This window comes from Nematostella vectensis, chromosome 12 (assembly GCF_932526225.1).
Source record: "Nematostella vectensis chromosome 12, jaNemVect1.1, whole genome shotgun sequence".
Classification (NCBI taxonomy): Eukaryota; Metazoa; Cnidaria; class Anthozoa; order Actiniaria; family Edwardsiidae; genus Nematostella; species Nematostella vectensis.
In genome coordinates this window covers 10,309,653-10,535,928 of record NC_064045.1, presented here as the reverse complement: position 1 = coordinate 10,535,928, position 226,276 = coordinate 10,309,653, and the positions used below count along the sequence as shown (strand labels likewise).

General features: G+C 39.7%; 27 protein-coding genes and 1 long non-coding RNA gene across 41 annotated transcripts; 14 read left to right on the top strand and 14 right to left on the bottom strand.

Moving 5' to 3' along the window:
• Positions 1 to 6,473: 6,473 nt before the first annotated feature.
• LOC5501804 (melanocyte-stimulating hormone receptor) lies at positions 6,474 to 7,903 on the top strand. The gene has a single exon (XM_032370104.2). It carries the CDS (start codon positions 6,838 to 6,840, stop codon positions 7,801 to 7,803), a length of 966 nt encoding a protein of 321 aa, XP_032225995.2. The 5' UTR covers positions 6,474 to 6,837; the 3' UTR covers positions 7,804 to 7,903.
• Positions 7,904 to 9,993: 2,090 nt separating this feature from the next.
• Positions 9,994 to 24,353, top strand: LOC5501797 (myocardin-related transcription factor B). Of its 3 annotated transcripts, none has more exons than XM_048719889.1 (8): positions 9,994 to 10,243; positions 10,780 to 10,866; positions 15,758 to 15,823; positions 15,910 to 15,965; positions 16,039 to 16,114; positions 17,343 to 19,339; positions 20,998 to 21,055; positions 21,388 to 24,353. In XM_048719889.1, the coding sequence occupies exons 2-8, from the start codon at positions 10,782 to 10,784 to the stop codon at positions 22,020 to 22,022; spliced, it is 2,973 nt and encodes a 990-aa protein (XP_048575846.1). In that variant the 5' UTR covers positions 9,994 to 10,243; positions 10,780 to 10,781; the 3' UTR covers positions 22,023 to 24,353. The 3 variants fall into 3 exon arrangements, with proteins under 3 accessions (XP_048575846.1, XP_048575847.1, XP_048575845.1); XM_048719890.1 differs by having other exon boundaries at positions 10,660 to 10,866; XM_048719888.1 differs by lacking the exons at positions 9,994 to 10,243; positions 10,780 to 10,866 and adding an exon at positions 15,153 to 15,549 and having other exon boundaries at positions 21,388 to 22,029; positions 22,444 to 24,353.
• A 1,792-nt stretch (positions 24,354 to 26,145) lies between these two features.
• On the top strand, positions 26,146 to 33,659 carry LOC5501798. 2 transcript variants are annotated; one of them, XM_048719878.1, is made up of 7 exons: positions 26,146 to 26,274; positions 26,944 to 27,072; positions 28,058 to 28,492; positions 29,749 to 29,820; positions 30,268 to 30,441; positions 31,148 to 31,312; positions 32,524 to 33,659. In XM_048719878.1, exons 2-7 carry the CDS (start codon positions 27,060 to 27,062, stop codon positions 32,814 to 32,816), a joined length of 1,152 nt encoding a protein of 383 aa, XP_048575835.1. In that variant the 5' UTR covers positions 26,146 to 26,274; positions 26,944 to 27,059; the 3' UTR covers positions 32,817 to 33,659. The 2 variants fall into 2 exon arrangements, with proteins under 2 accessions (XP_048575835.1, XP_032225996.2); XM_032370105.2 differs by lacking the exon at positions 26,146 to 26,274 and adding an exon at positions 26,327 to 26,453.
• LOC5501799 (ketimine reductase mu-crystallin) lies at positions 33,404 to 37,069 on the bottom strand. The gene is made up of 7 exons (XM_001623015.3): positions 36,851 to 37,069; positions 36,317 to 36,467; positions 35,768 to 35,830; positions 35,343 to 35,622; positions 34,500 to 34,621; positions 33,839 to 33,923; positions 33,404 to 33,697 (listed from the first exon to the last, which is right to left on the bottom strand). The coding sequence occupies exons 1-7, from the start codon at positions 37,012 to 37,014 to the stop codon at positions 33,639 to 33,641; spliced, it is 924 nt and encodes a 307-aa protein (XP_001623065.2). The 5' UTR covers positions 37,015 to 37,069; the 3' UTR covers positions 33,404 to 33,638.
• A 111-nt stretch (positions 37,070 to 37,180) lies between these two features.
• LOC5501805 (actin-related protein 2/3 complex subunit 1A-A) lies at positions 37,181 to 43,023 on the top strand. The gene is made up of 11 exons (XM_001623009.3): positions 37,181 to 37,381; positions 37,495 to 37,580; positions 38,295 to 38,360; positions 38,849 to 38,954; positions 39,502 to 39,571; positions 39,777 to 39,824; positions 40,022 to 40,081; positions 40,480 to 40,769; positions 41,133 to 41,331; positions 41,744 to 41,834; positions 42,904 to 43,023. Exons 1-11 carry the CDS (start codon positions 37,309 to 37,311, stop codon positions 42,940 to 42,942), a joined length of 1,128 nt encoding a protein of 375 aa, XP_001623059.2. The 5' UTR covers positions 37,181 to 37,308; the 3' UTR covers positions 42,943 to 43,023.
• A 1,246-nt stretch (positions 43,024 to 44,269) lies between these two features.
• LOC5501800 (4-coumarate--CoA ligase 1) lies at positions 44,270 to 54,112 on the top strand. 3 transcript variants are annotated; one of them, XM_001623010.3, is made up of 7 exons: positions 44,270 to 44,620; positions 46,323 to 46,997; positions 47,983 to 48,157; positions 49,460 to 49,566; positions 51,081 to 51,162; positions 51,235 to 51,380; positions 52,915 to 54,112. In XM_001623010.3, the coding sequence occupies exons 1-7, from the start codon at positions 44,375 to 44,377 to the stop codon at positions 53,191 to 53,193; spliced, it is 1,710 nt and encodes a 569-aa protein (XP_001623060.2). In that variant the 5' UTR covers positions 44,270 to 44,374; the 3' UTR covers positions 53,194 to 54,112. The 3 variants fall into 3 exon arrangements, with proteins under 3 accessions (XP_001623060.2, XP_032225999.2, XP_032226001.2); XM_032370108.2 differs by lacking the exon at positions 52,915 to 54,112 and adding an exon at positions 51,731 to 52,307; XM_032370110.2 differs by having other exon boundaries at positions 44,489 to 44,620; positions 46,327 to 46,997.
• A 7,552-nt stretch (positions 54,113 to 61,664) lies between these two features.
• On the top strand, positions 61,665 to 71,157 carry LOC116609232 (glutamate receptor ionotropic, NMDA 3B-like). The gene is made up of 5 exons (XM_048719806.1): positions 61,665 to 62,086; positions 62,556 to 63,088; positions 68,055 to 69,018; positions 69,720 to 69,871; positions 70,438 to 71,157. The coding sequence occupies exons 1-5, from the start codon at positions 61,763 to 61,765 to the stop codon at positions 70,808 to 70,810; spliced, it is 2,346 nt and encodes a 781-aa protein (XP_048575763.1). The 5' UTR covers positions 61,665 to 61,762; the 3' UTR covers positions 70,811 to 71,157.
• Positions 71,158 to 75,531: 4,374 nt separating this feature from the next.
• Positions 75,532 to 90,779, top strand: LOC5501802 (intraflagellar transport protein 56). Its single transcript, XM_048719805.1, has 20 exons — positions 75,532 to 75,702; positions 75,832 to 75,978; positions 76,108 to 76,200; positions 76,437 to 76,551; positions 77,090 to 77,139; positions 78,503 to 78,565; positions 78,956 to 79,038; positions 80,594 to 80,701; positions 81,165 to 81,228; positions 82,022 to 82,177; positions 83,097 to 83,118; positions 83,402 to 83,457; positions 83,980 to 84,033; positions 86,069 to 86,132; positions 86,382 to 86,470; positions 87,059 to 87,142; positions 88,568 to 88,637; positions 88,914 to 89,020; positions 89,564 to 89,697; positions 90,084 to 90,779. Exons 1-20 carry the CDS (start codon positions 75,700 to 75,702, stop codon positions 90,196 to 90,198), a joined length of 1,677 nt encoding a protein of 558 aa, XP_048575762.1. The 5' UTR covers positions 75,532 to 75,699; the 3' UTR covers positions 90,199 to 90,779.
• Positions 90,780 to 91,137: 358 nt separating this feature from the next.
• LOC116607807 (UPF0415 protein C7orf25) lies at positions 91,138 to 103,944 on the bottom strand. Its single transcript, XM_032369262.2, has 10 exons — positions 103,656 to 103,944; positions 103,122 to 103,368; positions 102,945 to 102,988; positions 100,762 to 100,855; positions 99,770 to 99,890; positions 99,493 to 99,574; positions 98,817 to 98,892; positions 97,068 to 97,158; positions 91,784 to 91,958; positions 91,138 to 91,360 (listed from the first exon to the last, which is right to left on the bottom strand). Exons 1-10 carry the CDS (start codon positions 103,815 to 103,817, stop codon positions 91,274 to 91,276), a joined length of 1,179 nt encoding a protein of 392 aa, XP_032225153.2. The 5' UTR covers positions 103,818 to 103,944; the 3' UTR covers positions 91,138 to 91,273.
• A 290-nt stretch (positions 103,945 to 104,234) lies between these two features.
• LOC116613964 lies at positions 104,235 to 106,336 on the top strand. Its single transcript, XM_032374477.2, has one exon. The coding sequence runs from the start codon at positions 105,237 to 105,239 to the stop codon at positions 106,056 to 106,058; it is 822 nt and encodes a 273-aa protein (XP_032230368.2). The 5' UTR covers positions 104,235 to 105,236; the 3' UTR covers positions 106,059 to 106,336.
• Positions 106,337 to 107,990: 1,654 nt separating this feature from the next.
• Positions 107,991 to 112,059, bottom strand: LOC5512544. Its single transcript, XM_048720243.1, has 2 exons — positions 111,764 to 112,059; positions 107,991 to 108,424 (listed from the first exon to the last, which is right to left on the bottom strand). Exons 1-2 carry the CDS (start codon positions 112,044 to 112,046, stop codon positions 108,060 to 108,062), a joined length of 648 nt encoding a protein of 215 aa, XP_048576200.1. The 5' UTR covers positions 112,047 to 112,059; the 3' UTR covers positions 107,991 to 108,059.
• An 8,452-nt stretch (positions 112,060 to 120,511) lies between these two features.
• On the bottom strand, positions 120,512 to 121,342 carry LOC125557428 (histone H1-delta-like). Its single transcript, XM_048720028.1, has one exon. The coding sequence runs from the start codon at positions 121,220 to 121,222 to the stop codon at positions 120,674 to 120,676; it is 549 nt and encodes a 182-aa protein (XP_048575985.1). The 5' UTR covers positions 121,223 to 121,342; the 3' UTR covers positions 120,512 to 120,673.
• A 1,809-nt stretch (positions 121,343 to 123,151) lies between these two features.
• Positions 123,152 to 124,200, bottom strand: LOC125556744 (late histone H2B.L4-like). Its single transcript, XM_048720029.1, has one exon. It carries the CDS (start codon positions 124,133 to 124,135, stop codon positions 123,764 to 123,766), a length of 372 nt encoding a protein of 123 aa, XP_048575986.1. The 5' UTR covers positions 124,136 to 124,200; the 3' UTR covers positions 123,152 to 123,763.
• Positions 124,201 to 124,415: 215 nt separating this feature from the next.
• On the top strand, positions 124,416 to 125,268 carry LOC116607803 (histone H2A-like). The gene has a single exon (XM_032369259.2). The coding sequence runs from the start codon at positions 124,446 to 124,448 to the stop codon at positions 124,824 to 124,826; it is 381 nt and encodes a 126-aa protein (XP_032225150.1). The 5' UTR covers positions 124,416 to 124,445; the 3' UTR covers positions 124,827 to 125,268.
• Positions 125,269 to 125,527: 259 nt separating this feature from the next.
• Positions 125,528 to 126,009, bottom strand: LOC116607804 (histone H4). Its single transcript, XM_032369261.2, has one exon. It carries the CDS (start codon positions 125,911 to 125,913, stop codon positions 125,602 to 125,604), a length of 312 nt encoding a protein of 103 aa, XP_032225152.1. The 5' UTR covers positions 125,914 to 126,009; the 3' UTR covers positions 125,528 to 125,601.
• A 1,364-nt stretch (positions 126,010 to 127,373) lies between these two features.
• On the bottom strand, positions 127,374 to 128,144 carry LOC5520639 (histone H1-delta). Its single transcript, XM_001640299.3, has one exon. The coding sequence runs from the start codon at positions 128,100 to 128,102 to the stop codon at positions 127,539 to 127,541; it is 564 nt and encodes a 187-aa protein (XP_001640349.2). The 5' UTR covers positions 128,103 to 128,144; the 3' UTR covers positions 127,374 to 127,538.
• Positions 128,145 to 129,731: 1,587 nt separating this feature from the next.
• LOC5500882 (late histone H2B.L4) lies at positions 129,732 to 130,176 on the bottom strand. The gene has a single exon (XM_032369260.2). It carries the CDS (start codon positions 130,117 to 130,119, stop codon positions 129,748 to 129,750), a length of 372 nt encoding a protein of 123 aa, XP_032225151.2. The 5' UTR covers positions 130,120 to 130,176; the 3' UTR covers positions 129,732 to 129,747.
• Positions 130,177 to 130,200: 24 nt separating this feature from the next.
• LOC5500881 (histone H2A) lies at positions 130,201 to 130,819 on the top strand. Its single transcript, XM_001622207.3, has one exon. It carries the CDS (start codon positions 130,430 to 130,432, stop codon positions 130,808 to 130,810), a length of 381 nt encoding a protein of 126 aa, XP_001622257.2. The 5' UTR covers positions 130,201 to 130,429; the 3' UTR covers positions 130,811 to 130,819.
• A 692-nt stretch (positions 130,820 to 131,511) lies between these two features.
• LOC125557430 (histone H4) lies at positions 131,512 to 132,012 on the bottom strand. Its single transcript, XM_048720030.1, has one exon. The coding sequence runs from the start codon at positions 131,895 to 131,897 to the stop codon at positions 131,586 to 131,588; it is 312 nt and encodes a 103-aa protein (XP_048575987.1). The 5' UTR covers positions 131,898 to 132,012; the 3' UTR covers positions 131,512 to 131,585.
• A 1,324-nt stretch (positions 132,013 to 133,336) lies between these two features.
• On the bottom strand, positions 133,337 to 134,165 carry LOC125557427 (late histone H1-like). The gene has a single exon (XM_048720027.1). It carries the CDS (start codon positions 134,070 to 134,072, stop codon positions 133,518 to 133,520), a length of 555 nt encoding a protein of 184 aa, XP_048575984.1. The 5' UTR covers positions 134,073 to 134,165; the 3' UTR covers positions 133,337 to 133,517.
• A 1,706-nt stretch (positions 134,166 to 135,871) lies between these two features.
• LOC5500875 (glutamine-rich protein 2) lies at positions 135,872 to 156,460 on the top strand. 4 transcript variants are annotated; one of them, XM_048719972.1, is made up of 22 exons: positions 135,872 to 136,494; positions 137,494 to 137,586; positions 138,084 to 138,138; positions 138,962 to 139,008; positions 139,581 to 139,865; positions 139,980 to 140,037; positions 140,563 to 140,639; positions 140,991 to 141,071; positions 141,462 to 141,533; positions 142,259 to 142,351; positions 143,340 to 143,447; positions 143,553 to 143,600; positions 144,653 to 144,775; positions 144,947 to 145,021; positions 145,131 to 145,241; positions 145,900 to 145,993; positions 149,607 to 149,682; positions 150,610 to 150,669; positions 151,060 to 151,257; positions 152,739 to 152,792; positions 154,054 to 154,132; positions 154,678 to 156,460. In XM_048719972.1, the coding sequence occupies exons 1-22, from the start codon at positions 136,000 to 136,002 to the stop codon at positions 154,861 to 154,863; spliced, it is 2,568 nt and encodes an 855-aa protein (XP_048575929.1). In that variant the 5' UTR covers positions 135,872 to 135,999; the 3' UTR covers positions 154,864 to 156,460. The 4 variants fall into 4 exon arrangements, with proteins under 4 accessions (XP_048575929.1, XP_032225156.2, XP_048575930.1 ...); XM_032369265.2 differs by lacking the exon at positions 142,259 to 142,351; XM_048719973.1 differs by lacking the exons at positions 143,340 to 143,447; positions 143,553 to 143,600.
• LOC5500874 (target of rapamycin complex subunit lst8) lies at positions 156,230 to 162,364 on the bottom strand. Its single transcript, XM_048719978.1, has 10 exons — positions 162,146 to 162,364; positions 160,965 to 161,016; positions 160,355 to 160,404; positions 159,819 to 159,931; positions 159,066 to 159,141; positions 158,914 to 158,988; positions 158,452 to 158,529; positions 158,142 to 158,266; positions 157,548 to 157,690; positions 156,230 to 157,113 (listed from the first exon to the last, which is right to left on the bottom strand). The coding sequence occupies exons 1-10, from the start codon at positions 162,263 to 162,265 to the stop codon at positions 156,995 to 156,997; spliced, it is 951 nt and encodes a 316-aa protein (XP_048575935.1). The 5' UTR covers positions 162,266 to 162,364; the 3' UTR covers positions 156,230 to 156,994.
• A 52-nt stretch (positions 162,365 to 162,416) lies between these two features.
• Positions 162,417 to 188,023, top strand: LOC5498592 (protein asteroid homolog 1). Its single transcript, XM_048719974.1, has 5 exons — positions 162,417 to 162,604; positions 174,945 to 175,418; positions 175,921 to 177,143; positions 177,371 to 177,538; positions 186,604 to 188,023. The coding sequence occupies exons 2-5, from the start codon at positions 175,021 to 175,023 to the stop codon at positions 186,660 to 186,662; spliced, it is 1,848 nt and encodes a 615-aa protein (XP_048575931.1). The 5' UTR covers positions 162,417 to 162,604; positions 174,945 to 175,020; the 3' UTR covers positions 186,663 to 188,023.
• Positions 171,787 to 174,839, bottom strand: LOC116621195. The gene is made up of 3 exons (XR_007305261.1): positions 174,731 to 174,839; positions 172,896 to 172,929; positions 171,787 to 172,514 (listed from the first exon to the last, which is right to left on the bottom strand). It is a non-coding gene; the product is annotated as an uncharacterized LOC116621195 (long non-coding RNA).
• On the bottom strand, positions 178,816 to 183,818 carry LOC5507411. Of its 2 annotated transcripts, none has more exons than XM_048719976.1 (8): positions 183,217 to 183,818; positions 183,005 to 183,058; positions 182,151 to 182,434; positions 181,737 to 181,979; positions 181,310 to 181,502; positions 180,830 to 181,164; positions 179,604 to 180,578; positions 178,816 to 179,424 (listed from the first exon to the last, which is right to left on the bottom strand). In XM_048719976.1, the coding sequence occupies exons 1-7, from the start codon at positions 183,454 to 183,456 to the stop codon at positions 180,419 to 180,421; spliced, it is 1,509 nt and encodes a 502-aa protein (XP_048575933.1). In that variant the 5' UTR covers positions 183,457 to 183,818; the 3' UTR covers positions 178,816 to 179,424; positions 179,604 to 180,418. The 2 variants fall into 2 exon arrangements, with proteins under 2 accessions (XP_048575933.1, XP_048575932.1); XM_048719975.1 differs by having other exon boundaries at positions 181,737 to 181,977; positions 182,140 to 182,434; positions 183,217 to 183,816.
• Positions 178,816 to 197,373, bottom strand: LOC116608985. 4 transcript variants are annotated; one of them, XM_048719970.1, is made up of 5 exons: positions 197,086 to 197,372; positions 189,643 to 189,674; positions 189,498 to 189,532; positions 188,405 to 189,417; positions 178,816 to 179,347 (listed from the first exon to the last, which is right to left on the bottom strand). In XM_048719970.1, exons 1-5 carry the CDS (start codon positions 197,149 to 197,151, stop codon positions 179,336 to 179,338), a joined length of 1,158 nt encoding a protein of 385 aa, XP_048575927.1. In that variant the 5' UTR covers positions 197,152 to 197,372; the 3' UTR covers positions 178,816 to 179,335. The 4 variants fall into 4 exon arrangements, 2 of the variants coding, with proteins under 2 accessions (XP_048575927.1, XP_048575928.1); XR_007305260.1 differs by lacking the exon at positions 178,816 to 179,347 and having other exon boundaries at positions 189,252 to 189,417; positions 189,643 to 196,521; positions 196,731 to 197,373; XM_048719971.1 differs by lacking the exon at positions 189,643 to 189,674 and having other exon boundaries at positions 188,405 to 189,532; positions 197,086 to 197,370.
• LOC125556743 (protein asteroid homolog 1-like) lies at positions 183,873 to 186,480 on the top strand. The gene is made up of 3 exons (XM_048719977.1): positions 183,873 to 184,574; positions 185,079 to 185,989; positions 186,278 to 186,480. The coding sequence occupies exons 1-3, from the start codon at positions 184,177 to 184,179 to the stop codon at positions 186,298 to 186,300; spliced, it is 1,332 nt and encodes a 443-aa protein (XP_048575934.1). The 5' UTR covers positions 183,873 to 184,176; the 3' UTR covers positions 186,301 to 186,480.
• A 3,917-nt stretch (positions 197,374 to 201,290) lies between the features above and the next one.
• Positions 201,291 to 223,594, top strand: LOC5514537 (exportin-6). Of its 2 annotated transcripts, XM_048719944.1 has the most exons (23): positions 201,291 to 202,065; positions 202,369 to 202,459; positions 202,980 to 203,092; positions 204,465 to 204,662; positions 205,306 to 205,900; positions 207,656 to 207,824; positions 208,465 to 208,591; positions 209,175 to 209,296; positions 210,090 to 210,198; positions 211,581 to 211,673; positions 212,479 to 212,548; positions 213,310 to 213,475; positions 214,111 to 214,203; positions 214,698 to 214,848; positions 215,368 to 215,514; positions 216,473 to 216,547; positions 217,018 to 217,291; positions 218,525 to 218,811; positions 219,057 to 219,095; positions 219,320 to 219,475; positions 221,365 to 221,463; positions 221,729 to 221,959; positions 222,485 to 223,594. In XM_048719944.1, exons 1-23 carry the CDS (start codon positions 202,063 to 202,065, stop codon positions 222,584 to 222,586), a joined length of 3,510 nt encoding a protein of 1,169 aa, XP_048575901.1. In that variant the 5' UTR covers positions 201,291 to 202,062; the 3' UTR covers positions 222,587 to 223,594. The 2 variants fall into 2 exon arrangements, with proteins under 2 accessions (XP_048575901.1, XP_048575902.1); XM_048719945.1 differs by lacking the exon at positions 219,057 to 219,095 and having other exon boundaries at positions 201,292 to 202,065.
• Positions 223,595 to 226,276: the final 2,682 nt, after the last annotated feature.

Genomic DNA, 226,276 nt, shown 5'->3' with positions numbered 1-226,276 from the left:
TTGCTTCATTCCATACGGTCGAGTGTCAATGCATAAGATATTGCTTTCAAGTCATTTATCCGTTACGCCTAAAAAAGAGTGAATCTCTGCCTTGAAATTACAAGAACATGCCAAAGAGAGTTTACGCGATACATAGATTTTCAAACCTTACAACCACTATGACCAGACATGTAAACTGATTGTGTGAAGATAATAAAACGTGTTCTCTAGTTTTCAATCACCTAGCAATAAGTGATATATTGCTTTGTGCTGCTTCTCTTGATGTCAGATCTTTTAGCTGGTCTTGTTGTTGTATAAGTATGATACTATGATTTCAGAACCAAATATGCATGCTAGTTTGTTGATATTTTTAGACCTTACATACAAATTGCATACCTTGGGATCACACAAAATCTTAAAAAGTTACCTGCAATTTCATACATATATGTTTATATATATTATATTCAAGCTCAAGGGAAGCAACATTTTCTAATTGCAGAAACTATTCTAGAAATTTCCAGTACATGTTAACTCTAAATTTATCTTATCATTTCCTGCTAATTGTTTTAAAACACAAACTAACCCTTATTTAGTGTTTTCTGCTTGTTTCTAGGTCTACAGAATACAATAGTTCTACAGTTTTATTTACACTATACATACAACTTGAAAAATCATTTCGCAAAGCAGAAGAGGAAAGTAACAAATGCATAAAAAACTAAATAAATGGAAAGTTGATAATAGAAAAGGGATTTTTCTTCATCATTATACTCAACAAAAATAAGTGTCAAATTTTTTGTTACTTTTCTCTTTCCCTATGAAAATGTGGAAATTCATTAGTTTTGGGTACCATAGATGCACATCACCAGGCAATTGACACTCTTTAGTATTCAAGTCACAGATCATATTCAATGTATGTGTTGATTTTCATAGACACTGTAAATTGTTATGGATTTTGTTTGCGATGAAAGAGAAATCCCTTTATTTCTACCCCCGGGGTGCGCAGTCATAGGAATCATATGGAGAAAGCTTAGCATTTGAAGATTTCTTAATAAGAAATGACCCACTTTTCGCCAAGGGGGAAACCCCCTGTGTATGCGCCTGGCTCCAGCCGCCTATTTCCCAAGCACAGCCTGCTACTCTAAATGTTATTGAAACCCCATGTTAGAAACTGTGTATCCTTGATATCTCAAGATTGGTACCCAAGATTTAGCATTGATAAAACATTGGTGATTGGCATGATAAGCTGGAATTCCGGTAGTTTGTCATTGCTTTTAATGAAGGCAGTTTTAGTACTATAACACCAAGAGGCCTACCGCCTCGATTCATACCTTCATTTTAGAGTGAATCCAACTTTGGTCGAAATTTTTATAAAATATAGCATTTTGAAGCGAGTTTTTGTACCCCAAGTTGTGCAAAAAATACAGCGATGTTTTGTATGGAAATTTTTACTTCCCACTGTTTTTTTTTATCTCAAGGTCATAAACCCATTCTTCCCCAGTTATTCGTAATCTATGATTGGGCTTTTTAAAGAATGACTAGAAAGTAAACATAAGAAATCCTAGGTATGGTAAGTGGTTTAATTTTCAAAGCTGCCTACATAATGTTTTATTTTTTATTTAAAGCACAAGAGCCTGCAACTGAGAAATGAAGCATTGTTTGTTGCAAATCCACAAAGATACATTCCCACTGAAATTTGTCAGGAAAAATATTTGATTTTAGTGCACTGTACGATTTATTATTAAAACAAGTTATTTTATTTACTTTTTACAGACACAGCAGTAATATGATGCACTGGATGCTACGGGCTGGTCAAGGAGCAAAGAAGAAGAAGATACAGTAGTTTGATATATAATTTACTACCTTTTTTTGTAATTGCTAAAAGGTTATTTGGGAATGTTTTGTATGTGCTAATGTTTACTGTAGGACAAGCAGGCATCCCTCTTGAAAAAAAGCATTTCCATCAAACACGGGCTAGTCTTTTCTTATTCTTAGAGTTTCATTGATCTAAATAATTGGATTATAGGATATCCTATAGATAGAGATAGCTCAGTGAATTTGATTGTACATTTAAAGTTAAATAAAGTGTGTATTTATTGTATATTGGTGTGTGTGCTTATTTTTTAAATGATTGATATCAAACTATTGCATACGGGTCTGCAATACGTAAATGTATGCAAAATTCGGACATAAAGGTTCAATTAAAGTACATTTCTAGACTTAAATATAAAGTTTAATGGACATTTCTATACTTATACGCAACGTTTAATGGAATAACATGTCCTGGATAGTCTCAGAAAGGTTATATTTAAAGGCCTTTCCAGATAAAATTTAATGGATTTACGTGTTCTCGGTAGTTTTATAAAGTTTACATTCGAAATGAACATTTCGAAACCTTTGAAAAAATTATTATTCCAGCCTACTGAAAGGAACACTGAAATGTATCTAAAGTTCAGATTTCTTCGTAAATTGGTTATTTCATCCCCCGGGTTGCGGACATGCACAAAATCGTCGGTGAAGGATGCAGGATTTATTACCTTTCTTTTTTTAACGGGAAATCAAGAGAGCTGTGTGATGCGGAATTGGGCATAAAATTGAGCGGAAATGTGGGATCAGAACCCCTTTCAAGACCATGATATTTGAACACTTTTCCGTTTTAGTGCGCCACAGTTCGAAGCCCAAAGCAATACATTCTGCATAGACTAGACAGTAGTTTCAAATTCAACGCGCACAAAAAATAGACCCACGCACACGTTCAGGTACAATCAAAAGAAACCAAGAATTAATAATATTAATGTGTTAATATGTCACCACAAGCTCCCGCTTTTGGGTATCGTATATCAGTGTTTATTATCCGGTATTTTTTACCCGATAATTTATCGGGTATTTTACCCGATGTTTTATCGGGTATTTTTACCCGATGTTTTATCGGGTATTTACCCGATGTTTTAGGATCCATGTTTTATCGGGTATTTTTTAACCGATGTTTTATCGGGTATTTTTACCCGATGTTTTATTGGGTATTTTTACCCGATGTTTTATCGGGTATTTTTACCCGATGTTTTATCGGGTATTTTTACCCGATGTTTTATTGGGTATTTTTACCCGATGTTTTGTATCTACCCGATTACCGGGTACGGGTTGGTTTTCTTATCGGGTATTTTCATTTACCCGTTGTTTTACCGCCGTGGCCCTAAAGCTCAATTGGTCCCCATCGGGTATCTTAATATTACTGCCGTGGCCCTAAAGCTCAATTGATCCAAGATACCTCTGCCATGGGTCGAAACTGTTTCTGTTGCGCATGCGTGAGCGTTAATAAGCGACCGACGTGCCAAAACCCGTACCATCGCGCGAAAGCTGTCAATATGCTAATATGTTTGCATGGGTTTAGTCGGAAATCATGAATCAAACTCCGGTTAGTTCTCCTCTTCGAAAAAAGAAAACAACTGTTCAATTTCAATCACCTAAAACGTCACTAAAAAGATTGAACAACAAACGCAGCAAAGACGAGTTTTGTCTTGTTTGTGGGATTAATTTCAAGACATCTGGGCAGGCGAGTTTCTTCAATGTAAATATCGCACAGTTGGATTCGAAGAAAATGTTACAAAACTTTTTGGTAAACTTAGATCAGCTATTCCCAGAAGAATATGCAAAACCTGTAAACGGAAGATTGACTCGTTAGTCAAAAGAGAGAAAATTCTGAATGAAGATAAGGCATTGAATGGCTTCTTTTATAATTCGTCGCGTGATATTTCTACGGAGGACGCCGTTTCGAATGCGGGCTTATTATCCCGCAGCGGATATACGTTTCATGCATGCGCTAGTCATTGTGGGCTCAAATAGTGGCCAGTAATTAATGAACGGAGCATGCGCTCTGGATCTCGTCCACGATCGTGGACGGCGGTTTGATCAAACGAACTTGCGACCCATGGCAGAGGTATCTTTTCCTCGCGAACGCCAGCCAAGCGAAATACAGAGAAAAGAGGCCTCTGCTAGCAGGGAAGCTCTCTATGACAAGAGTCATCAAATTGTCATGTGACCCATAGTCCCTAATTTGTCAGGTTAAAGCGGTTAAAATCAAGAGTCCTCTTGTTTAAAAACTAATTTAAACCACGCAGTGCATGTTGCAGTGCTCCAAAGGTTAGTGAAAAAAAAAGTTAGAAGTCCCATTTTTAGGTATGGTTGCAAATCAGACAGCCTTCGTTACATCAACCGTATGCTAGCTCAAAGGTAAACCCTCGTGAGCCAACTAAGAGGTCATCAATGACAATTAATTTTATAATTTAAAATAGAAGCTTTACGACCAGAAAGGCGTAATGTGCCATTGAAATTGTTGTGTGTTGTTGTGAACAATAATGCGATAAATTTTAGTGAAGGAAAGAACCAAATACGTCCGATCTTCAATATTTCTAAGAAATGATCATGTTAATGTGAACGATTTACAAAGTTTGGCGATCAGCTTAAAAACTTTGAGTAAAACAGCCTCAAACCCCTAAATACACTGTTCGGTCGCATTTCTCCTCAGAAGCTCTCTTCCACCATATCTATATTTTTAGTGCGTTTCCTGAAAAACATTTAAAAGAGTTCGGCTAGAAAAGTTGCTCACGTTCAATTTTGAAATGTTTCAAATTTTGTGCTCAAGTACAGGCTTGGGTTTATTATCATGGAGCTAGGTAGAAAGCTTGATAAGTTATCTCATCCCTGTGAAACGATTACTTAAAATGGCGTCGCATGGAATCGAGGACGCCGGACAGTGGCTTATGCAAATGAGCATCTTTTCCGTAGACTGAAGGAGCTCCTAGATCTCAGGCCATATTTATGAGTGACAGTTGATTTCTGACTATTTGCTAGGCTGGAAACCGGACATTGTTTGTCTTGAAGCCTCCCGAGGTCGGCTGAAAAGGAGACTAAGTGAAGCCATGATTTTTGCACATACAGAATGTTTCTAGCACCGTGAGATGGCAAATTAACCATAATAAGGCGTCGGTCTTTTATCTATTTCTGGGAAAATGCCCTCTTTTAGGGGGCATTCAAGGGCGTCTTCAACGAATAATAACATAACAATAAATGGCTGTCGTTTTTCTACAAAAGAGCTTGTGGCGAGCGCGCAGGAAGCCTGTGATATTCTAAAACGTTAGGGACTAGTCTCCATTGTCAAGATGGCTGCCGCTGCCGCTGACAGTGCTGAAAAACGCAAGACTAGTTCCAGTACCGCGCGGTTAAACGCGCCTTTTTACCGGCGGACTGTCGCATTTTGGCGAATGCTAAGAAAACGAGACCAAACATAAGACTATAATTTTCTTTATGACTCCTTCATTATCACACAATTCTGTCATCTTTTGTACAGTATGGATTTAATGCTGTACAGTTAGTCAAAACAGCAACTGAAGTCAGCCTCTCGTACCTTTACTCGAACGATTCAACACTACGATTGTGCTTGTTTTTGCCAGAACACTCGCATGCGCATACGTTATTCTCCACTGTCGCTGCCGCTGCCGCCAGCAAAATCGTAGGAGAAACCACAGGGAGCCCAAGCTCACAGTTAGTGTTTTTTTATGTAGAGTGAGGAAGGGGTGACCGAATTTTACGAAACTTCAAAGAGGTGATTAAAATGATCACTTCTAACCGCTCGGTGAGTTTCGTGTGTTTTTATTAGAATTTCCCACAAAACCCATGGTTTACGTGGAAATTCTCGTTTAACAAAGTTCTAAAGCGACAGAAAATCGAAAAAATCGTTAAAGCGGACTCCCAAATATGGAAATGAGTTTTTTAAACAGGATCGAGTGATATGTGAAAAAAATCGTTCCCAATATGGGCGACAGAGAGATTGGTGAAAGCGAGGCATATGGATTCTGACAAGAACGGTCATTATTATACTCTACTCCCATTGCCAGATTTGAGAGTCTGATAAATTAAAGCATGAAGATGTGTCTCATAGAATTTTAGAGCTCCAGTTTACTCAAACCGTCCCCAGTTTCTTTCCTGACATAGATGGGAAGCGTGTGTTTTTACCAAGCCACACAATGGGGGAGTTTTCAAAAGATGCCGAACAGGTGTTTAGAAAGCGTCATCGCTCGCAAAAAGGGAAATTTAAAGTGCATATAGATAAATAGGCTACATTGTATTTTGAAAATGCTTGTAGGGAAGACCTTTCGAATATCTTTACTTTTTATTTATTTGACGTGCGCGGATCTAAGAATAAGTCTGATCTGTTTACAAAAAAAACGCAGAATACTGTCGCCTAAATTATAAGACTGAGGACATACAGCTTATACATAACGCACTTACATGCTCTCTTGACTAACTCTAATCATTTTGTGATCTTAGAACAAAAATTTGAAATGTGAGAAAAAAGGTCTTAAACGATCTAATCAGAAAGTAAAAAAAAACCGCTGTGTTTTCACAATTACATGACTGTTTAAGCATTTGTATTGCTATCAAAATATTTTTTTAACTTTTTCTTTTGTTGTGATCACCAGGGGTTAAAGATAACTAAAGAGATACGTTTAGTTATCCACACAGTAGGGCCCAAGGCTTCCTATAAGCATTGTACTTCGGAAAGATTGCACTAAGCGTTACTGCCGTTTTCATATATGCTGCGAACTCGTTCCAGCTGCTAGACCGTCATTCAAACTAACCAAGATACGTTTTGTGCTTTTTGATTTATCAGTGCCTTTTGGAGAGGCAGCAGGTGAGTGTAAACCATTTCCATGTTGCTAATGAAAACGCTTCAAGGATTTCTAATAACAGAATTCAGAAGGCAATTGAGCTGTTGGGAATCGTAGAAGAGAGCTCGCAGGGTAAAGAAAGCCGCGCAGTAAGCTGCTCCCTTGCTTGTACACACAACACTACCTCAGAGGCATGGCTTCCTACAACTTTTCGTGCTACCATTTCACTAAATCGGTGCAAGAAGGCCAGATAACAACTCCGAGGATTATTTCGTTAGCCCTCTTTAACAGTTTGACTCTCTTACCAACAATGTTTCTGAATGCTTTGATTCTCATCACCTTATGGCGAACACCAGTACTTCACACACCTCAAATGGCTCTTCTCGCGAATATAGCGCTGTCCGACCTCATCGTCAGCATCGTTGCTCAGCCGATTACTATAACACTTCTTGTTTTGGATTTGAACCCAAGTGCCAGGCCAAAGGCTTATTGTGCTATCTCTATGGCGCAACTAATCGCTACAACACTTTTCGGGGGGGGTTCCCATTTGGGCATCACCGCATTGACGGTTGATCGATTTCTGGCATTAAACTATCATCTTAGATATCCTTCCATCGTTTCAATGCGAAGAGTTGTCAGTGTGGCTGTTATATTTTGGGGGGCTGCGGTGTTAACGTCAATTTTGTGGATCATTTTTGGGAAAACAATCTTCAATATTAGTGTGTGTGTCATGATGACGTTGTGTTTTGTTACGATAGTGAGCTGTTTTTGGAAAATTTACAAAATATTAAAAAGACATAAGACACAAATTAATGCTGTGCAGGTAGAAACTGACATCCCTAATACCCATTCGATCAAAAAGTACAAGAAATCAATAACAAGTTCTTTGTATATATACTTTACATTTATCCTATGTTCCACACCAACAATGGCTGTTCTGATTTACGAAAGCCTCGTCGAAAATAAGAAGTTATCTCGAACACTTCTTAGAGTCGCCGTTACTATTCTATTTACAAACTCCCTTTTGAACCCTGGTATTTATATGTGGAAGATGAGAGACCTTCGGATGGCCGTAAAACAAACATTGCATAAAATGAGACAGTGGTTTGGTCCTAGAAGCACGGGACTGGAACAGATGCGGGTTGCTTGGAAAACATAACCAAAGCTAAACTTTTTAAAGTGCAAAAGGGGCAAAAGGACAACACAGAGTTTGTCAGCATAAATTTCATACATAATAAAGCCCCACAATTTTCTGTATATAAGTTATTGTTGGGTCTTGTTGTTGTTGCGGTCCCGTAACTACATTGCATAAAATGAGAGAATGGTTTGGTCTTAGAGGGAAAGGACTGACGGGTTGCTTGGAAAATATGAAACCAAAGATGAACATTTTAAAATAGAAGCCTTTTATCATAAATACCATGCACAATAAAGCCCCAGAATCAAGAATAAAACCCCTTCTGCAGCGGCGTAGCCAGGATTTTTAACGGAAGGGGACCCAAAAGGCATTTTCTCAATAGGCATTTTCCCTGTACTTTAAATAATGTCTCATTCATTTACTGTGATTTTGGCTGCTAGAAAGGGGCGGCTCCGGCCCCCATGGGCCACCCCCTGGCTACGCCCCTGTTCTGTAGATTTGTTTTGTTGTTCCCGTAACTATATTTCAAACAAGGCTGCACTCGAAGAATCTGCGTATCTAAACCCGCAGTGCTTCATGGTAAATAAGCAAACGAGCGTAAACAAAATACAAATCCAGGTTTCAAAGCTGTAGAATTCTATTTCATGTTCTTATTTTAGATACCAGGATTCAGCCATTTAGTTACCAAGGGCCCCCGAATGGTGTTTGACGAGCACTTGCGAGCACCCCGTTTTTTATGTGAGACCGAGCATTTTTAGCTGTTGAATAAATCGAGCAGCGAGCAACATCACAAAATACAAAAATGCGACGGAACGCATTTCACAGCACGGCGGAAAAAACTGCGTGAGCATGTGAACATTAGCCGAAAACTGCGAGCGCATGCGAACATTAGCCGAAAACTGCGAGCGCATGTGAACATTGGCCGAAAACTGCGAGCGCATCGAAATTTATATACCGCGGATAATGATATACCGGACATGGATTCTCGAGTGCAACCCGCTCATTTTGAAATAGGTATAGAAGGTTTGGTGGAAGGATGCAAATTTACAAAATGTTGACCAGGCATAATCCACTTTTGGGTAAAAAAAAACGCAACAAAAAATTGGGGCTATTTGGGGTTGTTTTCTAATGCTCCAAGGCCGCGGTTCCAGAGCTCCATTTTTAACGAAAATGCTCGGTGACGCCCCTTACGAAGCACATATGAACAACATTTTTACGTTGTCAATAACATCATTTTCGTAGTACCCTTTGAAGGAAAGACAGAAGGGGGCGGGGGGCGGAGATAAAAAATACTTTGTTTTGTGCTCCCGAATTTTTTTTTCTTCCGCTGCCCATGATGATCGACAACCTTGTTGTGTGATTCGAGGGACCTTGTTGTGTGGATCGAGGGGTTAGACAGATTGAGCGCTGTCGTAGATTATCTAAAAAACCTGCATTATCCTACTATCAATTTTACAAACTCTCGCTACTTTGCTTTGACAATCTACCTTTACTTGACAATTACTTCAATTTATGGCAAATAATTTTTATGTCTGTAATCATGTGCAGAGATGAAAAACTACGTCTGAAACTACGTTTCTTTATTGATCTGCAAATCTCTTTACTGTTAGACCCCATCCTGCGTTCTCTAGACACGCCCGACTGTGGTTATTACAATTCTCTCACAATCGACTCTTTCAACCATTGATTCTCGAACACAAAACAAGTCTAGCTGCAAAGCAATTAAAATTTGATCTTGTCCCCATTCAGAGAATAAACCTTCAATTATCCCCTTCTTATGCTTTAACTATCCCACTCATAGAAGTCTTAGACAACTATTAAATCTTATTTTTCCAGATTAAAATACCGTGCACGGAATCCAGGTGCAATACGGTACTTTGCAATTGGTTTTGTTTTTAACTTGGAATGTTAATAGTGATGTCACATGCTGTTGCACAACTCTCTCCCACTCATACACACCGACCCCTTGCAAGAGAGAGGGCATTTGTGATCCAAAAATGCTCAAATCTGTCACACAAACCCACAAAAAATCAGTTAAATAACTTCAAATCTTTAATCTGAATTACATCAAACACTCGTTACGTTGCGTGGTTGAAGTCAAAGGAAAGATATTCCTATGTGAAGCTTCTTTTTCCTGGAGCATATATGTTATTGAAAGTCGTGCTTGTTGTGATGGAGAAGATGTCACGCAAGCTTTTAATCATTAGCTTATGCTGGTTTACTATTACATTACCATAGGCCAGTACTTCTAAATCCTTACACGTTTACACTGCCGCAAATAAGCTCGTGTTCAATGCCATGGCGTTTCGCTGCAGTAAAACCAGCTAAGGATTTTTCCTTCATATCCTATGGATAGTTTTTTTTCGTCATGCGGGAAGAGTATAGTCTCGAGTATTGTTTTGACATAGGAATTTAAACTTTCACTTGGAGTTGTGTGCACATCGATGCTTGACCTCCATAACCGGTAAGAGAGAAGCCCGTAATATTTGGTAGATCGAAAGAATGAATGAATGAATGAAATCTTACCAAGAGCAAAGCATCGTTTATATTATTCTATTCTAGGGTAAAAATTGTCTTTGGCATAAAGAACTCCTACAAAACTACAAGCTTTCACAATTACCTAGTCCATATTCCGTTGGGATAGGAATTTAAAAATATATGCAAGAGATATCTGTTTTACAGTATTTTAAAGATTATCTGTTACAGTTAGAGCTGTAAATAGTTTTAGGTATAATGATTGTACAATTTGTATGCTTTAAATTTTGCTTTTAGGAGGTGTGTCAATTATCAAACTTATCGAGATTAATTTAACATAAACGAATTAAAATTCAGTGATTATTCATTAAATTAATGCAACAATGCGGCTTTATCGGTCGACAGAATTCTGACTTTTTCCTGTGGCATTTCGAAGACGGATGCACAATCGCTGCGGAAGTTTTCGAGAAGGAAATTTATCGAATGTTGCTTGATGATTCGTGTGGTTCTTCTACTTGTTGATAGATATGAGACAACGCAGATTTTCCAATGATAAAAATGGTACAGAAAGAATAAATATACCAAGAAAATCACCGAGTGATTACGCTGATGGTAAGTACAAAACACGGTACTCAAATATATGATAGCCATAGCTGTTTATGTTATCTATTTGTATTATTTATCTAGGGCCTCGCAGTAAATCAAATTTAATGTAGATTGTAGATTTAAATGTTATATCAATACACCGAGGAAATATTATTGCCTATCTCCGATACATCCTAAAAATGTGTTTTCATTTTCGCAATTTGAACTGCATTATATGTGTATTAGCATTCGTAAATCTTTCTCGCCACAACTATTTCTTTGATGTTTATCGCACGTTGTAACAGTCACGTGATAAACCTGTTTAACTTGTTTCTGACAAATCGGATAATACCCTGGGAGGATGATTAATTTTGGAAATCACAAACCATCCCCCCTCCCTCCTCCCCCATGACACCTATCTCACCACCTATCTCAAAGAGAGTGCAACTTGAGAAATTGTTTCAAGGCTATTGACAACAATACAACCCTGCGAACCCAGACTGCAAGTGCACGAATCACGAATCTGCTCGTTGCTCGATCTCACTTGGACGTTAGCGCAAGCGCAGCGCACGTAATTTCCCGATTCTCACTGGAACGCAAGCGCAAGAGGACGCGCAAGAGAACGCAACTGCTTGATTTTTTTGCGCTTGTGTTTGACCGATTCTCACTTGTGTTGCGCTTCGGCTTGCGCTTACATCCAAGTGAGAACCAATCTTAATGAACATTTATGCCAGCTTTTAGAGAATCTTTGTTTTGTAGAAATTCTCATCTAAAACGGCGAAGTATCACCATAAAAGAATATTTTGCATCTAACCGACAACCTATAATGAAATAGCTATATATTTCGACTTTTAATAGGGAACCTTACAAAACTCACCCCTCACCAAACCCAAATACAGCCGACTGAACTGCATCATATGGGTTATTCATGTCCCATCTCCCCCGATAAACTCAGGATTTGCCCCTCAAAGTGGTCAAAGGATGAAGGCTTCCTTTTATAGCTTCTTGTACCCCAACCACCAAAACAACTACAGTTGATTGATGTACAGAAGTAAATACAAGGAAAGTGAATTATTTTGTCGAATTAGCTGAAGGTTGGGGTATTCGAGAGCTCATAAATTCGGGAGTTAACTCTATTTCGACTTGAACTTGAAAGTCAGTCAAGACATCGGAAGATCACAAATTCATTGCTGATACTACTGTTGTTTCTCTCTCTTTTCTGAGCAATTCAAAAGGGTTCAGTGGATGAGTGTTGTACACAGATTCACTCGTGGGATGTAATCCATTTGCTAACTTAGCAAAGAGAATAAAAGTTTTATTACCTTCTTAATACTGACGTAAAAGGAGCCTCTGAGTATAGTCAGTTGTTTTTAAGACTTCTCTATATTTACAGTTCCTGTATCTGTACTATGGAAACAGTCCCCCCCCTCTTGTATGAAAGCGGTTACTACTATCGCGTATCTCTTCTTCTCATATAACCACATGGGGATTCCCCAGAGGTTGGGACCCTAACATCCGGGACACCTCCCACTAATTTCATCCTTCCCATATGAGGTTACTTAGAGGTGCGGGCAAGGTAACTTTTGTTAATAATTTCCAACTGCTAAACTACTTTCTGGGTTCCGTCATTCAAACTAACTGAATTACATTTTTTGATTGATCAGTGCTTTGTGGAGAGGTGGGGTGGTTGAAACCCATTTCAGTGGAGCAAATGAAACGCTTCAAAGATTTTTGACGAAAGCCGGAAGGCAAATTAGCCGTTGAGAATCGTCGGCGAGAGTTCGGAGAGTGTTGAAAACCGCAGTTACAATAGTCAACATAAGAATTTCGCGAAGGCGTGAGGCAGAAAATATATTTTGCGCTAAAATCATACATTTATTTGCTGAGAGCACAAAATTCAAGTTGGAACGACTCTCGTTTATTCTATTCATAATTCCCCTTGCCCCCACCCCCTCGTATTGTTCATATGGATTTGATGACGTCAGAGCCAGACTCAGACGTCAGACTTCACGAGTCAGACTTTCAACGCCATAAAGATCTAATAAATGACGCAATATGTTTTTCTGTAGTTGTGAAAAATAACTAGTGGCTATCTAATCTCTTAGGAACTTTATATATGTAATTTATCATATCATCAAAGAATTTTCGTAATGTCACTTATCAACGTAAAAGCAATGGCTTCAACATTCTGAAAATAATGTATTTTCCACTGTAAGTGGCTCTCCCTTTGTCAATTTATGAACATGAGTATGTCATTCTATTGCCGAATTATTTTTCTCTTTGAATGACATGAGTTATTTCCCTAGAAGCCATTTAACTGTTTGAGGAAAGCCATTTGAGCGTCACTTGTGTTTCCATTCTACATATCATACACAATATAGATCATAGACACCAAAAAACACAACACAAGCTTCATACATTTTGCGGAGTAGCTTTAAAATCGTTTAAGACAGATTCTATGAATTTCAGTGACTCTATGTAAATGAAGAACAGTAGCGCAATTGTAAACAAAGCTATAAAGTTTCTAACTTTGAAACGTTATCACATGAACAAAGAAAACACATGTAACCAGTTGTCACGTCTTGGATCTAACGAGAATATATCTTTATCGTTCATGCAAACAGAATAAGCATATTATCGAGAATGAGTATACGAGAACCCGTTTGACTTAAATCTTTTATTTCAAAATGGACTCGCGAAATAAATATACTATAATAAAAAACGGCTGTATTATTCCTAGTATTGCCATTGTCACGTAGAGCCGTGTCTGTCTCGTCAACAAAGTCCTTAAACGTAAATGCATGAGATCATTGCCCGTTTTAGACTTTGTTAGCAACCACCTTCCACTTCAAGCACATTCCCACAAAGTGTAGAATACCTCATTATCGTTTGCATGCTGGTTTACTAAACGTTTCACAGGGTAGGTACTTTATTTTTTTATACATAACATGATTTATTTTTGCATCAAATATCTTTCGACATTATCTAAGAAAACCTTGGGTTTTGGTTTGATTTCACGATTGATGCCAATGATGAAAAAGTTCAAGAGAAAAAAAAAATTTTTTTGTTCATGCACAGACATTCGTTCGCGTTCTTTATTGAGGTTGTCCGAGAAAAGGCTCTTGAAAGGGAAAAAGAGTATTTAAAACAATAGCAAAACCTGAAGCAGAAACAAAATACCTTTGCATGTTTTACAAACAAACAATATGAAAAATGTATTTTTTTCAAACCACTTTCAAATTAACCAAGTGGAAATTTTATAAATAGCGCCAGCCACTCTGTGACGTGGAAGCCATCTTTATATGGTCAAAGAAATTGATAATTTTTGTTTACGTTTCGTAGGATGCTTTGACCCATGATTTGACCTATGCTAAGCAACATCGTGTTTTTCGCCCGGTAGCAACGCATTTGTAACAACCGATAACTTTTCAATGCGTTAAATAAATTTTATGATGTTATACAACTCCATTTTTGATGAAATACTTGAATAACAATGAACTATTTTATGAACTTCAACTTATTTTGCCATATAACTATAATATTACATCACGTGCAATGACCTGGTAAAAAATGGGCACACTCTTTTTATAAGAACCTCCAGCCTGAGACTTCATCAGGCTCAGATATCAGAAAAATATAGATTTTTTAGTTCTGATGATTTCTAAAATGCAGGATCAAACTGTTCTCATTTGTGTAATTCTCTTACTAGTAGTTCATTGGGTTTTATATTTTTATACACACTGAAATTTAAGAACACCGTTAAGAACATTATTCAACAACAACACACTTACTTTAATAAAACGCATGACAAAAGCTCTCTCTTAATGTTTACCCTTTCGTAACTGCCTAACCTATTTGTTTCCACGGTAACAACGCACCGTATTTACACACAAGACTGTTATATTTTAAAATTACCTTTTATCGTCTGATCCCGAAAAAGTTTTCATCCGGAAGTCACATGCGACGCGTCAGGGTAAACGCCTAAGCTCTCTTCTTACTTATGCTCTCAAAAGATCAAACCAATAAGTTACGTTAATAACAAGTTTTACTGTGATGAATGGTACTACTATTTTGTATACCCGACAAACAGTATAGTAAATCTAGGTGTAACGATATTCGAAGTTTATGATGATGAATGAAGAAATCGGTAATGATGGCAATGATGACGATGATGATGGTGGTGATAAAAGATAAGAGACGGAAAAGGAAAGGGAACAAAACAAAACCACGAAACACAGGGGAAGCCCCTTGAGAATTATGGCAAAACAAACTATCCTGGCACTCTTTCTAGACAAAAATATTGACTTTAACAAGCAATATTATTTTTGGCTAATGTTATTAATGTTTTCCGGCTTCTAAAAGGATTTTGGCGTAAAAATTTATACTCGGAAGCCATATGAGTGCTATTATGCAGCCAATGAGAATCGCTCTAGTTTGACGATATGTAAATCATGACGTCACGGCTAAACCCACCATCCGGGAAAGTGGATGGATGTATCCGCTGCCTTGCCCTGAGCGAGAGCGAAACAGTCATGAAATTTGCCCAGATTTGAACACGGAGATTATTACCGAAATCGGAGAACCTCGGAAACGGGTAGTACATGAAATCCACCATGGCTTGGGTGCCTCAAAACGAGGAATATGCCGAGCCAATCGCGGCCATTGAATCGCAAGAGCTAACACATCAGCAGATTTTGAATAACCGAGAAGGCAAGTCTTGCACGACGACTCGCTGTTGTCGTCGTTGGTTCCCTCTATGCACATCTTCGACTAGACGAGACTTTTCCCTCTAGTGTTATGCCAAACAAGGCTATTTTCCTTTGTGTTAGCTATGTCTCCTCAGGATTTCCTTGCGAATTTGCTCCCTGGTTATTGATTTTGTAGATAGATATTTGACGACGTTTCTTTCAATTTGCAGCGTTGGAAAGAAAATTACAACTTAGAAGACCACGGGAGCAGTTGATAAATCAGGGAATTATGCCTGGTTAGTCAAATCTGATGAGCATTTTTCTACTACACTGTGTTGCTTGCTAGTACGTTTGTTCTTATAGTTGCTTTTTGTAATTTTAGCGGCAATGACAGCCCCCGGTTTGCTGTCTCAAAAGTCTAAACTCGAGCGGGCAAAGGTAAGGACACTACGTGATGTAAGATTTTGAAATTGTGGTTTCTTTATTGATTGTGTATTGTTTTGCCTACTAGACTGGAGATCTACTACAAAAAAAGATTCGAGTTCGTCCAAATAGAGCACAGCTTGTACAAAGACACATTCTTGATGGTAAGTTCGAAAACACAAAACAAAGCAACATTTTGTAAACTCATTTCGATGAATTACACTTTAGAGATCATGGCTATAAATAACTGTGTGCTTAGACCTACAAAGTCAAACTTCTACGATGTATTGCACAGTTAGAATTATATTAAAAACTGTTAAAAATTCGGCAAACTGTAAAATTGGATGGATATGCAAATAATATTCGGTGTGTATATTTTTCACGCTTGAACTCGTTTTCAGAAGTTTCCGACATTCCTAAACAAAAAAGAAATACCATCACTGTGTCAAATCATTTTAAATAAAACTTCTCAATAAAACGCTACACTGCTTGGTTCTTATATTATTTAATTGGTTATTGTGCTTCGTACAAAAATTTGATCACTTCCAATTTTGTTGTAATTGTCTTTTGAACTTGGTGTACGTTTATTTATCACCCCTTTTCAGTTCTAAGGATAATAAACCATTAAATTATTCCACGTTTCTCCACAGATGTTTTAGTAACGAGACAAATCACGCTACACTGTGTACCTTTCTTGTTAAACTATTTGAGTTACATTTTAGTGAACCGAGAATTTCTATTTAAACCAATTTTTGTCTTACTAAACCATTCCTTTCGTACTGTCTTTGTTTACAACTGTAAAATGTAAAATATTATCATTCTCTGAGCTAAGCAGCTGTAAGCATTAGAAACAAAGACCTCTTTATAACTTTCTGGTTGCCTTGACCATAATTTTATTATACGAAACAGCCAAATGCCATAGTAGCCCATTTCTTTTATTAGGATTGGCTAATGGAAAATAGCAAAATATTTTTTAAAGTCTATAATATAAGGACAATTGTCTGGTTGAAAAATCCTTCAAACGTATTCTACTATTAAAAATAACATAACTGAGCAACCTCATGTGCTAATTTCTAAAAGCCTGAAATTAATCATCACCGATTAAAATGGATTAAGTTTTTTATTATTATTATCTTTACCATAAGAAGAGGAAGCTGGCTTTGATCAGTTGGTCTAAGAGCTGCAAATCCAATATAATTCATTTTTGTTTTACAAATATTCTCATTCCCTCGCTTTTTCCCTTCACCGCATTGATGAGATTGATTATCATGTTTTTATATGATATACTTATCTTGCATATTTTCAGCTTCTACTCACTTTGGGTATTCAATAATAGTTCCTACAAAAAGCAAAACCAATGTGCTGATCTTTTTTTTTTCCATTTCATTTTAGACACCTCTGTTGGTGTTGACCCCTCACTGATTGCAAAGCAGATCCAGCTGAAAAGGAAAAAGTTGGAGGATGATTTGAATGACAAGCTCCTTGCAAGACCAGGTCCTTTGGAGTTAGTGAAAGAGAACATTTTAGAGGCTGGAACTGCAGTAGGCCAAGCTGTCAAGGAGGGAGAAGTTGATTTTACGGATACAACCAAATCTGCCCTCTTACAGCCAATTTCCCCTGACTCTGAAAGCTCTCCTATTCCATCGCCTGATACCATTCCGCAAGCTCCCGTTGCTACTGCAAAAACAGTGTATGAACCATGCATGGGTCAGAACTCAGTTTTACAAGCTGTTTCGCAATTGCAACAGTTGTCGGAAGGAACAACCATTCCTACTGTGTCAGAGGCTCAAGGTGTTAAGAAGGAAAGGAGAAAGAAGGCGGCAAAACCGAAATTTAAAAAGTATAAATATCATGAATATAGGCCTCCCAATGGGGAGGTTGAGAAGAGCAGTTTGCCGATGGACTCGCCCTATGCACTTATGTTACAACAGCAGCAGCTATATTTACAGCTACAGGTGTTATATCAGAACTATCCTTGTCAGTTTGTTGGGTTACCCTCTATTCCAGAGAATTCTACTAAGAACACTACCTCTAATAATAATAATAATGAGGAAAAACCAGTAAAGATTGAAGATATGCGGGTTGTTGATATGCGTAAGGAACTGAAACTACGTGGACTTCCAGTGTCTGGTTCAAAGACTGACTTGATTGAAAGGCTAAAGGCTTCTAGTGAAGAATCTGCAGTGTCGTCCCAAATACTTGTATCTTCTAGTAGTCCTAGCATTATGGCAACTTCTGGTTCAGTGAGTTACTCAGATGCACCTATTAACGTCTCTTCTGCAATGACAAGTCACGGTCAGCTTTCAAGGTCAAACTCATTACCACTAGAAAACCCACACGTACAACAACTCCAGATGCAACTGATAGCTAATAACCAAAAGTTGAATCAGCAATACTCTACCATGCCAGAGGAGCTGCAAAAGCAGTTGCAACAACTACAGTACCTTAACCTCCAGATGCAGCTACAACGGCTGAACGTTCAGCAGCCACAAGTGACCTCTGTCCAGACCACTTCCCCCATGCAGCAACCAGTCATGCTGAGCACCCAACAGATGCCGTCACCCAACACAAGCATCAAACAAGAGCCACAGCCACCAGAAACCTGTATATTCTCACAGCAGCCACCGCCACAGCCTGCCATAAAGAAGGTGGCATCGTCACCTCAGTTCTCTTACAACCAGACGCCTCTCTTTGAACAATCGCAAAGTTATGAAGAGATGAATTTCCACTCACCAGAAAGTCCAGCTTCGGGGCTTGTTCTTCTTCAAGCTGAGGCGAATAGACTTAATCATAGTCCAAGCCACAGTGAGCAGGATTTGCGGCAAATTGAGAGCACTGATTTTAGCATGGGTTGGAGCCCTAAGTCACATCAGTCACAGGATGTGCCTTCTCCAAATAGCACCTTTATGGTCACTACACAGGCTGATGCACAGGCAAGGTTGCTGGATGGTGCAGGTTTTATGCATGCCAAGCCTAAGATGGAGTCTATGCAGAGATCGTATTCAAACTCAGAAAGGAGTCAAGTGGAGGATGGCAAAACCGCATTGTCAGGAATAACAATGGAGGCGAAACCAAGATCTAATTCCGAGCCACCGCAACCATTCAGCCATAAACGATCATCATCACTGCCATCTGGGGTGTTTTTTGTTGATCATATTCAGCCACCTCCGAGCTACGAGGCGCATATGGCGGGCTTGATGCAGCGTAAAGTTGGACCAGAGTATTCATCACTGCAGCAACAGCATCTACAACAACAGCTGCAGCAACAACAACTTCAGCAACAACAGCAATTACATCACCAACAACAGCAACAGCAGCAACTTGCAAAGAGTGATGACACTGATATGGACACATATCAAGAGCAGGAAATCACTCAGGAGCTACAAAGGGTAAAAGTTTATTTAAATCTTTTTACAGTAGATATTTATATAGATGTGATAAAAGAATTTGATTCAATTCATGTTTATTCGTCACACCTCTCGCTGTCTTGAATTACAGGTTCAATTTTTCGATTATACTAGCAGAATTACATTAAAGAAAAGGATTTGTGTGTGACAATGTGCTGCATTGTATGAGTTAAGCTCTCTTTTTATGGTGAGCTCTCGCTACTACAGGCTTCCTTTTCAAGGACCATTACAGGTTTTAGTTTTTGATAACCAGAAATGTTTTTTAGTCTTTCTTTTGTTTTTATATTTGTCGGGGATTGTATTTTAATGCACAATAACCAAGTGCTTGTAATAGTTGCGGGTCCATATATATAGCAAGACTTGACTGTAATAATGCCCCCCTAATAGTGGACTTTAATAAGGTGTTCATAAAAAACATACTGTCTGTAAGACAAGAGATGACTGTAATAAGGTGTCCGTAAAAGCAGGGTGTCGTTAGACAGGAGTTGACTGTAATAAGGTGTCCGTAAAAGCAGGGTGTCGTTAGACAAGAGTTGACTGTAATAAGGTGTCCGTAAAAGCAGGGTGTCGTTAGACAAGAGTTGACTGTAATAAGGTCTCCGTAAAAGCAGGGTGTCGTTAGACAAGAGTTGACTGTAATAAGGTGTTCGTAAAAGCAGGGTGTCGTTAGACAAGAGATGACTGTAATAAGGTGTCCGTAAAAGCAGGGTGTCGTTAGACAAGAGATGACTGTAATAAGGTGTCCGTAAAAGCAGGGTGTCGTTAGACAAAAATTGACTGTAATAAGGTGTCTGTAAAAGCAGGGTGTCGTTAGACAAGAGTTGACTGTAATAAGGTGTTCGTAAAAGCAGGGTGTCGTTAGACAAGAGTTGACTGTAATAAGGTGTCCGTAAAAGCAGGGTGTCGTTAGACAAGAGATGACTGTAATAAGGTGTCCGTAAAAGCAGGGTGTCGTTAGACAAGAGTTGACTGTAATAAGGTGTCCGTAAAAGCAGGGTGTCGTTAGACAAGAATTGACTGTATCTGCCAAGGATGATATGCACATAATCTATTTGTAAATGTAGTTACTGACAAAAATAACTTGTGGCTGCCAAAAGCCCTAGATCAGATCATCCTAACTTTTTTGTTTAGCCGTAGGGAGCGTACAGTATAAGAAGAAGGGGGGGTTCAAAATTTTGTGTCTTGGGATATCTTACACTTAATTTTCGCGACATCACAATTTCATGATTTTGAGATGGCGATATTTCGCAGCAATTTATTTTCATGGTTTTGCTATTTTCGAAAAAAAAAAAACAGGTCACTTTATTTTCGCTATTCTACAATTTCGGGACAATAACTTTTTAAAATCGTTAAATTCGCAAAATTAAAGTGATGCAAAACTAAAGTGTAATAAAGTTATTTGAAGCACTGCCCTGAAATAAGCATTTGCAGTACTTTCTCTATAAAACTAGTCATTATCATTAGGAAAATACAATTTGCTCGCTTTGTTGCATTATTAAGGCCTTGGGACGCTTTGTGATGCAGTATAATGTTTGAATGTGTATACAGTAAAGTTGTAAGAAGTCTTCTGGTAATGTAATTGATATTACATTAATAAAGAGAACAAGGGCTCTCATTAATGTTGTTTCCCATTTGTGTAGGCAATGATGAAACAGCAGGTTGGACTAGATCATGATGAAATTCTAGAGATACTTGGTGGTAAGTTTTCATTTGAAAATGCTAGTTCTGGCCTTGAATGCATTTATGTATGCCAGCATTTCAGGTATATTCGTATTTTAAGTGTCATTTTCTAGACACAGAGGAAGATGTAATTTTAAAGAAAACAAATGGCCGATTTGTTAACAATTTTTGGCACTGCTTGTTTATGTGACTGCTACTTAAGTCTCTCTAGACCTAAACATTTGGTGTTACGTTTAAACCAAGCAAAAATCACTAGTTAATATCTAGTCTAATTTCCATCTCAAATCCTCCTTTCAATTGACTCTTTACTGTTACGCTGTGTCATTACTAAATGTACCATTTTTCTCCAGCTTCCATAAGCCCAACATCAGAAGCAAAGGTGCAAACCTCCCTCGGAAACCAAGTCACAACCAGCACAGCAATTGCCAATCAAATGTCGCCACACAATCCTATGACGAACCACCATCACCTGCCCAACTTACAGATCCCCAAATCCCCTAGCACTGGATTCCTGGGGACCCACATTTTGCAGAATCAACCAATTCAAGCACGGCTCTCTAAAAGCTGTGAGGATGTAGCTGGGGTCAACCTAAATTCCAATAAGAACAGTATGCAGATATGCAATGATGGAAGTTTCCCGGACTTTGAAGCCATGATTATGAGTCCAAGCTCGCCGATGAAAATAGACAATGATAATGACTACCAGGGTATTATGATGCACCCTACAAATAGCATCCCAATTCCTGGGTCAAAAAATGATAGCCTTAGCTGGCTGGACTTGAACAATTCTCCTATCATCACTAGTACATCTCCAGGATCTCATACGGATGTGACCTATGCCACAAGGGGTGCACCGCCCGCGTCCTTGTATGACACATCGCCCAATCTCTCAAGCGAACATTTTCCTATGTCCTTGTTTGAGTTGGATGGGGGATCTGGGCATCTGCCACATGATTTCCCAGAGGCCATGGATTTCTGTGTATAATGACAAGGTGGTCCTTTTTGTTATCAAAAAGTTGTGGTAAATCTTAAGAAGGATAGCTTTATTTGTGTAGTGTATTTTCTGGTTTCTTTTTCGTTTTTCAAATGTATTTAGCGGCTCATGCACCCAAATGAGTATGAGTAGGGAAAAATTAAGGTTAACAGTGTCTCGCATTTGATAGGTTTTTTTCTCTGGGGTTATTCAAGTCTAAATTTTCGGTGTTTATTGTTTGTTTTTAGGGTGTTTGGTGAATTGCAGTTACTTAAACAATTTTGTCCTGTTTATCCTAAAGTTTTATTTTTTACTATTTCACTGTTTCAACAACTCTAATGTCAGCAAGTTTATGACCTGAATCACTTTCCATTTTTATTTTGGTAGTCATTTAGGTGTCTTTGATGTTATATTATTTTGGTCCCTTTTACAGGCACAGGTGAGAAATCGCAGACAACATCTGTACTCTAAGCAGAAGCAAGCACCTATTGTTATAACTAGGCCACCAACCACCATTCTAATTAATTTGGTTTAAATTGTGTAAAAAAATTAGAACTGTGTTTTTGTGCTTCAATAACACAGGTGGTTTTATCAAAACACTTGCATTTTAGAGATTATTAATATTTTCACTACTTTCCTCAATTTCATTCCAATTCATAATACTCCTCAGATTGATCACAACTAAAATATAAAACTCAGTAACCTTGCAAGAACAAGCAATTTGATTGGTTGAGAAACTCGGGATAAAATGCAATATACACCTCCTAGGAGGTGGATATTTTCCTGCGCCCCTAAAATCAAGCAAAATGGCGGGTGTGACAGCGATTTGCAAGTGTTTCCGAAAAGAAAATTGCTCTAAAGATTGTTTTATATTCTAAAACAGCGGATAGTGGCTTTAAAAATATCTACCTTGAGCCTTCGGCCCTCGGTAGATATTTCGCCACTATCCACCTCAATGGAAATGGTATAATTGATAAATATTCGTGTAGGATAATAATTATCCATGTATTGTTTACCCATTAAATGGTTACATCAAAACAATATAAAATTAAACAGTTTGTTATTTTTCAAAATGTAAACCTTCAGAAAAAACGTCAACATTTTTGTGAATCATAAATCATCTTCAAAGATGTTAAAAGTTTTGCAGTTTCATGCAAAAAACTCACTTATATAGTGTGTTTGGCATACATAAGCTTAACATGAATTAGTTGAGCTAAAATCAAGGCAATTTTCAAGCACATTGATTAGATAAGGTCCAATTTCCCTTTTTGCTTTAATTGAACGCAGCAATAAAAAAATAAGTCTAACTCCCTTGCCTAAACTATGAACTAGTGCAAACTTTTAAAAGGTTTGGACTTCATTTAAACTTTGTTAAAGCCTACATGGTGCATAGCAAAGTTTGCTAACATCTGACTGTGTTCTTGTATTTTTCTTTCTTTTAAAAAAGAAATATGAGCAAGTTTTCCTGCATATTGCAACACATTTTTTTGTTGCATTGTGAGTTGTGAAAAAAAAAATGCCTACAATACCTACTTTTAGCAACTTGCAATGTAATGTTTTGTTGTGTTGCTATTTGCATGAAAAGAACTAGAACTAGAAGCATTGGTTTCTAGTTTTTACAAACCAGTGGGAAAAAATTGTCCTGTGTATTGTGTTTCTGGAACCTACATTGCAATTAGCAGAGAAAATTTGGTGTTACTTGGCCTTTAGCCCCTGGCGCAAAACAAAGGAATGTATCATTCAGTAGCCACTAGGGTTAATTGTTTCTTGTTTTTTGTTTTTTTAGGATTGAGGTTGAAACATTCATCATAGTTGTGTTAGCATTTTATAAACATTTTTGTTTTTTGCTCTTTATTCTAATTTTATAGTTGAACCAATTAAGACGTACTAAGCTTGCAGAAAAACAAGACATTTTTCTAGTTAATTGATAAACCCCTGATATTTAAAATATGGCTTTTTGCTTTGATTGAACACTGAATTAGTTTTATTATAAAAGAATACTTAATAAGAACCATGATTTTACCAACTATAAACCTCCCTACTTATTTCACGTTAATCTTTACTTACGTTAATTGTACCTCAATATAACAACTCCAAAGATTCTTGGACTGCCTCTTGTTATACGGAGGTTCAAGCATAGCCGTCTAAAGTTATCCAAAGTTTGTTTAATATTGTACAAAGTATACATAGATGTAGCCCTATAAACAATATAGAATCTAGTTTTCCTTGTTCTCCTTGAAAAATACAGCCAATTGTAATTGCGAAAATAATGTTACAAGAACCTGGGGAATGTACAAATTGGTGAACTGATATTGTAGAACTACATTAAAACATGTAAATGATGTCACGGTGTTCTACTTGCTTTTCTCTATCAAAAGGTTAATTTGCTTGACATACTCTAGTAACTAACTATGACTATAACTAAATTTTCTCACGTTGCACAAAGGCTCATTATTCAACAGTGAAATGGTATTTATTGTGTAGTTCCAGAAAATACCCATGCCCCCCCCCCATTAAAGGGATTGGTAATTCAAGGGGGGTGTTCAAACGCCCAAGAATTCCCAGAGGATCATTTTTCAACAGTGAAATGGTATTTATTGTGTAGTTCCAGAAAATACCCATGCCCCCCCCCCCATTAAAGGGATTGGTAATTCAAGGGGGGTGTTCAAACGCCCAAGAATTCCCAGAGGGGAGGGGGGGGGGGTAAAATACCCTTTTCCCTTAACAGTTACTGTATTTTTTTTCCAGAGGGGTGGGGGGTCATACCTCCGACCCCCTCAATAAGGGGGTATGGATATTTTCTGGAACTACAGATTGTGCACAAAAAGGCTCAGAATTCATGGTGTTTTAAATCTATTTGAAACCATCTTTTAGCTATGGCTCAGTGGTAACTTTTCGAAGGGGCTTCATTTTATTGGTGCGCAAAGGCTCCACTGCTTATGGTGCGGCAAAGGCTCAATTGGCCACAGCGCAGAAAAGTTCAATTTCTCACGGGGCGCAAAGGCTTAACACACGGTGCGCAAAGGCTCAACACTCACGGTGCGCAAAGGCTTAACTCTCACGGTGCGCAAAGGATCAACACTCACGGTGCGCAAAGGCTTAACTCTCACGGTGCGCAAAGGATCAACACTCACGGTGCGCAAAGGATCAACACTCACGGTTCGCAAAGGCTAAACTCTCACGGTGCGCAAAGGCTTAACACTCACGGTGCGCAAAGGCTCAACACTCACGGTGCGCAAAGGCTCAACTCTCACAGCGTGCAAAGGCTTAACTCTCACGGTGCGCAAAGGCTCAACTCTCACGGTGCGCAAAGGCTCAACTCTAACGGTGCCGATGGCTCAACTCTCACGGTGCGCAAAGGCTCAACTCTCACGGTGCGCAAAGGCTCAACTCTAACGGTGCCGATGGCTTAACTCTCACGTTGCGCAAAGGCTCAACTCTCACGGTGCGCAATGGCTAAACTCTCACGGTGCGCAAAGGCTCAACTCTCACGGTGCGCAAAGGCTCAACTCTCACGGTGCGCAAAGACTCAACTCTCACGGTGCGCAAAGGCTCAACTCTAACGGTGCCGATGGCTTAACTCTCACGGTGCGCAAAGGCTCAACTTTCACGGTGCGCAAAGGCTCAACTCTAACGGTGCCGATGGCTCAACTCTCACGGTGCGCAAAGGCTCAACTCTCACGGTGCGCAAAGGCTCAACTCTAACGGTGCCGATGGCTTAACTCTCACGGTGCGCAAAGGCTCAACTCTCACGGTGCGCAAAGGCTCAACTCTAACGGTGCGCAAAGGCTCAACTGCTCACGCTGCGCAAAGGCAAACAGACAGACGGACATGTCATAGTTCGGCTCAAAATATCTAACAGCTTGAAATAAAACAGCAAACAATTGGTTAGAAGTATTTTCGATACCTACAAAGACTACAATACGAAATGATGCCAAGGTAAAATGATACCAAAGAGTTTCGTTTAATGCTTTGAGCAAAGAACCAGGTAAACAGATTACTTAATCTCTCGACATCTATTTCGGCCAATCAAGAACTCTAAAACGTGTCACCTCACCGAAAAAAATTATGTGCAAAAAAGAAACGTCATAATAAGCTGCATTAGGTTATTGTTCAGGAATGCGTACAATAAGAACAATATTTTCCGTGTTTATCCAAAGATAACAATCTTCACTTTCTTAGGCTTTGAGCTAGGGCACATTAAAAGCTTGCTGTGACTGTCAGGCAACTTTTTGCTCTCAAAGTCAGAGGCCTCTGTTAGCAGGGAATAACTGTATAATTGTGACTGTCCATTTGCTTTGGTTCCACATCTATAGTTATTTATTCAGTCTAGAGTCACCCATACTTTAAAGGGCCTATAAATAGCTCATCTGAAACTCATTATTTTATTTGTAAATAGATATATACGTAAATTGATCTTTAACTGCATACGTCTTGTTTGAGGTAAGTCGACGTTTCTCGCCACTTGCAAATGATAGTGTCATTGGCTGGTTTTTGGTAGGTTATCTGTCTTTTTTGGTTTTGATTTTAGCTACGAAGTGCATAGCACATGTTAGACTGAAGATTTGTAATGTTTTTTTTTATAATGTATTCCATGTTGCGGGTCTATTTACCGTTGCGCAAACGAAGGGAAGCATACATATAACGCGAAAATTCTACGATGTGGTGTTCTTCAAGCAATGACTTTGCTTTTGACGATTCAAGTGCGGAGAGATGTCACCTTCCCTACCCCCTTAGCCGTGCTTGTTTGGAAAACCGTAGAGAACAAATACCTACATACTAGTTTTATAGACAACGGTGAAGAGACCGAAAGCTTCACTTCCTCGAAAGGACAATAGATTCAGTCGCCTATAAAAGCAAGTCAAGCGAACGATCACTATATCGTGACGAGCTCGAAAGGCTCTGATGTCATTTCTTTGTTGCTCTGGTCTAGATGACGTTATTCGAGGCGAACGTGCGAGGCTGTGAACAACAACAGGATCCTTGAAAAGCGCGTACAGCTCGAAACGTTTGCTGAGCTGGAATTGCTTCGGTGCGGCAGGCGAAGATATGGCGGACGTTGGTAGGTGGCATTAGTTGCAACGATTTGCAGAAATGCTGAAATCCTTAATATATTATAAGCCTTAATCTAAGGCGTTCGCGCATCCTTTAGGTTCAAAAACACTGATGGTCTGGTCTGCTTCCTCTCCCCCCCCCCCCCCCCCCACCCAACTCCTCAAGTCGAAATATTTACTGCGTTTTCTAATCCGCCAGTTATCACATGTCAGCATATGAAAACCACTCGCCAACGCAATTCTTTCGGAAAAGCTTAGCCTACCTGTAGGCTTTGGTAGTTTTTTTCGGCACGAAAACCCCGTAAACACGGAGTTCGCATACCACGGCCGCCATCTTGGATACTGCGCGCCGCGCATTCTGTCTCCCCTTCCCCCTGCGGCGCGCAGACGTGATATGCGAACTCCGTGTTTACGGGGTTTTCGTGCCGAAAAAACTATCAAAGCCTACAGGTAGGCTAGGAAAAGCTCGAGTCCAGGTTTTAAACCGAGCTCAACACGGAGACTGAAAGGAGCCCTGAATTTGCACCACCCCCCGATAAAAACAGACGGGGGTGATCGTCGGCAAAATCAATTTTAGCCCTAAGGGATGGCACTTTGGGTGGATGTGGTCAATATAAATTCTTACCCCTAGAAAAAGCAAACTGGGTGTGGTCGAAGGAATTTTTAACCCTAAGAAGTAGCATAATCGGAAAAGCTGTTAAACACCCCCTAAGGAATACAGTTGGTCGAATTTTATACTCAAAGAGATAAGCAGAATCGGAACAATCCTTGAACACCCTCTAAGGGATAGCAGTTAGTCGAAATTGTAAACCAAAAAAAAGGACGATCACCCCGTCTACTTTCTGGATAGTCCCTCCCTGCTCCCTCCGGCCTTCCCCGATGATTGACGGGCCAGAAAACGCAGCAAATGTTTCGAGTTTTAAAAACGGGGGGCGCGCAACAACAAATTTGGCTATAATATTGGCTCTTTCCTTTTATTATTATTTTTTACAGAAGCCCACCATGACGATTTACAAAAAAATAAACACAACACCACCACCGCCGCAAGCACAACCATACACCTCGACATTAAGGAATGCATTACATTCGTCACCTTAAAAAATCCAGAGGACTACCATAAAGTTATTTCCAAGTTAAAAGACTTTGAAGAATATGGCCTGGATCGATATCTACTCCAGCTTGTTCGCCATCTTCAACACGACCTCACAGCAACACTGCTAATACTTCGAACGTGTGGCGTTATCGACGCTACAGACCAGCAACGCATCACGAATAAACAGAGGAATTGTACGACGTCGGACGAGATTGGGACTTTAGTCGACGTATTGAACACGAAAAGCACGCATGCGCAGTGGTATCTCGCGCATGCTCTTAAGGGGAAGCACCGCTCACTTTATGAGGCCATGCATGGGGATATCGAATGTTGTGGTAAGGGCTGGTTTGATGATGGGCAGTATTATATGATGTCGAACATTTAAATTTTGCGAGGAGAGTGGGGTGGGGGACATGTATGCCCATGCAACCCTACTATTGAGGGCGTTATTGAGGTTGATTGACACATGACAAGTAATCGGTACATGAGGGGGGTGAATAGGGGTATGTAAATCCGCCGATCCGCCTCATTTTCGCCCAAATTGTCAACAGATCCGTGATCCGCCGTATTTCCAAAATCCGCCAATCCGCTGAAATAATCATCAAAATCTGTAATCCGTGAGCATTTCGGGGCCGTTGTGTTTTTGGTGCTCAAGGCCTTTGTACTCTATTTCATTGTCTCGTTCTAAGGTCTTTGTTTTTGGCTTTTGTTCCATTGTGTTTTTGGTGCTGGTGCTCCGTAACACCAAGAAACTACCTGGTTTTGGGATGTCAAAGTTGCACGTCCTTACTTCCATATCTCCCCTCCCTCTTCCCTATCGACCCTCCGGGAAGAAATTGCCACTTTTAATCCACCAACCACCTCCCTAAGAAAAATAGGGGACTTGCGCTAAGAGATCACGTGACCTTCCTGGGTGGCAAATTCCAGCCAAAATAAACACAGAAATGACGAAAAAAATCTTTAAATGAAAATTAAACCTTTCTGAATTATGGTTTCATTCGTAAGCGCTGAAAAAGTTGCTTTTTGTTGCTGTTATTTTGCCGCTAAAAGCCTGAGCGCACCCTAGTTTGCCACCCACGTGATCTCTTAGCGCAAGTCCCCTATTGATATGGGCATGTCAGGATGCATTTATTCGTAGACTTAGATGATTTATGGGACATTGATATGGGTATGTCAGGATGCATTTATTCGTAGACTTAGATGATTTATGGGACATTGATATGGATATGTCAGGATGCATTTATTCGAAGACTTAGATGATTTATGGGACATTGATATGGGTATGTCAGGATGCATTTATTCGAAGACTTAGATGATTTATGGGACTAAGGGGCCGATCATTTTACTTTTAAAGGGGGTGGGGGATGGATGATTTTGTAAAAAATATCCTGCACGGCCGAAAGAATATCCGGCACCAATTGGAGAAGGAAAAAAAATACCCTGCATTGGTTAAAAAAAGTTAAAAAAAAGTTCTTGCACATCAAATGCTTTGAAAAAAAATATCCTGGGCACCCAAAAACATGACACCCCCCCCCCTCAAAAGTCAAATAGTCGACCCCAAATTAATAGTTTGCTGTTTATTTGTACTCAGTGTGTGGGGAGTTCCTTGGAAAGGACGTCGAGCTGGCGAGCCTTGGAGATGAACTCATCGAAGATTATAAAAGTAAGGCAAATTAGTACTATCCCCTCCCCCCTTTTTCTGCATTTCGTGTGGGATGGGTGGGGTGGTCTAGATGGGGGGAGGGATATGTGGTTTGGGTGTTAGATGCGTGTTGTATATCTTTTATTTTTAGGGTCTAAAATCAATATTAATGTTTCCGTATTAATTCCCGTATTATTATTATACCTTTTTATTTTTATTTATGTAGCCTCTTTCAGAGCATCTCCCTTAAATCTTCAATTATGATAATTGCCATTTCCATCCGCTGACTGGGGGAAGCTATTGCGATATTTCAAACAAAATTTGTAGATAACAAATAAGACTGTGTTTTTACTGGTTATTTCGTAATTTGTCTTCAAATTTCTAGTTAAAGCAATAATGTGTGTTTGTCAAGAGATCTTTTAGGCCATCAGGCGTGAGATATTGACGAGAGGTCTCTACCTTTTGCAGAGAAGTCTACTAACATTGATGCATGGCTGATGGGAGAGCTATTCAAGCGAGAATCTGTGCTGAAAGAGCGCTACCTCTGCTTAGAAACAAAATTAAATGTTATGCTGGAAAGAATAAGGCCTCTCTTTGCTCATTTAGAGGGTTTTTCGCATCGTTTTAGGGCGGAGATTGAAGGTAAGAATAGAGCAGACATTTAGCATCGCGTTTTCAGGTGCTGGCGAAAACGTAGTACAGCCACATTGGCGGGAAAAAGTGGAAAACATGTGCTCGACTTCAACCGAGCCAAAAGTATTAGTAATATTGTGCCAATTGTCAATGAAAATATACTATTTCAAGAGTTAAATGATTAAGAACACTAATTCATGGTCTCAAATGTGAGCTCATAGAAAATTTGAGGGGAAAACTGCTTAGGTAAATCACTTACCGCTAGTTGGTGCTCCTGAGGTCAAAACGCGAATCGCAGACTGCAAGGCCTTGCCACGTGACACCCAGAGGGCTGACGTTTGCCCGTTTCCGAGAAAAAACGCGGTGCTAACCCCCCCCCCCCACACACACACACACACACTCTCTCCCTCGACCGCCAAAAATTGGTCTATACCATAATTGTCTATACCTTAGGAAATCCTGGCTGCGCCTACGACTCTGAAAAGATCCGAAGCTGAGCTAAGTCCTCTCCAGTCCTCTCTGTAAGGCCTTGAAATACTGGGTAAGGGGGGGGGGGGGGGGCAATGTAAAGATATAAAGAAAAGAAAATTGCGGTGACACGACCACGCCGAGGGGCACGGCCTTTCCATCGGCCCTTATAGGCGTTAGCCCTGCCGCATCGCTAAGCTTTCTCAAATCATATTTTAAAAAAAACATCCTTTTTTTCGTTTTTCAGATGTCCTCCCTCCTCAAGAAAGCGACAAAGTCACGATTCATACGAATGTCGAGGTGCTTAATCGACTGAAAGGAAAATACGACTCATTCAAGCGCAATGGCAGCTTCATCGCTATAATAAACCAACAGCCCTCAGTGCCTAGAGGTGATCAAGACTGTTTGCAAGGTACACTTGAATGCAGCCTACTCACGCCCCAGGGGGAGAGGGAAGGGATAGGACTTGTTGAAGTTTTACCCTTCCCCAGAATGCGTTGCGTTTTTTTTCCTTTTCATTAATAAAATTCTAAATAATCCACACTGATGGCGAAAAGGTAGTAGTGCGAAAAGGTAGTAGTGCTCGACTTCAACCGAGCCAAAAGTATTAGTAATATCCTGCAAATTGTCAATGAAAATATATTATTTCAAGAGTCAAATGATTAAGAACACAAACCCATGGTCTCAAACGTGAGCTAATAGGGAATTTGAGGGGAAAACTGCTCAGGTAAATCACTTACCGAGAGATAATTTTGAGATAACAGACAGCGTTCCTTATAACTCTTTCTTCGCCTATTACGGACAGCTACGAAGGAAATGCTAACAAAGGCTGTTATATTTACTTTTTTCATCAGACCTACATCATTTAATTTCTTGAATTTAGTCAGCCAGTTGAGTTTCATTAGCTGTTTGCCAACAGCTACAGCAGCTAGCTACTATGGCTAGTTATACTGGTTATTATTACTAGTTATACTGGTTATTATTACTAGTTATACTGGTTATTATTACTAGTTATACTGGTTATTATTACTAGTTATACTGGTTATTATGGCTAGTTATACTGGTTATTATGGCTAGTTATACTGGTTATTATTACTAGTTATACTGGTAATTATTACTAGTTATACTGGTTATTATTACTAGTTATACTGGTTATTATTACTAGTTATACTGGTTATTATTACTAGTTATACTGGTTATTATTACTAGTTATACTGGTTATTATTACTAGTTATACTGGTTATTGTTACTAGTTATACTGGTTATTATTACTAGTTATACTGGTTATTATGGCTAGTTAAACTGGTTATTATGGCTAGTTATACTTCTGGTTATTTTGTAAATGCTACAGATTTCTCCCAGTGGAAAATTTCCGGAAAATGTTGAATTGCTTGAGAGGCAGTCCACTTTTTGACCGGGGCCCACATCGACCACTAAACAAGAACCCCAAAAGTAGAATTTCTGGGTACAGAAGCAAATGGTACATAAGTCACCCCGACAATTCTGGAATAAATTTCCGATAAAATGGTAAACAACCACAATGCCTATAGATATTCTATTTCGCTACGCCCAAGAGAATAGAAAATACACGAGGACTACTCATGATCAATTCTTTGTCTTTAGAGGTGATATCCAAGGGTCCGTCTCTCTCTAAAGACTTCAAAGAGACACCCCCCAGAGACACAACCTGTGACGAGGCCTGGCTCCAAATCGAGCAGAAAGCCGTCGAACTGCTAGCAGCAATAAACCCTTGTGATCGAATCAAAGCCTCCGTCAAACAAGCAAAGGATTTCGTGAAAAAGCACGTGTCTAAATGCGCCCTTCTCACAGGAGTTAGCCTTTGTGTGTTCGTATACGCTCCCTATTTACTGATACATGGGCCATGGACTAAAGCTCCTTTGCCATTATATGGTTGATTACGACGGCAAAGGATTATGGGAGAACGCACGTGTCGAAGCGCGCCCTGTGCGTTCGTATAACGTCCCTTTGGTAGAATTGGTGGATTTTTGAAGGATTGTTCAATTTAAGAAAACTATAACAAAGTCTTCCAAGCTATCGTTTTTTTTACACCGCTGGATCTGCCACTTTATTTACTTTTATACACAGAATATCATGACCTTGGATGGAAGCTCCTTTCCATTAATGGTTGGATCTAAAATTGCTAGGGATCAAAAAATCGGGAAATACTTTGGAGACACAGGAATCTGAGCGGATCCAGGTATTTTCCAAATAGGCACCATCGAAGAAATGGAGGAAGAATGATTTTAGATCCAAATACATTTCATTTAAAAAAAAATCGAAAATGTATTTGTATATATTATACACGCCGAATAAATGGAGTCGTTGCCTAGCGATTATCAAACAAGAAGACGCTGGACAAGCTTTTATATTAGCTTCACTACGGTTTCTATATCTAGATCTCGTAGACTCGTGGAAAGTAAAATAACTGGGTTCTACCTTTCCCAGCTCGCTCAATCTTTTAAGATTGACTTAAAAGTCAAAAGATGATAATCATGTTTTTAATTTTAAAAAAGTCGTCTGATGATGACAGGTAGTAAAAAAGCCTAGTTCATATCAGGTTTTCTATGCTTGTATATGAACCAAAGAGAAACAGGGGTCTGGGACAAAGTTTGTGTCAGGTCAATCTCTCCTTCACTAAAGGAAACCTAACGGAGGTGATTGAGGAGACTGAATGATGTGATAATCACTTATCCAATGTATGAACTATTTCTATCCTATCAGGATTGCAATTTATCAAATACCAGCTTTGCAGTTACTGCGTCCTCAACAGCTAGGCCTGGGAAAAAAGGCAAAAATGTGTTATAAGAATTTGTAAGCTTTCCAAACATCCCCAAGAGAAATGGCCTTCTAAGCAGCCGCTTTTAGTTTTGGGCTTACTGTATAGCGCTGCACAGGAGGCTATGAAAGAAGATGTTACCTAGAGATTTGAAGACTTTTGTTTTGTCTTTTGGAAGTTGCATTTTTCCAGTAATGACTTCTCCTATTTCTCCTGCAACACTGGCCTAAAAAAGCAAAAGTGTTACTCAAATATTACTGCGATGGCACTTTTTGTGATGAAAGCCAAAGGATGTGAGAAACATCCTTTGAGTATGGATTGACATGTTCTACATCCCTGGCCTTTTACCTTGTTCTAGACTAGCACATCCCCGCATTTTATCACGGACAAGACGATATACTCACCCTCTTTTTTTACCTTGGACAAGACAAAATCCCCACCCACTTTTTTTTTCCCTTGGACAAGACTACATCCCCGCCCACTTTTTTACCTTGGACAAGACCACATCCCCACCCACTTTTTTTTTCCCTTGGACAAGACTACATCCCCGCCCACTTTTTTTCCTTGGACAAGACCACATCCCCGTCCTCTTATTCACCTTGGACAAGACTGTATCCCCGCCCTCTTATTTACCTTGGACAATACTAAATCCCTGGCCTATTTTATCTTGGACAAGACCATATCCGTGCCCTCTTATTCACCTTGGACAAGACCATATTCCTGTCCTCTTATTCACCTTGGACAATACTTAATCCCTGGCCTATTTCAACTTGGACAAGGCTACATCCCCGACCTATTTTACCTTGGACAAAACTACATCCCCAGCTTCTTTAGAGGCAGCTTCTACGCTATCACCCACAATAATGCTATTCTGCATTAGTTCATCATCCAGTTCACGCAATTTTGGAGTGGGAGCACCAACAGCTGCAGATAAAGACAATGTTTTTATTTTTTATTCATTTGGTGATTTCCTTCATACTACACTAAAAAAAAGCAAACAGAAGTGTAAAGAGAGGCAATCAGACAGACAGGCCAGGGCAGCCCCCAAAATGGTCAGATCACAAACAGCACGAACATCAACCAGCATTTCTGGCACGTAATTACGTTAAACTACTCAATGCAAAGCAAACAGCGCACACATCTCTCTTTTCGTCTCCATATCTCTTTTCCCTCCTCGACAGAGGAAGCCTGGTGCGTACACAGGGGGTGCACAAGGTGCACACATCCCCCCCCTTGGCCGCCAAAAAGTTGGTCATTTCTTATTGAGGAATCTTCAAATACTATGCTTTTTCCATATGATACCTATGACTGCGCACCCCCCCCCCCCCCCCCACCTCTCACGGTGGCAAAAGTGGGTCATTTCTTACTAAGGAATCTTCAAGTACTGTGCTTTTTCCATATGATACCTATGACTGCGCACCCCCCTCAGCCAATCCTGCAATCGCGCCTGGGAAGCTAATGCTTATCACAACTGTAACAAAACTCACACATCTTAATTAGCTAACTCTGTTAAACTTTGTCTTGGTAGCCACTGTATGTAGCACCCCCCACTAAGGGGAACATGTGCCCCCAGTGCCACACCCACTGCTATAGCTCTGCTCTATAAAACTTCCTCTTCTTAACAAAACTCTAGTTGAATACTTAACATTTATAACAGCTCCTTTCTTGACCCATTTTCCCATTAAAACAGGCTCTGTCGCAAATGTTGCAGTTACAATCACATCTGCCCCAGCAACCGCAGACTCTACATCTGGGCAACACTTGGCTCCAATGTCATTTGCAAACCTCTGTGCATTCGCAGTCGTCCTGCTCCATACTCGGACTTCAGTGAAATTGCGGACATGTTTAAGAGCCTCTGCATGGCTACGTGCCTGGACGCCAGAGCCCAAAATAGCTAGTACTTTGACATCTTCTTTAGCTAAATGCTGCAAACCAAATGAGGTTTACTGAATTGAGAAGATACTACTCTGAATTCTTTCCCTCTTTCTTCGAGTATTGCTTATAATAATACCCTACCAACTTGTTCTCTGCCCCCCCCTCCCCTCTTAGCTCTGACATTTTGCTTCTCACCTTTGTGGCTACCGCTGAGGCTGCTGCTGTTCTCATTTCTGTGATTTTCTCCCCATCCAACATCTAAAAATAATGAGAAAATTTTGTTGTGCTTGGTTGTAAGGCTTTATTTGCCAGTAACACACTCCCTACTTGATTAACACTGCACACACCGAAGGAGCATGGTAGATTATAGTCCTGTGGGGGTACTCCCATAAAAACAGACGGGGGTAATTTTTGGCAAAAATAAATTTTAGCCCTAAAAGGGTATGGTCAACAGCTATTCTTACACCTAAAAGATAGCACATTTTGGAGTGGACCAAGACATTTCTAAGCAATAAAAACAAACACATCTCTTGTTATTAGGACATGATAATCCACTAGCATGAGACCCTCTAAGGAAAAGCAGAAGCAGAAATATTTTTAACATCCCCTAAGGGATAGTAGAATCTTATACCCTAAAAGATAGGACGATCACCCTTGTCTGCTTTTTTGGTGTGTCCCCCCAGGGATTGTTCTAAATAAAAATAAATAGAATGTTTTCATTCTGTGAAGACATTGTTTTCATACTGATATTAGTGATCCATTAGAAGGGTCAAACAGCATCACAACAGCTTGGTGTGAGGGCAGGCCCTTTTCTGCATTCCCCGGATACACAGTGACTATCTTTGTGGCCAAAGCTTCTTCCTTAGCTGACAAGGCAGGCATTACTAAAAACAATCTGCAAGACAATTATAGGTGACATTTTCTTTTGTTTTCAATCACATAATAAAACCCTCCCTCTTATGCATCTCTTATTATGTCACCAAATCACCCCTCCCCCCACACACACACACACATACTGTATACTGTTTTGTCACCAGACTAATGGTGGCTGTGACTCTATTATATATTATATTATTAGACAAAGTTTCAAATAGCAATAGAATAAGAAAATTAAGGTATGCAAATAAAGACATTATTATTTATATCATTCAATTATTTTATAATGATATCATTACGAGTTATTATATATCTTATTAATAATATGATATCATTATCAGGTATTTTATATCTTATTAATAATATGACATCATAATATTATTAAGTTGCAAAGTACTGTACCCGTTCTGCTTGGTGATAGGTACAACGGAACGTAAGGGCTGGACAACATCTCCATGTTCGCGATCCGAGAAATTCACAAGTGCTTTCTCGATTGCAGGAATAAGCTCATCATAAGTCAAAACTCGTCGTATTTCTGACCCTTCAATAAATTTTATATTCTGCATTTTACACTCAAATTCAACACCATTGATTGATTAGACTATGACTTCTCTCGAAAGGATTCGCAAACTTTTTCTAACAAAGCCTTTGATTGGCCCATATCTTTAAATTTGAATGATTTTGATTGGTCGTTTAGCTTATCCAATCAGGATCCGTTTGTTATAGCTCAGGAAGAGGAAGACATTTTTCTGCACAATTCAAGTTGTTTTTGTTCTTGTCGTGTCGACTGCCCAGAGTCCGCGACAAATCCTAGAAATTCTTCCAAATTTCCACAACCTTCAGTGAAAATAGCCACAGCAATGTCTGGGAAGGAAGTCCACGAGCTTGCCATCACTCCAATTACTTGCTTCACCTTCAACAAGGCGAGAAACCGTGAGTTGAAATTGTCGTTTTACCCAAACTTTCGCTACTAATCAGAATGTGATGGTATTTCACAATTTTTTCAATATTTTACCCTCATATTATTTTTGCTATGGTTGATCTAGAGCTGGCATTTTCTCCCAATGACCACACCGTGCATATTTACAAGAAATCAGGGAATAAATGGACGGCTGATGTTGTACTGAGCGAGGTAATAGGCACCACCCCTTTCACAACTTATCAGCTATCTTTTTATTATTAATTTCCATAACATTACATTGAAATGTAAGTGTGTTTTTATTCCCAGACATTGTAGTGTGCACCAAATCTTGTAGCAGCAACAAAGAAATGTTCCTCGGATAGTTGAGAAACAGTGTCGCGCTCTACATAATTTGTCACACACTTCATGTTTTTGGTGTGGTGGCTAAACCGACATGATGGAAAAACCTGGAAAACGCGCAATTCCAGATAGATAGAGAAGACACAATTTTTTAAGATAATGTTTCCTTGATCGTCATCGCCCTGTGTATCAGCTCAGGGACGAAAAGCTCAAATTTCAATGACACTTAACAAAAAGTTGCATCAATTCAAAAAAAGTCGCACTTGATCCTTTTTTTGCTATAAGTTACTAAGTACTCAGAGGAATTCTCTGCCTTATTCGATGTGAAATGGGCTTATTTGAAGCGTCACGTCATGTTACATGCCGCACGCTAAATGTCGCCTAGTTTAGCCAGGTCTTTATACCAACCCAGAAATCTCTATATAGATAGATATATTAGAAAATTGTGATTTACAGTTAATATATCGAAAGCTTAATTACTTTTGTGTGGAGCCTAAAAGCCAGATAACTCTTGTTGATTCTCTTACCCTCTCTAGCAAGTCTACCACTTGTTTTTTATACATATATTGTGCTTTTCCTTACCAGCATGGGCAACGTGTAACAGACATGGACTGGGCCCAGGAAAGCAATAGGCTCGTCACTTGTGCTGCGGTGAGTTATCTTTGGATGACGCTATATCTTGTCAATGAAAGAATAAAGTTTCTAGCCCTGAAGTGGGACTGTTATTAGTAAGGGACCAACCATTTGGGGCCTTAGTGAGTACAGGAGAAAATGCCTTGAAAGGGCCTTTTGGTCACCCCTATTAAAAGATCCTGGCTACGCCTTTGATAGCTTATCCTGAAACTGAAGAAAGTACCATAATTTCCAGTATTTTATTGTTTAAAAACATCAAAAGAAAGTCAAGCACTCAAAGGGTTGGTATTGCTTCAGTTGGATGATATCCACAGACATTTGTCCTCCTAGAATGAAGAACTGGAGAGAAGCATATACAAACTTTTATAAATGAGGTGTTGTATAAAATAACAAATATAATCTCAAGGAGATTGAGATTATATTTGTTATTTTATACAAAACATGGCTTTTACTTTTTTAACTAAAAAAATGAGTGTCAGTTACCATGGTAATTGTTTTGTAAACAGGACAGGAATGCATACGTGTGGACCCTACAAGAGGGCACCTGGAAACCTATGCTTGTCATCCTCCGTATCAACCGTGCCGCAACATGTGTGCGCTGGTCTCCTAAAGGTTTGTTTTCTTATGATTATTTATTATTTTGTTATAATTTAAGGAGGGAGATGTGGGGGTCTGAAAAGTGCCAAATCATTAGAAAATTCTTAATTCACTAGGCAGCAGCCTTTTGGCATCTCCATAGCAGTGTTTTAAAGCCGCATTGTCACCAGGTTGCTTTCGGTCGATTACGTAACAATATCTGATGATTTGTAATGGAAAACGTGAAAAATATTCCAAAATATTGAAAGCAGTGTGTCTATTGAAAGTTTCTATGAGGATGTGATTGATAATTTACAGCGGATGGCCTGTTAAATATCTCAGATTTTAATAGATTCTTTTAGCTTTTAACAGTTGAGGTTTCCGTCGGACCTCCGGAAGTAAACTGGTGACAATCTGTCTTTAATAGTCTGCCGCATAAACAGGAGGGTGCGCAGAGTGATCCAACACACACTCCCCTTCCCCCCCTCCCCTCTCTTGGCTGCCAAAAAGTGGGTCATCTCCATATGATACCTAAGATTGTTCACTCCTGGGTAAATGCCTGATAGTTGGTTTCTTTTGACAGAGGACAAGTTTGCTGTTGGGAGTGGTGCCAGGCTTATATCCGTCTGTTACTTTGAGAAAGATAATGACTGGTGCGTATCTAAAATTTATTTAGCAAATTATTAATTATAAAATGGAGAGTGAAGTATACTATGTAATTTCCAATGCATCAGAGAAGCTGTAATTTGTTTAGTAAGCATAGCACATAAAAAAGTCATGACATAGCCGTATTGCATTGCCAAATGTGGGTATGAATATAATTGACTTTCATTATCAATTTCCACATTTTATTTCTAGGTGGGTCAGCAAACACATCAAGAAGCCAATTCGCTCTACCGTCCTTGGGTATGTACCATCAGCTCTTGTGTATTTTTTTATTTCTTAATTTTATTATGTTATTCTCGCATGGTAGTGAAATCTATCTGTTTCACTGTTAGATCTATGAAAAATCTGTCTATTTTTGTTAGGAAAATCTAAAACTGTGATGGTGTTTTATTAGTTCCTATAAATTACAGTAAATTAATTGCTTTTTTTTCTTGTAGTATTGATTGGCATCCTAACAACCTTCTGCTTGCCGCTGGATCCTCTGATTTCAAAGCAAGGTTTGCATATATTAGTTCAAGCCTGCAGTGTTTGATTTTTCTGTTCAAAGAATCTCTGCTAGCCAAAGTTAAAGTAGGGTGCCATTGTTTTTGATTGTTTAGTACTTGCACAAGCTCCAAAATTGAGTAATGTCCCTTAACTTTAGCTTAGATGTTATCCATTTCATTTGCCATTCCAAATGTAAGTACATGAAAATGAAACAACTTTCATTTGTTTGTCTTTGTATTTGAAATGGTGCATGAAACAAATAGCTTCTATGTCTTTGGAGTCTTTATGTGAATAGAAAAATAAACAGAGACTGAATGTGGCAAAAAGGCTGGCACATTTACATGCTTGCTCCATCTTGAATATTGACCCTTATATAGTTCACATATGGTTCATCTTCCATTACCATTAGGGTCTTCTCTGGCTTCATAAAGGATGTGGATGGGAAAACCAACAGAGACACTGAATGGGGCAAGAAGGCATCCTTCGGCAACTGCCTGGCCGAGTTCACCAACGGGCGTGGTGGTTGGGTGCACAGCGTGTCGTTCTCTGCCTCTGGCACCAAGCTTGCATGGGTCGGCCATGATTCTAGCATCAGTGTTGTTAATTCTGGACATGAGATGAAAGTTGTGACTATTCAGACGGACTTACTGCCTTTGATGCAATGCATCTGGATCACCGAGAGCAGCATTGTGGCAGCAGGTGAGCAGAGCTTTGAGTTTAGCGATTGTCATTTGAAGTCAGGCGGCTGTTTTGATGTCGTCTGTCAGGGAGACGGGGGCAATGGAGTGGTCCCTTTAGAATTCCACTGGCTGCTTCTTTGTTATCTCGGAGTTAAAACAGTGTGCGCGAAAAAATTTGTGAGAGAATCTAGAAAAGTTCTGTATTTGATTTACTAAGTTTGAAAATACGAACATGACAGCTTTCCCAAACCAGCCAATGTAAATGGATGCCTTCTCACACTTTATTCTGTATTTTGATAAGATGACAAAATGCGAATCAATAACATTGGTGTGGCTGAGCAAACTAATTTTTAAAATAATATTAATGTTTTGGTATCCCCAGGTCATAACAACATGCCATACCTGTTTACTCATGATGATAATGATAAGCTGACCCTGATTGGGAAACTGGATGCACCCAAGAAGAAGGAGGACTCTGGTGCCATCAGCGCGATGGCCAAGTTCCGCTCCCTGGACAAACAGGGCCAGAGTGCAGAAGAAGGTGTCTCTTCTAGCAACACCACCCACGAGAACTCCATCAGGTACTTGCTGTAGTGGTCTTTACTTTCTTCTGCTGAGAGCCACAATGGTTTGGTGGTATAGCCTTCGCTTCAATTCATTGTGTTCAACCCCGGGCTGAGGCAGCTTGGGATTTTTTTTTCAAAAGTGTAAAAATCGCTTAAGCTACATTGGAGTGTCTGAGAATCCCTTGACTTTCGTATAAGGTTTTCAAGCTGGAGAGTGTAGTGCAGGCTTTGTTTCTCAGTCAGATGTCGTAATCAATCCCAAATCTGACAGGTTAGGTTTAAAAAGGGTAAAAAAAAAACAGTCGTTCTCATAGGTATCCCTTTAAAACTTTTAAACTTGAGCTCCGATATCCCAAAGCTCCATGGTCTAACCTGCCCTGTTTATTAATTTTTGTATAATGCTGTTTGGTTGGTATTCAATTCACAGCAAGCTTGATATCTACGCTGGCGATAAGAGTAACGTCTCGAAGTTCGTGACGTCTGGCAATGATGGCCGTGTTGTCATCTGGGATGTCAAGGTATACTTATTTCCTTGAGAAAGGCTCTTATATTTGCTGGTTTAGATGCTGTCCTCAAATAGCCTCCCCACTCCAGGGGCGGATCTAGCTGGCTCAATGACAAAGGGGGAATGGGTAATTTTTTTGTCACATGGCTTTCTGGCAGCCCAAAGTGGGGTTTTTAACCCCCTAAACCCTCCCCCTAGATTCGCTACTGCACCCCCACACTCCCACAAATAAACCACTCACTTAGATACTAGGTTCTGGAACAAAAGGCCTGACCCAAACAGTTTCAGTGGTCTCACTGCCTGCCTCTGTCTCCCTCCCCTTAGATTCCCTACTGCACCCCCTTACTCCATGAACTACGCACTTAGAGACCAGGTTTTGGCACAAAAGGCCCGACCCAAATAGTGTCAGTGGTCTTCTCACTGTCTCCCTCCCCCTAGATCTGCTGCTGCACTCCCCACACTCACTTAGATGAACTACGCACTTAGATGAACTATGCACTTAGATACCAGGTTTTGGCACAAAAGGCCCGACCCAAACAGTGTCAGCGGTCTCACTTCTCTCTGCGTTGACCCTACCAAACACTAAACCTTGTGAGATCAGAATGAGCCACAGTTATAAGGAACAACATATTAACTGGAGTTATTGCTTTTACAACGTTTTTATTATTTTTCTTTTATTTTACAAGTATTACAACTCATGCAAATTTTTCACATTCCCCATGTCATTTCATGGACATATCCAGGCAAATAAACCTATTTCAAATAAGGGTGCACTCGGAGAATCTGTGTCGTAACCCGAAATGCTTCATGGGTATCAAATAAATAATAAAATAAGCGTCGACAGGGTTCGTCGACTAGGGGTTAAAATCGGGCCTCAGGTATTTTTTATGAGGGATTCGAGAAAAAATAGGCTTTTCTCTTGGAAATGGTATTCCTTAGGGCTTCTGAGGTATTTTTTAGGGTAGCAATTTTTGGCGTGCAGGTATTGTATGGGGTATTTTTTTAATATACCGACGATCATCCCTATGACTGTCACCCTGAAGTTCAGTTCTTGTAATCAATGTACATATTTCTCTTGCCAGAGCTTGGAGTCCTCCATTGCTGGTCTGAAGATCGTGTGATTTATGCGCTCTGCCACACCCTCACGTTACATGCTTGTGATTTTAGCTTAAAAAAGAAGTAATAAAGTTTAAGTTTAGATAGTTCGGCTCGTGTTTCTTAAAGACGTCATGCTCTTAGCCTGCTTGCAGGCGGTACTCGGTGTTATCATCGCGAAAAACCCTCTCCGTTCGGTGATCGGGAGCCATCTTGTATTTAAAGACGCGTGGTTCCTGGGGGCGAGCGCAAAAACGGACGCAGGGCAGGGGGGGGAGGAGAGAGAAGAGGGAAAAACCGTTTTTTCCCTCCTCTATCATGCTCTAAGAAATCGCGTGACAAACTACGACACCAGCTCTGGCGATTTGCTTAGTACGCTTGGATGAGAAAGGGTGTCCGTCAAAAGGTCAAAACAGAAAATCTTTGATCATGTTCAAGTCCCTAATCCACCTCGCCCCTGATTACCTAACCTAAATATTTAACCTACGAGACCAAGTGAGACTGGCTATACCAAAACCGCGTACCAATAGGCCAGACATGGAAAACAGTTATAATTGTTGTTATATTTTAATATTTTGTAAAAGTAACTGTGTAACTGATGTCTGTACCGTGTTTCAATAAAGTCCATGTGTATGTAATGTTACTTTAGTGGAAAACACACGACAAAATCACGGAAAATATATATAATATTTTTAATAGAACCTAAATACGAAGGAGAGGGCTCGGGCTTGTCATGAACACTAAAGAGGCTATGGTTACACAGTACCGTTCAAATGTTTCAAGACTTGAAAACAACGATCGCTGGGGTTTTTAGACAAGAGAAATAGAAATATAACAAGAGGCAACTAAAAAGGATTTTGCTAACTCAGAAGGCAGGATACATTTTGGATTATAAGGTGAAATATTTTAATATAGTTCCAGAAAATATATTTATAGTTCCAGAAAATATCCATACCCCCCCCCCCCCCCCCCTATTAAAGGGGTCGGAGGTATGACCCCCCACCGCTCTGGAATTTCCAACCCCCTGGAAAAAATAACTACAGTAACTGTTAAGTAAAAAGGGCATTTTAGCCCCCTCCCATCTGAAAATTCCTGGGCGTTTGAGCCCCCCATCCCCTCGGAATTTCCAATCCTATCAATGGGGGGGGGGGGGGGTATGGATATTTTCTTGTACTACACAATTGGGAATCCATTCCTAATTCCCATGCCAAAATAAACAGAAAAGGCTGCGGCCGTCACGCTAGAGATCAAATAGCTGCCAATAGCCACACTAGGCAGCTCAGCCACGTCCCTACTGGTCATTTTCTTTCATCTAATCTTAATAAAACTCCTGGGGGGGGGGGGGGATGGGGGTCGCTGTAGGTGGTACTGGTCTCCCGTGCGGCGTTCTTGGCTTCGGGTCACGTAACGTTTCTAGATTAAAATTGTGAGCACAGGGTCGAAGAGCCCAAATTCACCATGACACCCTTCGCCTTGTCCTGTCAAGCCTCACAACTACTCTGTCGTAGTATTCGCCTGGGCTCCAGTCGATTTAACACATCAATCAAGCTCACCCGACCCTGCACCAGTATCATTCGCTCGTACACTATCTCAGGCGATAGAATCCTTCGGTCAAATTACCCCGCTATAGACGTGCCGAAAAACCAGTCATACGTACAGTTTATACTCGACAGTTGTAAGAGGAATGGCGAGAAAGATGCCTTGGTGAGTACATTAGAGATAACTATTTTTGTTTTAAGATTAATTGATATCGTGATAAAAGCACCCACTTCAAAAGACCGCTGCTTGAGGTATTGAATGATGAGATGAACAGTAAACCAATTAAGTTTTTCCTCATTGAGAAAAAATACAACAAGACCCATGGGATTTTCGAATAGTAGGACTACCATTTGCACTGATGGACAGTGTTTTTGAAATAGTTGATGTATATACGGTATAAGAGTACTTCCCTGGTTTATTAGGCTGATATGCATGAAATGTTTACCAAAGTTTCGAATGTTGGCCTTAGAAGATTAAAAGCTGGAGTCAGCTAGAAAAGCTGCTTGTAAGAAAGACACAGGGTATTGGTTATGTCTTTTTTTGAAACCTATTGTTCAGTAAAAATTACTTATTTTAGTTGAAGTGTCATAATAATCGCAGATGGGACGTATGCGCGAATTCTCTCTCGTGAGCTCGTCATGCTCGGCTGCGCTTATAAGTATGCGGTTCTATAATTATCAAATGCATCAAATGCATGTATCAAATGTTTGTTTCATTCTGTATTTTTGTGAAGATCAGAGTTGATCTTATTAAAATAAACTGGTAAATATTAAAAATAAGATACAGATACAGGCCGTGCCCATGATTTTTCTTGGTAAAACCTTTAAAAGAAAAAGGTCGACAACAAACGCAGATTTATGTTTTTTAGAAAGATATTTCGGCAGGCCAATACCTGCCTTCTTCAGGTTATAAATGAGTTACAGTGGCATGCTACAGCTAGTATTTGTACAAAGTTTATTGATAATTAACTAACAAGTTCCGTATGCAAAGTCAAATTATGACAATGGCTGTTGCCATAACAACGTAAAGCCCCATTTAGACAGCCCGACCTCAAAAACATTACTTGTCAGGCATTGCTGCTGAAATGTTGTGAGGTTCTTATGCGAGTGTTTAAACCCAAAGACTGTCATTATAGTTTTCGCTTTACTTGATGTCTTGGACAATTTTAGGAAGGTGTTGAATGTCCTGGAGGATTGCAACATCCCGACATTAAAAGATTAAAATTTTCTTCTTTATCGGCTTTGCCAGATAATATTGTTATTCATAAGCGCCACTTAGCTAATTGGACCAACGTCAACGTAGCTGATTGCAAATTTTTGGGCGTCCGGTCTAGGGGTGGGGGGTCACGATTTTTTGGGCTTGGGTTTGAGAGGGGGGCGAAATTTTTGAGCCCAGGGTTTTGCAAAATTGCCCCCCCCCTACTCAACAAAATGTAATAGTGTATGTATTTTTTGACAACTACAAACTTAACCTGTTAAACGATTATATATGCAGCCAAAATTTGTGTAGACTACAAAACAGTCGCCGCGGTGCCGGGCGTTTCACAGACAGCCGTTGAAGGCACCAAATCATTGGGGAGGCACGATACAGAAACATTTAGAAAACAATGGGGGGGGGGCACAGCCACGCCCCTACTGGTCATTTTCTTATAAGTTTTGAAAATATTGGGTGGGGGGTGCACGTGCCCCCAGTGCCCCACCCTACTACGGCCCTGACAGAGAAGTGAAACGCTTAACATAGCGGCGCTGCTTGGAGACTAAGATTTGTGCTGTGCGAGTTTGTTTATTTTTGGCGTTAACAGGTTAACTGAGTAGACTTGTAACACTGTAGTGGTCAGCTCTTTTAGCTGATTTATTCCACCCCTCAGGTAGACGGTCCAACGGGCGAGACATTCACGTATACAGATCTTATAACCCTGACCAAGAAATGCGGGTCTGCTATGCTTCGCGCAGGGGTCACACCCAAAGACGTGGTCTTACTTCACTTGCCCAGCATCATGCAGTACGCTGTGTATCTATATGGGGCACAGGCCATGGGAGGCGTCGTAAGCACGGCAAATCCCGGGTATTCAGCAGATGAGTTAGCCTACCAAGTTACAGACTGCGACGCTAAGTACATTATCACAAACTCGAAGCTCTACCACACTGCTATAGAGGCGGCGAGGAAAGCTAACGTCGAGCACGTCTTCGTGTCGGAGGAATTCTTCAAGGATGTGCTTGAGGATGATGGTTCAGCGTTAACGGGAATCTATTGTCCATCGGACACGACAGAGACAGCATGTTTGCCGTACTCTAGCGGGACTACGGGCTTGTCGAAAGGCGTCATGCAATCACACTACAACCTCATAGCGAATGCGTTATGTCTAGGGAGCAAAAATTTCATGCAGCACGACAAGCAGTTGGTCACCCTGTCTTTAATGCCTCTTTTCCACGCATTCGGACTGGTGATTAACATAGGCATGCATTTCTATTTGGGCTCCAAGGTCGTCTTGTTGCAGGGGTTTGAGCCTGAGCAACTTTTGAAGACAATAGAGAAATATAAGGTAAGAAAGACTACAGACAAGCTGTGGAAAAACTATAGGTGGTCTGTTTGGGTATGGTTAAATCTGAGGGGCCAATAATTGAGGTTGTATGTTTTATGACTCTGAAAACAGGGTGTTTTCACCGGCGTTATGAGCATCAGCCTTTGCCGTAGCAAAAAAAAGGAACTTTCAGCTTTGCTCAGGAGACGGACTAGGCTCGAAACTTCAGCGAAACCACAGAGACTCTACTAGGGTTTTTCTGTGTTTTCCGGCGTTAAAAGGAAAGCCAGGGCCGGATCTAGGAGTGGCCCGAGCGGCTCCGCCCCTCTATTTCCAGATATATGACTGAGATATAAAAAATATAAGGAAATCCACGGAAGAACAATGAATCCCCCCTTTCTTAAAACCCTTGCTTCACCCCCCCCCCCCCCTTTTTGAAACTCCTGGATTCGCCCCTTAAAGCAACTATCGCACCAGCAAACATCCACCATCAATCCATCATTAGAATGGGATGGGGACTCGGAACGCGGAACAAAGGGAATGATGTTTGACACTACATTAGCTTCTTGCCGTAAATGATCGAATAAACGCCCGGGGCGTTTATTAAATTTTAATGATCGAGGGCGTTCAATTGATAGGGGGCGTTTATTAGAGAGGGGCGTTCTTTACTAACTATAACAATATAACAAACCCAAGTGCAGTGGGGCTCTAGTCTCAGTCAGGATCACGTTAAATTATAGCCTGCGTAGCAAGCGTTTCCTGTCTTCAAGCAAGTCTCACTCAGTAGAAGCCAAACTCGGATTAATTAAGTTTGATTATATTACCGAAATTCTTATGTAGTTTGTTTTTAACCCGGGGGGGCGTTTAATAGAGGAGGCGTTTCTTAGAGAGGGAGAGGGGCGTTAATTAAGCTTGTAAGCTTATGGGGGGGGGCATTCATTTGATAGGAGGCGTTCTTGAGATAGGGGGCGTTCATTAGATCATTTACGGTATGTGTTTTCAACAGGTGACTGACTTCCCGATGGTCCCTCCACTTGCCCTTTTCCTTGCTAAGCACCCTCTAGTTGACAAGTACGACTTATCATCCCTCGAGAGCATGGTCTCTGCCGCGGCTCCAGTCGGTAAAGGCGTCCTGAGAACCATGGCTGAACGAATCCCCTCCCTCAAAATTGTCAGGCAAGGTAAGTACTGGAGTCTGTGGGCCCTAAGGGGCGAACCATTAGAAAAGTGAAGGGGGGGGGGGGGTAAGTACTGGAGCCTGTGGGCCCTAAGGGGCGAACCATTAGAAAAGTGAAGGGGGAGGGGGTAAGTACTGGAGCCTGTAGGCCCTAAGGGGCGGACCATTAGAAAAGTGAAGGGGGGGGGGGGGTAAGTACTGGAGCCTGTAGGCCCTAAGGGGCGGACCATTAGAAAAGTGAAGGGGGGGGGGGGGTAAGTACTGGAGCCTGTGGGCCCTAAGGGGCGAACCATTAGAAAAGTGAAGGGGGAGGGGGTAAGTACTGGAGCCTGTGGGCCCTAAGGGGCGGACCATTAGAAAAGTGAAGGGGGGGTGGGTGGGTAAGGAACAGGTCGTGCGTTGCAGACATTGCAGTTTTATTAAAAATCTAATCAAAAAAAGATTTTGAAAACATTATCGGATTGGTTGCAAAACAAAAGAAAAAAAAACAAGCTAGCGGAACAATATTTTGTGGTGGCCCACATGTTTTTTTCCTATAAAATCACCCCACTCGTTAGTATTTATATAGGAGAAAAAACTACAGTGCTCACCTTGTGATCTGGCCCGAATCCAGGATTTACCGAGGGGGATGCGGAATCATTATATCATACTAGAAATGGATGTTCAGCAAAAAATGATATCCTTTTATGGCGGCCAATTCAATTCAATTAATTTGGCACCTTTTCATCTCTGACTCACGGGCGTTGCTCCAAAACATTCATATTGAAAAAAAAAAGATTGGTTTTCAATTTATTTTCCAATTCACACCAAACACACAAAATACTATCGAAACAGGACGTCACACAAAATCGTACACTCCCCCTGAACAAAGAATATGCCCAATATGCTTGTTCGAAGTCGAGGACGAGAGGAACTCTTTATGATAAAATGCCCGGCATATAATAAATTGAGTGCACAAAGGTATAGGGTTTTTCAATCAGCAACAAAACAGAATCTAAAAGCAATGCCTCCTGCCATAGCATTTTTTTAAGGTGATTAGTTCAAAACAGGAGAGGGCAACCAAAAAAAAAATAGCTCAATTTGTTTGGGAAGCAACAAAAATAAGGGAAAGTGCTTTGTAATGAGAATTATATAATTACATCGCAACAAAGTACGATGATAGAGAATTTAGTATAAATAGGAATATAATTGAAAACCAATTGTTAATTTTTTTTCTCTAAAATATGAATGTATTTGGAGCAATGCCCGTGAATCAAAGATGAAAGGTGCCAAATAAAATAATTGAACTAAATTGAATTGTGCGCAGGTTACGGTCTGACCGAGTGCACAGCTGGGGCGATCATCACCCCTGTTGACCCCAGTAAGGCCAAGGACGGGTCTGTTGGGGTGTTGCTTCCAAACCTAGAAGGCAAGGTAAAAGACTAAATGAAATCTGGCAAGGTGAGGCTTAGCATGGAGTCATTATTTATTAATGACAAGGCAAGGTAAAGCCTAGTATATGAAATCATTATTTACTAGTGGCAAGGCAAGGTAAAGGCTAATATATGGAACAATTATCTATTAGTGGCAAGGCAAGGCAGAGCCTAGTATATGGAATCATTAGTTACTAGTGGCAAGGCATCCCTCTGTCACAGACCCAGCGAAACCTAGATTTTCGTCGAGTTTCTTTGGAAACTCACCGGGCTCAAACTTTTCACCGGGTCAGCTAAATTTTTATTTAACGCCGGTCACTCAACTTCCCGTCGGGTAAGAAAGAAACTGTTCGAGTTGATTTAGAAATTTCAATGGATGCCCGGGAGGCTAAAAGCTCGTCGGGTTGGGCAAAAATTTCCGTCGGGTTTGTTACAGAGGTGTGTAACCTAGTGGCAAGGCAAGGTAGAGCTTAATATTTGGGATATAGTCACCCGTATTACCATTTTATCTGATTATTTAAAAAAACCTACAATGCAACCTTGCTGGCTTGCATGAAAAGGGTAGTGCGATCATCTCTGATCCTTGTAGTGTGATCACCTCTAATCGTCTGATCTTTATAGTGCGATCATCTCTAATCGTCTGATCTTTATAGTGCGATCATCTCTAATCGTCTGATCTTTATAGTGCGATCATCTCTAATCGTCTGATCTTTATAGTGCGATCATCTCTGATCCTTGTAGTGTGATCACCTCTAATCGTCTGATCTTTATAGTGCGATCATCTCTAATCGTCTGATCTTTATAGTGCGATCATCTCTAATCGTCTGATCTTTATAGTGCGATCATCTCTAATCGTTTGATGTTTATAGTGCGATCATCTCTGATCCTTTTAGTGTGATCACCTTTGGTCGTCTGATCCTTGAAGTGTGATCACCTCTAATCGTCTGATCTTTATAGTGCGATCATCTCTGATCCTTTTAGTGTGATCACCTCTAATCGTCTGATCTTTATAGTGCGATCATCTCTGATCCTTGTAGTGTGATCACCTCTAATCGTCTGATCTTTATAGTGCGATCATCTCTGATCCTTGTAGTGTGATCACTTTTGGTCGTCTGATCCTTGAAGTGTGATCACCCCTAATCGTCTTTTTTTGATAGTGCGATCACCTCTTATCGTCTGATCTTTATAGTGCGATCATCTTTGATCCTTGTAGTGTGATCACCTTTGGTCGCCTGATCCTTGAAGTGTGATCACCTCTAATCGTCTGATCTTTATAGTGCGATCATCTCTGATCCTTTTAGTGTGATCACCTCTAATCGTCTGATCTTTATAGTGCAATAATTTCTGATCCTTGTAGTGTGATCACCTTTGGTCGTCTGATCCTTGAAGTGTGATCACCTCTAATCGTCTGGTCTTTATAGTGCGATCATCTCTGATCCTTGTAGTGTGATCACCTCTAATCGTCTGATCTTTTTAGTGTGATCATCTCTGATCGTCTGATCCTTGTTCTCTCAGATCACTGACTTAAAGACGGGAGAGGCGCTGGGTCCAAACCAGGAAGGGGAGATCTGTATTCGAGGACCTATGGTCACAAGTGGTAGGTTTTAGAAAGAAATATAAAAACCCTCGCGAAAACAGTGTAATGTATTCTCATCTCTGTGACTTGCAGGTTATCTAAACAAACCCGAGCAGACGGCGAACACGTTCACGAATGAAGGATGGCTTCACACAGGGGATATTGGCTACTATGACGACGACGAGTATTTCTACATCACAGACCGACTCAAGGAACTTATCAAATACAAAGGACACCAGGTCTGTCGCGAAAACCCTGTGGCTCGTACAAGGGCGGGATCGGAATGACTTTTGTGGCAGGAGGGGTCTTTAAAACGTCTGTTGATCCAGCTTGCATGGCAATGCTATAGTATTTTGAATTTTCAAAGTTCTGCGCCATCGCTTTTGATATTTTAAATAACTGAGTTGTTCTGATTGGATAGTCACACAAATTCATGCTGAAAGGAATGTCTCATGTTGCATAGGGTTTCATGGCCTCCGGACCATGTGTAACACTGTCTGATCATAGTTGACTTTTAGTGTATCATACAGAAATTGAACGGGGATATTTAACCCTATATCTGACTCATTGGTTGTTATTTGATTGACAGGTATTATCAGGATCCACGAGCTAAAAGCTAGGGCAATGAGTTGAGTTCCTCGGGAGATTTTGATTGAGAGTTGACAGAGTTTGGTCTTGTTATAAGGAATCTAGGATTGAGGTTTTGGTTTAGAGTTTCTGTCGACATTGTATATTATAGTTGAAGCTCTCACTGATAATTGTGGTCGTTAACGGAGCTGGTCTCTTAGGAGAGCTTGCTCTCAAAAGCGACCACTGGGCGCCAAAAACTTGAACAATAGGTGTTGGTCGCTTACGGGAGCTTAATTAAAATGGAATCTAAAAGTTATCATGATAATAACAACCCTGTAATATTTTGGTTTATTTCTTTATTTCAAAGCTAGGTATTTGACTTAGCATGAGAGTGAGTTGTTTTATTGTTTAAATAAAACAACTCACTTGCTATTAAAATAGCAATTAATTCTACGCAAAGTTGCTCGTTATGCTCGTTTATATCGACGACTTAAGCTTTTCGTCATGAGAATATCTTCTGCGTCTACGACGATCACATGGCGTCTTTTGTTAGCCGATTTCTAAAGCGTGCAACAAACAAGTGGATGACTATTGTACTGGAAAAAGGATAAATCGTGGAGCTGGCAATGGACTAGAGATTCCTTGCATTTATACATTTTCTGGAGACAAAGAAATGTCAATCCCATGGTTAAAATTGAAGTTAGAAAATTGTAATTATGAAATTCTTTAAAAGTTGCCTACTGGAAAGGCAGCTTTTGTGAAACATTACAACATTTCCGCTTTATATGTGATTTCAGCATGCATTGGATATGATGTTTATCAGGTGTTGACTGATGTAAAGCCAAAAATCATTGTGGTCGCTTACGAGAGCTTAAAAATAAAAGAAAATCTCAGTTGGTGGTTTGAAATTGTGGTCGTTAACGGAGCTGGTCGCACCGATAAGTTGGTCGCTTACGAGAGCTTAGAATTACAGAGTTTGTTTGACAATTCAATCGGTGATTCGTGATCGTTGTCGTTATCGGAGCTGGTCGCTTAGGAGAGCGGTCGCTCAGAGAGCTTCGACTGTAGTTTATGTTTGTTTGTAAATAGGTTTAATCAAGTTTCGAATTATATGTACATTTGTGATTCTATATTTTTGGCGTTTCTTTTTTGCCTCTACCGCCGCCTACACATAGGCACTCAACACATCATTTTCCCCGTCAGGTCCCCCCTGCGGAGCTCGAAGCCCTGCTCGTCTCACACCCCCATATCTCTGATGCCGCTGTCATCGGTATCCCGGATGAAGAAGCCGGTGAACTCCCGAAGGCCTTTGTGGTCGCCAAGGCGGAGATCTCGGAAAAAGAGATCTTGGATTTCGTGATGGAGCACGCCGCCCCTGAGAAAAGACTGAGGGGAGGGGTGGAGATCGTGGATACCATTCCCAAGACCGCTAGCGGCAAGATTCTTAGAAGAGTGCTTAAGGAACAGGCCCTTGCTAGTTAGGAATTCATGGAATAACACTCAAGCAACATGCGCTGATAGAGCTGATGGCTAGCTCTAAGAATTCTGTAATCAAAAAACGGACGCTTGCTAGCTAAGATTTCCTAAAATCTCACTCAAGCAACATGCAGTCTTAATCTAGGCATTCCTAGAATCGCACTCAAGCAACAGGCAGTCGCAAGCTAGGAATTCCTAGAATCGTACTCAAGCAATAGGCAGTCGTAAGCTAGGAATTTCTAGTATCGCCCTCAAGCAACAGGCAGTCGTAAGCTAGGAATTCCTAGAATCGCACTCAAGCAACAGGTAGTCGTAAGCTAGGAATTCCTAGAATCGCACTCAGGCAACAGGCAGTCGTTAGCTAGGAATTCCTAGAACCGCACCCAAGCAACAGGTAGTCGTAAGCTAGGAATTCCTAGAAACGCACCCAAGCAACAGGCAGTCGTAAGCTAGGAATTCCAAGAATAGCACTCAAGCAACAGGCAGTCGTAAACTAGGAATTCCTAGAATCGCATCCAAGCAACAGGTAGTCGTAAGCTAGGAATTCCTAGGAACGCACCCAAGCAACAGGCAGTCGTAAGCTAGGAATTCCTAGAATGGCACTACAGCAACAGGCGCTGGCTAGCTAAGAATTCTTGGAAAATTAATTAAATAACAGGCGCTGCCCGCTAGGAATCCTAGGGATCGTACTTTTAAGCAAAAAACAGCTGCTAGTTGAATTCTTGTAATTGTCCTCAAGCGCCATGCACTAGTTAGCTAGAAATTCTCATTTATTTTTGGATTGGATGCCGAAATCAAACCCAGCATTTAGACATGTCCGTGTACTTAGATTCTCCTATCGATTCTAAAACTTTTAACATGTTACAAAGCAAATATCTGTATAAAAAGCTGATTTTAAAATTGTTTAAAAGTATCTATCCCCTTCTGTTGACATCGATTTGTTGGGCTATCGACTTTGTTATTACCCCAAATCCCCAAATGTGTTTAAAGTATTCGGCAAATGGACTATGTTCGCAACCACCCTGTTATAAGACGGTTGTCGGCCAATTCAACACATTCAATCTCTTAATTCTCTGACACAAACTCCATGCGAAACTCCATGTGACTGTTCAACGACAACGCGTGAGCCCGCGGTACGATGGGCTCCTAAGGGGGGGAAGGGTAGTAACAAACTAATATTAGAGAGCTTAAGCAAGTCAACACGAACGGCATCAAAGACGGCGCGCGCGCTCACGAATTGCTGAAAAACGGCGTTGACGTCCGTGACCGCGCGCGTAGAACGTAAAAAATTGGGAAAATGCCGTTCGAGATTTCCTGTCACGGACGTCAACGCCGTTTTTCAGCAATTCGTGAGCGCGCGCGCCGTTTTTGATGCCGTTCGTGTTGACTTGCTTAAGCTCTCTATTATAACATCTCCCCCCTCAAATAACAAGTTCCAATGTCACTATGAAATAAAAGGAAATACAAGTAACAAGGCTATGGCTCAGTTATAATAGTTAACTGTTCTTAACAAGGCTCAACAAGCCTATCAGGCTTTTGCACAAGTCTTCCTGAACAATGAACAGAGCACGTAACAATTATCAACACGCAAACAATGAACAGATTGTGTAACGATAATCCACACGCAAATAAAGATCAGTGCGCGTAACAATCATCAACATGGAAACAAGGAACAGAGCGTAACAATCATCAACACGGAAACAAAGAATAGAGCACGTAACAATTACCAACACGCAAGCAAAGAACAGGGCACGTAACAATCATCAACATGGAAACAAAAGAACAGAGTGCGTAACAATCATCAACACGCAAACAAAAAATGAGCGCGTAACGATAATCAACACGCAAACATAGAACAGAGCGCGTCACAATCATCAACACGGAAACAAAGAACAGAGCGTAACAAAAATCAACCGCAAGCAAAGAACGGAGCGCATAACAATCATCAACACGTTAAAAATGAACAGAGCGCGTAACGATAATCAACACGAAAAAAAAGAACAGAGCACGTAACAATAATCAACACGGAAACAAGGAACAGAGCGCGTAACAATCATATACACGCAAACAAAGAACAGAGAGCGTAACAATCATCAACACGTAAACAAAGAACTGAGTGCGTAACAATCATTAACACGGAAACAAGGAACAGAATGCGTAACAATCATCAACATGCAAACAAAAATAGAGAGCGTTATAATCATCAACACGTAAACAATGAACAGAGTGCGTCACAATCATCAATATGGAAACATAGAACACATAATAAAGAACAGAGCGCGAAACAATCAATAACATGGAAACAAAGAACGAAGTGCGTAACAATCATCAACATGGAAACATAGAACAGAGCGTGTAACAATTATCATCACGCAAACAATGAACAGACTGCGTCACAATCATCAACATGGAAACAAAGAACAGAGCGCGTCACAATCACCAACACCCAAACAATGAACAGAGCACGTAACAATTATCAATACGCAAATAATGAACAGAATACACCAAAAACTGGAAATTTGGCAGAGTCGATTTCCAGTTTTTGGTGCATTGTATTCATTGTTCTGGTACGAGATCGCGACAGTTTGGGCTTTTTGATACTACTCAAATAATGAACAGAGTAAGTAACGATAATCAACACGGAAACAAAGAACAGAGCACGTAACAATTATCACCAACACGCAAGCAAAGAACAGAGCGCATAACGATAATCAACACGCAAACAAAGAATTGAGCGTGTAACAATCATCAACATGGAAACATAGAACAGAGCGTGTAACAATTATCATCACGCAAACAATGAACAGACTGCGCCACAATCATCAACATGGAAACAAAGAACAGAGCGCGTAACAATCATCAACACGCAAACAAGAAATGAGCGCGTAACGATAATCAACACGCAAACATAGAACAGAGCGCGTAACAATCATCGACACAGAAACAAAGAAAAGAGTGTGTAACAGTCATCAACATGGAAACAAGGAACGGACTGCGTAACAATCATCGACATGGTAACAAAGAACAGAGCGCGTAACAATCATCAACATTGAAACAAAGAACAGAGCGCGTAACAATCATCAACATGGAAACATAGAACAGAGCGTGTAACAATTATCATCACGCAAACAATGAACAGACTGCGTCACAATCATCAACATGGAAACAAAGAACAGAGCGCGTCACAATCACCAACACCCAAACAATGAACAGAGCACGTAACAATTATCAATACGCAAATAATGAACAGAATACACCAAAAACTGGAAATTTGGCAGAGTCGATTTCCAGTTTTTGGTGTATTGTATTCATTGTTCTGGTACGAGATCGCGACAGTTTGGGCTTTTTGATTCTACTCAAATAATGAACAGAGTAAGTAACGATAATCAACACGGAAACAAAGAACAGAGCACGTAACAATTATCACCAACACGCAAGCAAAGAACAGAGCGCATAACGATAATCAACACGCAAACAAAGAATTGAGCGTGTAACAATCATCAACATGGAAACATAGAACAGAGCGTGTAACAATTATCATCACGCAAACAATGAACAGACTGCGCCACAATCATCAACATGGAAACAAAGAACAGAGCGCGTAACAATCATCAACACGCAAACAAGAAATGAGCGCGTAACGATAATCAACACGCAAACATAGAACAGAGCGCGTAACAATCATCGACACAGAAACAAAGAAAAGAGTGTGTAACAGTCATCAACATGGAAACAAGGAACGGACTGCGTAACAATCATCGACATGGTAACAAAGAACAGAGCGCGTAACAATCATCAACATTGAAACAAAGAACAGAGCGCGTAACAATCATCAACATGGAAACAAAGAACAGAGCGCGTAACAATCATCAACACACATAATAAAGAACAGAGCGCGTAACAATCATCAACACACATAATAAAGAACAGAGCGCGTAACAATCATCAACACACATAATAAAGAACAGAGCGCGTAACAATCATCAACATGGAAACAAAGAACAGAGCGCGAAACAATCAATAACATGGAAACAAAGAACGAAGTGCGTAACAATCATCAACATGGAAACATAGAACAGAGCGTGTAACAATTATCATCACGCAAACAATGAACAGACTGCGTCACAATCATCAACATGGAAACAAAGAACAGAGCGCGTCACAATCACCAACACCCAAACAATGAACAGAGCACGTAACAATTATCAATACGCAAATAATGAACAGAATACACCAAAAACTGGAAATTTGGCAGAGTCGATTTCCAGTTTTTGGTGTATTGTATTCATTGTTCTGGTACGAGATCGCGACAGTTTGGGCTTTTTGATTCTACTCAAATAATGAACAGAGTGTGTAACGATAATCAACACGGAAACAAAGAACAGAGCACGTAACAATTATCACCAACACGCAAGCAAAGAACAGAGCGCATAACGATAATCAACACGCAAACAAAGAATCGAGCGTGTAACAATCATCAACATGGAAACAATGAACAGAGCGCGTAACGATAATCAACACGCAAACAAAGAATAGAGAGCGTAACAATCATTAACACGCAAACAAGGAACAGAGCGCGTAACAATCATCAACACGGAAACAATGAACAGAGTGCATAACAATCATCAACACGTAAACAAAGAACAGAGCGCGTAACAATCATTAACACGGAAACAAGGAACAGAATGCGTAACAATCATCAACATGCAAACAAAAATAGAGAGCGTTATAATCATCAATACGTAAACAATGAACAGAGCGCGTCACAATCATCAACATGGAAACAAAGAACAGAGCGCGTCACAATCATCAACATGGAAACAAAGAACAGAGCGCGTCACAATCATCAACATGGAAACAATGAACAGAGCACGTAACAATTATCAACACCCAAACAATGAACAGAGTGTGTAACGATAATCAACACGGAAACAAAGAACAGAGCACGTAACAATTATCAACACGCAAGCAAAGAACAGAGCGCGTAACATTCATCAACATGAAAACAAAGAACAGAGCGCGTAACGATAATCAACACGCAAACAAAGGATCGAGCGCGTAACAATAATCAACACGGAAACAATGAACAGAGCGCGTAACGATAATCAACATGGAAACATAGAACAGAGCGTGTAACAATCATCAATATGACAACAAGAAACAGAGTGCGTAACAATCATCAACATGCAAACAAAAAATAGAGCGCGTAATAATCATCAACGCGAAAACAAAGAACAGAGTGCGTCACAATCATCAACATGGAAACAAAGAACAGAGAGCGTAACAATCACCAACACACAAACAATGAACAGAGCACGTAACAATTATGAACACGCAAACAATAAACAGAGTGTGTAACGATAATCCACACGCAAAAAAAGATCAGTGCGCGTAACAATCATCAACACGGAAACAAAGAACAGAGCACGTAACAATTACCAACTCGCAAGCAAAGAACAGAGCGCGTAACAATCATCAACATGGAAACAAAAGAACAGAGTGCGTAACAATCATCAACACGCAAACAAGAAATGAGCGCGTAACGATAATCAACACGCAAACATAGAACAGAGCGCGTAACAATCATCGACACAGAAACAAAGAAAAGAGTGTGTAACAGTCATCAACATGGAAACAAGGAACGGACTGCGTAACAATCATCGACATGGTAACAAAGAACAGAGCGCGTAACAACCATCAACAAGGAAACAAAGAAAAGAGTGCGTAACAATCATTAACACGGAAACAAGGAACAGAATGCGTAACAATCATCAACATGCAAACAAAAATAGAGAGCGTTATAATCATCAACACGTAAACAATGAACAGAGTGCGTCACAATCATCAACATGGAAACAAAGAACAGAGCACGTAACAATCATCAACATGGAAACAAAGAACAGAGCGCGAAACAATCAATAACATGGAAACAAAGAACGAAGTGCGTAACAATCATCAACATGGAAACATAGAACAGAGCGTGTAACAATTATCATCACGCAAACAATGAACAGACTGCGTCACAATCATCAACATGGAAACAAAGAACAGAGCGCGTCACAATCACCAACACCCAAACAATGAACAGAGCACGTAACAATTATCAATACGCAAATAATGAACAGAATACACCAAAAACTGGAAATTTGGCAGAGTCGATTTCCAGTTTTTGGTGTATTGTATTCATTGTTCTGGTACGAGATCGCGACAGTTTGGGCTTTTTGATTCTACTCAAATAATGAACAGAGTGTGTAACGATAATCAACACGGAAACAAAGAACAGAGCACGTAACAATTATCACCAACACGCAAGCAAAGAACAGAGCGCATAACGATAATCAACACGCAAACAAAGAATCGAGCGTGTAACAATCATCAACATGGAAACAATGAACAGAGCGCGTAACGATAATCAACACGCAAACAAAGAATAGAGAGCGTAACAATCATTAACACGCAAACAAGGAACAGAGCGCGTAACAATCATCAACACGGAAACAATGAACAGAGTGCATAACAATCATCAACACGTAAACAAAGAACAGAGCGCGTAACAATCATTAACACGGAAACAAGGAACAGAATGCGTAACAATCATCAACATGCAAACAAAAATAGAGAGCGTTATAATCATCAATACGTAAACAATGAACAGAGCGCGTCACAATCATCAACATGGAAACAAAGAACAGAGCGCGTCACAATCATCAACATGGAAACAAAGAACAGAGCGCGTCACAATCATCAACATGGAAACAATGAACAGAGCACGTAACAATTATCAACACGCAAACAATGAACAGAGTGTGTAACGATAATCAACACGGAAACAAAGAACAGAGCACGTAACAATTATCAACACGCAAGCAAAGAACAAAGCGCGTAACATTCATCAACATGAAAACAAAGAACAGAGCGCGTAACGATAATCAACACGCAAACAAAGGATCGAGCGCGTAACAATCATCAACACGGAAACAATGAACAGAGCGCGTAACGATAATCAACACGCAAACAAAGAATAGAGAGCGTAACAATCATTAACACGCAAACAAGGAACAGAGCGCGTAACGATCATCAACATGGAAACATAGAACAGAGCGTGTAACAATCATCAATATGACAACAAGAAACAGAGTGCGTAACAATCATCAACATGCAAACAAAAAATAGAGCGCGTAATAATCATCAACACGAAAACAAAGAACAGAGTGCGTCACAATCATCAACATGGAAACAAAGAACAGAGAGCGTAACAATCACCAACACACAAACAATGAACAGAGCACGTAACAATTATGAACACGCAAACAATGAACAGAGTGTGTAACGATAATCCACACGCAAAAAAAGATCAGTGCGCGTAACAATCATCAACATGGAAACAAGGAACAGAGCGTAACAATCATCAACACGGAAACAAAGAACAGAGCACGTAACAATTACCAACTCGCAAGCAAAGAACAGAGCGCGTAACAATCATCAACATGGAAACAAAAGAACAGAGTGCGTAACAATCATCAACACGCAAACAAGAAATGAGCGCGTAACGATAATCAACACGCAAACATAGAACAGAGCGCGTAACAATCATCGACACAGAAACAAAGAAAAGAGTGTGTAACAGTCATCAACATGGAAACAAGGAACGGACTGCGTAACAATCATCGACATGGTAACAAAGAACAGAGCGCGTAACAACCATCAACAAGGAAACAAAGAACAGAGCGCGTAACAATTATCAACAAGGAAACAAAGAACAGAGCAAGAATTATCAACACGGAAACAAAGAACAGAGTGCTTAACAATCATCAACACACAAACATAGAACAGAGCCCGTAACAATACCAACCAGTAAAAAGCTTAAGAGTCAAATCAAAGCCAAAAGGTATTCAATGAAAGCTTAGCTATCAAGATGCTAAACAGCTGTTTTACAAAGAACTCGCAATGAAATCAAGAAATTTAAAAAAATGAAGGTTGAAAAACTAATTATTTAATGTCAACTTTTTTATTTCTCAAATGTTGCGTGTTGCTAATTCAATTTTCAGTTCTCCTCATGACCGTTCTAATTTAACTAATCAGGACTTGTTACATAAACAACGTCACAAGAGTATCCCCATGACCCTTGCTGACATTTGATTGGATTCCTATTGTCCTATCGCCTTTTGTTCGTTTACAGTAGATTTCCCTCTCTTCGAACCCTCGCAAAAAAATTCCAACTGCTAACCAGCCACCTGCCTACTTATAACCTAAATTGTGGAACCTAACGGAACCACGATTTCATAACTTATTAGTTGTTTAGAGTCTTACAAAGGGTCTCTTTTCCTGATTGATGGGACCTTGAAATCTAGCTCGAGTTTGCGTGAATTGAAAATTAGAGTTATCAACGACATTAGTTATGAAGATGCGATTTTGTAAATCCCGCAGAGTAAAGCTGCTCTCTGCAATGACTTATTTCATCGCATTCATTATTCAAACCGTACCGATATAGTACCAGCATCGTACACATATATAAAACAAACGCGCAAAAATCAGTGTGTAAGGTTTTCTATTCTGAAACCTACTCATCGACAAAATGTTTCTGGTTGAGACGTTGGTTTATCTCCTTTTGACAATGGAGCGCATCAAATCGCGAGATTTTCTTATCTTGTATGATGATACCAACTATATCAATAGCGTTTCGCACCTTATTACGAATTCCAAATTGAAAATCAAATTTGTCTCGGGCGCAAATTCTAGTCTATTCGGGATTCTAGATGAGTTTTGTGGCAAAAGAGACGGCACGGTTATTATTGGTTGTCTGGGGAGTAGGATGGATAGCTACTTCGCGTTTCTTGCGCGTCGATACCTTGTCAAGTTTATATGCGCAAGAAAATCACCATCGGATACACCTCTTCAGGTAATGCATTTGGCTTTTATGGGTGGTTTCCATATGATCGCACCAGATCGAACATGATCGAGTTTCTATATTATTATGATCGGACTACAAGGTTCAACAAGCAACTTTGAAGTTATTCTTTAATAAAGCACGATATCGCTCACTTGATTTCAACTTCTAGTAATGCTTGTTGGCAATGCTTTGTTCTCAATGGTGGCAATACTTGATTTCTACTCGTGGTAATGCCTGGTCCCCACCTGTGGAAATGCTTGGTTCTCACTTGTGGTAATGCTTGATTCTCATTGGGGTAATACTTGGTTCTCACCTGTGGTAATTCCTGATTCTCACCTGTGGCAATGAATCGTTTCTACTCGTGGAAATGCTAAATGCTAACATGAAAACAAATTAAAATGCTTTCAACTCTTAGCTCGTTCTTGTACTATTTTGAATTTTACGTTGGCGGTGCTAAAGTTCGTGTTTTTTGTTCAAGGATCGACCATATGTCACCATTGGTGCTTCACCAGCCTCGATTTCAAGTGTTATCACACAACTGGTGGAGAAGTCGTCAACGACTCACGTCATTCTTCTTGGAACACTGACACAACAGCGTGATATTCTGCCATTACTCCTCACACAGAAACAAACTCGAGATGTCTTGTGCTCTGCATTACCTGGAAACTCATCCCTGGACCTGACAAATGCTTTGCGACGCGCAAATTTTAAGAAATATCCCGTATTGATCGTGTTCCTAAAACGTTTTGTGACTTTCGAGGATAGATCCTTGAGGGACACCTTATACATTCTGCAACCACATGTTAATACAGTTGTGTTCGGGCCTGGCAATAATGTGTATAAAAATGGACTTGGAGGTGGGAATCTCTTTTTTGTGAAAATGATCATGACCTTGGAGACCTTGATTAGGAATGCTATCAAAATTTCGAATGAAACAAAGACTGATTATAGCACTAAGAAATGTTTAAACAGTACTTTGGATGACAGAATGCGGCAAGTGCAATTAAACAGGTAAGAGGTGTCAGTGTTGATTTTGATCGTTGAAATTATAATCATTATCATTATATTTTGTTACCCCATTGTCAACGTCATTATCATCATATATTCATCATTACCATCATATAATCATCATTACCATTATATAGTAATCATTTACCATCATATAGTCATCATTACCATCATATAGTCATCATATAGTCATCATTATCATCATATAGTCATCATTATAATCATATAGTCATCATTACCATCATATAGTCATCATTATAATCATATAGTCATCATTACCATCATATAGTCATCATTATCATCATATAGTCATCATTACCATCATATAGTCATCATTATAATCATATAGTCATCATTACCATCATATAGTCATCATTATCATCATATAGTCACCATTACCATCATATAGTCATCATTATCATCATATAGTCATCATTATCATCATATAGTCATCATTACCATCATATAGTCACCATTATCATCATATAGTCATCATTATCATCATATAGTCATCATTACCATCATATAGTCATCATTATAATCATATAGTCACCATTACCATCATATAGTCATCATTATCATCATATAGTCATCATTATCATCATATAGTCATCATTATCATATAGTCACCATTGTCATCATATAGTCATCATTACCATCATATAGTCATCATTATCATCATATAGTCATCATTATCATCATATAGTCATCATTATCATCATATAGTCATCATTATCATCATATAGTCATCATTACCATCATATAGTCATCATTATCATCATATAGTCATCATTATCATCATATAGTCATCATTATCATCATATAGTCATCATTATCATCATATAGTCATCATTATCATCCTATAGTCATCATTATCATATAGTCACCATTATCATCATATAGTCATCATTATCATCATATAGTCATCATTATCATCATATAGTCATCATTACCATCATATAGTCATCATTACCATCATATAGTCATCATTATCATCATATAGTCATCATTATCATCATATAGTCATCATTATCATCATATAGTCACCATCATCATCATATAGTCATCATTATCATCATATAGTCATCATTACCATCATATAGTCATCATTATCTTTATATAGTCATTATTATCATCATATAGTCATCATTATCATCATATAGTCATCATTATCTTCATATAGTCATCATTATCTTTATATAGTCATCATTACCATCATATAGTCATCATTACCATCATATAGTCATCATTATAATCATATAGTCATCATTATAATCATATAGTCATCATTACCATCATATAGTCATCATTATCATCATATAGTCATCATTATCTTTATATAGTCACCATTACCATCATATAGTCATCATTGTCATCATATAGTCATCATTATCATCATATAGTCATCATTATAATCATATAGTCATCATCATCATTATATAGTCACCATTACCATCATATAGTCATCATTATCATCATATAGTCATCATTATCATCATGTAGTCATCATTATCTTCATTTAGTTATAATTATCATCGTATAGTCATCATTACCATCATATAGTCATCATTACCATCATATAGTCATCATTATCATCATATAGTCATCATTATAATCATATAGTCATCATTACCATCATATAGTCATCATTATCATCATATAGTCATCATTATCTTTATATAGTCACCATTACCATCATATAGTCATCATTGTCATCATATAGTCATCATTATCATCATATAGTCATCATTATAATCATATAGTCATCATCATCATTATATAGTCACCATTACCATCATATAGTCATCATTATCATCATATAGTCATCATTATCATCATATAGTCATCATTATCTTCATTTAGTTATAATTATCATCGTATAGTCATCATTACCATCATATAGTCATCATTACCATCATATAGTCATCATTATCATCATATAGTCATCATTATAATCATATAGTCATCATTACCATCATATAGTCATCATTATCATCATATAGTCATCATTATCTTTATATAGTCACCATTACCATCATATAGTCATCATTGTCATCATATAGTCATCATTACCATCATATAGTCATCATTATCATCATATAGTCATCATTATCATCATATAGTCATCATTATCATCATATAGTCATCATTATCATCATATAGTCATCATTATCTTTATATAGTCACCATTACCATCATATAGTCATCATTGTCATCATATAGTCATCATTACCATCATATAGTCATCATTATCATCATATAGTCATCATTACCATCATATAGTCACCATTTCCATCATATAGTCATCATCATCATTATATAGTCATCATTATCATCATATAGTCATCATTATAATCATATAGTCATCATTACCATCATATAGTCATCATTATCTTTATATAGTCATTATTATCATCATATAGTCATCATTATCATCATATAGTCATCATTATCTTCATATAGTCATCATTATCTTTATATAGTCATTATTATCATCATATAGTCATCATTATCATCATATAGTCATCATTACCATTATATAGTCATCATTATCATCATATAGTCATCATTACCATCATATAGTCATCATTATCATCATATAGTCATCATTACCATCATATAGTCACCATTATCATCAAATAGTCACCATTTCCATCATATAGTCATCATCATCATTATATAGTCATCATTATCATCATATAGTCATCATTATAATCATATAGTCATCATTACCATCATATAGTCATCATTATCATCATATAGTCATCATTATCTTCATTTAGTAATAATTATCATCGTATAGTCATCATTACCATCATATAGTCATCATTACCATCATATAGTCATCATTATCATCATATAGTCATCATTATAATCATATAGTCATCATTACCATCATATAGTCATCATTATCATCATATAGTCATCATTATCTTTATATAGTCACCATTACCATCATATAGTCATCATTGTCATCATATAGTCATCATTACCATCATATAGTCATCATTATCATCATATAGTCATCATTATCATCATATAGTCATCATTATCTTCATTTAGTTATAATTATCATCGTATAGTCATCATTACCATCATATAGTCATCATTACCATCATATAGTCATCATTATCATCATATAGTCATCATTATAATCATATAGTCATCATTACCATCATATAGTCATCATTATCATCATATAGTCATCATTATCTTCATTTAGTTATAATTATCATCGTATAGTCATCATTACCATCATATAGTCATCATTACCATCATATAGTCATCATTATCATCATATAGTCATCATTATAATCATATAGTCATCATTACCATCATATAGTCATCATTATCATCATATAGTCATCATTATCTTTATATAGTCACCATTACCATCATATAGTCATCATTGTCATCATATAGTCATCATTACCATCATATAGTCATCATTATCATCATATAGTCATCATTATCATCATATAGTCATCATTATCATCTTATAGTCATCATTACCATCATATAGTCATCATTACCATCATATAGTCATCATTACCATAATATAGTCATCATTACCATCATATAGTCACCATTATCATCATATAGTCATCATCATCATTATATAGTCATCATTATCATCATATAGTCATCATTGTCATCATATAGTCATCATTATCATCATATAGTCATCATTATAATCATATAGTCATCATTACCATCATCATATAGTCATCATTATCATCATATAGTCATCATTATCTTCATTTAGTTATAACTATCATCGTATAGTCATCATTACCATCATATAGTTATCATTACCATAATATAGTCATCATTATCTTTATATAGTTATCATTATCATCATATAGTCATCATTATCATCTTATAGTCATCATTACCATCATATAGTCATCATTATCATCATATAGTCATCATTATCATCATATAGTCATCATTATCATCATATAGTCATTATTACCATCATATAGTTATCATTACCATAATATAGTCATCATTATCTTTATATAGTTATCATTATCATCAAATAGTCATCATTATCATCATATAGTCATCATTGTCATCATATAGTCATCATTATCATCATATAGTCATCATTATCTTTATATAGTCATCATTACCATCATATAGTCACCATTATCATCATATAGTCATCATTACCATCATATAGTCATCATTATCATCAAATAGTCATTATTATCATCATATAGTCATCATTACCATCATATAGTCATCATTATCATCATATAGTCATCATTATCTTTATATAGTCATCATTACCATCATATAGTCATCATTACCATCATATAGTCATCATTATAATCATATAGTCATCATTACCATCATTTAGTCACCATTATCATCATATAGTCATCATTATCATCATATAGTCATCATTATCATCATATAGTCATCATTATCATCATATAGTCATCATTATAATCATATAGTCATCATTACCATCATATAGTCATCATTGTCATCATATAGTCATCATTACCATCATATAGTCATCATTATCATCATATAGTCATCATTACCATCATATAATAATGGCGAATTTGATAAAAAGGCATTCTATATCACTCTAGTATGTTCATAAATCTATAAGTAAACCTTTTTGTAGCCAAATCCAATAATAAACGTCCCATAGAGATACTGCAATGGCATAAAAACAAATTCCTTTTTGTTTGTTCGAAGGTGGTTAGATTTTTATCAGAAAACTCACTCTCCACGACCACCCCCCCCCCCCCCCCCCCGCCCCCGTAGAAAAATTAGGTCCAGTTTATTCGGATTCCGCACCCCCTTAACAAAAATCCTTGGTACGGGCCTGATCATCGTTCTAGTATCGTCATCACCCACGTCATCATAATCCTTTTTTTTAGCAAATTACAATTCTTCAACAATTTTTTCCTATTGCTGCTTTGATTAGTGTTCTTACCTTATCGTCCAGGTTGACCGATACAGCTCAATTGCTGGAAGATTTTAATGTCAAGCTTTCTTTAGATGGACAACAAGACAATACAGTCTACAGAGTGGAAAAAATGCTGTCAAATAACACCAAGAAAATGGTAGGAAGTATCCCAAACAGTCATTTGATGGGAACTATCGATATTCATTCACGACGCAAGTGCAGAAACCCGCAGACTTTGTGTGTTGTAGCGACAGAGATAGACCACTTCGTTGGTTTGAAAGAGGTTACCGATCCTCGACAATGTTCCTTGTCCCACATTTGTACGCGATTCGTGAAAGAAATCGACAACAGAACCCGTGAAGTACAGCATTGCTGCTCTGGATTTATGTTCGATCTGCTTTTAAACTTAGAGCGAGATCTGGAGATTAACGCGGAGGTTTATCTTGTGATGGATGGGAGTTTTGGAACCTTCGACGAGAAAAAGGGGACATGGGATGGCATGGTTGGAGATCTAGTCGAGGGAAAAGCAGAAATGGCTCTTACCACTCTTCAAGTGTCCTCATCAAGGCAATCAGTCATCGACTTTGCAGACGCTGATATCGTACAACTCATAGACATCCTTGTCATGCCTGTGAAACACACGTTCCTGTCTGTGGGATGGTTCGGGTTTCTTCGCCCTTTCCAGGATATGTTATGGGTAGTCTGTGGTGCCATGATCATAGTCTTTGTACTTCTGGTCTGGTTGATCGACAGATGCAGCCCTTACGGCCACACGAACCAGGATCAAGTCTTCACTCTATGCGATAGCTTCTCTTATGTCTTCAGTTCCGTCTTCAAGATAGGCCTTGAAGACGTCACAGCGCGCAGTCCAAGCGCCCGACTCACGTACGCCGTGTTTTCACTGGGAACCCTGGTCCTGATCTCCACATACACGGCCAACCTGATGGCTTCACTGCTGCAAGAACGCTTTCAATTTCCTATCACTGGCATCTTTGATCCTAAGGTAGAGATTTTTAGATCAAAACTGATTGAAGACTTTCAAATTTTGGACATGCCGTTAATGCGTGCATTAACTGTCTGTCTGTCTGTCTGTCTGTCTGTCTGTCTGTCTGTCTGTCTGTCTGCCTGTCTGTCTGCCTGTCTGTCTGTCTGTCTGTCTGTCTGTCTGTCTGTCTGTCTGTCTGTCTGTCTGTCTGTCTGTCTGTCTGTCTGTCTGTCTGTCTGTCTGTCTGCCTGCCTGTCTGTCTGTCTGCCTGCCTGCCTGCCTGCCTGTCTGTCTGCCTGTCTGCCTGCCTGTCTGTCTGTCTGTCTGTCTGTCTGTCTGTCTGTCTGTCTGTCTGTCTGTCTGTCTGTCTGTCTGTCTGTCTGTCTGTCTGTCTGTCTGTCTGTCTGTCTGTCTGTCTGTCTGTCTGTCTGTCTGTCTGTCTGTCTGTCTGTCTGTCTGTCTGTCTGTCTGTCTGTCTGTCTGTCTGTCTGTCTGTCTGTCTGTCTGTCTGTCTGTCTGTCTGTCTGTCTGTCTGTCTGTCTGTCTGTCTGTCTGTCTGTCTGTCTGTCTGTCTGTCTGTCTGTCTGTCTGTCTGTCTGTCTGTCTGTCTGTCTGTCTGTCTGTCTGTCTGTCTGTCTGTCTGTCTGTCTGTCTGTCTGTCTGTCTGTCTGTCTGTATGTCCTCATCCCTTCTCATTGTGCTACACTGTCTTACAACAGCTCCAAGATACAAGCTCAGATTTCCGTCTTGGTATATGGAAAGACACTAGCATAGAGATGTTGTTTAGGAGGGATCCACGATTTCGGAAGATACGGGAGAATACTGTATTGGTATCTGTGTACGATGACTATCTACGTTTACTGGACAATGGGTGAGTATCTGTGTACGATGACTATCTACGTTTACTGAACAATGGGTGAGTACCTGTGTACGATGACTATCTACGTTTACTGAACAATGGGTGAGTACCTGTGTACGATGACTATCTACGTTTACTGGACAATAATGGGTGAGTTACGGTTACCCCTCCCCCGACATTTCCCTAATGTGACAATCATAAGCAGAAGGTCATACATTTCATGTTATACAACGACAAAGTCGCGCGCTCTACTTGGTCAAGGACGTCTATGTGTTATAAGAGGACACGCGCACGCGAAGAAGACGGAAGACATCACACCTCGTCGTCTCGTTGCTTACAATCTTAGTCGTGTCACGCGGTGTCGTCATCTGTGCATCTATTAGAGGACAGACGCACGCAAAAATGAGGTCTATTTGTTAACTAGCAAACTACCTTGGGCGGGAAAACATCTTGGAATATTGCAAACCAATCTTAGATGGTCATTTCAAGATTCCATCCATAGTCTGCCTGCCAATATTGAATAAAAACAACAACAAATATATGAATGATTAACGTAAAGTTTTAACATTTTACTCTAGAAAACTTGACGCAATGATCGCTACGAATCCGTTCTTTCTTAATGATGCCGCCAAGAGACCTGGTTACGCCTACAAAATCATCGGTCCACCAATACAAATATCCAGCGGAACTATAGCCTTTGCAAAAGGTTTCGCATGGAACGCGAGGATTTCAGCCAAGCTGCGAGACTACCAAGAGAGTGGCTATTTTCAGGTTCTTCAAAATCGATGGTTTTCACAAAACGCAATGGGTACTCAGAATTCGGTGGAGCAGATAAAGATTGTGCATCTAAAGGGACTGTTTCTTATTCTGCCGTGTTCTGTGGTGGTCTGTTTTGTATTGTCAATACTCGAGACACTTTACTATAGAAAGCGCCGGCTGATAACCTTTTAAGTAATGCTCCGTGGAAGAACTAGGCAACCTAACGGCAAGTGCTAGCTGGAATGTCAAAAACCCCTTTGCTAATTCTAGAAATTTGATTGTCCAAGACAAAAAAAATATAAATCATAATATACAAATAACGCAACACGATTCAATATTTTCTTCCTGCATGTTTAATACCAAAAAAAATCCGAGGTAGGAAAGCTAGGTAGAAAGGCTATTTGCCGCAGGACAATGAAATTTGCCTGGGTCTTGCATCACGTAAAGAAATTGCGTCATGGCTGTAATACGAAAATACAACATGCTGTATGGGAATACCACACGGTACGGAAGGGACAACAGAGATAGGTCCAAATTAAGTACCCCTGTTTGTGTGTTGTTAGTAAGCACTGCCGCTGAGGGCGGGCACGTTTATTGCGTCCCCAGTGGTTCTTTTACGTCCCATCGACTCAGGTTAGTATGGTCCAGTTTGAAGAGACGTGACCTCTCTGGGTTTGTGTCCTTATCCGAGAGACTTAAACTCGTCTTTCAGGCGCGTACACAGGGGTTAGACAAACGATAAAAAGGGACACAAGCTGGCAGAAAGACTGGATAGAAAAATTGATAAGTGGACAAATGGTTTACAGCTCAGTATTTTAAGTTCCTGCTACATAATTTGCATTTCCTTGTTCTATAGAAATTAAGGTGATCAGAATTATGAACGAGGTGCTAGAAGGACAGACATGCAAAAGGCATACAAATGAACAGACGGACGGCCGGGCAGACAGAAGGACAGACAGGTGTATAGAAAGTAATATAGGTGAAACGACAGAGGACATGAGAGAATAATGGTTTGTGCATACACAGGGCGCATTGTGTGCACACGCATTAACGGCATGTCCTAAAGTTGAAAGTTTCAATCAGTTTTGATCTAAAAATCTTTACCCTACGGGACAGATCCTCTAGTACGTCCTCGTTTATCTCTAAAGATAGCCTTTGCATAAAAACAGTTTTTTTTGCTTACTCTGAACCAAAAGTTATCAGAGCTGTAGCAGGCTGGGAGGGGTGGTGGTGGTGGGGGGGGGGGTGCCTTTACAGAAACATTTAGAAAATATTGGGGGCACAGCCACGCCCCGTCTGGTCATTTCCTTATAATTTTTTAAAAATATTGGGGGGGGGGCAGGTGCCCCCAGTGCCCCACCCCCTGCTACGGCCTGGCTATACATCGAATTCGGCTGTAACGGATCAAGATGCGCCTTACTTTTTTATATTTAAATACCTATCTAGCATTCTTAAAAAGTTATTTTTCGAGTATCCATGCACTCGTATATATTACCACACGCTAGACGGAGCGCAACCAGCAAAATCATGCTGCCACATGGTAGAATGGACAAGCAAACTGAAGCTGCGAGGAACTTATTCACATGCCCCACAAGAATCCCTGGCTAAAATGAGATTGACTTGACCAACTGCTGCGGGCATAGGCATATGAGCTCACCAATGAGCTCGGATAAGAAAGGAGGTTATGTGGGAATAGCTAAATTAGTACAGCACCGGATGCCGAATATCAAGGATGCTGCCTTCATTCACTAAATCTAGTCATTTGCCGCGCCTGCAATACAGTACGGGGGGAACGTATGGGGGTCTAATTACCACGATACCGCACAAAATTTTCGAAAATATCGCATACCGCACAGAAGGACGAAGTTTTGAAGAGCATGCACACCCCATTAACACCGCAACACCGCAATATATTTTTTTTTACCGCAATACCGCCAAAAATCTCGTATCTCGCAGTGTTTTGAAATACCACATTACCGCTAGGCTCGGTTTCCAGCCGTGGTGGTTTCGGTGCGCCCGCGATCCTCTCTCATTTATAAAATTATTTCTAATCCTACGCAAACGCAAAAGACAAAAAAAAACTTCACAACAGCGCGCGCTCATGGCGTCATTCTAGTGCACGTCAGCGCGCGCGCAGAAAACAGTTTGAAAAACTGAATTCCAAGCAATATTTACTTCATAGTTTGGTGGTTTATCTATTTGGACATATTTTGCAATTTTCTATTTACCTGGGACACGTTTTTCTCCAGAAGAATTTTTTTTTCTGTAACAATCACTTTATTTTAAAAATTTGTTTTTTTCGCGCCATAAACAAACTTACGCGCGCGCGCCTCTGAATCCGCACATCACGCATAATAATAACTAATAATAACAATAAATACCAATACCGGTATATTAGGATAATATACAAAGTAGGTTGGCTTATATGCCTATCTTCTATTCATAATATTTAATTACATCATCACAAAATTTCAGGACTAGGCTCGTAATGGAGTCATCTGTTAAGCTCATAATATACAAAAAAAAGGTATTTTGGCCTTAACAGTTTGAAAGAGTTATTGATTGCAAATAGATCATTAAAAAATACTCGCATATGCGATATTTTCAGTTACGATGTCGAGGACATGGTGCCTCGATCGTGCGCCCAGCCGTCAGTGGAGGAGCAGAGCGCGACGTAACCACGGCTGGAAACCGAGCCTACATCACCGCATGTTTTTTGCTCTTTTACCGCAATCTCGTGCAAAAAGGGCCAATACCGCAAAACCCAACGCCCCCCCCCCCCCCCCCCCCCAGTACGCAATATGTTGGATTCATGCCATGAGCTTTTTAATTTTTTGACAACTAGCCGGCAGAATTCCTTTGGGATTGTGTTGTAATTGATTTGCACCAGAAAATAGAAAGCGCAAACTGGAAGATTTTCGCAAAATTTGCTTTGGTTGCACGGTAGGATACGCAATAGTGTCGATCGACAGGATGGAGGTCTGTAGGGGTTTTATGGCAGCGCAATCATTGCGGATGGCGTTAATCTTCTTTTCTAAGTATTCCTCCGGTACAAGAGACCATGATGTAAGAGAACGAATCCCCCGTATTAGGGTATGTTCCAATGATGACGTCCGTAAAAACCATTTTTAGAACAAGCAGTTATTTTTAGATACGTCTCTGATTGGTTAGCGCTCACGTTTCCTAGCAACAAGAGTCTTACGCGCGATCACATCTTGAGCAATGTGATCTGGCAAGAATGTTTCGGAAATCTTTTTGACAGAAAATACCTTCCTTTTTTACGAACGCAGTAAAAATGATCTGCCATAGAGTACGCTGGAGCCAATCAACCGTTTCTGGGACACTGAAATGCATAAAGTGCGTGATTTTAGGCTCTGGGATCAACTTCCCCAGTGAAAGTTTTCACTGCTGATTCGCAAATTACTTATAACACAACAATCAATTATAAATCTGTGTTTACAAAACACAATTCTCTTCCAATTCCCTTTTAATGAAAAAGATACATCCAGAACTTAATACCATTGTATTCACACCGATATTACAAATAAAAGATTTCAAGACTTTATAATATATATATATATATATATCCTATAATATATATATATATCCCCTGATGAGTGGGCAACCACGAAACAGACCTGTAGGGAAACCTATGTAGTTTGTATTTTTCTCAAACCAACACTATATATATATATATATATATATATATATATATATATATATATATATATATATATATATATATATATATATATATATATATATATTCAAGACTTTATTCCAGTGACAAGGGTTTTTGAGTGACATGATTTCTGAACATTTGCGTAAATAATTGAAGTTCATTCATCTAAAAATGTTATAAATCAAAGAAAATAAAGGCCATCTTGTATTAACATACATAACATAGATTATGAGAATGCCTATGTATTCTATATCACCGAATTGCAGAGAATAAGAACTTTTTAGGAGTCTGCAAGATGCATCTTGAATGAACTCCAAATTCACCGTCTCCCAGTTCAATTATTTATATAACATTTAGATAACTGAACATTAGATAACTTAACAGATAACAGGACACCACCCCATGAGTAACATTGTGATCATGAGCCTTGAAGAGCAGCTTAAAGGATAAAAACAGGTAGCGAACGAAGTAAAGAAGTGCAGAGGGAAAAAATTATGAGAATGCCTATGTATTCTATATCACCGAATTGCAGAGAATAAGAACTTTTTAGGAGTCTGCAAGATGCATCTTGAATGAACTCCAAATTCACCGTCTCCCAGTTCAATTATTTATATAACATTTAGATAACTGAACATTAGATAACTTAACAGATAACAGGACACCACCCCATGAGTAACATTGTGATCATGAGCCTTGAAGTGCAGCTTAAAGGATAAAAACAGGTAGCGAACGAAGTAAAGAAGTGCAGAGGGAAAAAATTTGGTGTGAAATTGTACTAGCTCGTGGTGCCCATAACCAAATATGGCGCGACGAACCACGTATGGATGCTATGATTGACAAGCTCGACAATCTAAAAATAGCTTTCTTGGACGTTACCATCATATCATGGGCCACGGGGATTCGTTCTCTTATATCATGGTCTCTTGTCCGGTATGAATCCGTCGTAAGAGAAGCTATGCTTTTGGTTCTCTGTAATTCAAAACTTTAATAAGTAACGCGATTTTAACAAACAGGAAAATAAAAGTATTCTCAAAATTTTGTAGAGGAATTTAAGGGAATTTGTAACATAAAAAACATATTCCTTAAAATCTGAAAAAAAAAAAAAATAATCGCGACAGACTGTCAAAAAGGTCACCTCCCCCTCCCCCCCCCCCCCCCCCCCCCCCCTAATTTTCTTCAATCGCGCGTCTGCCAAGCTGGAAATGCGACTCCACAGGTAGCCTGAAAAGCAACATCAAACTGAGGCAACTCAAGTTGTTTCAAAATGGCGGCATAGCGACGAGAAGTTTGATGTCTTTGCCCGCCACAAATGATCACAGAAACCTCTCAGAGATAAGACTTCCACTTGACTAGTAAAATAAGTTGATTAAGGGCAAAGCAGGAAATTTGTTTTTTAAATATGGTAAGGCTTCGCCTTGCAAATTTCCGGAGCAGTCGCTGTTTTATATCGCTGTTTCGTAGTTCGTCTGTCTTTGTGTTTTTGAGCGAGTAATTATGTCAACACAACCTTCCTTGCTACTTTTCGTTCAAGATGCTATCAAGAACCAAGCCGGCCATGGGGCCTGGCTCTGGACCTACGGTATCGTCGGCAAAAGATGGAAAAAAGAAGCGAAAATTGCCCAAATATGATGATTTTCTTCAAGGTCGGGATTTCACAGGCGCTCTGACACTTTTGGAGGTAAAACGAAATGCCTTCTTTCTTCGCACCTTTGATGATACAGGTTTTTATGGTGGTATAATTCAATCCTTTAGTAATTCTAGAATTTTATTTCAGCAGTAACTAATGTGCTTGATGTTGTTTTTGTAGTTCAACCGTAATTCAGGAAAGTCAACCGAAGAAACAAGCTTATGGATTGCTTACTGTGCGTTCCACCTTGGAGATTATAAAAAGAGTATGGAGGTAAATACTGTATGTTTATCAATGATACTACTGTATATCTTTGATGGTGATGATGATGACGACAACAAGAACAACAACAACAGTGGTGATGATGAAATGAGATGAATGTAATAATGATATGTTTGTCACGATGATGACAGTGATGATAAAAATCCAGACATTTATCAGATTTATAAAGTATTTTTTTGCAGAGTCACACAATTTAATTCCATTGTATTATATATAACTTTGACCAGGAATATCTCAGTCTAACAAAGAGTGAAGCGTGTCACCCTGATGTGTGGATAAACCTGGGCTGTTGCTATTTCTTTCTTGGCATGTACCAAGAAGCGACAGATGCTGCGGATAAAGGTTTGTTTCCAGTAGCTTTACAACCAGGACTTGTTGCTACACAAAAAATAAAACCAACATCATGCGGTTTTATTGTTAATTGTTAATTTAAATAATTTAAGCATGATAAACATGCTCTTCCATCGCATTGTTATTTGAAGTACTATGTACCTGGTGCTCTTTTCAGCTCAGCATTTGAATGACAACTGAAGGTGGCTTGGTACAGTTTTGTGAAAAACTAAACTTGCACTAAGCAGGTTTAATTATATAGACTAATCTCACATTATAGCTTGCATGGTTATGCTGATTTTAAATTCATTTGTTAACACTGACAAACTGCTGTTGTCTGTCGCCCTCGTTAACAGCCGTGGATAGTAGAAATAGAGGGGGACGGGGTAGTATATATTTTACTGTAAATTTTCCAATTTGGGTAGGTACAGTATATGTACAAATTTATCAGATTTACATATACAGCCATTGCAGATTTTGTCTGTTTCTCCATTAAAATGAAGATAACCATAAAACAATGGCTTGACATAAAATATTATTATACTTCTAGCACCAAAAAGTCGACTACAAAACAGACTGCAGTTCCATCTCTCCCACAAGGTATGTACAGTTATAGTAGCATGATTATGATAAGTTCTTTTGGTCAAAGTTTTTATTTGGCCTTGAGCGAAACCTGTGATGGTTTAGAAGATATCTTATTATTAAGATAGCATATTGAACAATTACTTAGGATTGCTAGGATTAAAAAGATGGCATGGTCAGAAAAAAGACAAATTTATATAACAGTAATCATCCAGAAATGACCATCCTTGAAACCAAAAAACCTGGTTGCTTATAATAGGAAACCCAGTAAAATGCTTTAGACAAACTTATTTTTTGCTTTGTTTGGGAATAGTCTGCCTTAAGCTGTTTAATAGAGACACAGACTGGAAATATTTCAACCACATATTAGGGGTAGCGATGGGTAAATCTGGGACTTGCCAAGACCCGTTATTTAGAATCCAAGCCAAAGACTTTTGTCAAATTTCAGGATCCAAGCCCCAGCTTTTCTGAGCTTGTTTTCAGTTTACGTGCTTGTGGTATGCCATAAACATCAGTTGAAAAAAGAATAAGTGGAGTTACGATACAATCTTGCTACAGTCAAAGACTCCAAGATCGCATTTAAAAATCACAGACTCTGAGTCCGTGATAGAAAAAAAAGAAGGCTCCCAGGCTCCTCAAATTTGGAAAAAACGAGACTTTGAGACTTGCGTAATAAATGTTGAGATTCAGAGACTTTGAGAAACTTTTGCAAGACATTCTAAATGTTGAAGGTACCAATCGCTACCCCTCATAATCAGTTTGAGAAAAGCATCATGGTTGACCTTAGATACCCCATCTCTTGTTCTCTTACACTTGAGCCCCAATGAGGCAGGAAACGAGGCCAATAAGATAGCTGCTGTATACAGCATTTGAATGACCTTTTCCTCACAAAGTGTAGTTGCATTGTTTTTAAGTAGGAGATGTTTGTGGTGCAGTATAATGTATTGTACAACTACTGGTATCAACTCAGTGTTTTTGTGGTACAGTTTAATGTTTTGTACAGCAACTGGTATTAACTCAGTGTTTTTGTGGTGCAGTTTAATGTATTGTACAGCCACTGATATTAACTCGGTGTTTTGTGGTACAGTATGTGCGATATCGAACTTTTCTGGCATTTTGATATTTATACGAATGTTTTGTACAGCCACTGGTATTAACTCAGTGTTTTTGTGGTAGAGTATAATGTTTTGTAGAGCCACTGGTATTAACTCAGTGTTTTCGTGGTACAGTATAATGTTTTATACAGCCACTGCTATTAACTCAGGCTTTTTGTGGTACAGTATAATGTTTTGTACAGCCACTGGTATTAACTCAGGCTTTTTGTGGTACAGTATAATGTTTTGTACAGCCACTGGTGTTAACTCTGTGTTTTGTGGTACAGTTTAATGATGAGAAGAAGCTGATGACCCATCACCAGGCTCTACAGGATATAATAGAGGACCAGGTATGCCTACAAGCCCCAGGCAGGGGGCAAGGATTGCCAGCCCACTCAAGAGGCTGATATCAATCACAATGAATAGAACAAAATTAGGGGATGGCCCCCTTTGCCCCTCCCCCCCCCCCCCCTTCCATGACATTTTCCAAACAATAATGGGAGGTATACTACTATTAACTATGTTGTTTATCCTTACTGTATACGTTATGATATAATATTATTTTCTAAAAAGATATATTTACCATTAGCGCTTACTTTTTACTATATTTGATGATGTTTTGATTGTGAATAGCTTAGTTAAACAGGTGTGCATGGAATTATGAAAAATTCCCAAAGTAGTTGTGTGTAATTTATAGTAATTAATTGTGAGTAATTCCTTGTGTTGCATGTTTTGTTTAGCTTAGTCTTGCATCCATCCACTACTTGCGTAGTCACTACCAGGAGGCAATCGACATCTACAAGAGAATACTCCTAGACAACAGGTAAGCAAAAATATATATACAGGGATTCTGTATATATATTCTTCCACTTGTGCGGAAGCGCATAATTTGACTTTTTCTGCGTTTTCCGCATAATCCACAAATTTCCGCGTAATCCAGCGTAATTTTGCTTAATTTTGAAAGACAAAACATTCAAGTGCACAGCTGATGTGTTCTTTTAGGGTTCTTACCTCTATTTCTCGTAAAAAAGAAAGATATTCTTCGTAAAAGTGTGATTTTTCGAACTGAATTTTGAAAACAAATAAAATGACTAGGTGTTCTTTGCCAAACCGCGAAGGCCTTGGACTAATAATAAAATACCCTTTTTAATTGGCTGGTGGCTAGGAGCCAATGAAAACTCGCCTAAGATATTTTCGCGCAAAAAATAAACCTCTTTAAGTTATTTCGTGCTTTCCTTTGGTACAAAATGTAGTTTGGGCGTAACAGTTGATATTTCGTGTAATTTAGCGCATAATTTAGTAAAGAATCCCGTAAAATTTAGATTTTTAAAGAAAAATGTATTGCAAAATCCCGCATAATTTAGCGCGTAATGATTGATTTTCCGCGTAATTTATCGCGTAATTTAGAAGAATCCCGTAAAATTTTGAGTTTTTTTCCGCGTAATCCCAAAAGCCCTGTATATAAAAAAAAACAATTTTGAATAACTTAAACTCCTTGTTTAATATTTTTTTATATTTCTACTGATACATTTTTCTCACATTTCCTTTGCATTGTTTGCCATTTTTGGAATACAACCCTACAGTTTAAGTTGGCATAATATGACATACTGTAAGCATTATATACACAGTGCTTACAAAAGACATTTTGTAAAACTACTTATTGTTCAAAGCATCTTGCTTGATTTTTACCCATTTCCCCCCAAAATATATACTGACTGATTATAACTGTTTTTTTAAATTAAAGTAGTATATATTTTTTAAATGACATGATATTTATTCAGCTGAGCCTACATTGATTACCAGAAAATTATTGATAAACTTGTTAGGCTTTATTCCCTGTGTAATGTACATTAAAGTGCTCTAAATCCAGGGGCAGTAAATTGTCAACTACTGGTTTTCAATTGACATTTATTGAAATGTGTAATTTAAACTCTCATATGTGCACCCTGTTCCTTCCGTTTACAAGTCACAACTGTGTTTTGGTGGACGTCAATCCTGGCTTTTGATTTTTTCCTATTCTGCAGATTTTTTCCAATTCTGCAGATCAATCACAACCAAACCAGCATCAAAGTGCATCACCTTTAGCTACTGTCCTCAAGAAAATACCGATAAACACAAAGCCAGCAATTGAATTGAAAGTTCAAATTATTTCTTAACTTTACTGTTTTGTTGATTTTCAGTGCATATGTATATCTTGTCTGCTTTTTGGCTCCTGGTGCTTTTAAGTGCTCTCTCATTGGTTAGCGGTCTAACGGCCGCCATAACTGTGAATGGCTTCCATCACCAAAACCAGTTGTGACTATGAAACAAAAAACCCAAGGGGCATGTGTGACTGAAAACAAGTTTAATTCCATTCTCATTGATACGTGCATGTGTAGGGACTATCTGGCGCTGAATGTGTATGTAGCACTGTGCTACTACAAGCTGGACTACTATGATGTCTCTCAAGAAGTTCTTGCTGTCTATCTCCAACACTACCCTGACAGGTAAACACCTGAATCTGGGTGGGGCAAATGGTACCTTTAGAAGAAATGCACACCCGTCAACTCCAAAAGTGGGATTTTCTTACAGAAACATGAAATCCACTCCCCCACCCTTGTTCGGCAAATCTAGACTTTGCACCTAACTGTGAGATGAGTGATTAGCAAGCTTAAGCAATAACAACATAGAGTGCCAAATACCTTACACAAGCTAAAAGCTAAGAATCAAACCCTTAAGTTTTGCTGTATATCTAAAGTATATTTTTTTTCATACAAGGCATAAATGAATCATAAAACCATTTCATATGACATGGTGTAGTTCCATGAGTAGTTTCTTTACTTAAAGCAAAAAATGGAGTACAAGTCGTTACATGCTGACAACTCGCATATTCTGTCTTCTACATTGCTGGTGCTTACCTGATAAATGCACAGAACTATTTAATAATGTTTGTTTTGCTTGTTTTTTAAGTGCAACAGCAGTGAACCTGAAGGCCTGTAATCACTTCAGACTTTACAATGGCAAAGCAGCAGAGGTACAGTGTAACAACTACATTTTGATCTTTATGCTAGAAAGAACTGAACAGGAGCATACCTGTTAACTCTCCCGCATTAGGCGGGATTCTCAAGATTTTGGAAGTCTTCTCCTGCTCTCTGGCGTGGAGCACCAAATCTCCCACTTTTTAGTGATTTTTCTCCTAATAGAAAATCGACATTTTGCCTATTTTTCTATTTTATGTAGCACACTTATCGAACACACATGTGAGATCTATATTGTGCACGAGAGCTTTCTGAACAGCAAACGTCTACTGATTGGCTCAATAATAGCAGGAAAGCCATTTAACTGCTTTAGCTTGCGAGCCCCTTTGAGGGTATACCCAACCCCTCCCTCAAAAAAATTCTCAAGCCTTGAGATTTTCTGAGGTTGACACTTATGCAGGAGTCCTATTGGGGAGCTGAACTGGTTTACTATTTGTGACATTTGCTTGACATTATTGGGACATTTTTTAGGGCTTGACATTATCTGCCTCTATTTACTTTACTTTACTTTACTATTTACATTAGTGAGACCTATTGAGGGAAATGTTAAGAGAAATGGTATGCACTCTTTCTTTACAATTTCAGCTTTAGGTATTTCTGCATAACTTTTGAAACTTTGAAAATGTTATAAATAGCAGTGTAAACAGTTTTGATTTTATTCACAATTTTTGGCTATTGGCAACTCAAATTTCAAAATTTATTTTCTTCTTACTTTTTGGATTTCTTGCATCCCAATTATAACATCAAATATGAGGTCCCCCATCTTATTCTGGATGTACTTTTTTACAGACTGAGTTAAAGGCACTGCAGGAGAATGCTAGCCCGTCATTCAGCTTTGCTTCTGATCTCATCAAGCACAATCTAGTGGTGTTCCGGGGAGGGGAGGGTGCCTTACAGGTCTTGCCCCCCCTGGTGGACGTTATTCCTGAAGCTCGGTTAAACTTGGTAAGGGGAACTTGGTGATGATTATTATGATGATGATGGTTTTAGTGGTGGTGATAATGGTGGTGATGATAATGATTGTGCTGGTATAAATGTTGATGATGATGGTGGTGATAATTTGGCTGGTGATGATGATGATAATAGGGGACTTGCGCTAAGAGATCATGTGACTGTTTGGGTGGCAAACTAGAGCATGCTCAGCCTTTGCAGCAACAAAAAGCAACGTATTCGGCAAAAAAGCCATAATTTTTTAGGGTTTAGCTTCATTTCTTCGTTCTTTGGTGTGATGGGTGCATGAATTTCTGATTTTTTTTATTATTTTGTTTTGAATTTGCCTTTGGAAAGGTCACATGATCACTTAGCACAAGTCCTCTTTTGTAGTGATGATGACTGTGTTATGGTGGTAGTGATGATAATGATGATTCTGGAGGTGATGGTTATGGTTGTTGTTGGTGATAATGATGATAATTGTAGTAAAGATTATTGTTGTAATAGTGGTGATGATGATGATAATTGTAGTGAAGATTATTGTTGTAATAGTGGTGATGATGATGATAATTGTAGTGAAGATTATTGTTGTAATAGTGGTGATGATGATGATAATTGTAGTGAAGATGATTGTTGTAATAGTGGTGATGATGATGATAATTGTAGTGAAGATTATTGTTGTAATAGTGGTGATGATGATGGTTATGGTGATGACTGATGATGCTCTCATTTAAGTACCGTTGATGATATGGATGACAATGCTAATAGCTTTACTGTAGCAGAAGCATGGTATTAATAATACTAATACGTGGTTAGGATTATGTAGTGGTGCCAGTTGCTGAGGATGATCAAGATGATTAAAACGAAATCAATTTACTTGGGCTGCTGTCAATCATTTACTTGGGCTGATGTCAATCATTTTTTTTTTACTCAGGTTATATATTATTTAAGACAAGGTGAGGGAATAATCTAATTCACTTCACCATATTTTGAACACTGTTGATTACCACAACCCCTACCTGACAATGATACCCCCCCTTTCCCAAGTGATCTAAGCATCATGCTGTACAACATGTGATAATCAAGAGCGACATTGGCAGATATTGGTACGCATGTGTGTGTGTGTGGGGGGGGGGGGTGGGGTGGTAGAGTTGGGCAGGGGGGAGGGCCACCCCCCTCTGTGCTGTGTTCTCCTCTGGTAATCAGTTACAAGTAAGTGATGCATTTGTATTCTTTTAGATGATGTGGTTGAGGCATACAACTTAATCAAAGATCTTGAACCAACAACTCCTCAGGTAAGTACAGAAAACATGCCATACAGTGGTTAACTATGATCAATTGTGCATCATTTTTTGTGTACTTCATTGCTGCATAAATATAAATCCGCTACCAGGCAGGATACATAAACAAGGAGTGTTAGTTTGTTTAATGGGTCCCTGGTTATGTGACTGGGTACAAGCACTGCAGTTTGACTTTTACAGTGGTTAGCCAGAGCTATGGGCCTGAGCTTCCAGTTGAGTGGGGGGTTCTTCCCAACACCCCCACTTGACCGGAAGGTCTGCTCTAATCAAGGAAAATTAAGTACCACTGCACGCTAGGACGAGCTACCCAAGAGAAAATGGTCCGCTTTACAGGTAAACTAACCCCCCTTCTCAAACTCCTGGCTATGGGTCTGTGGCTATGCAAGTTAAGGTATTGACTTTTAGAGTCTTTGTGAACATATAGAAATCAAAAAGGCCAAGATGCTACCCCAACCACTCCCCAAAGCTAGCCCCACCCATGTCATCATAACATTCATTTTACTTTTCATCTTGTAGGAGTATATTCTAAAAGGCGTTGTAAATGCATCACTTGGACAAGAGCAAGGATCGGTATGTAGTAGACCCTCTCTAAAGTGGACATACCAGGACCAACTCTATATGTCTGTCTTATAGGGAAACTATGTAGTAGACCCTCTCTAAAGTGGACATACCAGGACCAACTCTATATGTCTGTCTTATAGGGAAACTATGTAGTAGACCTCTCTAAAGTGGACATACCAGGACCAACTCTATATGCCTGTCTTATAGGGAAACTATGTAGTAGACCTCTCTAAAGTGGACATACCAGGACCAACTCTATATGTCTGTCTTATAGGGAAACTATGTAGTAGACCCTCTCTAAAGTGGACATACCAGGACCAACTCTATATGTCTGTCTTATAGGGTAACTATGTAGTAGACCCTCTCTAAAGTGGACATACCAGGACCAACTCTATATGTCTGTCTTATAGGGAAACTATGTAGTAGACCTCTCTAAAGTGGACATACCAGGACCAACTCTATATGTCTGTCTTATAGGGTAACTATGTAGTAGACCCTCTCTAAAGTGGACATACCAGGACCAACTCTATATGTCTGTCTTATAGGGAAACTATGTAGTAGACCCTCTCTAAAGTGGACATACCAGGACCAACTCTATATGTCTGTCTTATAGGGAAACTATGCAGTAGACCCTCTCTAAAGTGGACATACCAGGACCAACTCTATATGTCTGTCTTATAGGGAAACTATGTAGTAGACCCTCTCTAAAGTGGACAGACAAGGACCAACTCTATATGTCTGTCTTATAGGGAAACTATGTAGTAGACCCTCTCTAAAGTGGACATACCAGGACCAACTCTATATGTCTGTCTTATAGGGTAACTATGTAGTAGACCCTCTCTAAAGTGGGCATACCAGGACCAACTCTATATGTCTGTCTTATAGGGAAACTATGCAGTAGACCCTCTCTAAAGTGGACATACCAGGACAAACTCTATGTCTGTCTTATAGGGAAACTATGTAGTAGACCCTCTCTAAAGTGGACATACCAGGACCAACTCTATATGTCTGTCTTATAGGGAAACTATGTAGTAGACCCTCTCTAAAGTGGACATACCAGGACCAACTCTATATGTCTGTCTTATAGGGAAACTATGCAGTAGACCCTCTCTAAAGTGGACATACCAGGACCAACTCTATATGTCTGTCTTATAGGGAAACTATGCAGTAGACCCTCTCTAAAGTGGACATACCAGGACCAACTCTATATGTCTGTCTTATAGGGAAACTATGTAGTAGACCCTCTCTAAAGTGGACATACCAGGACCAACTCTATATGTCTGTCTTATAGGGAAACTATGCAGTAGACCCTCTCTAAAGTGGACATACCAGGACCAACTCTATATGTCTGTCTTATAGGGAAACTATGCAGTAGACCCTTTATAAAGTGGACATACCAGAACCAACTCTATATGTCTGTCTTATAGGGTATGCAGTAGACCCTTTATAAAGTGTAGAGTTTTAGGAGTATGGGTGGCGCAGTGGGCAGGGCGCCTGTGCCTCTCAATACTGGGTTCTGGGTTTGCTTTTGGGTTTTGAATCGAGTTTCGTGTGTGATATGGTTCTTGCCTTTGTTGTGAGCGTTTTTATCCGGGTCTTTCAGTTTCCGTCAATCCACAAAAACTAGCAATATCAAAGCTGTGTTCTGTGGTCAGGCATACTTTCATGAGGGGAGCGTAAGGCGGGGGCGAAAACCGCACAGAAAAAAAAACGCCAATAACCGAAAAACCGTCAATATAAGTCAATAACCGTGAACCGCTCAGTCTAGAGAAACCTCAATACCGTGGAATAAAATACGGAAAACCGCGCCAGATTTAAGGCAAAACCGCATCACCGTAAACCCTTACGGCCCACTCTTTCATCCTATCAAAGAAATAAGAGTGTGCCTCAAAAATATGGAAACCCAAGAAAATGAATTAAAAATTTCCATAAACATACTAAAATGCGTATAGAATTGTCTTGTCAGAGACGTATTTTATGCTGTCTCTCTAAACACGTTATCACAGACATGGTTTATTTAAGTTTTAATATTCTTACTCTGCAGAGGGAGCATTTAAAGATAGCACAGCAGTATTTCCAGCTGGTAGGGGGATCTGCGAGCGAGTGTGGTGAGTCCAACAGGGAACTCAATTGTGGCAATATAAATGACCTAGTGATTAAAGAACCCCCCACAAAAATAAATAAATATAAATAAATTTCACAGAAAAAAATCCAACAAGAAATCATCGAGGGCACAACAATATACTAGAGAGAAATGCAAACTAAGCAAGCAAATGTGTTCGGAAAAAAATACATAACGTAATTTATATAAGTTTTGAAACCCAATTTATCAGTTTGTTTTTTTTCCTATGAACTAGACACTATCCCTGGACGCCAATGCATGGCAGCCTGTTTCTTCCTTCTGAAGCAGTTCGAGGATGTGCTCATTTACCTCAATTCAATCAAGGTTTGTTTGCGTCAGCACTGCTCAATAGGCTGTGATGGGAATATCCTAAAGCATTGGGATGGAGTAAGGGTCGTATCAATGACGATTGCTAGGAAAATGTGTCTGGGGGCAAGTCTCGGGCATTTCTTGTGTGTGTTTGGGGAAGGGGCTTAGATGACATGACGGAAAAACATGACGTGACGCTTCAAATAAGCCCATTTCACATCGAATAAGACGGATAATTTCTCTGAGTACTTAGTAAATTATAGCAAACAAAATGTCAAGTGCGACTTTTTTTTTAAATTGATGCGACGTTTCGTAAAGTGTCATTGAAATTTGAGCTTTTCGTTCCTGAACTGATACACAGGGCAATGATGATCAAGTAAAAATTATCTTAAAAAGCCAAAATCTGGTTATGTGCACTTCGGCCTCACGTTATTTGTGTTTTGAAAATCAGTCCGCAATACAAGAAACCTATAGCCATTGTAAGAAATTGTGTCTTCTCTCTCTATCCGGAATTGCGCGTTTTCCAGGTTTTTCCGTCATGTCGGCTCAGATGCATTTTTTCACACATGTTCTACATGACTATTTTCGCTGTCACACCCTTAGAGTTACTTCTACAATGATGACACGTTCAACTTCAACTACGCCCAAGCCAAGGCTGCCGTGGGCAACTACAAGGAGGCCGAGGAGGTGAGTGAACTCCTAAGGTCTTGGTGAAGGTAAATTTGACACCCCTGTTTGTTTTTGTGTTTTTTGCAAAACCTGTATCAATAGTTCTTAAACTTTATTTTTGCAAAAAAAAATTTTCAAGAAATCGCATTCTTAGACGGCTAGAAATTGGCCTTTGCTGTTTCCCGTGACCTGTTGACCGTGACTTCACGCCAATTTTTTTTTTTTTACTTTTCTAGCGTATTATTTTGAGGCGAGAACTCGAGCTTGTCGGGCGTAACCTCGCGACGTGTTTTAAGATATCGCCTTTAAATTTTCGGGATCTGATAGTTAATGCCATGTAATAAAGTGTGTGAGTAATTTTCGATTTTCAACTGAAGATCGCTTTTATAGCACTTTTCCTATCCAAATTTCGCCAGAAATTAGAGTTTCGGCTTTGATTCATGATATTTTGTTGACAGTCAAATAACAAAAAGTCCTCACACACTTTGGTAGATCATTTTGAGATGCAATTACGTGCAAGTGCATTCGAAATAACGCGAAGGTACATTACGCTCTAGAGTAATCTCCGTACTTTTGAGTTTGAGGCCCCAAAACTGGAACACGGAATTAGCTACCGCAAAAATAAAACTTGCAGGAGATAATTCAATCTTTTATCTGATATATAGTTTGTACATGTAGTGAAAATTGCGGCGCGACAATATTTTTTTTTTCCGCGGACACGTTTACCTTTACCGAGACCTTAAAGTCGATTGATGAAGTTCATTGGATACAGTTGTTGTTGATTGGATGAATCAGTGTTCAAACTGCGCCAACATTACTGGGCCAAAGTCTCGCCAGTAAAGCCCCATCTACACTACCAATTTTTAGTTAACAATTTTTATTTTCCAGTGTAAATGGAGCAAATTTTTATGTGGCAATTATAATTGCTCAAAAGCTAGCAGGTTTGCTTTATCTCGGCAATTTAAAATTGTCACACATGAAAAATTGCTAGTGTAGATGCCAACAAATATAGTTGTCAATTAAAAATTGCCAACTAAAAATTGTTAGTGTAGATGGGGCTTAATGCTGGTGCAGTTTGCATAGAGCTCATGTTTTGACAAAAATGAGACATTTACATTTCAATGTATGTTTCAGTCTGTCTCAAAGTTGTTTGTTATTTCTCAAGTTTAAAACCTTGGAAACAGTTGAGTTTCTGCTAGTATACACAAGTTTTCTCGCTTGTTGCATGTATTTACATCTATCTGAGAGTTATTCTTATCTCACACGACCATCGATACATCGTCAACGTAACAGAGTACTGTTATTTGATAATTTCGTTGCAGCCTTTGAATAGATGCCGCAAATGCCTTTTAAACCCATTTGCTCCTACACCGCCCATAACCTTTCATGTGATTTTTCAATGATAAATACTTGTTTTTTAAATCCCCATCCCTTTGTGCTTAGATATTCCTGCTGATCCAGTCTGAGAAGATTAAAAGTGACTATACGTATCTGAGCTGGTTGGCCAGATGTTGTAAGTACAATAATCAATCTGCCAATCATTCCATTACCAATTGCCACCATCAAATTTGTAAATGGTTCTTCGTATCAATTTTGAAAATATCTCTATCCATATATTGTATATTTTGTTCTGAACCTGTACTGTACTGAAATGTAAATCTAATTTCGCATCAGGTTTTTATTTTGCGGCAGTAACAGAAGTCGGAAGCAGAGCCTTTTGACACAGGCAAAACCCTCTTTTAACTTTGCAAGTCCCATCGTATGAATTCTTTTTCTCCATCATCATCAGATATCATGAACCACAAGGCCCGTATGGCGTGGGAACTGTACCTGAAGATGGAGACATCGGGAGAGTCATTTAGTCTTTTACAGCTAGTGGCGAACGACTGCTATAAGGTATACACCTATTTCAATAAAGGTTGTGAGTGCAAATGGCAGCTCTACGACCGAAAGTAACCATGCGTCTCGAAGAAAATGGATAAATAAAAACAATTATCCATTGAAGGTTACCAATGTTTGGCTCTGTCATTGCTGGACTTTATTTATTACCTTTAATTTTACAAATAATAAGTACCCATAAGCCATTTGAACTGACAACCTTTTGTGAAATGGGTGTATGAAGAATCTGTCACATCACGTTCTCCGTCATACACTGTATCGCTGTTGTGTTACACTTTTCAGCACACATACCACGTTTTCCATCACACATCTCAGGTTTTACATCACACATACCACATTATCCTGCCATTACATGTCTCACACTTTTCATCACACTCTCCATAACACGTGTCACGCTTTTCATCACACATGCGCGTTCTCCATCACACATGTTTCACTTTTCATCACACATACCACATTCCCCGACAGACATGCCACCTTCTCTATTACATGACACACATTTATAACAGCCATTTCTCATTTCTCTCTCTCCCTCTGCAGATGGGTCAGTTCTACTACGCAGCGAAAGCGTTTGACGTTCTGGAGAGACTAGACCCCAACCCTGAATACTGGGAGGGCAAGAGAGGTGCATGTGTGGGGATCTTCCAGCAGATCATCGCTAACCACGAGCCAAGGTAAGAATGGTGCTTGAATTAAACAAGAACTACTTTGTAATTACTGTTAAATCTCTATCAAGCCTCCCATCCCTTCAAGCCTTCCCATTCAAAAAGCCCCTTCTCTTGAGCTAGGTAGAAGCATAAAAAGGTGTAATCTGTTTTCAAGAAGTACATGTGATGCTTGTTTGCGTAAAAAGGACACCAAAAGTAATTGTTATTATGGAGACAGTGTAATATATATACACTTATTTATCGCATCTATCACTTATAGGGGTATGTGTAGTTATAAACTGCACAGAGCAGTTTGTGTGTGGTTTTCTGGTCAGAATGTTTATTTCCAGTGTACAAATATATATTTGTTGCTTTTGTGTTGTTTGAGACAAATGTTTGTTTGTTTTCCTCAGGGAAACTCTTCGTGATGTGCTTCAGATTCTTCGCAACACGGCGAATCCACAAGTGGAATATATCATTCGCACTATGAAAAAATGGGCCAAAGAGAATCGCATACCTGTCTCCTAGCGTGTCTACTAGCATGCCTTAGTTCAATCGCTTGCAGCTTAACTCTCACTTTGTATGTTATACATACCACACTACCACATTAAGCCCTGCATTTTTCCACATGATAACCTAATCTTATTTTTAACCAGGAGCTTTTGGGTATCAGGGTAAACAGTTTAGTATACTATAGTCACCTCGACATCTGTCACACAAGCGCTTTGCAGGACAGAGTTCAGTTGGGCTGCACATAAAAAAAGATCAAACTCTCTATAATTCTAAGAAAGTGTTTCAATATTCGTGAGAAGTATTAAAGAGTGGTTTTCAAAAACCTGTGAAATACTATATTAAGTTTTTTATGTACTAATACACTGTAATGTCGATGTACTTTTTTTTGTTCTGGCTTGCCTTTTTTACTTAAACAATTTCATTTTGTTGCACAGGATTTTGAAAACCACTCTTTACCCTAAATGTAAATAATTCCTCATGTTTCTTGGTAGTGTGGCTCATTGTAGCCGTCTCCTCTTGAGACCTGTTCACTGTGGTCTTGTGTAAATAACAGAATGCGCTGAACAAAGAGATTTCAATAAAGGTTTTAGTGTAAATCATTGTTTTATAATTAATTATTATTATTATTTAATCTTGAATCCTTGTTCTGGTAATTCAGGTTATGGTGTGCTTTTAGGGCTGCTGTCAGGGCCGGGCCCAGTTAAAAGTAAATTTGTGTTCAGCTCACTGACAATTTGGTGCTTTTCTTACCCACCTTCAGAAACCCAGGGGTATAAACGTTATAGGGAAATACCCCTGGGTTTCCTAGGATGATCATGACATTGCTTTCTTTGCCAAAAGCTTGTGATCCTAGATAAAGGTCTAAAGAGACGTTGACTGACTTAATACTTGTTAACAAAAATAATTATTTGTTTTTGTTTGTATATTGTACGACAGTTACACACTAACGAGCAATTAGTGTTTCACAATTTTATTATAAACTTAGCTCTAATTATAAATATAATAAATGATATCTTCCCCTCATCTTTCATTCAGTAGCATGGCATTGAATTCAAATTCATAAATTTCTTATTGACTTCTCCTTTTCATTTCATTCATTTGATAGTGGAGTTGCAGTAGATTCTTTTGATTCTGTTAGAGCCCGGGAATCATGAAGTAACACGCTGAACTCCACTCCCTGAAAAAAAAGTAAAAACAAAATTAGGGGGTCAAATTTGCATATGACTTTGGCCTTTATCATAGTCCATTCATGTGGGAAGCTTTACCTTACTAATAATAGGGACTGTCATTTTTTAATCACTAAGTGACAGATGGACTGACTGACAATAAATGACTGACTGTCTCACTGAAAGATCCACTGGCAGACTGACTAGCTGACTATCTCACACTGACTGGCTTGCAACTGTTGCCTAAATGCTGACTGATTCATTGCCTGACTTGCTGACTGACTGTTACAGATAACAGATAACTCTCACTGGCTGACTAACCAACAAATGACTGACTGGCTAAGTGACTCACAGACTTACTGACTGACTGAACTGGCAGTCTGATTCTCTGGTTGAATTACCAAAATAGGAGACCTAGACATACAACAATATACCTGATTTTGAGCTGCCCTGACAAACGCTGCATTTGCTGTAACTGTGGTAGCTTTGAGGGTGTCACCCGTGCCAAACACAATCTTAGCGCGCGGTCGAATACTTGCACTTTCTTTGAGTCTCAGTGCACGAGGTGATGGCTCATCATCTACAACAGACACCCTGTCCAGAAGCCTCCTAGCCAATAGGCATCAAGTATATGTCACAAGTGAGAATGGTTGTGCATTACCAAAGCAGGCCTTGAAATATTGGGGGAGGGGACAATACAGAGACATTTTTAAGATTTTGGGTAGAACTTTTGGCTAGCCCCTACTGGGCGCATTTGAAAACTGGGGCTCCCAGACCATTTGGTTCATTTTTGACATGGTGGTCAGTGAATAATTGTACAATGTTGGTTGGTTTGTATGCACATGGCAGTTAGTTTGTGATTGCACATGGTGGTCAGTGTGGGATTGCACACGGTAGTCAGTGTGGGATTGCACATGGTGGTCAGTGTATGATTGCACAAGGTGGTCAGTGTATGATTGTACATGGCGGTCAGTGTGTGATTGCACATGGTGGTCAGTGTGTGATTGCACATGGCGGTCAGTGTGTGGTTACACATGGTGGTCAGTGTATGATTGCACATGGTGGTCAGTGTATGATTGCACATGGTGGTCAGTGTATGATTGCACTTGGTGGTCAGTGTGTGGTTGCACATGGTGGTCAGTGTGTGATTGCACATGGTGGTCAGTGTGTGATTGCACATGGTGGTCAGTGTGTGATTGCACATGGTGGTCAGTGTATAATTGCACAAGGCGGTCAGTGTGTGATTGCACTTGGTGGTCAGTACATGATTGCACATGGTGGTCAGTGTATGATTGCACTTGGCGGTCAGTGTGTGATTGCACATGGTGGTCAGTGTGTGATTGCACATGGTGGTCAGTGTGTGATTGCACATGGTGATCAGTGTGTGATTGCACATGGTGTTCAGTGTATGATTGCACATGGTGGTCAGTGTGTGATTGCACTTGGTGGTCAGTGTATGATTGCACATGGTGTTCAGTGTATGATTGCACATGGTGGTCAGTGTGTGATTGCACTTGGTGGTCAGTGTATGATTGCATGTGGTGGTCAGTGTGTGATTGCACTTTGTGGTCAGTGTATGATTGCACATGGTGGTCAGTGTATGATTGCACATGGCAGTTAGTTTGTGATTGCACATGGTGGTAGGTGTGTGATTGCACATGGTAGTCAGTTTATGATTGCACATGGTGGTCAGTGTATGATTGCACATGGTGGTCAGTGTGTGATTGCACATGGTGGTCAGTGTGTGGTTACACATGGTGGTCAGTGTATGATTGCACATGGTGGTCAGTGTATGATTGCACATGGTGGTCAGTGTATGATTGCACTTGGTGGTCAGTGTGTGGTTGCACATGGTGGTCAGTGTGTGATTGCACATGGTGGTCAGTGTGTGATTGCACATGGTGGTCAGTGTGGGATTGCACATGGTGGTCAGTGTGTGATTGCACATGGTGGTCAGTGTATAATTGCACAAGGCGGTCAGTGTGTGATTGCACTTGGTGGTCAGTATATGATTGCACATGGTGGTCAGTGTATGATTGCACTTGGCGGTCAGTGTGTGATTGCACATGGTGGTCAGTGTGTGATTGCACATGGTGGTCAGTGTGTGATTGCACATGGTGGTCAGTGTGTGATTGCACATGGTGTTCAGTGTATGATTGCACATGGTGGTCAGTGTGTGATTGCACTTGGTGGTCAGTGTATGATTGCACATGGTGTTCAGTGTATGATTGCACATGGTGGTCAGTGTGGTGTGTGATTGCACTTGGTGGTCAGTGTATGATTGCATGTGGTGGTCAGTGTGTGATTGCACTTTGTGGTCAGTGTATGATTGCACATGGTGGTCAGTGTATGATTGCACATGGCAGTTAGTTTGTGATTGCACATGGTGGTAGGTGTGTGATTGCACATGGTAGTCAGTTTATGATTGCACATGGTGGTCAGTGTATGATTGCACATGGCAGTTAGTTTGTGATTGCACATGGTGGTAGGTGTGTGATTGCACATGGTAGTCAGTTTATGATTGCACATGGTGGTCAGTGTATGATTGCACATGGTGGTCAGTGTGTGATTGCACATGGTGGTCAGTGTGTGGTTACACATGGTGGTCAGTGTATGATTGCACATGGTGGTCAGTGTATGATTGCACATGGTGGTCAGTGTATGATTGCACTTGGTGGTCAGTGTGTGGTTGCACATGGTGGTCAGTGTGTGATTGCACATGGTGGTCAGTGTGTGATTGCACATGGTGGTCAGTGTGGGATTGCACATGGTGGTCAGTGTGTGATTGCACATGGTGGTCAGTGTATAATTGCACAAGGCGGTCAGTGTGTGATTGCACTTGGTGGTCAGTATATGATTGCACATGGTGGTCAGTGTATGATTGCACTTGGCGGTCAGTGTGTGATTGCACATGGTGGTCAGTGTGTGATTGCACATGGTGGTCAGTGTGTGATTGCACATGGTGGTCAGTGTGTGATTGCACATGGTGTTCAGTGTATGATTGCACATGGTGGTCAGTGTGTGATTGCACTTGGTGGTCAGTGTATGATTGCACATGGTGTTCAGTGTATGATTGCACATGGTGGTCAGTGTGGTGTGTGATTGCACTTGGTGGTCAGTGTATGATTGCATGTGGTGGTCAGTGTGTGATTGCACTTTGTGGTCAGTGTATGATTGCACATGGTGGTCAGTGTATGATTGCACATGGCAGTTAGTTTGTGATTGCACATGGTGGTAGGTGTGTGATTGCACATGGTAGTCAGTTTATGATTGCACATGGTGGTCAGTGTATGATTGCACATGGTGGTCAGTGTGTGATTGCACATGGTGGTCAGTGTGTGATTGCACATGGTGGTCAGTGTGTGATTGCACATGGTGGTCAGTGTATGATTGCACATGGTGGTCAGTGTGTGATTGCACATGGTGGTCAGTGTGTGATTGCACATGGTGGTCAGTGTATGATTGCACATGGTGGTCAGTGTGTGATTGCACATGGTGGTCAGTGTGTGATTGCACATGGTGGTCAGTGTGTGGTTGCACATGGTGGTCAGTGTATGATTGCACATGGTGGTCAGTGTGGGATTGCACATGGTGGTCAGTGTGTGATTGCACTTGGTGGTCAGTGTGTGGTTGCACATGGTGGTCAGTGTGTGATTGCACTTGGTGGTCAGTGTGTGGTTGCACATGGTGGTCAGTGTGTGATTGCACTTGGTGGTCAGTGTGTGATTGCACATGGCGGTCAGTGTGTGATTGCACATGGCGGTCAGTGTGTGATTGCACATGGCGGTCAGTGTGTGATTGCACATGGCGGTCAGTGTGTGATTGCACATGGCGGTCAGTGTGTGATTGCACATGGCGGTCAGTGTGGGATTGCACATGGTGGTCAGTGTGGGATTGCACATGGTGGTCAGTGTATGATTGCACATGGCGGTCAGTGTGTGATTGCACATGGTAGTCAGTGTATGATTGCACATGGTGGTCAGTGTATGATTGCACATGGTGGTCAGTGTGTGATTGCACATGGTGGTCAGTGTGTGATTGCACATGGCGGTCAGTGTGGGATTGCACATGGTGGTCAGTGTGTGATTGCACATGGCGGTCAGTGTGTGGTTACACATGGTGGTCAGTGTATGATTGCACATGGTGGTCAGTGTATGATTGCACAAGGTGGTCAGTGTGGGATTGCACAAGGTGGTCAGTGTGTGATTGCACATGGTGGTCAGTGTATAATTGTACATGGTGGTCAGTGTGTGATTGCACATGGTGGTCAGTGTGTGATTGCACATGGTGGTCAGTGTGTGGTTACACATGGTGGTCAGTGTATGATTGCACATGGTGGTCAGTGTATGATTGCACATGGTAGTCAGTGTGGGATTGCACATGGTGGTCAGTGTGTGATTGCACATGGTGGTCAGTGTGTGATTGCACATGGTGGTCAGTGTATGATTGCACATGGCAGTTAGTTTGTGATTGCACATGGTGGTCAGTGTATGATTGCACATGGTGGTCAGTGTGTGATTGCACATGATGGTCAGTGTGTGATTGCACATGGTGGTCAGTGTATGATTGCACTTGGTGGTCAGTGTGTGATTGCACATGGCGGTCAGTGTGTGATTGCACATGGTGGTCAGTGTGTGATTGCACATGGTGGTCAGTGTGTGATTGCACATGGTGGTCAGTGTGTGATTGCACATGGTGGTCAGTGTATGATTGCACATGATGGTCAGTGTGTGATTGCACACGGCGGTCAGTGTATGATTGCACAAGGTGGTCAGTGTATGATCGCACATGGTGGTCAGTGTATGATTGCACATGGTGGTCAGTGTGTGATTGCACATGGTGGTCAGTGTATGATTGCACATGGTGGTCAGTGTATGATTGCACATGGTGGTCAGTGTGTGATTGCACATGGTGGTCAGTGTATGATTGCACATGGTGGTCAGTGTGTGATTGCACATGGTGGTCAGTGTATGATTGCACATGGTGGTCAGTGTATGATTGCACATGGTAGTCAGTGTATGATTGCACATGGTAGTCAGTGTATGATTGCACATGGTGGTCAGTGTATGATTGCACATGGTGTTCAGTGTGTGATTACACATGGTGGTCAGTGTATGATTGCACATGGTGGTCAGTGTATGATTGCACATGGTGGTCAGTGTGTGATTGCACATGGTGGTCAGTGTATGATTGCACATGGTGGTCAGTGTATGATTGCACATGGTAGTCAGTGTGTGATTGCACATGGTAGTCAGTGTATGATTGCACATGGTGGTCAGCGTATGATTGCACATGGTGGTCAGTGTGTGATTGCACATTGTGGTCAGTGTGTGATTGCACATTGTGGTCAGTGTGTGATTGCACATGGTGGTCTGTGTATGATTGCACATGGTGGTCAGTGTGTGATTGCACATTGTGGTCAGTGTGTGATTGCACATGGTGGTCTGTGTATGATTGCACATTGTGGTCAGTGTGTGATTGCACATGGTGGTCAGTGTGTGACTGCACATTGTGGTCAGTGTGTGATTGCACATGGTGGTCTGTGTATGATTGCACATTGTGGTCAGTGTGTGATTGCACATGGTGGTCTGTGTATGATTGCACATTGTGGTCAGTGTATGATTGCACATGGTGTTAGTAGCAGATGCAAATGTCTACGTCTAAGTAATACACAGAATGCATATTCTATATTATATTTTATGTTATTTTATATTTTACCTTGCTCTCTCCTTTTCTTTTTCCCCACCAATAGTTTGAATTATTGACTTGAAGTCTGTGACAGCTGATTTACAGGCAAACAGCTCCTTGCCTTCGATACAAAAACTTAAGTCAACTGGTGTATGTGATTTGCTGTAGAAAATATCTAGTATTTTTGAAAAAATTATGGCAACAGAGAGAGTTTAAGATCTGTTAAACCTGGAAACCAGCACAAGGTACCAGCTAAATTCAGCATCAAGACAAACCCCATTACATCTACATCAGGTAACAATGACTTTTATCATAGCTACAATTCAATAACTAAAATCCTCAAATGGTTTGGTACCAGATGCACATTCAGTGTTTGCTGGAAGAGGATGATATTAAGGCATAGATTACAAAAAAAGTTGGCCACCATTTGTAGTGTATTAGCACACTTTACTTAAGTATCATATAACATGACGTTATTGATAATGATTATTTGTAATACCATATAAGGTCATGGCGTATGCCATAAGTTGTAAATACTGTGATTAAAGATCAGTCTATATTCGCAAACCAAAGAGTGCGGTTATGTTAACTGACTCCAGAATATATATTGAAAGACACTAAACTCTTCACTAAGAAAAGGGTGTGAGCACTGAATAATGTTTAAAAGCAAAATAAGCATTTAACACATTGACCCCTGAACCGGCCTGTACCGGCTTTGGGAAGTACCCACAACCCAAAAAATTCATAAATTCAAAATAAACACGACAAGATGAAGATACTCAGGCATCAGTCTAAGGGATAAATGGTCTTGCAGATATGCATCCAACCAAGGTGTTGGCATCTACTCTTAAGCCAAATAATAGCACAGGTTCTTTGACAAATCTCAAATCGAACAAGGAGAGAAAAGCAGAATCACCCCTCTCAATAAAACGCTCAAAATACCACACAAGGGAGAGAGATCAGCAAACACAGCTCAAGACACAAATAGATACCTTTATTCTGATCCTCCAGGTACATTTCCTTGGCCTCAAAACACAATGCCCATTCCTTGAAGGATTGTACAACCACGAAAATATGTTTACGTATTGCAAAGCATTCTGGGAGATACAGGGGAAAATTCACGAGGGGAGGGCCAGTCAACACTCCTCTCCCCAAAGTCAGATGGTTTTTTATAAGTCTTTTCACCCCGAAGCCAAACGAATCAATTCCAGGTCATACAGACCCAGAATAGCAGTGTAAACAATTTTGCAATCAATTTGGTTTCAGAAAAGACACCATTTAGGAGAGCTGTGGTGATTCATTAGAAAATTATTTTCTCATCCGGGCAAAGCCAAACAAGAAAAAATCATCATGAATCCACCTTTGCTTGCAAATATCCATAAGCAAGGCACTCAATTATGCCCCAAAAGACTTCATGATGTCCTGAGACACTCTCCTAATATGCTCATAGCTGTATTTTTGATGAAAAATACAAGCAACCATCAACTTGTGCTGGCTTCAGCACATCGACGAGGGATTAAAAGTGGGGACCGCAAAGCACTGTTGGAAAGCTTGGATACGGCTGACTAGGTGCAGCTGTGTTTGACTTTGACGGGCTGTATAAAACTCAGAATAGGGGGGGAGGTATCTGTTTTCAGTCTGTTTTTTGTAAATTCAGCTCCAAAAAAGCCAGGAGTCAATGGGTTAATTTAATTAATTTAATCTTTAATTTAATACACAAAATGTTAAACTAAACAACAACAGAATAAGCAATAAAATGATCATTTTTCAGTGCCTTACCTCTACAATATTCCTCAAGTTTTGGTAATAAAGGATCTTTTAGTTCCTTTTCTGCTTGACAAGTAAGTACTGAGTCCTGGGGAAACATCTTGACTTATTAGAAAAAAACATCCTGACATTAACCTGGAAACAGACACTTCAAAAGCTACAGAAAATAGCTAACATGATAACATGATAAATCAAGGGAAAGGCTTGTTTCAGATACTGTGGATAATTTCAGGAAAAAAAAAACATGTCTACTTCCAAAGATTTCCACAAGCAAACATTTCAGTGTTTACAGAGCAAAAATGGAAAACTTTGGCTTTAAAACCCTTGGATCTTTTCTTTTTTTGTGCTTTTGCAATTCTAAGAAAAGTCAAAGAAACATGTAAATTTTCAAAATTCAAATTGCAAATTGCAAAATGGTACTTATTTGAAACAGGACGCTGAAATCAAAATTCAGACTCCAAATTCAATATGAATCAAATTTTTGGAATTAATCTGAAAACAACAACAACTCCAACAAAGTAGTTAAGGAGTAACTTCTGGGAGCTTATTTATATTTTTTGTGCCTCACAAGTATTTATGATAATTATAATATATATAACTTTTCAAAATCATGCTTGAGGAAAAAAGGCTATGGCTTATCTATGTTCAATACATATTTTCTAAAGTTCAACTATAGCTACAGTTTTACCCTGAAGATGAAGTCCCTTCCACCATTAGTGACGGATGATACGTAGGCGATCATGGAAGAGACATCCAAATTCAAGAGATAGCTGATAAAATAATGGATATCATTATCATACATGAGAAAGACAAGAAAAAGATAAGTGTGACAGTCTTTTCAGTGCTTTAATAAAATCTAGCAGAAAGATGTAATTATGGTTGAAACATGCTGAGATTCATTTCCATTTTTAAACTTGACTCAACAATCTGATGTCTAAAATGATAAAATTATACCAAGTCCATACATCTTGTGTTCTTGCCCAAGTTGGTCAGCATCAGGTTTAGGTAATTCCATTGTTGGCTTTTCCTCGCCTGGGTTTCCTATAACTTCCCCTTCAACACAGACCCCAATTTCCAGAAGTGCCTCTGAAAATTTTAATAGATATTTGAAAGGGTGGTCCAGGATTTTTCAAAAGATGTAGAAATGGCAGGTGATAAAATCTGTGGATTTTAGTTATGGTAAGTGATAATATATGTGGATTTTAGCTCCCATGCATTTTTGCTACAATTTCAGTTGGGGTATGTGGTTCCAGTCCACCATTGAAAATAACCATAAACAATAAAAATTTGATAATTTCTCAACAATATTTGATTACAAAAAGGTATCTGAGCAACTTAGATTAGAATAGAAATGGATGCTTTTTTTACTCCATAGTGTAGGGTTATCAATGGGTAAATCAGAGACTTGCCAAGGAACCGAGACCCATGTTTCAGAATTTGAGCCCAAGACTTTTGTCCAATTTCGGAATCTGAGCTTGAGAGTCTTGTCAAATTTCGGAATCCGAGCCCAAGCATTTCTGAGCTTGATTTTGGGTAACTTGCTCAAGGTAAGTCATAAACATCAGTTGAAAAAAGAATAAGTAGAGTTACAAGACAACCTTGGTACAAGGGGAAACCCGTAGCATGGTAACAACATAAAATAGATAGCGTTTAACAAAATCAGAGGCTCCTAGCTAGATCACATTTTGAGATTCGGGGACCATGGTAAAAAAAAGGAGGCTCCGAGACCAAATGAGACTTCGAGACATGCGTAAAAACACCAGGATTCTAAGACTTTGCAAACATTTTTGCCAGAATTTCAAGGTACCCAACACTACCCCTAAGTGTGCAAATGGCCAACTGATTAGCCTGCAGTAATTATTAAATGGTGGTTTAACATGATCACTCATACCATCTGTGTTACCAGGGAATAAAGTACAAAAAAAGTGTAATTACATTGTTTATTATTAAAACATACTTGCAACATCCTCAGTGACACCATTTTGGAAGGAAAACACTACGATGGGAGAGACAAAGTGGACCTCGTTTTGGACTGCACATTCTTTAAGCTCCTGGCATCATTCAAAGGATATTGTAAATACAATCAGCAGAGGCTCATTAATTTAGCTTATACATACTTATTTGGTTAGTTAAACAACACAACAGCACTGAAAACAGTGTTGAATTTCACTGTACCCATTGTACAGTCACTATGGCGATATGGAAACAGGGAAAGCTTTGGTTTATGAGGAACCATTCACAAATACCAGCAAGTATTCTCAAGCCTATGCCTTGCTTTATTCTAAGCTCCCAGTGTTTCTAGCTGTTATATGCAGTAAATTTGTTCCATGCTAGCAGAGGTATCTTAACCACCAAAGAAAGATTATCTCTCACATGACTGAGAAATCAATTGTTGCAACAATACCAAAGTGCATACTCAATACAGAACTTGCTCCAGCAAAGGTCTTTCACATCTCTCTCATTTTTCTCTTCACTTGAGCATACCTGCCAGCCCCCAGACTTAAAAAACCAGGAGATTTTTAGGGGGGAGGGGAGGGGTACTCTTATTGTTGTTGGGTACCCTGTGGTCAAGTGAAAGACAAAAAAAATGAAATCGATATTTCCCCCCACCCCCAAGAACTTTGGAGAACTTTTGGGAAGTTAATAAGGACATGCTACTCTGTCATTTAAGGGCACAATCACTTGAAGTGCAATAACTTTTTGGTAAAACACTAAATTGACTGGACTAATGGTTCAATGTTAAGAACATCAATTTCAACTACTTTTTGAGAGGCCAGCATTTTCATTCCATCGTATCCTGACCACTGAGAGCCTAAAAATGGGGAGGGGGCACTGACTTATTTAGGAGCAGTGTTGATTTAAAGCCCATATTCCAGGGATATAAATAAAATTGTATAGGGGGGGCATTCTCTCCCATGAAAATTTTGCCATTTTCAAACATTTAAAATGCTAATTATTGCTAAAACCACATGGCGGAAAAACATGAAATAACGCTTGAAATAAGACGGAAAAGGCAGAAAATTTCTACTTAGTGAGTGATAGCAAACAAAATATCAACTACATACATAGCGCAAGGATGATCGTGAAAAAATAAGCCAAAATCTGGGTAATTGCATTTTGGCCTCACGTTATTTGTGTTTTGAAAACCATTCCACAAGGAACCATTGTAAGAAATCAAGTCTTCTATCTCGAATTGCACAGGTTTTTCCGTCATTTTCCAGGTTTTTCCGTCATGTCTGCACCTATATATAAAACAGCATCATTAGCTCCTTCCCACCAGAATTCCTATTTTTTTCATACCGCCAATGAAAAGATAGTGGGCAGGTAGGGGAGAGGAGAACTTTGACATGAATGGAAATTTGTTAATTTATTGATGGAAATTATCAAAAGCAAACTGCAATAGACAAAAAAGAGAAAAAAATAGAAGCAACACGTCTGGGGTTCTCCTTAGAAAAATTTTGAGGTTCCAGACTTTAAGGAGGCTTGGAAATTGATCAGAATACCTGTTAAAAAAATAAGGGCCTCTCCTAATCCTTGTATTAAAATTTGAGACCCTCCCCTAAATCGGAGCTGAATAGAATCGCAACCCTCCCCCTAAACATAGCAGTCATCCCTCCCGTTTAAAAATGGCCCTTCCCTTACAAACTCGCGCGAAGACACGGCTCCAAAGTATGAGCCAATTTCTCAACAGTTCGTGCGAAAATTGTCTAACTTGGTTGGTCGATATCTGAAAGCATTTTGGTATTGCGGTAGTCCTGTGTTCTGCAAGAAACGCCTGGAAAAGGCTGCTCGTTGACTATTTAGTTCGAAAAAACTGAAAACATCATAACTTGAATTACAAACTATGAGATCTGCAGAACTTTGTGGCTAAAATCCAACTTCTACTTACAAAACAACTCGACTGATTAAAATTTGGTCATAAATCGGGAGATTTAAGGTAAAACCGGGAGACCGGGAGATTTGATAAAAAAACGGGAGTCTCCCAGCAAAACCGGGAGAGTTGGCAGGTATGCTTGAGAGAGCTCTGTTATCAAGGAAAGGCATTTCCTGCATTTTCCTTTGCCTGTCCAGTGGTAACAGTATAGTATGTTATAAGACTATAACACCGAGCTTTATGGGCTATTTCTTGCTCTTACATACCTTAGCTTGCTCAGTCAAATCACGGTCACCAAAATTTCCTTCCCCTAAAAGACAGTGAAATATTTTTTGTCTTTACTGCAAAAAAAGCCTAGGCCTGGTACAAACAATGCAGCTTATTTTATTTTATTTCTTTGTCTTTACCAATTTTGATACATATATATTTTTGTTATAACCCACCTTGCCATATTCTATGAAGAGCGACAGGATTTCTTGCAATAACTTTGATCCAATTAGACCCTTTCTTGGCAACAACATCAACGGAGATAGCTACCTGGTCCGCCTCGCTGTAAGCCGGGTGATAGTAGTATGATTTAAATAAAGCAGTGACACCCTCTGCTTCCTCTACTGTCTTTATGACACCTTGAAGGTGAGATAGATTTGTGCTTTTTACATAGCTTGCGTCGTTTGACTTTTTGTTTTTAACCTGTAAAAAGAAGATGAACAGTTCAAATTAACCTGAATGTCAGTGCTATCAAATGTGTAATTTTATGTTAAGATTAAGGAGGCCCGTCTGGTATAAGCCTTGTGGTTTCCTACGGGCCTACAAGTCACTCTCTGCAGAATCATTACTATTACCCTTTACTTAATTTAAAAAAATGTGAAAAAAATAAACTGAAACTGAACCGAAAGTGAATTACTAACCTCGATTTGATTATCATTCCGAGTAAACTGGGCCTCACTGAAAAACAAATGATCATAATAGTCTCTTACCATTTCTAGAAACTTCAGCTCTGCTTTTATCTTTCTTGTCAATTTTCCGATTCCTTCGATGCTTCTTTGTTCAAGCCCCATACATCTGGATAACAACCCATGTCCGAGTTTTACACGTTCTAGCAGTAGCTGCTTGAGTTCTCTAGACTCTTCTTCTGCCATGCAAGTAAGATTAAGTAGTGGTTTACTTTAGAATGGAACCCTGTAGAAGATAAAACAACAAAACACACTTTTTACGCCGCCATTTTGAATTTTATGAAGAGACTGGGGAGAACCAAAGGCATCCTGAAGGCCCAGGTAACCTAAACAAGAAACCTCGCCTGGAACGGCGAGCAATGTGCATGATGACGACATTACTACAATGCTATAGCAACCAGCTTATTCCCAAGAGACGCAAGCAAGAAAAGGACCCCGATATTTTTCAATGTACATCTCAGCGAGCTGTGCGTGGCGTAACCGACTAAGACAGGCCTGGGATCCTGGTTATTGCCCCCCCATTAATGCGCGGGTACCTCAGGTCCCTTTGTGTTGTACAGTTCGTTAGATAGCGGTGCTGGGACCGAAATTTCCAGCTTAGCCGTAAAGCTTTAGCTGCCATACGGCGTTTCAGCGTATGTCTGGAAGTATGGTCTATTTTTTTCTGTCTCTTTTCGTCTGATTTGACGAGGTTCGATCCGCGGGTGGCTCTAACCTTTTTTTGATCACTTATCACAGGGTCGTAGCCAGGCAATAGCCCCACCAAAAAGTTGCTCGAACCACTGAAAGTTGCTAAAAAGTTGCCATAAGCACAATCTACATATGCCTATTCGCGACGGGTGGGAAACGATCAGTTTTCTCGGATCTTAGGGGGGCACTTTGTTTTCGAAAAGAGCCATGGGAAGAATAATACACAGCTTTCCCACTATGCTTAGCGTACAAATCTTGCTTGTGATGTACGTCAGAAGAGAATGTTTCACTTGGGACTAGATTTTTTTTGTTATGTTTATTTCGACGATTAAGCAAAATGGCAGTAATTGTAAAGTCTGGGCTGCCCTAATCTCTGAAGACAGACTCTATTGATCTCCTTGAGTGCCAACCAATCCTCTAATGATGGGTTAAAGTAAATAGCAATTCAAAGTCATTCAATAACCCCAAATAAAATTAACACATTTCCCTAAGATTTCGATACGCAAACTACTATACGGAATTGGAATTTTTCTGTGTGAAGGCGCGTTTTCTAGGCGTTGTAATGCGAATTATGAAATGCTAAAAATAATGGAGCCAAAATAATATTGTTTTGTCACGAGCGACAGGTTTTATTGTTTTGGCAATCTTGGACGGGAAGATCGGAACAATTAAACTTGTCATTAATTTATTTAGTTTCTTTCAGACGCGATGTCAACAAAGCATTGCTGGGAAGCTTTCTCACGCCTTTATAAATCTATTGTTGTTGGGCTATTTTCGACCGCATGCATGGGTAAACACATGAGAGCTGTTCTTTGAGAGTGAATAATACCAGAGGTATCCTAGTGAACGAGATGGTTAAACACCTGAATTGACATTAATGAAGTCGTCAAATTTAGTTTGATTTTTCATTAGAGGATGGCGTCTAATTTACGCACTAGTTCTAAGGGAACTATGGAGTCTGAACCCGCCGTTAAGGCGAAGGGAGCAAATAAACATCTTACTCTACAAAACGCAAGAGCAACAGAAAACTGGCTTCGTGTCAAAAACGTGTTGGACAAGCAGAAAAAGGAAATCTCGAGCAAATTTGAAGAAGATAAAAGTAAGTTATTGAAACAACGGGAGAAAATGCAGTTTACTTCACTCAGTCTTACAGCCGTACCAGAGAAAGACGAAGGAAGTTCAGACAAAGCGAAAAATCAAAGACGAATGACTTTTGCCGATGTTTACGATGCGCTCATGATGACTATGAAAGAGCAAAGAAATCAAGACTCGAGAAGCACTTCGTCTGAGCCAACATTTCGTCGAGGAAGTACTGTCAGCTACGATTTGAAAAAAGTTACTCGCAAACCAATGAGCTTTTCGTTACAGAGTCTACAAAAGGCGAACATGAATTTGCACAACATGCAAGAAGTACCCGAAAACGATTCAGACGACGAAGAAACCGAGCAAAGCGAGGAGAAAGCTGGGGTCTTTGAGCTGAGCGAAGAAGAGAAATTATTAGGACCAACATTAAGGCTTCCTCCGACGGCCCTCCCACCAATCCACAACCAAAATGTGTTCAAGCCACAAAGTCGTAACTTCGAGCGAAGGACCAAAAATAACCCTGACGTAAAGATCGAGGAACTCAGATACTGTCGGTACTTGAGGACGGGGAGCAGGGAAGGAAGGAGGAGTTCTGTGCCTGCAATTAGCCCCGTGAGGGATAGAGTGCCTAGAAACCCTTTAGGAAGACGATAGAGCAGCTACTACAACATTGGATAATCTATACAATACACTTCAATAAAGTACCTGTTGGTTCTGTAATTCAAAATTCAAGTGCCTTATCACAAAACAAAAATAAAACAAAATATCATGGAGGGTATTATTAAAATATGGAGTATAGAGAAAATGCAGCAATTATTAGTGTGGCTGCCCTAATTTTTATCTAAAAACTATAGATAAAAACCTTGTTCTCTCAATTATCAAATAAACACCTTATAAAATAATTATTATTAAAATATGGAGTATAAAGAAAATGCAGCAATTATTAGTGTGGCTCGCCCTAATGTTTATCTACAAACTATAGATAAAAACCTTGTTCTCTCAATTATCAAACACCTTATAAAAGAAACAGAAGGGCGACGAGATGGGAGGAAAATAAACACTGGTAAATAGGGCATAAAATGTCAGTCTAGAGTTTTATCATTTCGCAAAATGCAGGAGCTGTTTTGGCGTTGTATAAACCTGTTTTGGCAACGGGTTAAGGTGGATTTTTTTGTTAAGGATGGTTTAAAAAAAGCAAACATTTTGTGTAATGACTAGCAATTAAATTAGGTTTAGCGCGATAAATAATGAAAATAGCTTAAAGTGGTAAAGACATTTCCGTTCATACTGTGAAGTTTTTTAGTTTCGAAATCTCACCTAGAGGAGCAGGTAATTTTATATAAAAAAATCCAAGGTTTTTGTCGGAATATTTTCTTCTCGCATCGTTAGTTGCGTAGAAAGAATTAGATCTTCTAAAGCATCAAAACTCTGTACACGCATTTTTGTACAATTCTACGGAAGCCCAGCGGGGCCACTGCCCTATTCGGTTTCGGATTCCCATGTTTTGCAAAACATCACGAGTTTGGGCCCGGTCGCACTAGCAAGATGTTCAGGAGATGTCAGGGACATTTAGGTGGACAAGTTTGTCCCGTGACATCAGACATTCTTAAATTAAGGTCGCACTGGCTGCAACATCCGTGGATCACGAGCCCTAAAAATAACATCGTATGTCATTTATCTGCTTTTCCTACGCGCGCGGGAGATTCGAAGAGCAAATACTCTCTGCATGCTGCACGTCTGCATATTAAGTCTTGAATAGAACAAATCTGCTGCTTTTCGTTTGGATGTACCTATACATCGTGCTGCGTTAGTCGGATGCATAGCTGTTACTGTTTGCAAATGTAGTTGTCTATTATGCACCGAAGGCAAAGACGTACATGTTTGGCTTGGAATTGACCGTTCCTCACGCCGCTAGATTGTTGGAAATAAGGGATTTTGGTAGGGATTCACCTCTAGCTTTAAAGGCGAAGCGAAGGTTGCTATTTGAGACCATTTACGTTTTTTGTGTGAAGAATAAAAACAGAGTTCCCCTGATATCAGGTAGATGTCCTGCCCTGTGGCAGGACATCGGCTCCTGTGATGTTTTGTCCCGACCGGCGAATTTGTCGTGTTGCGTAAAAACATAGGTCGCACTTGGTTTCGTAACATGTCACGGACATCTGTCAGTTTTTGAGCTTATCTAAACAAAGATGTCCTGAACATCTTGCTAGTGCGACCGGGCCCTTATCAAAGAGAAACGCTATAAATAAAAACAGAGAAGATATGTTTAATGCTAACCCGAACAACTAAGGCTATATACTTTAGAATTCTAGTAGAGACTAAAAGCATTTCATGATTTAATGTCAGATACCATAATCTTTCTTTTCCCGCCAAAAGCCGTTATGTTTTGTCGGGTTATTTGATATATTGCTATATCGTGAAAAAGTCTAAAGTGGTCCCGGCGCATTAATTATTTCATATTCAATCACATATTCAGGCAAGTCACCGTTGCCAAATCTTTGTACTTCAGGCAAAAAAATATTCCGCCAAAACATAAACTAGTGCAAGAAAAACAAAAAGCAAAAAGAATCGAAAAATAAAGTTGCACCTGGTTATGACTTTTATTGCATGTGGTGGCTCCTAAAAGAGCCGTTTGTTTTGTATCGACTTGATGATCTAGCCGCCGAATCCGTACAGGGTTCGACCTTGTCGCTTCAGAGCGTAGACCACATCCATGGCGGTGACAGTCTTGCGCTTGGCGTGCTCGGTGTAGGTGACCGCGTCACGGATAACATTCTCAAGGAAGACTTTGAGAACGCCACGGGTCTCCTCGTAGATGAGGCCAGAGATTCGCTTGACTCCTCCACGGCGGGCGAGACGGCGAATGGCGGGCTTGGTGATGCCCTGGATGTTATCCCGAAGGATCTTGCGATGACGCTTCGCGCCTCCCTTTCCTAGACCTTTCCCTCCTTTGCCGCGACCAGACATAATGATTGTGAGCCCAACCTGAACAGTTTGAAGGTAGAATGCCGTAAGAGAGGCTTATATACCCGCGATACGGCCCTCAAAGGAAACATAACGTGCATCTCATTGCAAGAAACACAATACTTTAAGGTCAATAGTTTAATTGTATCTGCAAGTCAAATTTATTTTGATCCGATTATGCTATAGAGCCCAGTTCAGATCAAAGTCAACTTGGAATAAAACCATTTCGTTTAATATATTTAAGAAGGTAGATACCTCCGAATGTTTTGAACGATATGAACTACACAACTTATGGTTTTTATTTTGATTATTTTACGGAATCAAATAGATATTTTAGGAAAACCGGGTAGTAAGAAACACAGCATATCTTTGGCGGGCTTTTGTAGGTCGGGAATGAACCAACCAGATTGCGCGCTTTCGAACCAATCAGGACCTGAGGCGGCAAGTTTTTACCAAAGGTATCCTAGTGAACGAGATGGTTCAACATCTAAATTGACATTAATGAAGTCGTCAAATGTAGTTTGATTTTAATTAGAGGATGGCGTCTAATTTTCGCACTAGTTCTAAGGGAACTATGGAGTCTGAACCCGCCGTTAAGGCGAAAGGAGCAAATAAACATCTCGCTCTACAAAACGCTAGAGTAACAGAAAACTGGCTTCGTGTTAAAAACGTGTTGGACAAGCAGAAAAAAGAAATCTCGAGCAAATTTGAAGAAGATAAAAGTAAGTTATTGAAACAACAGGAGAAAATGCAGTTTACTTCACTCAGTCTTACATCAGTACCAGAAAAAGACAAAGGAAGTTCAGACAAAGCGAAAAATCAAAGACGAATTACTTTTGCCGATGTTTACGATGCGCTCATGATGACCGTGAAAGAGCAAAGAAGCAATCAAGACTGGAGACGCACTTCGTCTGAGCCAACATTTCGTCGAAAAAGTACTGTCAGCTACGATTTGAAAAGAGTTACTCGCAAACCAATGAGCTTTTCGTTAAAGAGTCTACAAAAGGCGAACATGAATTTGCACAACGTGCAAAAAGTACCCGAAAACTATTCAGACGACGAAGAAAGCGAGCAAAGCGAGGAGAAAGCTGGGGTCTTTGAGCAGAGCGAAGAAGAGAAATTATTAGGACCAACATTAAGGCTCCCTCCGACGGCCCTCCCACCAATCCACAACCAAAATGTGTTCAAGCCACAAAGTCGTAACTTCGAGCGAAGGACCAAAAGTAACCCTGACGTAAAGATCGAGGAACTCAGATACTGTCGGTACTTGAGGACGGGGAGCAGGGAAGGAAGGAGGAGTTCTGTGCCTGCAATTAGCCCCGTGAGCGATAGAGTGCCTAGAAACCCTTTAGGAAGACGATAGAGCAGCTACTACAACATTGGATAATCTATACAATACACTTCAATAAAGTACCTGTTGGTTCTGTAATTCAAAATTCAAGTGCCTTATCACAAAACAAAAATAAAAAAAAATATCATGGAGGGTATTATTAAAATATGGAGTATAGAGAAAATGCAGCAATTATTAGTGTGGCTGCCCTAATTTTTATCTAAAAACTATAGATAAAAACCTTGTTCTCTCAATTATCAAATAAACACCTTATAAAATAATTATTATTAAAATATGGAGTATAAAGAAAATGCAGCAATTATTAGTGTGGCTCGCCCTAATGTTTATCTACAAACTATAGATAAAAACCTTGTTCTCTCAATTATCAAACACCTTATAAAAGAAACAGAAGGGCGACGAGATGGGAGGAAAATAAACACTGGTAAATAGGGCATAAAATGTCAGTCTAGAGTTTTATCATTTCGCAAAATGCAGGAGCTGTTTTGGCGTTGTATAAACCTGTTTTGGCAACGGGTTAAGGTGGATTTTTTTGTTAAGGATGGTTTAAAAAAAGCAAACATTTTGTGTAATGACTAGCAATTAAATTAGGTTTAGCGCGATAAATAATGAAAATAGCTTAAAGTGGTAAAGACATTTCCGTTCATACTGTGAAGTTTTTTAGTTTCGAAATCTCACCTAGAGGAGCAGGTAATTTTATATAAAAAAATCCAAGGTTTTTGTCGGAATATTTTCTTCTCGCATCGTTAGTTGCGTAGAAAGAATTAGATCTTCTAAAGCATCAAAACTCTGTACACGCATTTTTGTACAATTCTACGGAAGCCCAGCGGGGCCACTGCCCTATTCGGTTTCGGATTCCCATGTTTTGCAAAACATCACGAGTTTGGGCCCGGTCGCACTAGCAAGATGTTCAGGAGATGTCAGGGACATTTAGGTGGACAAGTTTGTCCCGTGACATCAGACATTCTTAAATTAAGGTCGCACTGGCTGCAACATCCGTGGATCACGAGCCCTAAAAATAACATCGTATGTCATTTATCTGCTTTTCCTTCGCGCGCGCGGGAGATTCGAAGAGCAAATACTCTCTGCATGCTGCACGTCTGCATATTAAGTCTTGAATAGAACAAATCTGCTGCTTTTCGTTTGGATGTACCTATACATCGTTCTGCGTTAGTCGGATGCATAGCTGTTACTGTTTGCAAATGTAGTTGTCTATTATGCACCGAAGGCAAAGACGTACATGTTTGGCTTGGAATTGACCGTTCCTCACGCCGCTAGATTGTTGGAAATAAGGGATTTTGGTAGGGATTCACCTCTAGCTTTGAAGGCGAAGCGAAGGTTGCTATTTGAGACCATTTACGTTTTTTGTGTGAAGAATAAAAACAGAGTTCCCCTGATATCAGGTAGATGTCCTGCCCTGTGGCAGGACATCGGCTCCTGTGATGTTTTGTCCCGACCGGCGAATTTGTCGTGTTGCGTAAAAACATAGGTCGCACTTGGTTTCGTAACATGTCACGGACATCTGTCAGTTTTTGAGCTTATCTAAACAAAGATGTCCTGAACATCTTGCTAGTGCGACCGGGCCCTTATCAAAGAGAAACGCTATAAATAAAAACAGAGAAGATATGTTTAATGCTAACCCGAACAACTAAGGCTATATACTTTAGAATTCTAGTAGAGACTAAAAGCATTTCATGATTTAATGTCAGATACCATAATCTTTCTTTTCCCGCCAAAAGCCGTTATGTTTTGTCGGGTTATTTGATATATTGCTATATCGTGAAAAAGTCTAAAGTGGTCCCGGCGCATTAATTATTTCATATTCAATCACATATTCAGGCAAGTCACCGTTGCCAAATCTTTGTACTTCAGGCAAAAAAATATTCCGCCAAAACATAAACTAGTGCAAGAAAAACAAAAAGCAAAAAGAATCGAAAAATAAAGTTGCACCTGGTTATGACTTTTATTGCATGTGGTGGCTCCTAAAAGAGCCGTTTGTTTTGTATCGACTTGATGATCTAGCCGCCGAATCCGTACAGGGTTCGACCTTGTCGCTTCAGAGCGTAGACCACATCCATGGCGGTGACAGTCTTGGGCTTGGCGTGCTCGGTGTAGGTGACCGCGTCACGGATAACATTCTCAAGGAAGACTTTGAGAACGCCACGGGTCTCCTCGTAGATGAGGCCAGAGATTCGCTTGACTCCTCCACGGCGGGCGAGACGGCGAATGGCGGGCTTGGTGATGCCCTGGATGTTATCCCGAAGGATCTTGCGATGACGCTTCGCGCCTCCCTTTCCTAGACCTTTCCCTCCTTTGCCGCGACCAGACATAATGATTGTGAGCCCAACCTAAACAGTTTGAAGGTAGAATGCGGTAAGAGAGGCTTATATACCCGCGATACGGCCCTCAAAGGAAACATAACGTGCATCTCATTGCAAGAAAAACAATACTTTAAGGTCAATAGTTTAATTGTATCTGCAAGTCAAATTTATTTTGATCCGATTATGCTATAGAGCCCAGTTCAGATCAAAGTCAACTTGGAATAAAACAATTTCGTTTAATATATTTAAGAAGGTAGATACCTCCGAATGTTTTGAACGATATGAACTACACAACTTATGGTTTTTATTTTGATTATTTTACGGAATCAAATAGATATTTTAGGAAAACCGGGTAGTAAGAAACACAGCATATCTTTGGCGGGCTTTTGTAGGTCGGGAATGAACCAACCAGATTGCGCGCTTTCGAACCAATCAGGACCTGAGGCGGCAAGTTTTTACCAGAGGTATCCTAGTGAACAAGATGGTTCAACATCTAAATTGACATTAATGAAGTCGTCAAATTTAGTTTGATTTTTCATTAGAGTATGGCGTCTAATTTTCGCACTAGTTCTAAGGGAACTATGGAGTCTGAACCCGCCGTTAAGGCGAAGGGAGCAAATAAACATCTTACTCTACAAAACGCAAGAGCAACAGAAAAGTGGCTTCGTGTCAAAACCGTGTTGGACAAGCAGAAAAAGGAAATCTCGAGCAAATTTGAAGAAGATAAAAGTAAGTTATTGAAACAACAGGAGAAAATGCAGTTTACTTCACTCAGTCTTACAGCAGTACCAGAAAAAGACAAAGGAAGTTCAGACAAAGCGAAAAATCAAAGACGAATGACTTTTGCCGATGTTTACGATGCGCTCATGATGACTGTGAAAGAGCAAAGAAGCAATCAAGACTGGAGAAGCACTTCGTCTGAGCCAACATTTCGTCGAAAAAGTACTGTCAGCTACGATTTGAAAAGAGTTACTCGCAAACCAATGAGCTTTTCGTTAAAGAGTCTACAAAAGGCGAACATGAATTTGCACAACGTGCAAAAAGTACCCGAAAACTATTCAGACGACGAAGAAAGCGAGCAAAGCGAGGAGAAAGCTGGGGTCTTTGAGCAGAGCGAAGAAGAGAAATTATTAGGACCAACATTAAGGCTCCCTCCGACGGCCCTCCCACCAATCCACAACCAAAATGTGTTCAAGCCACAAAGTCGTAACTTCGAGCGAAGGACCAAAAGTAACCCTGACGTAAAGATCGAGGAACTCAGATACTGTCGGTACTTGAGGGCGGGGAGCAGGGAAGGAAGGAGGAGTTCTGTGCCTGTAATTAGCCCCGTGAGGGATAGAGTGCCTAGAAACCCTTTAGGAAGACGATAGAGCAGCTACTACAACATTGGATAATCTATACAATACACTTCAATAAAGTACCTGTTGGTCCTGTAATTCAAAATTCAAGTGCCTTATCACAAAACAAAAAAAAAAACAAAATATCATGGAGGGTATTATTTAAATATGGAGTATAAAGAAAATGCAGCAATTATTAGTGTGGCTGCCCTAATTTTTATCTAAAAACTATAGATAAAAACCTTGTTCTCTCAATTATCAAATAAACACCTTATAAAAGAATTATTATTAAAATATGGAGTATAAAGAAAATGCAGCAATTATTAGTGTGGCTCGCCCTAATGTTTATCTAAAAACTATAGATAAAAACCTTGTTCTCTCAATTATCAAATAAACACCTTATAAAAGAATTATTATTAAAATATGGAGTATAAAGAAAATGCAGCAATTATTAGTGTGGCTCGCCCTAATGTTTATCTACAAACTATAGATAAAAACCTTGTTCTCTCAATTATCAAACACCTTATAAAAGAAACAGAAGGGCGACGAGATGGGAGGAAAATAAACACTGGTAAATAGGGCATAAAATGTCAGTCTAGAGTTTTATCATTTGGCAAAATGCAGGAGCTGTTTTGGCGTTGTATAAACCTGTTTTGGCAACGGGTTAAGGTGGATTTTTTTGTTAAGGATGGTTTAAAAAAAGCAAACATTTTGTGTAATGACTAGCAATTAAATTAGGTTTAGCGCGATAAATAATGAAAATAGCTTAAAGTGGTAAAGACATTTCCGTTCATACTGTGAAGTTTTTTTAGTTTCGAAATCTCACCTAGAGGAGCAGGTAATTTTATATAAAAAATTCCAAGGTTTTTGTCGGAATATTTTCTTCTCGCATCGTTAGTTGCGTAGAAAGAATTAGATCTTCTAAAGCATCAAAACTCTGTACACGCATTTTTGTACAATTCTACGGAAGCCCAGCGGGGCCACTGCCCTATTCGGTTTCGGATTCCCATGTTTTGCGAAACATCACGAGTTTGGGCCCGGTCGCACTAGCAAGATGTTCAGGAGATGTCAGGGACATTTAGGTGGACAAATTTGTCCCGTGACATCAGACATTCTTAAATTAAGTTCGCACTGGCTGCAACATCCGTGGATCACGAGCCCTAAAAATAACATCGTATGTCATTTATCTGCTTTTCCTACGCGCGCGGGAGATTCGAAGAGCAAATACTCTCTGCATGCTGCACGTCTGCATATGAAGTCTTGAATAGAAAAAAACCTGCTGCTTTTCGTTTGGATGTACCTATACATCGTTCTGCGTTAGTCGGATGCATTGCTGTTACTGTTTGCAAATGTAGTTGTCTATTATGCACCGAAGGCAAAGACGTACATGTTTGGCTTGGAATTGACCGTTCCTCACGCCGCTAGATTGTTGGAAATAAGGGATTTTGGTAGGGATTCACCAGTGCGGAACATTACCATTTTTGGTTATAGTTGATAAACAATCTGATTAACCAATCAGAGAAGAGTATTACTATGCCCAATCTCACGCGGACACGCCTCAATTCAGAGTGGGAAAACAAAATGGCGGTTCCGTTTAATCGGGAAAATCATGTTGAACGCCGCATTTTAACTCTCTGCTAGCAGTGATTTCTTCTTATCTGTTTAAGCAGGGATTTCACCGACTCAGTGCGTCATATATACCCTATTTGTGTTGTTTCTCATCGGCAACAGACCTCATTTGCAGGGTTATTTTTACGACTTTACCGAATCGTACTGTAATGAACGCGGAAGGGTAAGCCACTGCTAGCAGGCTATAACATTGATCACAAATTATCTAGTTGCACGTTTCATCAAGTCATACAAATGCACAAAATTTCCCTGGATTTATCTTGCTTTCGCACTCGGAATGAAGACACTCCAAGAAAACTTTTAGTTGGGATATTGAAACTAAAATGAATCTTATACAGAATGGCAGCGAGTCTCATTAAAAAAAAATGAAGCTAAATCGTATACAGATTGGCCGCGAGTCACTGTTTATTGTATGCAATTTAAAGACACTACATGAAAGTACTGTTTAAATGTTTATATATGATCCTGGAATAAATAGATTTGCTATGATCAGTAAATCTCAGGGATGGCAGTCATTATTCATTGCTGCATTAGTTTGCTATTACTCGTTGTAAAAAAAAGTCCTTACCACAAATGCTCACATTATGGCTTATTCTGTAAATGGATTCTAGAGGGGGCACTTGTTTGAGGGGCTATGTAATGTGCTTATTCAATGAGGGGTGTGTGTATACCTCGGTCTCAGAACCATCCCCCAAAGGACTTCATTGTATCCAGCTCTGTTTTCATCATGATTCATTTTATTAAAAAAAGGAAGTTTTGTGACACAAATCGTGCTTAATACACAGGTTCTAACACCAAGTTATAGCCATTGAGGGTGTATTTCATTGTGTGTGCAGACAAATGGAAAAAGGCATAAAGAGTAAACTAGGGTGAGGAAAAGGCATGGTAAGGGCAAAGGGGTGGTGACTAAGGGTATGTCTAATTGGGGGTTCTGACACAGGTTGTGAAGATGAAGTAAACTTGTACCATGTTTGATTACTAGGCCTTGGAGATAATAGGAGAATGGGAGTATAGTCATACCCTGGGTACCAGAGGCTCCAAGCTTCACTAAAGCAGATATCATATGGAAAATATCTATTCATATTTGGTGATACTTCAGGCTTATTTTTTTTTCTCGCCAGTCTCTATTATATGCGCAAAGAGTCTTTTTTTTATATAAAAAGGGCATTAAATTAATTTGATTTGATAGGCAAGTCTGAGTGTTGAAGCTCCCCTTTAAAACTATAGTGATATTAAGAATTTATATGTTTGGGGTATAAAGGTTTGAGTAATTGTTTGGGAGGTAAGTTTCTATACTTGGTATATTATTATATATATTTTTTGGGGGGAGGGGGGGTAATTTGACAAAAAGTCCTTATCGCAAATGCTTATTTTAGCATATTATGCCCTTCTTTTTACCCCTCTTGTACCAGGTTTGATTACTAGGCCTTGGAGATTCTAGGAGTATAATTGTGCAGTCATAGATATCATACTGTATGGAAAATAAATATTTATATTTGGTGATACTTCAGGAGCATTTTTTATCTCAGTGCCTACTGCACAGAGTTTGTTTGTCTTTTTTATAAAAATGGAATAAAATTGATTTTATTTAATAAGCAAATCTGAGAGTTGAAGCTCCCTTATAGCAAGATTTTGTATGCTTGGGCTATAGAATTTAGGTTTGGTTATTTATTTGGGAGGTAAGTTTCTATGCTTGGTATATTTTATGTATAAAACTCAGGTTTAGGTATTTTTGAGGATGAGTAGGGGGGGCTAATTCATCAAAAAGTTCTTATCGCAAATGCTTATTTTAACATATTATGCCCCTCTAGCATTAGATTTTAGAGGGGGCACTGGTTTGAGTGGCTATGTAATACGCTTACTCAATGAGGGCTATTTTATGGTGTCTGCAGACAAATAGGAAAAGTCATAGAGTGTAAAATTAAAGGTTGAGAAATGCATGGTAAGGGGAGTGAGGTTGTGATGACTGAGGGCATGTCACATGTGGTGTGCTCACACAAGGTGCGAAGACAAGGAAGTAAAATTGTACTGGGTTTGATGACTAGGGCCTTGGAGGTGAGGAGGATAGAGTTTTTTTTTATAAAAGGGAATTAAAATAAATTTGATAAGCAAATTTTCCTTCTAAAACTTTTTTTACGGGACTGGCAAGTTTCAAGCTTTTGTATGATTTATGAATAGAACTCAGATTTGGGTTACTTTTTGGGGGGGAAGGGGGGGCTATCTATTCTTGGTAGAGTTTTGGGTATAGAGTTCAGATGCAGGTATATTCTTAGGGGTGGCGCGGTTCCATTCTTTTGGGGGCATAAAATGTTCGTATCTGTCGGAACCAGCAGTCATGTTTACAGCTAGAGTGCCCCCCCCCCCCCATGTTGTTGTGGTGGTCGCAGGGCAAGACATTTAGCTAAAGAATGATAAGAAGCGAACCCCCGAGAGACAAGGGTAGGGTAAAATGCTTTTCGGCTAAATGTTGACACGAATTTTCATACCTATTCTTCGGCGATTTTTTCCCTGTTGTATAGACGTTGGGCCTTGACCCGCACTTTCGTCCTCACAATTCAACCTCCGCTCTCCTCAACTTTTACCATACCCTGTGGGCACTCGTTTCGGCTTGTGGTAAAAATTGTTTTAGTATGCCATGATCCTCATTTATCCTAGTTTAGTCCTGTCCGAAAAGAGTTCGATTTTAAGGCAGTCTCCTGCCATGGGGCAGGACATCGGCTCCTTTGATGTTTTGTCCCGACCGGCGAATTTGTCGTGTTGCGTAAAAACATAGGTCGCACTTGGCTTCGTAACATGTCCGGACATCTGTCAGTTTTTGAGCTTATCTAAACAGAGATGTCCTGAACATCTTTCTAGTGCGACCGGGCCCTTTGTATTTTGCTTTTGCGGGTTTGTACTTTGCTTTTGCTAGTTAGTATTTTGCTTTTGCGAGTTTGTACTTTGCTTTTGCGAGTTTGTATTTTGCTTTTGCGAGTTTGTATTTTGCTTTTGCGAGTTTGTACTTTGCTTTTGCGAGTTTGTATTTTGCTTTTGCGAGTTTGTACTTTGCTTTTGCGAGTTTGTATTTTACTTTTTCGAGTTTGTACTTTGCTTTTGCGAGTTTGTATTTTGCTTTTGCGAGTTTGTACTTTGCTTTTGCGAGTTTGTATTTTGCTTTTGCGAGTTTGTACTTTGCTTTTGCGAGTTTGTATTTTACTTTTTCGAGTTTGTACTTTGCTTTTGCGAGTTTGTATTTTGCTTTTGCGAGTTTGTATTTTGCTTTTGCGAGTTTGTACTTTGCTTTTGCGAGTTTGTATTTTGCTTTTGCAAGTTTGTACTTTGCTTTTGCGAGTTTGTATTTTACTTTTTCGAGTTTGTACTTTTGCTTTTGCGAGTTTGTATTTTGCTTTTGCGAGTTTGTATTTTGCTTTTGCGAGTTTGTACTTTGCTTTTGCGAGTTTGTATTTTGCTTTTTCGAGTTTGTACTTTGCTTTTGCGAGTTTGTATTTTGCTTTTTCGAGTTTGTATTTTGCTTTTGCGAGTTTGTACTTTGCTTTTGCGAGTTTGTATTTTACTTTTTCGAGTTTGTACTTTGCTTTTGCGAGTTTGTATTTTGCTTTTTCGAGTTTGTATTTTGCTTTTGCGAGTTTGTATTTTGCTTTTTCGAGTTTGTATTTTGCTTTTGCGAGTTTGTATTTTGCTTTTGCGAGTTTGTATTTTGCTTTTGCTAGTTTGTAATTTGCTTTTGTTGTTTGTATTTTGCTTTTGCTAGTTTGTACTTTGCTTTTGTTGTTTGTATTTTGCTTTTGCTAGTTTGTACTTTGCTTTTGCGAGTTTGTATATTGCTTTTGCGAGTTTGTATTTTGCTTTTTTAGTTTGTATTTTGATTTCGCGAGTTTGTATTTAGCTTTTGCTAGTTTGTAATTTGCTTTTGCGAGTTTGTACTTTGCATTTGCGAGTTTGTATTTTGCTTTTGCGAGTTTGTATTTTGCTTTTGCGAGTTTGTATTTTGCTTTTGCTAGTTTGTATTTTGATTTCGCGAGTTTGTATTTTGCTTTTGCTAGTTTGTAATTTGCATTTGCGGGTTTGTATTTTGCTTTTGCGAGTTTGTATATTGCTTTTGCGAGTTTGTATTTTGCTTTTTTAGTTTGTATTTTGATTTCGCGAGTTTGTATTTTGCTTTTGCGAGTTTGTATTTTGCTTTTGCGAGTTTGTAATTTGCATTTGCGAGTTTGTATATTGCTTTTGCGAGTTTGTATTTTGCTTTTTTAGTTTGTATTTTGATTTCGCGAGTTTGTATTTTGCTTTTTTAGTTTGTATTTTGCTTTTGCTAGTTTGTATTTTGGGTTTTCCGAGTTTGTGTTTTGCTTTTGCGAGTTTGTACTTTGCTTTTGCGAGTTTGTATTTTGCTTTTGCTAGTTTGTATTTTGCATTTGCGAGTTTGTATTTTGCATTTGCGAGTTTGTATTTTGCATTTGCGAGTTTGTATTGTGCTTTTGCGAGTTTATATTTTGCTTTTGCGAGTTTGTACTTTGCTTTTAAGTACTGTTCCAGAAGTTGCGTTTCTGTGTACCGGAAGTTGTTAAAATTATTAGTTTATGATCACCAATTACGTAATATGTAATTAGTAATAGGATCGGGTATCATTGTACCAGGCACGGGGTGAACTCGTGAGGGATTGTAAGACAGATTGTGGAGAGAGAGAGCTGATTCGAATAAAGGGAAAAGAAAGTCGGAGATCGTTAATTCAGAGTGTCGTTTGGTTCGAAACATTACCATTTTAATGGTACTTAAAAGTACTATCCATCAACGCGTTCCCTCTGCCGTCGCCTTCTAATAATGACGAAAACGATCCGAATGATTTTTCAGATAGCTGATGGACTGCTAATTATTTGCAGTAGGACTTGGTGGTCAACCAGATCAAAAGCCTTGACCAATAAGCACTTCCCCCGAATAAGCGCCCCGTCTGAGAGTCGAAAATAAAAAAAATCTAATAAGCGCTGGAGCTCTTATTCGAGTAAAAACGGTATGCTTTTGTTATCCAAGAGAGTAGGTAGTCAACAATATCGATAAATGCACACTGCACAAGAATGATGGCCCTGAAAACAGCTTGATGCTTGAATGAAACCGTGTTTCTAATTGTTAAGACTGATTTATACATCGCCATAGCATTTCAGTGTACAGACCTTTTTTAGGATTGAACCAATACTCTGTTTGATATTTTAGAGCATTTTGATCTTTGAAATCTCTCTTTTCTGTATCATGTGAATAGTTCCTTTTTCAACTGAACTCGAGGGTTGATTTCGCGAGGCTGATGGTATGAACACTACAAAGTCACTCGCGACATTTTATACATCGTGACCCAAGGATATAGACTTGGCTCCTGATCAAAACCTTTGCCCTCTTTTCACCACCCTGAAGTGATAATCTATGAACTCGGCAGATTGTACTGCAAGATCCTTGTGAGATTGTATGCAATAAAAAAAAGGCCATAAATGCAAGCCATTTCGAGGTATTGTTATTGGCGAATTGGGACAAACCCGGTAAAATTTATTTCTCTTTTATATTGGGGAATGGATGCACATTAGAATGTATGTGGCATTGCTTTTATAAACGTGGATGGCTCCTAAAAGAGCCGTTTGGTGTGTGTGTGTAGTAAAGCGACTATAGACCACTCTACTTCTTGGCTGGCTATTTGGCGGCCTTCTTTGCGGCTGGTTTCTTAGCTGCCTTTTTAGCTGCCGGTTTCTTTGCAGGCTTTGCCGCAGCCTTCTTTGCAGCGGATTTCTTTGCTGCTTTCTTGGCGGCCGGTTTCTTAGCAGCAGGCTTTTTCGCTGCTTTCTTGGGAGACTTTGATGGCTTCTTTGCTGCAGCCTTCTTCGGGGACTTCTTAGCGGCGGGTTTCTTGGCAGCCTTGGGTTTCTTTGCTGCTGGCTTTTTCGCTTTCTTTGGTTTCTCAACAGCAGCCTTGTTCAGTTTGAAGGAACCAGAAGCTCCTACACCCTTGGTGTGCGCTAGTTTTCCCTTGTCGCTCATGCGCTTGAGCGCCAGCTTCAGATGGACACCAACGTTGTCTCCGACCTTGTAGTTGCCCTTGATGTATTTCTCGATGGCCTGGCGGGACGATCCGTTGCGTTCCTTCAGGGCGCCGATGGCTGCTACGACCATATCAGAGTACTTTGGATGCTCTGCAGGCTTTGCTGGCTTCTTAGCCTTAGCGGGTTTTTCTGCGTCTGACATTTCGATTGAAGCGTTTTGCTGTTCTCGATGCGATTGCTTGCGAGTATTGATGTTTGCGCGCCAAGCGGCGAAATATATTGAGTGGAGGCGGACCTCTGAGGAGCCAGTATAAACAACGGCTCGACCAAGATGGCGGCCATGAAGTGTGTTTCTTTCCCTTAGTTTCCCTTCGGATAACTTTTCCCTTCTTAGCAATATCAAAATATAACTAGAACAGATTACATAAGTAATATTAAACACTCATCTGAGATTAATTTTAAGCTGATGTTTTTTTTTATTTCAAGAAGTTATAAAGCAAAGGACAAGATAGTTTGTCGAACAATTTTCGGTTATGTCTCAATAATATCTAAATATCTTTGCTGAAGAGGGCATTATCATACAATCTCAAGTCTTGCCTTAGAACCTTACTGTTATTTCATGTATTTGAGGTAGAACTACGATGTAGAGGAAAATAATTTCTCGTCATTTCTGACGATTTTTGACAACGCCTAGGAACGCCGACCTGCTCCTGTTTTGTTTCCCGCTTGCAGTCGATCATAGTCGGTGATCATTCAAAAAGCTACCTGCTTGGTCTTCCTTGAAATCACATGCAAGGCTTGATGAGATCCACAACAAGCTAAGAGAATATGTCAGTATTATTTGCTATAGCGTATATTTTGGATTATTACACTGGTCCCCCAAGGTAATATGTTGTATTTTACGTGGCTCATTCACTGTAAATATATGATGCGTTACAATGAAAAAATAATCGGGACGAAAATTATAATAAAATACCTTCAAACTTTTGTTGAGTTGTTATTTAAATCCCTGTGAAGTTTCCATCCATTTGGGCAATATTGAGCGATTGGATGGAAACTTAACAGGGATTTAAATAACAAATCCACAAACTGGTTAGAAAAGTTTGAAGGTATTTTATTATATTTTTCGTCCCATTTTTTTATTGTAACGCATCATATTTTTACAGTAAATTAGACACTTTTAAGTTTTAAATTTAAGGTTTAAATTTAAAAAAAATAAAACATATTACCTTTGGGGACCTGTGATTATTACGACTTTTTAGCTTGTCATATGCTTTCCATATTCAACAGTCTAACAGTTGAGTCTTGTTTGTCTTGTATACAATACTGCAAGGTTTGTGACTCAGACTACTGCAAGTTTATTGATAAAATCCCTTATAATATACTGATTCCTTGCGGAATTTTTGACTACATTCAACCACCTATATATTATGCTACTACACTTTCTAAATCGGTTTGATTTTTATCTTACCCAATACAAAATATAATACATAACATTAATGCGCTAAACACTGCAAAATTGAAGCCATATATCTATTTCATTCAGGGGAGCCCGAAATATTTTACCTTTAAAGACGTCTCTTTGACTTATATAGTTATAGCACGGGCCGGGGGTGATGAAATGATGTATTTACAACAAAGTAAGGGATTTTGTTGTTAGGCAACAGCTTCTATAGTAATTTAACCTGCGCCGATTTTGAATATTTAAGAGTACACGAGGCTATGACTTTTGTATCATTTGGGTGGCTCCTAAAAGAAAGGGTTTTCGGAAAGGTAATATGTTGTATTTTACCTGGCTCATTCACTGTAAATATATGATGCGTTACAATGAAAAAATAATTGGGACGAAAAATATAATAAGATACCTTCAAACTTTTTTAACCAGTTTGTGGAGTTGTTATTTAAATCCCTGTGAAGTTTCAATCCAATCGCTCAATATTGCCCCAAACTGGTTAGAAAAGTTTGAAGGTATTATATTTTTCGTCCCAATTTTTATTGTAAGGCACCATCTTTTACAGTGAATGAGACACTTAAAATACAACGAATTACCTTGGGGGACCTGTGCTTTCCATATTCAACAGTCTAACAGTTGAGTCTTGATAATGCCTTGTACACAATACTGCATGGTTTGTGACTCAGACTACTGCAAGTTTATTGATAAAATCCCTTATAATATTTTGATTCATTGCGGAATTCTTGACTACATTCAACTACCTATATATTGTGCTGCACTTTCTAAATCGGTTTTATTTTTATCTTACCCAATAGAAAATATAATCCAACGTTTTATTTTTGCTAAGACGGACACAGTGGAACATGTATGCGCTAAACACTGCAAAATTGAAGCCATATATCTATTTAATTCAGGGGACCCCTAAATCTTTTAATTTTAAAGGAGTCTCTTCGACTTTATATAGTTATAGTTGTTAGAAAACAGCTCTATAGTAATTTAAGCTGATTTATTTCTAGTATCTGGAAAGCATGTATTGTAATTCAGTTAGTCTAAGGGGAATACTGGTCCTCGTAGGTGCACAGAGATGTTTTATTTTTACGAACAAAGCTTGAAATCCGCGAGTAAGGGGGGTTGACTTTTGACTGTCAATCAAAGGCACGCTCGACTTTTACTGTATTCGCGCCGATTTTGAATAGTGTTCTCTTAAAAGAGTACACGAGGCTATGACGTTTGTATCATCTGGGTGGCTCCTAAAAGAGCCGTTGTTTGGTGCAGCACGGATTGCGCCGTTTACTTGCTGCTGGTGTACTTGGTGACTGCCTTGGTTCCCTCGCTCACGGCGTGCTTGGCCAGCTCACCGGGGAGAAGCAGACGAACGGCTGTCTGGATCTCCCTGCTCGTGATGGTGGACTTCTTGTTGTAGTGCGCCAGGCGGGAGGCTTCACCAGCGATGCGCTCGAAGATGTCGTTCACGAACGAGTTCATGATGGTCATGGCCTTGCTCGAGATACCGGTGTCGGGGTGGACTTGCTTCAGCACCTTGTAGATGTAGATAGAATAGCTTTCCTTACGTCTTCCCTTTCTCTTCTTCTTGCCCTCCCCGACTTGCTTCTTAACGGCCTTCTTGCCTGCGGATTTTCCTGCGGGAGCTTTTGGCGGCATTATGATGTGAAATCAAGTTGCGAGTAATGATACCAGTTACCTCTGAGCCTTATTTATATCAAAGCTACACGCGGATTATTTAGTATGCGGATCGAAAATACTGATATTTGATTGGTTATTTTCAGGTTAATATGATAATCCAGTGCCCCTTTGACACAAGCTTTGCCACGAGGTCAATTGCTTTAGGGAAATTCGAATTTTGATTGGTGCATTTCGATCCGCCGATTATCAAGCTTTCATTATAAATGCTCTAAACATTCAAAGATTTTTATCTACACATTCAGGTAGTAAACAAGCAAACTGTAAGACAATGTCTGGTCGTGGTAAAGGCAAAGCTAAGGGCACCAAGTCCAAGACCCGCTCATCTCGTGCAGGGCTTCAGTTCCCCGTCGGTCGTATCCACCGTCATCTGCGCAAAGGCAACTACGCCGAGCGTGTTGGTGCTGGCGCTCCGGTCTACTTGGCCGCCGTGCTCGAGTACCTGAGCGCTGAGATCCTCGAGTTGGCCGGCAACGCTGCCCGCGACAACAAGAAGACCAGGATCATTCCCCGTCACTTGCAGTTGGCCGTCAGGAATGACGAGGAGTTGAACAGGCTGCTCCACGGTGTCACCATCGCTCAGGGTGGTGTGCTGCCCAACATCCAGGCCGTGCTTCTGCCCAAGAAGACGGAGAAGAAGGTCAAGGCATAAGCAGTTTCTGCTGCAAAAATAACAACGGCTCTTTTAGGAGCCACCACATGACACAAGAGTCATGACTGCACCATGCAATCTACCCCATAAACCCTCTCTTTCCCAAAATCCTTTCAAATCTATAGCAGCTCTTAACTGTTTTCCGCCAAATGGTTGTTTATATTAACCCTTGGTAAGGTTACTCATAAATCGTTATGTTGAAGATTACCTTGCAAACCCTTAAAAGGTGATTCATCGCGAATTCACACAGTGCTTATAAGGAAAATGTTGAGTGCGACGCGGAATTTTTGCGCGCCAAGATAGCTGGCAACACATTCGCAGATATAGCGCGCTTATCAAAGAGAAACGCTAAAAATATAAACAGAGTAGATATGTTTAATGCTAACCCGAACAACTAAGGCTATATACTTTAGAATTCTAGTAGAGAGTAAATGCATTTCATGATTTAATGTCCGATAGCATAATCTTTCTTTTCCCGCCAAAAGCCGTTATGTGTTGTCGGGCCACTATGATAAATTGCTATATCGGGGAAACTCTAAACCGTAACTCGATAGTGTTCCCTGCGCATTGATTATTTCATATTTAATCGAAGTGGCCGTTGCTAAATCTTTGTACTTTGGGCGAAAAACTATTCCGCCTAACATCAACCAGTGATAAAAAGAGGGCAAGAAAAACACAGCATAAAGAATCGAAAAATAAAGTTACACTTGGTCATGACTTTTATTGCATGTGGTGGCTCCTAAAAGAGCCGTTTGTTTTGTATCGACTTGATGATCTAGCCGCCGAATCCGTACAGGGTTCGGCCTTGTCGCTTCAGAGCGTAGACCACATCCATGGCGGTGACAGTCTTGCGCTTGGCGTGCTCGGTGTAGGTGACCGCGTCACGGATAACATTTTCAAGGAAGACTTTGAGAACGCCACGGGTCTCCTCATAGATGAGTCCAGAGATTCGCTTGACTCCTCCACGACGGGCGAGACGGCGAATGGCGGGCTTGGTGATGCCCTGGATGTTATCCCGAAGGATCTTGCGATGACGCTTCGCGCCTCCCTTTCCTAGACCTTTTCCTCCTTTACCTCGACCAGACATAATGATTATGAGCTCAACCTAAACAGTTTGAAGGTAGAATGCCGTATGAGAGGCTTATATACCCGCGATACGGCCCTCAAAGGAAACATAACGTGCATCTCATATTGCAAGAAACACAATACTTAAAGGTCAATAGTCTGATTGATATCTGCAAGTCAAATTAAAAATATTTTGATCCGAGTATGCTATAGAGCCCAGTTCAGATCAAAGTCAACTTGGAATAAAACCATTTCGTTTAATATATTTAAAAAGGTAGATAACTTTGAATGTTTAAAACGATATGAACTACACAACGTATGGGTTTTTATTTTGATTATTTTACGGAATCAAACAGATATTTTAGGAAAACCGGACAGTAAGAAACACAGCATATCTTTGGCGGGCTTTTGTAGGTCAGGAATGAACCAATCAGATTGCGCGCTTTCCAACCAATCAGGACCTGAGGCGGCAAGTATAAATAATTTTATCGTAAAAACTGGCATTCATCCGCTTATCGCACTTTGTCGAAATGGCCCGTACCAAGCAAACCGCCCGTAAATCTACCGGGGGAAAGGCTCCCCGTAAACAACTCGCCACCAAGGCAGCGCGTAAGAGTGCTCCTGCCACCGGTGGAGTGAAGAAGCCTCATCGTTACAGGCCCGGTACCGTCGCACTTCGAGAGATCCGCCGCTACCAGAAGTCGACCGAGCTTCTGATCCGCAAGCTGCCATTCCAGCGCCTGGTCCGTGAGATCGCTCAGGACTTCAAGACTGACCTTCGCTTCCAGAGCTCCGCCGTGATGGCTCTTCAGGAGGCTAGCGAGGCTTACCTCGTTGGTCTGTTTGAGGACACCAACTTGTGCGCCATCCACGCCAAGCGAGTCACCATCATGCCAAAGGACATCCAGCTTGCCCGCCGCATCCGTGGCGAGAGAGCGTAAACAGTTCTTCTCAAGAAAACAACAAAACGGCTCTTTTAGGAGCCACCACATGCAATAAAGGCCCCCCCTCATGCTTCTTGTTCTCATTACATAAGAATACCCCAACTAAATTTCGATATCGCTACAGCTACGCTTTTTTATCGCATAGAAAATATGTTTTTGCGAAGAATTCTAGATATTATAAGACTCTTTGAGGGGGAAACCGAAAGTCCGCGAGAGAAATATGGTCTTGTGAAATCACGAACTTCCCTGTTTCTAGTTGTTAAGACTGATTTTTTACATCGCCATGACATATCAGTGTACAGACCTTTTTTAGGATTGAACCTTTACTCTGTTTTAGATTTTAGAGCATTTTGATCGTTTAAATCTCTCTTTTCTGACATCGTGACCCAAGGAGATAAACTAGGCTCCTGATAAAAACCTTTGCCCTCTTTTCACCACCCTGATGTGATAATACATGAACTCGGCAGATTGTACTGCAAGATCCTTGTGCAATTGTATGCCATAAAAAAAGGCCATAAATGCAAGCTATTTCGAGGTATTGTTATTGGCGAATCGTAACAAACTCGGTAAAATTTATTTCTCTTTTACATTGGGGAATGGATGCACATTAGAATGCATGTGGCATTGCTTTTATAAACGTGGATGGCTCCTAAAAGAGCCGTTTGGTGTGTGTGTGTGTGTAGTAAAGCGACTTTAGACCGCTCTACTTCTTGGCTGGCTTTTTGGCCGCCTTCTTTGCGGCGGGTTTCTTCGCTGCCTTTTTAGCTGCCGGTTTCTTTGCAGGCTTTGCCGCCGCCTTCTTTGCAGCGGGTTTCTTTGCTGCTTTCTTGGCGGCCGGTTTCTTAGCAGCAGGCTTTTTCGCTGCTTTCTTGGGAGACTTTGAGGGCTTCTTTGCTGCAGCCTTCTTCGGGGACTTCTTAGCGGCGGGTTTCTTCGCAGCCTTTGGTTTCTTTGATGCTGGCTTTTTTGCTTTCTTTGGCTTCTCAACAGCAGCCTTGTTCAGTTTGAAGGAACCAGAAGCTCCTACACCCTTGGTGTGCGCTAGTTTCCCCTTGTCGCTCATGCGCTTGAGCGCCAGCTTCAGATGGACACCAACGTTGTCTCCGACCTTGTAGTTGCCCTTGATGTATTTCTCGATGGCCTGGCGGGACGATCCGTTGCGTTCCTTTAGGGCGCCGATGGCTGCTACGACCATATCAGAGTACTTTGGATGCTCTACAGGCTTTGCTGGCTTCTTAGCCTTAGCGGGTTTTTCTGCGTCTGACATTTCGATTGAAGCGTTTTGCTGTTCTCGATGCGATTGCTTGTGAGTATTGATGTTTGAGCGCCAAGCGGCGAAATATATTGAGTGGAGGCGGACCTCTGAGGAGCCAGTATAAACAACGGCTCGACCAAGATGGCGGCCATGAAGTGTGTTTCTTTCCCTTAGTTTCCCTTCGGATAACTTTCCCTTCTTAGCAATATCAAAATATAACTAGAACAGATTACATAAGTAATATTAAACACTCATCTGAGATTAATTTTAAGCTGATGTTTTTTTTTATTTCAAGAAGTTATAAAGCAAAGAACAAGATAGTTTGTCGAACAATTTTCGGTTATGTCTCAATAATATCTAAATATCTTTGTTGAAGAGGGCATTATCATACAATCTCAAGTCTTGCCTCAGAACCTTACTGTTATTTCATGTATTTGAGGTAGAACTACGATGTAGAGGAAAATAATTTCTCGTCATTTCTGACGATTTTTGACAACGCCTAGGAACGCCGACCTGCTCCTGTTTTGTTTCCCGCTTGCAGTCGATCATAGTCGGTGATCATTCAAAAAGCTACCTGCTTGGTCTTCCTTGAAATCACATGCAAAGCTTGATGAGATCCACAACAAGCTAAGAGAATATGTCAGTATTATTCGCTATAGTGTATATTTTGGATTATTACATTGGTCCCCCAAGGTAATATGTTGTATTTTACCTGGCTCATTCACTGTAAATATGATGCGTTACAATGAAAAAATAATTGGGACGAAAAATATAATAAGATACCTTCAAACTTTTCTAACCAGTTTGTGGAGTTGTTATTTAAATCCCTGTGAAGTTTTAATCCAATCGCTCAATATTGCCCCAAACTGGTTAGAAAAGTTTGAAGGTATTTTATTATATTTTTCGTCCCAATTTTTATTGTAAGGCACCATCTTTTACAGTGAATGAGACACTTAAAATACAACATATTACCTTGGGGGACCTGTGCTTTCCATATTCAACAGTCTAACAGTTGAGTCTTGTTAATGCCTTGTACACAATACTGCATGGTTTGTGACTCAGACTACTGCAAGTTTATTGATCAAATCCCTTATAATATTTTGATTCATTGCGGAATTCTTGACTACATTCAACTACCTATATATTGTGCTGCACTTTCTAAATCGGTTTTATTTTTATCTTACCCAATAGAAAATATAATCCAACGTTTTATTTTTGCTAAGACGGACACAGTGGAACATTTATGCGCTAAACACTGCAAAATTGAAGCCATATATCTATTTAATTCAGGGGACCCCTAAATCTTTTAATTTTAAAGGAGTCTCTCCGGCTTTATTGTTAGAAAACAGCTCTATAGTAATTTAAGCTGATTTATTTCTAGGTAATCTGGAAAGCATGTATTGTAATTCAGTTAGTCTAAGGGGAATACTGGTCCTCGTAGGTGCACAGAGATGTTTTATTTTTACGAACAAAGCTTGAAATCCGCGAGTAAGGGGGGTTGACTTTTGACTGTCAATCAAAGGAACGCTTGACTTTTACTGTATTCGCGCCGATTTTGAATCGTGTACTCTTAAAAGAGTACACGAGGCTATGACTTTTGTAACATTTGGGTGGCTCCTAAAAGAGCCGTTGTTTGGTGCAGCACGGATTGCGCCGTTTACTTGCTGCTGGTGTACTTGGTGACGGCCTTGGTTCCCTCGCTCACGGCGTGCTTGGCCAGCTCACCGGGAAGGAGCAGACGAACGGCCGTCTGGATTTCCCTGCTCGTGATGGTGGACTTCTTGTTGTAGTGCGCAAGGCGGGAGGCTTCACCAGCGATGCGCTCGAAGATGTCGTTCACGAACGAGTTCATGATGCCCATGGCCTTGCTCGAGATACCGGTGTCGGGGTGAACTTGCTTCAGCACCTTGTAGATGTAGATGGCATAGCTTTCCTTACGTCTTCCCTTTCTCTTCTTCTTGCCCTCTCCGACTTGCTTCTTAACGGCCTTCTTGCCTGCGGATTTTCCTGCGGGAGCTTTTGGCGGCATTATGATGTGAAATCAAGTTGCGAGTAATGATACCAGTTACCTCCGAGCCTTATTTATATCAAAGCTACACGCGGATTATTTAGTATGCGGATCGAAAATACTGATATTTGATTGGTTATTTTCAGGTTAATATGATAATCCAGTGCCCCTTTGACACAAGCTTTGCCACGAGGTCAATTGCTTTAGAAAAATTCGAATTTTGATTGGTGCATTTTGATCCGCCGATTATCAAGCTTTCGGTATAAATACTCTAAACATTCAAAGATTTTTATCTACACATTCAGGTAGTAAACAAGCAAACTGTAAGACAATGTCTGGTCGTGGTAAAGGCAAAGCTAAGGGCACCAAGTCCAAGACCCGCTCATCCCGTGCAGGGCTTCAGTTCCCCGTCGGTCGTATCCACCGTCATCTGCGCAAAGGCAACTACGCCGAGCGTGTTGGTGCTGGCGCTCCGGTCTACTTGGCCGCCGTGCTCGAGTACCTGAGCGCTGAGATCCTCGAGTTGGCCGGCAACGCTGCCCGCGACAACAAGAAGACCAGGATCATTCCCCGTCACTTGCAGTTGGCCGTCAGGAATGACGAGGAGTTGAACAGGCTGCTCCACGGTGTCACCATCGCTCAGGGTGGTGTGCTGCCCAACATCCAGGCCGTGCTTCTGCCCAAGAAGACGGAGAAGAAGGTCAAGGCATAAGCAGTTTCTGCTGCAAAAATAACAACGGCTCTTTTAGGAGCCACCACATGACACAAGAGTCATGACTGCACCATGCAATCTACCCCATAAACCCTCTCTTTCACAAAATCCTTTCAAATCTATAGCAGCTCTTAACTGTTTTCCGCCAAATGGTTGTTTATATTAACCCTTGGTAAGGTTACTCATAAACCGTTATGTTGAAGATTACCTTGCAAACCCTTGAAAGGTGATTCATCGCGAATTCACACAGTGCTTATAGGGAAAATGTTGAGTACGACGCGGAATTTTTGCGCGCCAAGATAGCTGGCAACACATTCGCAGATATAGCGCGCTTATCAAAGAGAAACGCTAAAAATATAAACAGAGTAGATATGTTTAATGCTAACCCGAACAACTAAGGCTATATACTTTAGAATTCTAGTAGAGAGTAAATGCATTTCATGATTTAATGTCCGATAGCATAATCTTTCTTTTCCCGCCAAAAGCCGTTATGTGTTGTCGGGCCACTATGATAAATTGCTATATCGGGGAAACTCTAAACCGTAACTCGATAGTGTTCCCTGCGCATTGATTATTTCATATTTAATCGAAGTGGCCGTTGCTAAATCTTTGTACTTTGGGCGAAAAACTATTCCGCCTAACATCAACCAGTGATAAAAAGAGGGCAAGAAAAACACAGCATAAAGAATCGAAAAATAAAGTTACACTTGGTCATGACTTTTATTGCATGTGGTGGCTCCTAAAAGAGCCGTTTGTTTTGTATCGACTTGATGATCTAGCCGCCGAATCCGTACAGGGTTCGGCCTTGTCGCTTCAGAGCGTAGACCACATCCATGGCGGTGACAGTCTTGCGCTTGGCGTGCTCGGTGTAGGTGACCGCGTCACGGATAACATTTTCAAGGAAGACTTTGAGAACGCCACGGGTCTCCTCATAGATGAGTCCAGAGATTCGCTTGACTCCTCCACGACGGGCGAGACGGCGAATGGCGGGCTTGGTGATGCCCTGGATGTTATCCCGAAGGATCTTGCGATGACGCTTCGCGCCTCCCTTTCCTAGACCTTTTCCTCCTTTACCTCGACCAGACATAATGATTATGAGCTCAACCTAAACAGTTTGAAGGTAGAATGCCGTATGAGAGGCTTATATACCCGCGATACGGCCCTCAAAGGAAACATAACGTGCATCTCATATTGCAAGAAACACAATACTTTAAGGTCAATAGTCTGATTGATATCTGCAAGTCAAATTAAAAATATTTTGATCCGAGTATGCTATAGAGCCCAGTTCAGATCAAAGTCAACTTGGAATAAAACCATTTCGTTTAATATATTTAAAAAGGTAGATAACTTTGAATGTTTAAAACGATATGAACTACACAACGTATGGGTTTTTATTTTGATTATTTTACGGAATCAAACAGATATTTTAGGAAAACCGGACAGTAAGAAACACAGCATATCTTTGGCGGGCTTTTGTAGGTCGGGAATGAACCAATCAGATTGCGCGCTTTCCAACCAATCAGGACCTGAGGCGGCAAGTATAAATAATTTTATCGTAAAAACTGGCATTCATCCGCTTATCGCACTTTGTCGAAATGGCCCGTACCAAGCAAACCGCCCGTAAATCTACCGGGGGAAAGGCTCCCCGTAAACAACTCGCCACCAAGGCAGCGCGTAAGAGTGCTCCTGCCACCGGTGGAGTGAAGAAGCCTCATCGTTACAGGCCCGGTACCGTCGCACTTCGAGAGATCCGCCGCTACCAGAAGTCGACCGAGCTTCTGATCCGCAAGCTGCCATTCCAGCGCCTGGTCCGTGAGATCGCTCAGGACTTCAAGACTGACCTTCGCTTCCAGAGCTCCGCCGTGATGGCTCTTCAGGAGGCTAGCGAGGCTTACCTCGTTGGTCTGTTTGAGGACACCAACTTGTGCGCCATCCACGCCAAGCGAGTCACCATCATGCCAAAGGACATCCAGCTTGCCCGCCGCATCCGTGGCGAGAGAGCGTAAAAAGTTCTTCTCAAGAAAACAACAAAACGGCTCTTTTAGGAGCCACCACATGCAATAAAGTCACACTCCATGCTTTTAGTTTTCATTATATAAGAATACCCCAACTAAATTTTGATATCGCTACAGCTACGCTTTTTTATCGCATAGAAAATAAGTTTTTGCGAAGAATTCTAGATATTATGAGACTCTTTGAGGGGGAAACCGAAAGTTCGCGAGAGAAATATGGTCTTGTGAAATCACGAACTTCCCTGCAGTTGTTAAGACTGACTTTTTACATCGCCATGACATATCAGTGTACAGACCTTTTTTAGGATTGAACCTATACTCTGTTTTAGAATTTAGAGCATTTTGATCGTTGAAATCTCTCTTTTCTGACATCGTGACCCAAGGAGATAAACTAGTCCTGATAAAAACCTTTGCCCTCTTTTCACCACCCTGATGTGATAATACATGAACTCGGCAGATTGTACTGCAAGATCCTTGTGCAATTGTATACCATAAAAAAAGAAGGCCATAAATGCAAGCTATTTCGAGGTTTGTTATTGGCGAATCGTAACAAACCCGGTAAAATTTATTTCTCTTTTACATTGGGGAATGGATGCACATTAGAATGCATGTGGTATTGCTTTTATAAACGTGGATGGCTCCTAAAAGAGCCGTTTGGTGTGTGTGTGTGTGTAGTAAAGCGACTTTAGACCGCTCTACTTCTTGGCTGGCTTTTTGGCCGCCTTTTTTGCGGCGGGTTTCTTTGCTGCCTTTTTAGCTGCCGGTTTCTTTGCAGGCTTTGCCGCCGCCTTCTTTGCAGCGGGTTTCTTTGCTGCTTTCTTGGCGGCCGGTTTCTTAGCAGCAGGCTTTTTCGCTGCTTTCTTGGGAGACTTTGAGGGCTTCTTTGCTGCAGCCTTCTTCGGGGACTTCTTAGCGGCGGGTTTCTTCGCAGCCTTTGGTTTCTTTGATGCTGGCTTTTTTGCTTTCTCAACAGCAGCCTTGTTCAGTTTGAAGGAACCAGAAGCTCCTACACCCTTGGTGTGCGCTAGTTTCCCCTTGTCGCTCATGCGCTTGAGCGCCAGCTTCAGATGGACACCAACGTTGTCTCCGACCTTGTAGTTGCCCTTGATGTATTTCTCGATGGCCTGGCGGGACGATCCGTTGCGTTCCTTCAGGGCGCCGATGGCTGCTACGACCATATCAGAGTACTTTGGATGCTCTGCAGGCTTTGCTGGCTTCTTAGCCTTAGCGGGTTTTTCTGCGTCTGACATTTCGATTGAAGCGTTTTGCTGTGCTCGATGCGATTGCTTGCGAGTATTGATGTTTGCGCGCCAAGCGGCGAAATATATTGAGTGGAGGCGGACCTCTGAGGAGCCAGTATAAACAACGGCTTGACCAAGATGGCGGCCATGAAGTGTGTTTCTTTCCCTTAGTTTCCTTTCGGATAACTTTTCCCTTCTTAGCAATATCAAAATATAACTAAAACAGATTACATAAGTGATATTAAACACTCATCTGAGATTAATTTTAAGCTGATGTTTTTTTTATTTCAAGAAGTTATAAAGCAAAGAACAAGATAGTTTGTCGAACAATTTTCGGTTATGTCTCAATAATATCTAAATATCTTTGCTGAAGAGGGCATTATCATACAATCTCAAGTCTTGCCTTAGAACCTTACTGTTATTTCATGTATTTGAGGTAGAACTACGATGTAGAGGAAAATAATTTCTCGTCATTTCTGACGATTTTTGACAACGCCTAGGAACGCCGACCTGCTCCTGTTTTGTTTCCCGCTTGCAGTCGATCATAGTCGGTGATCATTCAAAAAGCTACCTGCTTGGTCTTCCTTGAAATCACACGCAAGGCTTGATGAGATCCACAACAAGCTAAGAGAATATGTCAGTATTATTTGCTATAGTGTATATTTTGGATTATTACACTGGTCCCCCAAGGTAATATGTTGTATTTTACGTGGAAAAAATAATCGGGACGAAAATTATAATAAAATACCTTCAAACTTTTGTTGAGTTGTTATTTAAATCCCTGTGAAGTTTCCATCCATTTGGGCAATATTGAGCGATTGGATGGAAACTTAACAGGGATTTAAATAACAAATCCACAAACTGGTTAGAAAAGTTTGAAGGTATTTTATTATATTTTTCGTCCCATTTTTTTATTGTAACGCATCATATTTTTACAGTAAATTAGACACTTTTAAGTTTTGAATTTAAGGTTTAAATTTAAAAAAATAAAACATATTACCTTGGGGGACCTGTGATTATTACGACTTTTTAGCTTGTCATATGCTTTCCATATTCAACAGTCTAACAGTTGAGTCTTGTTAATGCCTTGTACACAATACTGCATGGTTTGTGACTCAGACTACTGCAAGTTTATTGATAAAATCCCTTATACTATACTGATTCCTTGCGGAATTCTTGACTACATTCAACCACCTATATATTATGCTACTACACTTTCTAAATCGGTTTGATTTTTATCTTACCCAATACAAAATATAATACATAACATTAATGCGCTAAACACTGCAAAATTGAAGCCATATATCTATTTCATTCAGGGGAGCCCGAAATATTTTACCTTTAAAGACGTCTCTTTGACTTATATAGTTATAGCACGGGCCAATGGTGATGAAATGATGTATCTACAACAAAGTAAGGGATTTTGTTGTTAGGCAACAGCTCTATAGTAATTTAACCTGCGCCGATTTTGAATATTTAAGAGTACACGAGGCTATGACTTTTGTATCATTTGGGTGGCTCCTAAAAGAAAGGGTATTCGGAAATGTTTTATTTTCGAATATTGGGAACCCTGTGCACGTGCGAAGGCCGATTTGATTCTACATTTTAGAACACATCTTAAAATTTGGTGAAATCTCAGACTGGACGTTCTTATAAAAAAGGTTCTTATAAAAAATGAGTGTACATACAAAAATTGCGTGACAGTAATTGTTACATTTAAATGTGATTGGTTGATTTGTCATAGCACTTGATTGGCTGTTTTACTCCTATTGTGTCTTATGGTTATTTGCATTTTCTATCAGGGCTCGAGTTAGTAGACTACAGTTGCTCGTAGCAACATAAATACGGCATGACGGCGATGGCGAAGGTGGTAAACTTACAAAGACTAAGCGCTAAAGTCAGAAGAGTTTAATTCCAAGACAAATTATCTTTCAAAATGACAGTCCAAGTTGAACTTGAACAGTTATTAGGACTGGCTTTGGGCACCCCTGAAGTAGGGGCTGTGAATTTCAATATATTACATGGAATTTTACGCGAGATACTAAAGCATTTAGGGATCGACAAAAAGGTTACTGAAATCTCCGAAGATGGAGGTTTGAGAGGTGCGATTGCAATTCTAAAAAGCGCGAACGAAGGAAGACAGGATATCGAGAAAACAGAGACTGATTCTGGTCAAACCGAGAAGGTGAAGTCAGAGCCGACAGCGAACTTGGCTAAACCAAGCGTCTTTTCGACTCCACAATACGGGAATTTGGAGTCCAAACTAAGCAAGATAGAGAAAAGGCTCGAATTATTGGATGATATTCCGAGTAATACTGAAATATTACAAAGGGCTAAACAGAAACAAGACGCTAGAACTCCAGTCGGGGATATGTGGCAATTCATCAACATAAATCGTAGACTTGGAGCCACGGAAACCGCGATCGAGAAGGTACTAATTACTGTAAATTCTACTTTATTATACACAACACAATGCACTATTCGCGTTCTAATAGAAATTTATACGCTATTCCATCAAATGTTGCTATTCTAAGCACGAATTCGAAGGAAGTATCCAAGAGAAAGTTACAAAACATACGTTTGTAAATAAACTGATAAAAATAGACCACAACTTGTTTCCATAAGAAAGTGCTAAATGAATCGCTTACTTAAGTTGACTATCCCTTTAAAAAAACTTTATTATTTCGTGAATATTCAGTTGCTACGGTTTCATGTTTTATATTAAATGTGTACAACTCTTTATAGGTTTGCTTTTAATAACACTAATAACATGCTGTGACAAATTCTTTTGTTTGTATTATTTTATCATTTTAAGGATTACTGACTTTAGATCGCTGTCAGAGAAAAACTGATAAACCCCAAAACTTTTTAAAACAGCGAGCGATAAAAGCAATTTCTAGCGAAGCGTTCAAGATTTTAACTTCAATGGAATCCAAGTTCGCACAATTTGTTTGTTTTGTTGTCGTCTTCGCTACTGTAATATTGACTTCACTAATTATTTTTTTTAATCCTGTAAATATTTTATATGTTTTTATATTTTATGTTGATGTATCTATTTTGTACTCAACATTTGGATATACTATCGACTTGATTTTTAAAATTCATTGAATTTGCTTCAAGACCTTGTAATTGTTTTCGTTAATATTACGGTATTAAGAATTCTGAAACATTAATAAGAAAAGTACAATTTTTCTGCCATTTAAATTATTTCTTAAATAATTAACGTCTGTTTTAAAAATGACGTCACCTGACATTGTTACTAGAAATAGCAACTTCAATTTAAGTTTACAATTTATATATTGTTAGTATTTGTTATTATTACACCCATACTGTATTATGATAACAGTAGTATTTAATTGTTGCCAAGTAATATATGCCCAATGACGTTTATATGATTTACAGAAAAAACTAACACTTCTCTCAATGACAGCTTACAAGTCTACTTGATAATATGATGGCAGAGGTGAATGATGTGAAAGAGCTTGCCAATGGTATAGATGACTTGAAAAAGCAAATATTAGAGGTGTGTAAGTACCTACAGAGTATGTTAGATGGGTTGAAGGGGGAGTGGTTGTTAGGGGAAAAGAGATGAGCGAGAAACTCTCAACTACCCAACCTATTGTTAACAGCAACTGGTCGAACTAAATGTTGAACTTGATTTCCTCAAGTGGGGCACCAATAGATAGAACATATAGCAAGACTTAAATCTGTGGTTTTGGGCTCCCCTATTGCTTCTAAAATTTCTATCTTAGATAATTCTGAACCAACCTCCCTTATCCACTCCAAAATTCTCTACTGGAAATATGTCACACACAGGCCTGTGGACTAGGGATTTGGATAGCCACTCCACTTTACTGAAGAGTCTGCCCAATTGTGTACCATTACAAGCTAGGACAAAATATCTAAAAGAAAGTGTGTGCTGCTAAATGGACAAATAAACCCTCTCTGCTCAATCTCCTAGCTTTGGAACTGACGGCTTGTACCAATTGCATATTAAGTATCTGTCATTGTATCACACAGCTTGAGAAGCAGCAATCCAGTCTAGAGAGCAGAGTCAAGGCACTGGAGAGCGTTGGTAAGACAATAGCAATCAGAGGGGGATCTAACTTAACTGCCTAGATCCACTACTGGCAATGGTAGCTCTAAAAAGCTCACTTCCATTCAACAATGGTCACTGTGTGCATATAGCTTCAAAGTATTTGCTTTTCACTATTTACAAAAGTGTCACAACAAGAAACTACTCACAAGGTTGGCCTATATAGGGGGGTGAATAGGGGTATGTAAATCCGCCAATCCGCAATATTTTCTGAGCAAATCCGTGGATCCGCAGAATTTTTAGATCCGCATGGTTTGACAGATAAACAATAGCATCGATTGAAATTTATTTAAAATCTGAAATTCGACCGTCAAAGCAGTCAAAATCTGCAATCTGCACCCGAATTGTCAACAAATCTAGAAGCATGATACAAAGTTGTTAACAAGACTGGGGAGTGCGACGCAGTCACACCCCTTTGGTCATTTCCTTAAACTTGGGGGGGTGGGGGGAGGGCACAGCTCTCCTGACCCCAATGGGAATAATAGCACTGAATAAGAAAGGTTTCTTTATTACATTTTCTTTCCTATACCTGTTTCATGATTACAAGAGGGTGTTAATCAGTTAAATCCCCCTAAATGCTCAATGTCTTCTAACCCCTCAAAATCTCAGAGAAAGTTGTTAGCTCAAACAAATCCCCTGACTGGACCCCTGTGGATGTAACCTTGGTACCAGAGGCTCCAAGCTTCACGGTAACAATGATTTGAGGTTGTTGCCGTGATGCTCGGAGCCTCTTGTACCCAGGGTTCTGTGGATGGTTTCTGCTGTTGTGATCACCCTTCACTTATTTTTATTTTATTCTCAGATAATTCAGAGGAGCAGAAGAAACTTGAAGACCTGATAAAAGAATTGGTAAGCATATCAATTGCATCAATTTCAAGATTCCATCTGGCCCATAGCAAGGGGAGCATGCAACTAGCGCTTGGTGTAGGGCTACGCCCCTCCTTGATTGGCAAAAAGAAAAAATTTCACCAGTTCATGTAATATTGATGTCTTTAGCACCCACCTCCCATCCTTGGCAAATCCTGGCTATGCTACTCCCCCCCCCCCATCCCCCCTCAATCCCACTCTATCCCCCATCCCCCCAATCCCACTCTTTTTAATTTTCTCTTCTTCATTGATGTACTGCTGTACATGCCATAATAGTCCAAAATCTTAAGACTAAGGTGTACACAGTGCATTCTAACAGCCTAAATTTAATTGCTCCATTTTAGAAAAGCAGGTTGGTGGCTGTCTATTTCATGATGGCAGAGAAGGAGTAGGGGAGGGCCCCCTTAGGAATTTGTGTTTCAAGAGCCTCTGAAACTTTCAGAATGCAGCATTCCCGTTTGAAAAAGTTTCAACTTTTATATTAGCTCTCCCCATGGATCGTTTACTGTTGATTAAGAAAGATTTGACTAAAAAGATAATTGTTGTCTTTTCAGAACAAGCTCAAAAGTAGAGTCAATGAGCTCCCAACAAAAGATGACCTGGATAATCTTGACATCTATGTAAAATGGCCACAACTTGAAGAAGCTTTAAATGCAAGACGTACCCGTACCCCTACACCTAAGCCCCGTACCCCTACTCCTTCTCCTCCCACTCCCACCCCTCCCCCTAGGAGCCCCACACCACTTCATCCCAGCTCAGAGGCGCTGGAGGCTCTGAGACAAGTAGGAGAGCTGATGGATAAGCATGAAGACTTGGCGGAAAGAGTGGATGGACTGGAGGTAACATTTTACCTCACAAGACGCCATCATTTTTCAACATTTGAGAAAATTACTGATGTTCATCTCCCTTACATTCCTTTTAACACTTTTTTTTAATTTCTTTAATCACCTTAGGAGGAAATGCCCAAAAAAGCGAACTTAGAGGACCTGGAAGAACTTAGGAAAAGACCTGGTTAGTTCTAGACAGTGAAGATATTTATTTGGGTGTTTTTAGGGGCTAACAATAATAGCATTTGGAACTAATGGCGCGAAAGCTCAGTGGTACGGGTTTCGCTTCTCAACCAAGAGCACGAGGGGTCAAATCCAGGTCAGGTCAACTTAGGATTTTTTTCTGAGATGAGCTAAAAACCTGGGGCCGGTTCCTAGAAAGCAGGTTAGCACTAACCCAAGGATAGATACGGCAACTTGACATTTGATTCTATAGCGAGGGCTTTTATCCCTGGGTTAGCGTTAACATGCCTTTTAGGAACCCGACCCTGGCTCTTTGAATCCACGGGCTATAGGATAGTCCCATTCGTACGATCCTTAGGACTAAGTCCCTAAACACAGGCTCTCCAGCATTTCCTTAATTCTTCTCTCCATTGATGACAAATGGGGGTTACAATAAAGTTTGGAGGATAGGTGTTCGTTTCTTTGGTGCGGAATATACGCTCGTTCTAATAACTCACTAAATTAATATTATTTTCCTGCGTTTTAGCCGTACCCGCTGATATTGTGGACCAATTAAAGCGACTCAAGGATGCAATGGATGCGATCAATAAATGGAAAGAGGAGGTTAGAAACTTGCTGCGCGAAAAGCATCGTGCCTTGTTATCCTGTAGGCAAAAGAAGACTTTTCTTCACTTTTCTAAGCCTTTTTAAGTCTGACCGCAGGTTAAGGAGTTCTTGTTTGTACGTAGGCTGCTACTCTTTTCCTTTCTTTTCTTTCTTCTCGTACTTTGTTAAGATTGAGTATTAAATGGATCTGGATTTCTTAAAAATAAAAGAATTGGACTCACGATAACGCGTCACGCCGCGTTTGGAGAGAATGATAAAGATGCATTCTTTCTAACTTCTCAAACCTAATTCTAACTTGTTAAACCTGACCCTGATTTTAACTTGTTAAACCTGTATTTGTAAAATAAGAAAACCATCCCAGCGGACCTTGAAGAGCAGTTAAAATCACTACGAGAAGGGCTGGCTCTACTTGATAGCCATCGCGAGCAGGTAATCACGTGATTTACCGACAACTTCAACATACTTACCGAAACTTTTCTTATTCATTCCATCAGATTTTATGAATTTTTATTATCCTTATCCTAGAATGACTAAAAAAATTAGATAACACTAAAAGAATCCAATGCGACTTGCAATATTCTGTAAACTCTAAATAAAATTCAAAAACTGCCGGAAGCCAGATGGCGATTTAGTTGTTGGAAATTGTCGGCAAGAATTATATTTTAAACCTCACTTAACCTATTTAGACACTCCCAGCTACCTCTAGAGACACCTAAAGATAACTTTACATAGTAACTCAGTGATTAAATCTCTGCACAAAGGGGAACCCTAAATGAAATGACTAAATGAAATGACTTTGTGTTGCTTGTTTTGGTAAAGCTAAAAGAAATGGGCGAGCAACTAAAACGACTAAAGAGCGTCAGTGACTTACTCTCCTCACACAACGAAAAGGTAAATCAGTATAAACCGATTATAAAATAAAACACAAATGAATAACTCACCCGGTGAAGGATATTTCCCATCGCATTTTTTTCTACCAAACCTCTCTCTGTAGATTCGCATAATGCCAATAAAAATATTCTACATAATCCATTAAAAGCATGCTTTTATTTTCACTCTAGCACAATCGAATATTAAGGATAATGTAAGCACGCACAATGTACAACTTTCACCTGAAGAATTTCAATCAGATACAATCTTAAAACGGAATATTTAATCCATACACATACTGATCATTCGTCTTCCCGTTTCCTGAATTAAAGAACGCGATATGTTTTGTTTGTTAATGAAATACAGCGGCGTAGCCAGGATTTTTAAAAGGAGGGGGCCCAAAAGGCCCTTTCAAGGCATTTTTTTCCTGTATTTTAAATAATGTCTGATACATTTACTGCATTTTTGGCTGCAAGAAGGGGGGGCTTGGGCCCCCTGGGCCACCCCCTGGCTACGCCCCTTAAATAGAGCGAATAGCACCGACATTTTCCCGAATGGCGCCGAGTCATTACCGAGGTGTTACCAAGTGATTAACCTCCCCTGGAATCATTACTGAGGTGGTGCCGAGACATCCCTGAATGCACCCGAGTTTATTTTGAGTCATTATCGAGCCGGTGCAGAGATATTCCCGAATCCACCCGAGTCATTTCCGATCAGTGTCTGATTGACATTCTTAATGTTGAAAGCTTCAGTTAATTCCTGATGATCTTCTTGAGCAACTAAACAAGCTGAAATACATGGAAAAAACAATGAGCAAGCTGAGAGACAACATAAACCAGGTATCTCTTCCTGCTATAAGCGATATTTAATTGATAAATAAACTTGCACTAAATCTTTAAGCACTGCACTTTCAAACAGCATCACCGCTTCCATATTACGCGTCCACACTAGACATAGACAAAAAGTCTCGAACTTTAAATGCTCTTCCATTGATCAAGATTGCCATACACGCTGCGAAAACCTGGTGGTTGTTTACAAGCATTATTCGTGTTTATAATGGTTGATTCAATTCAAAATGATAAATGTCTCTATGATAGCAAAATATAAAAACCTAAAAAATATGGCAAAACCCGCTATGTTCGATGATCGGATGCCATCTTTTATTTTGAGTCGGGCGGTTCCTGGGGGCGAGCGGAACCGCGCGGCTCATAATACAAGATGGCGTCGGACCATACAAGATGAAGTCCGCCTGCAAGCAGGCTACGCATCTTTGAAAGCAAATTTTGATTTAAGTAAAGCTCCCGTTAAACAGCACAAACATCGGCTAGCATTGCTGGCGAAGTCTTGCTCGATTGACCACAAGACCAAGGAAATGCTGGCGAACTTCTTCGCAGCACCATGGTGTACAGCGTCAATTTTTGCAGGGCCAACGTCTCGCTACACTGGTTCCAGAGCCTCGTCCGTCTCTATTTAGTGGCCACTGAATAGAGAGACGCTCGAGGCTCTGGGACCAGGGTAACGTCTTGCTAGCGTCTCGGCAGTAATGCTGGCATTGTTTGTACGGGGCTTTGAGTATTTTGAACGTCGCGACTTCTTTTAGATGGCCGTATAATAATGCAAACGACGGTAACGAAGAAATAGAATATCTATACATTTGAACCACTGGGAATACAAACATCGACATGGTCAGCATCCTTTGAAAAAAAAAACATTGCTGGCTCCAACAATGTTGTATGATGGAAGATGTTGTTGTGTTTGTAAAACATTTAATGCTAGCAGTATCGATAAAATATGATAAAGTATTAAAGCTATTGTTAAATATTTAAGCTACCCGCTAAACTGGAACGACTTGAAGAAAGAATGAAAGAGAATGCCGAACGCGAGGCACGCACTCTTCGAGACGGCCTCAGGCTTCTTAATAATCAAATTGAAAAGGTAAAAAATTACCAGAAAATAAAACTTTAAATGCAATGAAAATTATATTCACTACTATTTTGAACTCTACATATACTAATAAAGCTAAATTTTAATTATTAAAAGATAAAAAAGATGAGTCTGTCACCACCCCCATCTGATGGAAAGACACAGGTAACGCGCGCGCACTCAGGTTTTGTCGGGAACTGTTGTTTTGGCGGGAAATCATCTCACTGATGATTTTTTATTTATTTTTAATGCCCGTATTAAAATTATCTGATTATGTTGACATTTTCAGACACTAATAAATAAGCATCCACTTAAAAAATAAAAAAATAATTGTTTCTTTTTTTCCTCTCTACTGTTGTTATCTTTTCCTCACTCTTTGTGTTGCGTGCCATGTATATCTCGTAAAATATTTCTATTTTTTAATGTCTTTTTGTGAGATTGTATCTCTGCGCCTTAACCTTTAAGCGATGAAAATTTGATTATTATATTACATTTTGGAGCTTCCAAAAACAATCTATACCTCCTGTATGGCTGGCGGATTTAAGCATTGATTTTGAGGAGGAGGGGGGTGTTTTTTTTATACAAAAGCTATATTTTTGAGTCCCTGGGGGTGGGGGGTGGATCTTATCAGGCCCAGAACACATGGCGATTTTGAGTATTAGGGAGCTGACGCTCAGGGACTGCAATGACTTACACTGCGGTTAACTTAAAAAAAAAAAACGCAACTACGACGGCGTTGGTAGGGAGAATGATACCAACAAAATTGCATTCATGACTAGCGCTCAATTCTAAACTAGTTTCGAAAATACTTGTTTTGTAAGACTGGTTTCTAAATGATCGCGCTTAATCGCACACGATCGCTCTTAACAAATGTAAAATAGGCGCGCAAAGGCTCTTGGGTGGTCCCACTCGTGGAAATCCCCGTTACTAAGGGACGGACGAATAGGAAAGTGAAGGGAGGGTGGGGAGGTTTCAGTCGTGTATGTTTCTTTTTCTTGTCTCCAAGACGTGCATGAATTTTTTATCATCGTTGTATGCATTTTTTTCTGTCTGGTTTGAGCTGCATGCATTTTTTTTCCAGGCTTTTTATCGTGTGTGAATTTTTTTGTTCCCCCCTTCATTTTTCTAATGTCCGTCTCTGAGTTCTTCCTGTCCCGGATACATTACACGTCTACGCCATTGTCTTGTTATGTAATGAATTGCGGTGTTCATATTAGGGAGGCGGAGCGATAGATTCTCTGCGCAACATGGTGCTCGACCTTCAAGCGGAGAACGAAAAGCTGAAGAACACGACCAACGAGTTGATAGAAGAGGAGAACCGGAAACAAAAGCATTTAGATGTAAGATACCCAAACATATCCAACAGGACCACTACTAACCTCTTTTGAGATGCGATAGAATGAACATTCTGCTAAAATTGATAGGAGAAGGGGAGTGGGGGTGTGGTACACATAAGACGTGAAGGTCACGTCTTAATATAACGCTGCTGACAGTCAGGAATTGTATTCCAGGCGCTCTATTCCTACTGTGACAAGCTGCAAGAGAACAAGGCTGATAAAGAACAAGTTGCCATGGAAATAGACGTGGTAAGATATGCGTTGTCATGGAGATGTATGTGGCAATATGTCGGTTTCCACGGAACTGATGCTGGGTGAAGTTGTTGTTTTGATTTCCGATTCAATTTTTTGCGCATAGAAAGCGGACAAGAGGTCGCTGGACAACCTTGTCAGCAGGCTAAAGTTTGATCAGACCGTCGGTACCCTCGACCAAGCGATACAAGACTTGCTAAGCCGACTTGATGGATATGTAAGTACAACGGTGTATTATCCTTGCGTCTTTTCAAGTACCATATTTCAACGTGTCCTTTGTTCTACGTGTTGTTCACGTAACTAGTGAAATCATATATGTTCATTTCGTGATTTACTGCATGTGTTGTTACTTTTCCACAAAAAAAGTAACATTTGAACGGCACATCAAAGGCTCGATATTTGAATCGTAGTCGCGTTTGGGTCGTGCACTGACGCAGTTATGCTTGATTGACTCAGCGTCGAACTAATCATTTGCCCGATCCAATCAATCAGCTTCGATTCGTGAGATATCACCGAAATTCCGTTTGTAGCTTTTTACATTTTGTGTCCATTACGTAAATTGTCGGATGTATAAAACATCGTCCGCTTTCGCGCTCAAAGTCCACAAGATCTCCCAGGCGCGTACACAGGGAATGCGCAGGGTGCGCGCGCACCCCCCTTGTCGGCCAAAAAGTGGGTAATTTGTTATTAAGGAGTCTTCAAATACTTCTACAGAATGCTTTTTCCATTTGATACCTATGAATGCGCACCCCCCCCTACCCTCCCCCCTCAGCCAATCCTGGGAACACGCCTGTCTCCATATCATGAAAACTTTCTTTGTCGCGTGACGTTGCGTCCACACGTCGTTAACAATGACCCTTCTGTTTTTCTCTCAGGATGCTGGTTTGAAGGACGCGCTTGCGCAGTTGGGTAACGAAGTAGATCAGAAACTGGATCGTATGGAGATTGATCCGCTCAAGGACTACTTCGGTAAGCCGCTGGGCAGTGTGGTGACGGCGCTATATTTCAAACATATTTGTTATGAAAGCCCGCTTTAATTATTTTCATGTTCTTTGACTGTTGATTTCATGAAATTCTACGTAAAGTTTAAGACTTTCGTCGCAGCCGTTTTGAATAGGCTCCAGGAACACTCATTTTTTATTACCACAGGCATCCTCGCGTATCATCCCCAATCTACCGTACCGCAAATGATCTAATAATGTCGTTTGTTTATTAAGCTGTGAGGAAGGGTAGGGAGGCGTTTATTAGAGAGGGGCGTTCATTACAAACTTGTAAGCTTAGGGAGGGGCGTTTATTAGATAGGAAGCGTTCTTTAGATAGGGGGCGTTAATTAGATCATTTCCCTACGGTAAACCATTTTAGTAGTTTCAGGGGAGTGGATTGAGTGACTATCCACCCCCATTTTGACGAGTTTCTGGTACATATTTTTGTATCCCCTTTTTACATATCCATCCTCCCCCCTATTTAGAGTCTGGGTTTACTATTTAGAAGAAGGACTAATAATGCCGATATGTGGTCTTGTGCAACAGCTCATGCCAGCGAAAGTCGCGGAAATATTGTGGGGGGGGGGCACGAAATATTATGAAGATATTGTGGGGGGGGCACGAAATATTATGAAAATATTGTGGGGGGGGGCACGAAATATTATGAAGATAGTGTGGGGGGGGCACGAAATATTATGAAAATATTGTGGGGGGCACGAAATATTATGAAGATATTGTGGGGGGGGGCACGAAATATTATGAAAATAATGTGGGGGGGCACGAAATATTATGAAGATATTGTGGGGGGGCACGAAATGTTATGAAGATATTGTGGGGGGGGGGCACGAAATATTATGAAGATATTGTGGGGGGGCACGAAATATTATGAAGATATTGTGGGGGGGGCACGAAATATTATTAAAATAATGTGGGGGGGGGGCACGAAATATTATGAAGATATTATGGGGGGCCCGAAATATTATGAAGATATTGTGGGGGGGGGCACGAGATATTATAAAGATATTGTGGGGGGCACGAAATATTATGAAGATATTGTGGGGGGGCACGAAATATTATGAAGATATTGTGGGGGGGCACGAAATATTATAAAGATATTGTGGGGGGCACGAAATATTATGAAGATATTGTGGGGGGGCACGAAATATTATAAAGATATTGTGGGGGGCACGAAATATTATGAAGATATTGTGGGGGGCACGAAATATTATAAAGATATTGTGGGGGGCACGAAATATTATGAAGATATTGTGGGGGGCACGAAATATTATGAAGATATTGTGGGGGGCACGAAATATTATAAAGATATTGTGGGGGGGCACGAAATATTATGAAGATATTGTGGGGGGGCACGAAATATTATAAAGATATTGTGGGGGGCACGAAATATTATGAAGATATTGTGGGGGGCACGAAATATTATAAAGATATTGTGGGGGGCACGAAATATTATGAAGATATTGTGGGGGGGGCACGAAATATTATGAAGATATTGTGGGGGGGGGCACGAAATATTATGAAGATATTGTGGGGGGGGCACGAAATATTATAAAGATATTGTGGGGGGCACGAAATATTATGAAGATATTGTGGGGGGCACGAAATATTATAAAGATATTGTGGGGGGCACGAAATATTATAAAGATATTGTGGGGGGCACGAAATATTATGAAGATATTGTGGGGGGCACGAAATATTATAAAGATATTGTGGGGGGCACGAAATATTATGAAGATATTGTGGGGGGCACGAAATATTATAAAGATATTGTGGGGGGCACGAAATATTATGAAGATATTGTGGGGGGGGCACGAAATATTATGAAGATATTGTGGGGGGGGGGCACGAAATATTATGAAGATATTGTGGGGGGGGGGCACGAAATATTATAAAGATATTGTGGGGGGCACGAAATATTATGAAGATATTGTGGGGGGCACGAAATATTATAAAGATAATGTGGGGGGCACGAAATATTATAAAGATATTGTGGGGGGCACGAAATATTATGAAGATATTGTGGGGGGCACGAAATATTATAAAGATATTGTGGGGGGCACGAAATATTATGAAGATATTGTGGGGGGCACGAAATATTATAAAGATATTGTGGGGGGCACGAAATATTATGAAGATATTGTGGGGGGCACGAAATATTATAAAGATATTGTGGGGGGCACGAAATATTATGAAGATATTGTGGGGGGGCACGAAATATTATAAAGATACTGTGGGGGGCACGAAATATTATGAAGATATTGTGGGGGGCACGAAATATTATGAAGATATTGTGGGGGGGCACGAAATATTATAAAGATACTGTGGGGGGGCACGAAATATTATGAAGATATTGTGGGGGGGCACGAAATATTATAAAGATACTGTGGGGGGCACGAAATATTATGAAGATATTGTGGGGGGCACGAAATATTATGAAGATATTGTGGGGGGGCACGAAATATTATAAAGATACTGTGGGGGGCACGAAATATTATGACGATATTGTGGGGGGGCACGAAATATTATAAAGATACTGTGGGGGGGCACGAAATATTATAAAGATACTGTGGGGGGGCACGAAATATTATGAAGATATTGTGGGGGGGCACGAAATATTATGAAGATATTGTGGGGGGGCACGAAATATTATGAAGATATTGTGTGTGGGGGGGTGCTGCCAGTGCCCAATAGACGTTTCAAGATAGTGCTCCCAAAAAGCCATAAAATTGCTCCCAAAAAGCCATAAAATTGCTCCCAAAAAGCCATAAAATTGCTCCCAAAAAGCCATAAAATTGCTCCCAAAAAGTGCTTAAAAAGTGCTCCAAAATCAAATATAGTGCTCAAATAGTGCTCATTGGCGAAAAAAAATATATTACCGTATATTTTTAAAATTTTTAGAGATAAGTTGTGTTTAAATTAAAATTTGAAGAAAAGAAAGAATATTGCTTTTATAAAATACATGCATTAGAGTATTTTATATTGTTGTCCATGAACGGGTAAATCACACTTAAGTGTATAACAACTAACAGTATTATAAATGACTTTGTTCTCTTTTGTGTTTGTTTACCCTTGTTATTTGGATACTTCTAAAAAACAATGTTCATTTACAAACATCACCAATGTCTAACCTGATAATGTCTAACCTGATAACAGACCTTAATTATAACAATCTCCTAACGAGAAACAATAGATGTAAAACAGGAAAACATGGCAAACAGATCTTCTAGACAAGGCATTCTATTATTGTAATGAACTCCACAGGCTACCCAATATTTGTGGTTACCAAAGCACAGCCTACCCCTATTAAAACGTCGAAATCACCAGTCTTACAGTCTTAGCCTAGTTAAGATAATATTATTTGTAGTAAAGGAAACTAGAAATGTCTATATAAGACAACAAAACCTAGTAACATGGGTTAAAAAAGCTAGAAGTTGACTTTTTTACCCAAAAAGTGCTCTCTGATCAAAGTAGTGCTCCCAAACCCAAATTGCGCTAAAAAAGAGTCGAGCACAATCTGGAAAGGCCTAGTGCCCAACCCTCTGCTACGTTCCGGTGAAAACAATTTACTTTTGTGTGCCCAGAGAGGAAGATAAAGGCGATGAAGTGCAAACACGCGGACTTGCCGCTGAACGAGGATCCTGCTGCAGGATTCCGCAAGTGAGTACTCTTCAGGGGTAGGGTGGGGCGCATATGTACCACACTATCCTATCCGCCAATCGCATTGCGTTTCTTTGACATCCTCGTTCTCATGCAAGGGTAGAGCAGAACCGTCTATATATTTTTCACTACTTGTATGCGATGAGGAATTGGTGTTTTTAAACTTTCGAGTTTTAAGCTCCTGAAATTAATATTTGAGATTTGTTATCAAGCTACTCAATCTGATTCTGAGGTCGGGGGGGGGGGGGGTAGGTCACGTATAGCAACATTGGATACATTAATCCACCGACAAAACTTCAAAAAATAATAGCAAAATTTATTGCCGAAATCACTGCGTTACGAAGCACATTAACGTTGTAGTCCTTCATCGCATGTGAAACTATCTTAATTTTATTTGAAACTCATCCCCTGTACACAATCTGTATAAGGACCCTCGGGGACCCAGGGCGTCGCGGAGATCATGCAAACAGGGAGCGCGCCGCGAGAAAGAAACAGGCTGAAAAGCGTCTTCCAGTGCTCTTTCTTTCTCGCACGCTCCCTGTGTGCCCGATCTCCGCGGCGCCCTGGGTCCCCGAGGATGAAATAAAAAGTATGTAGTAGTCGTACATATGATGAAAACGTTGTCGTTGTGAGGGACTGGTACCGAGGACTCTTAGGTTCTTTTCAGATACTTTCTCCATTGACCTTAGATGCTCACAGTCACTGTTTTTTTTCTTCTGATTACAAGTCATAATGTTTACGAAGCACCTGCGGTACGGCAACCTTAAAATAACAAGAATCATGCATTTTTTACAAATAAGGAATATATTAGTTTCCTTATATTCAAGTGACCGCGTTTGGCAAAAACGACATTTTTTCGCTGAATTTTTCTTGATATGACGAGCATTGACTTCCTCTGCGTCTGTGTTTACATGCCTTTATTCGTAGGGCTCTCTTGCGATTCCATTGCATCTCGTGTGATCGCCCCGTTGACATGGCCCAGGGACCGTAAGTACCGTACTATTATAGTGATGACAATCATAATAATCATCATCGTCGTCATCATCATCATAATCATCACTATCATCATCATCATCACCATCACCATCACCATCACCATCACCATCACCATCACCATCACCATCACCATCACCATCACCATCACCATCACCATCACCATCACCATCATCATCACCATCACCATCATCATCACCATCATCATCATCATCACCATCACCATCACCATCACCATCACCATCACCATCACCATCACCATCACCATCATCATCACCATCACCATCATCATCACCATCATCATCATCATCATCATCATCATCATCATCTCCATCATCATCATCATCATTGACATCGTCATAATAATGCGTATTCTAACCACAGCCCAAACCCGGCCCTGCCCAACACCCCCGGTATGCCACCGTCTCGCTCAGGAAGACCGTACACGACGTTTGAACTGGACCAGATTCGCCAGATGAACCGTGGCGTGACGTATGACCAAGACGGTTCCATGACAACGGCACGCTCATGCGGCGGGATCCACACCGTGACGTCACCACATAAGAGGAGTGCAAGATTTAAGTAAGATAATAGCCTGTATTTTGGTTAAAACGAACAACGCGTGAACCCAAAGACGCGAAACCTCAAGTAATCTGCGCCGGTTCCGATGTATCGCGACGCCGCATTTTCAAAACATCGATTTGTTTTTGTCTTTTGGGATTTTCTGTTCCGCCAGTCAAATTATTCTAAGCCAATCAGATTCTTGCCATCTCTCGCCTAGTGCAGTTGCCCGGCTTTTTGTCGCGACACTGTCTGGTTTTCGTCCAGAGGGGAAGCCAGGGAAGAAACGAAACTCTGATTGGCTCAGAATGGTTTTTGACGGAACAGAAAATCTCAAAAAGCAAAAAGATAGACCCTGAAAATCGAAACCGCCTAACCCATCTTTTAAAGTTCTTAAAACCTTTCACTTATATCAATCTAGCCAGAAGGAAGCATAGATAACCTTTCAAATTCTGAAAAGGGAATTGAATTTGATTGAAATTTGATCAGATCTTTGAAAATGTTCCTGGCCGCGCGAAAGGAGATTGAATCGAGTGAATAATTTCAAGTTTTGGCGGGAAAATCTAAAACAGCGTATTTTCCTTAAAACCGTTTAAATTCAGTGACGGCAATACCACAAAATATTGGCGAAGTGTTTTCTATTGCAATGCCACCCACAATAAAGCGAAGAATAATTTAAAATCGAGAATTATATGCGAAAAAAGGAAATTTTGTTGTAGGTTTCAAAACAGCGCGCGCTAGTGAGAATGTCGCCATTTATGATTGCGAATGCACCGCGCGCGCACGATGCAAAAAAAAAACAAAAACAATTCATACACTACAAAATATAAAAGACTTTTTTCCTGAAGTTAATTAATTATTTGATTACCAGGTTGAGATATAAAGATGACGGTAAAACTTGTAACCACACAACGATCTTCAGCAATAAGTAAAAAGACAAGAACCGGTTTAGCGCCTTTAGCGCGCCGATATATTTTCTCATGTAATTTGTGTGACATCTCGATCTACGTCACAAATGACCAAAATACCTCGTATTACAGATTTGAGTTATTATTAGCGCGAACGCGCGTTTTATAGGGTCCACATACCATTTGGAAGATGAAAATAGAAAGAATTGACCAAATCTATAAACTCTGAAAGGTTATTTGGACTTTAGGTTTAAAAGGGTATGCGTATACTCGTCAGACCTGAGGGTTGCCGTTTTATAAAAGTACCACTGCCGTAAAGGAATGGGAGGGGGGGTGGCACTTTTGGTATAAAAATTAGCAATAAATATAGGAACAAATCGGGAAGAGAAAGAAGCTAACGACGAAAAATATAACATTTTTAGCATTTTAGAAGTACGAAAATATAAGTAAAAGTTTTCTCGATGGAGCCTGCCGTCCAACACACCCCCTTGACAATCTACGGTCCTAAAAGTCTGTTCGAGACCTCTTACTTCTAGCCAATCCCCGCCACCCCTGATTAGTAATCAAGTAATTAACATGTCTTCTTCCTTGCAGTCAGTATTACTATTTCCGCGATGATGAAGTGGTTCCTGTTCCTATGGCGCAGAGGTAAGATACCATACTCCCTGTATTCTCGACTTTATAACACAGAGGTTAGCTACTACCACTACCTGTATTCTCAATGTTAAAAGAAGCCAAGCTCCCGGTTTATGAGAGAATCGCGATAATTCACTAGAACGAGCTTCAGAGGTACCAGGTTGAAATTCAGCTCAGCATTCCATCTAGAGCTGTAGAGGATTTTTAGATGCCCTTTCTTTTCGTACTCCATTAAAACTGCATAGTTCGACTATTGTCATCTTAGCAAAATACCAAGGGTGAAACGGCATCCATCTCTATGGCTAGTTTAAAGAAGCTATTGGGATATTTTTTCAATTAAATTTTGAAAATTAAGTATAAAAGCCCGTTTTTGTATCTACTGCGCATGTGCGAGTAGCTATGTCATCACGCTGAAAAAGTGTGTAAGAGTGACCACAATGAGTGACCGCTTTCGCGAGGTTTGCTTGGATATACTTCGGGCTTCGGTTGTTATGAAGCGCTAGTTTAGAATCACTTATAAAAAAGGAAATATCTAAATAATCAAAAGATTTCGGGATTTGTTAATCAAAAAATAAAGTCGATGTAATCTCGATGTAACGTTAAGTTAGTGATTTATAAAAGTGTTTGCAATTCTTGCCGAAACACACGATCGACCTCACGTAAACACGCTCCCGTTTCGAGTCGCGTATTTTTGCCCGTATCCGATTCCTTTTAACGGGAAAATAAGTGGCAACAGTTTCAGAGCTTTATTGAGGTTCTCTGTAGGGTCAAACATATTTAAAGTACTTATTATTTCGTCATGCTCTACAGAACTTTTCGAAGGACAAGAAGGGTTCAATACAAAGCAGTAATAAAAATAATTTAAGTACCTCGATTTTCGGCTGAGAGACACGTGGCCAAGTGTCTAGCTCATCGGACTCGTGTGAGAGACAGGTCAAGAGTTCGAATCCCTCTCGGAAGTTTTTTTCCTTTTTTTTTTTCAATGTTTTTAAATTCTTATCAGTCTTATACCGTTTATTAACAGTTTTCATAGTACGATGATACTAAAATACCCTATAGAAGTATGATAAGCATTACACAGTTGCCGTAAATAATTGTTGCAGTAGCTACATGCACGTTACAGGCCTATTTTTATGTTTTTGTATTTATATTTCATCACATAATTTGTTTTCCAACGTTGAATAGCGTCAATGACATAGGTGTAGCTAGCTAGGACACAGGCCCGCCAGCAATTTACATGGTAATCTCGAACCTGTCCTTGTTGCTTGTTTAGGGACGAGACAGAAATTGTGGGAGACGATGGTCACATATACAAGGGGCGAGTTGACATGGACGGAAATCAGTTTCCAGAGGTGAGTGAAGTTAACTCTCTTTATGACGGACACCCGGACAGACAACAAATTATGACGAACACCCAATTATGACTCACACCCGGTTATGACGCACACCATATTATGAGAGACACCCAGCTATGACTGGCAAGGTTTAAGACACCCGACACCGTTATGACGGACACACAACTATGACAGACATCCGGTTATGACAGACGCCTGGTTATGACGAATATCCCACCCCATTATGACGGACACCTAGTAATGGCGGACATACCTTATGATTCCCGGAGACCAGGAAATGACGAGGTAAAAGTCGGATAGCTGTTGACTACAAACACTGTCCGTTATATCGAGGTAAAAGGCGGGGGCTGTCAGACTGATATGTGTACAGCAATGTTCGTAATAACGAGATAAAAGGCAGGGGCCGTCAGACGGATAGAGGCCGGAGTACAACACTGTCCGTAAAAGCGAGGTGAAAGTGGGTTTGTCAGACGGGCTCATGTGTACAGCACTATGTCCTCTTCTCTCTTTATTTCATGCTTTTTGGCCTCCTTGTTTTTCAGGTTTCTAATTCTCCCCGTCACAAGCCCAAGTCTCCTAGAGCAGTCTCAGCCAAACGCTCACCCAGTCCCCAGCCTCCACGCACAGGAAGCCCAACATACAGAAGGCCACGATCAGCTGTACCCAGCTCTCCTCGTTCAAGAGGCGAGGGGGCAGATCCCATGCCCGAAATCCCTGCACAGTCGTGAATGACATGTGTACACGACTCGTGAATGACATGTGTACACGACTCGTGAATGACGTGTACACGACTCGTGAGTGACATGTGTACACGACTCGTGAATGACATGTGTACACGACTCGTGAATGACATGTGTACACGACTCGTGAATGACGTATGACTCGTTAATGACATGTGTACACGACTCGTGAATGACATGTGTACACGACTCGTGAATGACGTATGACTCGTGAATGACATGTGTACACGACTCGTGAATGACATGTGTACACGACAGAGCGTTCTTGGGCCCACCGGGCTTTCTCCTACCTGATAGTTGGGATGCGTTGCTGGTTCATTCTAGAGCACGTCCTAGCCCTCTCAAGGCTTCGACATTCCATTCACATACCACAGTTAATACCACAGGGTAAAGGGTTATTTTATACTTTTATTTCTCAAGAAACGGGTCGGTACGCAGCTCTTACAAGCTGCAATTTGATTGGGCAAATGAACAATACCCGCACCTCGACACAAAGAACGAGAAGAATAGAGACAAAACAACTCCTTTGTAGAACAAAGATAATAATAGGAGACAAAGCAGCTGCGTACTTACTCCAAGAAACTCGAATCAGTATATTTTACGTGAGACGGGATTTCTTATTCCTGCTTTTTTTCGTGAACCTGAAAAAGAGGTTAATATACTTTATAATGAAGCGTTAAGTGACCGTCTTTTATGTCAGTGAAACATGATTCATACCTTTACCACGCTGATCCTAGCGAAAGAGTGGTCAAATAGTGTGTAATATCGTGTCAAGATCTTGAAGAAACAACTCTGTCACTTTGTGCCTAATTCAATCATATGTAATTAATAATAATTTATATCCATTTTCTCATCATCTATGATCACACAATTAAGGTTTATCATTTTTATACGTTATATAGAACTAAGAGTTGAGGAGAAAACAGTCACATTCGAACAAGTTGAGTATGTACGCAGCTGCTTTGTCTCCTATTATCTTTGTTCTACAAAGGAGTTCTTTTGTCTCTATTCTTCTAGTTCTTTGTGTCGAGGTGCGGATATTGTTCATTTGCCCAATCGAATTGCAGCTTGTAAGAGCTGCGTACTGATCCAACAAATCACGAATGAGTCATTTTTTGGGAGGTAATACAGAGACCAGAACATATGATACTTAAGGGGGGGGGGGGGGGAGGGCACATGAATGACCCACCCCGTGCTACAGCCCTGTGAGACTCTAAATTTCAGCCAAAAAGTGATTCTAAGTAAAAATAGGTGGTTTTGACTTTTTTGTGGGTGATCCTGAGGCCCTAATCGTGTGGCACCAGCTGGTGTGGCCTTTCAGACAGCATTTTCAACATTTTCTTGCCGCCCACTCTTGATATTTCAGTTCTCTTTATTTCCAGATCTTAGTTACACATCCAACACATGTCATACTTGATTGCTGTACTTAAAACTAGTAGTCCTACAGTAGCTAAATTAATATTTTGAGTTCAAGTTCTTGAGTATAAAAAATGATGTGGTGATAAACCAAATTTTGTAAATAGTGTAATTATATAACAACCTTGTTCTAACTGTGAGCACCAAAATAAAACATGAATCAAACGCTGCACAGTATATTGTTTTGTTTTTAACAGGGAAAGGTACAGCTCGTATAATCATATAATGACAAGGTATGATCGTAGGTCTCCCACATGGTCAAGTCAAGCTGTGCTCCACTACCAATGTTTGGAGTTCTTGGATTGTTGCGCTTTTGCCACTGTGTATTTTTGCCCACAATCACAAAGAATTCAATTGAGTTGGGCCCTAACGCGAGATGCCACAGGGATCCCATAATCTACTCGAGTTATATAGGTGGTGTTCAATACACTTCATGAACACAGGAAACCCAATACCAATTGAAGTTCAATGGAATCCCATAATCCACTTTATGTACATAGGTATCAAATGGTTTCCACAGGAAACCCAAAACCACTTGAAGTTCAAAAGAACCCCATAATCCAATCCATGAACAAAGGTATTGAATGGTCTCCAAAGGAAACCCATAGCACAGGAATTGCATAATTGAATGAATTCCACAGGTATAAAGGCATATGGCATCCACAGCAAACCGAATATCAAAGGATCCCATGAGTATTCCAATTCACATGACCTGAGCGTCCTTGAATGCAAGACAGACAACAGCTTTTTGGTGTCCGCTGTACTCGCGCACCACTTCACCTGCTTCCACATTCCATAGACGGGCGAGGTTGTCAGAGGATGCTGTAAGGCAAAGGTTTAAACAAGTTGAGGAGTTAGTGGTTTGGGCGGTCTTCAGTCCCTCCCCCAGAGGCCAGCTCTGTTGTCCTGGGTCTAATAATATGTGTCCTGTCTTTTTAAGTCAGTCCATGCATTCCAACGAAGAACTAATTCTCGAAACATCATAGAAATTACTCTGTTTTCATATACCATTCACTCATGGTTTCATGTTGTCTTTCTGTCTACCCAGTTGTCCATCGGTTCATTTGTAAGTAATTTGTCTGTTTGTCATTTTATCACCTCTTTTATAATTCTGATCACCTCAATTTCTATAAAACAAGGGAATTTAATCACCATCCATCCACTTATCAATTTTTCTATCCAGTCTTTCTGCCAGCTTGCCGTTTTTATTTTTTGTCTGCCCATTTGTGTCTTCACAATGATCCCCACCTACTCACCTGTAACGAGGTACTGGGAGTCCTCAGAGAAAGCACAGTCCCACACCCAACGCTGGCTTGTGTCACTGAGGGTCGTCTTGAGAGAGAAATCTGCTGTTTGCCATATCCTAACTGTTGTATCAGCAGATGTAGTGGCAAGGAGGCTAAGAAATTGTGTACAGAAACATATATGAGAATTGTTATTATAGCAAATGGATAGGAAGATAATGACAGAAACTTGACCTTTTATGAGAACTTGATAAAGCTGATTTTTTTTTTCATCACCAGACAGTTAAAACAGTTAAAACAAACTGGCTACTATTTTTAAACAATATTCTACATTTATCCCAGGAGCTAAAATGGCGAGGGGACTTATGCCTTTTATTAATTTTCTTACACTCTGGGAAAACACACATGAAACAGGACAGACAAGAAACAGACTAAATTACAAAAATATTTTTTTTTTGTAAATTGGTTGATGGCTTTTATTTACAGTAACTGAAGCTTATCCAAAAAGTGTATCTAAGATTAAGGTTGTCTTGTAGCTCATATCTATCCTGTGCTCTTTAGAATAAGTTTATTTAAAAAGGACTATCATCACCTAGCATAAATTACCACGAGTCTGGGCTGAATTGGCACTTTAAGGCGTATCTCTTGTGGGCCTCAACTTTTGTTTTTGGATGAAGCATTGTTGGATCATCATTTGTTCCACCAGACAGCGTCCACACATAACAGTTACCCTAGAAAAATAGCAAAACTTTGTACAAAATATGTATTACCCTAGAAATATAGCAAAACTTTGTACAAAATATGTATTACCCTAGAAATATAGCAAAACTTTGTACAAAATATGTATTACCCTAGAAATATAGCAAAACTTTGTACAAAATATGTATTACTAGAGATCTATAGCAAAGCTTATAACCTTATTATTGACTGCAGCCATGTAGCTTGCCTCTCGGTCTATGCTGAGGGAGAGGACAGGGGAATTGGCATCAGGAATCTGGTAATAAAAATAGTGCTCTCAGTAACAGACGATAATCTGAATCTGACACTTATTGACAAAAGAAATCAACGCGAACTTGTCAATTTCAGCAGCAAACTAAATCCGTCCTAGAATTCAGTCCATCCTAGAATAAGAATGCCTCCATTCTATTGCTAAAGCCTTAGGTAAAATTTCTGCAATATTCAAAACAATAGTGTCACGAGTCAGATGCAGTCTTTTTAAAGCAGAATACAAATATATATGATTTTTTTCCTAAAAGCTTGTAGCCATTTTTTTGTTTTTCATGGTGAAAGCTGTGCTTTTAGAAACCAACAATAACATTACAATATTTGTATAGCTTGTTATTATGGAAACACAATAAAAAAAACTTAATTTGTATACCAGCTGCTCATTGTGATCTGTGCGTAGGTCCCACATATGAATAGCTCCACTCTGGTCACCAACAATTAACTCCCCCTGAAACAGAATCAAACCTTGTTAACTAAAGGGGGGTACTATACAAGCACAAAGCTAAGGGTGGGTGAAGTACTAACCTGGTTTGGGTGGAGAGCAACACAATTCACAGGTGCATTGACCTGGAAGACTCTCTGGCACTGAAGACTTCGAGTCCTGGAAAAATCAATCTGTTTTCTAAGTAAACACAGAAAGTGCTTTACAAACATTGAGCACATTTTAGCTAATTTATAGAAAAGTTCTGGTTTAGAATGTAGACTAACAAAATCAATATAATCAAGTAACGATACCTGCAAATATCAAACAGATGTTAAAGTACAAATTTACTGTTAAAACTTATTGAACGCTGGCTATTTTTTAAAGAATTTTCCCCCAAAAAGATAAACAAATATACAACTTCCTCAGCAACACAGCACCTCAGCACTTTATTTATCATAACAGGGTTAAATTAACAATATCATTTATTAAAAAGTATTTAACAAAGTTTAAACAAAAAATTAATTGGATATATTCTCTGATGATAAAACTATGAAACCCCTAAAAATTGGCTGGATTGTGCCTTGTTTGCAACATACTCTGTGTTTACGTTGTAAACAGATATTGATGTGCTAGCTGAAACATGCCACAGGTAGATAGAGCTAGGAATTTCACATTGGATCTTAAATGGGTTTTCTAAGTAAAACACAGAAAGTGCTTTACAAACATTCAGCATTTCAGCTGTTTTTTTATAGGTCCCTTCCTTGGGCTCCCTTCTTTTTTCAAACCATTATGTAAATTGATTTTAATATAATATTTGTTGATGGAAAAAGTTGGTTGATGTTCTTGCTGCATACCTCAAATCCCATATGCGTGCAGAGGAGTCTTCTCCACCAGTGAACATCCACTTTCCGTCTTCATGGAAGCCGACAGCAGTCACATTTTTGGAGACCCCATCGTAACTAACAACCTGTTGGCAAAGGATCAAGTAGGGATCAAAGGATCAAGTAGGGATTAAAACAGGAATCACACCAATTTACTTCAGGCTATTGAAACCGTAATCGACAAGAGAAAAAAAAAACTATTAAGGCCATGCTATTTAACAGGCCATCTGCATCTTTTAGAAAAGTAAGATTCTTGGTTTTAAACTACCACTTAGGGCTCAATCCTAACAATTTTGCTAAAACTTACTAAGAGCTCAAACAACAATAACAAGTTTATCTGACAATATTTTAAAATTACTGGGATAAGCAGGGAAGAGTGAAATTAAATTAGTTGAACTTTGGTTTGGTGCAATTCGGCAACCATGGACAGCTAACATAAAAGTTTCAATCTCCTCATTATTTTTTTTTACAAATAAAATGCTTTATTGAAGAACCACTCTGGCACCTACCGGGTTTGGATTAGCTGAATTGATATCATACAATCTTATATGTTGGTAACCTGGAAAAATATGACCAAGGTTATAAACATACACGCATACACGCATTAGGATAATCTTATATGGTTACAACCTGGAAAAAAGGGGGAAGGAATAAAGACTTATGGGACTCAGGGGGAGGGGTAGGGGCATATGGAACTCAGGGGGAGGGGTAGGGGCATATGGGACTCAGGGGAGGGGTAGGGGCATATGGGAGTCAGGGGTAGGGGTAGGGGCATATGGGACTCAGGGGGAGGGGAAGGGGCATGTGTGACTCAGGGGGAGGGGTAGGGGCATCTGGGACCCAGGGGGAGGGGTAGGGGCATATGGGACTCAAGGGAGGGGTAAGGGCATATGGGACTCAGGGGGAGGGGTAGGGGCATGTGGGACTCAGGGGTAGGGGTAGGGGCATATGGGACTCAGGGGGAGGGGTAGGGGCATATGGGACTCAGGGGGAGGGGAAGGGGCATATGGGACTCAGGGGGAGGGGTAGGGGCATATGGGACTTAGGGGGAGAGGGAGGGGTATATGGGACTCAGTCCTCAGCCCATAATACTCCCAAAAAAGATCAATTTCATCATACCTGCTGCAGCTAACAGCTGTCTGTCAGGCGTGATCTCCATAGAGTTCACCTGGTGCATTATCGTCAAGGAAATGAAAACACAACTTGTGGTTGCCATGCATGCAAGGTGATTAGCAAATATGGTAGCCAATTTGACGTAATTAGCCCCAGATGAAAAAGTACCTTTTAATCCTTTTAATCCTAATAGTGTATTATAAAAATTGGTTACACTCAATAATCTAATAAAGGTGTTTGACTTCTATTGGAACCCCCCCTTCCCTGGAGGCATTCTAAAACAGTGGATATCTACAAAACGAAGACCTAAAACCTAAAACCTGTGATCACAAAAGCAACGAACACAAAAGCTACGACCCCAAAAATATTGCTGTTATTGTTTAACCTACCTTGTTTCCCAACAGGAATTCTTATGCCTATTTGGGAGAAAAAAATTGTTCGTTAGACCCTAGCCCTATATTGTCGGACAGCAGATTTCTTCTAAAAAAGCAACGGGAAAATCATGTTTCATTTTCATTAAAATAATGCAGATAATAACTGTTGACATATTTACTTTGCAAAACTCATAATAGATTTTAGTTTTTTTTTTAGACTATTTCTTCTTCGTAGCAAGCGATTCAAAATACATGCATTGCGTGTGTGACAGTTTGTCACGGCAAAATGTGTGTTTGCTCATTGATCGCTCAAATTTACGTTGAATCGTTCGATAGTTAGGTACAAACAATTCGAGCTATCCCGAAGTGTCTACGGAAACAGAGGCCAAATAGCATAGGATAGGATTTCAATCACCATTTTGCGGTGCGTGAGAGAAAATTATTTCTAGTTTTGCGAAACAATAAACACTCATAAAAAGCTTCGGAATACATGCTCTTTGAATGTTGTTTCTTCGACTCGATGGGTCATTTTTCGGCGAGTTTTCCTATTGTTTGAGATACTTACGATTTTTGAGTGTGCGATGGGCACTGTCCGATAATAGGTACCACTAGCTTATTTATACTTGTTCTTTGACTTACTTTTGGAAAATGTCGATGCCACGGCATTGTGGTGCCAGTTGTCTACAGACATCGATAAAACTAGGATTTCAATAATTTTTTAGCCAATCTATTCGTTGCCTTTTCTGAACGTAGTATTTTCATGGAGTCAAGCTGAATCAAACGATAATAAAATTGTAGATGCAAAAAGGATATTGAGTCGGGGTGTTGAACAGTACGGCAGCATATCCCACTATGAGCTTGCCAGAATCGAATAGTGTGGTCGTATCCAGACGTAGCTAGAAGTACTGGCTCGCTTTGGCCGTTAGATGGCATCGTGAGGTAAAATCTCTCTTAACTACATTCGCCGATAGAAAAGGTAGAAAGTCATCAAAACAAAATGGCGACGAAAACAGAGAGATCAGGGAAGGACTGGTAACTATTCCACAGGCCACCCACAACATAAAGCTTCCGAAAAACAAATTACACGCCTCCTTCTTCCTTTCTCTCAAGAGATTTATAAGAAATGAAAAGAGGTTTTTAAACGCATTATTTTGACAATGTAACAGCTTTTCGCTACTCTACCTCGGTAAAATTGCCTTTCCCTTATGATTGGGATACCTATGTGGCAAATCTCGGCTATACCTGGGCAATTTTTGCACGTTGTGAACGCATGTACCGTTGCAGAACTGTCCTTGTGGTGAAAGTGTCTAACCAATCAGATAGGACTACATGTGTCCAATCATAGACCTTGTTAGAATGCCACACGTGTGACACTGGGATCGAGTGGCAGAACTGTCTTCCCCCTTCTTCCCTGGGATCGAGTTTGGTATGGCAGAACGGTCGTTTGTTTATAATATAACTGATTTCTGAGGAATTGATAAAGCAGAGAAACACCCAAGAGAAAAGGATTTAGCAAAAGCCAGGTTATGTTCCCTTACTGGAGTCCGTCCTAAGACGGAGACAAGCCATTAAGAGGTGAGTCACGCTCCACGAAAATTCGAGTCTTTACTTTCGTACCGTCCTTCGCTAGGGGAGATATCCACAATTAATTAGGTCAAGTAGTTCATAGGAAATATATTTGAAGGCTACTACTGATAAACAAGTGAACGCAATGCGAGTAAAACATTCAATTGATAATCAATCAGTTCCACTATCTAAGTTGGGCTAAGTTGTACAGTAAGATTGCAGCTATAAGCTTACAATTATCACACAGTCCCCTAAGTAACCTGATTTGATCTTTCTCTGCCTCATAAAAATCAATACGGTGAATTGGCATATCCTCAGATTTGCCTTTTCTAAGGGTCTGTTTACATTACGAATATCAACCCTGGCTGAAGCTTTAGTATGGCCAGGCGACTGAAAATGTTTTTCATATTGTAGCTAGCTTCAGCCTGTACTAAATTCGTTTTTGAACAGTTAAAACTATTCACAGCACCTCGGCATGTTCTTAGCAGTTCTTAAAATTTGGTGAAACGCTGGACGTTCATATAAAAAAAGGTCCTCATAAAAAAAGAGTGTTCTTTATTTATGTGATTACATGGAGATATTCCATCCACTACTGGAGCTTGGGGTGAAAATCCTAGCACAGGTGAGCAGCCCAGGCTGGAAATCTCGCTCATATAATAGAAAAAGCAATTTTACAAGCATTTTAGGAATACCCGGTTGGCCCCCCTGACTGTGCTGAAAACTCAGCCTGGGTTGAAATTTTTAATGAGATAAAAAGAAATCAACAGTCGTTAGAATGCTTCTCTATCAGGCGTGTCATCACCATTGACCACCAAAAAGTTGGTATTTGATTTTGAACAGTTGTCATGTTGGACTTTTTCCATAGCTATCTATGACTGCCAAATGCTGCAAATGCTGTTTGTGTGCCTGCCAATCCTTTGCACCATATCGAATCCTTGCTTAAACAATCCATTAAATTTCATATTTATACTAATAACTATTAGAAAATAATCACTGACACCTCGACCAATCAGCACCCTCTATTTGAACCCCCTAAATCTCATAGTAATTAAAGTTTCAGGGGGCAATAGAGAATTTGAGAATGAGTGGGGAGAATTAGTCAATAGAGATTGAGGCAATAGAGAATTAGTGGGGAGTGTAATTAGAAATAAGTGCTTACTACTTAGTGATTAGTATTCCCTAAGTTGCAACTTTGTTTTCATTGTTTTCCTGGATTATTGTTGAAACGCCAAATTAGCTATAGAGAACTTGCTATAGAGCGTATTTATGTTTTTATTGCTGGCTTAGCAACCTATCTACTACTATGTTAACAGGGGGATTTGTTACTCTGGAGACATTATGCACTTGTATTTTATATTTCGCTGATTTTTTTATTTATGTAAATAAATTATAATTTTATTATCCTGATGTAAAAAAGTTGTAATTTTTAAGCAAATTACAAGCAAAACTGTTGTCAGCAACAGACTGCCACCATCCCCAGACTAAAAAGACACCTCAGTGCATTGTTGGAAACTTCAAGGCATACTGCTTGATCAGCAGTAGCTGAACTTGACTGATAGTGTGGGACTTGAAATAGGGGGAAGGTTTCTGTTTTTGGTCTGTTTTTCCCAAAAATTTGCGCAAAAGTACATTAATGGGGTAATTAATAATTTGTTATTTCTATGTAATCTAAGTAACAATGGCACTTAATCACCTTTAACAGTAAATAAATTAGCCTCAGCTTCAGAAACTGGGTCTTCATTTAGTGTAAAAGTTTTTTTAACATGTTTTTTTTAACTTTGTCTTTGGCTACTTCTTATACGTTCATCTGACATTGCTATTCCTCGTTTGCCCAGATAGTGTTTTTAAGATGAATTTCTAACATCTTCAACATGTTCTCTTGACTCAATTGTAATATGTAATACAAGGTTACAATGATTTTTCTTTGTCACAGGGGCTTCACCACCTTGATTATCTCATCCTGACCAAGTCATTGCACTGCAGTTCTCCACACATCACAGTTGGTTATTGCCCTTGACAAATACTGCAGAGGAATTCCCTTTTAATTTATTTCAGGCAGTGTCAAATTTTGTTATTCAATGTCAAAGGTGCCAAGGTTAACAAAATTGAACCAGAGATTTTGTCACCTTTAGCTCTAAGGCGGCACCAAGCAAATAGTCCAGTTTTGAATTCAACTGTGCCATTGGAATTAAGGACACATATAAAGACAGTGTGAGCCTAAGTTTCAGATTATTGGTTCACAAATAACATCGAGATCATGAAGAATTCACATGTTTTACATTGTTTTATTTCAAGCTCTAGGAGATTTTCACTTGTATGTTACACTTGACTTATACTACCTTTGTCCATCTATTCAGCAGGCATGATGGATTTCCAAATTTGATTACTGAAGCAACCTTTGTCACATCATAGCTTTTAATGTTCTGTTGTAGTTATGTAACTATTTATTTGCATAATCTTTCAATAAATCACATGTTTCCGTGATGACTCCATTGTCTCTGAATGGCAATGAAACATATTCCTAAAGCAGCTGTTCACTAACCAAATCAACATTCCCCTACTGTAATATGCTGCCCTTTAATCCCCCCCCTCTATAATATGCCCCCCCCCTCTCAATGATCTGCCCTTTCTTTCTGCCAACCCTCTTTTATAAGCCATCTTTTAAAAAAACATAGCTCTCTAATAAGCTGCCCCTCTGATAAGCAATTCCTTTCTAGAAAGCCACGACTCTATTAACCCACCCCTTGGCAAAATTTCTAGTATTACATTATTTACATACCAGTGTGCACCTTCTGTTAGGCTGCATAGAGTGCATTATTTAATAAGCCACCCTCTCTATTAAGCCAATCTTATGAAACAAGCCAGTCCTCTCCAATAAGTCACCCCTCTAATAAGCCATCACTAACAAGTCACCCCTTTAATAAGCCAGCCCTCTCTAATAAATCACCCATCTCCAATAAGCCAGCCCTCTCTAATAAATCACCCATCTCTAATAAGCCAGCCCTCTCTAAAAGCCACCCCTCTCTAATATGGCAGCCCTCTCTAATAAGCCAACCCTCTCTAATAAGCCATCCCTCTCTAATAAGCCACCCATTTCTTATAAGCCACCCCTCTCTGATGAGCCATCCCTCTCTAATAAGCCAAACCTGTCTCATAAGGGGGGGAGGGGTGAATAGGGGTCTCCCTAGCAGGATTCTTTCCTACGTGTGGCCAATATAAGTTTTGACACCTATGCGGCAGAGAAAGGGCGTGGTCCCTAAACTCTAAGGGATGACGCGTAGCACTTTAGTCTGTACCTTACAGCACTCGTCAATGATGATTACTGTTGCGAGACGGTCGAGTTTGTGCCCCAGCTCGGAAGGTCTCCACTCCTCTATCGGCTTCTCCGCTGGTATGCAGAGGTAGTGGTGGTAGGTTTGAGCCTTCACCGCGAGGCGCGGGTTGTTGCGATGGTCGTGGGCGAGGTCGTTCTCGGTGATGAGCACCACAACGTTGCGGCCACGGAACATGCTCACCGCCCACTCGGTCTTCCCCGATCCTCCTTGGCCGGCTAGATACGTCTTTGCAGAGGTTGCGGCCACTAGATCGCACGGCAGACTCGGCGCAGTGCTCGGCTCCCTAGCCAAGCTCCCCGACTTCTTCGGACCCAAAGCCGCTTCGGGTCGCCACTCGTACCCAGGCTTCTTGTGGCGCCACTCTCCATACCTCGGATTTCGCTCCACGAGCTTTACACCACTGGGCACCGCCTTTGCGTATATGGCATCTGTGCACACTCGGAGGACGTCTTCGCGAGGGATCCGCCTCAACATGCGTCGCAACGCTATGTTTGCGTACGCCAAGACGAAGGCCCTGATATGGTATACCATGGATACCATTGCGAGCGCCGGACACCGTCTTTGTATTGGATCAGATGAGCCCCGTCGGCATGCTCGAAGTTAAGTAAGTGGTCGGTGCCCGCAAGGAGGTTTGTCAGATACGCGGCTTCTTCACGGTCGCGGACTACGATCGAGGACTCGTCGCCATGGCGAGCGCACTTGCCTACGAAACGGACAGCGAGATCTCGACCCTCAGGGTACTGCGAGTCTTCGCCGCCGGGGCGGCACGCGATGGAGTGAGGGAACTTGATGGAGTCCTTTTTTCCGACGCTATACAACACCTCCCTCGCCGTGGCCATGACGAGGTCACCCGAGTCTAACAGATCCTTGAGCTCTGGCGTGGTGATCCAGCCCTCGTTTTGCTCCAAGTGCTGTCCCACCCTTCCGGAAGTGTAGGGGTGGCAGGCCTCAGAGAACTCCCACTCGGTCAGCTGAATGGCCCCGGTTAGTTGAAGAACCTCGCTCAATGGCTGTCCCACAACATCCGCGATACGATACACGTTCGCATCCTAGGTACGCCGCACGCATGTCGATGTGCGCATGAGGCTGCGCCCCTAAGTTTTCCTTGCTATTCCACACTTTGGACTCAACCTGCGCCGCTCGCCAGACGTCCCTGTATTTAAGAAGCGTTGGCCTGATGTTCTCTCTTTGGGTCCACTTCTTGAAGCGATACCCTATTGCACCGCCCATCGAGTGCGTATCTTCGGTGTACTCTTGGTAGGCTGGGTGGTCATCAGGGAGCCATTGAGGATCATATCCTGTCTCGTCTGTAAACGCCCTGTCGATAGCTCCTCCGTCCTGTCCCGATCGGTACAGTTTGCCTTCGTGCGTGACTATAACACGCCCACACAGCCAGATCCTCGTGCTTCTGGGGATCGCCCTGTTTATAAAGCGAATGAGCACCTCTCGCACTTTTGCCTCTCGCGTTTTTGTGGCGGCACTGGTAGCGCACAGCGCTGCCTTCTCCTGACATAACGAACGAAGCTCCCTCTCAGCCTCGAAGTCTAGGCCGTGGACGCTCGCGATCGCAGGTGGTTCAGTCGGAAGCTCCGCCCAGGCGTGGTTATTGTGGCAAGGGATGCGGATTTGTTTGTACCCCCTCTTGTACCCCCTCTTGTACTTCGCTGCTGTCGATAGACAGCGGATTAATGATTGCTAACCACTGCTAATCACTCATGTACGCGGAGTGTGTTTTGCGTAGACTTACTTCTGCTAAGTATCCATCTACGCGTAGTGGTCCCGACGTAGATTAATAACCAGCAATTATTAATCTACGCAAAACGCGTTTCGGTGTCACTGAAAGTCCCCAGCCTGGAATGGGGCTGGGGGGTCGGAGGGGCGCTGGGCCCCTCCCAGGCCTAAGACGGGGCTGGGAGGCCCGGAGGGGCGATTCGCGCCCCCCACTCGTTTCACTGAAAGTCCCCAGTCCCCCCCTACTATAATCACGTTTAAAGATTTCGGCAGCGTAATATGATGTGTGATCAGGAAAGACAAACTCGTTCCAAAATGACAATGGCGTGTGGAGTATGGCTATGTCTATTTTCATGTAACAAATGTCAGCAAATGTAACAAATGTCAGCAAATGTAACAAATGTCAGCAAACGTAACAAATGTCAGCAAGTTTCGAGATCTTCACTAGTGCAATATTTCACTATGAAATACCTGTTCAAGCAGAGCACAAGGCTTGGAAGATCTTTAAAAGGTCATATCTTATGTTATAGATAAGACGAGGGAAGTTACAAAATGCTTACTAAGAAAAAGCATCTGCGGCGTCTCATCTATGTCGGCTATCTTTATTTTCGGCTTTATTGCACTAAGCCTGAACAGTTTGAAAACGATGATAAAAAGGATGATGAAGCTATGAATTGACAAATCTGCACCAATACATTTTGAAATTTTGGAATAACTTATACGCTGGAAATCGCTTCTTTTTCGCCGCATCATCCGATTAGTCGGGACGTATCGCCCTTTTTCTAGCTAATTTAACAATTGTGCAATTCACGGTCATTTTGTTGTCAAATACCAGGATTAGTAATCTTAGTATAATTTTTAATAGATCCGCTACAGTCTTTTTTTTTTTTTTGCTGATGTCCGCCCATCCAAAAAACAACAAACCCTCCCCCCTTGACCCGCTTAATTTCATTTCGAACATTTGCATCTAATTGTATATTTATGAGTTTGGGATTTGCTGATTTAAAAAAAAACATTGTTTACAAAAGAAATAATGTGTTTATAATGTGACTGTGACTCGTTTTATTTAAAATCTTGGGAACGTAATGGTCTTTTTCTCATTTATATGACATTTCGTTTGGCTGCCCAAGTATTCTGATTATTCCTTAAAAAATCAATCCAATTGTATCTAATTTTACACGTGTAAAATTGGATATCAACTCCAAACATATCACTTGGGAAATATAGTGATTAATATAGTGGCTTATTAGAGAGGGGTGACTTATAAGAGAGGGGTGGCTTTTCAGAGAGGGCTGGCTCATTAGAGAGGGTTGACCTATTAGTGAGGAGTGGCTTTTAGAGAGGGGTGGCTTATTAGAGAGGGGTGGCTTATTTGAGAGGTGTGGCTCATTAGAGAGGGTTGCTTATTAGAGAGGGGTGGCTTATTAGAGAGGGGTGGCATATTAGAGAGGGGTGGCTTATCAGATAGGGGTGACTTATTAGAGAAGGATGGCTCATCAGAGAGGGGTGGCTTATTAAAGAGGGCTGACTTATTAGAGAGGGGTGACTTATTAGAGAGGGGTGACTTATTGGAGAGGGGTGGCTTTTAGAGAGGGGTGACTTTTATTAGAGAGGGGTGACTCTAGAGAAGGGTGGCTTATTAGAGAGGGGTGACTTTTATTAGAGGTTTATTAGGGTTGACCTATTAGTGAGGAGTGGCTTTTAGAGAGGGGTGGCTTATTAGAGAGGGGTGGCTTATTTGAGAGGTGTGGCTCATTAGAGAGGGTTGCTTATTAGAGAGGGGTGACTTATTAGAGAGGGGTGACTTATTAGAGAGGGGTGGCTTTTAGAGAGGGGTGACTCTAGAGAAGGGTGGCTTATTAGAGAGGGGTGACTATTATTAGAGAGGGGTGGCTTATTAGTGAGGAGTGGCTTATTAGTGAGGGTGGCTTATTAGAGAAGGGTGTCTTATTAGAGAGGGGTGGCTTATTAGAGAAGGGTGGCTTATTCGGGATGGGTGACTTATTAGAGGGGTTTGGCTTATCAGAAAGGGCTGGCTTATTAGAGAGGGCTAGTTTATCAGAGAGGGCTGGCTTATTAGAGAGGGCTAGTTTATCAGAGAGGGTTGGCTTAGAAGAGAGGGCTGGTGTCGCAATAGTGCCTCTGATTGAATGAATCATTTTTCTCCACGTGAAATTCAGATTTTATTATTAGAAATAAATAAACAAATTAAACAAAATAAATAAAAATCACCCGCCCGCGTGCTCTCGAGGTAGAAATCGCGACCAGAAATGAAATATTTTTGGCCTAATCGTTCCCTATTTCATGTGCACTGTTTTAAGAGGGATTTTTTCTCCTGGGGACCTCAACTCCTGCATTTTTTGCGAGCATAATAAACGAACCGCGAGAATGTTTATGGGGTATGCACCCCAGAAATCTAGTTAAAGTATTTGGAAGCCCTCCGGCTCAACCGGCATGTCCGCTCATATACAAATATACAAGTACCACTGCGAGCTTGGACGAAATATCCAAGAGCAAATGGTCATCTAAATGGGTAAACGAATCCAAGCTCAAAGTTATGGCTACATGCCTGTAACCGCGTATGTTCTTCCTGTATGTTAGTACAAAAAGAAAATCCTATGGACGGGAAATTATGATCCGTCGCAGAACAATAGAAATTTTCTTGCATACTTGATTAACAAAATGTGAATATGTTAGACAGAATTGAGAATTTTGAACTTGAAATCCTGCATCACTATCGGCTTTCTAAACAAAATATTCATACATTATGTTATTTTACCGTAGGACCTAATCGTTTTACAGTTTTTCTTAAGCAACACACATCAAACAAATAGACAAAGACACTAAACAGTAGTCAGAGAGATAAAGGGAGGGAGAGAGGAGAGAGAGAGAGGGGAGGCGGGGGGGGGGGGGGGGGGCAACAAATGCGCAAAAATAATAGTTGTTAATCGGTAAAGTAAACCGCAAAAAGCACACACAGGTGGAAAACAAGGCATTTTGAAAATATATGTATAAGCGTTGAAATTGAAAAAAAAAACCGCACACAGGACCATTTCCATTTATTAGACAATGATAAAATGACCGAGACTATATTTAAAAATGAAAAAAATCTGCACAAAGGTGTATCTAAATTATTGAACCTTTTATGAATTATGATTTAGATTTAGCTTTGTTCACTTCATTACTAGTTTTGCTGTTTTATGAGTTTTTATTGTGGCTCAGAACAGTTCACAGTTTTATTTTGGCAGTATTTTTTTATAGAGTTACAATTCATAAAATTAAGTAGGCAAGGAAGTCCAGAGAAGCCAAAGGCTTATAAAATAGGACTCCCTTCTAACATATCCATAAATACATAGAAGTGGACCTTTTGCTCTCGTGGGCGGTGCTGCCCCTCTCTGGGTACGGGCCTTGTTGAATTGTGTATTGAAACATTTGCCCTATAATGAAAGAGAATCTCTGATTTAGGCATATTATTTCCTATGACTACGCCTATTTTACTATTTCTAAGGCGTTGTAGGGAGTAAATACAGTGAAATAAATCTGGCTTGAGATGATTTTGCACAACTACTTGGTAGAGACAGAGACTATGGTAATATATACAGTAATGAAATCTGGAATCCGGCCTTCAACTGCACAAATACATGGATCTGAGAGCTGGACTCGCAAAATCCAAGATGGCGGCCATGACACAGCTTATGCAGAAGGTATCGATTATAGCGCAAATATTCTTGGGTATTTTGCACAAACACGAGACAACGAAAAAAAATGCATTTTATGACTGGGCTACCACAGGTTTTCTAGTAAAAACACTGACAAGACAACTAAAGGTTATAAACTGAATTTATAAAGAACTAAACAAGGAACAGAACAAATGACATTTCAACTCAAAGTACAACTGTATTTATTTACTACACAAATCTGCGCTAGTTAAACTTTGCCACTAGACTCTATTCATATTTAAAGCATATCTCCGGCACTGCTGTCATACGACCCTCTGTCATTTATCTCCATAAGACCCGATCGAACATACAGTTTACTACGTATGGTTGTGGAGTCTTGAAATAAAACATAAAAAGAGACAACGCAAGGTTACTGGTCCCCTCCCTATCCATTTTCTACATTTTTAATAACAGAAAATGGTAGGGATATTAACCTGGTTCACCAGGGGGTATCATCAGGAACCACCTGATTCATTGTTGCCAGCTTAAGCGAGTCACAGTTTGGCCGATCAACTTCAGACAAACCAGAAAGCTGGGGGATTTTATTTGTACTATATGCACTTGCACCCTATTTGTACTGATTCGATCTCAAGCTGTGTCGAGGTCGCAATCAAATGATGTGTTACATCTGCAATCTCAATACTCGCCATCACAGTTGAAAGGTGGATGATTAGCTTCTCAAACAACGTTTTTTCACTGTACGATACAGATCCGATAAAAGTTCACATTCTGGCACAGTTGGCACTTGGATCAGGCGATGGTGCTCACTTGCATGTTGTCATTGTTTGAATCTTGCTATGGCACATAATTGGTTGCTGCCACCATAAAGACCTGGGAGAGGTTATACATTAGTTGTGAAAGACACTGAAGAAACCCAAAGAGCAAAAAACATCCTAGTGAAACTTGGGTGATGATGTGAATGACAAAAAATTTACATATGTTGAGACTTTTTTAATTGTCAGTCAAAGTAGTTTGATGTTTGCTGGACACAACAAAAGTGTGTACTTTGCTCAATGTTTTGAAGCTCACATTTCATGAATTTGCGTGAAAAAAGAGATTTTTTTTATTTAGGATAACAAAATTCTTGAAAACCGGTGACAACAAATGTTTTAGTATAATCTTTGACATGGCGACCAAAAGTAAGCCCCAGTATTACCTTTACATATGCATCAGTGGTTCACAACATGTTTGCATGTTTGGTTGGACTTTTACCTTGTATGTCTCCTGGTTCTTCTGCCATTCCAGCCTGTCAAACAGAACATGTTTAGTTTTTTTTTAAACAACTTTTTCTTGTGGTGTAATACCGTCATAGTGCCTCAATGTGGGTTGTGCAGACCAACATACAGTTGAACTCACAAAAAGGGACTAACTGGGACCTATTAATTTAGTCCCATATACACATGAAATCACATTTTAGTGTATTTTGAGCTTGTGTGAGAAAATTAAAAACTGGGTCACTTTTTCAAGTTTCAAAACTATGTTGATGTCCTACTTCTCCAAAAACCCATTAGAACCCTTTCTATAATCTTATCCATTGCTTGAAAACCTCTACCAAGGTTGTCTAGGAGTCATATGGGTTAAGTCCAAATGTTTGCTTTTTGCTTGGCACATGGGGCTTTATACACACACATACTTTCCAAATAAGGTGCAAACCAAGTCACAGTGACATTTAGCCTACACAGCTATATGCATATACAGTATTGGAACCAGAGTGTGACACATGACTCACATCTGTGACTAAATATAAGCTTTTTCCAGCATAATATTGAAAAATGTATGTGATATTATTTCTGTATGTTTATGATTGCAATAAGTGACAAATCTTTTTTAAATTACTTTATGTTGTATGACGACTTCAAACACAAGTTACTGTATATACATGTTCTGAAACTGTTTACCACCTTTTACAAATCGTTTTTTTGCATCTTACAAACTCTTTAACATTATTCTATTTTGCTTTCATGCTTGATTTGGAATTTCCAAAATTCCAACATTCACCAGATCCTGTTTTTGTTATTAGGTGGTAAACCTTTAGAAAGCTAGTAAAGTTCCAAGGAAGCATATAAAAAATTAGCATGGCAGGGTAAACTGTTGGTAATGGATAAAGATGATTACAACAGACCCTTATGTTTAAAGGCTTTTGTTTAAGTAATTTTGCACATGAACCATCCATAACTCATAAAGCGTGTGCATAAATATTATGCACACAAAGCAATACATAATAAGGCTTTTGTTCAGAAATAGGGTCAGCGAAGAAATATTTTAGTCCAAAAGAAGTGAATACAAATACAGAACTCTATTTCAACGCTTTATAAGCTTATAGATAATACAAAAATGATTATTTGAGATCGTTAAACACAAGTATGGCTCAGCATCATTCAAATCCCGCTCCACTAGAGCTAGGAATGCGTTTAAAAATTAAAAAAATCACTAACACTTAGATTCTAAACAATGCTATTATAGGGCGCTTCCTATATTTTTTCTCGCATTTCCTTATTATTCGTTCACTATGAGTTCCGGACACCACAAACGGCTACCGACACGTGGATTACAAGGGCAAAATAACACAAATCGGAATCCACTTTAATCGGGAAAAGCTGTAAGGATAACCAAATATCATTATCCCTTAAGAGAACATAAAGTCTCACTTGATAAGATTGGTGTGCTTGCAGATAATATATTAACAAAGGGATGTATTTTAACAGAGAAACAAAAGCAATACTTTGAAAGTGTCACTGGATGCTTGATGTCGGATTCCTTGGAACGGTGTAAAAACCTTACTTAATTTTAAAAACAGGGCCTGATTGAACTTAACAAATCGTCTTAAGTAACATAATTAAACATGCATTATTCCATGACTTTGTTGGGCTAATAACTTAAGGTTGGATGGAGTTTGCTTTTTTCATCAGTTGAGCTAATACTTTTAAGTATTAATACTTAAAAGTATTACAATAGTCTTCGCTGTTTTGCTTAGAGATTTTTAAGAGGAACATATTCAGCAGAACTTCATCTACCCAAAAATTATTATAATTAATGGAGATCCTTACCTTGAATAAAGGGTAAATGCTGAAAAAGTGATTCAAAAAGTTAACAATTCCAACACGACCCTATGAACGATCTCCCCTTGGCACGATCTCCACCAGGTACAAGACACGATCACAAGGCACTTTGATTGGATGGGCGGTATGGGAGATACAAGAGACAATCTGATTGGTTAGACACTTCTGCAACGAGGACCATTCTGCAACGCTACACACGCAGACGATGCCGAAGTGTTTTCTACGTTTGGAAAAGCGTACAGATCTATAGATTTTATTGCCTTTGTTGCTTTCTTAGGATGGGTATTCGTGGTCTGAGTAGCTACATCGAAACTTTAGATGTTTGGGAAAAGATCGAGCTGAAAGACACCAAAGTTGTCATCGATGGAAGCTGCCTCATGTTTAATTTGTACTACAATTCCGGATTGGATTTTCGTAACGGTGGCGAATATTATGAATTTGCGCAAGTTGTTACGAGTTTCTTTCAAGCGTTGTCTTCGAACAATGTCGAAGCTTATGTTGTGTTGGATGGGGCCATCGATCCCTCTGGTAGAAAGGTGGACACGATAGAAAGCCGAATGCAGGACTCGATTGATAACGCAGGGAAACCAGATGGCCGTGTCAGGCCAAAGATGTCCGCCCTCGTTCTTAGTCAGGCAATGCGAGACATTGGGGTTAAGTTTGTTCGTATTGATTGGTACGTATAAAAGACCTAGCATATACACAGACATTAAAGAGTTGTATCAAATCTGACATCAGGTTGGGCTGGTTTTCCCGGAAGGAGGGGGGAGACTCCCATAAAAACAGACGGGGGTGACTGTCGGCAAACAGAAATCCCTACCCCTAAGAGATAGTACATTAGATGATTGGGTGTGATTGCAGTAAATTTTTAAACTTAACAGTATTAGTGTCAAAGTATTCCAGAATTTATTGCTGTTGTCTTAAGAGCCACAGCCATCAAGCACATCTCTTTTCTGACTATTTTAAAAAGTGCTGTCTTCTAGTCCTGTTGTCATGAGAACACCTAAGGGATAGCAAAATTAGGGATAACAAAATCAGAAGAATCTTTGAACACCCCCTAAAAGGTAGGATGATCACCCCTGTATATTTTTATTTAGAGTCCCCCCCCCCAAAAAAAAATGCCAATAGCACAAAGAATAAAACTGCAAAACTTGTTTTTTGTTTTGTTTTTTTTGCAGTGAGGCAGACCAAGAAATCGCTTCCCTCGCCAAGAAGTTCCAATGTCCAGTGCTCAGTGATGACAGTGATTTTTTCATCTTTGATCTCCCTGGGGGTTTTATTCCTTTGACTTCCCTCCACTGGCATTCTTTTCCTCTATCTACCAAGCTCTACAGCAGGCAAAAAATGGCAGATTATTTACAACTTAGACCTGATCTTATGCCTCTCTTTGCATCTGTGCTTGGAAATGACTTTGTCAGTTCAAGTGCAGTTAAGCCATTTTACACTGCCATCCCAAGAAATCATAAGGGAGGAGGATCTCGATTTAGAAATGTTGCTGATTTTCTTAGGGGTTTAGAGAGCATTGAAAAAGGAGTTGACTCTGTCCTAAGAGTTATAAAAAATCAAGAGTGTCAAGAAAATCATCTTAGGGATGCATTACATACTTCACTCAATAGCTACATTTCTGTGGGAAAGTCTACAGCCTCTTATTTTTTTATTAGTGATGGTGGTGCTAATGATGGATGGAGTGAAATAGGGGGGACAGAATTTCCTTCATGGGTTGTAAATGGTTTCAGGAAATGTGCCTATCCTAGTGATTACATCTCTGCTGCAATATCTGGAATTCGTTTTTTGGCTTGTCAGGTTGAAAACTTGGCTAAAAGGTCTTCATGCTCTTGCACTCTCGATTTGAGAAGAGCCCTGTATGCCATGACACAGCCTGGCAAACCCAATGAAGAGAAACATGACAAAGTAACAAGGATTAAGGAATGGGACAGAAGAGGGAAAATACTGACCAATTACTTTATAGATCCAAAGTATGTCTTAGAAGGTTATGGCAAACTACCAACTTTGATCCAAATTAAGGAACTACCTCTAGAAGAGAGAGAAAGCCTTTTCTTTTTGCTACTGGAATCCAACACAAGCACAATAAAGCTATTACCTAAAGATGAATGGCTGTTTGTAGCTGCAACACGCTACTGGATTAAGCATGCAAATCCACAAGTCTCCTCAATCTCACACATTGAAGCAGTTATTCTAAATCATCTGGTGCTCCCCGAATCCAGAAAGAAAAAGATCTCATGTGTTGATTCATTGCATAGCTTTGCACAGTGGCAAAACGTAATGTTGGAGACCATTTACACAAATCAAGTGCTCAATTTCCCACTGGCTGAACCTGCTGTGAGCGGCCTTTATGGAAGTGGTGTTGCTGCACTGGGAATCACTGAACAGCTCCAAAAAGGTAAGCGATGACACAGGAGGGTTCTTCAGGTGCAGATATTTTTGTGGGCAAATGGTTTTGAATCTTAAATCTCCGGCTTAAATGTTAAATCTCCGGCTTAATAAGTACAATTTTTACAGGAAACATTTTTAGTTTGCTAAGAAAGCAGCAGGGAAGGGGGTTGGTGTTAACATGTTTCAGAATGTGCATTTGTTTCTCTGATTATTCCTATTATGTTTCCCAATCAGGTCAAGAGGCATCATCAATAGTTCATCCATCAGATCATGATCTGTACCAGAGGCTAATGGACGCGGTAATGGAGGGAATCCATAAAGTGGAAAGCTTATCATCTGCCTCAAAGAAAAAATCGAGTAAAGAAAAGCCAAAGAACAAGAAACCTCCAACGTGCCTGGCTGGTAATAAATTTGCACTTCTCTTCAATGAAACTGGCTCCGATGATGACGATGTCGAATAGTGTAAATTTCACACGAAAAACAATTTCCAGTCAATTCTCTCATAAGTGGACACCCTTGGTGTGCGCTTGAGAAAATATGTAACTTACGTTGCGACGCAAGCTAGCGTGGTCATCTTGATAGCTTTGTGAAGTAAAGCCAATAATAAGGATAACAACAGCGATGCAAGGAAATGCTTAGGAAGTTCACGTCATAGCGCATCGGAATCCTGCTAGTCTGTTTAGTTTTTTGTTTTGTTTTTACACAATATTGCGAAAAAGTATTCAGGAATGAATGGGTTAAACAATAAGAATAACAAATTAAAAAATAGGTCATTGGGATCGAACCTGGTCTGAAGAAAAAACAGAAACCATGCATTCGGATTACACACTTGGTATGGCAGCTAATTGCTTTACGGAAGGCTGTAAAGAACCGAAAGGCCCCAAAAGCACCGATATTTCCTGGGATTGCTGTACAATTGCAAAGTATTCCAACAAGCGCCTTGATGGGAGGCAATAACCAGGATCCCAGGGTTGTCATAGTCGATTACGCCTTGGGTCTTTTGGGGGGTCGCTATGTCGGCGTGGCATCGTAAAGCATGAGCGCATCGTCTCGCTTAATTGTACAGGACATCAAAGTAGCCTTTTGCTTTGTTTTCTTGTACAACTGTGGCGCGCACGCACTTAATACCGGAAAATTCGAACAAACAGCGCGCGCCACTGTGCGCAGAAGTGGTGCGCTATACACCAAAAACTGGAAATCGATTCTGCCAAATATCCAGTATCCAGTAATCCCCTGACCGTAGACATCTTAGTGCGGTTTGCAGGTTTTGTTAAACTTTCCGACAGAAGACAGCGTCACAATGCCAGTTTTAAAACTTAATTTTGTTTCATAAGAAAGGCTTTATGTTCAAGCACGCTGTGCACACATTATTCAGTGGCGGTAAAGCATACACAGGGGGTGCGCACGCATCTCCCTGTGCGTCTTCCATATGTATGATGGCTCAGTGTTGTAATAGTAAAACCAATCACAATACTGGAAATCAACTATAAAAAATAGGCAGTCAAAGACTGCATGTGACTCAAGGTATAATGCATAAGAAACGTAAAGAGTAGAGACTTTAGTGTAGGTCTTAGCATAGTGAATTGTTTTTGAAGAAGTTAGAATTTACAGTGTAAGCATAAGAAACAGAAAGATGTGAAAAATTAGGTTGTGTGGCTAAACACCATAAAAATGTTCAATTTTGCAAAATATAAACATTTTATTTCCACTTCAATATAAATATATAACGTGAATACAATTTTTGTGGCTTTTCAAAAATATTGATATAGTTATAATATGAACAGTAACATCTTATATAAAAATATATTCAATAAAATCCCTTTAAAATAATATTTGTCTGTACTTTCACTCTATTTTGTAATATAATTGTGAAATGTTTGTTGATTAGAAACAATATATCATGGATGGTCTTGGTTGACCAATAACTAGATTTTGGCTTTTACAATATGATCAATATGAGTTGAATATCAGCAAGACCATTGTACACAGTCATCTAGATACAATATGAACAAGAACAATAATGCTGGTTCCAGTTTTACAACTAAACGAACTCTAAATTTAACTTTTTTGAATGAATTTCTCTGTATTATACGAGAAAAGCAGAGAATATCAGACATTATGCCTGTAGTTCAACAAAAACTCAAAATATGCAAATAAATGTTTTTCTGTAGTGTTTATACCTTCGACGTGTTTTGAGGTCTAAAAGAGAACCTGATGAGGTCAAAGGTAGGAAGAAAAAATTTCATGTCTCCTTTAGGCTGCCCTCTTGCATTTGTTTCTTGTGGAACCTTAAATGTAAAAAAATAGACACAATTGTTAGTCATGAAAAAGAAAATAAGTTGAGGCTATGATCAAGTGCTCGACTAATCATTATTATTACTTCCCTGCATAAAAAAACATTGTTCAGGCACTGCACTGCACCAAGGTAATTAAAAATTACTTATGGATGGATGGATGTCTACTATACCTGCTTTGCTTTTCCCAGATTTTGACCAACTTGCTTGATGATTTTCAGTATTGCATCAGCAGCTGTACCAGTCACCAAACTTAGGTCTTTTTCAGAATAACCTCTACTGTATGGTGTTGTTAAATAGTTATGAAAGAGCTGTTCTGTCTTTGATGCAGCAAATGACAGGGCTTTGTCCCTAATTTGACTAGCACTGTCATAACTTGAAATGAAGCTGCGTAGCACACTATGCCAGATTTCAACTTTCTTTTCTGTTATTAGAGCCATCCATTTCTTTTTAAGTTCATGGTACTGTGAAAAATGTTGTTTGTGAAAAGAAAAGTCACTAAGCATCGAGAGTGTTGATCTGTCATAATGATGCCTTTTCCAGATTATAAACAGTAGAGATAACTTTAACATCATTGTTATATATGATTCCATGTCTCCAGACCTGAATGTAACAGGATAGTGGAAGAATGATATGGGAACCACCTCATCTAAAAGAAACAGAATGGAAGCATACTCTATGTCTTTGCAGAGCTTGAATTTTAGGAGAACTTTATCACGTAATTTGCCCCACGCCTGAAAAACAGCAGTTATTACCAGGCTGACGCGAAAAGGCTTTGGCTTGTTGGGTAAGTCAGATCCAAATGTCTCTTTGTACACTTTTTTAAATAAGAAGTCATAAATTTTTACAACATCTTCTTGTAGATTCAGGAAAACATGAAATGGGCCCTGCTCTGGGATGACTGATAGGAAACTGGCATCTGCATTGACTTCTTGAGCAATGAGTTTCTTTTGATAAAACCAAGTTGGCCAGTCCCCGGGTGCTGGTACTACAAATTTTTTTGTAGTTCCAGTTGTGGACAGCACAGGAATATGTGATCAATGGCTGATTTATAGTCCTCCACACTTTTCAAAGATAGCTCAAACTCATCTATTAAATTAGTAGACTCAAGGGTACAGAGCTCATCGTGCGACAACCCAGAATAGACCCTACAAAAAAAGAAAAAAATGATAATTTGGCATATTTAATGTTCCATATTTGTTTTTGTTTTTATTTTACTCTACTAATGTAAGAGGTACATATTTATTGGGTGGTAGGTCCATATAGGGGAATAAAGTATTGTGCCTGGAAAAATATTTAGGAAGTGTCAATGTTAAAACATTTTTTAAAAAGAGAAAACAGTATTTTTCTTATATGGATTGCTGACCTTTAGATAACTACATTAAAATCCATAGAATACCTCAATTCCTTTAGTTGTTGTTGGATGTATTTTGGTGAAATGCATTGGTGATTTGTTTCCAAGTACATTTTTGATAACACTGGTCTTTGAAACAACTCTTTTATGTAGTCTAGAACAATTCCTCCTCTGCAAATTTTATTTTCATTCCCTATCTTCACAATCACTCGGCTGTGTCTTGTATCTCTTGTAGGAATAGGAACAGCAGGAATTGAAGGATGGATGTCCAGTAGGCCACTAGCCATGTGCGTAGCTAATGATAGCTTCAGATTTGTTGGTAGTCTAACAGTCAAAATATTATGGAAGTCATCCAACAGTTGTACAATTAGGAATCCTTTCTGAAAATTTTAAAGAAAGTTAAGCATCAGTTATCCCACTGGCTTGTTTAAATTGAAATGGTTCTTGCTTATTCTCAAGTACTGTTTTTATTATTCTCTTATTCACTATTTACTAAAATAAAAATTTGTACCACACTAATCTCACCTCTGTTGCCAGGATAACCTTTCTCATCAGTATGTCTGGATATTTTGTTATTAGTGCTTTCTTGTGAGAATCAATATTTCTAGGACTTGTACTGAAACCAAGTATCCTTCCTGAATTGATTGCTGTCCTAGAAGCACCATGATGTTGTAGGAATAGCCCTTCATCCTTTTGTAGGGTGGAAGTTTTCTGAGACCTGGTAAAATAAATTTCTGTCATTTAAAAAAGAACAAAACACTAGTGTTCTGGTGCAGCTTGTATACATTGAATTATAGTATAAAGCATGATATTGAACATACCTAGGCCCAATTATGAAATTGGAGCAGATAGAAAGGGGGAGCTTATTACAAAATTTAGCCTCTAGAGGGTTTTTAGAAAGGAAAGTAATTGGAGGTTAGGGAGGTGGGTCTTAATGGAGCATTTAGGGTACCTGAAATATGCCAGTGTGTGAAGGAGAACAACAGTTCTTTGCTCCTGTACAGCTTGATGTTCATCTGAGAGTCTGGAGTCCTCCCTTGTTATTGAACTTAAAAGCATTTCAAACAGACCTGGAGAGTGTTTTTGTGTGAACGCTTTCATTGCTGCTGGCTCATATAATGGAGCTTCACTACTGAGGGCATGATGGTATAGAGCCATCTGAAATTGTTGCACTAGTTGGCCCAGTGAATTACCTGTTGATAGCAATGACAATAAATTATTGAATAAATTATTTGCAGTTTTAGTTGGGCTTGATCCATCACTGGGGTTGAACACTGATCAGCCACATCGGTGCTGATCGATAAAGCTATTATAAATATTAGAGCATGCAGATATATTCGATCATACAGCTGTACCTTCATCCAATTCATCCAATTCTTTGATTGTTGTCTTTATTTGGTCCCATACTTGACTATCCATTAACACGTTGCCATTTGGGGCAATTTTGATGGTACCTAGGGGAGTTTGCAGCTCTTTCCATGTTTCCAGGAGATGAATGTCACATATGTCTGCTAGAGCTTCAAGTCTTGAAAACAGCCTTCCAAATTGTTGCTTTGTTTGATCCAGTTGGGATATGGTAGGTGCTGACATAGATATATCTTGCATACTTTCATGGAGGTGTAGAATAGGGGATCCCGTAAACTGAAATATCTGAAATTTACAAAACAGTCAAAATGGAAAACAAAATAAGAATAAACAAACTATCTAAAATAAATAACAATAATTAGCAAAATGTATCATCTTTTGGGGTGCAGGTTTTCTGTTGTGGGTGGGTCAAATGGGGAGGGGTCATACCTGTTTTCTAAATTATTGTTAAGGGGGAGTCAAAGGTTTTCTATTAGATATTAGGGGAGGGTCCAAAGATATTTCTGAAAAATTGCCTTAAATATCCCAGCCCACCCTAGCTCCTCAATAATAAAATGTTTCTTGTCTTATTCTATTCCACCTATTCTAAATTAAGGAGTTCCTTTCATTCTCTCATAGAAAATTAATAATTTTATATGAATTGGCTTGGTGGAAAACAACTTGTCAAAAAGCTTATTTGTCAGAATTTTTACAAATTGTAAAAAAAAAATATTTCTTTTTCAACAAATGCAAAAATATTGTTTGCACTACTACTTCTCAATAATTGATAAAGTATTTTTTCCCACAAAAACAAAAAAAAAGGCTGAATTTTATAGATAATTTGTGTGTTTCTTCAGAATGTACAAATAAACAAACCTTTTGTAGTTGTTGTTCTGTGCTGATGGCGGATGTACTACTATTTGCTTTTTCCTAATAAAAAGAACGAAAGAATGTTCAAGCCTTTTCTATGTACTCGTTTTTATATTTTGTTAAACAGATTGAAAATACAGGAAGAAATACATAGCAATTTACAGCGAAGAGGCACTGCAGAGGAGTGGTTGTTTTCCCGAATAAAAATATATACTTACCTCGACTAGTTTTCTACTTGTTTGAGGACGGCTTTCAAATTTCTTATAGGCGAGCAACTTGCACCGGTAACACCACCGAGTACCAGGCTGGTATTCTGCCACTGTTAGCCCAATTTCGTCAAATACCGGATAAAAACGACTTGGAATAGGTTGCTTGTTCAGACGTGAGTGAGGGCTGTTGTTTATCGTGCATGGGACATGAGCAGCGCAAGTTGCTTCTTCGTAACGTATCCCAAACATGCGAACCTACCGGCAACTTAGCGACACGACTAAGCTCCTCGGAAAGCTGGTAAAGTCGACCAATGCATCCTTTCCCGTTTCTAGTTTTGCAACTCATCATACAGTGTTGTGCATCGTCGTTTGCATGAACGAAACCCAGCGAGGCTACAACCAAAACAACTATAATGGCGACCACGAAGGTCGCCGGTACGACATCCGATGCTTATCCATTATTTTCGCCTTTGGTGCAGGCCGTAAAGTAGGTGGTGCAAAATTTCAGAGATAGAAAATTTCAATATCTTGGTGATGTAAACTTTTCAGGCCTATTTTTTTTGTGTACTTCTTATTTTTATAAAATTTCGCGGCCGGAAACTGGTTTGTTTTGTTTTGCTAAACAATTTTAATAGGGGCGGGCGCCCGGCCGCCGGAAATAAGAGGCTGCGCGTGCGCACTACGTTCTGCAGCGGTGTCAATTACACGCCTCCTTCTTCCTTTCTCTCAAGAGATTTATAAGAAATGAAAAGAGGTTTTTAAACGCATTATTTTGACAATGTAACAGCTTTTCGCTACTCTACCTCGGTAAAATTGCCTTTCCCTTATGATTGGGATACCTATGTGGCAGATCTCGGCTATACCTGGGCAATTTTTGCACGTTGTGAACGCATACGATGCCGAAGTGTTTTCTACGTTTGGAAAAGCGTACAGATCTATAGATTTTATTGCCTTTGTTGCTTTCTTAGGATGGGTATTCGTGGTCTGAGTAGCTACATCGAAACTTTAGATGTTTGGGAAAAGATCGAGCTGAAAGACACCAAAGTTGTCATCGATGGAAGCTGCCTCGTGTTTAATTTGTACTACAATTCCGGATTGGATTTTCGTAACGGTGGCGAATATTATGAATTTGCGCAAGTTGTTACGAGTTTCTTTCAAGCGTTGTCTTCGAACAATGTCGAAGCTTATGTTGTGTTGGATGGGGCCATCGATCCCTCTGGTAGAAAGGTGGACACGATAGAAAGCCGAATGCAGGACTCGATTGATAACGCAGGGAAACCAGATGGCCGTGTCAGGCCAAAGATGTCCGCCCTCGTTCTTAGTCAGGCAATGCGAGACATTGGGGTTAAGTTTGTTCGTATTGATTGGTACGTATAAAAGACCTAGCATATACACAGACATTAAAGAGTTGTATCAAATCTGACATCAGGTTGGGCTGGTTTTCCCGGAAGGAGGGGGGAGACTCCCATAAAAACAGACGGGGGTGACTGTCGGCAAACAGAAATCCCTACCCCTAAGAGATAGTACATTAGATGATTGGGTGTGATTGCAGTAAATTTTTAAACTTAACAGTATTAGTGTCAAAGTATTCCAGAATTTATTGCTGTTGTCTTAAGAGCCACAGCCATCAAGCACATCTCTTTTCTGACTATTTTAAAAAGTGCTGTCTTCTAGTCCTGTTGTCATGAGAACACCTAAGGGATAGCAAAATTAGGGATAACAAAATCAGAAGAATCTTTGAACACCCCCTAAAAGGTAGGATGATCACCCCTGTATATTTTTATTTAGAGTCCCCCCCCCAAAAAAAAAATGCCAATAGCACAAAGAATAAAACTGCAAAACTTGTTTTTTTTGTTGTTGTTTTTTTGCAGTGAGGCAGACGAAGAAATCGCTTCCCTCGCCAAGAAGTTCCAATGTCCAGTGCTCAGTGATGACAGTGACTTTTTTATCTTTGATCTCCCTGGGGGTTTTATTCGTTTGACTTCCCTCCACTGGCGTTCTTTTCCTCTATCTACCAAGCTCTACAGCAGGCAAAAAATGGCAGATTATTTACAACTTAGACCTGATCTTATGCCTCTCTTTGCATCTGTGCTTGAAAATGACTTTGTCAGTTCAAGTGCAGTTGAGCCATTTTACACTGCCATCCCAAGAAATCATAAAGGAGGAGGATCTCGATTTAGAAATGTTGCTGATTTTCTTAGGGGTTTAGAGAGCATTGAAAAAGGAGTTGACTCTGTCCTAAAATGTATAAAAAATCAAGAGTGTCAAAATCATCTTAGGGATGCATTACATACTTCACTCAATAGCTACACTTCTGTGGGAAAGTCTAAAGCCTCTAATTTTTTTATTAGTGATGGTGGTGCTAATGATGGATGGAGTGAAATAGGGGGGACAGAATTTCCTTCATGGGTTGTAAATGGTTTCAGGAAATGTGCCTATCCTAGTGATTACATCTCTGCTGCAATATCTGGAATGCGTTTTTTAGCTTGTCAGGTTGAAAACTTGGCTAAAAGCTCTTCATGCTCTTGCACTCTCGATTTGAGAAGAGCCCTGTATGCCATGACACAGCCTGGCAAACCCAATGAAGAGAAACATGACAAAGTAACAAGGATTAAGGAATGGGACAGAAAAAAAAAAAGACTGACCAATTACTTTAGAGATCCAAAGTATGTCTTAGAAGGTTATGGCAAACTACCAACTTTGATCCAAATTAAGGAACTACCTCTAGAAGAGAGAGAAATGCTTTTCTTTTTGCTACTGGAATCCAACACAAGCACAATAAAGCTATTAGATAAAGATGAATGGCTGTTTGTAGCTGCAACACGCTACTGGATTAAGCATGCAAATCCACAAGACTCACACATTGAAGCAGTTATTCTAAATCATCTGGTGCCCCCCGAATCCAGAGAGAAAAAGATCTCATGTGTTGATTCATTGCATAGCTTTGCACAGTGGCAAAACGTAATGTTGGAGACCATTTACACAAATCAAGTGCTCAATTTCCCACTGGCTGAACCTGCTGTGAGCGGCCTTTATGGAAGTGGTGTTGCTGCACTGGGAATCGCTGAACAGCTCCAAAAAGGTAAGCGATGACACAGGAGGGTTCTTCAGGTGCAGATATTTTTGTGGGCAAATGGTTTTGAATCTTAAATCTCCGGCTTAAATGTTAAATCTCCGGCTTAATAAGTACAATTTTTACAGGAAACATTTTTAGTTTGCTAAGAAAGCAGCAGGGAAGGGGGTTGGTGTTAACATGCTTCAGAATGTGCATTTGTTTCTCTGATTATTCCTATTATGTTTCCCAATCAGTTCAAGAGGCATCGTCAATAGTTCATCCACCAGGATACAAGAGGCTAATGGACGCGGTAAGGGAGGGACCTCCAACGTGCCTGGCTGGTAATAAATTTGCACTTCTCTTCAATGAAACTGGCTCCGATGATGACGATGTCGAATAGTGTAAATTTCACACGAAAAACAATTTCCAGTCAATTCTCTCATAAGTGGAGACCCTTGGTGTGCGCTTGAGAAAATATGTAACTTACGTTGCGACGCAAGCTAGCGTGGTCATCTTGATAGCTTTGTGAAGTAAAGCCAATAATAAGGATAACAACAGCGATGCAAGGAAATGCTTAGGAAGTTCACGTCATAGCGCATCGGAATCCTGCTAGTCTGTTTAGTTTTTTGTTTTGTTTTTACACAATATTGCGAAAAAGTATTCAGGAATGAATGGGTTAAACAATAAGAATAACAAATTAAAAAATAGGTCATTGGGATCGAATCTGGTCTGAAGAAAAAACAGAAACCATGCATTCGGATTACACACTTGGTATGGCAGCTAATTGCTTTACGGAAGGCTGTAAAGAACCGAAAGGCCCCAAAAGCACCGATATTTCCTGGGATTGCTGTACAATTGCAAAGTATTTCAACAAGCGCCTTGATGGGAGGCAATAACCAGGATCCCAGGGTTGTCATAGTCGATTACGCCTTGGGTCTTTTGGGGGGTCGTTATGTCGCCGTGGCATCGTAAAGCATGGGCGCATCGTCTCGCTTAATTGTACAGGACATCAAAGTAGCCTTTTGCTTTGTTTTCTTGTACAACTGTGGCGCGCACGCACTTAATACCGGAAAATTCGAACAAACAGCGCGCGCCACTGTGCGCAGAAGTGGTGCGCTATACACCAAAAACTGGAAATCGATTCTGCCAAATATCCAGTAATCCCCTGACCGTAGACATCTTAGTGCGGTTTGCAGGTTTTGTTAAACTTTCCGACAGAAGACAGCGTCACAATGCCAGTTTTAAAACTCAATTTTGTTTCATAAGAAAGGCTTTATGTTCAAGCACGCTGTGCACACATTATTCAGTGGCGGTAAAGCATACACAGGGGGTGCGCACGCATCTCCCTGTGCGTCTTCCATATGTATGATGGCTCAGTGTTGTAATAGTAAAACCAATCACAATACTGGAAATCAACTATAAAAAATAGGCAGTCAAAGACTGCATGTGACTCAAGGTATAATGCATAAGAAACGTAAAGAGTAGAGACTTTAGTGTAGGTCTTAGCATAGTGAATTGTTTTTGAAGAAGTTAGAATTTACAGTGTAAGCATAAGAAACAGAAAGATGTGAAAAATTAGGTTGTGTGGCTAAACACCATAAAAATGTTCAATTTTGCAAAATATAAACATTTTATTTCCACTTCAATATAAATATATAACGTGAATACAATTTTTGTGGCTTTTCAAAAATATTGATAAGTTATAATATGAACAGTAACATCTTATATAAAAATATATTCAATAAAATCCCTTTAAAATAATATTTGTCTGTACTTTCACTCTATTTTGTAATATAATTGTGAAATGTTTGTTGATTAGAAACAATATATCATGGATGGTCTTGGTTGACCAATAACTAGATTTTGGCTTTTACAATATGATCAATATGAGTTGAATATCAGCAAGACCATTGTACACAGTCATCTAGATACAATATGAACAAGAACAATAATGCTGGTTCCAGTTTTACAACTAAACGAACTCTAAATTTAACTTTTTTGAATGGATTTCTCTGTATTATACAAGAAAAGCAGAGAATATCAGACATTATGCCTGTAGTTCAACAAAAACTCAAAATATGCAAATAAATGTTTTTCTGTAGTCTTTATACCTTCGACGTGTTTTGAGGTCTAAAAGAGAACCTGATGAATGACAGAGGTTGAATTATTCACAATAAGTTGCTTAGTTCCAGCAGTTAAGAAAAGCTTGTTCAGTTCTTTAGGTGATAAGTCATCTATTCTAGTGTCGCCTTTGTTGATGGAGATGAGAAAACTTTGCAGGCCATCATTAAAGCATGTGTACATCTGCATTTTGCCATCAGTTTTCTTGACAGTTAAGTTGCAAACCAGTTTTGTTTGGCATTCTGAAAAGAGCATAGTTGTTTGGCAAGTTGGCAGGGGACATGTTATCATGTCATCTTCACTATCATCTTGATTTAGCGTGGTGTTGCATACAACACAAGAGTTTGCTGCTTTCACATTGGCACCGATAAACCGTCCCTCGATAATATTTTCAGCAAATTGCTCAGATGTTAAGTTTATGTCATGGATTTGTCGATCAGCTGGTTCAATTGATGTTGAAGTATTTGTAGATAGATATTTAACGTCATCAAATACTCTGATTCTAACATTCTTAAATGTGTACGTTTTTCCACATTCTACTCTGTCAATGAGGTCTTCCCAGAGAGTGAGTTTTATTGTGCTATGCTCATCACCAATGATACAGTCTGATTTCTTTAGCTGTTGACCTTGTTTAATGATCAATTGATTTTCGTGATTCTTTGTTACCACCTTAGCAACAATGTCAACTGCCTTGTATTCTGGCGCTGATAACGCTTCTTGCACCGTCACAATAGATGAGACAACTTGGGAGTTATATGAGAATTCTGGCGCTGCTGATGTTATCTTTGATTTTTTCGTCATTCTGAACTCTTCAGAGGTACTGGTGCTAGCCATTCTTTTGGTGGCTGTGATTTTTATTGGTGATTTATTTTGGTATGGTTCAAGGAGATTTTTTCTTAGCTGTGGGTCATAGCACACGGCACGGACCTTTTCAGCTTCTCCAGTTTGGACAAGACAGTCAAAGTATGGTTTTCTGTTTTTTTTCGCATGCTTAACAGGACTTAGGCTATGAACAAAACCCTCTAGTTGAACATCTGAAAGAATAGAACTTATTTTAGTCATTGCAAACACATTGTTTATTATGCTTTACACAACAAAGAAATATATATCTTACCTGGTGAGTCGTCAGCTTTGTTGAGTTGTTGTTGTCTGCAATAAAAGGAGATGTTATGTAATAATATTAGCAAAGAGTACAAAGATATTACCTAAGATAAGATGGAAACGAAAAATAGAAATGAAATTAAGATACAAGTACTTACGGGTTTGTTGTAGGAGTGCTCATGTTGGTATTCTGTAATGAAATAAAGTGTATCTAAACAATTGCACTATTGAGTGTATTTAACTGTGTTTCTAATACATAATATTTATAATAAGTACCTAATTATTCAGAATACCGGTAGTCTTATAAGAACATAATCAGTATGTGCTACTGTTAAATAAACTAGTGTGTAATGTAAATTGTTTGCACTGTATTTATAGACTCCATTATCAATTTTTGCCTTTAGTTAATGAAGCTGTTTATCAATACACAAATGGCTTTATGATCAGAAAAATATGTCTCCAAAATCTGAAAGCTTGTTTGCACTTCAGGTAAATTAGTGTAGATGTGGTCAATACAGGTTTTACTGTTTGTTGTACTACATGAAACTAGCTGTCTATAACAATTTTGTGTTATAAAAAAGTTATAAAGTGATGCACGGCGTGATTCACTGAGCCAGTTCACATTGAAATCACCAATAAAAATGTTAATTTGTGTTGGTAGAGAGTCTAGTGTCTCTTTCATAGCATTACATAATTCTGTTATTGATACTGTTGGTGAGCTGTATACTCCCACTATTGTAATATGAGGTATGATCATAAACCTCAAAATAGTTATTTCTACACCATGTGTATTACTACAAAATGGATATCCTGGGTAATAGTCAAGACGGCTATACACTGCTGTACCTCCATATGGCCTTACATTTTGTCTTGGTGTACCATCATTTCTGAACAATGTATAGTTTTTATCATCTAATAGATATGAATCATCATTTTCATGCTGAAAAAATCTTGTTTCTGAAAAAATATTTACATCAGTGCTTGAGTAATTTAAGTCATGACGTATGTCATCTATATGCTTGTGCAATGATCTTGCATTGAGAAAACAGATTTTAATACTAGCTTGAGGTGCTTCATATATGGGACTAACAGAAAGTGACAGTTTTCCTTCAGTTCTCAATCGATGCATTTCAGTTTGGACGTCAGTATTAACAGCTATTTTGCTTTCACATAAGTCAGTTATATATAGACCATCTATAGTTGTTACTCTACTTAATCCTACATAATGTATATGAGGAATGGCTCTTTTGGTTTCAAAATTTACTACAATTCTACTTTCAGTATCACCCTGTGATCTATGTATTGTTTTAGCAGCAGCAGGTCTAAGTGGAAATTGTTTTCTCATCACGTGTACAGATCTTGTTCTACCTACAGCAAATTGAGTGCTAATAGGTTTGATTGGTGTCCATGTTGGTTCAATATCATTGACATATAGCTGTCTATTATCATGCCTGGTTTTTTGACCAACATCAGCATGATCAAACTGTACCCATATAATACCTGATGGTTTGTCTGTTTTATGTATTTGCATAAATTTTATGACACTACCAGCACCATTGGTCATACCATCATCATTTCTAGTGTTTAGTGATATCTCTGTTCTTTCACCAATTGCCAAATGCAAAACAGAATGCAGTTGTTTTGTTTTTCTAGGATCTTTAGGTATTTGCTTTAATATTTTGTCTCTAAGTTCTTCCGAATCTGTTCCAATGACAGTGTCATGTGCTTTAATAGAGTATTTTGGACCCTGAAGAGCATTATGAGCTTTATAGTTGAAGTCATTGACTTTAGCATTTTGAATAAATAAATGAGGTGCATCTTTGGGATACTGAGCACTAGTGTGGTTAAGAATTCTTTCCTTTAATTTGATTATATCCTCTTTAGTATGATTTCCCTCTCTTAATCTATTCAATAATTCAGCAAAGTCTTTGCTTTCCCTCTGTCGCATGATTTCTTTAAGTTCAAACATTTTGAAAAGTTCTTGCCATACATTAGGTGCAAGAACACCATATTCATCATTATCCATGTCTTTAAATATATAACCATCCATTACAGGTTGTAATTGAAACAAATCTCCTATAGCAACAATACTAACACCGCCAAATGGTAGCGAGCTGCCTTTGATGTCTTTAAGTCTATTATTGAATTGGACATTAAACATAGTATTACCAACCATAGATATTTCATCTACAAATATCAACTTAAGTCCACCTATTTGACATCTTAATGTATTAAGCCTACTTGAATCAAGTTTCTTATAGTTCTTTAATGACTGACAGGCTGGTACTGCTAAAGCAATATGAATGGTATTGCCCTTTATATTATATGCTGCTTTCCCTGTGGGTGCTAACATAAGTATTTTTGTTTCAGCAAAATTAACGCCAGGTCTGGTGTTATAATATTTCAAAGCAGCTTGGTATAAGGCTTTAGTGACATGTGATTTACCCACACCTGCACCACCACTTAGAAAGCAGTAAAATGCCTCACCAGAAGTTTTTATTAAATGTAGTACATGATAGAAAAATTCTTTTTGCTCTTTATTCAACGTCTGTACCATACATCTATATTCATCATCTGGCAGTTCATTCATAATAAGTGTTTCAGTATTATCAACTGATGGTATTCCTAAATCATCTGATAGATTATAGTTTCCAGTGAAGTCAGGATGTAAGTCTTGATCACCTTCAGCTCGGTCTTGTTGTTCAAGATTTTGAGTACAAGGTGCTATCTCATCAAATCTATCCTCTAATCTATTCATGTCTTGTTGTATTTCAAAGTCCTCATTGCAAACTGCATATTGTTTCATTTGTTCATTGATGACATTGGCAAGTAACATATAGCGTTCTTCATAAGATGAAAATGTACCAAGAATATCAGTTTCTTCATTTCGCCATGGAGTAAATAGCATTAGAAGTTCACGATAATGTTTTTCCGGCTCAGCTTCCTTATTAAACCACACACTTCTAATTATCCTAGCCTTTGCTCGTTTTTTAGTTTTGCTACGTGGTGTTTTCTGAGCTTCTGTATCATCATCATCATTTAGATTATCATCAACAAAATTCTCTAACGGAAGACCATCAACATCAACTTGATTAGTTTGTTTTACATAAGGCTTTCCAGCACAATCATACCATGCTGCCCAGTCTGCAAGTGTGATATTTTCTAGTTTTAGAGGGCGCTTTGAATATCTTTTGAGTAAACCACTGGTATAGATTTCTTCAGAGTCATCATCCATTTCATTAATATTATCCATTGGTTTTAATAGGTCAACTCTTTCATTAGGTGGTGATGTATTTATAAATATTATCTGTCTAGATGATTTTCTCATTGGAAGCTGTAACACAATGTACACTGCTTCTTGTGCACTTATCTCAACATTATTGAGGAACTTACTTCCAATATCCCTTACTTGTTGTTTTATTGTTTTATTACCTTGCCTAGCTTCAGTACATGCCTCTCTTAAAAGTTCACTCATGCCTTTCTGGCCTTTTGATATATAATTCACTATGTACACAGCACATGCATAGACATCTAAGACAAACTGTATATCCATGTTAGCTCTCCATGCAGAGAGACAATCAGGGTTGTAATTATTTATGCGTAATTCATTGGGATTTCTTTTCAGAAACACAGTAGGTGTGTTAATCGATGAACTTACAGCAAGTAAATAGTTTTGTTTAGTGATATTAAGGTTCACGAGTAACTGGTCAAATGTAATATCTTCACCTTCTTTGCTTTCATCTAGATACACTTGAATTGCCTTCCAATTATCTCTATATATTTTTATTTCCTTTTCGGGTGTATCCTCATCTAGAGGATATATTATCATAGTTTGCTTCATTGGTGGCTGTGGATAGTTAAATCTACATTTGCTACTTGTATTTTTACGGCATGTATGAGAATGTCTATGTACCTGTCTATTAACCAAGACTAGTAAATCAGCATTGTCTACTGGCTTTTGGCAAGTTATTATCTTATCAATAAATGATGTGACATCTTCATCACTATCTATTTGAAATTGTGGTGCATCTTCAAGCCACATCAGCATATGTATATGAGGAGACCCTCTTTGCTGATATTCTACACGGTAAAACCAGTCAGATATTTTACCTAAAGGTTGAGTAGAACTGAACAAGAAGTTTGTTAAAAATTGATTAACTTGATAATCAAAGTGTCTTGCACATGTCACAGGGTCACTCTGAATTAAGCGACACCTGTCATCCCAATTAAAATTGTCTATTTGTTCATCAGTGTATTCCTTATTGTCTACAAGCTGACCAAGTATTCTAAGTAGGTGCATCCATTGTGTTTCAGCTGATGAGAAACTACAAAATAGTGTAGCAGGACCTAACTGCCTAATCATTGCAAACAGATCTTTTTTAGCTTTTTCAAAGTATGGAGGTGAACCTCTCAATGCATTTAAAAATTTGTATCCATCATCATGACGAATCAATCTGTCTATTGATCCTTGCTGTTTAAGTTGTCCAGCAGTAATATTTTTGTTGTTTCCCTTACATTTTCTCAGAGCTATATGTGATTTTCCTAAGAGAATTTTCATTTGCAACTTTTTTGTTTTGTAAAATATATTTTCAATGCACACTGCAGCTCGTCTGTCAGACCGTCTCAACTCTGATTTACATATATCACTATAGTTAATATCGACTAATCTTTGTTTATTGTCAATTCGTGGTTGTCCAAGAAATATTCCAGGGTATGCTAACTCTTCACAATATTTGTCTCTAAAAACACTTAATGGTCTATTCCCTTCACCTGGAGCAATATTTAATATGTTTTGCCTTTCAATTATCTTCTAAAAAGTCAGTTGCTGTAAACATAGTATCAGTAACACCAGCAATTGTTTCTGCTTCATCTTCATGTGATTCATTTTGGTCTAGCCCTTCAGAATCAATATCATTGTCATCAGTTTCATCTATTGTATCTGACTGTACCTTCTCATTAATTTCATCATTATCAGCTCTGTTGTATTGATTGATCCAGTCATTATTCAGTACTATACCTTCATCTCTATATAAACTACTATGTGTTATAAGCCAATTTGCTGCTTGAAGTACTTTATATGGTCTTACATTTAGTGACAGTGCAGAACTCTTATATTTCAGCATCCGCTTTAAATTAACTTTAATTGTAGCAGTTTGATTTTGCAATCGTGGTAATATATTAACTGTATTAGTTACATCAGCAGGTACATTAACAATATTTCCATGTATCTTAAGCTGTCTCCCCCTAGGTGCCTGCATTAATTTTTGAAATGCAATTCTTGGAGCTAATAATCTACATTCTAGTTCATTGAGATCAAAGAAATCTGGTTTATCTGGAAATGCCATACCATTCGCTACAGCACATGGTGGGACTTTATTTTTTTGCAAATAATTAGAGCATGTTCTACAAACCCATTCTTTGTTACCAACACTTATCTTATTTGATAGATATTTCACAACATCAGGATTTGATTGTCTCAGCTTAGTAGTACTACTCACACTATGTTTATACCATAGTTGATCACAACATATACAAATATACAGAGGGCCTTGGTTTACTATTTCATGGAACCGCTTTATTGCAAATTCAATGGATGAGTTAGCTCTATATTTTCTTTGGTATTCATTACGCTTTGATTTCTTTTCCGGTGATGCATTCATTTCTCTATTTTTTCTTTGGTATTCATTTCTCTTTGATTTTTTTTCTCGTGATGCATTCATTTCTCTATATTTTCTTAGGTATTCATTACACTTTAATTTCTTTTCTGGTGATGAATTAATTTCTCTATATTTTCTTAGGTATTCATTACACTTTAATTTCTTTTCTGGTGATGCATTCATTTCTCTATAATTTCTTTGGTATTCATTTCTCTTTGATTTTTTTTCTGGTGAAGTATTATTTTGTTTGGATTGCCTGTATTCCTTCATGTATTGCCTAATGTAGGTAGCCCTGTCTTGCTTTTTTGTTTCATTTGAATTAGAACTTTTGCTTGTACTTGCTTGCTTTCTTTTTTCTGGACGACTCGAACTTGTATTTTCCCTGTCAATATTGTTCGAACTTTGTTGATGTGAAACAGAACATGTTGATACGTAGTGCACTTGACCAATATGTCCTATGTATATTGTTCTAATATTATTTATTATTGTATTTGCTGGCTCAACTAATGTGACTTCCCTAATATTTGAATCTGATTCTATAATATGAATCTTTAAACTCATTGCATCAGCAACAGCCTGTATTATAATATGATTGGCCCATGTTCCTTGTAGAGACATATTAGTTAAATACTGTGACCAAGATGAATCTATGATACTTTCAATAAATCGTTCAGGATTGTCCTTTAAATATCTCACTCCTAAAGCTCTAATTTCTGCATGTTCATTTGAATTACCATATAGCTGATGTGATACTGATTTGAAAAAGCAATCACCTCCTCCACCAACATCTAGTGGTGTTAAACCATGTCGAAGCATTCGGTATCTTAACGTAAAGTCACCATTACTATATAAACATATATCTTCAATATTATTATTATCAGTTACAGGACCAGGATTCAATTCAATGTCCCCAGACAATAAAAGAGTTTGTTTACATCCATTATACCTCACTGATGTTTTACAAGTTGCTCTAAAAAAGGAGCTATAGAAACTATTAAGTCTGTTAATGTATTTCAATTTCCAATAGTTATAGTTTGTAGCAATTCTGTAAAAAACAGATGAAACAGGTGTGCCCTTAATAATCATCTTTTTGTGTCTTTTTCTTAACTTTCTATATCTGAGCAATCTCATAACTTTTTTTAGGGATATTCTAGATGGTTCTCTATCTCTACATTTGTGATTTAGTTGCTTTGAACATATTCGAGAATGTCTATGATTTTCTATACACTTGGAGATCTTGATAGATGGACAAGATGCATGTTTATTATTATCATGTTTGTTTTCAATACTAGGCATAGTTTTCTCAAATGCATTTGTTATACTGTTATTACTAGTTTTTGAGGTGAATTCGTCAACAAGATTACTTCGATCATTATATACAGTGCTAAAAATGTGCTTTGTTTGCCCTGTTTTATCCGACAAATACAGCAACATGTACACAGGTATCCCGAAAATACTTTTGTTCACAAATTGGTTTCCACAATATTTGCCATTATAGTGCCTTTCAGTCACATTGCTGTGATTATTAGTTTCCCGAAGGAAATTTTCAGTGTGCCGAAGCACAGTTAAGATCACATTGCTGTGATTACTAGTTCCCCGAAGGGAATATTCAGTGTGCCGAAGCACATTTTGAGCCCCATTTCTGGGTTTGTTTGCTTCCCGAAGGAATTCTATGCTCTCCCGAAGGAGATTTTGAGCCCCATTTCTGGGTTTATTGGTTCCCCGAAGGGAATTGAAGGACACCATACGGCCATAAGGACTGGTCTTGTGTAATAAGGCAAGCGATGCAATCGAGCTTTTGTTGGCAAACAAACCACATAAAGCACCCCAAAATCTGAAATATTCTTTAGAAATACCAACATGACAAATGCATAAAAGGTTGTGCCTAGTACTAAACACAAAAGGGATAGAATACATTGTAAAAGAAGTATTAAATCAACTCACCTTCACAAGAGCTCGTGAAATCAAACGAGAAGTGCGAAGAGAAAGCACATGTTTGACTCCAATCATTTTTTGCTCGTGGACTATAATTCAAAACAACGTCGTAATCCGAAATCAATCCGATCCCTCTTCGCCAGCGACATCTACGACGACGATCACGTGTTCGATGAATGACCGCTAGGAACGCCTGCTTCAAGTGAAATTCTATTGTTTACAACTCTTTCTTTCACTCACTCAAACCGATGGCATAGTGACGAGAGGCCCCATAAGGCCTTTCGTCACAAAAATATATAATAAAATAAATTAAAATACTAATTCCTTTATTTAATATTTATTTTCTATTAATTTTTTTATTCTTTGAAAAAAAATACAAAGAAATATTGTGGCAAAAAAAAAAATATTGACAAAAAAATGACAAACAGAAAATATTAATTAAAACATCCCGCACGAAATTTATTCACACAAAAAAATAATATATAACTGATAAAAAAAATCTGGACGTCCAAAAATAAACCGCATTGAAAATCAACATTGAATATCAACATTGAAAAACAACATTGAAAATAAAAGGTAAATTTCACCAACATAGAAATTCGAAAATGAATTTCGCGTTTCCCCTATGTGGCCCATCGTTAAAGGGATCTGGTGACACTATAAGGACGATGGCCCATTGTTATAATAGACCAGACACTGGGCCACCATACATATGATACCTATGACTGCGCACCCACCCCCTCAGCCAATCCTGGGCACGCGCATGGCTGACATAAATGTGGTTGGTAATCTGTGAAACGTCCAATGCGACCTGTGGTGATTCATTAGAAAATTATTTTCTCATCCAGGCAAAGCCAAACAAGAAAAAAATCATAATGAATCCACCTTTGCTTGCAAATATCCATAAGCAAAGCACTCAATTATGCCCCAAAAGACTTCATGATGTCCTGAGACACTCTCCTAATATGCTCATAGCTGTATTTTTGATGAAAAATACAAACAACCATCAACTTGTGCTGGCTTCAGCACAACGACGAGGGATTAAAAGTGGGGACCGCAAAGCACTCTTGGAAAGCTTGGATACCGCTGACTAGGTGCAGCTGTGTTTGACTTTGACGGGCTGTATAAAACTCAGAATAGGGGGGGAGGTATCTGTTTTTTGTAAATTCAGCTCAAAAATAGCCAGGAGTCAATGGGTTAACCAACGCTTCTTCCTTTCTCCAGTCAGCTCTTCGTCCCAATCTAACTTCTCGAAACACAATTCATAGATCCGACATGTCAATCACGCGCGCACAAATAGCCAATCAGGAAAGAGATGGTGCAATAAAAGCCATGTGGTCCCACAAATGTCCCACAAAAAGTCGGCAATCGACGCCGAAAAAGATTGGTTTGAGATATTTTTCTGCGAATGTGGACAAGCAAATAAGCATTTTCCGGTCAGCGTAGAAAGTGCTAGCCCTGTTTTCTTTGCCCGGCCGCTTTTAGTGTAGAGTTGGGACTCAATTGTAGAAAAACACGTAAAATGTACTACGAAAAACAAAAAGCAAAACCACTTACAAGAGCAGTAAAAGTCCTACCATTAAACTTGTGTTTGATATTATACCTAGGCTACTTAAATTACATATAGGTATGAGACTCTCAATCTCACTTGCTACGCTGTTTCGGCGGCTCGTCTCTTCGGCTGCCTCGAGCGCCAATATCCTTTCTCTTATGGTCGTTTCTATCTTTCCTGCGTTCACCGTCTCTTCTTCTACATCTTCTTCGGTGAAGGCGTCATCTCTGGACATCAATACAAGCACTTCATCGTCGAGGGTCTTGAGGATCTGTAGCCGGTCTCTCAGTACTTCGACCGCACTCCTTTCCTCGCAACCCCAGCCATAAACCTTGTCACGAGGCTCTGGGTCCCGCTCTGGTTTTCTTCTTCGATGCTACAGTCGCCATTCTTCTATCCGGCTCGATCGGACCAAATGTAGTGGAAATTCGTTTCCCCGTGCAATCAATTTCCTTCGATACTTTTTTGCGTTTGCGTTTACTAGCATTTCATGCTACGTACAATCAATACAAAGCCGCATTGTAACCAGTTTACTTCCGGTCGATTACGTAACAATATCCGATGATTTTTTTGACAGAAAACGCGAAAAATATTCCAAAATTCTTGAAAACAGAAAGCAGTGACAGCATATGTGATTGATAATTTAGAGCGGATGGCCTGTTAAATACCTCGAATTTTAATAGATTCTTTTGTTTTTTTTAACGGTTGAGGTTTCTCGGACCCCTGTAAGTAAACTGCTGACAATGTGGATTTAAGTTCGGGTATCTGTATAAGTTCTGCTTTTGCTTGCATTCCAGTGAGAGCAAACCCTAGACCCACTTCCCCCCCCCCCCCCCCCCCCCTTTTCCAACGCGACAACCGTAAGTACAGTACCGCGAGACAACTGGTACCGTTTAGCATCGTCTATTAAAATCCGAGATATTAAACTGGCCATCCGCTGTAAATTATCAATCACATCCCCAAAGAAACTTACAATAAACACACTGCTTTCAATATTTTGAAATGTTTTTCGCGTTTCCCGTTAACAATCATCGGAGATTGTTACGTAATCGACCGGAAGTAAACTGGTGACAATGAGACTTTAATGCAGATGGTTTTAGCGCGACTCTAGAGCGACACTCTATGTAATGCTACACGAACGCTTCAAAGGTCGCATTGGACGTTTCACAGATTACCAACCACATTTATGTCAGCCATGCGCGTGCCCAGGATTGGCTGAGGGGGTGGGTGCGCAGTCATAGGTATCATATGTATGGTGGCCCAGTGTCTGATCTATTATAACACTGGGCCATCGTCCTTATAGTGAACTTTAGAAGCACACTAGCATACACACATTAGCACAAGTTGGGCCAAGACGGGACGCTGGAACAGTCTATTACCCGTGCAGTTCGGCAACCGTGGACAGCTGTTTCGTCCTTATTAGGACTCGTCTGCATGGCATAGCCGGTTTGCCTCAGTTAAACTTCATCGGCAAAAAAAGCAAAAAAAAAGCACTTCGTTCGAGTCGAAGTCGCCCTGCAGTTTTTTTGCCGATGAAGTTTAACTGAGGCAAACCGGCTATGCCATGCTGACGATTCCTAATAAGGACGAAACAGCTGTCCATGGTTGCCGAACTGCACGGGTAATAGACTGTGCTAGCGTCCCGTCTTGGCCCGACTGGTGCCAATGTGTGTATGCTAGTGTGCTTTTAAAGTCCACATTTATGTATACATACTCGCAAGGATAGTTTGGCTATCCGACGGAGTTTTAGACTAGCAAAGGTCGCATGCGTGATCCGCACAATTGGCATCACGCTAGCCCGGTCGCAGCTCTAGATCCCACATGGATCTGAGCTGTGGTTTAAAGCACTTCGTTCGAGTCGAAGTCGCCCTGCAGTTTTTTTGCCGATGAAGTTTAACTGAGGCAAACCGGCTATGTCATGCTGACGAGTCCTAATAAGGACGAAACAGCTGTCCATGGTTGCCGAACTGCACGGGTAATAGACTGTGCTAGCGTCCCTTCTTTGCCCGACTGGTGCCAATGTGTGTATGCTAGTGTGCTTCTAAAGTCCTTATAGTGTCATCAGATCCCTTTAACGATGTGCCACATAGAGAAAACGCGAAATTCATTTTCGAATTTCTATGTTGGTGAAATTTACCTTTTATTTTCAATGTTGATTTCAATGTTGATTTTCAATGCGGTTTATTTTTGGACGTCCAGATTTTTTTATCAGTTTTATATTATTTTTTTGTGTGAATAAATTTCGTGCGGGATGTTTCAATTAATATTTTCTGTTTGTCATTTTTTGTCGATATTTTTTTTTGCCACAATATTTCTTTGTATTTTTTTTCAAAGAATAAAAAAATCAATAGAAAATAAATAATAAATAAAGGAATTAGTATTTTAATTTATTTTATTATATATTTTTTATAGTTGATTTCCAGTATTGTGATTGGTTTTACTGTTACAGCACTGGGCCATCATACATATGGAAGACGCAAAGGGGGATGCGCGCGCACCCCCTGTGTATGCACCCTTACCGCCACTGAATAATGTGTGCACAGCGTGCTTGAACATAAAGCCTTTCTTATGAAACAAAATTGAGTTTTAAAACTGGCATTGTGACGCTGTCTTCTGTCGGAAAGTTTAACGAAACCCGCAAACCGCATCAAGATGTGCGGTTAACGGAGCGAGGATACACTCTTTTGAGTTTTTATAAGAAAGTATATTTTCCAGTTGAGGCAGATTTTTACTACATGGGCGCAATTTGATTCTGCATTTTAGAACGCATCAGGACTAAAATATATTATTTTTCCTGCTATCTGAGCCTCGGCATGTTCTTAGCATGTTCTTAAAATTTAGTGAAATTTCAGACTTGAATTTCTTATAAAAAAGGTGTCTTTAAAAAAAGAAAGAGTGTACAGATTAGAACGAACGAGCGGCCGAGAGTGCGGTGTGAGAAGGTGTAGAGGTGAAAGATTAGTTCAATGTTACAACGAAGGAGACGTTATATTGAGTTGTTTAAATAATAGTGATTGATGCTTGAATTTTTTTTTAAAACAACCAAAGGCAAATAAATAAATCTAAATAAATAAAAATAAAAAATGTGACGAGCCTGCAGAAAATCATCTGCTTAGTCAGCAGACATACTTGCGACAGTAGCCTCGTTTTCATGATGGGCCTGGTTGAATAGTTCCAACTTACTAAGTTTCTTCGTAAAACACCAATTATTTACAAAATTCACGAAAAATCACAGTAATATTGCAATGCATATCAGAGACAAAATGTAATAGACCCTTAGAAGAATTTTTGCAAATTTTTTACCTGGATAGGCTGAGATATCTTGTGTTTTATGTTTGCGCGCTGACGCAAAGATGGCGACATCTTTCTGTTGTTGGAGGAAAAGGTAGCGAAGGTTTATACCAACTAGAAGTCTAAATACATGCACTGTTGAAATGGTAAGTTTGTAAGCTTGTCTGTAACCATTTAAGTGCTGTTTGTTAAGGCATCTCTCTTCTGTTTCGATAAATTTGTTCGTTTTCCACTCTTCCCTCTAAGAGTTGACCATAGCATTTTTGAGTAACAAGTAAAGCGGGCCCGTAGCCAGGTTCGGAAGAACCCCCCTCTCCCCACTCGACTGGAAGGTCCGCTCTAATCATAAATATCATAAAATGAAAAGATGGAGATATAACTTCTTTTGCAGTAAAACTTCACATTTATGCACACCCTATAGAAACTAGATCACTGTATTTTCTCTATAGGCATCAAACGAGGCTTCCCTTCATTCCCTTGAAGCTCTTATGGATGAGTTCTTTTGTGGAAATGCAGACAATAACAGAAAGAGAGAAATCGGTATGTTCTATTTAGATTAGAAGAGACTGTTTAGATATGCATTCCCTTTCATTGCAGCCATCTTACCATTTAATGAATCTCTCTGCCTGATTGTTTCATCTGTCAGTGTGGTCATCTCTCTGTCTGTCTGTCCATTTCTATCCCCTCTGTCTGTCTATCCCTCCATCTCTTTCCGTCTGTCTGTGCGTGCCTGTCTATCTATCCATCTCTTTCTATCTGTCTGTCTATCTCTATCTTTCTGTCTGTCTATCAATCCATCCCATCTCTTTGTATCTGTCTGTCCATCTCTATCTATCTGTCTCTCTATCACACTCTATCCATCCATCTTGGAAAGGTTGTCCATCTAGGAAGACATTTGATGTTCCAAATGTAATGTAACTATTTATACAATTGCTTCGCCCACATGTAGAATACAAGGTTTGTGAGAGACTGTCACAGAGCAGTGGACAACCTTTTCAATTTGAATTATGTTGTATATTATGTGTACAGTTGATAGCTCAACTCTCTCCTCCTTCTGCAGAACATGTGCTCCATAATTTTGGTCAGCAGTCGGGAGCGTGGCATCACTGCGTGTATTTTCTGAGCAACAGTCGGAATCATTATGTTCTGATGTATGCTATATCAATATTTGAGGTAAGCGTTCAAATGAAATATCAAATTTAAATAACTACAGTATTTTATAAATGAAAATTTAAAGCAAACAATAAGTTTCTCCGGCTGTTCTTTTCATCCTTCCCATTTGCTATTGTCAGTAGGATTTGATGATGGATTTAACTTCCTTATCTGCCGAGAAATGAAAATTAAAATAATGCAAAGCATTGCATTCATTTACATTAAAGAAAGAGAAGTGTCTTCACCTTTTTTTTGCCTCTATCCCATAGCTGTCAACTCTCCCACATTAGGCAGGAGTCATGGACCCCACCTCCTGCTCTTCAGCATTGAACACCAGATCCCCTGTGTTTTAGAGATTTTTATTGCTTCCGAAAAATTATTCTATAGAAAATCTTCATTTTGCCTATTTTCTATAAAATGATTATAACTATAATTTCCATGCGCAGCGCAATTTATCCAATACCCTCGTGAGATCTATAAGTGGACTTGTGCATGAGAGCTATCTATACAGCAAACGACTGCAAGGGTATACCCACCCCTCCACCCACAAAAATATACCCCACCCCTCACCCTAAAAAATTCCTTGAGATTTATGGGGGTTGACAGGTATGCTATATTGTATGCTAATAAAGTGGGATTTGAGAAAAGGATTCTATTCTCTTATCCAGCAAGGGATGGTGATATGAAAAAAAAAGGGAATTTAAGAGCGTTCACAATTACGAAAATTATCAAATTAAAAATGTTAATCACAGAATTGCACTAACAAAGCTTAGACTAAGCAACCACAAACTATCGAAACAGGACATCACACAAAACTGTACACTCCCCCTGAACAAAGAATGTGCCCAATATGCTTGGTCGAAGTTGAGGACAAGGAACACTTTATGATAAAATGCCCTGCATATAATGAATTGAGGGGGAAAATGTATAGGGTTTTTCCATTTGCAACAAAACAGAATCTAAAAGGTGATTAGTTCAAAACAGGAGAGTGCAACCAAAAATTAAATAGCTCAATTTGTTTGGGAAGCAACGACAATAAGGGAAAGTGCTTTGTAATGAGAATTATATAATAACATCACTACAAAGTACGATGATAGAGAATTTATTGTAAATAGGAATATAATTGAAAACCAATTGTTTACTTTTTAATATAAATGTATTTGGAGCATTGCCCGTGAATCAAAGGTGAAAAGGTGCCAAGTAAAATAATTGAATTGAATTGAATTGAAAATTAGTCAACTCATTCTCCGCCCCTATTCCCTATATGTCATTAAGGTTGGCAGAACAAGATTGATTAATCTGTCTTTATAGTGTTATGTTGAAAAGTAATGGCATATGTGAATAAAACAGATGGAAATAATATAAGATAAAGAATTTCTTCATTGTTCCTCAGAATTTGATAAACAAACAATGGATCGGTACCCAGCCATCGGACAAGACGGAAATCCGATCATTCCTCAAGCAGTACTTGTTGTCACAACACAAGGCTCTTCCGGCATTTGTCAGGAACAAGCTGGCCAAGGTCATAGTAGACATGGGTAGACTAGATTGGCCACATTTTTACCCTAACTTTCTCTCTGATATCATGGAGGTTGGTATATTCATTCACATGCAAAATACCTGGGTACCTGTGTTTTATTTAACCAGAGTTTATGTTAGTCAAGTCAAGTACCATTATTGGGTAACAGTATACCAACTGGTACTTGACTCAGTTTTTATCTGCCCTGAAAAAGAAATAATGAAGACGATAATTTGGCTGGATAGATGACCATTCACATACTCATTTGCAGTTCACACACACTCACTATCTTTTTAACATTAGTCAGTCATTGCTGAGTGGGTTTGACACTACATGGTACTAACATACCAGTATTTTTATTTAGGCACTATTTTAACTCCAATATTACCTTTAAAATCCCTACCCTTATGTAAAGCACAAATTAGCTTTAACACCCCTTTTAGTTGTGAGTGAAGCAATAGAAGGTGCTCTTTATTTTTCTGAAAGACTGAAAACACAGGAGAAACAAGTTCAACTCACTGAAACCTAGACTTGAACACAGAAAAGTCTAATAGCTGAGAGCCAGGATTTTAACCTGGACTGCAGCGTGATGGGATTCCAATGTGCTAACCTCTAGACCGATATGTTTACACTGGATGGTGCAGGCACTCATGCTTAGTGAATCTAGAATTCACTAAAAACCAGTGATGTATTTGTCCTTTATTTTAAATTACAGCTTATTCAGCAGCCTTCAAACACTAGCCTCGGCCTTATCATGCTACAAACCACCTCTGAGGAGCTGGCCTCACCCCGTGAAGACCTCAGTATTGCACGTCGCACAGAGTTACACCGACTGCTCCTACATGAGGTCCCAGCCATCCTCTGCCTACTGACTCAGCTGCTCGACCGAATACTGGACAAGCACCGTCGTCTAGCATCCACAGTCACCCCTCCACCCTCGCCAACACATGGTGTAGCCTCTACGCATAGTGCCAGCCCAACTGTCTCAAACAGTAGCACCCTCTCCCTCTGTTCCACTTCCCCCCTGACGGATGCACCTCACCATGTCTCAAATCCTCTAGTTGGAAGACTGTTGAATCAGTCACCCAAATCTCGGCAAAACTTTGGACACCCTCTGCCATCACTGGACCCGGACGCCGAGGAGATCAGCTGTTTGACTCTTAAGTGCCTGGCACATCTGTTCAGTTGGATTCCGTTGTCGAGTACAATCAAGCCTGCACTACTGGGGACAGTGTTCTACTTTGCTGAGTTTGGCTGTAATGGTATATCGGGTGGTGGTGGTGGTAGTGTTGTCTGCAACCCTGATCTAGGTAATGCCTTGATGCTTACATACACTAATAGCGACATACATTTAGATATCTGGTTTTAGATAAGCTTCCAGTAAATTTAAAAGTTACAGTATTTTGAGATCTGTCACATATCCATAATTAATCTTTCATGCAATTAAAAAAATATATATTTTAGCAAAAGGGCCATAAGTGTGCCAATGATGGGTAAAAGAGCATTTGAAATAAGCTAACCCTCTAGGGTGTGGCATTTTGTCCATGTGGGTTTTAAGAGTGATTTTGAACTCCCCTTATCCCCACTCATTTCCTACTGAGCACAGAATATAAAAGTCTCTCACAAAAACATTATGCTTAACTGAACACACAGAAAATTAAAGTCTCTCGTAGAAAAATTAGGCTTAACGATACCGTAGACCCAAATGGCTTCATTTCGGGTGAAATTTTTTTATCGTGCCATTCAATGACAATAGGCATACTCTAGGTTTTAGCAAAAAAATACCACCAAAATCTTAAATATTACGCCAGATATTCAAGAAAAACCAAATTCGAATGAATGTAGCGTTATTCTCGAAGGCGTCAATAATCCCATAATCCTGTTTACTTAGCTGAAAGTCCCGCGATCAACGTCCGGGGAACTTAGTTTTACAGCTTTTCCCTCTAATAAGCATACAAGCTCTTCAGTATCATTATCAACGTTTTATCTAAGATTTATCCGTATTTATATCAACTTTTTAAACGTTTACTCTAAATTTTGCATAGTTGTAAACTACGCCAAGATTTAGTAAGAATCCTTGGCTTCCTTCGAAGAAGGCTAAGCGAGGAAGAAAGCCCAAAACATAGAGTTGTCTCCGTTCGAGGGCTTTTTAAGTTTTCCGTGCTCTTCTTTTGTTCGGTGCAAGCTCGTTTCGGTCTAGGCATCTTCCTTCACTAGCACACCAGCGGTATGACATTTGAGCGCCTAAGAGTTCCCCCCCTTGCTTGTAGAGCATGCAATGTGATTGGTTGCCATACGCGGCTCTATTTGCTCTTCGCCTGTCATTACTGTCACGCTGCCTCTAATGTTTACACAACTTCAATCCCCGATATCTCGCAATCAAATTTCACCCCATCTTACTCTAAATATGTGAATTGAAGGTACACTTCTAACCGCCCGATTCCTGCGCAACTTGGCAAGCGTCTAGTAGAGATATTGTTCTGTCACACTGTGCCGCAGATAATCAATAGCTTTTTTTGTTACGGACTTAATTAGCGCGTTGTAGCCAAAGAAGCAAAATTATTCCACGCCTAACTTTGACCCTTGATATCAACGAGGCTGTGTGACGTCAAATGTAGACATGGTTTGTCAGTTCAGTACATGACGAAAGATATAAAGCAGATCCCGGGAGGTTACGCCCTTTTGGTGTGTATAAATAATTTGCATGTTTAAAAGTGGTCGATTTCGCACTTCGGACCAGGAAAAAGCACTCAAAATTAAGCGCGTATAAAAAATGATTATTTTAGGAGGAAAGTACAATCATTATGCTTCAAATTGATATATAGTTTGTTGGCATTTGCTTTAATCCAACGCGAGCGCGAGTGATTTTGCCGGGACGATCGGGGTAACTACCGCTTGGGTCTACGGTATCCTTAACTAAACACACAGAATATAAAAGTCTCTTGTAGAAACATGATAACTAAACATAATAACTAAACACACAGAATATTAAAGTCTCTCACAGAAACATCATGCTTAACACACTGCTTTATAATAACCTGTAAATGTTGTATTCTCTTTAACAGGTGTACTTGCCATGACATGCATTAATGAGCTTCTGTCTAAGAACTGCGTCCCACAGGAGTACGAAGAGTATCTTTTGAAGCTGTTCCAACAAACATTCCAACTTCTGCAGCGCATAACCAAAGATAGTGCCTCATCATCAGACGACCACCTTTCTGAACTTGATGATAGGTACTGTAAGCAGTTCATCAGGAGACAGAAAAAAAAGCCTTATAATTTGTTTTATAATCTCACCTTATAAGAACCCCCTGAGGGTTGGTTTACAATGAAAAAGACATCATGCATTGAATACCCACTTTAAAATACCCAATTTTTAGTGTCTAGGGTTAGAAATTGCTTCATCCACATCTACTGTAATGTACTATCTTTTAGGGTTAAGGATTGCTGTTGACCACACCCAAACTGCTATTCGTTAGGGTTAAATTGATATTGCCAATGATAACCCCTATCTGTTTTAAGATGTCCCTTGTCTCAAGGACATAACTTACCAAGATAGGCATAGCTGTAGCAGGGCTTGAATTATGGGGGGGGGGCACTATACAGAAACTTAAAAAAAAAAACAATGGGCAGCACAGCCACACCCCTACTTGTCATTTCCTTATAATTTTTTAAAATATTGGGGGGGGGGGGAAGTACCCCCAGTGCCCCACCCCCATCCACGCCCCTATGGAAGCACCAAGCCTGTTACCTGCTTGGAATGGTTGATGTCCTGTCAGTCTGTCATTTTTAATGTATGTTTCTTGTGTTTCCAATCTATTTACCCATCTATATAACAGGAAGGAGAGAATGATTTTTCTTTTTTTTCTTATAGCTACCTGAACAAGTTTACAGAGTTCCTACACCTGTTCGTCAGCATCCACCTTCGGCGTTTTGAGAACAGCTCCCTTTTCCCAATCCTGGAGCTCCTGACTCTGCTGTATAAATACACCTTCCATCAGGTCAGTCATAATGCACTAGCCTTGTATTGTAGCTCTTGGGAATTCTTTGATCTGGAGAGGTAGGTTTGGCAAAGTCCAATCTGTACACTCTTGAAACCTGGGTATTACAAGACCCTTCCCCCTTAAAAGACCAAGAGCCAGATCCCCCCACTTCCTCACCCCTCCCCCCCCCAAAAAAAATATATATAATAATAATAATAATAATGATAATGATAATGATAATGATAATGATAAGTAATGAAAAAATAAATAAATAAAAATGAGGCCAAATTCATTCAACATTCTGTCACTGTTATCCAGCTTTGAAATTGCATGGGGTGAAAATAATTTATATTTTACAAGATTTTTGGTTGTAGTCAGGTATGCAGCTAGGATTTTCTGATTAGGCCAGGGTGGGTTGAGAAGGTAGGGTAGGTTCACATTAATATGTGTTATATGGGAAAAAAGCATAATATTTGACAATCATTCAAATAGAAATGATATACTTTTTGGCTGTAGAGGGAGTGTGTGTGCGTCTGCTGTGAGCACCCCTAGTAATAATTCTGTCGGGTCCTTATACTGTTTTATACTGTGGTATCTCCAGCCTCAAAATGAAGGATTTTTCAACTGCCTGGACACATGGTCTGTTTTCCTGGAATATCTGACATCAAAGGTGTCCAGCGCTAGAAGAGATAAGCTAGCAGAAGCAGAGGCCACTGTATCAAGGTGTGTATCGTTTTTGGAAAACCTAGGTTTACCATTATCACTAACAAAAAAAATCCCCTGGGGAACAGCTGTATCAGAGGTTATTCAATAAGATAAAGTTGAGGGTGTGATTGGGCAGAGCAAATAGAAAATATCAGGTATCCAAGCCATAGAGAAATTTAAATCATTGGAACAAAAAGGGAAATGGTGACATAAAGCCTACAGTCTCATTATTGACATGATTTCCCTCAGCTTCAAAACTTTAACACTTTGAAAACTTTAACACATTGAAAATAAGAGATTGATGGTTTAAAGAATGTCAGTCACCTTCTCCCTTGTTATTGTTTATAATTGAAAATACAACAGTTTATTTGCAAGTAAAATTTAAAAAAAGCAATCCACAATTGTGGACTGATACTTTATCAATGGTGTTTGATTGAAAGTTTCTTAGTTACTTGCTTAAACTAGCCGATGGAAATGAATTCTTTGTGTGACTCGGCATTGAGCGGGAGCTTAAAATGGCAGCGTGTTTGGCCTTTTTTAAACACTGAAAGTAGCCATGCAACAAGCTCTGACAAAGCTGTTCCCCAAGGTCTTTTTGTTTGTTAGTGAAAATGGTAGAAAAAAGAACTCCCTGGGACTCCTGGGATGTGTTTTATATGTGCTTGGTTATTCCCTTTGCTTCCCCCTCTAAGTTTTCTTTCCTGGAATGCATCTGTCTTCTTTCCAGATCTAAGCAGTAGCCCTGCCCTTAGTTTATTGTCCCATCTTGTGTACCTCTGTACTAGTTTGAATTCTTGTTTTTTGTGTCTAGATACAAGGATGTGCTTATGCTACTACTGAATGATATTCTGAAAAAGATACAGTTCCATCACAATCATGATCAGTTGGAGGAACTGGATGACTCGGATATGGATGATAATGTGAGGTTTAATGTTCTCTGTCTAGCAAATAAGTAAATGTAAGTTGGAGGAACTGGATGACTCGGATATGGATGATAATGTGAGGTTTAATGTTCTCTGTCTAGCAAATAAGTAAATGTAAGTTGGAGGAACTGGATGACTCGGATATGGATGATAATGTAAGGTTTAATGTTCACTGTCTAGCAAATAAGTAAATGTAAGTTGGAGGAACTGGATGACTCGGATATGGATGATAATGTGAGGTTTAATGTTCTCTGTCTAGCAAATAAGTAAATGTAAGTTGGAGGAACTGGATGACTCGGATATGGATGATAATGTAAGGTTTAATGTTCACTGTCTAGCAAATAAGTAAATGTAAGTTGGAGGAACTGGATGACTCGGATATGGATGATAATGTAAGGTTTAATGTTCACTGTCTAGCAAATAAGTAAATGTAAGTTAGAGGAACTGGATGACTCGGATATGGATGATAATGTAAGGTTTAATGTTCACTGTCTAGCAAATAAGTAAATGTAAGTTGGAGGAACTGGATGACTCGGATATGGATGATAATGTAAGGTTTAATGTTCACTGTCTAGCAAATAAGTAAATGTAAGTTAGAGGAACTGGATGACTCGGATATGGATGATAATGTGAGGTTTAATGTTCTCTGTCTAGCAAATAGATTTGGAAGGAGCTGGCACCAGCATTATGGAGGAGGGAATGCCTTTATGGAAATAAAACATTAAATACACCACTTTACTACTTCGAAATCAGAATGTCAACAAAATAGCTTAAATTGAAGATGCCATAAAAATGGGACCAGCCGCTCAAATTCCATTTGTCATTTTTGAGAATTACATAGCTTGCTATGCGTATTTGTAGTTTGAAATATGTTATTAAAAAAAGTAATTAATGTCACGACAGGATGAGTGCAACTTTGGAATATTCTTTGGGGCTAAGTGGAAATGCTGCTTCTATTTTGTACACTACTTGTGTATATTTGTGCTTTCCTTAAAAAAACATCCCTCTCCCTGAGATCCAGTCTATAAGCCTGAAGATAATTGTCATTGACAACATGAATAAAAGTCTCTAGCTGCATACACCTCTTTGAAATAAGGCTGCACTCAGAGAATCTGTGTATCGTAACCCGCAGTGCTTCAACGTTAATAAGCAAATAAGCATTGATAAAATACAAATTGAGGTTTGAAAAGATGTAGAATTCTTGTTAACATTCTTATGAACATTCACATAGCCTTCAGAAACAAGGATTCAACCGTTTATACGGTACCCATGAACTACTGCAGGTTAGGACACATGGGTTCTTGAGTGCAACCTTATTTGAAATAGCTGATACTTATTTGTTTTTTTTTTTCTGTTTATTGCTGTTTATTGTTGTTTAGGCTGAGACTGAGTGGCAGGCCTTTCAGCGCAATTGCCTCGAGATTGTTGCCAAGCTTGCCGAACTGTTGCCAGCAGAGGCTTTTACTGCCCTGGTAAGATGAGAACATGTACAATGACAGAAAGGGGGAACTACGTCAGGGGCTTAGGGGGGGGGGGGAGTGGCAGCCATGCCTACTAGGTGACTATCCATTTTTGATTCCTCACCCACTTAACGCTGATTTTCATACACTCTGATTTTTCAGACCATAGCCAGGATTTTGAGCAGGGGGAAGGCTTGTGCACACATCCCATCTAGCAGGACATTTTTTCTCATGCATCTCATCCTAGCTCGCAGTGGTTCTCAATTCTCCCTGAAACCCCCCCCCCCCCCCCCCCCCCCGGCTGCAGGCCTGATGTTCCCCGCCCTGAATTTTACTTCAACGCCCAAACTCCCTTCTGTTAACAGGACTGTACTGAGAGGTGTGGCATTAGGGACAAGTGCCCCCCCCTCCCCTCCATTCTTAAAAAAATATAAGGATTGACCATTCCCCTACTATGGTTGGGCCCCCAATTTTCTTCATGTTTCTGTATCATGCCCCCACCCCTCCCCACCAATATTTCATACTGCCTTCTGCAGCAGTGTTTCTGGATCCAAACATGTGCGTCAAATATGTTACTCCTGCAAAAACATTGATGCAAATAAAATATGCCAGTTACTGTAGTTTAATAACCCCAGCTTGGATAACTGGAATCCCATCCTAAAATAAAAACATTTTATTCCATTGCTCAAAAACAAATAAAAAGTTAATGGGTAAAAATATTTTCCATGATAATACGAATTTTTAAAATACCAAAAACTTTCAGACTGCCCTTCAGGTTATCCTATATAAGTTATCCTACATGCGTTTTGTTTTGCAGTTTCCCTTGTTCAGCAAATACATTGATGTTTATTTGGGTCTTGGACAGTTCATCACGAAAACAGCAGAAGGTAATACTTCCAGATAATATTTGTAGGTGATCTCCTGGATCTAAAATGGTGATCATGAGACAGTAATCATTCTTATGTCTAATTGTTATCATAATTGCTTGAATTAGTGACTCCTCCAATTAATAGTACCCCTCCCCCCAAAAAAATAATAATAAGCAGCTTTCCTTATAATTGTTATCATAATTGCTTGAATTAGTAACTCCTCCAATTAATAGTACCCCTCCCCCCAAAAAAAAGTAATAATGAGCAGCTTTCCTTATTATGAAGAAGACCATCCCCTTAATAAGTACCTAGCAGGGGTGTGTCTAGAGATAAAGATAGCGTGGGGTCCAGAGTATGAATTCCCTGACCATAAGTCAATTAAGTTCAAATCAGCATCTTCAGCACTGGTAATAGGTCACTTTTATCTATCCAAATACATACTTAAAACTAACCGTCTTCTTAACTACTACCAATTGGGGCAACTGGAGTAGAGCTCATATCTTCACATGTACAGGTTGGGGTCCTGCCCCCCCCTGACCTCTCACCTGTCTTGGCTGAACATTTTGCTCTTTTAGACTCTTGTCATAAGGGGGACTCTACCTCTAGTTTTTTTTTTTTAAATCCCTGCACGTTTTATCAGAGATAAAACGGATTTTGAAATAAGCTAAACCCCCAAATAAGCGGCATCTCCAAAGATGTAAAACATTTGATAAGTACCACAGAGCTTATTCAAGCAATTACTGCATGTCAAGGTTCTCTTGTGTGTTTTTGCTTGACAGGTACCTTTCACATGGATCTAGGAGGAGAGATGGAGTGCCGTCAGCTGCACTGTAGTCTGCGAGATCTCTCCACGATAGAGCGTGCCCTTGGCAGGCTAGTGGAGCACTTTATTGGCGAAGTGAACTTTGGCAACAGATTCAGTGATGGCGAGGCTATTGTCGACAGGTCAGCAGTTTGTTAAAGCAATCCCCACTCTGCCGCCAAAACACAGTCATCTCTTCTTGAAAAGCCACCAATATTTTGACTTTTATGATATCCATAGTCCCCCATCCCCCTTCACAACAAATTCTTGCTTCTCGGCCATTCTTTGCATGAAATAAATGTCCAGTTAGTGACTATTGAATTGACAAGTCACCCTCGGCTGTACCATCAGATGTATTCACCTTCCAGCCCAATTTTCACATTGCATATTATTTCTTGTAAAAAAAACCTGGCAGGGTTGGGTTGACAACATGGTAGGGTGTGGGTGCACAGGCTTCTAAGGTCCCGTTGCCGTAGCAGGCCTCAGAATATTGAAGGGGCACAATAAAGGAACACTAAGAAAATATTTAAGGCACAGCCACACAACTACTGGTTAAATCCTGCCTTGGTAGCTCTACAAAGGATTGATTGTTGCGTTTCAGCGTCTTTATGTATTTGTTTGGGGAGATCATTTGAATTTATAGTGTGTAAGGGGTTACCTAACCACCAGTCATATTTTCTCAGCAATTCTCTTTCCTCCGCTATTATGAGGTTGTTGTTTTTGTCACAACTCTCATATCCTTCTTTTCACAAAGTGAGGGTTCTTATTATCACTTTAGGTTTTGCCATGTTGCATTATTTGGGACCCAGATGAAACTGTACTCCATCAAGTCTACTATGCCATCGCTTCTACAGCCAGACCTTATAGAAGTGTAAGTTTTACTTTGGCCACGTCCCAAGAATAATCTGTTGGTTAAAAGCGGGTATTCGTACCGTGACACCTGGGATGGGTAGATAAAAAATGTGTTTGTGTGTGTGTGTGTGCGAATACCCGCTTTTAACCAACAGCAGTCAATGTGGTTATGATGATGTAGATGTGGTAGATGTGATGGTGATGATAGTGGCGGGGGTGTTGATGGCAATGATGGTAGATGGATATTGATATTGGTTATGATGATGGTATTGATGATGATTTTGTTGCAATTGATGATGATCGTGATGCTGTTATTGGTATTTTGTGATAATGTTCGTGGCGAATGCGATGGTGGTTGTGTAGATAGCGATGATGATAACTGTGTTTGTGGTGATGATACGGATGATGGTATGTGGTGATATGGTTGTTGCGATTGTGGTGGTGGTTGTGATGATGTTGATGATGAAAATCTGAAATCTGTGTTCCTCTTACCGTTGCTATGGTGATTTTCAGTCATGCCCAGGCCCTCGCAGCCTTGCAGGCCTACTGCCATTGGTTGAGTCAATTCTACCTTGAAAGTCAACGACAACAGCAGCACCATGACAAGTTTGCCACGCTGGTATCCACGATCATCAACGCCCTCATTCCACTCCTCAGCAAAGAGGTGATGTCATTACACTTAAAATGGATAAAAATAAAAATAAATTGGAGTAGCTGATCACTCTCATCGCAGCTAGATGAATTAGCAGTTGAGCAGCTAGAATTATGAGAGCGTAGTTTCAGATGTGGTCGAGTTGAAGGCATGGGAAGGCGCCTTAGGTAGCCACCATACAACTCATGTCTGACCACGGATCACAGCTAAGATCGAAATTGTTGGTTTTGTGGAGGGAGGAAAACCGGGTAACCCGTAAAAGACCCTCAGAGCAAAGGCGAGACCAACTGACTCAACTCACGTCGGAACCTGGAATCGAACCCGACAAAAAGGGACTTACATGGTCTCCTCTTTATTTTTATTTACCTCTGCATCATTTAAAGATAAATATGTGTCATTTTTGGTTTACCTGCATTAGTGAGATCTGGATTTTAGGATATGCCTGTCGTGAAATCGGTTGATTATAAACTTTTCCAAGATAGACTTATTAGCGTGTCCTCCAGCGGCTAATTGTGTGGTTTGTCTGTGTAGGTCCCTCACCGCGTGTCGCTACCCGCGTGTCACCTTCTCAACTCCCTGACGAGCACCGTACGCCCTTCATTCTTTATAGCGCTAGACAAGGTCCAGAGCTTGTACCGGGACATCAGCAATGGAAGTCTGGGCGGGGTACCCTTGGAGGTAAGAGGGTAGCATCATCGCTTGGCAAAGGCAAGGCAAAGCGTTGAGGGATTTATTTCATAGTTATTTACTATGCTTATTTTGTATAAAAAAAAAATCAGTCCTACGAGGTATCAATGAGGTCCAGGTCAACCCTTTTGTGTCTCCTACATGTTCTTTTTAATGCGCAGCCCTCACTTCAGTGGACCGAGTCTTTCACTGACGCCAATATGCAACTTACGAGATGTATGCAAAGACGGCTCTATTCTTGTGCTTATGTATAAAATGATGTATGGATAAATAAATTTTCAAAAGATAATTCTAATATGTAAGAATATCCAATATAAAGCCAAATACAAGACCTGCCAAACATGTGATGGAGTTTAAAGGGGGTTTTAAAAAAGGCAAATCACACCGTCATTTTACGCTCCCGCAAGATACCGTTAAACTCAAAGAATCCATTTCCATCGACTAATTCAAACAAGTGACTGAGATACTTTTAAAGGAATATCGTTAGTAAGTAACTTTTCAATCGTTCTTGGTTATTTTTAAGTTTCCCTAAATAAAACGTTATTTCTACTAGGGTAACTCGAACTTCCCTAACTCGAACTTTTTTTCGTATTTCTGGAGGGCCAAGGCTTCTGGCCTTTATTTCCCGCCTGGTTATAGGAATACTCGTTGAGTAGTGTTTTCTACTAAAGCCCCATCTACATAAACAATTTTTAGTTGACAATTTTTATTTGCTAGTGTAGATGGAGCAAAGTCGGCAATTTTTATGGGGCAACTATAGTTGCTCAAAAGCTAGCAGGTTTGCTTTTTCTCGGTAATTAAAAATTGTCACATGAAAAATTTGCTAGTGTAGATGCCAACAAATATAGTTGTCAGCTAAAAATTGTTAGTGTAGATGGTTTTAATGCAATAGAGAGAACGTTGTTTCCTGTTTCCCCTTTTATTGATGATGACTTGTACACGGCTATAGATTCAAGTATTGGTGTTCAGAAGCTTGTCCAACGCCCTGGTGTTACCCTGGCCATACGTATCTGGCAATGAACAGGTATAGTATGGGGGGAGGGGGTGGGGGCTTTCCTCACATCCTTAGGATTTTAAAATAAAAGTATGAGAGATATCGAAAAATGCCTACCGCCTTGTTTTTATATTGGGCCCTACTTTGAAACATCTTGGTTTCGCCTCTGCACATTGAAGCGGAAACAAAAGATCGTGGAACAATAATCAACATGTAAACAGAGCTTTTTTAAGCTGGTGAGGGGCATTGTCACCAGTTTACTTCCGGAGGGCCGAGGGAAACCTCAACCGTGTTCAACAGTGTTCATTTTTTAATATTTTTCGCTTTTTCCGTTAAAAAAAATCGGAGATTGTTACGTAATCGACCGGAAGTAAACTGATGAAAATGAGGCTTTAACCGTTAACAAGCCAAGCACAATATGGTGATTCTAAAATGCAATGACTCTTTGAAGCACGCCGGCTCTCGTAACTGTACTAAGAGTTTTTTCTTACCCTTAATAGCAGTGGGAGATGCGTTCCCAGAACCACCTGAGCCTTATCAAGGGCCTGACGTCACGCTACAAGGAGATGACGTCATCACCCGGTTTCTCCACCAGTAAGGAACTCCAGCAAGCGGCCAAACCGAGCCTGCAGTACACGCTTCATATATTACAAGACCTGGTGTCAGCGGTTGCGGAAGACCAGGTTACCAAGACCAAGGTGATTCTGTACCATTCCATTCAAGATGTTGTGCAGCTGACTTTGACCGTGTTCCCGCTTTACGCCAACGAGCCTGGTAACTAGTAGTAGTGTTGACCTGTGCAGTGATCGTTTGATGATAAGAATGTAAACAATTTTTTTTTGGAATAAGTGAGTAATAATTCAACGACGTTAATGGTACTTAGTGTATTGGATATTAGTATAAATCCACTTACATACTATCACGAATCTCGGGATTTGGTTGGCTCCCGTACTCACTCTATTGAGCCATAGATAGTGATTAGCGAAAAAGCCGGCGTTTTCGCTACAAAAGCGGTTATTTATTACTGAGAATTTATTACTGAAGGTAGTATGCAAGTGGATTTATACTAAAACAAAACACAATTAACTATTGACTACTTTGGTGAGATCTTACGTTACTTACTTCTCTGCCTCCACGCACTTCCCTCGTTAGAACAGGGTTTTAAATCGTACTTAGATTATCAAAAGCTGCATGGTATTCAAAGAAAACAAGGGATTTTGAGTTTAATCTAATGGAAAATATATAGCATTTTAAACCTTTTTCGTAAAGTGACCTAAAAACTGCTTATGTTATAGTTTTGCCTTTTGAAGCGAAGAAAAACTGAGACGGGAGAATGAGCTTAAGCGCGTGTGCAAATAATCGCAAATGAGACGCAAGCGGAGAAAAAGGAAACATACCCGTCCCTTTCCAAACCTAACTTCGTATTTAGGTTCTATATAAAATAAGAAGGAAGTGAAACAACGCTCGATTCCATTGTTCGAAAAACTGCCTAGTTACGGCCAATGTTGTGATGTTGGTATGAGACATGATTGATTGGCAGCTCACTTTTTCTTTGAACTTATCCCGCCGCCGACACCACAGGTAGCCCGGGCATTGTTCATCGAGCGTTGTTGCTCTTCCTTTAAATAGAACCTAAATACGAAGTTTCGTTCGGAGAGGGCTCGGGCTAGTCACGAACACTAAAGAGGCTATGGTTCCAAAGTACCGTTCAAATGTTTCGAGACTTGAAAACAACGATCGCTAGGGTTTTAGACAAGAGAAATAAAAATATAACAAGAGGCAACTAAAAAGGATTTCGCTAACTCAGAAGGCAGGAGACATTTTGGATTATAAGGTTAGAAATATTTTATTCGCTGAGTTCAATACTCAACACAAATTGGGGATTCATTTTTGTTTATTTTAAAAAGAAATCGCTGACAAAGTATCCTAATTCCCGTAGTCCTACATCTTTCGTCCATCTTTCTGACAACTTTGTCTTACGTCTTTCGTTTGTCATGTGATTTGCAGACGCCATCGACGCTATTCTAGGCTTCCTCCTTGCACTCTTCCAAAGCCTCAAGATCCAGATCGGTACCGCGGTCACTGAGCAGATCGTCCAGCGGTTGATGTCAATCTTCACTCGTGACCAGCTCTACGCGACGATTGTACACGAGAGTAGCCTGGGATCCAGAGTGGTGGAGAAATTCCTTCGACTGCTTCAGTTACTGGTACAGGAACCCGCTGCGTCGTTTAAGGCGTTTTTACCGGGCATTATATCACTCAGTATGGACCAGTTATATCCAATACTCGCAGAGGTGAGCTGAACATTGGTTACTAATGCTATCAGTCCTACAAATACCGCAGACAGGGCTTTTGTCATCTAGCGATTCCTATTAGTTTTTTTATTCCTTTTTGCTGCTACCATTTAATGGCGTCATCACGGCCGGTGTCAAAAGAATTGATTTTAAGAAAACTACTACATCAACGTTGACGGCAGAGAACAATTAAAATCCATTTTGTTTTATATACATATCCGTTATTTTTTTTTCAAACTTCCAAGAGAAAACGTCTGCGCTACAAACACAACTATCACTGCTTGGTAAAGTAGAAAAAAATGTTTAATCTTTGCCTATTTAGAATGATAAAACAGCGCTTTTTATCGTAAATAGTTGCGAATTGAACAATAAGTATGAAAGCATTGTTTTGGTTACATTATCCCTTTTCCTTTTGGACACTCCCCCTTTCCCTTGTCGGTAAATGTGAAGTGTTTTACGAGCAAAGGCGACAATACTAACCCCCTCCCCCCTTATTTTCCTACCCTAGCGCCAGTCCCCCGATATTAAAACCGAGTTCTTCGAGCTCCTTCATCAGCTTTTACTTCACAACTGGCGTTACTTCTTTCGCACATCTCTGCTGGCCAAAATGTCTGCAGGCGAGGAGCAAGTCGAGAACCAATCACAGTTCGTCTCTATGTTACAAGTAAGCTTTTTACTGGTTGCTATTGTTACGCGCTCTGTTCTTTGTTTGCGTGTTGATGATTGATACGCGCTCTTTTCTTTGTTTTCGTGTTGATGATTGTTACGCGCTCTATTATTTGTGGCCTGTTGATGATTGTTGCGCGCTCTTTTCTTTGTTTACGTGTTGATGATTGTTACGCAGTCTGTTCTTTGTTTCCGTGTTATTGATTGTTACGCACTTTGTTCTTTGTTTCCATGTTGATGATTGTTACACGCTCTGTTCTTTGTTTTCATGTTGATGATTGTTGCGCGCTCTGTTCTTTGTTTGCGTGTTGATGATTGTTACGCAGTCTGTTCTTTGTTTCCGTTTTTATGATTGTTACGCACTTTGTTCTTTGTTTCCATGTTGATGATTGTTACACGCTCTGTTCTTTGTTTCCATGTTGAAGATTGTTACACGCTCTGTTCTTTGTTTCCATGTTGATGATTGTTACGCATTCTGTTCCTTGTTTCCGTGTTATTGATTGTTACGCGCTCTGTTCTTTGTTTCCATGTTGAAGATTGTTACACGCTCTGTTCTTTGTTTCCATGATTATGATTGTTACCCGCTCTGTTCTTTGTTTCCATGTTGATAACTGTTACGCGCTCTGTTCTTTGTTTCCATGTTGATGATTGTTACGCGCTCTGTTCTTTGTTTCCGCACTCTGTTCTTTGTTTCCATGTTGATGATTGTTATGCGCTCTTTTTTTTTCCATGTTGATGATTGTTGCGCGCTCTATTCTTTGTTTGCCTGTTGATTGTGGTTACGCGCTCTGTTCTTTGTTTCCGTGTTAATGATTGTTACGCGCTCTGTTCATTGTTTACGTGTTGATGATTATAACGCTCTCTATTTTTGTTTGCATGTCGATGATTGTTACGCATTATGTTCCTTGTTTCCGTGTTAATGATTGTTACGCGCTCTGTTCTTTGTTTACGTGTTGATTATTGTTACCCGCTCTGTTCTTTGTTTCCATGTTGATGACTGTTACGCGCTCTGTTCTTTGTTTCTATGTTGATGATTGTTACGCGCTCTGTTCTTTGTTTCCGCACTATGTTCTTTGTTTCCATGTTGATGATTGTTACGCGCTCTTTTCTTTGTTTCCATGTTGATTGTGGTTACGCGCTCTGTTCTTTGATTCCATGTTGATGATTGTTACGCGCTCTGTTCTTTGTTTACATGTTGATGATTGTTATCAGCTCTGTTCTTTGTTTCCATGTTGATGATTGTTGCGCGCTCTGTTCTTTGTTTGCGTGTTGATGATTGTTACGCAGTCTGTTCTTTGTTTCCATGTTTATTATTGTTACGCACTTTGTTTTTTGTTTCCATGTTGATGATTGATACAGGCTCTATTCTTTGTTTGCGTGTTGATGATTGTTACACGCTATATTCTTTGTTTGCGTGTTGATGATTCTTACGCACTTTGTTCTTTGTGTCCATGTTGATGATTCTTACGCACTCGGTTCTTTGTGTCCATGTTGATGATTGTTACGCACTCTGTTCTTTGTTTCCATGTTGATGATTGTTACACGCTATATTCTTTGTTTGCGTGTGATGATCGTTACGCACTCTGTTCTTCGTTTGTTTGTTGATGATTGTTACGCACTCCGTTCTTTGTTTTTGTGTTGATGATTGTTACGCACTTCGTTCTTTGTTTCCATGTTATTGATTGTTTCGCGCTCTGCTCTTTGTTTCCATGTTGATGATTATTGCGCGCTCTGTTCTTTGTTTGCTCGTGATGATTGTTACGCACTCTGTTCTTTGATTTCATGTGGATGATTGTTACGTGCTCTATTCTATGTTTGCGTGTTGAAAATAGTTACGCGTTCTGTTATTTGCTTGAGGATCGGAATGGAAGTTGTGGTTTTTTTCAGGCATTCGGTCAGTCTTTCCTCCAACCCGACATCACGATTTTCAGACAAAATCTCGAAGCTCTGGAGAACTTGAACTCAAAATGCAAACTCTATCAGAAGGTAACAGTCAAAGTAATTGATTATTATAATAGCTGACATAACGGTTGAAGAGTTATAGATATGTGCACTGCTATGCTCGACATAGTAGTCATAACACAAAGAAGGTGCTGACAACTACACAGTCCCTTAAAATTGCCCTTGGCAACGTAAGAATGGTGAATACTAGCTTTACGGGAAGCCAGTCGATTTTGTGACTCCGTTGAATTATTAACATTATTTAATCCATCACTATACAAGTACTAAAGCCATTTATTTCATGCCGCAGGGTATTTTCCGTTCCAACATGCTGTTACAGTTCGTGAACGTTTTAACGCAAGCACTGGTGCACCGGTCACATGACCTGCTGCAGGATGAAATTATTATCACCATCTATAACATGGCCGCTGTAGACTGGGACCAATTCTTTGCATCCTTCCTCCCACAGTTCCTTGTGGGCTGTGAGGGGCTTACAGAGAATCAGAAATCTGAATTGAGGAACAACTTTAGGCAGGATAAGGTATTGACTTGCTTTGATGATGATGATAATGTTGGTGATTTTGGTGATGTTGATGATGACGATGACGACGACTTATTGACGCAAAGAAATTCAATAACCAAAAGGGGTCCCCAGTAGCAACGATTTGATTTGGTTTTCACTTGGACGTAAGCGCAAGCGCAGCGCACGTAATTTCCCGATTCTCACTAGAAGGCAAGCGCAAGAGAACGCAACTGCTTGATTTTCTTGCGCTTGTGTTTGACCGATTCTCACTAGTGTTGCACTTCCGTTTGCGCTTACGCTTGTGAGAACCAACCTTTAGTGGACCATTTTTTCTAGGTTATTTTGCTTTAGCATGCAGTGGTAGTGGAATTTAAAGTCGAGTGAGGAGGTTTCGTCCCCCCTTCCTCCCCTCCCTTGAACCTCCTCTGGCTACGGTCTTGCTATACGCTAAAGTCGGGAAAGGGGAAGGAGGGACCCCCCACCCCCCCCACCCCCGGCCCAAGAAAAAAAAATTAGTCTAAATCAAGTTTTGTTTCTCCTCAGGATCTGCCCTCTTTTACCCACGGTATCCAGAGATTTATTGCAGACTTACGCTACTACCGTCTGTGTAACAGCAGCTTGCCACCAGGAACCGTCAAATTTTGATTAACACTTGCGCTGCTTTGGATTTCTGTGGTTGGCTATGAGGCAAGAGGAACTGGGGAGAGGGTTTACGGTGACTTCACATCTCCAACCACAGGAAACCCAAAAAACAACCCGATATGAACTTCGGGTACTACGCTGGCGCTATTTTTATCTGGTAAGAAACAACCCAGCGCCACGAACTGTCGAGATTTAAGACCAGGCGGCGTAGCTCAATGAAAACCTTCGCTTCAAGGTTTGTGTCTACTCCCTGCTCAAGGCCAAGATGATTGACAGGGGTGAATAACATATCGAATATAATATGAAGTGCATTCAAGAAACCTGTAAACTACGGCAACATCTCTAACCTTGGCAATCACTAACTGGTAATGGTGGAGAAACTGCATATACACCTTTTTCAAAAAACGTCAGTGCAAACGGTAAATGGCGATTGGAAAATGGTAGTTCTACGACCCAAGGGACCCATGAATCCCAAAATATTTGTTTCAAATTCAGTAAAATATCAATAAAACGTACAACTATCCATTTAATATAATTAATTTATTATATGGCTACGATAGTACGCGCGCTGTGATTGGCTAATTGGTAGTCGTATTGCCCGTCTCTGCGGGCATTACGGAATTCCGTATTGCCCTACGAAAATCTTTTCACAATCTTCTGTTTTTTGACATTTCTTTCCACCTTCAAACTGCAAAATGAGCGACAGCGAGTAGCGAATTCTAACATCCAAAAGAAGCAGAAATGGTTTGTTGGCGGGCCGTCTTTTTCCGTATCAGGACCGGGAGCTTTTTTGTGTTGTTTTGTTCGGTTGCACAAATCTCGCTAAAACAAAATCGTCCAAAACACCAAAGCCACAAAAAATGGGAATGGACGAGTACTCTGAGTCGGAGTTTTATTATCCTGAAGAGATTGAAGAGGAAAATTTTGAAGAAAAAAAAAATAACGAGCCGGCGAGCGCCACCGATAAGAAATACAAAAATTAAGTTATTTATATCGGATAGCCATAGACAATGAATAAATAACAAGGGGTGTAATAACCCGGAAAAGTCTCTTTAAGATAAAAGTACTACCAGCTGTTATTTGTGAATTCAACATTTCCATCAAATCATAAAGCAACACAAAGCGATTGGCCTTTTTATTTTACTTCAGATGTTTGTTCTCTACATACCGTGGAGTTTTCGAACTAAACAGTCCATTCATGCCGTGAAGACTGACAACTTTCTTTGTTATTGTTTGGATCAACTTCACCTATGATAAAACCTGTAGCTTCCAAAAGGTGCAAATAGAAAGAAAATAGCCCGAAAAGTCGTCCAATTACTTGTTGTTGAATCTTTTCACCCATTTACATTTTTGATTTGGCAGCGCGCGAGTGTTTCTTGTTTTCCCGCCTTTTTGAAATCGATCGATAAACTAATCGATATTCGCTCGAAAGCGAAAGTTGATTTGTTTTCTTGTCATTTTTATTTTAAAAACCATATAATAAACAACTTACTAACCTCGACCGTTCCGTCATACCGGGAAATATCAAACCTCGGCTTTGGCTCATCGACCTCGCAAAGCCTCGGTCGATACGCCAAAGCCTCAGTTGGATATTTCCCGGCATGACCTCACTCTCGGTTAGTAAGTAGTTAATATGGTTCTTACATCGCTTGAGTTTATTTACCACCTTTGTTTTTACAAATAATTACTACCCATAAACACCTTTTGGTCGTAGAACTGCCATTTGGCAATTGCCATTCGCGGTTCGCGCTGACAACCTTATTTGAAATAGGTGTATACTGCAGGTTTATTTTAGTGCGAGAAATGGTTGACAGTTTGAAGAAAGTATTTTTGAAATCAATATGTATTTATGTAACTTATAAATTATCATAATCTGCCTTAAAGGAGTCTTATTAAAGACGTAAAATCAAGTACCAGTTTTGTATTGGTGTACCATATTCTTTTCTGATAACTCCATGATTAATGACCACAACTCGCCCCTCTGTGGCCCAGGTTCGAATCCTGGCTCTGACTAGGGATTTTTTCCGAGTTTATATTTGATTCGAATTTATTTGTGTCGGATAAGGACACAAAACCTGAGAGGCCATGTCTTTTCAAACTTGACCATATACTAACCTGAATCGAAGGGACGTAAAAGAACCACTGGGGACGGGACCTATCTCTGTTGTCCCTTCCGTGAGGTATTACTATACAGCATGTTGTATTTTCGTATTACAGCCATGACGCAATTTCTTTACGTGATGCAAGACCCAGGCAAAGTCCCATTGTTCTGCGGCAAATAGCCTTTCTACCTAGCTTTCCTACCTCGGATCTTTTTTGTACTAAATATGCAGGAAGAACAATATTATGAATCGTGTTGCGTTATTTGTATATTAATTATTTATATTTTTTTTTTTTGGCGGCATCATTAAGAAAGAACGGATTCGTAGCGATCATTGCGTCGAGTTTTCTAGAGTAAAATGTTAAAACCTTACGTTAACCATTCATATATTTGTTGTTGTCTTTATTCAATATTGGCAGGCAGACTATGGATGAAATCTTGAAATGACCATCTAAGATGATCGGTGACGGTTTACACTATTCCAAGATGTTTTCCCGCCCAAGGTATTTTGCTAGTTAACAAATTGATCTCATTTTTGCGTGCGTCTGTCCTCTAATAGATGCACAGATGACGTCACAAAGTGACACGAACAAGAAAGTACGTACAGGACGCAGTCAAGTTGGGTGACTGCTGCTCGTGACGAGGTGTGACGTCTTCCATCTTCCGTCTTCTTCGCGTGCGCGTGTCCTCTTATAACACATAGACGTCCTTGACCAAGTAGAGCGCACGATTTTGTCGTTGTATAACATGAAATGTATGACCGTCTGCTTATGATTATCAAATTAGGGAAATGTCGGGGGAGGGGTAACCGCAACTCACCCATTGTCCAGTAAACGTAGATAGTCATCGTACACAGGTACTCACCCATTGTCCAGTAAACGTAGATAGTCATCGTACACAGATACTCACCCATTGTCCAGTAAACGTATAGATAGTCATCGTACACAGGTACCAATACAGTATTCTCCCGTATCTTTACAAATCGTGGATCCCTCTTAAACAATATCTCTGTGTTAGTGTCTTTCCGTATACCAACACGGAAACCTGAGCTTGTATCTTGGAGCTGTTGTAAGACAGTGTGAAGCGATGAGAAGGGATGAGGGAAAGTATTTGATGCTCGAAGCATAGGGGAGTACATATATAATACATACATATATGAACTTTTATTTTGATTCGAATATCCTATAGCCACAATGGCTAACTTGCTTCACACTGTAGAAAAAGGACTGGTCAAAGCTACAACAAAAATACTTAAATTGCATTACGAATAGGATTACCTCTTAAAATTGCAGTTGTTATTCAATCCCCCTCCCCCCTAAAAACACGCTCCTGATAAACAGACCAGGGAAAGAGCATAATGGAGCGTAAACGTAGAGAGGTTCGACAGCCCAAAGGGTATATATAGCAAGGGACCTGATTCGTCAGGGCAGAAAACAATGGAAGGTATATAATCACCTTAGGATCAAAGATGCCAGTGATAGGAAAGTGAAAGCGTTCTTGCAGCAGTGAAGCCATCAGGTTGGCCGTGTATGTGGAGATCAGGACCAGGGTTCCCAGTGAAAACACGGCGTGAGTCGGGCGCTTGGACTGCG

Excerpts from the sequence above, each read along its gene's own strand:
- LOC125556744 (XM_048720029.1), bottom strand. The coding sequence starts at position 124,135 with ATGCCGCCAAAAGCTCCCGCAGGAAAATCCGCAGGCAAGAAGGCCGTT.
- LOC116607804 (XM_032369261.2), bottom strand. The coding sequence starts at position 125,913 with ATGTCTGGTCGAGGTAAAGGAGGAAAAGGTCTAGGAAAGGGAGGCGCG.
- LOC125557427 (XM_048720027.1), bottom strand. The coding sequence starts at position 134,072 with ATGTCAGACGCAGAAAAACCCGCTAAGGCTAAGAAGCCAGCAAAGCCT.
- LOC125557430 (XM_048720030.1), bottom strand. The coding sequence starts at position 131,897 with ATGTCTGGTCGAGGTAAAGGAGGAAAAGGTCTAGGAAAGGGAGGCGCG.
- LOC5500881 (XM_001622207.3), top strand. The coding sequence starts at position 130,430 with ATGTCTGGTCGTGGTAAAGGCAAAGCTAAGGGCACCAAGTCCAAGACC.
- LOC5500874 (XM_048719978.1), bottom strand. The coding sequence starts at position 162,265 with ATGCCATCTAACGGCCAAAGCGAGCCAGTACTTCTAGCTACGTCTGGA. Across the intron at positions 161,017-162,145 it reads CTGTTCAACACCCCGACTCA|CAGGTGAACTCTATGGAGAT; the intron begins ATATCCTTTTTG and ends ACGATAATGCAC. Across the intron at positions 157,691-158,141 it reads CAATTCAGCCCAGACTCGTG|CCTCCTTGCCACTACATCTG; the intron begins GTAATTTATGCT and ends ACAATTTCTTAG.
- LOC5501800 (XM_001623010.3), top strand. The coding sequence starts at position 44,375 with ATGACACCCTTCGCCTTGTCCTGTCAAGCCTCACAACTACTCTGTCGT. Across the intron at positions 46,998-47,982 it reads AGACAATAGAGAAATATAAG|GTGACTGACTTCCCGATGGT; the intron begins GTAAGAAAGACT and ends TGTTTTCAACAG. Across the intron at positions 48,158-49,459 it reads CCTCAAAATTGTCAGGCAAG|GTTACGGTCTGACCGAGTGC; the intron begins GTAAGTACTGGA and ends AATTGTGCGCAG.
- LOC5501798 (XM_048719878.1), top strand. Across the intron at positions 29,821-30,267 it reads ACTCATCGAAGATTATAAAA|AGAAGTCTACTAACATTGAT; the intron begins GTAAGGCAAATT and ends TACCTTTTGCAG. Across the intron at positions 31,313-32,523 it reads TGATCAAGACTGTTTGCAAG|AGGTGATATCCAAGGGTCCG; the intron begins GTACACTTGAAT and ends CTTTGTCTTTAG.
- LOC5507411 (XM_048719975.1), bottom strand. The coding sequence starts at position 183,456 with ATGTTTGGGATACGTTACGAAGAAGCAACTTGCGCTGCTCATGTCCCA. Across the intron at positions 182,435-183,004 it reads CAGAACAACAACTACAAAAG|ATATTTCAGTTTACGGGATC; the intron begins GTTTGTTTATTT and ends TGTAAATTTCAG. Across the intron at positions 181,165-181,309 it reads AGGTTATCCTGGCAACAGAG|AAAGGATTCCTAATTGTACA; the intron begins GTGAGATTAGTG and ends TAAAATTTTCAG.
- LOC116613964 (XM_032374477.2), top strand. The coding sequence starts at position 105,237 with ATGGCGTCTAATTTACGCACTAGTTCTAAGGGAACTATGGAGTCTGAA.
- LOC116608985 (XM_048719970.1), bottom strand. The coding sequence starts at position 197,151 with ATGATTGGAGTCAAACATGTGCTTTCTCTTCGCACTTCTCGTTTGATT. Across the intron at positions 189,533-189,642 it reads AGCACTCCTACAACAAACCC|ACAACAACAACTCAACAAAG; the intron begins GTAAGTACTTGT and ends CTTTTATTGCAG. Across the intron at positions 189,418-189,497 it reads CAAAGCTGACGACTCACCAG|ATGTTCAACTAGAGGGTTTT; the intron begins GTAAGATATATA and ends CTATTCTTTCAG.
- LOC5500882 (XM_032369260.2), bottom strand. The coding sequence starts at position 130,119 with ATGCCGCCAAAAGCTCCCGCAGGAAAATCCGCAGGCAAGAAGGCCGTT.
- LOC5498592 (XM_048719974.1), top strand. The coding sequence starts at position 175,021 with ATGGGTATTCGTGGTCTGAGTAGCTACATCGAAACTTTAGATGTTTGG. Across the intron at positions 177,144-177,370 it reads CACTGAACAGCTCCAAAAAG|GTCAAGAGGCATCATCAATA; the intron begins GTAAGCGATGAC and ends TTTCCCAATCAG. Across the intron at positions 177,539-186,603 it reads ACCTCCAACGTGCCTGGCTG|GTAATAAATTTGCACTTCTC; the intron begins GTAATAAATTTG and ends CGTGCCTGGCTG.
- LOC5514537 (XM_048719944.1), top strand. Across the intron at positions 209,297-210,089 it reads GCAGAGGCCACTGTATCAAG|ATACAAGGATGTGCTTATGC; the intron begins GTGTGTATCGTT and ends TTTTGTGTCTAG. Across the intron at positions 219,096-219,319 it reads AACACAACTATCACTGCTTG|CGCCAGTCCCCCGATATTAA; the intron begins GTAAAGTAGAAA and ends TTCCTACCCTAG.
- LOC116607807 (XM_032369262.2), bottom strand. The coding sequence starts at position 103,817 with ATGGCAGAAGAAGAGTCTAGAGAACTCAAGCAGCTACTGCTAGAACGT. Across the intron at positions 102,989-103,121 it reads TCTTCATAGAATATGGCAAG|GGGAAGGAAATTTTGGTGAC; the intron begins GTGGGTTATAAC and ends ACTGTCTTTTAG. Across the intron at positions 97,159-98,816 it reads ACTTGAGGAATATTGTAGAG|GCAAGGAGCTGTTTGCCTGT; the intron begins GTAAGGCACTGA and ends TTTGTATCGAAG.
- LOC5501804 (XM_032370104.2), top strand. The coding sequence starts at position 6,838 with ATGGCTTCCTACAACTTTTCGTGCTACCATTTCACTAAATCGGTGCAA.
- LOC5501799 (XM_001623015.3), bottom strand. The coding sequence starts at position 37,014 with ATGCAGAATATAAAATTTATTGAAGGGTCAGAAATACGACGAGTTTTG. Across the intron at positions 36,468-36,850 it reads CCTATCACCAAGCAGAACGG|ATTGTTTTTAGTAATGCCTG; the intron begins GTACAGTACTTT and ends ATTGTCTTGCAG. Across the intron at positions 33,924-34,499 it reads GGGATGTAGTTTTGTCCAAG|GCCAGTGTTGCAGGAGAAAT; the intron begins GTAAAATAGGTC and ends TTGCTTTTTTAG.
- LOC5500875 (XM_048719972.1), top strand. The coding sequence starts at position 136,000 with ATGACAGTCCAAGTTGAACTTGAACAGTTATTAGGACTGGCTTTGGGC. Across the intron at positions 141,534-142,258 it reads TCTCCTCACACAACGAAAAG|CTTCAGTTAATTCCTGATGA; the intron begins GTAAATCAGTAT and ends TAATGTTGAAAG. Across the intron at positions 142,352-143,339 it reads TGAGAGACAACATAAACCAG|CTACCCGCTAAACTGGAACG; the intron begins GTATCTCTTCCT and ends TAAATATTTAAG.
- LOC5512544 (XM_048720243.1), bottom strand. The coding sequence starts at position 112,046 with ATGTCTGGTCGCGGCAAAGGAGGGAAAGGTCTAGGAAAGGGAGGCGCG. Across the intron at positions 108,425-111,763 it reads CTACGCTCTGAAGCGACAAG|CCTCTCTTACGGCATTCTAC; the intron begins GTCGAACCCTGT and ends CGGGTATATAAG.
- LOC5501805 (XM_001623009.3), top strand. The coding sequence starts at position 37,309 with ATGTCTGGGAAGGAAGTCCACGAGCTTGCCATCACTCCAATTACTTGC. Across the intron at positions 39,825-40,021 it reads ATTCGCTCTACCGTCCTTGG|TATTGATTGGCATCCTAACA; the intron begins GTATGTACCATC and ends TTTTTCTTGTAG. Across the intron at positions 41,332-41,743 it reads ACCCACGAGAACTCCATCAG|CAAGCTTGATATCTACGCTG; the intron begins GTACTTGCTGTA and ends TTCAATTCACAG.
- LOC5520639 (XM_001640299.3), bottom strand. The coding sequence starts at position 128,102 with ATGTCAGACGCAGAAAAACCCGCTAAGGCTAAGAAGCCAGCAAAGCCT.
- LOC5501797 (XM_048719888.1), top strand. The coding sequence starts at position 15,441 with ATGAAATCCACCATGGCTTGGGTGCCTCAAAACGAGGAATATGCCGAG. Across the intron at positions 15,550-15,757 it reads GATTTTGAATAACCGAGAAG|CGTTGGAAAGAAAATTACAA; the intron begins GCAAGTCTTGCA and ends TTCAATTTGCAG. Across the intron at positions 15,966-16,038 it reads CTAAACTCGAGCGGGCAAAG|ACTGGAGATCTACTACAAAA; the intron begins GTAAGGACACTA and ends TTTGCCTACTAG.
- LOC125556743 (XM_048719977.1), top strand. The coding sequence starts at position 184,177 with ATGGGTATTCGTGGTCTGAGTAGCTACATCGAAACTTTAGATGTTTGG. Across the intron at positions 184,575-185,078 it reads AAGTTTGTTCGTATTGATTG|TGAGGCAGACGAAGAAATCG; the intron begins GTACGTATAAAA and ends GTTTTTTTGCAG. Across the intron at positions 185,990-186,277 it reads ATCCAACACAAGCACAATAA|AGCTCCAAAAAGGTAAGCGA; the intron begins AGCTATTAGATA and ends GAATCGCTGAAC.
- LOC116607803 (XM_032369259.2), top strand. The coding sequence starts at position 124,446 with ATGTCTGGTCGTGGTAAAGGCAAAGCTAAGGGCACCAAGTCCAAGACC.
- LOC116609232 (XM_048719806.1), top strand. The coding sequence starts at position 61,763 with ATGTTTCTGGTTGAGACGTTGGTTTATCTCCTTTTGACAATGGAGCGC. Across the intron at positions 62,087-62,555 it reads CATCGGATACACCTCTTCAG|GATCGACCATATGTCACCAT; the intron begins GTAATGCATTTG and ends TTTTTGTTCAAG. Across the intron at positions 69,019-69,719 it reads CTGGCATCTTTGATCCTAAG|CTCCAAGATACAAGCTCAGA; the intron begins GTAGAGATTTTT and ends GTCTTACAACAG.
- LOC5501802 (XM_048719805.1), top strand. Across the intron at positions 76,552-77,089 it reads GACAGATGCTGCGGATAAAG|CACCAAAAAGTCGACTACAA; the intron begins GTTTGTTTCCAG and ends TTATACTTCTAG. Across the intron at positions 77,140-78,502 it reads AGTTCCATCTCTCCCACAAG|TTTAATGATGAGAAGAAGCT; the intron begins GTATGTACAGTT and ends TTTGTGGTACAG.
- LOC125557428 (XM_048720028.1), bottom strand. The coding sequence starts at position 121,222 with ATGTCAGACGCAGAAAAACCCGCTAAGGCTAAGAAGCCAGCAAAGCCT.